The following is a 288,358-nucleotide window of genomic DNA, read 5'->3' as shown; positions in this document are numbered from 1 at the left end:
ACACAAAACTTACGTTATGTGTATAAAGAAACACGAAAATAGTCCTACTCAGAGTATATCCATGGAAATGCATTGGAAACCAGGCTGTGAGAACGGGTTTCAATGTAAATCAGTAGAGTGGCATGCATTTCTCTTAAAAAGGACTTTTTGTGATATGTTACCAAAAACGCTCAGACTCCTGCAATATATAGTAAAGACTCCTGTGGAACGTTTTATTGAAGGGTTTAACTAGAATTGGCAACAAAACACAAAACTTACGTTATGTATATAAAGAAACACGAAAATAGTCCTACTCAGAGTAGACCCATGGAAGCTCATTGGAAACCAGGCCTGGAGAACTTGTTTCAATGTATACGCGTATTGGCCTGTTTTGATGGGGATGGACAGATAATGCTTTTCTCTTAAAAGAGCTTTTTAATGAGATGTTACCAGTGACTTCAGAAACGCTCAATCTCCTGCAGTATAGTAGAGATTCCAATAGAGTGCCTTATTACAGAGTGTAAATAGAATTGGCAACAAAACACAAAACTTACGTTATGTGTATAAAGAAACAAGAAAATAGTCCTACTCAGAGTAGATCCATGGAAATGCATTGGAAACCAGGCTGTGAGAACGGGTTTCTATGTAAATCAGTAAAGTGGCATGCATTTCTCTTAAAAAGGACTTTTTGTGATATGTTACCAAAAACGCTCTGGCTACTGTAATATAAAGTAAAGACTCCTGTGGAACGTTTTATTGAAGGGTTTAACTAGAATTGGCAACAAAACACAAAACTTACGTTATGTATGTAAAGAAACACGAAAATAGTCCTACTCAGAGTAGACCCATGGAAGCGCATTGGAAACCATGCCTGGACAACAGGATTCAATGTGTACGCGTATTGGCCTGTTTTGATGGGGATGGACAGATAATGCTTTTCTCTTAAAAAGGGCTTATTAATGAGATGTTACCAGTGACTTCAGAAACGCTCAATCTCCTGCAGTATAGTAGAGATTCCAATAGAGTGCCTTATTACAGAGTGTAAATAGAATTGGCAACAAAACACAAAACTTACGTTATGTGTATAAAGAAACACGAAAATAGTCCTACTCAGAGTAGACCCATGGAAATGCATTGGAAACCAGGCTGTGAGAACGGGTTTCAATGTAAATCAGTAGATTGGCATGCGTTTCTCTTAAAAAGGACTTTTTGTGATATGTTACCAAAAACGCGTCCTACTCAGAGTAGACCCATGGAAGCGCATTGGAAACCAGGCCTGGAGAACATGTTTCAATGTATACGCGTATTGGCCTGTTTTGATGGGGATGGACAGATAATGCTTTTCTCTTAAAAAGGGCTTATTAATGAGATGTTACCAGTGACTTCAGAAACGCTCAATCTCCTGCAGTATAGTAGAGATTCCAATAGAGTGCCTTATTACAGAGTGTAAATAGAATTGGCAACAAAACACAAAACTTACGTTATGTATATAAAGAAACACGAAAATAGTCCTACTCAGAGTAGACCCATGGAAATGCATTGGAAACCAGGCCGTGAGAACGGGTTTCAATGTAAATCAGTAGAGTGGCATGCATTTCTCTTAAAAAGGACTTTTTGTGATATGTTACCAAAAACGCTCAGACTCCTGCAACATATAGTAAAGACTCCTGTGGAACGTTTTATTGAAGGGTTTAACTAGAATTGGCAACAAAACACAAACCTTACGTTATGTATATAAAGAAACACGAAAATAGTCCTACTCAGAGTAGACCCATGGAAGCGCATTGGAAACCAGGCCTAAAGAACATGTTTCAATGTATATGCGTATTGGACTTTTTTGATGGGGATGCACAGATAGTGCTTTTCTCTTAAAAAGGGCTTATTAATGAGATGTTACCAGTGACTTCAGAAACGCTCAATCTCCTGCAGTATAGTGGAGATTCCAATAGAGTTCCTTATTACAGAGTGTAAATAGAATTGGCAACAAAACACAAAACTTACGTTACGTGTATAAAGAAACACGAAAATAGTCCTACTCAGAGTAGACCCATGGAAATGCATTGGAAACCAGGCCGTGAGAACGGGTTTCAATGTAAATCAGTAGATTGGCATGCGTTTCTCTTAAAAAGGACTTTTTGTGATATGTTACCAAAAACGCTCAGACTCCTGCAAGATATAGTAAAGACTCCTGTGGAACGTTTTATTGAAGGGTTTAACTAGAATTGGCAACAAAACACAAAACTTACGTTATGTATATAAAGAAACACGAAAATAGTCCTACTCAGAGTAGACCCATGGAAGCGCATTGGAAACCAGGCCTGGAGAACTTTTTTCAATGTATACGCGTTTTGGCCTTTTTTGATGGGGATGGACAGATAATGCTTTTCTCTTAAAACGGGCTTATTAATGCGATGTTACCAGTGACTTCAGAAACGCTCAATCTCCTGCAGTATAGTAGAGATTCCAATAGAGTGCCTTATTACAGAGTGTAAATAGAATTGGCAACAAAACACAAAACTTACGTTATGTGTATAAAGAAACACGAAAATAGTCCTACTCAGAGTATATCCATGGAAATGCATTGGAAACCAGGCTGTGAGAACGGGTTTCAATGTAAATCAGTAGAGTGGCATGCATTTCTCTTAAAAAGGACTTTTTGTGATATGTTACCAAAAACGCTCAGACTCCTGCAATATATAGTAAAGACTCCTGTGGAACGTTTTATTGAAGGGTTTAACTAGAATTGGCAACAAAACACAAAACTTACGTTATGTATATAAAGAAACACGAAAATAGTCCTACTCAGAGTAGACCCATGGAAGCTCATTGGAAACCAGGCCTGGAGAACTTGTTTCAATGTATACGCGTATTGGCCTGTTTTGATGGGGATGGACAGATAATGCTTTTCTCTTAAAAGACCTTTTTAATGAGATGTTACCAGTGACTTCAGAAACGCTCAATCTCCTGCAGTATAGTAGAGATTCCAATAGAGTGCCTTATTACAGAGTGTAAATAGAATTGGCAACAAAACACAAAACTTACGTTATGTGTATAAAGAAACAAGAAAATAGTCCTACTCAGAGTAGATCCATGGAAATGCATTGGAAACCAGGCTGTGAGAACGGGTTTCTATGTAAATCAGTAAAGTGGCATGCATTTCTCTTAAAAAGGACTTTTTGTGATATGTTACCAAAAACGCTCTGGCTACTGTAATATAAAGTAAAGACTCCTGTGGAACGTTTTATTGAAGGGTTTAACTAGAATTGGCAACAAAACACAAAACTTACGTTATGTATGTAAAGAAACACGAAAATAGTCCTACTCAGAGTAGACCCATGGAAGCGCATTGGAAACCATGCCTGGACAACAGGATTCAATGTGTACGCGTATTGGCCTGTTTTGATGGGGATGGACAGATAATGCTTTTCTCTTAAAAAGGGCTTATTAATGAGATGTTACCAGTGACTTCAGAAACGCTCAATCTCCTGCAGTATAGTAGAGATTCCAATAGAGTGCCTTATTACAGAGTGTAAATAGAATTGGCAACAAAACACAAAACTTACGTTATGTGTATAAAGAAACACGAAAATAGTCCTACTCAGAGTAGACCCATGGAAATGCATTGGAAACCAGGCTGTGAGAACGGGTTTCAATGTAAATCAGTAGAGTGGCATGCATTTCTCTTAAAAATGACTTTTTGTGATATGTTACCAAAAACGCGTCCTACTCAGAGTAGACCCATGGAAGCGCATTGGAAACCAGGCCTGGAGAACATGTTTCAATGTATACGCGTATTGGCCTGTTTTGATGGGGATGGACAGATAATGCTTTTCTCTTAAAAAGAGCTTATTAATGAGATGTTACCAGTGACTTCAGAAACGCTCAATCTCCTGCAGTATAGTAGAGATTCCAATAGAGTGCCTTATTACAGAGTGTAAATAGAATTGGCAACAAAACACAAAACTTACGTTATGTGTATAAAGAAACACGAAAATAGTCCTACTCAGAGTAGACCCATGGAAATGCATTGGAAACCAGGCTGTGAGAACGGGTTTCAATGTAAATCAGTAGAATGGCATGCATTTCTCTTAAAAAGGACTTTTTGTGATATGTTACCAAAAACGCTCAGACTCCTGCAAGATATAGTAAAGACTCCTGTGGAACGTTTTATTGAAGGGTTTAACTAGAATTGGCAACAAAACACAAAACTTACGTTATGTATATAAAGAAACACGAAAATAGTCCTACTCAGAGTAGACCCATGGAAGCGCATTGGAAACCAGGCCTGGAGAACTTTTTTCAATGTATACGCGTTTTGGCCTTTTTTGATGGGGATGGACAGATAATGCTTTTCTCTTAAAACGGGCTTATTAATGCGATGTTACCAGTGACTTCAGAAACGCTCAATCTCCTGCAGTATAGTAGAGATTCCAATAGAGTGCCTTATTACAGAGTGTAAATAGAATTGGCAACAAAACACAAAACTTACGTTATGTGTATAAAGAAACACGAAAATAGTCCTACTCAGAGTATATCCATGGAAATGCATTGGAAACCAGGCTGTGAGAACGGGTTTCAATGTAAATCAGTAGAGTGGCATGCATTTCTCTTAAAAAGGACTTTTTGTGATATGTTACCAAAAACGCTCAGACTCCTGCAATATATAGTAAAGACTCCTGTGGAACGTTTTATTGAAGGGTTTAACTAGAATTGGCAACAAAACACAAAACTTACGTTATGTATATAAAGAAACACGAAAATAGTCCTACTCAGAGTAGACCCATGGAAGCTCATTGGAAACCAGGCCTGGAGAACTTGTTTCAATGTATACGCGTATTGGCCTGTTTTGATGGGGATGGACAGATAATGCTTTTCTCTTAAAAGACCTTTTTAATGAGATGTTACCAGTGACTTCAGAAACGCTCAATCTCCTGCAGTATAGTAGAGATTCCAATAGAGTGCCTTATTACAGAGTGTAAATAGAATTGGCAACAAAACACAAAACTTACGTTATGTGTATAAAGAAACAAGAAAATAGTCCTACTCAGAGTAGATCCATGGAAATGCATTGGAAACCAGGCTGTGAGAACGGGTTTCTATGTAAATCAGTAAAGTGGCATGCATTTCTCTTAAAAAGGACTTTTTGTGATATGTTACCAAAAACGCTCTGGCTACTGTAATATAAAGTAAAGACTCCTGTGGAACGTTTTATTGAAGGGTTTAACTAGAATTGGCAACAAAACACAAAACTTACGTTATGTATGTAAAGAAACACGAAAATAGTCCTACTCAGAGTAGACCCATGGAAGCGCATTGGAAACCATGCCTGGACAACAGGATTCAATGTGTACGCGTATTGGCCTGTTTTGATGGGGATGGACAGATAATGCTTTTCTCTTAAAAAGGGCTTATTAATGAGATGTTACCAGTGACTTCAGAAACGCTCAATCTCCTGCAGTATAGTAGAGATTCCAATAGAGTGCCTTATTACAGAGTGTAAATAGAATTGGCAACAAAACACAAAACTTACGTTATGTGTATAAAGAAACACGAAAATAGTCCTACTCAGAGTAGACCCATGGAAATGCATTGGAAACCAGGCTGTGAGAACGGGTTTCAATGTAAATCAGTAGAGTGGCATGCATTTCTCTTAAAAATGACTTTTTGTGATATGTTACCAAAAACGCGTCCTACTCAGAGTAGACCCATGGAAGCGCATTGGAAACCAGGCCTGGAGAACATGTTTCAATGTATACGCGTATTGGCCTGTTTTGATGGGGATGGACAGATAATGCTTTTCTCTTAAAAAGAGCTTATTAATGAGATGTTACCAGTGACTTCAGAAACGCTCAATCTCCTGCAGTATAGTAGAGATTCCAATAGAGTGCCTTATTACAGAGTGTAAATAGAATTGGCAACAAAACACAAAACTTACGTTATGTGTATAAAGAAACACGAAAATAGTCCTACTCAGAGTAGACCCATGGAAATGCATTGGAAACCAGGCTGTGAGAACGGGTTTCAATGTAAATCAGTAGAATGGCATGCATTTCTCTTAAAAAGGACTTTTTGTGATATGTTACCAAAAACGTGTCCTTCTCAGAGTAGACCCATGGAAGCGCATTGGAAACCAGGCCTGGAGAACATGTTTCAATGTATACGCGTATTGGCCTGTTTTGTTGGGGATGGACAGATAATGCTTTTCTCTTAAAAAGGGCTTATTAATGAGATGTTACCAGTGACTTCAGAAAGGCTCAATCTCCTGCAGTATAGTAGAGATTCCAATAGAGTGCCTTATTACAGAGTGTAAATAGAATTGGCAACAAAACACAAAACTTACTTTATGTATATAAAGAAACACGAAAATAGTCCTACTCAGAGTAGACCCATGGAAATGCATTGGAAACCAGGCCGTGAGAACGGGTTTCAATGTAAATCAGTAGATTGGCATGCGTTTCTCTTAAAAAGGACTTTTTGTGATATGTTACCAAAAACGCTCAGACTCCTGCAATATATAGTAAAGACTCCTGTGGAACGTTTTATTGAAGGGTTTAACTAGAATCGGCAACAAAACACAAAAGTTACGTTATGTATATAAAGAAACACGAAAATAGTCCTACTCAGAGTAGACCCATGGAAGCGCATTGGAAACCAGGCCTGGAGAACATGTTTCAATGTATACGCGTATTGGCCTGTTTTGATGGGGATGGACAGATAATGCTTTTCTCTTGAAAAGGGCTTATTAATGAGATGTTACCAGTGACTTCAGAAACGCTCAATCTCCTGCAGTATAGTAGAGATTCCAATAGAGTGCCTTATTACAGAGTGTAAATAGAATTGGCAACAAAACACAAAACTTACGTTATGTATATAAAGAAACACAAAAATAGTCCTACTCAGAGTAGACCCATGGAAATGCATTGGAAACCAGGCCGTGAGAACGGGTTTCAATGTAAATCAGTAGATTGGCATGCGTTTCTCTTAAAAAGGCCTTTTTGTGATATGTTACCAAAAACGCGTCCTACTCAGAGTAGACCCATGGAAGCGCATTGGAAACCAGGCCTGGAGAACATGTTTCAATGTATACGCGTATTGGCCTGTTTTGATGGGGATGGACAGATAATGCTTTTCTCTTAAAAAGGGCTTATTAATGAGATGTTACCAGTGACTTCAGAAACGCTCAATCTCCTGCAGTATAGTAGAGATTCCAATAGAGTGCCTTATTACAGAGTGTAAATAGAATTGGCAACAAAACACAAAACTTACGTTATGTATATAAAGAAACACGAAAATAGTCCTACTCAGAGTAGACCCATGGAAATGCATTGGAAACCAGGCCGTGAGAACGGGTTTCAATGTAAATCAGTAGATTGGCATGCGTTTCTCTTAAAAAGGACTTTTTGTGATATGTTACCAAAAACGCTCAGACTCCTGCAATATATAGTAAAGACTCCTGTGGAACGTTTTATTGAAGGGTTTAACTAGAATTGGCAACAAAACACAAAAGTTACGTTATGTATATAAAGAAACACGAAAATAGTCCTACTCAGAGTAGACCCATGGAAGCGCATTGGAAACCAGGCCTGGAGAACATGTTTCAATGTATACGCGTTTTGGCCTTTTTTGATGGGGATGGACAGAGAATGCTTTTCTCTTAAAATGGGCTTATTAAGGAGATGTTACCAGTGACTTCAGAAACGCTCAATCTCCTGCAGTATAGTAGAGATTCCAATAGAGTGCCTTATTACAGAGTGTAAATAGAATTGGCAACAAAACACAAAACATACGTGATGTGTATAAAGAAACAAGAAAATAGTCCTACTCAGAGTAGATCCATGGAAATGCATTGGAAACCAGGCTGTGAGAACGTGTTTCAATGTAAATCAGTAGAGTGGCATGCATTTCTCTTAAAAAGGACTTTTTGTGATATGTTACCAAAAACGCTCAGACTCCTGCAATATATAGTAAAGACTCCTGTGGAACGTTTTATTGAAGGGTTTAACTAGAATTGGCAACAAAACACAAACCTTACGTTATGTATATAAAGAAACACGAAAATAGTCCTACTCAGAGTAGACCCATGGAAGCGCATTGGAAACCAGGCCTAAAGAACATGTTTCAATGTATACGCGTATTGGACTTTTTTGATGGGGATGCACAGATAGTGCTTTTCTCTTAAAAAGGGCTTATTAATGAGATGTTACCAGTGACTTCAGAAACGCTCAATCTCCTGCAGTATAGTGGAGATTCCAATAGAGTTCCTTATTACAGAGTGTAAATAGAATTGGCAACAAAACACAAAACTTACGTTACGTGTATAAAGAAACACGAAAATAGTCCTACTCAGAGTAGACCCATGGAAATGCATTGGAAACCAGGCCGTGAGAACGGGTTTCAATGTAAATCAGTAGATTGGCATGCGTTTCTCTTAAAAAGGACTTTTTGTGATATGTTACCAAAAACGCTCAGACTCCTGCAAGATATAGTAAAGACTCCTGTGGAACGTTTTATTGAAGGGTTTAACTAGAATTGGCAACAAAACACAAAACTTACGTTATGTATATAAAGAAACACGAAAATAGTCCTACTCAGAGTAGACCCATGGAAGCGCATTGGAAACCAGGCCTGGAGACCTTTTTTCAATGTATACGCGTTTTGGCCTTTTTTGATGGGGATGGACAGATAATGCTTTTCTCTTAAAACGGGCTTATTAATGCGATGTTACCAGTGACTTCAGAAACGCTCAATCTCCTGCAGTATAGTAGAGATTCCAATAGAGTGCCTTATTACAGAGTGTAAATAGAATTGGCAACAAAACACAAAACTTACGTTATGTGTATAAAGAAACACGAAAATAGTCCTACTCAGAGTATATCCATGGAAATGCATTGGAAACCAGGCTGTGAGAACGGGTTTCAATGTAAATCAGTAGAGTGGCATGCATTTCTCTTAAAAAGGACTTTTTGTGATATGTTACCAAAAACGCTCAGACTCCTGCAATATATAGTAAAGACTCCTGTGGAACGTTTTATTAAAGGGTTTAACTAGAATTGGCAACAAAACACAAAACTTACGTTATGTATATAAAGAAACACGAAAATAGTCCTACTCAGAGTAGACCCATGGAAGCTCATTGGAAACCAGGCCTGGAGAACTTGATTCAATGTATACGCGTATTGGCCTGTTTTGATGGGGATGGACAGATAATGCTTTTCTCTTAAAAGAGCTTTTTAATGAGATGTTACCAGTGACTTCAGAAACGCTCAATCTCCTGCAGTATAGTAGAGATTCCAATAGAGTGCCTTATTACAGAGTGTAAATAGAATTGGCAACAAAACACAAAACTTACGTTATGTGTATAAAGAAACAAGAAAATAGTCCTACTCAGAGTAGATCCATGGAAATGCATTGGAAACCAGGCTGTGAGAACGGGTTTCTATGTAAATCAGTAGAGTGGCATGCATTTCTCTTAAAAAGGACTTTTTGTGATATGTTACCAAAAACGCTCTGGCTACTGTAATATAAAGTAAAGACTCCTGTGGAACGTTTTATTGAAGGGTTTAACTAGAATTGGCAACAAAACACAAAACTTACGTTATGTATGTAAAGAAACACGAAAATAGTCCTACTCAGAGTAGACCCATGGAAGCGCATTGGAAACCATGCCTGGACAACAGGATTCAATGTGTACGCGTATTGGCCTGTTTTGATGGGGATGGACAGATAATGCTTTTCTCTTAAAAAGGGCTTATTAATGAGATGTTACCAGTGACTTCAGAAACGCTCAATCTCCTGCAGTATAGTAGAGATTCCAATAGAGTGTCTTATTACAGAGTGTAAATAGAATTGGCAACAAAACACAAAACTTACGTTATGTGTATAAAGAAACACGAAAATAGTCCTACTCAGAGTAGACCCATGGAAATGCATTGGAAACCAGGCTGTGAGAACGGGTTTCAATGTAAATCAGTAGAGTGGCATGCATTTCTCTTAAAAATGACTTTTTGTGATATGTTACCAAAAACACGTCCTACTCAGAGTAGACCCATGGAAGCGCATTGGAAACCAGGCCTGGAGAACATGTTTCAATGTATACGCGTATTGGCCTGTTTTGATGGGGATGGACAGATAATGCTTTTCTCTTAAAAAGGGCTTATTAATGAGATGTTACCAGTGTCTTCAGAAACGCTCAATCTCCTGCAGTTTAGTAGAGATTCCAATAGAGTGCCTTATTACAGAGTGTAAATAGAATTGGCAACAAAACACAAAACTTACGTTATGTATATAAAGAAACACGAAAATAGTCCTACTCAGAGTAGACCCATGGAAATGCATTGGAAACCAGGCCGTGAGAACGGGTTTCAATGTAAAACAGTAGATTGGCATGCGTTTCTCTTAAAAATAACTTTTTGTGGTATGTTACCAAAAACGCTCAGACTCCTGCAATATATAGTAAAGACTCCTGTGGAACGTTTTATTGAAGGGTTTAACTAGAATTGGCAACAAAACACAAAACTTACGTTATGTATATAAAGAAACACGAAAATAGTCCTACTCAGAGTAGACCCATGGAAGCGCATTGGAAACCAGGCCTGGAGAACATGTTTCAATGTATACGCGTATTGGCCTGTTTTGATGGGGATGGACAGATAATGCTTTTCTCTTAAAAAGAGCTTATTAATGAGATGTTACCAGTGACTTCAGAAACGCTCAATCTCCTGCAGTATAGTAGAGATTCCAATAGAGTGCCTTATTACAGAGTGTAAATAGAATTGGCAACAAAACACAAAACTTACGTGATGTGTATAAAGAAACACGAAAATAGTCCTACTCAGAGTAGACCCATGGAAATGCATTGGAAACCAGGCTGTGAGAACGGGTTTCAATGTAAATCAGTAGAGTGGCATGCATTTCTCTTAAAAAGGACTTTTTGTGATATGTTACCAAAAACGCGTCCTACTCAGAGTAGACCCATGGAAATGCATTGGAAACCAGGCCGTGAGAACAGGTTTCAATGTAAATCAGTAGATTGGCATTCGTTTCTCTTAAAAAGGACTTTTTGTGATATGTTACCAAAAACGCGTCCTACTCAGAGTAGACCCATGGAAGCGCATTGGAAACCAGGCCTGGAGAACATGTTTCAATGTATACGCGTATTGGCCTGTTTTGATGGGGACGGACAGATAATGCTTTTCTCTTAAAAAGAGCTTATTAATGAGATGTTACCAGTGACTTCAGAAACGCTCAATCTCCTGCAGTATAGTAGAGATTCCAATAGAATGCCTTATTACAGAGTGTAAATAGAATTGGCAACAAAACACAAAACTTACGTTATGTATATAAAGAAACACGAAAATAGTCCTACTCAGAGTAGACCCATGGAAATGCATTGGAAACCAGGCCGTGAGAATGGGTTTCAATGTAAATCAGTAGATTGGCATGCGTTTCTCTTAAAAAGGACTTTTTGTGATATGTTACCAAAAACGCTCAGACTCCTGCAATATATAGTAAAGACTCCTGTGGAACGTTTTATTGAAGGGTTTAACTAGAATTGGCAACAAAACACAAACCTTACGTTATGTATATAAAGAAACACGAAAATAGTCCTACTCAGAGTAGACCCATGGAAGCGCATTGGAAACCAGGCCTGGAGAACATGTTTCAATGTATACGCGTATTGGACTTTTTTGATGGGGATGCACAGATAGTGCTTTTCTCTTAAAAAGGGCTTATTAATGAGATGTTACCAGTGACTTCAGAAACGCTCAATCTCCTGCAGTATAGTAGAGATTCCAATAGAGTGCCTTATTACAGAGTGTAAATAGAATTGGCAACAAAACACAAAACTTACGTTATGTTTATAAAGAAACACGAAAATTGTCCTACTCAGAGTAGACCCATGGAAATGCATTGGAAACCAGGCCGTGAGAACGGGTTTCAATGTAAATCAGTAGATTGGCATGCGTTTCTCTTAAAAAGGACTTTTTTTTATTTGTTACCAAAAACGCTCAGACTCCTGCAATATATAGTAAAGACTCCTGTGGAACGTTTTATTGAAGGGTTTAACTAGAATTGGCAACAAAACACAAAACTTACGTTATGTATATAAAGAAACACGAAAATAGTCCTACTCAGAGTAGACCCATGGAAGCTCATTGGAAACCACGCCTGGAGAACATGTTTCAATGTATACGCGTATTGGCCTGTTTTGATGGGAATGCACAGAAAGTGCTTTTCTCTTAAAAAGTGCTTATTAATGAGATGATACCAGTTACTTCATAAACGCTCAATCTCCTGCAGTATAGTAGAGATTCCAATAGAGTGCCTTATTACAGAGTGTAAATAGAATTGGCAACAAAACACAAAACTTACGTTATGTATATAAAGAAACACGAAAATAGTCCTACTCAGAGTAGACCCATGGAAATGCATTGGAAACCAGGCCGTGAGAACGGGTTTCAATGTAAATCAGTAGATTGGCATGCGTTTCTCTTAAAAATAACTTTTTGTGGTATGTTACCAAAAACGCTCAGACTCCTGCAATATATAGTAAAGACTCCTGTGGAACGTTTTATTGAAGGGTTTAACTAGAATTGGCAACAAAACACAAAACTTACGTTATGTATATAAAGAAACACGAAAATAGTCCTACTCAGAGTAGACCCATGAAAACGCATTGGAAACCAGGCCTGGAGAACATGTTTCAATGTATACGCGTATTGGCCTGTTTTGATGGGGATGGACAGATAATGCTTTTCTCTTAAAAAGAGCTTATTAATGAGATGTTACCAGTGACTTCAGAAACGCTCAATCTCCTGCAGTATAGTAGAAATTCCAATAGAGTGCCTTATTACAGAGTGTAAATAGAATTGGCAACAAAACACAAAACTTACGTTATGTGTATAAAGAAACACGAAAATAGTCCTACTCAGAGTAGACCCATGGAAATGCATTGGAAACCAGGCTGTGAGAACGGGTTTCAATGTAAATCAGTAGAGTGGCATGCATTTCTCTTAAAAAGGACTTTTTGTGATATGTTACCAAAAACGCGTCCTACTCAGAGTAGACCCATGGAAGCGCATTGGAAACCAGGCCTGGAGAACATGTTTCAATGTATACGCGTATTGGCCTGTTTTGATGGGGATGGACAGATAATGCTTTTCTCTTAAAAAGAGCTTATTAATGAGATGTTACCAGTGACTTCAGAAACGCTCAATCTCCTGCAGTATAGTAGAGATTCCAATAGAGTGCCTTATTACAGAGTGTAAATAGAATTGGCAACAAAACACAAAACTTACGTGATGTGTATAAAGAAACACGAAAATAGTCCTACTCAGAGTAGACCCATGGAAATGCATTGGAAACCAGGCTGTGAGAACGGGTTTCAATGTAAATCAGTAGAGTGGCATGCATTTCTCTTAAAAAGGACTTTTTGTGATATGTTACCAAAAACACGTCCTACTCAGAGTAGACCCATGGAAGCGCATTGGAAACCAGGCCTGGAGAACATGTTTCAATGTATACGCGTATTGGCCTGTTTTGATGGGGATGGACTGATAATGCTTTTCTCTTAAAAAGGGCTTATTAATGAGATGTTACCAGTGACTTCAGAAACGCTCAATCTCCTGCAGTATAGTAGAGATTCCAATAGAGTGCCTTATTACAGAGTGTAAATAGAATTGGCAACAAAACACAAAACTTACGTTATGTATATAAAGAAACACGAAAATAGTCCTACTCAGAGTAGACCCATGGAAATGCATTGGAAACCAGGCCGTGAGAACGGGTTTCAATGTAAATCAGTAGATTGGCATGCGTTTCTCTTAAAAAGGACTTTTTGTGATATGTTACCAAAAACGCTCAGACTCCTGCAATATATAGTAAAGACTCCTGTGGAACGTTTTATTGAAGGGTTTAACTAGAATTGGCAACAAAACACAAACCTTACGTTATGTATATAAAGAAACACGAAAATAGTCCTACTCAGAGTAGACCCATGGAAGCGCATTGGAAACCAGGCCTGGAGAACATGTTTCAATGTATACGCGTATTGGACTTTTTTGATGGGGATGCACAGATAGTGCTTTTCTCTTAAAAAGGGCTTATTAATGAGATGTTACCAGTGACTTCAGAAACGCTCAATCTCCTGCAGTATAGTAGAGATTCCAATAGAGTGCCTTATTACAGAGTGTAAATAGAATTGGCAACAAAACACAAAACTTACGTGATGTGTATAAAGAAACACGAAAATAGTCCTACTCAGAGTAGACCCATGGAAATGCATTGGAAACCAGGCTGTGAGAACGGGTTTCAATGTAAATCAGTAAAGTGGCATGCATTTCTCTTAAAAAGGACTTTTTGTGATATGTTACCAAAAATGCTCTGGCTACTGTAATATAAAGTAAAGACTCCTGTGGAACGTTTTATTGAAGGGTTTAACTAGAATTGGCAACAAAACACAAAACTTACGTTATGTATATAAAGAAACACGAAAATAGTCCTACTCAGAGTAGACCCATGGAAGCTCATTGGAAACCAGGCCTGGAGAACATGTTTCAATGTATACGCGTATTGGCCTGTTTTGATGGGAATTCACAGAAAGTGCTTTTCTCTTAAAAAGGGCTTATTAATGAGATGATACCAGTGACTTCATAAACGCTCAATCTCCTGCAGTATAGTAGGGATTCGAATAGAGTGCCTTATTACAGAGTGTAAATAGAATTGGCAACAAAACACAAAACTTACGTTATGTGTATAAAGAAACAAGAAAATAGTCCTACTCAGAGTAGACCCATGGAAATGCATTGGAAACCAGGCCGTGAGAACGTGTTTCAATGTAAATCAGTAGATTGGCATGCGTTTCTCTTAAAAAGGACTTTTTGTGATTTGTTACCAAAAACGCTCAGACTCCTGCAATATATAGCAAAGACTCCTGTGGAACGTTTTATTGAAGGGTTTAACTAGAATTGGCAACAAAACAGAAAACTTACGTTATGTATATAAAGAAACACGAAAATAGTCCCTACTCAGAGTAGACCCATGGAAGCGCATTGGAAACCAGGCCTGGAGAACATGTTTCAATGTATACGCGTATTGGCCTGTTTTGATGGGGATGGACAGATAATGCTTTTCTCTTAAAAAGAGCTTATTAATGAGATGTTACCAGTGACTTCAGAAACGCTCAATCTCCTGCAGTATAGTAGAGATTCCAATAGAGTGCCTTATTACAGAGTGTAAATAGAATTGGCAACAAAACACAAAACTTACGTTATGTGTATAAAGAAACACGAAAATAGTCGTACTCAGAGTAGACCCATGGAAATGCATTGGAAACCAGGCTGTGAGAACGGGTTTCAATGTAAATCAGTAGAGTGGCATGCATTTCTATTAAAAAGGACTTTTTGTGATATGTTACCAAAAACGCGTCCTACTCAGAGTAGACCCATGGAAGCGCATTGGAAACCAGGCCTGGAGAACATGTTTCAATGTATACGCGTATTGGCCTGTTTTGATGGGGATGGACAGATAATGCTTTTCTCTTAAAAAGAGCTTATTAATGAGATGTTACCAGTGACTTCAGAAACGCTCAATCTCCTGCAGTATAGTAGAGATTCCAATAGAGTGCCTTATTACAGAGTGTAAATAGAATTGGCAACAAAACACAAAACTTACGTTATGTGTATAAAGAAACACGAAAATAGTCCTACTCAGAGTAGACCCATGGAAATGCATTTGAAACCAGGCTGTGAGTAAGGGTTTCAATGAAAATCAGTAGAGTGGTATGCATTTCTCTTAAAAAGGACTTTTTGTGATATGTTACCAAAAACGCGTCCTACTCAGAGTAGACCCATGGAAGCGCATTGGAAACCAGGCCGTGAGAACATGTTTCAATGTATACGCGTATTGGCCTGTTTTGATGGGGATGGACAGATAATGCTTTTCTCTTAAAAAGGGCTTATTAATGAGATGTTACCAGTGACTTCAGAAACGCTCAATCTCCTGCAGTATAGTAGAGATTCCAATAGAGTGCTTTATTACAGAGTGTAAATAGAATTGGCAACAAAACACAAAACTTACGTTATGTATATAAAGAAACACGAAAATAGTCCGTCTCAGAGTTGACCCATGGAAATGCATTGGAAACCAGGCCGTGAGAACGGGTTTCAATGTAAATCAGTAGATTGGTATGCGTTTCTCTTAAAAAGGACTTTTTGTGATATGTTACCAAAACCACTCAGACTCCTGCAATATATAGTAAAGACTCCTTTGGAACGTTTTATTGAAGGGTTTAAATAGAATTGGCAACAAAACACAAAATTTACGTTATGTATATAAAGAAACACGAAAATAGTCCTACTCAGAGTAGACCCATGGAAGCGCATTGGAAACCAGGCCTGGAGAACATGTTTCAATGTATACGTGTATTGGACTTTTTTGATGGGGATGGACTGATAATGCTTTTCTCTTAAAAAGGGCTTATTAATGAGATGTTACCAGTGACTTCAGAAACGCTCAATCTCCTGCAGTATAGTAGAGATTCCAATAGAGTGCCTTATTACAGAGTGTAAATAGAATTGGCAACAAAACACAAAACTTACGTTATGTATATAAAGAAACACGAAAATAGTCGTACTCAGAGTAGACCCATGGAAATGCATTGGAAACCAGGCCGTGAGAACGGGTTTCAATGTAAATCAGTAGATTGGCATGCGTTTCTCTGAAAAAGGACTTTTTGTGATATGTTACCAAAAACGCTCAGACTCCTGCAATATATAGTAAAGACTCCTGTGCAACGTTTTATTGAAGGGTTTAACTAGAATTGGCAACAAAACACAAAACGGACGTTATGTATATAAAGAAACACGAAAATAGTCCTACTCAGAGTAGACCCATGGAAACGCATTGGAAACCAGGCCTGGAGAACATGTTTCAATGTATACCCGTATTGGCCTGTATTGATGGGGATGTACAGATTATGCTTTTTTCTTAAAAAGGGCTTATTAATGAGATGTTACCAGTGACTTCAGAAACGCTCAATCTCCTGCAGTATAGCAGTTTCTCTTAAAAAGGACTTTTTGTGATATGTTACCTAAAACGCTCAGACTCCTGCAATATATAGTAAAGACTCCTGTGGAACGTTTTATTGAAGGGTTTAAGTAGAATTGGCAACAAAACACAAAACTTACGTTATGTATATAAAGAAACACGAAAATAGTAATACTCAGAGTAGACCCATGGAAGCGCATTGGAAACCAGGCCTGGAGAACATGTTTCAATGTATACGCGTATTGGCCTGTTTTGATGGGGATGGACAGATAATGCTTTTCTCTTAAAAAGAGCTTATTAATGAGATGTTACCAGTGACTTCAGAAACGCTCAATCTCCTGCAGTATAGTAGAGATTCCAATAGAGTGCCTTATTACAGAATGTAAATAGAATTGGCAACAAAACACAAAACTTACGTGATGTGTATAAAGAAACACGAAAATAGTCCTACTCAGAGTAGACCCATGGAAATGCATTGGAAACCAGGCTGTGAGAACGGGTTTCAATGTAAATCAGTAGAGTGGCATGCATTTCTCTTAAAAAGGACTTTTTGTGATATGTTACCAAAAACACGTCCTACTCAGAGTAGACCCATGGAAGCGCATTGGAAACCAGGCCTGGAGAACATGTTTCAATGTATACGCGTATTGGCCTGTTTTGATGGGGATGGACAGATAATGCTTTTCTCTTAAAAAGGGCTTATTAATGAGATGTTACCAGTGACTTCAGAAACGCTCAATCTCCTGCAGTATAGTAGAGATTCCAATAGAATGCCTTATTACAGAGTGTAAATAGAATTGGCAACAAAACACAAAACTTACGTTATGTATATAAAGAAACACGAAAATAGTCCTACTCAGAGTAGACCCATGGAAATGCATTGGAAACCAGGCCGTGAGAACGGGTTTCAATGTAAATCAGTAGATTGGCATGCGTTTCTCTTAAAAAGGACTTTTTGTGATATGTTACCAAAAACGCTCAGACTCCTGCAATATATAGTAAAGACTCCTGTGGAACGTTTTATTGAAGGGTTTAACTAGAATTGGCAACAAAACACAAAACTTACGTTATGTATATAAAGAAACACGAAAATAGTCCTACTCAGAGTAGACCCATGGAAGCGCATTGGAAACCAGGCCTGGAGAACATGTTTCAATGTATACGCGTATTGGCCTGTTTTGATGGGGATGGACAGATAATGCTTTTCTCTTAAAAAGAGCTTATTAATGAGATGTTACCAGTGACTTCAGAAACGCTCAATCTCCTGCAGTATAGTAGAGATTCCAATAGAGTGCTTTATTACAGAGTGTAAATAGAATTGGCAACAAAACACAAAACTTACGTTATGTATATAAAGAAACACGAAAATAGTCCGTCTCAGAGTTGACCCATGGAAATGCATTGGAAACCAGGCCGTGAGAACGGGTTTCAATGTAAATCAGTAGATTGGTATGCGTTTCTCTTAAAAAGGACTTTTTGTGATATGTTACCAAAACCACTCAGACTCCTGCAATATATAGTAAAGACTCCTTTGGAACGTTTTATTGAAGGGTTTAAATAGAATTGGCAACAAAACACAAAATTTACGTTATGTATATAAAGAAACACGAAAATAGTCCTACTCAGAGTAGACCCATGGAAGCGCATTGGAAACCAGGCCTGGAGAACATGTTTCAATGTATACGTGTATTGGACTTTTTTGATGGGGATGCACAGATAATGCTTTTCTCTTAAAAAGGGCTTATTAATGAGATGTTACCAGCGACTTCAGAAACGCTCAATCTCCTGCAGTATAGTAGAGATTCCAATAGAGTGCCTTATTACAGAGTGTAAATAGAATTGGCAACAAAACACAAAACTTACGTTATGTATATAAAGAAACACGAAAATAGTCCTACTCAGAGTAGACCCATGGAAATGCATTGGAAACCAGGCCGTGAGAACGGGTTTCAATGTAAATCAGTAGATTGGCATGCGTTTCTCTTAAAAAGGACTTTTTGTGATATGTTACCAAAAACGCTCAGACTCCTGCAATGTATAGTAAAGACTCCTGTGCAACGTTTTATTGAAGGGTTTAACTAGAATTGGCAACAAAACACAAAACGGACGTTATGTATATAAAGAAACACGAAAATAGTCCTACTCAGAGTAGACCCATGGAAACGCATTGGAAACCAGGCCTGGAGAACATGTTTCAATGTATACCCGTATTGGCCTGTATTGATGGGGATGTACAGATTATGCTTTTTTCTTAAAAAGGGCTTATTAATGAGATGTTACCAGTGACTTCAGAAACGCTCCATCTCCTGCAGTATAGTAGAGATTCCAATAGAGTGCCTTATTACAGAGTGTAAAATAGAATTGGCAACAAAACACAAAACTTATGTTATGTTTATAAAGAAACACGAAAATAGTCCTACTCAGAGTAGACCCATGGAAATGCATTGGAAACCAGGCTGTGAGAACGGGTTTCAATGTAAATCAGTAGAGTGGCATGCATTTCTCTTAAAAAGGACTTTTTGTGATATGTTACCAAAAACGCGTCCTACTCAGAGTAGACCCATGGAAGCGCATTGGAAACCAGGCCTGGAGAACATGTTTCAATGTATACGCGTATTGGCCTGTTTTGATGGGGATGGACAGATAATGCTTTTCTCTTAAAAAGGGCTTATTAATGAGATGTTACCAGTGACTTCAGAAACGCTCAATCTCCTGCAGTATAGTAGAGATTCCAATAGAGTGCCTTATTACAGAGTGTAAATAGAATTGGCAACAAAACACAAAACTTACGTTATGTATATAAAGAAACACGAAAATAGTCCGTCTCAGAGTAGACCCATGGAAATGCATTGGAAACCAGGCCGTGAGAACGGGTTTCAATGTAAATCAGTAGATTGGCATGCGTTTCTCTTAAAAGGACTTTTTGTGATATGTTACCAAAAACGCTCAGACTCCTGCAATATATAGTAAAGAATCCTTTGGAACGTTTTATTGAAGGGTTTAACTAGAATTGGCAACAAAACACAAAATTTACGTTATGTATATAAAGAAACACGAAAATAGTCCTACTCAGAGTAGACCCATGGAAGCGCATTGGAAACCAGGCCTGGAGAACATGTTTCAATGTATACGTGTATTGGACTTTTTTGATGGGGATGGACTGATAATGCTTTTCTCTTAAAAAGGGCTTATTAATGAGATGTTACCAGTGACTTCAGAAACGCTCAATCTCCTGCAGTATAGTAGAGATTCCAATAGAGTGCCTTATTACAGAGTGTAAATAGAATTGGCAACAAAACACAAAACTTACGTTATGTATATAAAGAAACACGAAAATAGTCGTACTCAGAGTAGACCCATGGAAATGCATTGGAAACCAGGCCCTGAGAACGGGTTTCAATGTAAATCAGTAGATTGGCATGCGTTTCTCTGAAAAAGGACTTTTTGTGATATGTTACCAAAAACGCTCAGACTCCTGCAATATATAGTAAAGACTCCTGTGCAACGTTTTATTGAAGGGTTTAACTAGAATTGGCAACAAAACACAAAACGGACGTTATGTATATAAAGAAACACGAAAATAGTCCTACTCAGAGTAGACCCATGGAAACGCATTGGAAACCAGGCCTGGAGAACATGTTTCAATGTATACCCGTATTGGCCTGTATTGATGGGGATGTACAGATTATGCTTTTTTCTTAAAAAGGGCTTATTAATGAGATGTTACCAGTGACTTCAGAAACGCTCAATCTCCTGCAGTATAGCAGTTTCTCTTAAAAAGGACTTTTTGTGATATGTTACCTAAAACGCTCAGACTCCTGCAATATATAGTAAAGACTCCTGTGGAACGTTTTATTGAAGGGTTTAAGTAGAATTGGCAACAAAACACAAAACTTACGTTATGTATATAAAGAAACACGAAAATAGTAATACTCAGAGTAGACCCATGGAAGCGCATTGGAAACCAGGCCTGGAGAACATGTTTCAATGTATACGCGTATTGGCCTGTTTTGATGGGGATGGACAGATAATGCTTTTCTCTTAAAAAGAGCTTATTAATGAGATGTTACCAGTGACTTCAGAAACGCTCAATCTCCTGCAGTATAGTAGAGATTCCAATAGAGTGCCTTATTACAGAGTGTAAATAGAATTGGCAACAAAACACAAAACTTACGTGATGTGTATAAAGAAACACGAAAATAGTCCTACTCAGAGTAGACCCATGGAAATGCATTGGAAACCAGGCTGTGAGAACGGGTTTCAATGTAAATCAGTAGAGTGGCATGCATTTCTCTTAAAAAGGACTTTTTGTGATATGTTACCAAAAACACGTCCTACTCAGAGTAGACCCATGGAAGCGCATTGGAAACCAGGCCTGGAGAACATGTTTCAATGTATACGCGTATTGGCCTGTTTTGATGGGGATGGACAGATAATGCTTTTCTCTTAAAAAGGGCTTATTAATGAGATGTTACCAGTGACTTCAGAAACGCTCAATCTCCTGCAGTATAGTAGAGATTCCAATAGAATGCCTTATTACAGAGTGTAAATAGAATTGGCAACAAAACACAAAACTTACGTTATGTATATAAAGAAACACGAAAATAGTCCTACTCAGAGTAGACCCATGGAAATGCATTGGAAACCAGGCCGTGAGAACGGGTTTCAATGTAAATCAGTAGATAGGCATGCGTTTCTCTTAAAAAGGACTTTTTGTGATATGTTACCAAAAACGCTCAGACTCCTGCAATATATAGTAAAGACTCCTGTGGAACGTTTTATTGAAGGGTTTAACTAGAATTGGCAACAAAACACAAAACTTACGTTATGTATATAAAGAAACACGAAAATAGTCCTACTCAGAGTAGACCCATGGAAGCGCATTGGAAACCAGGCCTGGAGAACATGTTTCAATGTATACGCGTATTGGCCTGTTTTGATGGGGATGGACAGATAATGCTTTTCTCTTAAAAAGAGCTTATTAATGAGATGTTACCAGTGACTTCAGAAACGCTCAATCTCCTGCAGTATAGTAGAGATTCCAATAGAGTGCCTTATTACAGAGTGTAAATAGAATTGGCAACAAAACACAAAACTTACGTGATGTGTATAAAGAAACACGAAAATAGTCCTACTCAGAGTAGACCCATGGAAATGCATTGGAAACCAGGCTGTGAGAACGGGTTTCAATGTAAATCAGTAGAGTGGCATGCATTTCTCTTAAAAAGGACTTTTTGTGATATGTTACCAAAAACACGTCCTACTCAGAGTAGACCCATGGAAGCGCATTGGAAACCAGGCCTGGAGAACATGTTTCAATGTATACGCGTATTGGCCTGTTTTGATGGGGATGGACAGATAATGCTTTTCTCTTAAAAAGGGCTTATTAATGAGATGTTACCAGTGACTTCAGAAACGCTCAATCTCCTGCAGTATAGTAGAGATTCCAATAGAATGCCTTATTACAGAGTGTAAATAGAATTGGCAACAAAACACAAAACTTACGTTATGTATATAAAGAAACACGAAAATAGTCCTACTCAGAGTAGACCCATGGAAATGCATTGGAAACCAGGCCGTGAGAACGGGTTTCAATGTAAATCAGTAGATTGGCATGCGTTTCTCTTAAAAAGGACTTTTTGTGATATGTTACCAAAAACGCTCAGACTCCTGCAATATATAGTAAAGACTCCTGTGGAACGTTTTATTGAAGGGTTTAACTAGAATTGGCAACAAAACACAAAACTTACGTTATGTATATAAAGAAACACGAAAATAGTCCTACTCAGAGTAGACCCATGGAAGCGCATTGGAAACCAGGCCTGGAGAACATGTTTCAATGTATACGCGTATTGGCCTGTTTTGATGGGGATGGACAGATAATGCTTTTCTCTTAAAAAGAGCTTATTAATGAGATGTTACCAGTGACTTCAGAAACGCTCAATCTCCTGCAGTATAGTAGAGATTCCAATAGAGTGCCTTATTACAGTGTGTAAATAGAATTGGCAACAAAACACAAAACTTACGTTATGTGTATAAAGAAACACGAAAATAGTCCTACTCAGAGTAGACCCATGGAAATGCATTGGAAACCAGGCTGTGAGAACGGGTTTCAATGTAAATCAGTAGAGTGGCATGCATTTCTCTTAAAAAGGACTTTTTGTGATATGTTACCAAAAACGCGTCCTACTCAGAGTAGACCCATGGAAGCGCATTGGAAACCAGGCCTGGAGAACATGTTTCAATGTATACGCGTATTGGCCTGTTTTGATGGGGATGGACAGATAATGCTTTTCTCTTAAAAAGAGCTTATTAATGAGATGTTACCAGTGACTTCAGAAACGCTCAATCTCCTGCAGTATAGTAGAGATTCCAATAGAGTGCCTTATTACAGAGTGTAAATAGAATTGGCAACAAAACACAAAACTTACGTTATGTATATAAAGAAACACGAAAATAGTCCTACTCAGAGTAGACCCATGGAAATGCATTGGAAACCAGGCCGTGAGAACGGGTTTCAATGTAAATCAGTAGATTGGCATGCGTTTCTCTTAAAAAGGACTTTTTGTGATATGTTACCAAAAACGCTCAGACTCCTGCAATATATAGTAAAGACTCCTGTGGAACGTTTTATTGAAGGGTTTAACTAGAATTGGCAACAAAACACAAACCTTACGTTATATATATAAAGAAACACGAAAATAGTCCTACTCAGAGTAGACCCATGGAAGCGCATTGGAAACCAGGCCTGGAGAACATGGTTCAATGTATACGCGTATTGGACTTTTTTGATGGGGATGCACAGATAGTGCTTTTCTCTTAAAAAGGGCTTATTAATGAGATGTTACCAGTGACTTCAGAAACGCTCAATCTCCTGCAGTATAGTAGAGATTCCAATAGAGTGCCTTATTACAGAGTGTAAATAGAATTGGCAACAAAACACAAAACTTACGTTATGTATATAAAGAAACACGAAAATAGTCCTACTCAGAGTAGACCCATGGAAATGCATTGGAAACCAGGCCGTGAGAACGGGTTTCAATGTAAATCAGTAGATTGGCATGCGTTTCTCTTAAAAAGGACTTTTTTTGATTTGTTACCAAAAACGCTCAGACTCCTGCAATATATAGTAAAGACTCCTGTGCAACGTTTTATTGAAGGGTTTAACTAGAATTGGCAACAAAACACAAAACGGACGTTATGTATATAAAGAAACACGAAAATAGTCCTACTCAGAGTAGACCCATGGAAACGCATTGGAAACCAGGCCTGGAGAACATGTTTCAATGTATACCCGTATTGGCCTGTATTGATGGGGATGTACAGATTATGCTTTTTTCTTAAAAAGGGCTTATTAATGAGATGTTACCAGTGACTTCAGAAACGCTCAATCTCCTGCAGTATAGCAGTTTCTCTTAAAAAGGACTTTTTGTGATATGTTACCTAAAACGCTCAGACTCCTGCAATATATAGTAAAGACTCCTGTGGAACGTTTTATTGAAGGGTTTAAGTAGAATTGGCAACAAAACACAAAACTTACGTTATGTATATAAAGAAACACGAAAATAGTAATACTCAGAGTAGACCCATGGAAGCGCATTGGAAACCAGGCCTGGAGAACATGTTTCAATGTATACGCGTATTGGCCTTTTTTGATGGAGAAGGACAGAGAATGCTTTTCTCTTAAAAAGGGCTTATTAATGAGATGATACCAGTGACTTCATAAACGCTCAATCTCCTGCAGTATAGTAGAGATTCGAATAGAGTGCCTTATTACAGAGTGTAAATAGAATTGGCAACAAAACACAAAACTTACGTTATGTGTATAAAGAAACAAGAAAATAGTCCTACTCAGAGTAGACCCATGGAAATGCATTGGAAACCAGGCCGTGAGAACGGGTTTCAATGTAAATCAGTAGATTGGCATGCGTTTCTCTTAAAAAGGACTTTTTGTGATATGTTACCAAAAACGCTCAGACTCCTGCAATATATAGTAAAGACTCCTGTGGAACGTTTTATTGAAGGGTTTAACTAGAATTGGCAACAAAACACAAAACTTACGTTATGTATATAAAGAAACACGAAAAAAGTCCTACTCAGAGTAGACCCATGGAAGCGCAATGGAAACCAGGCCTGGAGAACATGTTTCAATGTATACGCGTATTGGACTTTTTTGATGGGGATGGACTGATAATGCTTTTCTCTTAAAAAGGGCTTATTAATGAGATGTTACCAGTGACTTCAGAAACGCTCAATCTCCTGCAGTATAGTAGAGATTCCAATAGAGTGCCTTATTACAGAGTGTAAATAGAATTGGCAACAAAACACAAAACTTACGTTATGTATATAAAGAAACACGAAAATAGTCGTACTCAGAGTAGACCCATGGAAATGCATTGGAAACCAGGCCGTGAGAACGGGTTTCAATGTAAATCAGTAGATTGGCATGCGTTTCTCTGAAAAAGGACTTTTTGTGATATGTTACCAAAAACGCTCAGACTCCTGCAATATATAGTAAAGACTCCTGTGCAACGTTTTATTGAAGGGTTTAACTAGAATTGGCAACAAAACACAAAACGGACGTTATGTATATAAAGAAACACGAAAATAGTCCTACTCAGAGTAGACCCATGGAAACGCATTGGAAACCAGGCCTGGAGAACATGTTTCAATGTATACCCGTATTGGCCTGTATTGATGGGGATGTACAGATTATGCTTTTTTCTTAAAAAGGGCTTATTAATGAGATGTTACCAGTGACTTCAGAAACGCTCAATCTCCTGCAGTATAGCAGTTTCTCTTAAAAAGGACTTTTTGTGATATGTTACCTAAAACGCTCAGACTCCTGCAATATATAGTAAAGACTCCTGTGGAACGTTTTATTGAAGGGTTTAAGTAGAATTGGCAACAAAACACAAAACTTACGTTATGTATATAAAGAAACACGAAAATAGTAATACTCAGAGTAGACCCATGGAAGCGCATTGGAAACCAGGCCTGGAGAACATGTTTCAATGTATACGCGTATTGGCCTGTTTTGATGGGGATGGACAGATAATGCTTTTCTCTTAAAAAGAGCTTATTAATGAGATGTTACCAGTGACTTCAGAAACGCTCAATCTCCTGCAGTATAGTAGAGATTCCAATAGAGTGCCTTATTACAGAATGTAAATAGAATTGGCAACAAAACACAAAACTTACGTGATGTGTATAAAGAAACACGAAAATAGTCCTACTCAGAGTAGACCCATGGAAATGCATTGGAAACCAGGCTGTGAGAACGGGTTTCAATGTAAATCAGTAGAGTGGCATGCATTTCTCTTAAAAAGGACTTTTTGTGATATGTTACCAAAAACACGTCCTACTCAGAGTAGACCCATGGAAGCGCATTGGAAACCAGGCCTGGAGAACATGTTTCAATGTATACGCGTATTGGCCTGTTTTGATGGGGATGGACAGATAATGCTTTTCTCTTAAAAAGGGCTTATTAATGAGATGTTACCAGTGACTTCAGAAACGCTCAATCTCCTGCAGTATAGTAGAGATTCCAATAGAATGCCTTATTACAGAGTGTAAATAGAATTGGCAACAAAACACAAAACTTACGTTATGTATATAAAGAAACACGAAAATAGTCCTACTCAGAGTAGACCCATGGAAATGCATTGGAAACCAGGCCGTGAGAACGGGTTTCAATGTAAATCAGTAGATTGGCATGCGTTTCTCTTAAAAAGGACTTTTTGTGATATGTTACCAAAAACGCTCAGACTCCTGCAATATATAGTAAAGACTCCTGTGGAACGTTTTATTGAAGGGTTTAACTAGAATTGGCAACAAAACACAAAACTTACGTTATGTATATAAAGAAACACGAAAATAGTCCTACTCAGAGTAGACCCATGGAAGCGCATTGGAAACCAGGCCTGGAGAACATGTTTCAATGTATACGCGTATTGGCCTGTTTTGATGGGGATGGACAGATAATGCTTTTCTCTTAAAAAGAGCTTATTAATGAGATGTTACCAGTGACTTCAGAAACGCTCAATCTCCTGCAGTATAGTAGAGATTCCAATAGAGTGCTTTATTACAGAGTGTAAATAGAATTGGCAACAAAACACAAAACTTACGTTATGTATATAAAGAAACACGAAAATAGTCCGTCTCAGAGTTGACCCATGGAAATGCATTGGAAACCAGGCCGTGAGAACGGGTTTCAATGTAAATCAGTAGATTGGTATGCGTTTCTCTTAAAAAGGACTTTTTGTGATATGTTACCAAAACCACTCAGACTCCTGCAATATATAGTAAAGACTCCTTTGGAACGTTTTATTGAAGGGTTTAAATAGAATTGGCAACAAAACACAAAATTTACGTTATGTATATAAAGAAACACGAAAATAGTCCTACTCAGAGTAGACCCATGGAAGCGCATTGGAAACCAGGCCTGGAGAACATGTTTCAATGTATACGTGTATTGGACTTTTTTGATGGGGATGCACAGATAATGCTTTTCTCTTAAAAAGGGCTTATTAATGAGATGTTACCAGCGACTTCAGAAACGCTCAATCTCCTGCAGTATAGTAGAGATTCCAATAGAGTGCCTTATTACAGAGTGTAAATAGAATTGGCAACAAAACACAAAACTTACGTTATGTATATAAAGAAACACGAAAATAGTCCTACTCAGAGTAGACCCATGGAAATGCATTGGAAACCAGGCCGTGAGAACGGGTTTCAATGTAAATCAGTAGATTGGCATGCGTTTCTCTTAAAAAGGACTTTTTGTGATATGTTACCAAAAACGCTCAGACTCCTGCAATGTATAGTAAAGACTCCTGTGCAACGTTTTATTGAAGGGTTTAACTAGAATTGGCAACAAAACACAAAACGGACGTTATGTATATAAAGAAACACGAAAATAGTCCTACTCAGAGTAGACCCATGGAAACGCATTGGAAACCAGGCCTGGAGAACATGTTTCAATGTATACCCGTATTGGCCTGTATTGATGGGGATGTACAGATTATGCTTTTTTCTTAAAAAGGGCTTATTAATGAGATGTTACCAGTGACTTCAGAAACGCTCCATCTCCTGCAGTATAGTAGAGATTCCAATAGAGTGCCTTATTACAGAGTGTAAATAGAATTGGCAACAAAACACAAAACTTATGTTATGTTTATAAAGAAACACGAAAATAGTCCTACTCAGAGTAGACCCATGGAAATGCATTGGAAACCAGGCTGTGAGAACGGGTTTCAATGTAAATCAGTAGAGTGGCATGCATTTCTCTTAAAAAGGACTTTTTGTGATATGTTACCAAAAACGCGTCCTACTCAGAGTAGACCCATGGAAGCGCATTGGAAACCAGGCCTGGAGAACATGTTTCAATGTATACGCGTATTGGCCTGTTTTGATGGGGATGGACAGATAATGCTTTTCTCTTAAAAAGGGCTTATTAATGAGATGTTACCAGTGACTTCAGAAACGCTCAATCTCCTGCAGTATAGTAGAGATTCCAATAGAGTGCCTTATTACAGAGTGTAAATAGAATTGGCAACAAAACACAAAACTTACGTTATGTATATAAAGAAACACGAAAATAGTCCGTCTCAGAGTAGACCCATGGAAATGCATTGGAAACCAGGCCGTGAGAACGGGTTTCAATGTAAATCAGTAGATTGGCATGCGTTTCTCTTAAAAAGGACTTTTTGTGATATGTTACCAAAAACGCTCAGACTCCTGCAATATATAGTAAAGAATCCTTTGGAACGTTTTATTGAAGGGTTTAACTAGAATTGGCAACAAAACACAAAATTTACGTTATGTATATAAAGAAACACGAAAATAGTCCTACTCAGAGTAGACCCATGGAAGCGCATTGGAAACCAGGCCTGGAGAACATGTTTCAATGTATACGTGTATTGGACTTTTTTGATGGGGATGGACTGATAATGCTTTTCTCTTAAAAAGGGCTTATTAATGAGATGTTACCAGTGACTTCAGAAACGCTCAATCTCCTGCAGTATAGTAGAGATTCCAATAGAGTGCCTTATTACAGAGTGTAAATAGAATTGGCAACAAAACACAAAACTTACGTTATGTATATAAAGAAACACGAAAATAGTCGTACTCAGAGTAGACCCATGGAAATGCATTGGAAACCAGGCCCTGAGAACGGGTTTCAATGTAAATCAGTAGATTGGCATGCGTTTCTCTGAAAAAGGACTTTTTGTGATATGTTACCAAAAACGCTCAGACTCCTGCAATATATAGTAAAGACTCCTGTGCAACGTTTTATTGAAGGGTTTAACTAGAATTGGCAACAAAACACAAAACGGACGTTATGTATATAAAGAAACACGAAAATAGTCCTACTCAGAGTAGACCCATGGAAACGCATTGGAAACCAGGCCTGGAGAACATGTTTCAATGTATACCCGTATTGGCCTGTATTGATGGGGATGTACAGATTATGCTTTTTTCTTAAAAAGGGCTTATTAATGAGATGTTACCAGTGACTTCAGAAACGCTCAATCTCCTGCAGTATAGCAGTTTCTCTTAAAAAGGACTTTTTGTGATATGTTACCTAAAACGCTCAGACTCCTGCAATATATAGTAAAGACTCCTGTGGAACGTTTTATTGAAGGGTTTAAGTAGAATTGGCAACAAAACACAAAACTTACGTTATGTATATAAAGAAACACGAAAATAGTAATACTCAGAGTAGACCCATGGAAGCGCATTGGAAACCAGGCCTGGAGAACATGTTTCAATGTATACGCGTATTGGCCTGTTTTGATGGGGATGGACAGATAATGCTTTTCTCTTAAAAAGAGCTTATTAATGAGATGTTACCAGTGACTTCAGAAACGCTCAATCTCCTGCAGTATAGTAGAGATTCCAATAGAGTGCCTTATTACAGAGTGTAAATAGAATTGGCAACAAAACACAAAACTTACGTGATGTGTATAAAGAAACACGAAAATAGTCCTACTCAGAGTAGACCCATGGAAATGCATTGGAAACCAGGCTGTGAGAACGGGTTTCAATGTAAATCAGTAGAGTGGCATGCATTTCTCTTAAAAAGGACTTTTTGTGATATGTTACCAAAAACACGTCCTACTCAGAGTAGACCCATGGAAGCGCATTGGAAACCAGGCCTGGAGAACATGTTTCAATGTATACGCGTATTGGCCTGTTTTGATGGGGATGGACAGATAATGCTTTTCTCTTAAAAAGGGCTTATTAATGAGATGTTACCAGTGACTTCAGAAACGCTCAATCTCCTGCAGTATAGTAGAGATTCCAATAGAATGCCTTATTACAGAGTGTAAATAGAATTGGCAACAAAACACAAAACTTACGTTATGTATATAAAGAAACACGAAAATAGTCCTACTCAGAGTAGACCCATGGAAATGCATTGGAAACCAGGCCGTGAGAACGGGTTTCAATGTAAATCAGTAGATAGGCATGCGTTTCTCTTAAAAAGGACTTTTTGTGATATGTTACCAAAAACGCTCAGACTCCTGCAATATATAGTAAAGACTCCTGTGGAACGTTTTATTGAAGGGTTTAACTAGAATTGGCAACAAAACACAAAACTTACGTTATGTATATAAAGAAACACGAAAATAGTCCTACTCAGAGTAGACCCATGGAAGCGCATTGGAAACCAGGCCTGGAGAACATGTTTCAATGTATACGCGTATTGGCCTGTTTTGATGGGGATGGACAGATAATGCTTTTCTCTTAAAAAGAGCTTATTAATGAGATGTTACCAGTGACTTCAGAAACGCTCAATCTCCTGCAGTATAGTAGAGATTCCAATAGAGTGCCTTATTACAGAGTGTAAATAGAATTGGCAACAAAACACAAAACTTACGTGATGTGTATAAAGAAACACGAAAATAGTCCTACTCAGAGTAGACCCATGGAAATGCATTGGAAACCAGGCTGTGAGAACGGGTTTCAATGTAAATCAGTAGAGTGGCATGCATTTCTCTTAAAAAGGACTTTTTGTGATATGTTACCAAAAACACGTCCTACTCAGAGTAGACCCATGGAAGCGCATTGGAAACCAGGCCTGGAGAACATGTTTCAATGTATACGCGTATTGGCCTGTTTTGATGGGGATGGACAGATAATGCTTTTCTCTTAAAAAGGGCTTATTAATGAGATGTTACCAGTGACTTCAGAAACGCTCAATCTCCTGCAGTATAGTAGAGATTCCAATAGAATGCCTTATTACAGAGTGTAAATAGAATTGGCAACAAAACACAAAACTTACGTTATGTATATAAAGAAACACGAAAATAGTCCTACTCAGAGTAGACCCATGGAAATGCATTGGAAACCAGGCCGTGAGAACGGGTTTCAATGTAAATCAGTAGATTGGCATGCGTTTCTCTTAAAAAGGACTTTTTGTGATATGTTACCAAAAACGCTCAGACTCCTGCAATATATAGTAAAGACTCCTGTGGAACGTTTTATTGAAGGGTTTAACTAGAATTGGCAACAAAACACAAAACTTACGTTATGTATATAAAGAAACACGAAAATAGTCCTACTCAGAGTAGACCCATGGAAGCGCATTGGAAACCAGGCCTGGAGAACATGTTTCAATGTATACGCGTATTGGCCTGTTTTGATGGGGATGGACAGATAATGCTTTTCTCTTAAAAAGAGCTTATTAATGAGATGTTACCAGTGACTTCAGAAACGCTCAATCTCCTGCAGTATAGTAGAGATTCCAATAGAGTGCCTTATTACAGTGTGTAAATAGAATTGGCAACAAAACACAAAACTTACGTTATGTGTATAAAGAAACACGAAAATAGTCCTACTCAGAGTAGACCCATGGAAATGCATTGGAAACCAGGCTGTGAGAACGGGTTTCAATGTAAATCAGTAGAGTGGCATGCATTTCTCTTAAAAAGGACTTTTTGTGATATGTTACCAAAAACGCGTCCTACTCAGAGTAGACCCATGGAAGCGCATTGGAAACCAGGCCTGGAGAACATGTTTCAATGTATACGCGTATTGGCCTGTTTTGATGGGGATGGACAGATAATGCTTTTCTCTTAAAAAGAGCTTATTAATGAGATGTTACCAGTGACTTCAGAAACGCTCAATCTCCTGCAGTATAGTAGAGATTCCAATAGAGTGCCTTATTACAGAGTGTAAATAGAATTGGCAACAAAACACAAAACTTACGTTATGTATATAAAGAAACACGAAAATAGTCCTACTCAGAGTAGACCCATGGAAATGCATTGGAAACCAGGCCGTGAGAACGGGTTTCAATGTAAATCAGTAGATTGGCATGCGTTTCTCTTAAAAAGGACTTTTTGTGATATGTTACCAAAAACGCTCAGACTCCTGCAATATATAGTAAAGACTCCTGTGGAACGTTTTATTGAAGGGTTTAACTAGAATTGGCAACAAAACACAAACCTTACGTTATATATATAAAGAAACACGAAAATAGTCCTACTCAGAGTAGACCCATGGAAGCGCATTGGAAACCAGGCCTGGAGAACATGGTTCAATGTATACGCGTATTGGACTTTTTTGATGGGGATGCACAGATAGTGCTTTTCTCTTAAAAAGGGCTTATTAATGAGATGTTACCAGTGACTTCAGAAACGCTCAATCTCCTGCAGTATAGTAGAGATTCCAATAGAGTGCCTTATTACAGAGTGTAAATAGAATTGGCAACAAAACACAAAACTTACGTTATGTATATAAAGAAACACGAAAATAGTCCTACTCAGAGTAGACCCATGGAAATGCATTGGAAACCAGGCCGTGAGAACGGGTTTCAATGTAAATCAGTAGATTGGCATGCGTTTCTCTTAAAAAGGACTTTTTTTGATTTGTTACCAAAAACGCTCAGACTCCTGCAATATATAGTAAAGACTCCTGTGCAACGTTTTATTGAAGGGTTTAACTAGAATTGGCAACAAAACACAAAACGGACGTTATGTATATAAAGAAACACGAAAATAGTCCTACTCAGAGTAGACCCATGGAAACGCATTGGAAACCAGGCCTGGAGAACATGTTTCAATGTATACCCGTATTGGCCTGTATTGATGGGGATGTACAGATTATGCTTTTTTCTTAAAAAGGGCTTATTAATGAGATGTTACCAGTGACTTCAGAAACGCTCAATCTCCTGCAGTATAGCAGTTTCTCTTAAAAAGGACTTTTTGTGATATGTTACCTAAAACGCTCAGACTCCTGCAATATATAGTAAAGACTCCTGTGGAACGTTTTATTGAAGGGTTTAAGTAGAATTGGCAACAAAACACAAAACTTACGTTATGTATATAAAGAAACACGAAAATAGTAATACTCAGAGTAGACCCATGGAAGCGCATTGGAAACCAGGCCTGGAGAACATGTTTCAATGTATACGCGTATTGGCCTTTTTTGATGGAGAAGGACAGAGAATGCTTTTCTCTTAAAAAGGGCTTATTAATGAGATGATACCAGTGACTTCATAAACGCTCAATCTCCTGCAGTATAGTAGAGATTCGAATAGAGTGCCTTATTACAGAGTGTAAATAGAATTGGCAACAAAACACAAAACTTACGTTATGTGTATAAAGAAACAAGAAAATAGTCCTACTCAGAGTAGACCCATGGAAATGCATTGGAAACCAGGCCGTGAGAACGGGTTTCAATGTAAATCAGTAGATTGGCATGCGTTTCTCTTAAAAAGGACTTTTTGTGATATGTTACCAAAAACGCTCAGACTCCTGCAATATATAGTAAAGACTCCTGTGGAACGTTTTATTGAAGGGTTTAACTAGAATTGGCAACAAAACACAAAACTTACGTTATGTATATAAAGAAACACGAAAAAAGTCCTACTCAGAGTAGACCCATGGAAGCGCAATGGAAACCAGGCCTGGAGAACATGTTTCAATGTATACGCGTATTGGCCTGTTTTGATGGGGATGGACAGATAATGCTTTTCTCTTAAAAAGGGCTTATTAATGAGATGTTACCAGTGACTTCAGAAACGCTCAATCTCCTGCAGTATAGTAGAGATTCCAATAGAGTGCCTTATTACAGAGTGTAAATAGAATTGGCAACAAAACAGAAAACTTACGTTATGTATATAAAGAAACACGAAAATAGTCCTACTCAGAGTAGACCCATGGAAATGCATTGGAAACCAGGCCGTAAGAACGGGTTTCAATGTAAATCAGTAGATTGGCATGCGTTTCTCTTAAAAAGGACTTTTTGTGATATGTTACCAAAAACGCTCAGACTCCTGCAATATATAGTAAAGACTCCTGCGGAACGTTTTATTGAAGGGTTTAACTAGAATTGGCAACAAAACACAAACCTTACGTTATGTATATAAAGAAACACGAAAATAGTCCTACTCAGAGTAGACCCATGGAAGCGCATTGGAAACCAGGCCTGGAGAACATGTTTCAATGTATACGCGTATTGGCCTGTTTTGATGGGATAATGCTTTTCTCTTAAAAAGGGCTTATTAATGAGATGTTACCAGTGACTTCAGAAACGCTCAATCTCCTGCAGTATAGTAGAGATTCCAATAGAGTGCCTTATTACAGAGTGTAAATAGAATTGGCAACAAAACAAAAACTTTCCTCATGTTTATAAAGAAACACGAAAATAGTCCTACTCTGAGTAGACCCATGGAAATGCATTGGAAACCAGGCCGTGAGAATGGGTTTCAATGTAAATCAGTAGATTGGCATGCGTTTCTCTTAAAAAGGACTTTTTGTGATATGTTACCAAAAACGCTCAGTCTACTGCAATATATAGTAAAGACTCCTGTGGAACGTTTTATTGAAGGGCTTAACTAGAATTGGCAACAAAACACAAAACTTACGTTACGTATATAAAGAAACACGAAAATAGTCCTACTCAGAGTAGACCCATGGAAACGCATTGGAAAGCAGGCCTGGAGAACATGTTTCAATGTATACACGTATTGGCCTGTTTTGATGGGGATGGACAGATAATGCTTTTCTCATAAAAAGGGCTTATTAATGAGATGTTACCAGTGACTTCAGAAACGCTCAATCTCCTGCAGTATAGTAGAGATTCCAATAGAGTGCCTTATTACAGAGTAGGGGTGTGCACCGACCTCCCGCTCCGCTTCACTTGCATATCCGCCATTTTCCGGATCGGGCTGCTCCGCCCCGCCCCCGCTCCGCCCACTTCCGCTCCGCTCCGCTTGGAGCTCCGGATCCGGATCCGGAGCTCCGTTTCACCCCCCCCATAGGCTTGCATTGAAAGCTAAAAAATTATACAATTTTTTTTTCTGTTCAAGTTAGAAACCTCATGTTTGGCACCATGACACCTCATGGGGATATACACACGCACGCCAAGTTTCAAAGCAATCCCATCATCCCCTGATTTTTGGTGAATTTTTGAAAATCGGGCACCCCACACACAACATCCCTGCAAGGTGGGCAGGGGAGGAGGGAGGGAAGGCAGGCAGGCATGCAGCTGGCATTTCTGGGGGCATAAGGAAGTGAGCCAAGGATAAGCCAGTAATGCATATAAAATGGAATAAATCAATAAATAAACAAAGGAGGGGTGGAATTAAAAGCAGCAGTGTTGCTCAATAAACAGCAAGAAGAATTTTTTTAAAAAGGCTATATCTGTCTTTTACCAGCAATAGGGGGACGTGCCCGGGGGAGGGGGAAGTAGCTGCCAGTTCAAGACAGCCACCAACAGCTCTGAGAAGAAGTAAAACGCTCACTTCAACTCATAACAGGCATTGCTCTACCACTGAAAAGTGACCATTCACTTCAACTCATGATAGGCATTGCTCCACCGTTTTACTCTCTTTGGAAGGCTCTAATGGCCTTCCAGTGCAGGAGAGAGTGGGGGCACGTCCACGATGAGATGCCCTAGGGGAGCTCATCCCCTTGCACCACATCGATTCAGTTGTTCACCAAGGTTAGGGTGGGGAGCAGTGCTGTGTTTCTATCTCTTATTCTTGGCTTAGTATATGATTTCAGGTTGTGTTTGTGCATTTGGTGGGGCTACTGTGTTAAAAAACACGGGGAAAAGCCCGTTCAGATGAAGAAAGAGAAGTTTCCCAGAATCCCAAGTTACCTGTTTTGCCTATGCCCTCCTCCAACTTTGGGATCATCATGACCGGGAGCTGACTCTGCCCCTCAACCCTTTGAAAAAGGTATTTTCCCCGCCGATTTTTTAAAAACTTCTAGCGCGCGACCCGTACGACGCAGAAAGTTGAGAGTAGTCTCAAAATGACCCCCATCCACGACTCTCTGTGCACAAGAATTTTCAGAACGATAGCTTAAACACCCCCCAGTTATCCCCGATTCTTTCCCTCAATGCAATCCTATGGGCGAAAAGCCGAAAACGCCGTTTGAGCCGCGCGGTTGACCCGATTTTCACAAAAATATAGCACGCGACCCAGACAATGCAGAGAGGTGAGAGTGGTCTCAAAATGACCCCCATCCATGACTCTCTGTGCACAAGAATTTTCAGAATGATAGCTTAAACCCCCCCCAGTTATCCCCGATTCTTTCCCTCAATGCAATCCTATGGGCAAAAAGCCGAAAACGCCGTTTGAGCGCCCCGGTTGACCCGATTTTCACAAAAATATAGCACGCGACCCAGACAACGCAGAGAGTTGAGAGTGGTCTCAAAATGACCCCCATCCACGACTCTCTGAGCACAAGAATTTCTAGAAGGATAGCTTCAAAAACAACCTAGTTATGCGCGATTATTTGCCGCAATGCAATCCTATGGCGAAATGTTTTCAAGATGGCGACCGGAGCGCTCTGCCTGAACTAGGAGCTCCGAAAAATGGGCGCGTCTCTTCGCCTTGCTTCTAGGGGGTCCGCGGTCCGCTCCTACTCCGCCTCTGGGTAAGGCGGAGCAGGCCAATCCACTACTGCTTCTACGCTCCTAATCGGAGCGCATCACACCCCTATTACAGAGTGTAAATAGAATTGGCAACAAAACAAAAACTTTCCTCATGTTTATAAAGAAACACGAAAATAATCCTACTCTGAGTAGACCCATGGAAATGCATTGGAAACCAGGCCGTGAGAATGGGTTTCAATGTAAATCAGTAGATTGGCATGCGTTTCTCTTAAAAAGGACTTTTTGTGATATGTTACCAAAAATGCTCAGGCTACTGCAATATATAGTAAAGACTCCTGTGGAACGTTTTATTGAAGGGTTTAACTAGAATTGGCAACAAAACACAAAACTTACGTTACGTATATAAAGAAACACAAAAATAATCCTACTCAGAGTAGACCCATGGAAACGCATTGGAAACCAGGCCTGGAGAACATGTTTCAATGTATACGCGTATTGGCCTGTTTTGATGGGGATGGACAGATAATGCTTTTCTCTTAAAAAGGGCTTATTAATGAGATGTTACCACTGACTTCAGAAACACTCAATCTCCTGCAGTATAGTAGAGATTCCAATAGAGTGCCTTATTACAGAGTGTAAATAGAATTGGCAACAAAACACAAAACTTATGTTATGTATATAAAGAAACACGAAAATAGTCCTACTCAGAGTAGACCCATGGAAATGCATTGGAAACCAGGCCCTGAGAACGGGTTTCAATGTAAATCAGTAGATTGGCATGCGTTTCTCTTAAAAAGGACTTTTTGTGATATGTTACCAAAAACGCTCAGACTACTGCAATATATAGTAAAGACTCCTGTGGAACGTTTTATTGACGGGTTTAACTAGAATTGGCAACAAAACACAAAACTTACGTTATGTATATAAATAAACACGAAAATAGTCCTACTCAGAGTAGACCCATGGAAACGCATTGGAAACCAGGCCTGGAGAACATGTTTCAATGTATACGCGTATTGGCCTGTTTTGATGGGGATGGACAGATAATGCTTTTCTCTTAAAAAGGGCTTATTAATGAGATGTTACCAGTGACTTCAGAAACGCTCAATCTCCTGCAGTATAGCAGAGATTCCAATAGAGTGCCTTATTACAGAGTGTAAATAGAATTGGCAACAAAACAAAAACTTTCCTCATGTTTATAAAGAAACACGAAAATAGTCCTACTCAGAGTAGACCCATGGAAATGCATTGGAAACCAGGCCGTGAGAACAGGTTTCAATGTAAATCAGTAGATTGGCATGCGTTTCTTTTAAAAAGGACTTTTTGTGATATGTTACCAAAAACGCTCAGACTACTGCAATATATAGTAAAGACTCCTGTGGAACGTTTTATTGAAGGGTTTAACTAGAATTGGCAACAAAACACAAAACTTACGTTATGTATATAAAGAAACAAGAAAATAGTCCTACTCAGAGTAGACCCATGGAAGCGCATTTGAAACCAGGCCTGGAGAATATGTTTCAATGTATACGCGTATTGGCCTGTTTTGATGGGGATGGACAGATAATGCTTTTCTCTTAAAAAGGGCTTATTAATGAGATGTTACCAGTGACTTCAGAAACGCTCAATCTCCTGCAGTATAGTAGAGATTACAATAGAGTGCCTTATTACAGAGTGTAAATAGAATTGGCAACAAAACAAAAACTTTCCTCATGTTTATAAAGAAACACAAAAATAGTCCTACCCAGAGTAGACCCATGGAAATGCATTGGAAACCAGGCCGTGAGAACGGGTTTCAATGTAAATCAGTAGATTGGCATGTGTTTCTCTTAAAAAGGACTTTTTGTGATATGTTACCAAAAACGCTCAGACTACTGCAATATGTAGTAAAGACTCCTGTGGAACGTTTTATTGAAGGGTTTAACTAGAATTGGCAACAAAACACAAAACTTACGTTATGTATATAAAGAAACACGAAAATAGTCCTACTCAGAGTAGACCCATGGAAACGCATTGGAAACCAGGCCTGGAGAACATGTTTCAATGTATACGCGTATTGGCCTGTTTTGATGGGGATGGACAGATAATGCTTTTCTCTTAAAAAGAGCTTATTAATGAGATGTTACCAGTGACTTCAGAAACGCTCAATCTCCTGCAGTATAGTAGAGATTCCAATAGAGTGCCTTATTACAGAGTGTAAATAGAATTGGCAACAAAATACAAAACTTACGTTATGTATATAAAGAAACAAGAAAGTAGTCCTACTCAGAGTAGACCCATGGAAATTCATTTGAAACCAGGCCGTGAGAATGGGTTTCAATGTAAATCAGTAGATTGGCATGCGTTTCTCTTAAAAAGACTTTTTGTTATATGTTACCAAAAATGCGTCCTACTCAGAGTAGACCCATGGAAGCGCATTGGAAACCAGGCCTGGAGAACATGTTTCAATGTATACGCGTATTGGCCTGTTTTGATGGGGATGGACAGATAATGCTTTTCTCTTAAAAAGGGCTTATTAATGAGATGTTACCAGTGACTTCAGAAACGCTCAATCTCCTGCAGTATAGTAGAGATTCCAATAGAGTGCCTTATTACAGAGTGTAAATAGAATTGGCAACAAAACAAAAACTTTCCTCATGTTTATAAAGAAACACAAAAATAGTCCTACTCAGAGTAGACCCATGGAAATGCATTGGAAACCAGGCCGTGAGAACAGGTTTCAATGTAAATCAGTAGATTGGCATGCGTTTCTCTTAAAAAGGACTTTTTGTGATATATTACCAAAAACGCTCAGACTACTGCAATATATAGTAAAGACTCCTGTGGAATGTTTTATTGAAGGGTTTAACTAGAATTGGCAACAAAACACAAAACTTACGTTATGTATATAAAGAAACACGAAAATAGTTCTACTCAGAGTAGACCCATGGAAACGCATTGGAAACCAGGCCTGGAGAACATGTTTCAATGTATACGCGTATTGGCCTGTTTTGATGGGGATGGACAGATAATGCTTTTCTCTTAGAAAGGGCTTATTAATGAGATGTTACCAGTGACTTCAGAAACGCTCAATCTCCTGCAGTATAGTAGAGATTCCAATAGAGTGCCTTATTACAGAGTGTAAATAGAATTGGCAACAAAACAAAAACTTGCCTCATGTTTATAAAGAAACACAAAAATAGTCCTACCCAGAGTAGACCCATGGAAATGCATTGGAAACCAGGCCGTGAGAACGGGTTTCAATGTAAATCAGTAGATTGGCATGCGTTTCTCTTAAAAAGGACTTTTTGTGATATGTTACCAAAAACGCTCAGTCTACTGCAATATATAGTAAAGACTCCTGTGGAACGTTTTATTGAAGGGCTTAACTAGAATTGGCAACAAAACACAAAACTTACGTTACGTATATAAAGAAACACGAAAATAGTCCTACTCAGAGTAGACCCATGGAAACGCATTGGAAAGCAGGCCTGGAGAACATGTTTCAATGTATACACGTATTGGCCTGTTTTGATGGGGATGGACAGATAATGCTTTTCTCATAAAAAGGGCTTATTAATGAGATGTTACCAGTGACTTCAGAAACGCTCAATCTCCTGCAGTATAGTAGAGATTCCAATAGAGTGCCTTATTACAGAGTAGGGGTGTGCACCGACCTCCCGCTCCGCTTCACTTGCATATCCGCCATTTTCCGGATCGGGCTGCTCCGCCCCGCCCCCGCTCCGCCCACTTCCGCTCCGCTCCGCTTGGAGCTCCGGATCCGGATCCGGAGCTCCGTTTCACCCCCCCATAGGCTTGCATTGAAAGCTAAAAAATTATACAATTTTTTTTCTGTTCAAGTTAGAAACCTCATGTTTGGCACCATGACACCTCATGGGGATATACACACGCACGCCAAGTTTCAAAGCAATCCCATCATCCCCTGATTTTTGGTGAATTTTTGAAAATCGGGCACCCCACACACAACATCCCTGCAAGGTGGGCAGGGGAGGAGGGAGGGAAGGCAGGCAGGCATGCAGCTGGCATTTCTGGGGGCATAAGGAAGTGAGCCAAGGATAAGCCAGTAATGCATATAAAATGGAATAAATCAATAAATAAACAAAGGAGGGGTGGAATTAAAAGCAGCAGTGTTGCTCAATAAACAGCAAGAAGAATTTTTTTAAAAAGGCTATATCTGTCTTTTACCAGCAATAGGGGGACGTGCCCGGGGGAGGGGGAAGTAGCTGCCAGTTCAAGACAGCCACCAACAGCTCTGAGAAGAAGTAAAACGCTCACTTCAACTCATAACAGGCATTGCTCTACCACTGAAAAGTGACCATTCACTTCAACTCATGATAGGCATTGCTCCACCGTTTTACTCTCTTTGGAAGGCTCTAATGGCCTTCCAGTGCAGGAGAGAGTGGGGGCACGTCCACGATGAGATGCCCTAGGGGAGCTCATCCCCTTGCACCACATCGATTCAGTTGTTCACCAAGGTTAGGGTGGGGAGCAGTGCTGTGTTTCTATCTCTTATTCTTGGCTTAGTATATGATTTCAGGTTGTGTTTGTGCATTTGGTGGGGCTACTGTGTTAAAAAACACGGGGAAAAGCCCGTTCAGATGAAGAAAGAGAAGTTTCCCAGAATCCCAAGTTACCTGTTTTGCCTATGCCCTCCTCCAACTTTGGGATCATCATGACCGGGAGCTGACTCTGCCCCTCAGCCCTTTGAAAAAGGTATTTTCCCCGCCGATTTTTTAAAAACTTCTAGCGCGCGACCCGTACGACGCAGAAAGTTGAGAGTAGTCTCAAAATGACCCCCATCCACGACTCTCTGTGCACAAGAATTTTCAGAACGATAGCTTAAACACCCCCCAGTTATCCCCGATTCTTTCCCTCAATGCAATCCTATGGGCGAAAAGCCGAAAACGCCGTTTGAGCCGCGCGGTTGACCCGATTTTCACAAAAATATAGCACGCGACCCAGACAATGCAGAGAGGTGAGAGTGGTCTCAAAATGACCCCCATCCATGACTCTCTGTGCACAAGAATTTTCAGAATGATAGCTTAAACCCCCCCCAGTTATCCCCGATTCTTTCCCTCAATGCAATCCTATGGGCAAAAAGCCGAAAACGCCGTTTGAGCGCCCCGGTTGACCCGATTTTCACAAAAATATAGCACGCGACCCAGACAACGCAGAGAGTTGAGAGTGGTCTCAAAATGACCCCCATCCACGACTCTCTGAGCACAAGAATTTCTAGAAGGATAGCTTCAAAAACAACCTAGTTATGCGCGATTATTTGCCGCAATGCAATCCTATGGCGAAATGTTTTCAAGATGGCGACCGGAGCGCTCTGCCTGAACTAGGAGCTCCGAAAAATGGGCGCGTCTCTTCGCCTTGCTTCTAGGGGGTCCGCGGTCCGCTCCTACTCCGCCTCTGGGTAAGGCGGAGCAGGCCAATCCACTACTGCTTCTACGCTCCTAATCGGAGCGCATCACACCCCTATTACAGAGTGTAAATAGAATTGGCAACAAAACAAAAACTTTCCTCATGTTTATAAAGAAACACGAAAATAATCCTACTCTGAGTAGACCCATGGAAATGCATTGGAAACCAGGCCGTGAGAATGGGTTTCAATGTAAATCAGTAGATTGGCATGCGTTTCTCTTAAAAAGGACTTTTTGTGATATGTTACCAAAAATGCTCAGGCTACTGCAATATATAGTAAAGACTCCTGTGGAACGTTTTATTGAAGGGTTTAACTAGAATTGGCAACAAAACACAAAACTTACGTTACGTATATAAAGAAACACAAAAATAATCCTACTCAGAGTAGACCCATGGAAACGCATTGGAAACCAGGCCTGGAGAACATGTTTCAATGTATACGCGTATTGGCCTGTTTTGATGGGGATGGACAGATAATGCTTTTCTCTTAAAAAGGGCTTATTAATGAGATGTTACCACTGACTTCAGAAACGCTCAATCTCCTGCAGTATAGTAGAGATTCCAATAGAGTGCCTTATTACAGAGTGTAAATAGAATTGGCAACAAAACACAAAACTTATGTTATGTATATAAAGAAACACGAAAATAGTCCTACTCAGAGTAGACCCATGGAAATGCATTGGAAACCAGGCCCTGAGAACGGGTTTCAATGTAAATCAGTAGATTGGCATGCGTTTCTCTTAAAAAGGACTTTTTGTGATATGTTACCAAAAACGCTCAGACTACTGCAATATATAGTAAAGACTCCTGTGGAACGTTTTATTGACGGGTTTAACTAGAATTGGCAACAAAACACAAAACTTACGTTATGTATATAAATAAACACGAAAATAGTCCTACTCAGAGTAGACCCATGGAAACGCATTGGAAACCAGGCCTGGAGAACATGTTTCAATGTATACGCGTATTGGCCTGTTTTGATGGGGATGGACAGATAATGCTTTTCTCTTAAAAAGGGCTTATTAATGAGATGTTACCAGTGACTTCAGAAACGCTCAATCTCCTGCAGTATAGCAGAGATTCCAATAGAGTGCCTTATTACAGAGTGTAAATAGAATTGGCAACAAAACAAAAACTTTCCTCATGTTTATAAAGAAACACGAAAATAGTCCTACTCAGAGTAGACCCATGGAAATGCATTGGAAACCAGGCCGTGAGAACAGGTTTCAATGTAAATCAGTAGATTGGCATGCGTTTCTTTTAAAAAGGACTTTTTGTGATATGTTACCAAAAACGCTCAGACTACTGCAATATATAGTAAAGACTCCTGTGGAACGTTTTATTGAAGGGTTTAACTAGAATTGGCAACAAAACACAAAACTTACGTTATGTATATAAAGAAACAAGAAAATAGTCCTACTCAGAGTAGACCCATGGAAGCGCATTTGAAACCAGGCCTGGAGAATATGTTTCAATGTATACGCGTATTGGCCTGTTTTGATGGGGATGGACAGATAATGCTTTTCTCTTAAAAAGGGCTTATTAATGAGATGTTACCAGTGACTTCAGAAACGCTCAATCTCCTGCAGTATAGTAGAGATTACAATAGAGTGCCTTATTACAGAGTGTAAATAGAATTGGCAACAAAACAAAAACTTTCCTCATGTTTATAAAGAAACACAAAAATAGTCCTACCCAGAGTAGACCCATGGAAATGCATTGGAAACCAGGCCGTGAGAACGGGTTTCAATGTAAATCAGTAGATTGGCATGTGTTTCTCTTAAAAAGGACTTTTTGTGATATGTTACCAAAAACGCTCAGACTACTGCAATATGTAGTAAAGACTCCTGTGGAACGTTTTATTGACGGGTTTAACTAGAATTGGCAACAAAACACAAAACTTACGTTATGTATATAAATAAACACGAAAATAGTCCTACTCAGAGTAGACCCATGGAAACGCATTGGAAACCAGGCCTGGAGAACATGTTTCAATGTATACGCGTATTGGCCTGTTTTGATGGGGATGGACAGATAATGCTTTTCTCTTAAAAAGGGCTTATTAATGAGATGTTACCAGTGACTTCAGAAACGCTCAATCTCCTGCAGTATAGCAGAGATTCCAATAGAGTGCCTTATTACAGAGTGTAAATAGAATTGGCAACAAAACAAAAACTTTCCTCATGTTTATAAAGAAACACGAAAATAGTCCTACTCAGAGTAGACCCATGGAAATGCATTGGAAACCAGGCCGTGAGAACAGGTTTCAATGTAAATCAGTAGATTGGCATGCGTTTCTTTTAAAAAGGACTTTTTGTGATATGTTACCAAAAACGCTCAGACTACTGCAATATATAGTAAAGACTCCTGTGGAACGTTTTATTGAAGGGTTTAACTAGAATTGGCAACAAAACACAAAACTTACGTTATGTATATAAAGAAACAAGAAAATAGTCCTACTCAGAGTAGACCCATGGAAGCGCATTTGAAACCAGGCCTGGAGAATATGTTTCAATGTATACGCGTATTGGCCTGTTTTGATGGGGATGGACAGATAATGCTTTTCTCTTAAAAAGGGCTTATTAATGAGATGTTACCAGTGACTTCAGAAACGCTCAATCTCCTGCAGTATAGTAGAGATTACAATAGAGTGCCTTATTACAGAGTGTAAATAGAATTGGCAACAAAACAAAAACTTTCCTCATGTTTATAAAGAAACACAAAAATAGTCCTACCCAGAGTAGACCCATGGAAATGCATTGGAAACCAGGCCGTGAGAACGGGTTTCAATGTAAATCAGTAGATTGGCATGTGTTTCTCTTAAAAAGGACTTTTTGTGATATGTTACCAAAAACGCTCAGACTACTGCAATATGTAGTAAAGACTCCTGTGGAACGTTTTATTGAAGGGTTTAACTAGAATTGGCAACAAAACACAAAACTTATGTTATGTATATAAAGAAACACGAAAATAGTCCTACTCAGAGTAGACCCATGGAAGCGCATTGGAAACCAGGCCTGGAGAACATGTTTCAATGTATATGCGTATTGGCCTGTTTTGATGGGGATGGACAGATAATGCTTTTCTCTTAAAAAGGGCTTATTAATGAGATGTTACCAGTGACTTCAGAAACGCTCAATCTCCTGCAGTATAGTAGAGATTCCAATAGAGTGCCTTATTACAGAGTGTAAATAGAATTGGCAACAAAACACAAAACTTACGTTATGTATATAAAGAAACAAGAAAGTAGTCCTACTCAGAGTAGACCCATGGAAATTCATTTGAAACCAGGCCGTGAGAATGGGTTTCAATGTAAATCAGTAGATTGGCATGCGTTTCTCTTAAAAAGACTTTTTGTTATATGTTACCAAAAACGCGTCCTACTCAGAGTAGACCCATGGAAGCGCATTGGAAACCAGGCCTGGAGAACATGTTTCAATGTATACGCGTATTGGCCTGTTTTGATGGGGATGGACAGATAATGCTTTTCTCTTAAAAAGGGCTTATTAATGAGATGTTACCAGTGACTTCAGAAACGCTCAATCTCCTGCAGTATAGTAGAGATTCCAATAGAGTGCCTTATTACAGAGTGTAAATAGAATTGGCAACAAAACAAAAACTTTCCTCATGTTTATAAAGAAACAAGAAAGTAGTCCTACTCAGAGTAGACCCATGGAAATTCATTTGAAACCAGGCCGTGAGAATGGGTTTCAATGTAAATCAGTAGATTGGCATGCGTTTTTCTTAAAAAGAACTTTTTGTGATATGTTACCAAAAACGCTCAGACTACTGCAATATATAGTAAAGATTCCTGTGGAACGTTTTATTGAAGGGTTTAACTAGAATTGGCAACAAAACAAAAAACTTACGTTATGTATATAAAGAAACACGAAAATAGTTCTACTCAGAGTAGACCCATGGAAACGCATTGGAAACCAGGCCTGGAGAACATGTTTCAATGTATACGCGTATTGGCCTGTTTTGATGGGGATGGACAGATTATGCTTTTCTCTTAAAAAGGGCTTATTAATGAGATGTTACCAGTGACTTCAGAAACGCTCAATCTCCTGCAGTATAGTAGAGATTCCAATAGAGTGCCTTATTACAGAGTGTAAATAGAATTGGCAACAAAACACAAAACTTACGTTATGTATATAAAGAAACAAGATAATAGTGCTACTCAGAGTAGACTCATGGAAATGCATTGGAAACCAGGCCGTGAGAACGGGTTTCAATGTAAATCAGTAGATTGGCATGCGTTTCTCTTAAAAAGGACTTTTTGTGATATGTTACCAAAAACGCTCAGACTCCTGCAATATATAGTAAAGACTCCTGTGGAACATTTTATTGAAGGCTTTAACTAGAATTGGCAACAAAACACAAAACTTACGTTATGTATATAAAGAAACACGAAAATAGTCCTACTCAGTCCTACCCATGGACGCGCATTGGAAACCAGGCCTGGAGAACATGTTTCAAAGTATATGCGTATTGGCCTGTTTTGATGGGGATGGACAGATAATGCTTTTCTCTTAAAAAGGGCTTATTAATGAGATGTTACCAGTGACTTCAGAAACGCTCAATCTCCTGCAGTATAGTAGAGATTCCAATAGAGTGCCTTATTACAGAGTGTAAATAGAATTGGCAACAAAACAAAAACTTTCCTCATGTTTATAAAGAAACACAAAAATAGTCCTACTCAGAGTAGACCCATGGAAATGCATTGGAAACCAGGCCGTGAGAACAGGTTTCAATGTAAATCAGTAGATTGGCATGCGTTTCTCTTAAAAAGGACTTTTTGTGAAATATTACCAAAAACGCTCAGACTACTGCAATATATAGTAAAGACTCCTGTGGAATGTTTTATTGAAGGGTTTAACTAGAATTGGCAACAAAACACAAAACTTACGTTATGTATATAAAGAAACACGAAAATAGTTCTACTCAGAGTAGACCCATGGAAACGCATTGGAAACCAGGCCTGGAGAACATGTTTCAATGTATACGCGTATTGGCCTGTTTTGATGGGGATGGACAGATAATGCTTTTCTCTTAGAAAGGGCTTATTAATGAGATGTTACCAGTGACTTCAGAAACGCTCAATCTCCTGCAGTATAGTAGAGATTCCAATAGAGTGCCTTATTACAGAGTGTAAATAGAATTGGCAACAAAACAAAAACTTGCCTCATGTTTATAAAGAAACACAAAAATAGTCCTACCCAGAGTAGACCCATGGAAATGCATTGGAAACCAGGCCGTGAGAACGGGTTTCAATGTAAATCAGTAGATTGGCATGTGTTTCTCTTAAAAAGGACTTTTTGTGATATGTTACCAAAAACGCTCAGACTACTGCAATATGTAGTAAAGACTCCTGTGGAACGTTTTATTGAAGGGTTTAACTAGAATTGGCAACAAAACACAAAACTTACGTTATGTATATAAAGAAACACGAAAATAGTCCTACTCAGAGTAGACCCATGGAAGCGCATTGGAAACCAGGCCTGGAGAACATGTTTCAATGTATACGCATATTGGCCTGTTTTGATGGGGATGGACAGATAATGCTTTTCTCTTAAAAAGGGCTTATTAATGAGATGTTACCAGTGACTTCAGAAACGCTCAATCTCCTGCAGTATAGTAGAGATTCCAATAGAGTGCCTTATTACAGAGTGTAAATAGAATTGGCAACAAAACAAAAACTTTCCTCATGTTTATAAAGAAACACGAAAATAGTCCTACTCAGAGTAGACCCATGGAAATACATTGGAAACCAGGCCGTGAGAACGAGTTTCAATGTAAATCAGTAGATTGGCATGCGTTTCTCTTAAAAAGGACTTTTTGTGATATGTTACCAAAAACGCTCAGACTACTGCAATATATAGTAAAGACTCCTGTGGAACGTTTTATTGAAGGGTTTAACTAGAATTGGCAACAAAACACAAAACTTACGTTACGTATATAAAGAAACACGAAAATAGAGTAGACCCATGGAAGCGCATTGGAAACCAGGCCTGGAAAACATGTTTCAATGTATACGCGTATTGGCCTGTTTTGATGGGGATGGACAGATAATGCTTTTCTCTTAAAAAGGGCTTATTAATGAGATGTTACCAGTGACTTCAGAAACGCTCAATCTCCTGCAGTATAGTAGAGATTCCAATAGAATGCCTTATTACAGAGTGTAAATAGAATTGGCAACAAAACACAAAACTTACGTTATGTATATAAAGAAACACGAAAATAGTCCTACTCAGAGTAGACCCATGGAAATGCATTGGAAACCAGGCCGTGAGAACGGGTTTCAATGTAAATCAGTAGATTGGCATGCGTTTCTCTTAAAAAGGACTTTTTGTGATATGTTACCAAAAACGCTCAGACTCCTGCAATATATAGTAAAGACTCCTGCGGAACGTTTTATTGAATGGTTTAACTAGAATTGGCAACAAAACACAAACCTTACGTTATGTATATAAAGAAACACGAAAATAGTCCTACTCAGAGTAGACCCATGGAAGCGCATTGGAAACCAGGCCTGGAGAACATGTTTCAATGTATACGCGTATTGGCCTGTTTTGATGGGGATGGACAGATAATGCTTTTCTCTTAAAAAGGGCTTATTAATGAGATGTTACCAGTGACTTCAGAAACGCTCAATCTCCTGCAGTATAGTAGAGATTCCAATAGAGTGCCTTATTACAGAGTGTAAATAGAATTGGCAACAAAACAAAAACTTTCCTCATGTTTATAAAGAAACACGAAAATAGTCCTACTCTGAGTAGACCCATGGAAATGCATTGGAAACCAGGCCGTGAGAATGGGTTTCAATGTAAATCAGTAGATTGGCATGCGTTTCTCTTAAAAAGGACTTTTTGTGATATGTTACCAAAAACGCTCAGTCTACTGCAATATATAGTAAAGACTCCTGTGGAACGTTTTATTGAAGGGCTTAACTAGAATTGGCAACAAAACACAAAACTTACGTTACGTATATAAAGAAACACGAAAATAGTCCTACTCAGAGTAGACCCATGGAAACGCATTGGAAAGCAGGCCTGGAGAACATGTTTCAATGTATACACCTATTGGCCTGTTTTGATGGGGATGGACAGATAATGCTTTTCTCATAAAAAGGGCTTATTAATGAGATGTTACCAGTGACTTCAGAAACGCTCAATCTCCTGCAGTATAGTAGAGATTCCAATAGAGTGCCTTATTACAGAGTAGGGGTGTGCACCGACCTCCCGCTCCGCTTCACTTGCATATCCGCCATTTTCCGGATCGGGCTTCTCCGCCCCGCCCCCGCTCCGCCCACTTCCGCTCCGCTCCGCTTGGAGCTCCGGATCCGGATCCGGAGCTCCGTTTCACCCCCCCCATAGGCTTGCATTGAAAGCTAAAAAATTATACAATTTTTTTTCTGTTCAAGTTAGAAACCTCATGTTTGGCACCATGACACCTCATGGGGATATACACACGCACGCCAAGTTTCAAAGCAATCCCATCATCCCCTGATTTTTGGTGAATTTTTGAAAATCGGGCACCCCACACACAACATCCCTGCAAGGTGGGCAGGGGAGGAGGGAGGGAAGGCAGGCAGGCATGCAGCTGGCATTTCTGGGGGCATAAGGAAGTGAGCCAAGGATAAGCCAGTAATGCATATAAAATGGAATAAATCAATAAATAAACAAAGGAGGGGTGGAATTAAAAGCAGCAGTGTTGCTCAATAAACAGCAAGAAGAATTTTTTTAAAAAGGCTATATCTGTCTTTTACCAGCAATAGGGGGACGTGCCCGGGGGAGGGGGAAGTAGCTGCCAGTTCAAGACAGCCACCAACAGCTCTGAGAAGAAGTAAAACGCTCACTTCAACTCATAACAGGCATTGCTCTACCACTGAAAAGTGACCATTCACTTCAACTCATGATAGGCATTGCTCCACCGTTTTACTCTCTTTGGAAGGCTCTAATGGCCTTCCAGTGCAGGAGAGAGTGGGGGCACGTCCACGATGAGATGCCCTAGGGGAGCTCATCCCCTTGCACCACATCGATTCAGTTGTTCACCAAGGTTAGGGTGGGGAGCAGTGCTGTGTTTCTATCTCTTATTCTTGGCTTAGTATATGATTTCAGGTTGTGTTTGTGCATTTGGTGGGGCTACTGTGTTAAAAAACACGGGGAAAAGCCCGTTCAGATGAAGAAAGAGAAGTTTCCCAGAATCCCAAGTTACCTGTTTTGCCTATGCCCTCCTCCAACTTTGGGATCATCATGACCGGGAGCTGACTCTGCCCCTCAGCCCTTTGAAAAAGGTATTTTCCCCGCCGATTTTTTAAAAACTTCTAGCGCGCGACCCGTACGACGCAGAAAGTTGAGAGTAGTCTCAAAATGACCCCCATCCACGACTCTCTGTGCACAAGAATTTTCAGAACGATAGCTTAAACACCCCCCAGTTATCCCCGATTCTTTCCCTCAATGCAATCCTATGGGCGAAAAGCCGAAAACGCCGTTTGAGCCGCGCGGTTGACCCGATTTTCACAAAAATATAGCACGCGACCCAGACAATGCAGAGAGGTGAGAGTGGTCTCAAAATGACCCCCATCCATGACTCTCTGTGCACAAGAATTTTCAGAATGATAGCTTAACCCCCCCCAGTTATCCCCGATTCTTTCCCTCAATGCAATCCTATGGGCAAAAAGCCGAAAACGCCGTTTGAGCGCCCCGGTTGACCCGATTTTCACAAAAATATAGCACGCGACCCAGACAACGCAGAGAGTTGAGAGTGGTCTCAAAATGACCCCCATCCACGACTCTCTGAGCACAAGAATTTCTAGAAGGATAGCTTCAAAAACAACCTAGTTATGTGCGATTATTTGCCGCAATGCAATCCTATGGCGAAATGTTTTCAAGATGGCGACCGGAGCGCTCTGCCTGAACTAGGAGCTCCGAAAAATGGGCGCGTCTCTTCGCCTTGCTTCTAGGGGGTCCGCGGTCCGCTCCTACTCCGCCTCTGGGTAAGGCGGAGCAGGCCAATCCACTACTGCTTCTACGCTCCTAATCGGAGCGCATCACACCCCTATTACAGAGTGTAAATAGAATTGGCAACAAAACAAAAACTTTCCTCATGTTTATAAAGAAACACGAAAATAATCCTACTCTGAGTAGACCCATGGAAATGCATTGGAAACCAGGCCGTGAGAATGGGTTTCAATGTAAATCAGTAGATTGGCATGCGTTTCTCTTAAAAAGGACTTTTTGTGATATGTTACCAAAAATGCTAAGGCTACTGCAATATATAGTAAAGACTCCTGTGGAACGTTTTATTGAAGGGTTTAACTAGAATTGGCAACAAAACACAAAACTTACGTTACGTATATAAAGAAACACGAAAATAGTCCTACTCAGAGTAGACCCATGGAAACGCATTGGAAACCAGGCCTGGAGAACATGTTTCAATGTATACGCGTATTGGTCTGTTTTGATGGGGATGGACAGATAATGCTTTTCTCTTAAAAAGGGCTTATTAATGAGATGTTACCACTGACTTCAGAAACGCTCAATCTCCTGCAGTATAGTAGAGATTCCAATAGAGTGCCTTATTACAGAGTGTAAATAGAATTGGCAACAAAACACAAAACTTATGTTATGTATATAAAGAAACACGAAAATAGTCCTACTCAGAGTAGACCCATGGAAATGCATTGGAAACCAGGCCCTGAGAACGGGTTTCAATGTAAATCAGTAGATTGGCATGCGTTTCTCTTAAAAAGGACTTTTTGTGATATGTTACCAAAAACGCTCAGACTACTGCAATATATAGTAAAGACTCCTGTGGAACGTTTTATTGACGGGTTTAACTAGAATTGGCAACAAAACACAAAACTTACGTTATGTATATAAATAAACACGAAAATAGTCCTACTCAGAGTAGACCCATGGAAACGCATTGGAAACCAGGCCTGGAGAACATGTTTCAATGTATACGCGTATTGGCCTGTTTTGATGGGGATGGACAGATAATGCTTTTCTCTTAAAAAGAGCTTATTAATGAGATGTTACCAGTGACTACAGAAACGCTCAATCTCCTGCAGTATAGTAGAGATTCCAATAGAGTGCCTTATTACAGAGTGTAAATAGAATTGGCAACAAAACAAAAACTTTCCTCATGTTTATAAAGAAACACGAAAATAGTCCTACTCAGAGTAGACCCATGGAAATGCATTGGAAACCAGGCCGTGAGAACAGGTTTCAATGTAAATCAGTAGATTGGCATGCGTTTCTTTTAAAAAGGACTTTTTGTGATATGTTACCAAAAACGCTCAGACTACTGCAATATATAGTAAAGACTCCTGTGGAACGTTTTATTGAAGGGTTTAACTAGAATTGGCAACAAAACACAAAACTTACGTTATGTATATAAAGAAACAAGAAAATAGTCCTACTCAGAGTAGACCCATGGAAGCGCATTTGAAACCAGGCCTGGAGAATATGTTTCAATGTATACGCGTATTGGCCTGTTTTGATGGGGATGGACAGATAATGCTTTTCTCTTAAAAAGGGCTTATTAATGAGATGTTACCAGTGACTTCAGAAACGCTCAATCTCCTGCAGTATAGTAGAGATTACAATAGAGTGCCTTATTACAGAGTGTAAATAGAATTGGCAACAAAACAAAAACTTTCCTCATGTTTATAAAGAAACACAAAAATAGTCCTACCCAGAGTAGACCCATGGAAATGCATTGGAAACCAGGCCGTGAGAACGGGTTTCAATGTAAATCAGTAGATTGGCATGTGTTTCTCTTAAAAAGGACTTTTTGTGATATGTTACCAAAAACGCACAGACTAATGCAATATGTAGTAAAGACTCCTGTGGAACGTTTTATTGAAGGGTTTAACTAGAATTGGCAACAAAACACAAAACTTATGTTATGTATATAAAGAAACACGAAAATAGTCCTACTCAGAGTAGACCCATGGAAGCGCATTGGAAACCAGGCCTGGAGAACATGTTTCAATGTATACGCGTATTGGCCTGTTTTGATGGGGATGGACAGATAATGCTTTTCTCTTAAAAAGGGCTTATTAATGAGATGTTACCAGTGACTTCAGAAACGCTCAATCTCCTGCAGTATAGTAGAGATTCCAATAGAGTGCCTTATTACAGAGTGTAAATAGAATTGGCAACAAAACACAAAACTTACGTTATGTATATAAAGAAACACGAAAATAGTCCTACTCAGTCCTACCCATGGACGCGCATTGGAAACCAGGCCTGGAGAACATGTTTCAAAGTATATGCGTATTGGCCTGTTTTGATGGGGATGGACAGATAATGCTTTTCTCTTAAAAAGGGCTTATTAATGAGATGTTACCAGTGACTTCAGAAACGCTCAATCTCCTGCAGTATAGTAGAGATTCCAATAGAGTGCCTTATTACAGAGTGTAAATAGAATTGGCAACAAAACAAAAACTTTCCTCATGTTTATAAAGAAACACAAAAATAGTCCTACTCAGAGTAGACCCATGGAAATGCATTGGAAACCAGGCCGTGAGAACAGGTTTCAATGTAAATCAGTAGATTGGCATGCGTTTCTCTTAAAAAGGACTTTTTGTGATATATTACCAAAAACGCTCAGACTACTGCAATATATAGTAAAGACTCCTGTGGAATGTTTTATTGAAGGGTTTAACTAGAATTGGCAACAAAACACAAAACTTACGTTATGTATATAAAGAAACACGAAAATAGTCCTACTCAGAGTAGACCCATGGAAACGCATTGGAAACCAGGACTGGAGAACATGTTTCAATGTATACGCGTATTGGCCTGTTTTGATGGGGATGGACAGATAATGCTTTTCTCTTAGAAAGGGCTTATTAATGAGATGTTACCAGTGACTTCAGAAACGCTCAATCTCCTGCAGTATAGTAGAGATTCCAATAGAGTGCCTTATTACAGATTGTAAATAGAATTGGCAACAAAACAAAAACTTTCCTCATGTTTATAAAGAAACACGAAAATAGTCCTACTCAGAGTAGACTCATGGAAATGCATTGGAAACCAGGCCGTGAGAACGGGTTTCACTGTAAATCAGTAGATTGGCATGCGTTTCTCTTAAAAAGGACTTTTTGTGATATGTTACCAAAAACGCTCAGACTCCTGCAATATATAGTAAAGACTCCTGTTGAACGTTTTATTGAAGGGTTTAACTAGAATTGGCAACAAAACACAAAACTTACGTTATGTATATAAAGAAACACGAAAATAGTCCTACTCAGAGTAGACCCATGGAAGCGTATTGGAAACCAGGCCTGGAGAACATGTTTCAATGTTCATGACATACAGGGCATCCCTGGAGCAGGGAGAGATGATCCCTCCCTTGGCCCGGGATTTCGCCCTACCCTTTTTTACTGCTTTTTCCGTGATCTCATAGAGTGCGTGGGCTGGTGTCGCAGGTTATCCTGGCTCCTCATGAGTAACCGCAAGGGCTCTGTGCCCATCAGGCGTGGGGTGGGGGAGCGGGGATTTTTTAAAATAAAAAACCCTAACCTTTTCTGAACAAGCGCTCGTGCGCTCTTCTCCGATTGAAAACAATAAAATGGCGGTCACGGCGTTCTTCTCCTCCTGGGACGTCGCACTCTGCATGTAGATGAGGGCGACGATCTTGCAGTCAGAAAATCGCGAGATAGTCGCTCTCATACCCCCTCGTCTAGCCATGGCCAATGTGTGTATATGGAGCATCTCAGGTGGCTTCTCCTTTGCACAGGATATGTGCATATGAGTTAAAGTGGAGATATCCAGGCATTCTAAAATAGGGTGGAAACGACTTGAACGCATGTGTTGTATTCTGAGGTATTTGTTTTTAAGGCAGAAAATATATGTTTCAAGCCATTTCTGCCATACTTTAGAATGGGTCTGTCTACATTGTGCCATATGCTCCTGGATGTTGGAATTTTAACTAGTATTTCTTGTATTGACTCCATACATGAACATACGAAGCTGCCTTCTAAAGACTCAGACCATTGGTCCATCTAATGCTGATATTCTGCTTAAATGGAAGAAGCTCTCCTAGATCTGAGGCCGTACTGGAAGTACTGGAGTTTAAAATAGATACGCAACGCATAGGAACGACCGATCATTAGGCAGAGTGAGACAACCAGCCTTCCAGCCAAGGAGAAGGAGGATGCTTATGGGATTTGCTGCCTCAGTTGTCCAAATAACTTGGCTAGCCTTGGATACAATGCACCTTGACTTAGGGATGGGGAACATGATTTATTGCTCGGCCTCTGGCCGCAAAATGTCTTGGGCCAGCCCAGCCAATCATGTACTATTACTTAGTATGCCCCTAGAATCATAGAACAGTAGAGTTGGAAGGGGCCTATAAGGGCATCGAGTCCAACCCCCTGCTCAGTGCAGGAATCCACCCTAAAGCATACCTCACAGATGGTTGTCCTGTGTGCCTCTAGTGTGGGAGAGCCCACAACCTCCGTAGGTAACTGGTTCCATTGTCGTACTGCTCTAAGTCAGGAGGTTTTTCCTGATGTCCAGCTGGAATCTGGCTTCCTGTAACTTGAGCTCATTATTCTGTATCCTGCACTCTGGGAGGATCGAGAAGAGATCCTGGCCCTCTTCTGTGTGACAACCCTTTAAGTATTTGAAGAGTGCTATCATATCTCCCCTCAATCTTCTCGTCTCCAAGCTAAACATGCCCAGTTCTTTCAGTCTCTCTTCATAGGGCTTTGTTTCCAGACCCCTGATCATCCTGGTTGCCCTCTGAACACGCTCCAGCTTGTCTGCGTCCCCTCCCACTTCAGGTTTCTCTAATGTTTAGTCATGTTTAATTAGGGGCCCTCCATAAAGTATGTCACACATCAAGGTGTGGGAGTTGTTACAAGGTAGCTTCTGTGAGCAGTACTGACTCCATTTTGAAGCGACCCAAAACCCCACCTACAGACAGAGCATTCACAGAAGGCCTAGGTCGAGTAACCATTTCCTGATAGACTTCTTCAAATGCATTCCCAGAGACAAAAGTAGGGGTAAAACTAAGCAGAATATGAATGCTGGATGGCAAGAGTTTTACCTGGTCATACACATGCTAATATAGCCCTGTTGCTTAACTTCAGGCTGCATCAAGTACAGTCATCATCCCAAATCACCCTCTTTTGTTCCCATAGCAAGTAGATCTTTAGATAAGATCATATAAAAACCTCAAGTTTGAGAGAAGAAGGAGGCTAGCTCTCTCTCTCTCTTTAGAACCAGAAACACAGAGCATACTACACTTTCCAGCTTGCGAGAGCAAGCTGCCATGGGTGAGTGCTTTGCCTTGCTGTATTCTTTTCCTCTTCACCTAAGACCAAGAGTTGCAACGCTCCCCAGTTCTGGTCTACAGGAAAGGGCTGCAGCCCAAGGAAAGGTATACTGCCTTTAAAGATTCCCTCTACTCTTTCCCCTGCTGTCTCTGTGTGTATGCTCTTAAGTCTCAAAAAGTCTTATTTTTCAGTCTTGAAACTACTTCTAAGCTTCTACTTGCTCAGCTAATTTCCCCAAAACTAGCTTGTGCCTTTGTACTTGTTGCAACCTCAGTAAATGTGCCATTGTGGCGTTATCCCCTTCAGTGCTGTAAGTTTCTTGAGTAAGAATCGCCTTACTTAGCTACAGAGGCCCTATTGCCAATGTCAAAAGATTCCTTATAAGCGGGTGTAAGTCTTATTAGAACGTGTGCAAGTTGTACACGGGTCTAATGAGAGCACATCACGTAACAGGAGGGGATAGCAAAGTTGTGACAAAGGACACATTAGATACTGATTTTAAAAAAAGGGCCAAATGGAATTTCGGTAAAAGGTGTTTAAAGGCTTTTAAAGTGTGACATACTTTATATATGATCTGTTATTTACCCCAAACCTTTATTATTGAGTGGGCTACAATAAAGAATTTAAAGCTGCTTCCAGTAGTATTGATTAATGATAGATGGACAAATCCTTACTTTTGATATAGATCCACAGTGGCCCTGGGAACATCTGGTCAGTTAGCACTCTCCTGAGCCACCTGGATAGTTTTATCTAGCCTTATCTCACTTCTTTGTCCCTCAAAATGTGAACAAAATCTTTTCTTGAACAGGCTGGCTGTTCTAAGTTATAGTGATAAATAAGGTGGGTCCTGCCAGCAGGTAATTTTCTGATTTGCTGGCTAGACAACTGACATCACAAATGGAGGCTATTACTTTATTGGACAGACCAACCATCAGTCTCTGCAAAGGGTTTGTCTTTTACTGAGTGGAGATCCTTCCATAGTTTCCTATATTCCATCTAAATGAGAGCCAGGTTTGTTCTCTCTCTCTCTCTCTCTCTCTCTCTCTCTCTCTCTCTCTCTCTCTCTCTCTGTGACCATCCTCTCTGCAATAAATTCAGCATATGCTCTGGAGCCCAAAACTCTACTCAAGTAGGTAATGTGACTAGATAAGTCAGACTAACTTATTTTATTTGAATTCTGTGGATGTGTGTGATTGTGGCCTTGCCTGTCCATCATTCTCCCCTCCAACTAATCTCTGTTTTCCATTTGGCCATTTTGCTGTGTTGTTTTGAAAGGGATTCATCACTGAACTCTTCTCTATGTGACAGATCACATAGTTAAAAAGCCACCAGTTGTGTTTTAATATTTTAAAGGGTTTGGGGAAGCTCTCTTTCTGGGCTTTGGGAAGGAAAGTCCAAAGTACCTTTCATTTTTTCATTTTCCCTAGAGATGAGCTGAAGGGAGGGGGGCCTTGGCAATAGGGCTCAGAACTCTCCAAGCAGCTGGGCAGGCTAAGGTGTGTCATGAGGTTCATCTTGACTAGTGGGAGCCTATCAGAAATACTTTTCCTCGGGAACCCTTCTAAAGAAAGGTTGACCAGTCTGCCTGCCTGCACAGTCTGATCAACTTCAAGGCCTCTGCTCTCTCATCAACTTATAGTTCTTTATGTTTACACCAGACTTGGACCGGACAGAAAAACTCCCTGTTAGAGCAGTACAGCAATGGAACCAATTGCCTAGGGAGGTTGTGGGCTCTGCCACACTAGAGGCATTCAAGAGGCAGCTGGACAACCATCTATCAGGGATGCTTTAAGGTAGATTCATGCAATAAGCAGAGGTTTGTACTCAATGGCCTTATAGGCCCCTTCCAACTAACTCTCTCTCTCTCTCTGTATATATATATGAATGCTTCAAATAGAGGGTTCAAGTAGAGAACCATCATCCATAAAGGAAGTCATCTAGCCTCCCTACTTTTAATCAAACCAGGGCCGTAGCTAGACCTAAGGTTTATCCCTGGATCATCCAGGGGTCAAACCTGTTCATCTAGGTGACACACAGGAGATCCAGAGCTCAGGCAGGGGCGAACCCTGGATGATCCCAGGATAAACCTTAGGTCTAGCTGTGGCCTATGTCTTGGGGTGATTTTGAGCATCATCAGATGGGGGAGGTTGCAGTTCCCTACCGTCGCTCTTGTCCCACAATAGGAATGAACAGTTTCCTCTTTCAATGACCACAGGGCCCATTCAGTGGCCATTTTTATTGTGCTGCTTCTCCTCCACGCAGCAGGAAATGGTGGCAAGTTTTGACACAGCCAAAAGAATAAGATTTTCCAGGTCTTTTTTGTGATGGAAAAATGAGCAAAAGGACCAGGAGGGACGTGGGAGGCAGATGGTGTCATGAAAAGGACCCGCAAAAATCAGTGAGTGGCCCATAACAAGTGTGCGATAAAATGCTTGTCTGATAACATTCTGAGAGAAATATATAGTACAAGCTCAACCAATGAACTCAAAGATGCTTTAGAGTTAGGATATTCCATCTTGGGGCAGGGGCTGGGCTTGATGATCAATATTAGCCATCTTCAGCCCTTTAAGACTGGTAGTATGTAGTTTTAATTTAATATGGTCTTTGACATCTACCCGTATCTGAAAAAATAATGGTTTTAGTGGAGTAGCAAGTAGGTACACGGCAAATGCAATTTCATAACATTTGTTTTTAGTATAAATTCTGTATTGACTAGGTTCAATTGCATGCAGTAAAATCCTTTGAATAATTAAACAAAGTTGAGAATATTCTGTTTTATTGCAAGGGTATCGATGGTAGCTGGGAAAGGGTCTATTTGTGAATTATTTGGAAGTATGATGAGGTTTCCAGCAGAGGGCAACAGCAGATCAGTTTTCTTTGAGACTTCTGACGGATTATCTGTTCTGCATAGATCCTCTATTCCATATTCTGTGATTTGAGCACCACTTAAAGACACTTTCCCATCCATTATCAGGTGAATGCCTTCTGGAAAAAATGTAAAGATGAAAGAAGCAACCGCTTTAGATAAGAAGCAGAATGAGTGCCACAATTCTTAATTTCTGATCTGGTTACAATTTGAAAGCTCTTAACGATTGATTCCAAGCTGTTTTAACAGAAGATCAAAATAGCATTCCTCCAGTCACATACTTCAAGACAGTAGCAGCAACATTTTTGTCATCATCTTAAATAAGAATGCTCATCAATAGAACTGCATTTTGGAAAAAATATTTATTGGTCCCACCACTCAACATCTGCTACAAGCATGTCAGAAAGCCTCCTTATTGATCATAGCTGAAACTTGAAATTAGGAAACTTGTCGCCCATGGTGATGCTAGTAATAACCAGATATCACATAGCAACTGTTCATTGCTCTCCTACCCAACCTGAAACATGGAGCAGTATTCTAACAGGCCTGTGCACCAGCACAATGGGGAGTTAGCAATTCTTAAAACGAAAGGAAACCAAAGGAAACACTTGTTTCCAGAATGGGGCAGGCCAGTGTGGCTCACACAAGGATGCTGGCCTGTCCCAAACTGACTTGTTCCAATCTGAAATGAGCATTTCCACTCATTTCCGGGCTTGCTGTAGGAAGCACTCACTGTGGACTAGTTGTCAGTCCTACTGCCACAATGTAATGAGCAGGAATACAGCAGCAGTATTGAATGCTGCCCATTGTTTGTGCAGCACTTTTAGGAGATGGACTTTCCATAACCGTAGTGTTGACAAACCTAATTTAAACATTACTACTACTAGAATCATAGAATCATAGAATAGCAGAGTTGGAAGGGGCCTACAAGGCCATCGAGTCCAACCCCCCCTGCTCAATGCAGGAATCCACCCTAAAGCATCCCTGACAGATAGTAGTAGATACTACTACTATCTGTAGTAGTACTAGATACTAGATAGTAGTACTAGATATTACTACTACATACATACACAGGTTGCAGAAAACACATCAGGTATCTTTGCAGCAAGGAGGGGCACCCAATTTTCACCAAGGCACCTTACCCACTGTAGCTGTCCATGCTCCCCCAAAAGGAAGCTCCTGAAAGTTGGGGATCCTCTGGAATAGTGTAGGATATGGGATGGAGAACTACAGTAGGCAGTGGAGATCTGTGAAAATTGGGTGTGTTGCTTTTCACGAGCAGAAATACTTTTCTCTCATGAGAAGCCACCTTGCATACAACCTAATACACCGATGCTACACAAGTAGAGAGCAATGTTTATAAGTTCTATATTTAGGGTTGTTGTTGTTGTTGTTGTCTTTAATTTGCATCCTGGCTTTTTTCCAATACTGGGACTCGAGGTGGTTTTACAAAATGTAAACATGTACAGTTAAAGCATATAAATAGAAATATACAAAAGTTAAAAATATAATTAAACCAACTGTAATATTAAAACATTAAAAAAAAAGACAAATGACAATTTAAAAAATCCAGCGCGTTAACAGAGGTCTAGAGTAGACTATTCCCAAAGGCCTGCTGGCATAAGTAAAAGACTGCGCAGAGGATACGTTTTTTGTGAACCGCCCAGAGAGCTTCGGCTATTGGGCGGTATAAAAATGTAATAAATAAATAAATAAATAAATACGTCATTAGTGCTTGATGGTATTTTTACTTGAAGTTGAGAGCAGAGTAAAATCAAATCCTCAGGGTTTTTTGAGTTTTTAAGAGAGAAGTTGTATTTTATGGCAGTGACTGAACACCAACAAAAGGTTGCAATTATATACTAAGCCTTACTTCAAGGTTGGTGTTGAATGTGCACTCCCCACCCCACCCATGGGTTCAGTGCTGAGAAAGCAGTCTAAAAAATGGAACACCTTAAATATGTCCATTTATTTAAAATGAATGGTGGCTAGGTCATGTCCAGCCCTGACTTGCCCCTACACATTAGCAAGACCTGAATCTTTACTCTATATAAAATGTGAAGTTAGTAGTTAAAAAATGAACCTGTAACTATTTGATTTATTTATTTATTTACAACATTTATATACCACTCTACATATAGACAGATTTGGGAGCATAGGTGTGCGCAGCACATTTCATTGGGGTTATTATTATTTTTTAAATAGGTGAACATTTATTGATTACTCAATCACAAAAGACATGTGTCTGGATCCCTACTCAAAGGCCCTCTCAAATCAATACTTATCGCTTGAGACACTAAGGTATGCCTGGTGTCATGCCCTGCATGGAGATGGAGTCGGGAGATGAGGGGGAATTGGCAGAGGCTGGACCTAGTGCCGAGAGGCCCGGCTCAGGTGATAAGGAGACTGAAATGGCAGAGACTGTGGCAGAGCCTCCGGGAGAGGAGCCAAGGCCAGCTGGGACCTTGCCTGATGCCAGCAAAAACTACGGAGGAGCCGCAGGAGTCTGAGGAAGAGGCGGAGAAGCCTGGTTTCAGCCAGTTGCGGGCGGAGAAGGCAACCAGACGCTGGTCTCGCCGCCTCCACCAGAAACGCCAGGCAATTAGAGATCAGCTGAGAGACCATGACTCAGCACTCTGACTGAGCATAAAAGCGCAGCCGTGAACCATGCCAAATTGTCAGAGATTATCTGAGCTTTCTGGCGGAAGCTTTGGCTCTCAGATCTCGTGACCCCGTGCCTTGCTCCAGATACCTAGTTCCTGAATCCAGCCTTGACTCCCGGACCCCGTGACCACGTCTGCCTACTCTGGAATCCTGTTTCAACCTTGGACTGCTTTATGACTACGTTTTGCCTGTGATTGCTCCCGTGACTTCTGGACTGTGTATTTGGACCTTGCTGGCCATCGGCTGTGTTTGACCTTGGACTGAACCATCGTTCCTCCTTGTTGCCACGTCCTTTAGACCCGGACCGAACCTGGACTTCTCTGTAAGACTGAATCTTGCTCTATCACGTCCTTTTGCCTTGACTTTCCAAGCTCCATTTACCCTGCCTGCTCTGCACTGTTTGTAAACTGCAATAAACTCATCTGTTGCTTAGTTACCAGCTGGTCTAATCTGTCTTTGTCAAGCCATTTGGCGGCTTTCCCGGACACCTGGGCACACCCGGCACAGCTCTTGCACACCCTTATGTTTGGGAGGACTGAACAATAAAAGGTACAAGATAAGATAAAAGAGTAAAATTCCTTGTTAAAAAACTAAAAAGGGGGAACATTCCCCCCCCCGAATTCTGATAAAAACCATGGCTGGTCAGTCAAGGAAGACTTACTGAAATAAAGATATTTTCAGGAGGTGCAGGAAATAGCACAATGTTTGCACCTGCCTGACCTCAAGAAGCAGGGAGTTCCACAGAGAAGGGGCCACCACTCTGAAGGCTCTTCTTTGGGTGGGCTCCATTGGGAGCAGGCCTTCTGATAACAGTGCACTCAAGCAGGTTGATAAGGGAGAAACCACTTTTTCAGGCATCTCGATCCCAGATCTTGCTTACTGCTGCTGCGCTCCTGATCATTCCATTGCGCCAAAAGGACCCACCACTACTGCAATGGGGAGTTGTCACTTCCTAAAATAAACCCAGAAATAAGCAGAGGTGCTCATTTCCAGACCAGAAGAGGGAAACGGAGAGCATGCTCCTGCTGTTGTGCATGGACCTATGACTGATTGGAGCCCACGCAGAGAAGAGGCTGGCCTGCCTCATTCCAGAAACAAGTGTTCCTTCCTTGTTTACAGTTGCGTTAAGAACGGCTAACTTCCCATTGCACTACCAGTGCATCCTGCTGATATGCAGGCAGCGTAGGATACTGCCTGATGTTGGGAGGCTTGTTGACACCTTAAAATGGACATAGGATGTATCCAGATGGATGGCTTCTACTGCTACCAATCAAAGCAGCTATTATGCCCCCCACCCCACCCCCAAGGGATTTTCTGTTATAAGAAAAAAGGATGGAAGAACTTTGGAAAATGCAGTAGGGTTCCTAATGGAACATAAGGTATTTCTACTTGAGACTTTTATCCTATACCTTTACCAAAACTTCTGCTTCCAGGTTCTTTGTGGGATCAGGGTTAGCTCCTTCACATGTGCTTTTTCCCTAGGAGTATTCTTTCTCTGCCTTTCCATATGTTTCATTATTCAACCACTAGATGGTGCTGTGGCATAGTGGAATTGCGCAATTACATGAGACTCTCATCCCTCCATTTCTAAACAATACCAGACATTCCACGTTAGGAACCCCTCCCCAAAAACCTTGATAATAGTTGCAAAGCACAGGAGAGGCCCTGCAGGATGATGCCATCATGTAAATTACCCACAAACTATGGGTCCTTCGGCCCTGGTTAGGCCTTATCTAGAGTATTGCGTCCAATTCTGGGCTCCACAATTCAAGAAGTCAAAGTCAAAGTTTGTTTATTTCGGTCATAGACCAGCACAACAGAAAACATCATCACAATAATATTAAAAACCCCAATATACAATAAAATACGTACATAAAATCCATAAAACGCGGCAGTCTCAGCCTAAGAAATTGTATCACACAATCAGAGGCTGCAATTGATGGTTAAAAGATTACGGCAAGTTATAGCAATTGCACGGAATTTGGCCACTTTATTCATAATATGTGGTATCTTATCGGAGAGAAGCAAAGAAATATAAAAACTGTCAGTCCTATCATGATAATTATATAAAATGGGAAAAATAAGATCCCTGCATAAATCCTGATAGAAAGAGCAATGTTGAAGTACATGGCCCACTGTTTCTACTTCCCCATTATTGCAGGGACAAAGTCAATCTTGGACTGGAATTCCCTGGAATCTTCCATCCAAGAGCTTAGAGGGCAAATCATCAAATCTCGCTAATGTAAAGGCTCTTCTATATTTAGGCAGGGTCATACTATAGTCATAGTTTGTTTATTTCGGTCATAGACCAGCACAACAGAAAACATCATCACAATAATATTAAAAACCCCAATATACAATAAAATACATACATAAAATCCATAAAACGCGGCAGTCTCAGCCTAAGTCTAAGGTGCAATAAAATTCTTCAACATTAATTTCTGTCGGCTTATGGCAGCCGCACAAAAACTGGCCACTTTTAGAGTAACCTGAGGATTCTGATCCGATAGAAGATGTTTTATGTAATATTCATCTGATCTACCGGGAGTTCGCTGCAAGATAGAGGTTATAAATGTTTGGCGTAAATCTTGATAAAAGGAACAATACAGCAGAATATGGCCTACTGTTTCCACTTTACCCATCTCACAGGGACATACCCGTCACAATTCAAGAAGGATGCAGACAAGCTCAGAGGAGGGCAACCAGGATGATCAGGGGTCTGGAAACAAAGCCCTATGAAGAGAGACTGAAAGAACTGGGCATGTTTAGCCTGGAGAAGAGAAGATTGAGGGGAGAGATGATAGCACTCTTCAATACTTAAAAGGTTGTCACACAAAGGAGGGCCAGGATCTCTTCTCGATCCTCCCAGAGTGCAGGACACGGAATAACGGGCTCAAGTTAAAGGAAACTAGATTCCAGCTAGACATCAGGAAAAACTGCCTCACTGTTAGAGCAGTGCGACAATGGAATCAGTTACCTAGGGAGGTTGTGGGCTCTCCCACACTAGAGGCCTTCAAGAGGCAGCTGGACAACCATCTGTCAGGGATGCTTTAGGGTGGATTCCTGCATTGAGCAGGGGGTTGGACTCGATGGCCTTGTAGGCCCCTTCCAACTCCGCTATTCTATGATTCTATGAGTGCACAATCAAAGCCTCATGTAGAAAGGGTCACAATTCTGCCTCTTGCCCATGTATCTTTGTGAATGAAGCAGAGCGATTGCACAATAAAAGCCCCCCCCGTGTGTGTGTATTATCACATATCTTAACATTAGAAGAAACTGTATAACTTGAATAATTCTATTTTGCTAAAAAAAAAAACCACCACTCAGTTTATTAGTTACATATGTGATGAAAATCCCGTTACTATGTGAAGTCAGACTATTTACTGTTCATTAAAAAAAATGAACCATCTCAGCAACTGCCACATCAAAAATGTGTTTTCTACTTTTGAATACTTTGCAAGGTGTTACATTCTGCTAAGCCACAACATTAACTAGCTATCTTTTTAATTAACTAGTTTGGGCTGTGTGTTTTAGCCCATCTAATTACGCATTTTGTCTTTGAACTACTTAAAAAGATTTCAGTATGCAAGAATTCTTTGTACCGCTTCTGCTGGGAGCTTGTCTTGACATATGCCTACTTCCTCTTTGGCTTAAACCATGGTTTGATCTTTCTTTTTCTCTCTGAAGCACATGAACATAATACAATGGGCAAGTAACCAGGAGTAATTAGATTAAATTAGGCATGAGATGCTTCAGTAGAAATAATAGTCTTCAAGGCTTTTACAGTTCCCAAGACAGAGCTCCTTTTTATTATTTTAAAGGGGGGACCCTATGAAAGTAGATATTGAATTGTCCTAAATAGTCCCAATATGATCACATATTCTGATTTTTGAAAGTCATTTTCCAATGGATGGAAACAGAGAAGCAGCAGCCAGGCATTTAATGTCATTTAGTGGTATAAGATGGGGCATTTATGTCAGTCATCTAAATAGGTCTAAATTCTTTTAAATTTTGTATATGTAATTTTTTTATACTGTATTTTATTAGTTGATGAAAGATTGTAAACTGCCCAGGGAGCTTCAGTTATTGGGCAGTATAGAAATGAAATAAATAAATGTGCATCACAGAAGAGGCATTTTCATTAGTTCCCCTTTCAGCCGCCATGGCTCGGAGTGCCTTTTACCATCTTCGGTTGGTTCACCAACTATGGCCTCTCCTGGACAGGGATAGCTTGACCACGGTGGTACAGGCATTGGTAACCTCAAGATTGGATTACTGCAACGCGCTCTATGTGGGGCTGCCCTTGAAGCTGCTCCGGAAGCTGGAGCTAGTGCAGAATGCTGCAGCTCGGCTGTTGTCTGGAGCTGCCCCTTTCCAGCATGTAACTCCTCTGCTGAGGGAACTGCACTGGCTGCCTATTCGCTACCGGGCCAGGTTTAAGGTTCTTGTACTTGTGTACAAAGCCCTAAACAACTTGGGACCAGGATACCTGAGAGAGCGCCTTCTCCCTTACCAACCTGCCCGGTCACTGAGGTCATCCGAGGGCCTGCTCCTAGTGGTTCCACATAGATCCATCCTCCGATTGGAATCCACCAGGGGAAGAGCCTTCAGCATGGTGGCGCCCCTCCTGTGGAATTCCCTGCCTCTGGAGGTCAGGCAGGCTCCGACCTTGTACTCCTTTCGGTGCCTCCTGAAAACATCTTTATTCCAAGAAGCCTTTCCTTAATATGCAGCCTTGAATCTCTGTTTTTGCTTCTTTAAAATTTTGTTTTAACTGTTTTATTCTGTTTTATTTTCATTTTATCTTGTACACCGCTCTGAAATTTTTCAATGGGGAGCGGTATATAAATATTCTAAATATTCCAAATAAATAAATAAATGAATAAATAAAAATTGCCTTGGTATTTATAAGGAATGTTATAAACCAATTGCAGCAACCTTACATGATAATCCTCCTTGTTATGTCAACATTGACTGTAGGGAATAAATTTAGACAGTTCTTAAGTCCTGCAATTCCATTTGATAAGTATTCAAAATTTTGTCCCCCTTTTGTTGTTTATTCGTTCAGTCGCTTCTGACTCTTCATGACTGCATGGACCAGCCCACACCAGAGCTTTCTGTTGGCTGTCGCCACCCCTAGCTCCCCCAAGGTCAAGTCTGTCACCTCCAGAATATCATCCATCCATCTTGCCCTTGGTCGGCCCCTCTTCCTTTTGCCTTCCACTTTCCCTAGCATCAGCCTCTTCTCCAGAGTATCCTGTCTTCTCATTATGTGACCAAAGTACTTCAGTTTTGCCTTTAATACCATTCCCTCAAGTGAGCAGTCTGGCTTTATTTCCTGGAGTATGGACTGGTTGGATCTTCTTGCAGTCCAAGGCACTCTCAGAATTTTCCTCCAACACTACAGTTCAAAAGCATTTATCTTCCTTTGCTCAGCTTTCCTTATGGTCCAGCTCTCGCAGCCATAGGTTACTACGGGGAATACCATTGCTTTAACTATGCGGACCTTTGTTGTCAGTGTGGTGTCTCTGCTCTTAACTATTTTATCAAGATTTGTCATTGCTCTCCTCCCAAGAAGTAAACGTCTTCTGATTTCCTGGCTGCAGTCAGCGTCTGCAGTAATCTTTGTGCCCAGAAATACAAAGTCTGTCACAGCCTCCACGTTTTCTCCCTCTATTTACTAGGGGTGTGCACGGACCCCCCGCTCCGCTTCACTTGCAGATCCGCCATTTTCCGGATTGGGCCGCTCCACCCCGCCCCCGCTCCGCCCACTTCCGCTCCGCTCCACCCGGAGCTCCGGATCCGGATCCGGAGCTCCGTTTCCCCCCCCCATAGGCTTGCATTGAAAGCTAAAAAATTATACAACTTTTTTTCTGTTCAAGTTAGAAACCTCATGTTTGGCACCATGACACCTCATGGGGATATACACACGCACGCCAAGTTTCAAAGCAATCCCATCATCCCCTGATTTTTGGCGAATTTTTGAAAATCGGGCACCCCACACACAACATCCCTGTGAGGTGGGCAGGGGAGGAGGGAGGGAAGGCAGGCAGGCATGCAGCTGGCATTTCTGGGGGCATAAGGAAGTGAGCCAAGGATAAGCCAGTAATGCATATAAAATGGAATAAATCAATAAATAAACAAAGGAGGGGTGGAATTAAAAGCAGCAGTGTTGCTCAATAAACAGCAAGAAGAATTTTTTTAAAAAGGCTATATCTGTCTTTTACCAGCAATAGGGGGACGTGCCCGGGGGAGGGGGAAGTAGCTGCCAGTTCAAGACAGCCACCAACAGCTCTGAGAAGAAGTAAAACGCTCACTTCAACTCATAACAGGCATTGCTCCACCACTGAAAAGTGAGCATTCACTTCAACTCATGATAGGCATTGCTCCACCGTTTTACTCTCTTTGGAAGGCTCTAATGGCCTTCCAGTGCAGGAGAGAGTGGGGGCACGTCCACGATGAGATGCCCTAGGGGAGCTCATCCCCTTGCACCACATCTATTCAGTTGTTCACCAAGGTTAGGGTGGGGAGCAGTGCTGTGTTTCTATCTCTTATTCTTGGCTTAGTATATGATTTCAGGTTGTGTTTGTGCATTTGGTGGGGCTACTGTGTTAAAAAACACGGGGAAAAGCCCGTTCAGATGAAGAAAGAGAAGTTTCCCAGAATCCCAAGTTACCTGTTTTGCCTATGCCCTCCTCCAACTTTGGGATCATCATGACCGGGAGCTGACTCTGCCCCTCAGCCCTTTGAAAAAGGTATTTTTCCTGCCGATTTTTAAAAAACTTCTAGCGCGCGACCCGTACGATGCAGAAAGTTGAGAGTAGTCTCAAAATGACCCCCATCCACGACTCTCTGTGCACAAGAATTTTCAGAATGATAGCTTAACCCCCCCCCCCAGTTATCCCCGATTCTTTCCCTCAATGCAATCCTATGGGCGAAAAGCCGAAAACGCCGTTTGAGCCACGCGGTTGACCCGATTTTCACAAAAATATAGCACGTGACCCAGACAACGCAGAGAGGTGAGAGTGGTCTCAAAATGACCCCCATCCATGACTCTCTGAGCACAAGAATTTCTAGAACGATAGCTTCAAAAACAACCTAGTTATGCGCGATTATTTGCCGCAATGCAATCCTATGGCGAAATGTTTTCAAGATGGCGACCGGAGCGCTCCGCCTGAACTCGGAGCTCCGAAAAATGGCTGCTTCTCTTCGCCTTGCTTCTAGGGGGTCCGCGGTCCGCTCCTACTCCGCCTCTGGGTAAGCGGAGCAGGCCAATCCGCTACTGCTTCTACGCTCCTAATCGGAGCGGATCACACCCCTACTATTTACCAGTTATCAATCAAGCTGGTTGCCATAATCTTGTTTTTTTTTTTGAGGTTTAACTGCAACCCAGCTTTTGCACTTTTTTCTTTCACCTTCATCATAAGGCTCCTCAGCTCCACCTTGCTTTCAGCCATCAAAGTAGTGTCATCTGCATATCTGAGATTGTTAATGTTTCTTCCTGCGATTTTAACTCCAGCCTTGGATTCGTCAAGCCCAGCACGTCGCATGATGTGTTCTGCATACAAGTTGAATAGGTAAGGTGAGAGTATACAACCCTGCCGTACTCCTTTCCCAATCTTAAACCAGTCCATTGTTCCGTGGTCTGTTCTTACCGTTGCTACTTGTTCGTTATACAGATTCCTCAGGAGGCAGACAAGATGACTTGGTATCCCCATACCACCAAGAACTTGCCACAGTTTGTTATGATCCACACAGTCAAAGGCTTTAGAATAGTCAATAAAACAGAAATAGGTGTTTTTCTGGAACTCCCTGGCTTTCTCCATTATCCAGCAGATATTGGCAATTTGGTCTCTAGTTCCTCTGCCTTTTCTAAACCCAGCTTGTACATCTGGCAATTCTCGCTCCATGAATTGCTGGAGTCTACCTTGCAGGATCTTGAGCATTACCTTGCTGGCATGTGAAATAAGTGCCACTGTCCGATAGTTGGAACATTCTTTAGTGTTTCCCTTTTTTGGTATGGGGATATAAGTTGATTTTTTCCAGTCTGATGGCCATTCTTGTGTTTTCCAAATTTGCTGGCATATGGCATGCATCACCTTGACAGCATCATCTTGCAATATTTTAAACAGTTCAGCTGGGATACCGTCATCTGCTGCCTTGTTATCTCAAGCATTCGAAATAACATACTCATCAGATTATCTTCCATGGTAAACAATGCACCATCAAATCCAGTTGTTATCCACTAAAGATAAACTTAGGCCATAGTACAATGTACATTGATGGTGCTATATAAATAAATAATAATAATAATAATAATAATAATAATAATAGCTAAACCTAAGGTTTATCCCTGGATTGTCCAGGGGTCAAACCTTTTCATCTAGGAGACACACAGGGGATCCAGTGCTCAGGCAGGGGCGAACCCTGAATGATCCCGGGATAAACCTTAGGTCTAGCTGTGGCCTAACTGAAACTCATTATTCCAAAATATAAGAAAAGGAGACTATCTTAATGAAAGGCCAGAATGATTAATTTCATCCTTTTCTTCTAGATACCAACTCATCAATCTGTTTGTGCATAACAACAACTGATGGATTGTTTTTCATGAGAGGGGATCACACAGTCCACAATGTGCTCCTTCATAGGTTGTGAGGTGGGATGTGCAAACCTGGACAACTGAACAACCACTGGGATTGTTTAGGGGCTAAACCAGTGGTTAGCCCATGGTTTGCCCCTAAACAACCCGGCGATCCAGCTTGCACATTATGTTCTACAACTTACGAAGAAACCGATCAAGGGTTGTGGAGGAAAATGGGAAGAGACGGGTGTGCTGCAGGCAGCATGCCTGCTCTTGCATGACAACCCATCCATTTTTAAATGGATGGGCCACCATTATGTGCAAATATGGTTGGTTAGTTTATCCACAGGGGCTCTCCTCTACTTGGAATTATGACTATTACTGTATTTCTTCGATTGTAAGATGCACACTAATTTCAGTACCACAACAGAAATAAAAACCCTAAGACACACCCGCGATTCTAAGACGCACCCCATTTTTAGAGATGTTTATATGGGGAAAAAAGTGTGTCTTAGAATCAAAGAAATAGGGTACCTTGCCAAAATAATCTTAGCAGCAATTACTACATTAACAATGAGAAGAACCAATGATTTATCTTAGAAATATACATTGTATAACTAGTTTCAGTCACTGGCCCATCCTTAATCTCACCCCTGTTATTTGCTTGATATTTTAAAAAAGGATCCAATATTTTAAAAAAGGATCCAATACATTTGTACTTTAGGGCAAATCCATAAAATGTGAGCCAAACCTACATCTAATTCCCCACATTTCCAGCAACCAAAATTATTAATCCAAAAAAATCTGTTCTGTCTGTTTGTGGTCATCTGTCACTGAAAAACTATTTTTCATTAAATTTAATCGAAATGGAAAATTGTTTGTTCATCACAAATGATTCCTCCCCAACCAAACTCTTTCTTCGATCACAGTGCCTAAAGGGGACAATGGGCATATAAACAAAGGGAATTTGTAAATTCAGAGGTCACAAATATCAGGAGATATTTCTGAAGTTAAACTAGGCTACGACTTGACTTCAAAATAGGATAAATTTAAACTATATGTGCAGCTCCATACTCAATTGCCCGTCCCCCACAGCATGTTTCTTCCTTGCATCTCTTCTTCTTCTTCTTCTTCTTCTTCTTCTTCTTCTTCTTCTTCTTCTTCTTCTTCTTCTTCTTCTTCTTCTTCTTCTTGTCATCGTCATCATGGTCATCATCACTGCGCAACAATTTTGCTTCCTCCGCAATGCCCTTATTCCAGGGCACTGTGTAAGGGGGAGTGGTGGCCTCCACACACACCAAGGTGGAGAATATTCAGAGGAATTGCTGTGAAGTGGCCTTCTTTTTAGGGTAAGACCTGTAGTGTAGTGGAGGCAGGACTCACAGGGAGGGGTGCTGACCCCTGTTCATCAACCAGCCCACTCAGAATTCTCTGCTCCCTCTGTGCTTAGCTGAAACCCTCACAAAAGCTGAGGTGTGTGCGATGAATTTCCCCAACAACAATATATTGGGTAGTATCTAATCGGACTAGCAGTTACTTAAAGTAGTCGTAGGTCACAGCTAGACCGAAGGTTTATCCTGGAATCATCCAGGGTTCGCCCCTGCCTGAGAACTGGATCCCCTGTGTGTCACCTAGATGAACAGGTTTGACCCCTGGACGATCCAGGGGTAAATCTTAGGTCTAGCTATGGCCTTAGTCAATGCCAATAGCATTTCCAGGTAATCCCATTGTGCCGGTGATCACTACTGACGTTGCGCAAGAGAACCCTTATGGCAGCTCAACATTATTTACATTTGCACTAGTGTCTGATTGGACACTGCCCATTGTTCTGATAGGACACTGGAAAGTATTTTGGGATGGCTTTAACCTGAGTGAGCATTACAAAAGATGCTGCTGGTAGAAATGAAAACTGTTAGAAATGTTGATATGGATCAATGGAGCTGCCTGAGCTTTGGGACTCTCCTTGAGGGCCTGGCTATGAGGACTATTATGGTGAGCAGCTGCACTTCTCACCACTGAGTGAGAAAAAGAGAAATCTTTGATTCCCCTCCAACCCCCCCAAAAATCCTCTTTGGAAATTTCAGTTCAGCTTTGCGCCCACTATGTCTACTACTACTTTTTTTATTGCGATCCATAGATCCATAAAAAGAAAAGAAAGAAACAAACAAACACAAGAATCAGACATGAGATCATACAGTTAGAGCTATTGTCAGCTTTAATCTAATACACAAAGAGCTTTGTAGCTCTTCGATGTGCTGCCTCCTTCCTTGAACTGCAAACTGCTGGGTGTTTTCTATCAAGAATTTAATTAACACCCGGCAGCTCTCGAGTATTAGTCACCACTCCCTGAAAGGGGTTTTAAACTTTTTAGTAGTGTGGACTTTTTTAGTTTGCTTACCTCTAGGTCATTTGGTTGACTATGAGAAGGAAAAGAGTTTTATCGCCTCCACAAAATGCAAGTAATGCACCCTGCACCAAACAGTGCAGGCTCGACAGTTTTATTGTTCGGCAGCCTCCTCATGCTGTCTCTGCTGCTTTTCCGACAGATGAAATCATTTTGTCTAACAGGTATGCTCCTCTGGCTTAGGAAGGCGAAGTTACTGGTGAGTCTATCTTAGAAGATGCTGGCGTTTCTCAAACAAACCGTCCAACTGGCAAATCCATGGAAAACTCCCAAAGTGAAGCTATTTCCCTTGAATTACTGGCTGAGCAATGTTTCCTAACAGCAAGGACACTCCAGTTGATTAGTTCTAACTTAGAAACTGTGTTTAGCTCTTTAAATAAACGGTTGACATGGCTCCCAGAAAAACTTCTCAGCCAAAGCATCCAGGCTCAACCTCCACCACGCCCTCCCCATTCAGACCCAGTAATCGAACCTCACTGCAATAATGGAGGCCGTTTATCTACAGCCCCCAATAGTGGTCCACATACTGGAATAATAAAGCGAAATAATCGTGGTCTGGTTCTTCAGCCTTGCTCGATGGTTATTGATGTACATCCCCATGGAGGCCAACACCCATTCTGGGGATCGGTTCAAAGTGCTAACTATGTCAATGTCATTGGAGTAAATGATAACTTTGCTAGATGAAATATGTGACATGGTGTGGTAGGCAATCAATGAAGAACTTGCCTCTTCCTGAGTATATGGGGGGAGGAGCCAGCGTGCCAATGGAGCAATAAGGAAAAAAAAGAACTGCCGATTGACCGGTAGGTTTTTAAGCCTTATCATCTAATTATTAGCTGGATATAGTGAAGAACGGTGAAGATTGAATGGGAAACTTTGAGCTACAGAATGGGATTTAAAAGATTAAAGTATTTTGCTGCTTAACGAGTGTATTTAAAGTGGAAGGAAGGTGGCTAGTGGAGAAGTAGCCCCTCCTTGAACTGTTAAGAGCGGCTGCATAAGAAATCTCCCAGACGGAGAGCTTATCTTGAAAGGAATTTTAATTGCAGAGCCATCGTCAGGAGTGATTGATTGATAGCCACCTTTTCAGTAGCAAGTAATAAATCTCATTAAGCACGGCAGTAAAACCCTTCTGAGCTCGCTGTCTGTTGGACTTAAAAGCGAAACTAACTAACACCAGCAGTATTTCCAAGCCTATGCCACCCAAAAAAACTGCCCCGGTGGTGAAGCCACGCTGGGTTCAACACGCGTCCAACAATACCATTAAAAGACTTCAAAGAGTTGTTGATCCAGAGCCGGAGACGGAAGAAAAACAAGAAGAATCTACAATATCAACAAAGGAGTTGAAGATGGCTGCCGGAGCTGGCGCAGAGCCAGCAGGGCAAGAGGAAATGGTGGATCAAATTTCAGCTATGTTGAAAAGTCTTAAAGCTGAGCTTTTTATGAAAATTGAAACGGAAATTGACAAAAATAATAAGAGGGTGGATAAGCTGGCTGCAGAAATGGCTATAAGAGATAATCAATTAGGCTTTTTGAAGACAGAGGTTGATCAAGTGAAAAATCAAGTTAAAGAAATTAAGAAGACTCAAAATGATCAAGAGGTGAAATTTAAAGATCAAGATAAGAGACTGATTGCTATAGAAGATAACGCATGAAGAGTAAACCTGCGCGTTCGTAATATGGTGGAGAAGAAAGGGGAGGACCTCAGGAAGAATATTTTAAGCTGGTTCAAAGAACTAGTCCCAACCCTGCAATTAGTTGAAGAAGATGTGTAGCGTGCTCACAGGGTAGGGGTTTTCAGAAGTGGTGCACCCCCCAGAGATGTTTTGGTGAAATTTTTAAGCTATTACAAGAAAGAGCAATTGATGAAGGAATTAAGAGCATTGGGTGAGCTGAAGTTCCAAGGAGCAACAGTGCAGGTCTTTAATGATCTGTGCCAACAGACTTTGGAATGGAGACGCAGTGTGAAGGTCATAATGGAGGAATTGAAAAAGAAGAGAATTCTTTATGCATGGGGATATCCGATTTTTCTGCGTTTCTCATACAACGGGGAAAATCACAGGGTTTTCTCTGCCCAGCAAGGCATGGAGCTTCTTGAGAGCTTAGGTTTGGGTCCTCAAAGAGATGCTGGTGGCGGTGCAAAAAGCGATGATGAAGAAGAAAGAGGAGCAGTTGGGGTGGTGGTGTAGATGGTTAATATAGCGATGATAAGAAATATATTAATTAGTTCCTGCTGGCTCTGGGTTCCTGGCTTCTTTCCCCCCCCAAAGGGTAAAAAAAAATGGCGGAAGTATTAGACTTCCGGGTATATATTGGGGGGAAAAGTGATGGGAGGGAAGGGGGAAGTGGGGTGGGAGGGAAGGGTATGTTTGAGGTGTTGTATGTATATGTGTGTATGTTATGTTTTCAACACGATCGGGATCGAATAGAAGATCAGAGAGCTGAATATGGATAAGAAGTTAAGAATCTCAACGCTCAATGTCAAAGGTCTGGGGGCAGTCGTAAAAAGGAGATGGATTGAACAATTGTTAAATAAGGATGGTTCTGACATGACATTTCTGCAAGAGACTCATCAAATTAATGAGAAAAAGAATGTTATTCGATTGAGATGGCCAGTCTATTATGAAGTATCGCTGGGGACGTCAAAAAAAAAGGGAGTGGCCATTTTGATTTCAAAAAGAACTGGGTTTATGATGGAGGATATTAAAAAAGATGAGAATGGGAGATATCTCATGATTAAAGGTAAACTGGAGGGGGAAAAATATACTTTGATTAATATGTATGCACCAAACAATAAACAAAAAGAATTTTATGAGGAGGTATTAAGAGAGATGGAAGAATTCAAGGAGGGGTATGTAATTATGGCGGGAGACTTTAACATGGTTATGGACAATAGAGTAGATAGGTCAAATCCCTCTGAGGTAGAAAAGAGAAACAATGTTACTATTTTAAGCAAATTAATTAAAGAGAAGGATTTTGTTGATTCTTGGAGAGTTCTCAGAGGGGCGGACCCAGGATTCACGTTTTATTCTTCAGTCCATCATTCATACTCCAGAATTGATCATATTTTTGTATCTAGAGATTTTGTAACCAAGACATGTAGAATGGAATTAGGGACAATCAAGGTATCGGATCATGCACTGGTAAGCTTAGTTTTTGCAGTTAGTAAGGAATATAAAGAAGCATTAAGGTGGAGATTGAATACTAAGATATTTAAGAATGACAAAGTAATTGAGAAAATGCAGAAGGAATTGTCAGAAACATGGGAAATAAATGAGAAGGGGGGAACAAGAACTGCAGTGGTTTGGGATACCATGAAGGCTGTGTTTAGGGGGAACTGTATTAGGGAAATGTGTAAATTAAAAAGACAACAAGAGGCAAGGCAGGCTACTCTAGAAAAAGAGATAATAAAGCTGGAAAAAGAATATTGGCAAACTAAGAATAAACATAAATTAATGGAATTAATGGCACAAAAAAAGGAATTAGAAAATATTAACTTAGAAGAGGTTCAGAGGAATTTAATTTATATGAAAAGGGAATATTTTCAAAATAGTAACAGGAATTCGAAGATGCTTGCCAAACTCACACAGAAAGAAAAAGCCAAAAATGGGATAGGGTTAGTAAAAAATAAGCAGGGTAATGATTGTCATTTGATGAAGGATAAAATAAAAAATTTTCAGGATTTTTTTGAAGAGTTATACAAGAAAAGAGATACCCAAAAGAAGAGGATGGAGGAATATGTGGATAAATTTTTGAAGAAAGGATTAGAAAAAGAACATAAGGAAATAATGGATAATAAAATATCGCAAAGTGAAATAGAGGTTATAGACCAGCTTAAAGCAGGGAAATCACCAGGGGCAGATGGTTTAGGACCAGAGTTTTACAAAAAATTTAAAACCTTAATAGTGCCAAAGTTGCTGAAATTATATAATGCAATAATGGAGGGGGAGAGGATCCCAGAGTCATGGGAGCATTCTATAATAATTTTAATTCTGAAACCAGATAAGGATCTGACTCTCCCCGATTCATATAGACCAATTTCACTAATAAACCAAGATGCAAAAATTTTGGCTAAAAGGTTAAATAAATGTATAGCTAAATATGTAGGGGAAGACCAATGTGGTTTTATAGCAGGTAGACAAATGCACACATTAATAGGTAGAGTTTTGAGTGTAATACAGGGGATAAAAAAATCAAGGATTAAGGCGGGTATTTTAGCGTTAGATATTTTTAAGGCTTTTGATTGTCTGAGCTGGCAAACTTTAAAGTTGGTTATAAATAAAATGGGATTTGGTACTAAATTTAGAACAATAATAGAACAGATACTCTAAAAGCACAGCCGTAGTGGTAGTAAATGATGGAATAACGGACAAGATACGACTAGCCAGAGGGACAAGACAAGGATGCCCACTCTCGCCAGTCCTGTTTGTATTGGTGATGGAATTGTTGGCATATACAATAAGAGAGGATGGAGAGACAGAGGGGATAGGCAGTAGTAATAAAATAAAACTGAACATGTTTGCAGATGATACATTGATGACTATTAGAGATCCTTTAGGTAAAATGGAAAGAATTAAACAGCAGTTGAATGATTTTGAGGAAGTTACGGGGTTAAGGATAAACTGGGCAAAATCGGATTTGATGTTATTCAACTATACTAAAAAGGAAGAAAGGGAGTGGGAAGGGAAGGCTTCAGTTTTGAAAAGCAAAGAAAAAATTAAATATTTGGGTGTTAAGATTACAAAAAATTTAGAAGATTTGGGAAATGAGAATTTAAATGGATTGAAAAAAGAAATAGAGGAAGAGTTAAAGAAGTATAAGAAACTGAATCTTTCCTGGTTTGGAAGAATAGCTTTAATAAAGATGAAAATTTTACCTAAGATTAATTTTTTCTTTAGAATGTTACCAATAAGAATTTCAGAGATAGAATTAAAAAGATGGCAGAATCTTATAAATAATTACTGCAATGAAGGGAAGAGATCAAGGATTAATAAAAGTAAATGGTATTTAAGCCAAAAGAGAGGCGGATTGGGTCTCCCAAATCTTTACTACTATCTAGCTAATAGGTTAAGACATGTTGTTGAAGCAATTATAGGGGTAGGGGATTTGAAATGGATGGAGGAATTTGAGTTGAAATTGCAAAATGTGTTTTTTAAGCAAAAAGGGAAGGGTAAATGGCTTAATGATTTAGATAACCAATTTCTGAAGTTCCATTGGGAACTTTGGAATAATTATAAAAAGGAATTGTTTTCAAGTAATTCCCCCTTAACACCGGTGATAATGTTAAAGAAATTTCCTGAAAATTTAAAGAAGAGGTTAAGCAAAGTTTTAAAATAAATAAATAAAATGAAATTAGGAGAGTGGTTAAGGGGGATGAATACAAGAGAGAGGTTGGAAGAAGTTTTGAGAGATTTGGAATTAACGTGGTTAAATTATTTTCAATTAGAACAATGGACTAAAAATTGGGTAAGAGAAAATGGAGAATGTAAAGAGAGGACGAAATTTGAGGAATTAATTGAACAAAAAGAAATAGATAAGGGACAAAATATAGGGATAAAGGGGTTAGTGAGTCAAATATATAATATATTAGTTGAGAAAGGAGGGCTGGATAGTGCTGGGAAAATGGTTTGGGAGACTGATTTGAAGATACAAATAGGACAACAGAGGTGGGATGGACTATGGAGACAGAGAGTGTTGAGAAATATGTCAGTAAGAATAAAGGAGAATTACTATAAACTTGTATGGAGGTGGTATTTAACTCCGGTTAGATTAAATAAGATTAATAAACAGCTTTCAGCAGATTGTTGGAGGGGTTGTGGAGAAAAGGGAACGTATTTACATATGTGGTGGGATTGTATACATGTGCAAAAGTTATGGAAGATGGTGTTTTATGAGATTGAACAGATTGTGGGATTTAAAGTAGAAGTTACACCAAGGATTGCATTACTCTCACTGCATGATGATCTTAAATGTAATAAAGAAATGAAAGAATTGATAACGAACCTGCTGACAGCTGCGAGGTTGATAGTAACTAGGAATTGGAAAATTACAGGAGATTATTGTATTGAAGAATGGTATAAAGAAGTGTGGGACATTGCTATAAACGATAAATTGACATGTAATATAAAAATGAAAAGAGGCATAGTAAAAAGGAATGATTTTGAGAGTATATGGAAAAAGTTCCTGGAGTTTGTATTTTCTAAAGGAAGGGGGGATCCACCAACAGATGAAACTATGAGTTTTTGGAAACAAGAATGAGATCCCGAGGTGGGGGGAGCACTGTTATGTTTATTATATTATGTTCAATAGGTTAACATTGAATATATGATAGTAAGGTATTATAATATCTTGTATTAAGTGATTTTGATTTGTGTTTGTTGTTTCAATAATAATAATAATAATAATAATAAAAAGAGCTATTGTCAGCTTTAGTCTAATACACAAAGAGCTTTGTAGCTCTTCGATGTGCTGCCTCCTTCCTTGAACTGCAAACTGCTGGGTGCTTTCTATCAAGAATTTAATTAACACCCGGCAGCTCTCGAGTATTAGTCGCCACTCCCTGAAAGGGGTTTTAAACTTTTTAGTAGTGTGGACTTTTTTAGTTTGCTTACCTCTAGGTCATTTGGTTGACTATGAGAAGGAAAAGAGTTTTATCGCCTCCACAAAATGCGAGTAATGCACCCTGCGCCAAACAGTGCAGGCTCGACAGTTTTATTGTTCGGCAGCCTCCTCATGCCGTCTCTGCTGCTTTTCCGACAGATGAAATCATTTTGTCTAACAGGTATGCTCCTCTGGCTTAGGGAGGCGAAGTTACTGGTGAGTCTATCTTAGAAGATGCTGGCGTTTCTCAAACAAACCGTCCAACTGGCAAATCCACGGAAAACTCCCAAAGTGAAGCTATTTCCCTTGAATTACTGGCTGAGCAATGTTTCCTAACAGCGAGGACACTCCAGTTGATTACTTCTAACTTAGAAACTGTGCTTAGCTCTTTAAATAAACGGTTGACATGGCTCCCAGAAAAACTTCTCAGCCAAAGCATCCAGGCTCAACCTCCACCACGCCCTCCCCATTCAGACCCAGTAATCGAACCTCACTGCAATAATGGAGGCCGTTTATCTACAGTCTACATACTGGAATAATAAAGCGAAATAATCGTGGTCTGGTTCTTCAGCCTTGCTCGATGGTTATTGATGTACATCCCCATGGAGGCCAACACCCATTCTGGGGATCGGTTCAAAGTGCTAACTATGTCAATGTCATTGGAGTAAATGATAACTTTGCTAGATGAAATATGTGACATGGTGTGGTAGGCAATCAATGAAGAACTTGCCTCTTCCTGAGTATATTTCAAGAAGCTATCATCACTGCACCCTACTCTCTGCAGTGTGGCACTCACCTCCTCAGGAACAAGAATGTGAAAATGTTCATCAGCCTTCTGTACTATCCTTAGGGATTGTACACAAGCTCCCTTGAAGAGATCGTTCCTCAGTGCTGCAATGAAATTGGAAGCCATCTTACTCCTGTTCCTGAAATTGCAAGTACACCTGGCTTGTCTGTCTCATTCAGGATCTTTTATTGCTGTAGGAATGGTGCTGTTGAAAACAAAGTGCTAAGTTTGACAAGAATATGCCTTCAGAGGTTGGTGGAGGCTCAGGATTGCAGCGGGGGAGGAAAAGGTTATACTTCATGCCTTCTGTAATCCCAATAATTATTCACACACACACAAACAACAACAACAACTTGCATGTTAAGTGCAAATGCATATTTCATGTTATGTTCAGTTTGGCCCTTAGTCAAATCACAAAACTCAAGATTCTTAGGTTGCAAGGCTTGGGCATTCCCTTTTAACCTAGGATAAAGGGGCTCATCTGCACCAAACAGGATATTCCACTATGAAAATGGTATGAAAGCGGTATATAAAAGGCAGGAGCCACACTACTGCTTTATAGTGGTATTGAAGTGCACTGCAGGATCTACACTACTGCTTTATAGTGGTAATGAAGTGCACTGACAACTGTTGGAGCCCATAACACACCTACACCAATCAGGATATAGAGGTATGAAAGCGGTATATGGTATGTGTCAATGGGCCCCAACAGTTGTCAGTCCACTTCAATACCGCTATAAAGCAGTAGCGTGGCTCTTGCTTTTTATATACCGCTTTCATACCACTTTCATAGTGGAATATTTGCTTGGTCTTGATGAGCCCTTGATCTCTATTAAGAAATACAAGATCCTTCCCATGTTTAATAGATTCTAGAGTAACAATGGTCAACTTGTGGCCCTCCAGATGTTGTTGGACTGCAACTCCTAGAATCCTTCACTAGAGCTGGTGGGAATTGTTGGCCAAAATTGGGGGGGAGCACAATTTGCCCAACCCCTAGTCTAGAGTGAAATACACTTGGCTAGGCCTTGTAAATGGCTAAAGCTGCAGCCAACTTGGCTGTCTCATGTATTTGACCAAAAAGCCCTGAGTCTTTGGCCTGTTATGAAAAGAGCTGTGTGAGAGAAGTAGGAAGCTTGGTTTACATGTGGTCTCAATCTGTGTGTGTGTGTGTGTGTAACTCCTACATGACCCTTTTCAAAAAGGTCATCAGATAAACACCAGCACTGGGCTTTTCTCACAAACCCAACACCAACACTTGCCTTAGGGTACTATATTAGAGTATGGGAAGTTAAATTAGAAGCATATATTTGGTAATAGCACCTTGAAGTGGGACGCTTCAAAAGGGCTATGCCCTTGTCAAGGGATTAGGGGGCTAACTTATAGATAAACAGAACCTCCATGGAAGACTGAGACTAAAATCAGTATTTTATCTCACAAAGTGAAACAAATTTGCTCCCCACTCATAAATAAATAAATAAATAAATTTTAAAAATTCCCCTCAACGATCTCGTTTTTGAGTGTCTTGGAAAATGTTATTTGAATATGTGACTATTCAATGAAAAACAGCTTCCTTGTGTTATGGAGAACTTTTTTGTTCTACAAGTAATGGTGCAATACTATACATGTTTAGACAGAAAAAACCTCTTGTAAATCCTGCTGGCTGGGAAATGCTGGGAACTCTAGGACATTTTCCCCCGTCTAAATATGCATAGGATTGCAGCCTAAGACTTACTGTTCCTATGCTGGCTCTTGGATACTGTTTTAATAATGTTTCTGTTGATATATGACCCAGGGTGCTTTTAATTATTCTTTACTATTTTTAAAAAAAATACCTTTTACTCCAATTGTAAGCTGCTTGGGAAATATGTAGAAGCAGTGATAAAAATTGTGTTCTTTTTTGGCTCCCCGGGGGATGTTGGCGGTGAATTTGGGGTGGTGGTGGAAGTGGCTGGGTAGGAAGGTTTAAGCCTCCCCCACCCATGCATGGTGAATTTACCCTAAGGAAAACAAAATGGTGAGGATCAGCTGCATGCTATGTATTTAACACAGAGTATTGTTCATCTCCTACTTGCTAACTGTTGTGGGCAAGGCCCCGGCTCACGCTCCCTTCCTATGGTTCTTTGTCTTTAAACCAGACTTGGAGTGGGCATCTCTTCAAAGAGGACTGGTGTCTATAAAGTAGGACAGAGGGCACCCCTAGTCACCTGATTATGCGCTGCGCTAATAGGGCTTGAAATGCTCCTTAGGTGGATCTTCTGGGTTGTGATTCCTTCAGGAGACAGGCTGGCTGTATTTATTTATTTTGCCGCCACTATTACATAATCAATCTGCCACCCAGCGGAACTTTTCAGGGTTGTTCGGGGGCTATTAGATGCTGGTCCCAAGGACATTGTAGAACTCTCTGAGGACCGCTGTAATGAATTTGCCAGGCACTTCCAGGACAAAATCTTTGACATCTGCCAGGACTTAGACTCCAGTGTTATAGCAGTTGAATCTAGTGAGGTATCCAGAGTGCAGGCTTGTCCTGTTCTCTTGGATGAGTTTCAGTTGGTACAGCTCGAGGACGTGGATGAGGTGCTTGGACAGGTTCGCGCGACCACCTCTGTACTGGATCCTTGCCCCTCTTGGTTAATAAAAGCTAGTAGGATTGAACAGCTGGCTGGGTCAGAGAAGTGATTAATGCCTCTTTACGAGAGTGAGTGGTCCCAGGCTGCCTGAAAGAGGCGGTGGTGAGACCACTCCTAAAGAAACCTTCCCTGGACCCAGAAAATCTTAATAATTATAGGCCAGTGGCAAATGTTCCATTCCTGGGAAAGGTCCTTGAGCGGGTGGTTGCGGGCCAGCTCCAGACACTCTTGGATGAGACTGATTATCTGGATCCATTTCAGTCGGGCTTCAGGCCTGGTTTTGGCACGGAAACAGCCTTGGTCACCCTGTATGATGACCTACTGTATGTCGTGAGAAAGACAGGAGAGGGAGTGTGACTCTGTTGATTCTCCTCGACCTCTCAGCAGCTTTCGATACCATTGACCATGGCATCCTTCTGGGACGACTCGCTGAGCTGGGAGTGGGAGGTACTGCTTTGCAGTAGTTCCGCTCCTATTTGGCGGGTCGGATACAGAAGGTGGTGCCTGGGGAACATTACTTGGCCCCGTGGACTCTCAAGTATGGGGTCCCACAGGGGTCGGTTTTGTCCCCCATGTTGTTTAACATTTACATGAAGCCGCTGGGTGCGGTCATCCGGAGCTTTGGAGTGTGCTGTCATCAGTATGCTGACGACACGCAGCTCTATTTCTCCTTTTCATTTTCAGCAGGAGAGGCTGTGGATGTGTTGAACCGGTGCCTGGCTGCGACAATGGACTGGATGAGGGCTAATAAACTGAAACAATCCAGACAAGACTGAGATGCTGTTAGTAGGTGATTCTGCTGACAGGTTGGGGGGATGTTCTACCGGTTCTGGATGGGATTACAGTCACCCTGAAGGAGCAGGTTCATAGCTTGGGGGTTCTTTTAGATCCATCATTGTCACTTGAGGCTCAGGTGACCTCAGTGGCACGGAGTGCCTTTTACAAACACCGGTTGGTGGCCCAGCTATGCCCCCTATCTGGACAGGGATAACTTGGCTTCAGTTGTCCATGGTCTGGTAACCTCCAAGTTAGATTACTGCAATGCACTCTACATAGGGCTGTCTTTGAAGATGGTTTGGAAGCTGCAGCTCGTGCAAAATGCAGCGGCCAGATTGATTTCGAGAACCAGAAGGTTTGACCATATAACACCTGCTCTGGTCCGCTTGCACTGGCTGCCTGTATGTTTCTGAGCCCAATTCAAGGTGCTGGTTTTGACTTATAAAGCCTTACATGGCTTGGGACCACAATACCTGATGGAGCGCCTCTCCTGACGTGAATATACCCGGTCACTACGTTCAACATCTAAGGTCCTCCTCCAGGTGCCTACTCCGAGAGAGGCTCGGAGTGTGGCAATGAGGGATAAGGCCTTTTCGGTGGAGGCCCCCAGAATATGGAACGATCTCCCTGACGAGGCTCGCCTGGCACCAACGCTGCTATCTTTTCGGCGCCAGGTTAAGACTTTCCTCTTTGCCCAGGCATATGGCGGCACATCTTAATCATTCACATGTTTATTTTTAACGGTTTTAATGCTGTATGTATGTATGTTCTGCGTTTTAGAATTTTAAATTTTGAATACTAGTTTTTATCTTAATTTTAAAATTTCTGTAAACCACCCAGAGAGCTCTTGTTATGGGGGTGGTATATAAATGTAATAAATAAATAAATAAATTTCTATTTTAAACTGGCCACCAGACGAAGCTCCCTAAGTAGTGCACAATTAAAAACCATAAAACAAGTACAGATAAAATTAAAAATATTAAAAGTTAAAAAACAACAACAACAATGTAAAAACCAGTTAAGTTAAAAACCAGGGAAAGCCTATATAAAAAGGTATGTTTGGGGGAGGTGTTTAAAGGATGTTAAGTTTTCCGCCTCCGAAACCGCACGAGGGAGGGTTTTCCAGAGGGTGGGTGCTGCCCCAGCGAAGGCCTGCCAAGGTTCTTCATGGCGGCATTCCGTTCAGTTTGGAATGGCCAGTAGGACCTCCTCTGAAGATTGTAGTTGTTGTCTGGGAGTATATAAGAAGAGGTGGTCTTGCTAGGTATGCTGGTCCCAAGCTGTTTAGGGCTTTGTAGGATAAAAAATGGCACAGGGGGTAAGACACTATGGCGTGGCCATCAGAATTCCCAGTATGGGACCCCTAATGCCATGTCTAGCCTCCTCTCTTCCTTCTGTCTTTACAGCCATCTCCTTGGACTCAGCCGTCTCCTCCTTTAACTCCTCATTGTCTTCAACTCTTGATAATCTTGCTCCATCTACAACTCGGATAGTTCGCCCCTCTTAACCCCAATCGTGGCTCACCTCTTTCCTCCGCTACCTTCGCTCTTGTTCCCGGGCAGCCGAACGCCTATGGCGTAAGACCAAGGACTTGGCGGACTTTGTCCATTACAAATTTGTTCTCTCCTCTTTCTCTTCTGCCATTTCACTGGCCAAACAGCAGCACTACTCAACGTTGATCCAGTCAAATGCTAGACACCCTCAGCGGCTCTTCAAGTCCTTCAATTCTCTCCTGAAACCTAATCCACCATCTCTCCCCGCCTCTCTGTCTGCCAATGACTTTGCCTCTTTCTTCAATGCTAAAATCCAAACTATTCGCTCCGATCTGGCCAGCTCTGCTCCGCTTCCAGCTCCTGTTCCTCACCTGTCAGTTCCTCCTACAACTCTCTCGGCGTTCCCTTCAGTCTCAGCTAATGAACTGTCTAAAATACTGCGCTCGTCGAAGCCTTCCACTTGTTCCCGTGATCCGATTCCCTCTCGCGTCTTTATTAATCTTATCCCCGCTATCCTCCCATCCTTGCTTCACATCATTAATTCTTCTCTGTCCTCTGGCTCATTTCCCTCTGCTTTTAAACATGCTACAGTCTCTCCCATTCTCAAAAAACCCACTCTTGATCGACTTTCTCTGTCTAACTACCGACCTGTCTCTCTGTTGCCCCTTGTCTCAAAGATTCTGGAACGTGTGGTCTACTCTCGTTGTCTTGACTTCCTCTCTAGTAACTCTGCTCTGGATCCCTTTCAATCTGGATTCCGTCCTTTGCATTCCACTGAAACAGCCCTTACCAAGATCACCAATGATCTTCTCACTGCCAAGTCTAAGGGCCATTATTCCGTCCTTATTCTCCTTGATCTAATTGCAGCCTTTGACACGGTTGATCACGATCTTCTCTTAGATTCCCTCCATGACCTTGGACTCTGTGGCTCTGTCTATAACTGGTTCGCCTCCTATCTAGAGGGTCGCTCTTTCAGTGTGTCGGCTAACGGCAGCTCGTCCTCCTCCTTTCCCCTTTCAGTAGGGGTTCTGCAAGGCTCGGTGCTTGGCCCGTTGCTGTTTTCCCTATACATGCTGCCCTTGGGTAAACTTATTCAATCTCATGGCCTCCAATATCACCTGTATGCCGATGACACACAACTATATCTCTCATCTCTGGAACTTTCTCCTGATGTTCACGATCGTATCTCGGCATGTCTTTCAGATATCTCAGCCTGGCTGCTTCATCGCCGTTTGAAACTTAATATGGCAAAAATTGAACTGCTTGTTTTTCCTCCTAAACCTTCTCCTCACCTCTCATTCTCTCTTACTGTCAACAATGTCACGCTTACTCCGGTCAAGGAAGCTCGTAGTCTTGGCTTTATATTTGATTCCTCGCTCTCCTTTATTCCTCATATCGAGGCAGTAGCTAAATCTTGTCATTTCTTCCTGTATAATATTGCCAGGATTCGACCATTTTTGTCTGTCTCTTCTGCCAAGACTCTTGTTCACGCACTGGTTATCTCTCGGTTGGACTACTGCAACCTCCTTCTCTCTGGCCTCCCCTCGTCTCACATCAGTCCGCTGGTCTCTGTCCACCACTCTGCCGCTAAGATCATCTTCCTGGCCCGCCGCTCTGACCATGTTACTCCGCTTCTGAAATCTCTTCATTGGCTTCCAATTCACTCCAGAATCCAATATAAACTTCTCCTGTTGACCTTCAAAGCTTTTCACAGTCTAGCTCCTGCCTATCTCTCCTCTCTCATCTCACACTATTGCCCCGCTTGTGCTCTTCGCTCCTCTGATGCCATGCTTCTCGCCTGCCCAAGGACCTCCACTTCCCTTACTCGGCTTCGTCCTTTTTCTTCTGCTGCCCCTCATGCCTGGAACACTCTTCCAGAACACTTGAGAACTACCAACTCAATCACAGCTTTTAAAACTCAGCTAAAAACTTTTCTTTTCCCTATTGCTTTTAAACATTGAGTTTGTTCTGACTCTATACTGTTAGCTTCACCCTACCCGGTGCCTGTTTACACTTCCCTGTGCCTGTTTGCATTCTCTTTCCCTCCTTATTGTTTACTACAACTTTATTAGATTGTAAGCCTATGCGGCAGGGTCTTGCTATTTACTGTGTGGTCTGTGCAGCACCATGTACATCGATGGTGCTATATAAATAAATAATAATAATAATAATAATAATAATAATAATGTCTGCGGCTCATATTTTATCCAGCTCATATGAATGGACTGCCCATTCTGAACACTTTAACAAATTGTTACAAAGAAACAACATACTGGTACTCTAATTTTGATAGCTTTTGGAATACCATTCCCAGGCCCAAGTGTGAAAACTCTGTTCCATAAAAGCAAATGCCCAATGTCATGATCATACAAGGCTGCCCTTGAAGACGTCTCAGAAGTTGCAGCTAGTGCAAAATGCAGCTAGTGCAAAATGCAGCAGCTAGACTGCTGGTAGGTACATCTTAGAGACCACATAAGACTGGCCTTAAAGGAGCTGCACTGGCTGCCTATATGCTTCCGGTCGGAATTCAAGGTGTTGGTAATGACGTTTAAAGCCCTAAACGGCTTGGGATCTTGATACTTGAGGGAACGCCCCTCCTTATATATGCCTGGCCGAGACTTGAGATCTGTTGGAGGAATCCTTCTCCGCATCCCACCAATGCAACATATACGCTATGTTGGGACAAGGGAGAGGGCTTTCTCTGTTGTGGCACCTCCACTGTGGAATGCCCTCCCCTTGGAGGCCCGACTGGCGCCAACGTTTATTTTATTCCGGCGCCAAGTGAAAACATGGCTTTTTAACAAAGCTTTTAATGGTTGAATTCACTAGGCACACTGTTTTAACTGTTTTAATAGTTTTGCTGCTTTTAAATTATATATTGTTTTAACTTGGTTTATGGTTTAATTTGTTTTTAACTGTGCATATTTATTGTTTTATACTGTATGTTTTTTATCTGTACGCCGCTCTGAGATCGTAATGATATTGGCTGGGATATAAATGTTTTAAATAAATAAATAAATAAATAAATAAATATAATGATTGGTCGAAGTGTCTGATGTTGGGTAGCCATGAGCGGCAGTACGCAGTATAGTAAATAAATGCTGCTACTCAATATTTCCCAGAATTTCTCCTTTCTCTTGTGTTTAGACAGTCATGTTGTCCATCTGAGATCATTTGAATTAAGAACAGGATGGCTTATTTCAGCAATAAAGATGAAGGTAAAGGGCATTTCCTAAGAATTAATGACTAGCATGGGAACCTTGACGGCTCAAGATAAAAAGAGCCATCATTACATCAAGGTCTTTGTTGTGAACGTTTCATTTGGGGTTAGAATAGATGCACACTTCCCATGGCCTTCCAGGGGCATCTTTCACTTATGGTTTATTAGGAAAACATTCACCAATTTGATTCACACACAATATTTTTCTTGTTATAAAGCTTGCGGGACAAACGTTCGTCCATGATTCAGATGCATGTTGAATCCCCCCCTCTTCTATATGAGCCTCCTTACAAGGTTATTGGGGATAAAAGTAAAGAAACACTGTCCAGTAAATTCAGGCATTTATACACAAACACACATCCAAGAATGGGATTGCTATATGGTGAATAAGGGAAGCCCGAGTGTTTATGCTGCTAAGGCAGGAGAATTCCCCCAGGGGATCAGTGTGTTCTATCTCAGACACTGCTGTTGATAAGTAGATGTGCCTGTGATTGGCACTTCGGCCATGATGTCCAAAAGAGAACCTGCACAGGGAGATGCATGGGCTCAAGGACATCCAGCATCTGTTACTTGCTACAAATTCACTGACAATATTTCCCCCTTGAATTCTGCAGGCTGGAATTGGCTAAAAAGCAGCAATGGTAATTTCCCACAATGCCACGTTAGGAGCCAGTCATTTGTGGCTAGGGTGGCCATGTGTCCTACTTTACAGAGGACAGTCCGAGACCTTAGATCTGTTGGAGGAGCCCTTCTCCGCATCCCACCAATTCAACATATACGTTATGATGGTACAGGGGAGAGGGCTTTCTCTGTGGTGGCACCCTGACTGTGGAATGCCCTCCCCTTGGAGGCCCGACTGGCGCCAACATTGATTGCATTTCGACGCCAAGTAAAAACATGGCTTTTGAACAAAGCCTTTGATGGTTAAACTAACTGGCACACTGTTTTAACTGCTTTTATTGCTTTTAAATTATATATTGTTTTAACTTGGATTATGGTTTAATTTGTTTTTAACTGTGTATATTTATTGTTTTATACTGTATGTTTTTATCTGTACGCCACCCTGAGATCTTAGTGATATGGGGGGGATATAAATATTTTAAATAAAATAAGTAAAATAAATATTTGAAGGGCTGTCCAGTCCAAGTGTTCTACCGAGATAAAGAAGCACAAGAAGCCGAGAAAGCAGAGGCCTTGATGTTGGCCATCAATAGTTAGCACCTGAACAACAGACTGAGCAGGCCAGCACACTTTGAGATCCAGCCTACTGCTATTTCTCTCAGCAGAGTGCCTGGAAGACTTCCCCGCCACCCCCATCCAGTATTTTTGCTTCTCAAATCGCATCCCTATTCTAAACCCATGTCTTTTTATCTTTTGATATTTATTTATTTATTAATTTAATTTAATTTAATTTAATTTAATTTATATCCCATTTTTCTCCCAAAGTATGGCACTCAAGATGGCAAACAATCAAACACAAATTAAAACAAACTCTTAATTAAAACACAGCATAAAAACAAATCCAATTAAAACATAATTAAAAAGTCAAAGAAAAAAAGCAGCACCAGCCAATTAAACCACTCTTCAGTAGGGGACCAGCTGACATGCGAAAGACCTGACTGAATTAAATTAGTCTTTTGGTATACTGAGCCTAATTTGAAAACCAGCAAACCCATAGTACACCTTTGAGCTGGTCTGAACTTGTAGACAATTTGACTTCACCGCCTAGGGCTTCTTCACACATGTGAAATAAGGCACACTTGTGACTGGGTACTCACAGAAATTCATGGATCGTTTTGATGACTTGGGCATCCTCCTGCAGGTCTCCTGTGCCTTCTCCTGATAATTCTGTTTTAAATTCTACCCCCCACCCCACCCCGTGGTATCCCGATTATGCTAAAATATCTCAGGATTTACTACAAAGTACCTATTAGAGGGTGCTGTCTCATTCAGTGCTATGAGAAGCGAGAGGAGAGGCAGTTTTCCATTATAGAAAACAATTTAGAATATTTAACCATACTGAAAACCAAAGGTCTGTATTGCTTTCTAAAGCAGTTAACTGAATCATGATGGCTCAGACCACATGGTCGCCCTCTCTGGCTGTGTAATGCAGTCTCATTACAATTGCGCAAGAGAAGCAGGAAGCAAAGCCCCTGTAAGGATATGTGATTTCTCCATAATCTAAAGAAGCCCCTGGTCACTTTTTTCTCCAATGCCCCCCTCCCCGGGCTTTTTATAACATCTTGTCTAATGAAGCAATCTGAGGTTCTCAAAAACATGCATACCTTTCGGGGGCGATCTTTTGGTTGGCCTAAAACTGACTGTAGATGTTGTAACTGTTGCCACTTTCCATTTCAATGTTGTTGTTTTGTTTTTGTTTTGCTTTCCCCTGAAACATCCAAATGGCGAAACATTAAAATCCCATACGTTGATTTCATTTATTGATACTTTTGCTCACCCATTCTTTGTACAATTATACCTTTATTAATATCAGGCCTTTCTTGGAATTGATAACATTTGACTATATCAGCATTTCCCCCCATTAAGCAGATGTCAACTGGAACAGAGAAGACTGGTTAGTGTTCCCTTATTCTCTTAGTTCCCTAAATGGAATGCAGCGAATTGGCTGCGCATGTTTTAGGGGTTTTACAGGGGGTTATCCACCTCATTTTGTCAATATCAGTGGGGGCGGAGTGGAAAGTGCCATAAATGTACATTTGTTTCCAAGAATCCAGGTAAAGAGAGAGCAATCAATTCCAGATGCCCTCATGAGACATACTAGCTTAACAATGCTTTAGGTGTCACTTAGAAGTTTTAAATCACTTGCCAGAGGTTATGCTGCAGAATTCCTAAAAGACTATTATAGCAATAAGATATATCATAAATGTCCCTTGGGTGTATAAAACTATGTAACAAGCATCCAGCAAATCAAAGGAAAGAGAGATGTAAAACAAAACCTTCCACTTTGACCTGCATCCCCTCCACCACATTTCAGGAACACGCACTTGAGTAAGTCCTTTTGAGAAACCACCAGAAGAGATAAGGAAATATTATAGCCACTAATGCTATGAACCAAGCGAGACTTTTTGAACTGCTACTTTAAATCCTTCTCTTCGACGTCCTCATTTAAATGCCTGTACTTCAAGAGCTGTCCATCTCTCTATTTAGCATTTTACTGGTATGGAGTTCTTATCTTCCATCGAGGGATGAGCAAACCTGCCTGCTTCACTTTCTGTAAGATTCACATTGTTTGTCCTGCTCCATTTCTGCATTGGTTTGCAGGGTTTTTATAAAAGGAAGCATGACAATTTCTACGCATTTTGCACACACTTTTCCCTAATAGATGCATCTTTTGCAAGCACTTTCTCCAAATATATGCCTGGGGGTGGTGAAAAAACCTTCTTATTGACATTCTCCAAGTATCCAGTTGAGGGGGGCATTGGGAGCACTTGGAGGAGGTGCACCATAGATGTCAGGGTACAAGGAGGAGGAAAGAGAGGAGCTTTTTATGCCAAAACCAGCACTTTGAATTGGCCCAGGACATAAATGTCAAGTAAAAAAAATTACAGGCATAACATGTTCATGAGGCCTGCTGTACATATCCTTACTGTGTAAAGTTGTCTGGATGAATCTCCCACCTGTGTAACTTCCTTGTGGGAAGGAGGGGGTGCTCAATTAGAATTATAGATGTGGCATCTGGGTAATGTGGGTTAACCCTCCCCCCCCTGTGTTACAGTGCAAATCAACCCCCCCCCCCAAAGCTGCTGCTAGCCGCAGGTGAAAATCTGTGATCAGATATAATTTGACCTGAGTGCAACATGGTGAGGAAATTAGGATTCAAGGGAATAAACGTTTTGGGATCAGGTGTGATAATGTGCACAGTAACCTGAAGGAAAAGATGCTAAAGGCATGCAAAATGAGGCTGAAATGCATTTAGAATTACTTTACCATCTACCCCCGCGTTCTTTCCTTTCTTGCAACCCTCACCCTTTTAAGCAAAAGCAAGAAGCGGGGGGGGGGGGGAAATGTACCCTTATCTTCAGAGTCTGAAAGGAGATTATGCAAGTTCATTTATCAGCTCTGTTTGCTCTGTTTTATAGGTAGGTATGATGAATGCTGAGTGTTTGTAAGAGCTGTTTACGGAGTGATCAGAACGATAAATGGGTTGATGGGAAAGCTCTTAAATTCCTGGATCCATCATTACACTACATAAAGCATGAATTCTATTACATGAAAAAAGAGGAACAGAGCAAAGGTCTTAAGATGTTTCCCTCCTAGAAAGGAGCTATAATGATAATGGACATATGTTCCATTACGAGTTTAGAATATTTAACCATTGCTGAAAACCAAAGGTCTGTATTGCTCTCTAAAGCAGTTAACTGAATCAAGATGGCTCAGTTTTAATAACTAAAATATTGCAACTCACTTCCCAAAGTAATCCCAGCCCGTGGGAGAGACCAGAGTGTAATTTTCACCCACTGGGCAAACTTATGAATAAACAGATCAGCCTCACGAACTCATAATAAATAAGTGCTCCTTTCTATATAATTTATAGCCTTAAAATAATAAAAAAAGTCAGAATGATTTGGGACTTGGGGGTGAAGCAGGTTCTATAGTTATCTCCAAAAGCAGTACCCCTTTAAATCAAGGAGTCTCCATTCAGAATGCCTTTGTTTATCACAGTTATTGCAAAGTGTGCGAGTAGAACTGATACCTACTGAAGTAATGAATATCTTCCTTGCACCAGTTAAAATATATATGATTTACCAGGCTGGATCAACTATGTGCCCATTTCATCCCACCCACCTCAGTGTAGAAGTAGTCTTTTAGTGGGAGATGTGGAATATTTCCCTCTAAACCTTACAAATCAGCTAAAAACTTTTCTTTTTTCTAAAGCATTTAGAACTTGATTTTGATCTGACTTTTATACTGTTAGTTTTACTCTGCCCTGTGCCTGTTTGGTGCATTCTCTTCCCCTTCTTATTGTTTTATTATGATTCTATTAGAATGTAAGCCTATGCGGCAGGGTTTTGCTATTTTATTGTTTTACTCTGTACAGCACCATATACACTGATGGTGCTATATAAATAGTAAATAAATAAATAAATAAATAAATAAATAAATAAATATGTAAAGATTCACCTTGTTTGCTGCACTGGAGGAACATTCAGTAATATGAGTCTGAAGTAGTCCAGCTTACACACAGGTTAACCACCTCAGTTTGAACTAGGCCTAGGCTGCTGCTGCTGAAATGAGTCTCCCAACAAATAATATGGTCAGAGAGGATTAATCCGTTGAGGCTGGTGGCTTCGATTTTCATGGGGATGTGAATCTATTCCGGTTTTCAGTCAGAAGCAGCCAGAACACTAAAGGAGTTTTTTATTTTATTTTATTTATCATATTTATATCCCTCTCCTCAGCCAAAAAAAAGGCTCTTGGAGCGGCTTACAATCAGTTAGCAAAAAAGACAGTCCCTGCCCTCAGGCTTACAGTCTAATAAAGACACACAAGGAAAAGGAGTTAAGGAGGGAAGAGGGAAAAGAGAGAGAGAGAGAAATTAAGTAGACCGGCAACAGGGCTGATGGGATTGTCCTGGTCCCAGAGCAGGCCCCGATGTTTCCTCGGCCTGCTCCTTGTCCCCTTATTATTATTATTATTATTATTATTATTATTATTATTATTATTATTTATTTATATAGCACCATTAATGTACATGGTGCTGTACAGAGTAAACATGGTGCTGTACAGAGTAAGCTCTTTCTTCTTCCCCACAGGGCCAAGATGACAGTTAGCCCTGTGGGGGCGGTGGGGAGAGAGTCCAACTGGGTGCTGAACTTAATCCCCCAAGGTGCTTTGTTCAGCACCTTGGATAGATCCTTTAGAGTTCTGATTTAAACCTGGCATGGATTTACAACTCCACCAAAATTGGAGCCAACAGCCTCCACTGGGATTAATAAATGTTCCTCGTAGGTGTAGGAGACCACAGTAGATTATTCTGAAGCTGATGATGCAGTATAATTGACAGTGCTTTGTGTATTGGCAGCAATGCATCTGAAATTGTTATCCTAGACACTGCTGGCATGAACTTAAGTTGGTGCACTCTTCCTGGAGGTCTTCATGTAGGGGCTGGTCAGCATCCCTTGCAGGTGTTCTGACTCTGGGTTTCCTGCATCAAGTAGGGGTTTGCACCCACTGCCCTACAAGTCCCTCTCCGTGATTCTAACCATGGTTCATTTACAGAGGAGAAAACCTCATCTGCTTTAGAGCAGTGTCTTTACAGGGGTGGCTGTATGGCTGTGGAGGTATCTTTAAGGTTGAAGCTTTCTTCTCTGCTTTAAGAAGTTTCAAGATGTTTCTCCTTTAGCTGAGCTGGATGAGTTAGCGGTGGATGCTGCTGTCTGTTCTCATTTCATGTAGGTTTTCTGGTTTGCTTTAAGGGGGTTTCAGGTTTTACTTTGCTAGTTGTATTTCATCCATCCTATGCTGCCTTGAGCTTGTGAGAAAATGCCCTATAGATGTGTTAAATGCAGAAGACAGGACTGGGGAGCATGTGTTGTAGCCACGCATGCAGACGAATGAAATGGCATTTGGATTCGCCCAACTCACATGGCCATGGTTTGTGTTTAAGGACATTATTGGAGCTTTTCTGATGAGGATGGATATTATGCCCATCATTGCAATAAATATATGGCATCTGGGATCAAACTGCTGCTTGTGGGAAGTCCTCAGGGATGGAGGTTTCTGCTCTTAAGAGGTACAGCTGTATTGGCGAGGACAGAGGAAATGCTTCTGAAAGCCTTGGGGCATGTTTGGCAGAGACTCATTCCTTGCTTGCACACTTGGTGGAGCCTTTGGCTTCAAGCAGGCCTGTTAATTTTGTAATAGGGCTTAACGTATGCATGGTTAAACAATAGACATCAGATTTTTCTTGCTCTCTCTCTCTCTCTCTCTCTCTCCCCCTCTCTCTCTCACACACACACACACACAAACAGCTTCTTTGATAATTTACAGATGAAAAATTAAAAGGGTGCAAATTATTGGTTGATCAACTAAAGCCATCTCTTGCTGCTGCTTATTATTATTATTATTATTGTTGTTGTTGTTGTTGTTGTTTATTGCATTTTTATACCACCCAACAGCCGAAGCTCCCTGGGCGGTTCAAAAAACTAAAACCATTCAAAGTATAAAACAAACAGTATAAAAACATGATATATTATTTGTTTCGTAGGGCCCGTTCAGAAGACGCCTTAAACCATAGCTTTAACCATAGCGGTTAAGCCAGAAAGCCAGGCCATGTTCAGAAGACACCTTAAACCATGCCTTTAACCATGGTGAATTAAGCTTTTTGCTTTATTCCCCATGGTTAAAGCCATGGTTTAAGGTGTCTTCTGAACATAGCCTAGCTTTCAGGCTTAACCACCATGGTTAAAACCATGGTTTAAGGTGTCTTCTGAACAGGGCCATAATCATTTGTCGGAAATGTAAAAAGCATAATTTGTCTCTGGGAGAGCTGGCTCCAGGTTTTTGTAGACCTTTGGGCAAGATACCTTCCACAGACCGCCCCCTTCCCACAGTGAAACAATCATCTTAACAGTTCCTATTACTCCTTATCCTCCTTCCCATCCTTGCTACTGTTTGCTTCTTTGACAGGCAGAGAGCCAGTGAACAAGGAAGTAGCGGCATCTACTGCTACTCCTTCTCACCACCACCACATTGTCTAGGTTTCAGTAAGGGGTTGCAATGGTGCAAAGGAGGAGCCACTCCATAGGGCTCTTGCTTCTGGAACCCTCTTGAGGTGTGGGCCCTCAGCACATGCCCGTCCATGCCTACTCTTGCCATTGCTTCTGGAGATGAGCTCCTTTGAAAGAGTAGCCTACGAGAGTTTATCCTGCACACTCTTTCGCAGGGGTGGGCTGCTCTTGGGAAGCATTTTCTTTGCACCACTTCATCGTAACAGCAGGGTTTCTTGCACTGGCCTTTTAATGCTTCCTAGTTCCTAACTCTTGTAAAAAACAAGATGTCCTTCTCTGAACAATTATAAGTGTGTTTTGAAATGGGAGCGGAGTGGTAAAGTGAAGTTCTTGTTCAACATCTTGTGCTGGGCTTTTTTTTAAAAAAAATAAAAATAAAGCTTGGAATGACTTACCAACAATTGACAAGCAAACTTTAAAAGCAGTGGCATGGAAAAGCTTTTAAAGATCATTAGTAATTCAGGATGGTAATTTACTTTATATTAGCAAGGCAGAGTAAGTTGGAAAAATGCTTCTAGTCACTCAGAGATATTTTTAAATACCTCCATGTTAACTGGGAAAGCCACTGTCTGCCATATTCATGTTTGACGGTCTTTGTTTTCAACTCAGGCTCTTGCCAGCCAATCTGCAGAAGGATGTCACTTGGGGCTCATCTACACCAAGCAGAATATTGCACTATGAAAGCGGTATGAAAGTGGTGTATAAAAGGCAGGAGCCACACCAAGCAGGATATAGCGGTATGAAAGTGGTATGTGGTATGTGTCAATAGGCCCCAACTGTTGTCAGTGCAGCCCAATACCGCAATAAAGCAGTCATGTGGCTCCTGCCTTTTATATACTACTTTCATACTGCTTTCATAGTGCAATATCCTGCTTGGTGTAGATTAGGCCTAAGGGTGGCAAATTCTTTAAACATCACAGGAGGTGGAATAGCGTTAGTATATAGTAGGTTCTTATTCTGTGCATCTAGAGATTAATTTAAAGAATATCAACTTTTCACAGGAATACTGAGACTCAATAGGTTATGTAGAGTTCTGTCATTCTTTGACATTTTTTTAAAACAAACAAACAAACCCTGCAACTTTGACTCACTATAAATTGGAGTGAAGGTAGGACTTGGGAAAGAGGCTCTTTAACTCTTTCTCCCCTGATGCTTTTAAATGTTCACTATAATGCCCATCCCCAAGTCACTTTGCCATGGGGGATACAAAGTTTTCCTTGCAGTTTCTCCATATTTTTCTTCCTACAAAGATTGGCTGGGGCATGTTTGAGATGAGCAAAGGGGGAGATTAAGCAGGCTCTCCTGCCCACCTTTTCTCTGCTTGGACATAGCCTGCCAAGAGATGGTTTGGGTTAAAAATGAACCCATAGAAGAAAGAAGCATGGAACTCTTCATATAATGTTTGTTCAAAAGTCAACAAATGGAAGAAAGGAGAGATATGCAAATGAATGCTAGAAATTCTATTGGGGATAGTCAGGGTAAGACGTAGCTCACCAGTGAATACATTTACTGTCTAATTTTCCACAGCTTCTGGGTGGGGGAAACTATGAACAAGAAACTGCTTGTGGTTTGTTTCATCATGTGAGTCAGAAGGAATTGTAGATAATTGGAGCTTTTTTTAACTGTCCTGGGAATATGTTGGAAGGGTGATATAAAATTCCTATGATAAAAAAAACCCAAAAAAGTAGGGCATGTGTGTGTCTAGAGTGGAGTTGTGTGTGTGTGATGCAGGGTTGGGGGTCCTCAGCCTCAATCTGGCCCTCCTGGGGGTCCCAACCCTGCAGGATTCCCCAGATGGCTCCACCCCTTCTAAAGGCTCCACCCCATTTTCCCCATCACTGATTGGTAGTTTTCTAGGTTTTGTGCCTTTCCCCCCTTTCTACATGTTTGAAATGCCTCTTGTATAGGGTGACCAAACATCCGGATTGGCCCGGACATGACCGGAAATCCCGCCCCCAAGCGGGATCTGGGGGGAGATTTCAAAATCCCTCCAAATGTCCAGCAAAATCGGGGCAGGCCTGCGTCCCCCAGGGACGCTCTCCCCTTCTCCTCTATGGTGGCGCAAGCGAGCCAGCACAGAGGAGAAGGGCGTCGTCGCTGGGGGGAAGGAGCTGAGAAGCCCGTTCTCCAAGAACAGGCTTCCCAGCCCCTGCCCCCCAGGGACGGTCTCCCTTTCTCCTCTATGGTGGCGCAAGCACGCAAGCGCAGAAGAGAAGGGTGGCGGCGCTGGGAAGCCCAGTGTTCTCGGAGAATGGGCCTCACAGCTCCCTCCCCCAGCGATGCTGGGCCGGCGCCACCTCTCCCACCCATCCCCCACGATCCCCGATTGTGCCAGGGATGGTAGGGCGGGAGCTGATGCCGCCGCTCCGAAAAAGAAGCTGCTTTTTTGCTCCTTAGCTTAGCCCCACGGAGATGCTGCAGAAAAGCGTCCTCCTGCCCCGCATCCCAGCACCCGCCATGCGCGGGGCTCGCCTCGGCTGGGCCCGGGCTTCCTCCCAGCACCCGGGCCTGCAGCCACACCAGTGTCGAGTGGGGACTATGAAGGGTAGATTATGTAAAATATTAAAAGAGAAAAGTAAAATGAAATTAAAGGATTGGTTAAGAGATATAAAAATAAGAGAAGATATGGAAAAATTGTTAAAGGAGAAAAAATTATCTTGGTTAGAATATGGGCAATTAGAACAATGGAATAAAAAGTGGATTAAAGATAATAGAGTTTGCAGAAAGATGACGAAGTTTGAAGAGTTAATAGCAAATAAGGAAAAAGGTAAAGGAGGTAGTATAGTTTTAAAAGGGTTAATGAGTGAAATATATAAAATATTGTTAGAAAAGGAGTTTAGAGAGAACTCAGAGAAAATGGTATGGGAGTCAGATTTGAAGGTACAAATAGGGCGACAGAGATGGGAGGGACTATGGAAACAAAGAGTGTTGAGAAGTTTGTCAGTGAGAATAAAGGAGAACTATTTTAAAATTTTGTGGAGGTGGTACCTAACCCCGATTAGATTGAATAAGATAAATGATCAGCATTCAGCAAATTGTTGGAGAGGTTGTGGGGAAAAAGGAACGTATTTACATATGTGGTGGCAATGCAAATATGTACAAAGATTATGGAAGATGGTGTTTTCAGAAATTGAAGAAATAGTGGGAATGAAAATAGAACAAACACCAAAGATTGCATTGCTGTCACTATTTGAAGATATAAATGTGGAAAAGAAACTATAGAGCTGATATCGAGTTTGCTGGTTGCAGCACGATTGATGGTAGCCAGGAACTGGAAGATTCAAGGGGAATATTCTATTGAAGAATGGTATAAAGAAGTATGGGATATAGCCATTAATGATAAACTGACATGTAATATTAAGTGGAGAAAAGGCGTAACTAAAATAAATGAGTTTGAAGGAATCTGGAAACTGTTCCTAATATTCGTGTTTACTAAGGGAAGTGGGAAACCGCCAGCGGAAGAAACGATAAGATTTTGGATTCAGGAATAGATCCCGAGGTGGGGGGTGCACTTGTATGTTAAGAATGATTATGTTGTAGTATGATAATGTATAGGTAATACTTATTCAACATATAAGTACTCAACATTTATTCAATATGTATGTAGCAGTTGTTTGATGTTTCTTTTTTATTATTATTACTATTGTAATGTTGTATGTTTATATAGTGTAGAAAACAAATAAAAATTATTAAAAAAAAAAAGTGTCGAGTGGGGACTAGAACCTGAATCTCCCAGCCGCCAGTCCTTTGGTGAGTGTGGGATGGTGAGTGTGGGATGGATTTATTTGCCTTTGGTGAGTGTGGGATGGATTTACCCCACCTTCCAGTTAAGTATGTATGGAGTTTTGGTTTTTTCAGATGATGATTCTTTTTTCTGTCCTTTTGTATTCAATATTTGATTGTGGATTAAACCATATAGGTTTGCCTTGCCTTTGAGAAGCTGATCTTCAAACACTCTATCTCACTGGGAAGCCTAACACAATAATTATCATGCTTAAAATGCCTGTCATTATCCACTGCCCTTTTAAAACTAATTATAATTACACATCACTGCCGTTCAGTATCCTTAAAAAAGAGTTGTTAATCCCCCAGATGTACATAGGTTAGGTACTCCAGCATGCACGTTCACTCCTGCTTTCACTCTCACCTGCCAACTTTTTATTTATTTATTTAGTAATGCATACCTTTTCCTAATTCTGGAGGATTATCCAGATATTAGAGAGCAGTTTTCTGTAAATAAATAAATGCTTTCACCTCATGGAATTTCAGGCTTGGATATTTTCTCTGCCCCTTAAAATACTGTTGAATTCAAACGATTGGATCTGTGTCTCAAATACACACCAGATTAGATCAGATACATCCAAAGCTGCAGAGAGGATGATCCCTGAGAGAGAGCAATGAAAAAGCCCAATTCTGGGATTGTATAAAGGAGCCAGCTGTAGGTTTTGCTAGAAGTAAGTAGCAAAAGAAATCAGAAAAGTAATTAGGAGTCTAGCTGCATTGTGAAAATTAATCTCAAACTTGTATTTGTTCCTTCATCCCAGCAGTACACAAGGCAGGCTCAGGTGCAATCTGAACACATAATGTGACCAGGTAAAACATAAATTGAATATCTGAAACCTTCTCCATATTTCATCTTAAGACTCTGACAATGACATGGCTTCAACATCAAGTCAGACGTTTTAGTTTTCTCTCTCTCTCTCTCTCTCTCTCTCTCTCTCTCTCTCTCCAACCCCACCTGCTTTTAGTTACATCTTACATGAACATTTTTGTGAACTTTCTACTGCTGGCCTAATAAAGGTATTGCCCTACAACAGAACTTAATAAAACACACATTTTTAAAGTTTCAGTAAATAAGGCAATCATGAGGAGCACAGGCAATTGCTTGTACAAAAACACAGATCACTCACAGGGTTTTCCTGGTAGTGGTCCTAGTTTTTGGAACACTTTGCCCACGCGGGGCAGCCTGAGCTCAAGTCTGAGGAATTTCTGTGTCAAATTAGATGTGAAGTTACACCAGTGTGTACAATGAAGAGATTCCCTCCCCCAAACAACAACAACAACAACAAATATTAGCTTCAGAAGAGGGATTTTCTTTAGGCCCACATAAGGGAGGAACGGGCTAAATAACCCCACCACACCAGCTCTGATACTGATAATTACCAGTCTCCTCCCTCCATCTAGTGTTATTTCCATTTTAAAAAAATTCCACTTTAAATGCAAAGCCACATTTAGTCACGTCTGGTTTGGCTCATAAAAGAAAATGCAAGGTGAGATTGTTTCTGGAAGCACTTAGGGCTCTTTTGTTCTGTTTGATTTCTATATAGCTCCTTCAATACAAAGATTACCAGGGTGTTTACAGTAAAACATACATTATATTAATAATATTGATATTATTATTACTAATATTATTATTGGCCATCTTTCAGGGCAGAAGCCCAATTAAAACAACAACATAAAACAACAAATTAGTCAGCTGAGTTAAAGCAGTAATAAAACTAGATAATAAAACACCTCAGACAGTAAAAGCTCAGAAAAATAAGATCTTTACCTGGTGCTGAAAAGATATTAATGTAGGTGTCAGGCAATTGTCTTGGGGAGGGTGTGGATTTTTTTCCATGCTGGGTGAGTGTGTATGGATGTGTGGATTTTAATTTTTATTACCTTTGATGAGCATATGTGAGCTGTGTATTGCTGTTGTTATTTTACCTTGAGTGTGCGTGTGAATGAATTTTTATTTTTGACTTAAGGCTCATCTACACCAAGCAGGATATTCCACTATGAAAGCGGTATATAACATGCAGGATGTACACTACTGCTTTATAGTGGTATTGAAGTGCACTGACAACTGTTGGGGCCCATTGACATGTACCATATACTGCTTTCATAACCGCTTTTATAATGTAATATCCTGCTTGGTGTAGATGTGTCACGGGCCCCAACAGTTGTCAGTGCACTTCAGTACCACTATAAAGCAGTAGTGTGGCTCTTGCCTTTTATACACCACTTCCATACCACTTTCATAGTGTTATATCCTGCTTGGTGTAGATGAGCCCTATGTCTTTGAGATTACGGTTATTTTACAGTATGGCTTTCTTTTTATTGTACTAGATTTTTCTGCTTCATTTGTTAATATGAATTTTCTGCTTCATTTGTTAATAATGCTCCTTCTCTTGCTGGTGATGGTGATAATGGATACTGATTCTAATATTAATAATGCTCCTTCTCTTGCTGGTGATGATTGCTGGTTGTGGTTGTTTATTATGTTATAAAAATAAAGAAATGGTTTTATATAAGTGTTAATTCATTTTTTAGTATTTAGTATATTATTATAGTAGTTGTGTGCCTTTGGCACTCATTGGTTGCTATCATTTACTTTTTGTGAACCACGCAGAGAGCTTCGCCTATTGGGCAGTATAAAATGTAATAAATAAATAAACGTGACCGAGGCCACGCCCCCTTGGGGGCCGGACATGTTGAGTTGGCTCCGCCTTGGGGTGGGCATGTTGGGGTGGCCACGCCTCCTGAGGGCGGCCATTTTGTCCTCCTTTTTGGTTTCCAAAATATGGTCACCCTACTCTTGTAAGGCTTCGATACTGGCAATAAGAACTTCAACCTGCATTATTCTAGTATTTTTGGTACTTTTGCACCACCTCTTTTTGCCTTCCGCCCTGCCCACCGCTGGAGTGTAGCCATTGTGGGTGTCTACGAAATGGAATCTTGTCCTGAGGCGGAAAGAGGTTCCCCAGCCTTGGTGCAATGGAACTGAGGTGTGTAGACCACAGTGCGCCTGCCACGTAACAAATTTGAGGCGAAATGCTACAATGGTTTTTCAGTGGTTGATTTATTTTGAGAGCCCACACAGCCACTGACTCTGCATCATGGCAGGCACATTCCGTGAAGTTTTAAAAGTCCTTGCAAATTAAAAATTGCTATATGGATCATCAAAATGGTCTGGCTGCAGTGCAGGTCAGTGTAGCACAGTCTGTGCCTTATTTGGGAATGAATCTCTTAGAACTGTAAACCACCCAGAGAGCTTCAGCTGTGGGGCGGTATATAAATGTAATAAATAAATAAATAAATAAACTCTTTGGGACTTGCTTCAGAGTAAAGCTGAATTGGACTTTAAGCCTTAGAAGGTGCAGATCATATGATATTGGGAGGGAGCCATTAATCCATGGCTTGCTCCCTCCTAATTTACTTCTTCTTTTCTTTTTACCTGTGTGTATCTTTCTATCTTTAAAAAATCGTCTTACCTGTATGTTCCAATCATAGTTTTTAACTGTATACATTGACAGGCGCAACAATATGAATGTAAAATGACTGTCATGGCTATGGGTTCCTCTGTTCTTAGCAAATGAATAAACAACCAGAGGTGGCTGGTTTAAAGGTGCACGGGTGTGTGTCTGCACGATATAACAAATTGCACGATATGTGCGTGTTCTTTTAGTGCACCATAGCTGTGCACTCCATTGCACCAGTGGCTACTACAAACAGCAGGCTGGAATCGCACAGGTGTGCCAATCGCACAAGTGTAGATCTATTCTGGAGTCTCAACCCTTCCTTCCATGAAAAAGCTTTTAAAAAACAAGGAAACAACGTAGGAGTTTGGGGGAGCTGGCAGGAGAAATGATCCTCTGAAATCAATGGGCATGATACCATCATCCTAAAACCTGATTGACCCAGCATCAGCAGCAACACAATGGCTAATTATCCAGTCCTGGGTGTGTTGTTACTCTATGGCTCAGCTGCAGAGTTTGGTCTCTCTGTGTGTGTGTTTTCCCCTGCTTTGTTGTGTCTGGTCTTGCAGAAACAAAAGGATGCTCTGTTTAAATTTTTAAAAGAAAGTGGTGTGTGCTTCTGGCAGGCTGTCTGTAACAAGCACTTTTTTCCAAGTCACAGAGGGGCGGTGTCTTTTGATTTGAATGAAGGATAAGATTTCTCTTGATGAGTGAAGAGCTAGCTAGCTCTGCAGCTGTTCCAAGGGCCAAAGAAATGTTCTCTTCACACAGAGGACATGTCTACACCATACAAGGAGGGAGTGGGGAGGATCTCACGATATGATGATCGCGCGATCTCCCCCTCTGTCTACATGCGGTGTGTGATGTCCCGGGAAGAAGAGGACATCGCAGCCACCATTTTTGGTGTTTTTTTTTAATCAGAGAAGAGCGCAGGAGTGCTCTTGCGCAAATTGAAGGTGTGGTTTTTTTTAAAAAAAATCCCTCCCACCCCCGATGGGCACAGAGTTCCTGAGGAGCTCTGTGCCCGGCACCTCGGGGTTACTCGCAATGAACCGGGATGAAAATGTGACACCTGGCCAGATGTCCCGCGGTCTTGGGATCAGCCCGGGACCGCGGGAAAAACTGGAATTAAAGGGTAGGGCAATATCCCTGCCTCCGGGATCCTCTGTGTGTCATGTGGGCACACAGGGAGGATCCCAGGATGATCCCCGGGATATTGCCCCATCTAGCCATGGCCGGAGAGCATCATCAGATGAGAGTTTTATCACACACTCATTGCTGCCCACTCAGTTTTTGGGGCATCCTTTAGACGATGGCATCCGCCTCCTGCACGTCTCCTGCTCCTTCTGGCCTTCGTTCCGTCACAAAACAGACCCCACTAAATCTGGAGTCTTTTTTTGATAACGCAATGTTCTGCCATTTCCTGCTGTGTGCAGGAAAAGCCGTGTGATAAAAATGCCCACTGAATGGGCCACTTGGTCATTGTTTACTTCCTCGTTCTTCCCCTGTGTGAAGAAAGAGGAAGTATCATGGGACTGAAGAGGAGAGGAAAGTGACGGTAAGGAAATGTGATTTTCCCCATCTGATAATGTGCATAGTGGAGCACTGTGTGATAGATTTATTTACTTGAATTTGATTGGGACCATCATGCTCCAGGAGGGATGATGGATTTACAATAATTTTGAAGTGATTTTTTTTGTGGGGGGGGATATTATTTTTATTTATTTATTTATTTGAAATATTTTTATGCTGCCACTCCTCAGCCAAAAAGACTCACCCAAATTAATTCTGTACAAACAAGAGGTCCTTTGGCTCCTGAGCCCTCTCAGATTCAGTGGGCACCAGATGCCAATGTGGTGCCCATTGTTTTGTGAACAATGTATAATAAATCTTAGTATCAAACCATCCTGCAATTTAGGGATGGGCAAACATGCCGGCTTTGAGCTTGTAGTGTGGTCCTTCAAATTCTTCTTTGGAGCTCATTTTGCGGCCTTCCCGAACGCAAGTATTTTATTTTATTTTCTGGATCGTGGAAAAATGCACATTTTTTAAAAGTACACCCTTTTGGATGTGAACACACATTTGGGAAATGTGGAAAGCTCCCTATGAATTGGGTTCCTGCTTGTGTTCGCTTTCGGGGTTGGAAACAAAACAAGTTCAGATGATTTGCAAACAGGAACAGAATTCCCATACAACCCTATTCTGTACACCTGTGGGCAGGGCCGGCACTTCCATAAAGGCCAGTTAGGCAGCCGCCTAGAGTGCCAGGCGCCTAGAGTGACTTCGGCACCCCCAGAAGTCACCCTCCCACTCCCAGAGCCGCTCTGGCTGAGTGAGGGCAGCTTCCTGGTGCGCCGTTCGCCCTGCTCCCCAGCATCCCTGGCATGGCTTCAGCTGGGCGCCCGCCCAGCAGCTGAAGCCAACCTGGGACACTGGGGGGCGGGGGCGGGCGGCTCCATGTTCTGACATCCGGCGTGCGCCAGACGTCAGAACATGGAGCTGTCTGACCGCCCTCCCCCAGCTTCCCGGCTTGGCTTTGGCTGGGGGCTCCCAGCCAAACCCAAGCCGGGACGCTGGGGGGGGGAAGGAATGGCTCTACGTTCTGACTTCTGGCGTGCGCCGGACATCAGAATGTGGAGCTGCCTGGCGGAGAGGGGTGACAGCCCGCAGCATGCCGCTTACCTGCTCGGCGCCAGCGGCTCCTTAGCCCGGCGTGATTGCTGCCTCCTCCTCCTCCCCCTCCTTCCCCCTGCCACCCGCCCTTCCCTCCCTTCTCTCCGCCCGGCCATGTGACCAGCCTCCTGCTTGCCGCTCCAACCCGGAGGACGGAGGTGAAGGGCAGCAGCCCGCCTCGACGCCCCTCAATGAAACTCCACCGCCACCGCGTCCGGATGGCCAGAGGAGTTGGGCACCGCGCGTAGCGCTCCTGCTGCCCAGCTCGCTCGCCTCGGGGTGAGTGGGCCACGTGGAGCGTGTGTGTATGTGTGTGTGTGGGGATACGGTGTGTGTGTGTGGGTGAAAGCAGCTCACCTTGCCTAGGGCGCAAAAAAGCCTGGCACCGGCCCTGCCTGTGGGGCATTACATGAATCAATCTATTTATTCTGGGTGCAGTCTGGGTGAAGGTAAATAGTAGGGTGACCATATGAAAAGGAGGACAGGGCTCCTGTATCTTCAACAGTTGTATTGAAAAGGGAATTTCTTCAGGTGTCATTTCCTCTTCATCACAACAGGTAAAGCTGCAGGTGCCCTGCTCTCTTTTAAAGCTGGTCACAGTATAGCTGCAGTATAGCTCCTGCAGCTTTAACCATTGTGATGAAAAGGAAATTTCACTAGGTGCTGCATGCATACAAATGACACCTGCTGAAATTCCCTTTTCTATGCAACTGTTAAAGATACAGGAGCCTGGTCCTCCTTTTCATATGGTCACCCTATAAATAGTACTTGTAAGTGCGTAAAACATGTGCTTACCTTTGGCTGAATGCACTTCATATTTACTAAAGAATACACCAGCCTGTATGCTTATGGGAGCCAGGCATTTGGATCACATTACTCTTATTCTGTATCATTTACTTTGGCTTCCTGCTAATTTCTAGGCTGAATTCGAGCTGCTGTCTTTGGCCTTTAAAGCTCTAAATGTTTTGGGACCACATTATCTTAAGGACCACCTACATCTGTATGAACCTCCCCAAATATTAAAATCAGCATCAGAAGCTCTACTCTCTGGCACACCAGCAAGAGCCCTTAGGCTGGAAGATATTAGCAACAGGGCATTTTCAGTGGTGACCCCATACCATTGGAATTTGCCCCCAGGGATGGGGATATATGGCCTCATCTCTGCTGGCTTTAAAAACAACAACAACCCTGAAAACATATTTAATCCAGTCTGCTTTGCCGCTTAAATATAAGATAGCCTTCAAGAATTGCTCAGCATGGGCTATGACAATGAAAATGATGTGCTTATTTATATTTAACACTATTGAATCCCTCCGGGTAATTATTTATTTTTGAAAACAAAACAAATGACCATTGGTAGAACATCCAATTTATACAATTATATACTGGGTTTTTAGTGTCTACGTTCTGTGTCTATCATTTTAAGTGTCTATGTTCTGAACGAGTGGCCTGACCCTGAATGTGAAGGTGTGGCATCATATAAAATAGTTCTTTTTCATAAAACACAGACCTGTACAATTGCTAACTGTTCCTTTAATGGTACTGGAAACAAACAGGTGACCTGTTGACCTACAAGTGGAAAGACTATCTATAAATTTGCCTAGGAACGGGCGTCCATTTGGCTTAGCGGTAGAAACTTCCCACGGAAAATTAAAACAGCCAAAGCAAGGGAAGGTCAGCGTTGTTTAAGTGCCACCGCTTTCATTTTCTGTTTCAAACCTTGTTAATTTTGCTCAACTGAAAAACTGAAGCTATAAAAACAGGAATGCCATTGCTAACAACCCCCCCTCCCCAAAGTAGTATGAGCCAAGGGTTTCTCTCCATGTCCGGAAGGATGTAGAGGGATTATATGAATCTTGAAGCAATTAGTTAAATTGTCTCCCTTCTGGTAAATTCTAAAAGACATTATTAATTGAACTCCTGGTCCCTATTAGAGAGGCTAGCTATTCAAGAGCCCCCAAAGACATTCCTGAAACATATCTTCAGCTTTATGAAACACTGTGTAGTTAAAATGTATGCCAAGATTGCCAAAGGTAGCTCAGTGCAAAGACAATTCTGACTTTATGTGCTTGGCAAATAGCTCTCACTATTGATGATTCCTGGCCAAAACAGAAGAATCGAATGACTGAGGAAGCTAATCTATTCATTCAGAAAAAAACAAACACATGGTACAGCCCTCCTGGGACTGTACTACTTTGGAATATAGGTGGTGGGATCATATGATCGAAAGCTCTCCCAAATACGATAAAATAAGCCCTCTCTGCCTGTGGAAAGCTAGCATGCCTGGGAGAAGGGTTCAAATCTAGCCTTCCCCCTGCCATTTTAAATTTCTATATGCAGGTATATCCTGTCATCCCTAACCCAATGCAAAACGTATCTGAGGATGAGGAAAGTAGCCTCCCTGACCCTTGGGAATGTCAACAGGTGAAAACTTTTTGGTCAAGGGTTTCCCAAACCATTACAAACATTATTCATGTTGAAGTAGAAACTGATCCAGCACTGGCTCTACTTTCTATTTTTAGGAATGCCAATAGAAACATTATTCCCAAAGCCTTGGTCACCCACTTGCTGGTTGCAGCCAGGTGGGAAATTGCCCACTTCTGGAGAAGCGACAGACCTTTTGACCATCAATGCTGGTTTGATAAGATTTGGAAACTAGCTTTAAATGATAAGTTGACTCAACATAGCAGGTTAACAAGAGAGGAAATAAACATGAGACGCATTTTTGGAAAACCGGTTGGACTTTTTCTCATTTATTAATATGAATCTTGGCGAACCTAGACCTCCAATGACTCAGGAATCCTTTTGGTCAGAGGTTCTAACTTAACCTGCATCTTTTTCTGTACCAGAATAAATAGATTTGTTTAAGATTTCTATATTTACTAAGTGCTTATTGGAGGTATGAACACCCATGCTTTTTTATAGTGGTGCTGTGGGAACATTTGTATTGTTGTTGAGTGTTTTCTTTTACTCTCTGTGTTTATTGTATTTGTCCTTACTTGAAAATCAATAAAGATAGTGTTAAAAAAAATTAGATTTTCCCATACACTCTTATCTAGACACCTCAGTTGTCCCTCTCTTTCCCATAAACTCCTGGGCAGCTGTCCAGACTATTTTATGTGTGTGATTGTATGAAGCCCTGCTGCAGAATCAGCACTTTGCCCTTTGGCAATCCCAATAAATCCCCTCCCAGGTGCATAAGCAAAACCTGTGGAGGCTGACTCTGACATTCTTGAAGAGAGTTGGGAACCGGTGTCTCCACTACATGCCACACCAGCCTAGCCATCGGAGATGGGCAATAATAAGTCCATCCCATCAGCCAGGGGATTGTTTGAATCCATCTTGAATTAAAGCAACATCTAAGGTCCCCCTCCGGGTGCCTACTCTGAGGGAAGCTTGGAGGACGGCAACAAGGGAGAGGGCCTTTTCGGTGGTGGCTCCCCAATTATGGAATGATCTCCCCGATGAGGCCCGCCTGGTGCCAACATTGTTATCTTTTCAGCGCCAGGTCAAGACTTTTCTTTTCTCCCAGGCATTTAACAGCATATGTTGAGTTTTAACTGACTGCAGAACTAGCTTTGGCCTGGCTGAGTGTTTAAAAATTGTTTTAAATGTTAGCTGTTTTTATGTTTTTAATTTTTGTATATTGATTTTTAATGTTCAGTCTTTTAAACTTTGTAAATCTCCCAGAGAGCTTCGGCTGTGGGGCTGTATAGAAATAGAAATAATAATAATAATAATAATAATAATAATAATAATAATAATAATGGCAAGAAAATAGACAGATGGGCTAAAATATTAAGCCAGGGATGTCTTAATACTACACAGTTACTGTCCTCTGAAACAGCAGTATCTGTGTTCACCTAATTGGTCAGAGATACAAATTTTGCAGTGTTTGTTATGCGACAAACAAGCATATCTTTTTCTTTAACACATATTCAGGTTTATCAGGAAAATAACTGACATGTCAGGACATCTTACTATGAAAACGATTGTTTGTGCCTTTATATTAATTTATTTACTCATGATTGATGTCTTTGCCTGGCTTGGTTAGAGAACACGGGAGGATACTGTAATTTCTTCCGGAATGCTGGCAGGAAGCATTCATGGCAACAAGTTTTTAATTTAGTATTTCATTCTTTGTAGAATCGCTGAAGCCAGCTTGCCAAGAGAATTGGCTTTTGCATTCTGCACAGACAAGGAGAGCAATTACCTTTGCATGCACCCAGTGGGGCTTTTGAGATGCTGTTCCATGAACGCCAATCTCAGCTTTGCAAGTATCCTTCCTTGTGAAATGCTGTGAACGTAGGCAATGGATGCAATAGAGAGTCCTGGCCAATGCAAAGCTTATTTTGCTCAGCGCTGTCTCCCTCCTGAAGAACAGCCATGTTTGCGCAACAAGAATCTGTTGCCGGGGCAGGAAAGGAAACCCCTGTGCACATCTGCTCAGGTTTGGAATCATTGCTGTTCCAGATGTGCAGAACAAATACTATAGAAGCCAATTTTTATTCCCAAAGGCACAGTAGCAGGTCCTGTGAATGCTTACTTGGCTGGCCACTTCAGCATGTTAAACCAAGAGCTTGTTTTATAATGATTAATGAATAATTTTAACCTATATCACGCCTCTTGGAGTTTTCAAAGCATTTCACATAAGATTTACTGACAAGATTAATCCATTAAAATCCTTTTGATTATCTAAAAACTTCCCAGGATTGTTCATAAACCCTATAAAGTTTATGGTAAGTATTTATGTAATGCTGGTTTCTAGAGCAAAGGGGGAGGGGCATGGAATGGAGTAAGGAGAGAGCAAAACGTCCGTTGAAGAGAGGAGTTAAGGAGAAAGGGGGGGGGGGAAGGAAAGGAACCTCTCGTGCAAGCACTTGAGTCATTGCTGACTCCTAGAGGGATGCCTGCTTTCGCTGATGTTTTCTTGGCAGACTTTTTTGTAGTGGGGTGGTTTGCCATTGCCTTCCCCAGTCGCAGTTACCTTTCCTCCAGCTAGCTGGGTACTCATTTTACCGACCTCAGAAGGATGGAAGGCTGAGTCGACCTGAGCCGGCTGCCTGAGAACCAGCTTCCGCTGGGATCGAACTCAGGCCGTGGGAGAATTTTGGCTGCAGTAACTGCTGCTTACCACTCTGCGCCACACGAGGCGCAGAGTGTGCGGAGACTCTGTGGCACAGAGACACGAGGCGCCACACTCTGCACCACACGAGAAGAAAGAGGGAGCTGCAAAGAGAGGAGCAGAAGGAGTTAGTTGAAGGAGAAAAGGAAGAAAGGAAAGAAATTGGCAACATCGTGAGGAAGAGAAGGAGACAGTCTGCAGTTTAGTGAAGAGTGCAGCTCCACACAGATGGCATGTCTAGACGAGATGATATCCTAGGGATCATCCCAGGATCGTCACTGTGCATCCTGATAATCCCTCCCTTTCCCAGGGATATGGCCCTACACTTTAATCCTGGTTCTTCCTATGGCCCTGGGATGATCCCGAGACCACAGGAGGTGTGGCTGGGCATCCTGTTTTTGTCCCAGCTCCTCGCGAGTAACCGCGAGGAGTCAGGACTCGGGCATGGAGCTCTTCAGGAGCTCTGTGCCCATCAGGGATGCGGTGGGGGGAGCGGGAGTAATTTATTTTTTTTTAAAAAAACTTACTTTTTCGAAGGAGTGCTTGAGCACTCATCTTGAGTAAAAAAAAAAAAATCCAAAATGGTGGCTGCGATGTCCTCCGTCCTCCCAGGATGTTGCGTGCCATGTGTAGACTGAGGGGGAGGATCTCGCGATCACCATATCGCCAGAACCTCCTCCTCCACCACCCTGGTGTAGACATGCCCAGAGAGACAAGCAACCAGGGAACTAAAGAAATGGACTAAACAACAGTTGTTGGACCAGTAAACCCAACACTGTGCTTCACAGAGAACTGTGGGTTAAAAAGAGTTCTCTCATAGCTGTATTCATTGTTTTCTTCAAGTTATTATTTTCTAAAACTTCTTAAGCCAAGTAAATTCTGTTAAATATTTATTTGGTTTGGTCTCTGGAGTGATTGCAATCTGCCCCTCCTCATCCTAGTCGTAGAAACCCGAACCGTTACACTGACAAAAACTAGGGCTGTGCACCGTTTTGGATCCGAACCCCGAATCCGAAATGAATATGGGTGTTTCGGACCATTCCAAAACGGATCCGAAACGGTTCTGCTGAGGTCCGAAAGTTTGAGGTTTTAAAATTATTTTTAAAAAATATGCTGTCATATTTCACAATACACACCTGCAACTTTGCAACATGATCGAACCTACATAGGGCTTGATACATGGCAATTTTGAAGCACATTGGTCCATCCACTGATTTTTAGTGATTTTAAAGGTTTTTAGGCAAGTTCAGAAAGCTCCGTGTGTATTGGCAGCTGTGATTGACAAGTTCTTACCTAAATTGGCAGGAGGAAGTACAGGGTCTCCTTAGTATTGCCTGTGTTCCTTTGATCTTCAAATTTCATTAAAAATAAAAAAGTTATAGGTGATTTTTCAGACAATGCATGTCAATGGAAAAAAATGGCGTCCAAATAGCGTTTCGGAGGTCCGAATTTTCCTTTGGATTTGAATCCGAGACGAAAAGGGGTCCCCCAAAACAACCCGAAATGAAACGGGCCTGTTTTGGAAGGTCCGAAATGGGCTCTGAAACGAAACGGGGGTCCGTGCACAGCCCTAACAAAAACTGCAAATGTCAGACTCCCTCTAAGAAGAGATGTTCCTTCCTATATGTGAGAGGAGGGAGAATTCCTCTAAGAAGTTTGTCCACATCACAGCAGGCAACCTTATCGCTCCCCGCCACCCAAACATGCTGTTTCCCCTTCAAAAATGTTGATTTATACACATGTATGCAGATTTTATTGACCAATTAAAACCGTATTCTGCGATTTTATGGTTCTGGAGAGGCCATGTCAGTAGCCAGAGGATATATTGGACATCACTTTCTGAAAGTAGAGAGAGAGGTCCTTCCTTGGCAGGGGAAATTCAACCTTGGAATGCACACCCTCTCCCAGCCACTCCAGAAAATTCCAATATCAGAAATGGAAGAAAGGAGGAATGATGGGAGAAAATGTGAATCCACAGTCCCCCTGGTCACCTGATGTGCCCTCAAACTTGTGGCAGCTCTACACTGGTTAGATGACGCAGCTGCAGATTCAAAGCCACCCTGGGGCAAAGAGGTGAAGATGTGCGTCTGAAAAGTTGAGGACTTATCCTGACTTTACCAGCCAGAGCGAGGGCAACCCAGCTCTTCTGCCATTCTGCCCTCGCTTGAAGACACTCTCGGGGGGTCTTACCGGGCAGAAGGCAACCTCCTATTGGTCATCAGAAGCTGCGGGAGGGGCCAGGGGTGGGGGTTCAAGCCTAACGGCCACCGGAAACCCTGTGCTGCCTCCCCTCTTTAGGAGAAATTGCCACCGACATGCACCAGCAAGAGCCGGTTTGACAGCAGAGCAGCACCAACCCGGTGCCATGAAGACAGACCCATGGATCTGGCATAGATTAGTTACCTCCATGTGAAACCAATGTGAGGGAATTTGGCCTCCTTCACTTCTGTCCTGCCAGCAGAACCCCACAGGGCTGTGGTGTGGCAGTTTGTCTTCCTCCTGATCTCTCCAGTGTGGGAGATGGGATTGCTGTCTTAGATTTCTTTGATCTACTAGTTAGCTAACATCATCTCAGAAACCTTACTACAACCCTGTAAAGGTAGGTCAGTATGATCATTCCCATATTGCAGATGTAAGACTGATGGTTGAAGATCTTCTACTGAATGGCAGGATTTTCTGGAAATGGCAAGGAACGGTAGTGATTTCCTAGTTTCTTATCATGAGGCATTCAGATTTTATGGTTTGAAGCCAATGGCCGTTACAACCTAAGTTTGTACTCATGCACATGTATATGTATAAATAGACAGATGCCCACACAGACCAATAAATCCCAAAGGAAGTAAACATCTATAAAATCATTAACTTGGATCATGGTTTAATTTGTTTTTAACTGTGCATATTTATTGTTTTATACTGTATGTTTTTATCTGTACGCTGCTCTGAGATCCTAAAGATATAGGGCGGGATATAAATGTTTTAAATAAATAAATAAATAATAAATAAATAAAAGCTAAAATGGTAACATTCCCTATATCATTTAATCCTCTCTCATCTCACACTATTGCCCCGCTCGTGCTCTTCGCTCCTCTGATGCCATGTTTCTCGCCTGCCCAAGGGTCTCTACTTCCCTTGCTCGGCTTCGTCCATTTTCTTCTGCTGCCCCTTATGCCTGGAACGCTCTTCCAGAACATTTGAGAACTACAAGTTCAACCGCAGCTTTTAAAGCTCAGCTAAAAACTTTTCTTTTTCCTAAAGCTTTTAAAACTTGATTTTGTTCTGACTTTATACTGTTAGTTTTACCCTACCCAGTGCCTGTTTACCCTACCCTGTGCCTGTTTGCATTCTCTTCCCCTCCTTATTGTTTTATTATGATTTTATTAGAATGTAAGCCTATGCGGCAGGGTCTTGCTATTTACTGTTTTACTCTGTACAGCACCATGTACATTGATGGTGCTATATAAATAAATAATAATAATAATAATAATAATAATAATAATAATAATAAAATAATTTAATTAATTAAAATTAATTAACCATTTAATTAAAAATATTTTGGTTTGGAAAAATAGCTGTAACTTCCTTATTGCTAATGCATACAAAGCAGGAGGTGACAAACCTATTTCCATTGGCGAACAACCATCTAATTTTAAAATCAACTGACCTTCTAGAAAATATGGAATAAATGAATGAAACCTATCTGTAGAGAAGTTATATAAACAGCAGTACAGACTATAATATACACTCTGGCTGATCCACATAAACAGTCATTTATTGGCCTGTTATAGAATTTGCTTATCAGATAGTCTGTGGGCATAGTTTTGGAATCTGCTCACACCCTTAGTGCCTGGCTAATAAGGTAATATGCCCTTGTTTGCTGTTTAGAATAATGGAAATGAAATATTGGCTAAATCAGCACTCTAAATCAGATACGAAGCATCCTTTTGATCCCAGTGCCAGAGAGCACTGCTGTTTCAAAAACTGCTGTTTCAAAAAGAAAAGAAAAAAGAATCAATCACCTTCTATGCAGAGCGCCACAGGCACTTGGATGGTGAATCCCTTTGTACGGAAAAGGCTCTGCCAGCAGTGTCAATCAAGCTGAGCACAAAAATGCAAACCGGTACCTAATTATTATTATTATTTTAAGATGACTTGTCAAACTACAAATGGGAAACTACTGCAAGCAACAGATCTGATGGTTTGCATGATAAAACCCTTTCTGATTTAAATGAATGTTGCTGAGAGGAAAGGCTGGGTCCAAAGTACTCCATCACACCTACAACACCTTGCTATGACTTCTTCACAAAATGAACTGTGCTTTGCCTGTTTACTCAGAAGTCCCGCTGTTTTCAGTGAGGCTAATTCCCTGGTAAGTGGGTATAGGATTGTCTGAGGCTCTCTATTGACCCCTGAAGATTTAAAATCTCTCTCTCTCTCTCTCTCTCTCTCTCTCTCTCTGAGACCAATAGAAATATAGCAACTTCTGTACATTGACCAACAAACAGAACTTTCAGATCAAAAAGCAGAAGGGTGAATGAAACTGAGAACAAAATAAAATATTAATTGTGATAAAGAAATGTAGGATAGACAAGTGAATATGGATAAGAAAATCGAAAAGCAAAAACTGGTTATTAACAGGATTAGAAAGAGTGGAGGAGCTACACGAGAAAGGCAAGAAGAACCATCTTGAATTTTGGGGAAGTACCCAAAGGTGAACTGTTCTCTTTTATAGAAATATTTTATTTATTTATTTTGTTAATTTAATTACAGGGAACACAGTAGTGTTCCCTATGTTATAGACGTTCAGTAGATATAGATACTGTACTATTGTTATCAATTTTTCTTTATTTTGCATAGAAATGGTACAATAAAACATAAAAAATTACATATTCCTGAAATGCATTCTGTTCACCCCAGTGATAACTGGCCTCCCATTGTGATAGTAGTCTGCACTATGAGAAAGAGGGGAAGCAAGCAAACCAACTAACTGTGGCCAGATCTACACCAAGCAGGATATGACACTTTGAAAAGGGGTTGAAAGCTGTCTATGCAGTGGCGTAGCATGGGTTGCCGGCACCTGGGGCAAGGCAAGTATTGCGCCCCTAATCCGTGGACCTTTAGCACTCCCTGAGTCCCTTCCACCAGTCCAGTATTGAACCCCTTACCACCACCCAAGCACATGTATTATATTTTAAGAGAATACTGATCTATTTAAAGTAAAATTAATTTAATACTAGTATACCGGTAGTTACATTTATTTAAAATCGCCTGGTTTTAATATGTGCAAATTTTTCAATAACAGTATTGAAATCTACATTGAAATCTCTCTCAACTGACAATATTGCTAGGTTACTCAGTCTTTCTTGGGTCATTGTAGATCTCTGATACGTTTTGATTAATTTAAGTTTTGATTAACTTCTTTCACAACTGGCAGTTGAAACAGTGATAGTTAGAAAGATTCTTAATGTCACAACAAAGTTTGTCAAACTCTCTTGCATAGGGTGACCATATTTTGGAAACCAAAAAGGAGGACAAAATGGCCGCCCTCAGGAGGCGTGGCCACCCCAACATGCCCACCCCAAGGCGGAGCCAACTCAACATGTCCAGCCCCCAAGGGGGCATGGCCTCGGTCACGTTTATTTATTTATTACATTTTTATACTGCCCAAAACCGAAGCTCTCTGCGTGGTTCACAAAAAGTAAATGATAGCAACCAATGAGTGCCAAAGGCACACAACTACTATAATAATATGCTAAACACTAAAAAAAGAATTAACACTTATATAAAACCATTTCTTTATTTTTATAACATAATAAACAACTACAACCAGTAATCATCACCAGCAAGAGAAGGAGCATTATTAACAAATGAAGCAGAAAATTCATATTAACAAATGAAGCAGAAAAATCTAGTACAATAAAACTGGGCTGAAAACAACAGAATGAAATTTAATAGGGATAAATGCCAAGTTCTACATTTAGGGAATAGAAACCAAATGCACAGTTACAAGATGGGGGACACTTGGCTCAGCAATACTACAAACGAGAAAGATCTTGGAATTGTTGTAGATCACAAGCTGAATATGAGCCAACAGTGCGATATGGCTGCAAGAAAGGCCAATGCTATTTTGGGCTGCATTAATAGAAGTATAGCTTCCAAATCACGTGAGGTACTGGTTCCTCTCTATACGGCCCTGGTTAGGCCTCATCTAGAGTATTGCGTCCAGTTCTGGGCTCCACAATTCAAGAAGGATGCAGACAAGCTGGAGCGTGTTCAGAAGAGGGCAACCAGGATGATCAGAGGTCTAGAAACAAAGCCCTATGAAGAAAGACTGAAAGAACTGGGCATGTTTAGCCTGGAGAAGAGAAGATTGAGGGGAGACATGATAGCACTCTTCAAATACTTAAAAGGTTGTCACAAAGAGGAGGGCCAGGATCTCTTCTCGATCCTCCCACAGTGCAGGACACGGAATAACGGGCTCAAGTTAAAGGAAGCCAGATTCCAGCTGGGCATCAGGAAAAACTTCCTGACTGTTAGAGCAGTACGACAATGGAATCAGCTACCTGGGGAGGTTGTGGGCTCTCCCACACTCGAGGCCTTCAAGAGGCAGCTGGACAACCATCTGTCAGGGATGCTTTAGGGTGGATTCCTGCATTGAGCAGGGGGTTGGACTCGGTGGCCTTGTAGGTCCCTTCCAACTCTGCTATTCTATGATTCTATGATTCTATGAAAAGAAAGCCATACTGTAAAATAACCATAATCTCAAAGACATAGGGCTCATCTACACCAAGCAGGATATAACACTATGAAAGTGGTATGGAAGTGGTGTATAAAAGGCAGGAGCCACACTACTGCTTTATAGTGGTACTGAAGTGCACTGACAATTGTTGGGGCCCATGACACATCTACACCAAGCAGGATATTACATTATAAAAGCGGTTATGAAAGCAGTATATGGTACATGTCAATGGGCCCCAACAGTTGTCCGTGCACTTCAATACCACTATAAAGCAGTAGTGTACATCCTGCATGTTATATACCGCTTTCATAGTGGAATATCCTGCTTGGTGTAGATGAGCCTTAAGTCAAAAATAAAAATTCATTCGCACACACACTCAAGGTAAAATAACAACAGCAATACACAGCTCACATATGCTTATCAAAGGTAATAAAAATTAAAATCCACACATCCCTACACACTCACCCAGCATGGGAAAAAATCCACACCCTCCCCAAAACAATTGCCTGACACCTACATTAATATTTTTCCAGCACCAGGTAAAGATCTTATTTTTCTGAGATTTTACTCTCTGAGGTGTTTTATTATCTAGTTTTATTACTGCTTTTACTCAGCCGACTAATTTGTTGTTTTATGTTGTTGTTTTAATTGGGCTTCTGCCCTGAAAGATGGTCAATATCTTTGTACGTTATCTGTACAGCACCATGTACATTGATGGTGCTATATAAATAAATAAATAAATAAATAAATAATAATAATAATAATAATAATAACAATAATAATATTAGTAATAATAACTAATATAATGTACGTTTTACTGTAAACACCCTGGTAATCTTTGTATTGAAGGAGCTATATAGAAATCAAACAGAACAAAAGAGCCCTAAGTGCTTCCAGAAACAATCTCACCTTGCATTTTTTTTAGGAGCCAAACCAGAGGTGACTAAATGTGGCTTTGCATTTAAAGTGGAATTTTTTAAAATGGAAATAACACCAGATGGAGGGAGGAGACTGGTAATTATCAGTATCAGAGCTGGTGTGGTGGGGTTATTTAGCCCGTTCCTCCCTTATGTGGTCCTGAAGAAAATACCTCTTCTGAAGCTAATATTTGTTTTTTGGGGGTGGGGGGTGGGAATCTCTTCACCATGGAGCAGAAAGGGAGAGCGTCCCTGGGCAGCGGGGCTGGAGGAAAGGAGCTGGAAATTCACCCTTTCCAAGATTTCAAACAGGTGGACGATATAGCGCGGGGGGGGGGGCGAGCCTAGGACACAGGCAGGCGAGCTGCGGGGCGGGGAGCGCTTATTGTTTGTTTACCTCCTCGCGTCCAGCCCCTGACCGGCCTTTTCTCCCAGGAGTGCGTGCGCGCGCGCCTCCCGCTTTCACACAAACACACATACACGCAGAGGCCAGCTATAGTGGAGCATGGCTGTTGGCTGCACACCCCCAACGTATGGTGAATGTGTGTGTGTGTGTGTGAGAGAGAGAGAGAGAGCCTGTGTGTGTGCACGCACGTTACTCTCCTGCAGGATGCCTTTAACCCTTCAGGCGCTCTGAACGTCCCTGCTGCACCTCGTTGAAAGAGAGCGAGGGAGAGAGAGAGAGCCTGTGTGTGTGCACGCGCGTTACTCTCCTGCAGGATGCCTTAACCCTTCGGGCGCTCTGAACGTCCCTGCTGCACCTCGTTGAAAGAGAGCGAGGGAGAGAGAGAGAGCCTGTGTGTGTGCGCGCGCGTTACTCTCCTGCAGGATGCCTTTAACCCTTCGGGCGCTCTGAACGTCCCTGCTGCACCTCGTTGAAAGAGAGCGAGGGAGAGAGAGAGAGCCTGTGTGTGTGTGTGTGTGCGCGAGCGCGTGTGAGAGAGAGAGTGTGAGAGCCCCACTCCTTGGAATCCACTACCAACACGTCCTCTTTAACCTGGAAGCCCTTGCTGCCTTAATCTCAGATGGGGTTTGAAGGAGAACAAAGGGTTACCGGGTGTAGAGGGAAGGGACGGGCTTCCCAGCTCCTTTCCTCCAGCGCCGCAGCCCTTCTGCTCTGTGCAGGCGCGCTTGCGCCACCATAGAGCAGAAGGGGAGAGCGTCCCTGGGGGCGGGGGCGGGGACTGGGAACCCCATTCTCGGCAAACGGGCTTTCCAGCTCCTTCCCCCAAGCGCCGCCGCCCTTCTGCTCTGTGCAGGCGCGCTTGCGCCACCATAGAGCAGAAGGGGAGAGCGTCCCTGGGGGACGCAGGGCTGGGCCAGGGCCCCGATTTTCCCGGGCATTTGGGGGGATTTTGAAATCTCCCGCCGGACCCCATTTGGGGGCGGGATTTCCTGTCTTGTCCGGCCGAAACCGGACGTTTGGTCACCCTGCTCTTGCAGCTTCTTCTCGTACACCCGCCGAAGCAAATCTAAAGCTGTCCAGTTAGCAATCTGCAAAGCTGTCTCTGCTTCTAAAGCAACAACAGCAGTGTTCACAAGAAACCTGTCAAGGCTTCCAGTTGGCTTAGCTTGTTGCTCCTGCTCTATCTTCCTCCTCTTCCTGTATTGTGCACCTGATTCTTTTTTATTTAGCATCATGGCTGATATGATGCCCTTGATATGATAACCAATCACCTTGCAGGCTGCATTTCCTCCCAAACGGGCCTCTCTAGCACACGCGTCGCTGCTCTGTCCTCCTTCTGGATGACTTAGAAGGTCTCCAGAGCAGCAGCGTGTGTGCTAGAGAGGCCCGTTTGGGAGGAAATGCAGCCTGCAAGGCCTTCCTGACCTGTGCACAACAAGAAAAATGCTGTAAAATGTTATGTGGCAACATTTATTTGCCCCGTCTACACAGTTGGATCTACACAGATTTTAATTTTTTTAATTTATTATTACTACATTCTTTCTTTTTTAATTTTTTTTTGCACCCCTAAGAATTTTGCACCCAGGGCAACCACCCCTGAGGGCCCCCCACGCTATGCCACTGTGTCTATGGAGTGTGTCCTGGACCCCAATGGTTGCCGCTATTGTTACAATCTGTTTTAAAGCAGTCGTGCAGATTCTGCCTAAATCACACTATTTGCTCTTCCCTTTTTATGGTCCTCACTACTGCCACCAAGTGGACATTGTGTTTTTCCTAGCTGCCTCCTCTAAAACAGCCCCCCCCATTTTAATCAGCCAATTCTCTCTACTGGGGAGAGTGGGAAGGCCATTAAGTATGGGGTGAACATAAAGGCATCAGACCAAGGTGAAATAACCATCAAATTACATTTTACTTAAACGTTTTCAAAAGCAGCAATTAAACAGCCAATTTCTGGGGGAGAAGCACATTTTGTTGTGCTTTTGTGTTTTTAGATAGACTTTGGACATAGCTAGACGTAACTTTTATCCCTGGATCATCCAGGGGTCAAACCTGTTCATCTAGGTGACACATAGGGGATCCCATGCTCAGGCAGGGGCGAACCCTGGATGATCCCAGGATAAACCTTAGGTCTAGCTGTGGCCTGTATTCAGGAAGTTTCCTTTGGAATTACAATTCTGAACCACTTTTAGAGTATCTTAAAGCTGCCAGATGTCAAACATAACAAGAGATTTCTTCCTAAGTTACACATCGTTTGAGTGTCAGGTTCCAGTCCCTACTGGAAGCTACTCGATGACCTTGGGTCATTCATTCATTCATTCTTTATTGTTTGTAGCCAATGGCCATCACAACATCATAAAACATTAAAACATTTAAACATTAAACATTAAAGCATTAAAACATTAAAATATTAAAACATTAAAACATTAATCTGATTAAAACTGTTGAAACGGTAGGACAAGTTAACACATTAAGCAAAATAGAGCAGCAATAAAACACGTTATCTTAAATCAATGCCATACTCTTTGTTTTATTGTCTACCTTACCCAAGGTCAGAATCCAGACCTGCCACAAAAGCTCTCCTTAACTTTAATGCTGCTAGGGCAAATAGGGCCACCCTGTAGCTTACAAAGTTGTCTGTGTCTGCCAGCAACCACCTAATTTTGAACTCTTCCATGTGGCCTTCAAGGAAGTTTAGAAAGGGGAGGATGAATTTGGTCAGCGGTGATTTATAAAGGCGGCAGTGAAGAACATAATGAGCCAAGTCCTCAACTTGGCCTGCTCCACATATGCATAAACGCTCACTTACGGGACAGTCACTATATCTCCCCTTCAGGAGTTCCGTAGGCATCTGTTGAAATCTTAATTGTGTAAACGCTTGCCTGACAGGGAAAAAGGTTAATTCCTTGAGATATGAAGCCATTTTGTGGTCCTGCTTGAACTTAGGATACCAGATGGCCAACTTACATTTCCTAACCTGTTCAAGGTCGATCCCAATATCATTACTGAATATTATATCACGGATTGGGCGAACAGGTAGGGCATGTAAGGTTGTGACTGAGAGAGGTGAATAGGATGACATCAGACTTCTACCAGTACGCACCCATCCCTCCCTGTCCTGTAGGTCCAAAAAGCACATTTTTGCCAGGTGTTGCTCAGGCATCAGGCAGAGCTTTTTCATATAAAGAATGACAGATTTATGTACACGAGCTCTCAGGGAGGGGATGCCTATTTCTGTTCTTAATAGTGCTCCAGGCATATTATGTGCCACTGCCAAGAGAGTGCGTAGAAAGTTGTTCTGTATAGGTTCTAATTCATTTTTGTAGTAGGCACCCCATATGGGTGCACCGTACAAAAGATGTGCTATTATTTTGGCAACATAGACCTTTACCTTGGGTTCGACTAAGTGGTGTCCCTTTGTATAATACCGCTTTTTAATAGGGCCCAAGAGGCGACTGCTAGAGGTTGAGATTGCTTTAATGTGGGCATGCCACAGGGTGTTCTCCAAGAAGTGAAGACCCAGGTATTTGAAAGAGCGTGTCTGCTCGATAACTTGTCCATCTAAGATCCATCTATGATGAACGTGTCTCTTAGCAAATACCACAACCTTGGTCTTGTAATTGACAGTTAGGCCTTCCTGTTTGCAATACCCTCCAAGCTGTGTAAGTAATCTCCTCATACCCACTTGAGTTAGTGAAATGAGGGCCATGTCATCGGCATAAAGCAAGGCTGGAACCTTCATCTTTCCAATTGTGGGAGGGAAAAAAGTAGGGGCATAGAGTTTTTGAGTTATATCATTAATATAAAGATTAAATAATAGCGGGGCCAGAATACAGCCTTGCTTGACTCCTTTTGATGTCAAGATGGGATCAGATGACCTTGGGCCAGTCTTTAACCTTTTTTCACAGAGTTGCTGCAAGGATTAAATGATGTGGGAGAACCATGTGTGTTGCCTTGAGCTCCTTGGAGGAGAAGTGGGGTAGAAATATAATGAAATATAACGGTTTTTAATGCTTTATGTGTGTAAGTTTTGTGTTTTAAAATTTTAAATTTTGTATACTTGTTTTTATCTCAATTTTAAAATTTCTGTAAACCGCCCAGAGAGCTCTGGCTATGGGGGCAGTATATAAGTGAAATAAATAAATAAATAAATAAATAAATAAATAAAAAACACGTTGTTGGATCCAACACTCGGTGTCCGCCATTGGATTGGTAGCTACGGGTCAAACCAGGGCCAGCCAAGACATTTTGCTGCTTGAGGTGAAGGACAAGATGGCACTCCCCTCCCTTTCCATGTACAAAAACTGACTGGATTGGCAGATGAAGCTGTCTTCAACACTAATGATGGGACAATGTTCTCCACTGAACTTGAAGGCAGCAGCCTAACTTAGGGGGTGCAGAGTAGGCTGCAAGGCATGTAATTCTCTCCTAGAATACTTTGCTACTGCCTCCCAGCATCTGCTGCCTGAGGCCACTGCCTCATCCTGCCTAATGGTAGGGCCAGCCCTGGGTGGAACTGATTTCCCCTCCCACCTGCAAATCTGTTCCAGAGTGTTGGGGGACCCTCTACAGCAGGCTTGGGGTCTGCATGGGGGTGGGGAGGAGAGCAAAGGGAAGTCCCAATGTGTGAGTGAACGTTTGTTCACACTATCTTGGACTTAACCTACTATGGGCGGTATCCCATACTACCACTGCACTCCCACTGATTGTACTGCACCAGTGGCATCACCACCAGCACAACAGGAAGCTATCAGATCCTTAAGTGACCTCAGCAGTGGGTGACTGGGACAGATGATGAGAGCTCAGCTGATCTGCCCTGTTCAGGAAATGAACTTTTTTTGCTAATTTCTCTTTGCTTCCTGTTGCGCTAATGGTGACGCTAATGCAGAGGCAACATAGAATACTGCCCTATATCTACAAGTTCCATCCAAGCCTATATTGGGCCTGTTCAGATGACACACTAAGCTATGGTTAGGCCGCTAACCCTTTTGTAGAAAATGGTTAGTGAGCGTGTTTAAACCATGGTTACGTAGCCACCATGGTTAGGGATGGTTCACACGACACACTAAGCTATAATGTTTAGTTCAAAATGCTTAACCACCGTGGCTTAGTGTGTCATCTGAACAGGGTCATTGTCACCTTCAGCTCCTCCTCAGAATATTTCCACACCTAAAAATGTGTGGATGCCTGGAGCATAGAATGGAATAGGTGCTGACAGTAAGGTTTTTTCTTTTCGTTCTGTTGCTGACAGCTATGGGTGATTCAGTGTGTTGAGGTCAGTAGCAGCTGACATCCCAGCAAATTGGTTTCTGTAATGAAATCAGTTCCAAAGCCCATCTTAGAAGCGTTTTGTCGGTTCAGTTACAGAACCTGCAGAACAACTTCCCTGATATATTATTTCTCTAACAGTACCAGAGCAAGTAGAATCCTGTGCATTTAAGGAAATGTTGAACACCTCCCTCCCACCCTGTTTTAAAATAGAACCAAATGACTGAACAACTACTGCTTCAACAATATGTGTTTGTTCAACAGGAACCTTAAAGAGGATTCTAGAAAGGAGAAAAGTGCAGCACTTACAACTGCCGTGGTATTCTGAATAATGGGAAGGGTTGCCTTCTTTGACATATATGGCATAGGGGTGTTATTGTGGTGGCTGGTGGCTCCAATGTCAGCGGGGTGGCAAAACCGTTCTGGGTTTTAGTCAGAAACAATCAGAGCTCTAAAGGAGCTATCTAAGATACAGAAACACAGTGGACAGCTCCTTTAGAATTCTGGCTGGTTCTGACTGAAACCTGGGGTAGATTCACTGCCCCACTGACATCAGAGCTACCAGCATCCACTGGGCAGTTATATCTCTAAGAATTGCATTAAACAGTCTCCTTCTCCTTCTCCTTCTCTTTCTCCTTCTTCTTCCTCCTTCTCCTTCTCCTCTTCTTCTTCTGTTTGAGCAGACCTAAATTTCTCTATGCACTTTCCCCAAGTACTTTCCATTGCTGTATTGCCATTTTGTGTGTACATTTCTCAAATAGATGCAGTTTGTGAACACTTTCCCCTAGTGTGTACATTAGGGCAAACTGCACTGCCAAGTTTTTTAAAAATGCAGATTTTGGAACGCAGTTCTCTCTCAGCTCACTCATAGTCCCAAGCAGTGCAAATTGGGTAAATCCATTAAAAAGAAAAGAAAAGAAAACTTTGATGGAACTAATTCTCATTCAACCTTAAGCTGACAGTTTATCTCCATCCTCTTCAATGTGGTGGATCAAAAAAAAAAAAAAAAAAAAAACAGTGCATGGCAACGCCTTGTTCCCTTTCTCCAGCCAAATCACCATCTTCTACATCTCCCTGCATCCCATCCTTCTGTTCCTTAGTGACTTCTCTTGACTCAAGACCAACCCACACACCCTCGCTCATATTGGGCAAATTCCAAGATGTCCATTGCATAGCATTCTCCCACCAGTTCCCAGGCACGGATTTGCTCTTTGCAGTATCCCCGAAGTTACTCACAGGATCTTTTGTTTTGCCTACAGTGACTCTGGGGGGGGGGGGGGGCGGGGAAAGGCAAGGCAAGGCAAGGACGTGGCTGGCCCCTTGAGGAAACCTGAATTCTAGTGGGGAAAATCCCCACACCTTTATTGGGAGACAAACACCTTGTGCATGTGGATAGACTTCGGTTACTCGTCATGGAAACACCAACTCTTGCACCTATACACATGCATTGAAGTCAGGGCTAGCCTAAGACATGGCAGCTCAAGGCAAAGGACAAGATTCCAGCAGGAAATAAGAGGCGAAGCTGGACCATTTCAGCAGTCTTGCTGAAAGACTACTTGATTTTATATATTCTGTTTTATCATGTTGCATTTGACCATGATGTCTTTGATTTTGGTGAACTGCCCAGAGAACTTTGGTTCTTAGTTGAAAAAGAAATGTAAACAAATACATAAGAAATATGTTCCTCCTCTTCCCTCCCCACTGCCTTTTCCTTGTGTGTCATGTCATTTTAGGTTGTAAACCTGTGGGCATGCTGCCTTGTTTTACTGATGGCATGTCAGCTGCTCTGAGAGCCTTTTTAGCTGAGGTGGAGGAGGAAAATAATTTCTATGGATAAATACATAAGACGCCGCTCCTTCAAATCCATCTCCAGAAGCTGCCAGTTGAATCTTACTCAATACTTGCTATGGGGCAGGGTCCCCCTCTACAGCTAACAACATCTGTCTACAATACTGCGCTCTTCGAAGCCTTCCACTTGTTCTCGTGATCCGATTCCTTCTCGCGTCTTTATTAATCTTATTCCTGCTATCCTCCCTTCCTTGCTACATATTATTAATCTTTCTCTGTCCTCTGGTTCATTTCCTTCTGCTTTTAAACATGCTACAGTCTCTCCCATCCTCAAGAAACCTACTCTTGATAGGCTATCTCTGTCTAACTACTGACCTGTCTCTTTGTTGCCGTTTGTTTCAAAGATCCTGGAGCGTGCGGTCTACTCTCGCTGTCTTGACTTTCTTTCTAGTAAATCTGCTTTGGATCCATTTCAATATGGATTCCATCCTCTGCATTCCACCGAAACAGCCCTTACTAAGATCACCAATGATCTCCTTACTGCCAAGTCTAAAGGCCATTATTCCGTTCTTATTCTCCTTGATCTAACTGCAGCCTTTGACACGGTTGATCATGATCTTCTCTTAGATTCCCTTCATGACCTTGGATTTTGTGGCTCTGTCTATAACTGGTTTGCCTCCTATCTAGCGGGTCGCTCTTTCAGCGTGTTGACTAATGGCAGCTCGTCTTCCTCCTTTCCCCTTTCAGTAGGGGTTCCGCAAGGCTCAGTGCTTGGCCCGTTATTGTTTTCCTTATACATGTTGCCCTTGGGCAAGCTTATTCAATCTCATGGCCTCCAATATCATCTGTACGCCGATGATACACAACTATATCTGTCATCTCCGGAACTTTCTCCTGATGTTCACGATCGTATCTCGGCATGTCTTTCAGATATCTCAGCTTGGCTGCTTCATCGTCGCTTGAAACTTAACATGGCAAAGACTGAATTGCTTGTTTTTCCTCCTAAACCTTCTCCTCATCTCTCATTCTCTCTTACTGTCAATGATGTTACGCTTACTCCGGTCAAGGAAGCTCGTAGCCTTGGCTTTATATTCGACTCCTCGCTCTCCTTTATTCCTCATATTGAGGCAGTAGCTAAATCTTGTCGATTTTTCCTGTATAATATTGCCAGGATTCGATCATTTTTGTCTGTCTCTTCTGCCAAAACGCTTGTTCATGCACTGGTTATTTCACGGTTGGACTACTGCAACCTTCTTCTCTCTGGCCTTCCTTCTTCTCACATCAGTCTGTTGGTTTCTGTTCACCACTCTGCCGCAAAGATCATCTTCTTGGCTCGCCGCTCCGACCATGTTACTCCGCTTCTGAAATCTCTTCATTGGCTTCCAATTCACTTCAGAATCCAATATAAACTTCTCCTGTTAACCTTCAAAGCTTTTCACGGTCTAGCTCCTTCCTATCTCTCCTCTCTCATCTCACACTATTGCCCCGCTTGTGCTCTTCGCTCCTCTGATGCCATGTTTCTCGCCTGCCCAAGGGCCTCTACTTCCCATGCTCGGCTTCGTCCATTCTCTTCTGCTGCCCCTTACGCCTGGAACGCTCTTCCAGAACATTTGAGAACTACAAGTTCAACCGCAGCTTTTAAAGCTCAACTAAAAACTTTTCTTTTTCCTAAAGCTTTTAAAACTTGATGTTGTGCAGACTTCTACTGTTACTTTCTACTGTTAGTTTTACCCTACCCTGTGCCTGCTTACCCTACCCTGTACCTGTTTGCATTCTCTTCCCCTCCTTATTGTTTTACTATGATTTTATTAGATTGTAAGCCTATGCGGCAGGGTCTTGCTATTTACTGTTTTACTCTGTACAGCACCATGTACACTGATGGTGCTATATAAATAAATAAATAATAATCATCATCATCATCATCATCATCATCATCATCATCATCATCAGGGTAGCTTAGGCCAGCTGAGTGCCATGCACAGCTACGTTCTCCAAAGGAAGGGGATGGCTCAGCTTTTCCCTAAACACCTCTGTGTCATTCTGCCTAATGACATGGCCTGCCATGGGTATGCTTGGAGGCGGAGATGGGAGAATCTAGTGACCACCTCTGTAATTTTTGCTGGTATATGACTTTGTCTTACTTGCCATTCAGGCAATGGATTTCTCAGCTGTGGAGATTATTTTAGCAGCAGACATCCACACGTTCGTCCCCCATCTCCCCGTCCCTATAGTTCAGCATTTCTCCAAAGCAGCAAGTAAACTTGCCCACAGGTATTTGCACTGGAATTTAGGCAGTTTATTGGCAAACGGCTTTGAACCAAGAGAAATGAAATTCAGAGTCAGTCGTCCTTCGAAATACTAAAACAAATGCTCCAACTTTATGGTTTTTTAGAGGTGTGTTCACCTCTTAGCAGGTACAATTGATAAAAAATCTGATATTATTCATGGCGTTAGCACTTAGCAGTGACATTTTAAAACATCTGCAGTCTACAGATGTGCAGGAGGTAACTTTTTATTTTCATTTTTATTTTCATTTCATTTTTAATTTAGTTTTTGTTTTAAATTGTTCTCTGGCCATGGCTAGACCAGGCCTATATCCTGGGATTGTCCCGGGATCATCCCTGTGCATCCAAATGACACACAAGGGATCCCGGGAGCAGGCAGGGATGACCCCTCCATTTGGCTGGGATAATCCTTAGGTCTAGCTAAGGCCTGAAAGGAAAGGAACCTCTCGTGCAAGCACTGAGTCATTACTGACTCTTGGAGGGACGCCACCTTTCGCTGACGTTTTCTTGGCAGGCCTTATAGCGGGGTGGTTTGCCGTTGCCTTCCCCGGCCGTTATTACCTTTCCCCCAGCTAACTGGGTACTCATTTTACAGACCTCGGGAGGATGGAAGGCTGAGTCGACCCAAGCCGGCTGCCTGAAACCAGCTTCCGCTGGGATCGAACTCAGGTCGTGGGGAGAGTTTCAGCTGCAGAAACTGCTGCTTTACCACTCTGCGCCACACGAGGCTCTAGCTAAGGCCTAAGTATGGGGAAAACTCACACATTTTCTAGTTAGCTCTCTGATGCTTTCTCATCCCCAAGCAGTGATGGCTTTTTCAGTGGCTTCCACTCATTAGATAAATGACTTCCAAGTAGACATAATAGAGAGAGAGAGACTCCCTTTGGCAAAACAGGCAGGAGTTAGAAGGCAGTCATCACATTTTCGAAAAGGACCTGGTGGACTGTGGGTCCTGCTGGCTGGCCTGTGTTGCCATGGAGCCTGCATTGACAGGATAGGATAAGAAAGTGAAGAAAAGTCTACCTGGTCTGGGAAGCAAAGGGGACCTTTCTGATGAAAGTGATTGTCAATGTGTGGGCAGAGGAGTCCATCTCCTTCAGGCAAGCAGCATCAGCATGAGAGCGAGAGAGAGAGTGACAGAGAGAGCGAGAGAGCGCACATGATGCTGTTTCCTTTAGATGGCAGCATTGGGTCACAATGGCTAGCCTCTCCTATACAATTACTTCACTCAGGCAGCATCAGCATGAGGTCACAATGGCCAGTATCTCTCCTTCAGGTGGGAAACATCAGCATTTGGTCACAATGGCCATTTTCTCCCCATCAGGCAGACAGTGTCACCATGGAGTCACAATGGCCACCATGGACAGACTCTTTTTCTCAGTGAAGCAGGTAGCAGCATCAATACATATGGGCATATGGGCCTCTTTCTCAATAAGGTGGGCAGCAGGGTGTGGGCAGAGAAGCAGCAGGCAAAGAGAGGAGAGTTGGCAGACAGTCACTCCAGCCATTAAGGGGTTTCAATTTGCAGTGAGTATCCCAGGGTAGCCTGGCACCAAAAGAGTCAGAAGTAATGGAGGTGGGAAAAGGCAGGTAGGGCTGTGATGGAAGGCCGCCTACCCCAAATTCTTTCTCCACAAATGGCAAAAACGCAGGGCCCATGTTTTGTTTTGTTTTGTTTTCAAGAGCGTCCAAGGTCTCCTACTTTTGGCAAAGGGGAAGAGGGAGCAATTCCTCTATTTTCTTTAAATTCTGTTGTTGACTATAATTGTGTTGTTGGAGATGGTGGCTGTGGTGACAGACGATCTCCTTTCAGCTGGAGACTACCCATTTCCCCTCACAAAAATGTCCCTGGTATGATGCTGTATCATGTTATAGTATCAGTCAAAGGGCATTCTCAGGAAGGAGTGACTGGTAGCTACCAGCAGTTGAGAGGAGTTCCATTGCTGCCACGGGTAGTGACAGAAAGTTAAAACAGACAGAAAGTGGGGATGCCACTTTAAGCATGTGCCCTAGATGGGGTGTGTGTGGAAGAGATTGGGAGAGAGAAAGAGAGTGAATGAGTTAGAGCAGATAGCAACAGGCCATAGATGGAACATCAGAAGTGGGCATGGGCAAATATTGATTCTTTTCATATTGGGATTTCTAGGGTATGCTGTGGGAGACATTCCAATCACTGACAATGTCATGTAATGGATGTGAAAACCTCTGTGAGTGACTAATCACGAGCGTGCAATAAATCGCTGATTTAGAGGAGCCCATTGATTGTGTCATGGAAGAGTTAGAGGACACACCAGTCAGGAAGCTAGTCAAGAACTTTGTCTCTCTCAAACAAAAGCAGAACAGATACAGGGAACTCTTGATTCCCCCCCGCATACAACTCAATCCAGTGACTAAACTGTAAAATGACAAAATTGACTACCTACACACAGCAGGGCATTAGCTTTTAAGTATGTGCCCTGTAAGGTCAGAAGACTATGGGAGAGAGATTAAATAGTGGCTGTTGAGTAACAGAATATGAGAGAAGAAGGGGGGGCATGCTGCATTTGGGCAGTTGGGAAGGGACAGAGGGGGTGGGTGGGCAGACACAGAAATGATAACTTTGAACTTGACAGTACAGTACACCACCACCCACCACACTTTGAACGTTGTGGACATGGCATTCACCTAGATTGCAATAGAGAAGATACCCGTGTGTCATCAGCTCCTTGCTCCGGTGCTAATTATAACAACACTCCGTTGTCTTCCTTTGTGTTTCTGCTAATTAAAATGCCGCAGGTAGGGAGAAAGGGACTTCCAGGACCATTAGGCAGGGGGGCGGAAATCACGGTGTATTGTCTATAGAGACAACGCTTTTACTGAGCTATGATGTAGCCCAGAATCGGAGTGGAAATTCTTCCTGGCACTGAGGTTTCTTCAGACTGAGGCTTGATACTAGAGCATGAAAACAATACCTACAAACTACATCTGAATTCCCATTGGATAGCTCTGATTTAGAGCGGCGTGAGATTCTTGGTGTGATTTCAGTACAGTCCATGTAGATCAGTCTCTACAAAGGTTTTAAAGATTTTTGCAGAAATCTGCATTACCCAAACAGCAGCAGCCAAATGAAGTGCAAAGTGCAAATGTCTAAATCACAAGAGAAACAGATCATTATCCTCTGTGTGTGTGTGTGTTTTCTTCTCACCAGCCAAGAGGTTAGTTCTTCAAACCTCTTCCTTTTGCCTAAAGTGCTTTCTGGCCATGGGTTCCTTTCAAATATGGATGTCTTGGCTTGGTTATGTTGGCTCTTTTCCATCCAATTCTGTTTTGTACGAGCTTCATCACACCAGCGTTATACTGTGCAATCACTGCGAATTGTGTGCAGAGGACTTCGAAGTTTTCCAGCTTATAATCTGCTTTGACTGTGAAGCACTCCCAGGCATCCTGCTTTAATTGTGCTTCTTAGCCAAAAGAAGCGTCGTATTTTAGTACCCCTTTAAGAGCGAATCTTTTGTTGTTCTCCGAGCAGCCACTGGGGGCGCAGGAGGATGACAAGAGCAGAATCGCTCAGCCGCCTCCCTCTGCAGCTCCGAAGCGAGTGCTGCGCAGAGCCCTCCATACTGAAAAGTAAGTGTTCTGGCACTCAGGAAGGTGCTTACTTTCGAGTAAAGATGCTAACAGCTCGATCCTATCTCTTGCCAGTCACAGAAATAGTAAGGTCTTTTCAAGTTGTGTTAGCTAGTGTGTGTGTGTGTGTGTGTATGTGTGTGTGCTTACTCTCGAGTAAAAATGCACACAGAAAAAGCAGAGGGGCCCTGAGGGATCATCTCTCCCTTGTCAACCCCACCCTCCCGTAAAAAGATCGTCTAGCTGGTGCAAAGTTTCCTTCCTCTCCCTCCCCCTCTCTCTCCACAGGTAGTATGAACAACAATAACAACTACAGCTTTCATGCGCTATGGGATAATTCAAGGCAAATGGGTAGGTGTGATGAAGGCCTACATGTTGCAGCTCAAGAATTGCTGAAACAGATGCTGTGGGGTGACCACCTTCATTCTGGGGTCATTGACCTGCCTGCCCACAGCGGCAGCCTCTGGTCTTCTTCCTTTTCCTCTCGTGGCAAAGAAGCAACAAGGTTGTGAGGCCCTGGCAAGGGAAGAGGAGGTGTCTGGCAACCAAAGAAGAGAGCAGGAGTGAACCAATGGTCAGAGAAAGTGGGGATGGGATGTATTGCCCATCTTTTGTTCTCTTGAGAAATAAGAGCTTCATCCCACGTACCTGTTTCCCTCGAATTATACCCTATAGTGCTAAGCTGGCGTTGTTGTTGTTGTTAAATCACACCCCCGGCGGCAGCGCTCCTAAGAACCTTTGCAAAGGGGTTAAGGGGCGAAATGTAAAAAAACCCATTAAAAATCAACGGATGACCCAATCCAATTCAAATTTGGTATGCTTAAACCTCTCCTTAATATCTATTTCTGTGCCAATTCTGATGTCTCTATCTTTAAAGCTGACGCAGATGTAAGCATTTGTTTAATTTTTCTTTAAACATATCAAATCCTGCTCCTGCAGGTTTTTTTTCCGAGTGGCCGCTCGGAAAACAACAAATGTTTTGCTCGAAAACTACTAGCAAAATACCTCGATTCTTTCCCCTTTATAGCACAATTAAAGCAAGATGCATGGGAGTACTTCACAGTCAAAGCAGATTATAAACTGGAAAACTTCAGAGTACTTCACAATAAAAGGAGATCATAAGCTGGAAAACTTTGCACGCAATTCGCAGTGATTGCACAGTATAACGCTGGTGTGATAAAGCTCTGAGAGGGGGTTAATGAAAAGCATAAATAAAGCTGTCCCTAATCTCCCCTAGGAGAGCCTGGTCTTGCTCTTAAAAGGTCCAAAGCAGCAAGAGAAGGGGCTGTTCGAAGGCCTTCCCACATAAACATCTTCTACATCACAAAGCAATTGTGCTGTGAGCAACAACAAACAACAACAACAACAAACAACAACACACTATATATATATGAGCTGTGCACAAGTGGCCTCTCAAAATTCTCTACCCTGTTTGTGGGTAGAGAAATTGGAGGGACAAATTCACCGAATTTCTCCAAGGGGAGGAGAAATTCTCCAGCAATTTCTCACAGGTAGGCATCACCATTGGCAAAGGCTGTAGAACAGCTTCTTCTTTTTTCCTCCTACGGTTTCTTTTTTTCTTTTTGCGCTGCCACTGCAAGCGGCAACAGCATCAACTGTGATGGCAGCCTGGCCCCCATTTTGCATCCACCACAATGCCCCATAGCATCACTCCAAGGCATTGAGGAGAAGGAATGCAGCCACCACAAAAAATAATGGTGAAGAAAATGTGATGAAAATTCTGAAAAGGGTCCTTTAATTTCTAGGAGGTAAGAAAAGAAAACTTCCAGGAATTTCCGGAAAGTTTTCTTTCCCCCGTGATAGGGGCTTCCATTTTTCTGCCTCATTCGCTGGGCATTTTATAATTTATTTTGAATGTGTGTGTGGGTTTTTTGTGTGGGTTTTTTTACTTTACCTAATCACTGCAAGGTGGCTGAGGGTACTGTCTATATATATTTTTTCTATTATACATTGCACCATTGCTCTGCAGTCTCCCAGGCTGCCTCTACTTCCTGATCTGAAAAGCCCCTAGGGGAGGAATAAATTCAAGATGTCTTCCCCTGAGCGGGAAGTGTGGGAAGCCAAGGAGACCACAGGCTGTCAGAGAGGTGATTGTACAATGAAAGACAGGATGCTCACACACACTCCTCAGCCATCTCATAAGCAAGGTAAGCTGAAGAACACTAAACCAAACTCATGGGAATTTCTCCAAAATTTCTTCTCCCTTGAGTTTCTTTTCTGTCCAAATTGTACCAATAATTACAGGAATTAAATACCATCTTGACATCATTTTAAAGCAGTTTCCCCTTATATTTACATTTAAAGAAAATTTATGGTCTTTTCTCTATAGTTTCTCTCATACCTCCGTAAATATATTACTTCCAATATCTTATGCCCACTTTATCACGTATTCCTTCACCTGTTCTTGTTCACAGTCATATTTTAACAAAAGACTGTATAGTTAGATAGTTGACGTTACCTTTGTTATTATAGTTTCAAATTCTGATAACTCCTAGTGTTTCATTCTCCCCTAAAAAAAATCGTGAACCGCCCAGGGAGCTTTGGTTATTGGGCGGTATAAAAATGCAATAAATAAACAAATAATTTTTTCACAATTATCACAAAATTTTCACAATTTTCACACAGAGGAGGGCCAGGGTCTCTTCTTGATCATCCCAGAGTGCAGGACACGGAATAACGGGCTCAAGTTACAGGAAGCCAAATTCCGGCGGGACATCAGGAAAAACTTCCTGACTGTTAGAGCAGTATGACAATGGAACCAGTTACCTAGGGAGGTTGTGGGCTCTCCCACACTAGAAGCCTTCAAGAGGCAGCTGGAGAACCATCTGTCAGTTATGCTTTAGGGTGAATTCCTGCATTGAGCAGGGGGTTGGACTCGATGGCCTTATAGGCCCCTTCCAACTCTACTATTCTATGATTCTATGTTTCTAACTTGCAAATATTCATAACGTTGCAGTCTACCAGAGCTTAATTGATTTATAACAGCCAAAAACTAAATCATGCTTCTGAGCTGGATTTCATCTAATATTGTTTGGAGGGGAGATAGCTGGAGTTACCATACGGTTGTACTGGTCCCATATCTTTTACTACTTGGATACTAGTTGTTTTTGTTTTTTGTTTTTTTACTTCTGTTATGTGATTGTCTTTCTCTCCACAACCAAAATTTTATGAACTTGTTTGTTCAGCATTTTTTTTCATATTGTTTCCCCCCCCCTCAGAATACAGTTCTAATATCCAGTCAGTCAAAGAAGTAATGCAAATAGCTATATAGTACAATTTTACATTTGGTACTGACAAACCTCCATTGCTTTTCTCATCTCCTTGCACCTTAATTTTGATTCTTGATTTTTTAAATTATCCCTCTTCTTCCTGCCCTGCATTTTTTGCTATATGAGCTTTTTTGCCCATCTAGAGATAGTAGAGCCTGACTTCTCCAGTCTCCCCCCGCAAAAAATGCTCCCTTTCTCCCCCTCTCTGAGGTTGTTTTTCTGACCTCAAAAAGCAGCTGGCAGGGTTCTTTCCATACCAGCTGAGAGGATGGAGAGGAGGGTCAGATCACCAACTCCCCCTTCCAAGGTTGGAGCACTGTCTTTGAACTTGGAGACCAAGGTATCCTATGGTCTCTCAGACAGTGTCTAGGGAGCCATAGGATTGCTCCCTCTAGCATTTCAAAAAGATAATTCCATTCAAGATTATCAAACACCTTTTCACCATCAAGAAAAAGGGTAAGCGGCAGTTACTGCAGACGAAACTCTCCCCATGGCCTGAGTTCGATCCCAGCGGCTGGTTCTCAGGCAGCCGGCTCGGGTTGACTCAGCCTTCCATCCTTCCGAGGTCGGTAAAATGAGTACCCAGCTAGCTGGGGGAAAGGTAACCGCAACTGGGGAAGGCAATGGCAAACCATCCCGCTACAAAGTCTGCCAAGAAAAAGTCAGCGAAAGCAGGCGCCCTCTAGGAGTCAGCAATGACTCAAGTGCTTGCATGAGAGGTTTCTTTCCTTTCCTTTCTTAATATTTACAGTCAATTAAATTTATTAACTTTTGTTTTTAAAAAATTCCAATTTGATCCAAGCATATGTATTGATATATAATATATTATTTAAAAGCTCTGGTGGAATGCTAGTGAAGCTCTTATAATCAATATTTAATAATGATATAGGCCCATAAGAAGTTACTTATGCTGATTCTTCTCTTCTTTGAGGATTACAATATTTGCTTCTTTCCATGATTTTGGCATTTTGTTAATAACCAGTATATTATTCAATGAACAAAAAAACTACGGTTTATAGAACAACGTTAAGGACGTACACTTTTCCACCAAGCACCAAAAAGCGGGGAAATTGGGAGTTAAGGCTCACGAGCCTTAACGCCACATCCTCCCTAAGAAGGCAGAAAGTACCAGTGGAATTCTCATTCTGCCAAAGCAGATAAACCATGAGGACAGGATGGAGAATAGGATATGCAGAGGTGACTGTGGGGTTGTGGAAAACTGATGACGAACAACTTAGAGCCATCTACTACTTTTTTTGTTTAGAGCAGCCCTTCCCCAACCTGGTGCCCTCCAAAGGTGTTGGACTGCGACGATCCATCATTGCAAGTCAGTATGTCCCATGGTCAGGAATGCTGGGACAGCAGGATGGGGAATGTAGGGCGGTGCCTCCAGGCAAGACCTCCCTATCCCACCCCACTTACCTGCTCTGTTGTCGCTGGGCCCGGGCTTGAACTGAGCGCCCTGGTGCACCTGGAAGCAAGGCCACAGTTGCAGCCTTGCTTCTGGTTGGATCCAGGGGCTCAATTCAAGCATGGGCCAGGCGATGACGGAGCAGGTAAGAACCCCCCACACACCTGGCCCCTTACCTGGACCTTCTGCCACCGCTGCACAAAGTGCGGCAGCTCCAGGCAACCCCCCTCCTGCCTGGCCCCTTACCTGGAGCCACCACTGCACAAACTGTTGCGGTGGCAGCTCTAGGCAAGCCCCCCCGCACCCCACCACTTGCCTTCTCCGTCATGGCCTGACCCGTGCTTGAATCGAGCCCCCGAGTCCACCCAGAAGCAAGGCTGCAAGTGCGGACTTGCTTCCGGGTGGACCAGGGCACTCGATTCAAGCCGGGGCCCAGCGACAACGGAGCAGGTAAGTGGGGTGGGCTGGGCTGGGGGCTTGCCTGGAGCCGGTGCCGCAGTTTGCACAGCAGCGGCAGCAGGTCCAGGTAAGGGCCCAGGCAGGAGGGGGGGTTTCTTACTTGCTCCATCGTCCCCAGGCCCAGGCTTGAATTGAGCTTCCAGACGGACCAGGGTGCTCAGTTCAAGCCTGGGCCCAGTGACGATGGAACACGTAAATGGGTTGGGGCTTACCTGGCAGCAGGGCCAGGCAGGGGTGGGTGGGGTTTCTTACCTGCTCTGTTGTCGCAGTCCAACACCTTCGGAGGGCACCAGGTTGGGGAAGGGCTGCTCTAAACAAAAAAAAGAAGTAGGTGGCTCTAAGTTGTTCGTCATCAGTTTTCCACAACCCCACAGTCACCTCTGCATATCCTATTCTCCATCCTGTCCTCATGGTTTATCTGCTTTGGCAGAATGAGAATTTCACTGGTACGTTCTGCCTCCTTAGGGAGGATACGGCGTTAAGGCTAGTGAGCCTTAACTCCCAATTTCCCCGCTTTTTGGTGCTTGGTGGAAAAGTGTATGGCCTTAACGTTGTTTTATAAACCGTAGGTTTTTTGTTCATTGAATTTCATGGCTTTTTGTAAAGGATAACGAAAGCCCTGCCCTCTTTTTAATGCGGTCACTGTACTATAGCTCCTGCAGCTTTCACTGTTGTGATGAAGAGGGAACTTCACCAGCTTCTCCATATATACAAATGACATCTGCTGAAATTCCCTTTTCTATGCAACTGTTAAAGATAGAGGAGCGCTGTCCTCCTTTCCATATGGCTAGGGTGACCATTTAAAAGGAGGACAGGGCTCCTGTATCTTTAACAGTTGCATAGAAAAGGGAATTTCAGCAGATGTCATTTGTATGCATGCAGAACCTGTTAAAATTCCATCTTCATCCCAACAGTGAAAGGTGCAAAAACTACACTAGAGTGACCACATTTTAAAGAGGGCAGCGCTCCTGCAGCTTTCACTGTTGTGATGAAGAGGGAATTTCACCAGGTGCTGCATGCGTACAAATGACACTTGCTGAAATTCCCTTTTCTCTGCAACTGTTAAAGATACAGGAGCCCTGTACTCCTTTGCATATGGTCACAGGGGTGGGGGTGCTGGTGACTCCGATGTCAGTGGGGCTACGAATCCGTGGGTATATGAATCCTACAATCCTATGCAAGATTAGACATAAAATCCTATAATCCTATGCATATACCCACGGATTCATAGACCCACTGACATCGGAGTCACCAGCCCCCCCTTGTGACCATATGCAAAGGAGTACAGGGCTCCTGTATCTTTAATAGTTGTATAGAAAAGTACATTTCAGCAGGAGTCATCTGTATGCATGCACCACCTGGTGAAATTCTCTCTTCATCACAACATTTAAAGCTGTAGGAGCCCTGCCCTCTTTACCAGATACAAAAGAGGCAAGGCTCCTGTGACTTTAAATGTTGTGATGAATCCCAGGTGGATTCCTGCATTAAGAAGGGGGTTGGACTAGATGGCCTCTCAGGGTCCCTTTCCAACCCTGCTATTCTAGGATTCTCTGAACATGGGCAGAGTGCATTGCCTCTGGCTGATGTGAGTCAAACAAGCAATGATATCTGGAGGGAGGAAGTTTTCCCAAACTGCCAGCTGAATTCCTGCATTAAGAAGGGGGATGGACTAGATGCCCTCTTAGGACCCCTTTCCAACTCTGCTATTCTAGGATTCTCTGAACATGGGCAGAGTGCATTGCCTCTGGCTGATGTGAGTCAAACAAGCAACGATATCTGGAGGGCGGAAGATTTCCCAACCCTGCCAGCTCGATTCCTGCATTAAGAAGGGGGTTTGACTAGATGGCCTCTCAAAACCCCTTTCCAACTCTTCTATTCTAGGATTCTCTGAACATGGGCAGAGTGCATTGTCAAACAAGCAACGATATCTGGAGGGAGGAAGTTTTCCCAACCTGCCAGCTGAATTCCTGCATTCAGAAGGGGGTTAGACTAGATGGCCTCTCAGGACCCTTTCCAACTCTGCTATTCTAGGATTCTAGGATTGGGGTAGGTTTTGCTCTCTCTCTCTCTCTCACTCACTCACTCACACACACACACACACACACACACACACACAGAGACACTCAAACCCAAATATGTGCCAGTGTAGTGCAATGGTTAGAGTATCAGGCAGGTTCTTGTCCCCACTTGATCATGAAGCTCACTGGGTAACTTTGGGCCAATCACTGACTCTCATCCCCCCACCCCCCGCCGCGCGGTCACTTACCTTCCTCCATTCACCTCCCAGTCCAGGAAGCCTGGTGCAGCGCTCTAAAGAGTCCGCCTCCAACCCCAGCATCCTGCTTTCGAAGCCTGGAGCGGGAGGTGAACGGAGGAAGGTAAGTGACCGCACGGATGCCCTCCAAGCCCCCCCTTCGCCCCGCCCAAGTCGATGGGAGGCCCGGGTTTCAACTGAGCGCCTGCCTTGCTTTCGGGTGGAGCCGGGCGCTCAAATGAAACCCGGGCCTGCAGCCGACGGACAAGGTGAAACCGGCGGGGTGTGTGTGACTTCCCCCCCGGTTTCCCCCGCCGCTACGCCTGGGTCTGCCGCTGCAAAGGCGGCAGCTCCAGGCAAGCCCCCTCACCCTACTTACCTGACCCATCGGGGATGAGCGCCGGCCGCGCTCCCCTTGCTTCTCCCCCCTCCCTCTGGGGATTCTGATGCTCATTCGCATGCATGAGCTCATCAGATTCCCCATAGGGAAACATGGCGTTTTTACAAAATTAATTAAAAATTGATGGAACGGTCTTTCAAAAAAAGAAAGGCCATTCCATCAATATGGAGAATAGGGCAATGCAATCCAACTAATGGATTGTTTGGGGAGGCTTCCTCTTTTGTGCTATAAGTGCGCAAAAAAACCATCGCCAACCTGGAAGTAAAAAAAATCAAATTGTGACAGACATACTTCCCCCCCCCCTTTTTCAGCTTTAACCTCCCACCCAGCCCTCAATATTCCAGCAATCTCCCTGAAACGCGCAGGGAATGTAAAGCCAGCATTTCTTTCTGGCAGTACTGCGTTTCAGAAAGATTGCTGGAATATTTTTCATTTTAGGGTGCTAGGTTGACCCTCCCCCCAGTAACTTCATTTAACATGGCGGAATGTTCGTTTTACTGACGGTCCTTATCTACTGGAAACACAACTGTGTTTCCTGTAATTAATTATTTCATTTAATGGCTTCATCAAAATATCAGAAAATATCTTATAATAATTTACTGTTAAACTAACTGGACCTGAAGCTTTATTTTCTTGTAGTTTATTAATAGCTTCTGCAACATCACTTTCAGTAACCTCTGCTTCCAAAACTTGATTTGCATCACTTAATTATAGTATTTTGATTTTTTACAAGAACCCTTTGATCTTTTTGATTTTTTAAAAAATCTGATGATTTGTTTTGCATAGCTGCATATGATATTTCAAGGATTCTTCTGCTATCTCCTCTGCAGTTATTGCTAATCTGTCTGTTATTTTAATAAGAGAAATATAATTATTTCGTTTCTCCTTCAATAAATGTGCTAATAACCTTCCTGATATATTACTGCATTAAAAAAAAGTTTACTGAAGTTTATAGACTGATGTACATTTTTTTTACTCTCAATTTACTCCAATTCTTTTTAAAAATGTATTTAATATGTTACATATTTCTTTTGTTGGAGAAACTTTGTCCGCTTTCTAAATCACTAATTTCTGATAATTGGTTTGTTGTTTTCTTATTACCTTAAAACAAGAAGCAAAAGATATCAAATAGCCTCTTATTAAGGCTTTACTAGTATCCCATATTGTCCTAGCTGCCATGTTGGGAATATAATTTGTATAGAAAAAAAAAATCCTTTTTTGATCCAAAATGCTTAAGGAATTTTATCTTCCTTAATACCCTACAAACTGGCTGGATTGGCACCTTCCGGAAAAAACATGTGTACTTGAATTTCATTTCCCACTGGCTTTTGTACTTCCCAAGTGTTCTGATACATGTTTTCATATTAAAATCATATTAAAATCATATTAATGATTTAAAAAAAAATTAAAAAATATTTAGAAAGGCATATTTTGAGCATAAATCCATGTAGAAAATATACATATTTTGAAAGAAAATATGTTTTAAAATGTATATTTTGAGAGAAAATGTATTTAAAATATGTTTTTAAATAATATTTACTGCAAATCTGGGGGCATTTTTTTTCCTTAAAAAAATTGCAGTTGTAATGGTAGAGAAAAGATTTATGGGTGAACACATGCAAAACCTGCATGGACTGCAAATAGAATTGTTATTTGCCCATCTCTAATCCTTTAAATTTAAACTAGAGGAATTTAGAGGTGCTGGAGGTAAGTCTGGGAAGCTAACATATGAAAAAATGTGTACAGCACATATGCAATGATTTTTTTAAATTACATTGTCATTTTTAATGTTGACATCAAAATATATTCTGCCAATGTAACATTTGTGTTTCTGAAGTGATAGATAATATGTTCTATCTGCTTTCAAAGCCCCACGATAGCGCTGTGTCATTTATATGATGTAGCAGCCATCTTGCAGCCACTGCGAAATTTTCCCACAAAGCTGCAAATAAAAAACGTTGGGAACTTACTCCAATTTGGGGGGGCTGGAGTGAGACGAATACACTCCTTCTGCTGTCTAACCTGACTCCAGAGGCATTCTCTGGCTGAAGTCAACCTCTGCTTGGTCACCGGAAGCCAGGATGAGGGTGGTGGGTGGTGGTGGTGGCTCTAGAACCCAGAAATTCCATGCTCCCCCTTGGCATGGGGATTACCCAGTGCCACCCCACAGGAGTGAAACCATGGGGTTTAGGGGGAACACAGCGCCAACATGGCACTTTCAAGGCAGCCCCCTATTTAAGGTTAAGTAAATGAGCTAAACTAGAATTTACTAAATACTATTGCAATTCAAGTGTAAAATGCTATCACTGCAAAAATGTCAAATGCTCATAGTGATAGGGCTACATCATGAAGATCTTGGAGTGGGTGGGGTGAGGGGTCATTGCAAATGGGTTGCAAAATTGGTTGTTTTATGATTTCATATCATTTGAGGCCCATGATTTGCCTAGCATCATCCATATAACCCATGCAGTAGAACTGCTGTTATTCTAAATGGATTTTAATATTTGCCAAGATTAATCAATCATTCATCATTAATTCACAATAGGGTGACCATATTTTGGAAAACAAAAAGGAGGACAACATGGTCGCCCCCAAGGGGGCGTGTCCAGCACCAAGGGGGCGTGCCCACCCGAACATAGTCTGATTTTACATGTCTGATTTTACAGCACACATTTAAGACAAATCTCTTCTTCATAACATCTTAATGTTAAAATCACTGAAATAAAGAACAAGTGAGAGATTCAATGTATCTGAAATTAACTTCACTCACTCCTACTTTTGTAGGTTTTGCTGTACTTTGAAGCTTTTGATATTCTCTTTGTGTTATTTTATTTATTTATTTATTTATTTATTTATTTATTTATTTATTTATTTATTTTATTACATTTATATACCGCCCCACAGCCGAAGCTCTCTGGGCGGTTTACAACAATTAAAAATAGTAAACATTAAAAGTATACAAAAATTTAAAAAACATAAAAACAGTATAAAAACAACAGTATAAAAAGTGTTACATTCTCCCCTTCCCTCAAATATTTTTTCTGACTGTATCTTCACTCATTGCAAGCTGCTGTTGTTGTTAACAGGGTTTGCTACTGGCCCCAGATCTGTTTCAAATTTGGTATGGCTAAAGCTCTACCTAAAAGCTATCATGGTGCCAACTTTCAGCTCTTTATCTTTAAAAACGACAGTTTAAAAAATAATAATTTTAAAACCTCATTTAAAAAAAATCCTAAAAAATCAATGGATGAACGGATCTCTTTCAAATTTGGTGTGGCTAAAGCTCTACCTAAATCCTATCATGGTACAAAGTTTCATTGCTTTATCTTTAAAAATGACGATTTTAAAAATAATAATTTTAAAATCTCAATTTTTAAAAAATTCCTAAAAAATCAATGGATGAACGGATCTGTTTCAAATTTGGTGTGGCTAAAGCTCTACCTAAGTCCTTTCATGGTGCAAAGTTTCATCTCTTTATCTTTAAAAATGACGATTTAAAAAATAATAATTTTAAAACCTTAATTTTTAAAAAATTCCTAAAAAATCAATGGATGAACGGATCTCTTTCAAATTTGGTGTGGCTAAAGCTCTACCTAAATCCTATCATGGTACAAAGTTTCATTGCTTTATCTTTAAAAATGATGATTTTAAAAATAATAATTTTAAAATCTCAATTTTTAAAAAATTCCTAAAAAATCAATGGATGAACGGATCTGTTTCAAATTTGGTGTGGCTAAAGCTCTACCTAAGTCCTTTCATGGTGCAAAGTTTCATCTCTTTATCTTTAAAAATGACGATTTAAAAAATAATAATTTTAAAACCTCAATTTTTAAAAAAATCCTAAAAAAATCAATGGATGAACGGATCTGTTTCAAATTTGGTGTGGCTAAAGCTCTACCTAAGTCCTTTCATGGTGCAAAGTTTCATCTCTTTATCTTTAAAAATGACGATTTAAAAAATAATAATTTTAAAACCTTAATTTTTAAAAAATTCCTAAAAAATCAGTGGATGAACAGATCTGTTTCAAATTTGGTGTGGCTAAAGCTCTACCTAAGTCCTTTCATGGTGCAAAGTTTCATCTCTTTATCTTTAAAAATGACGATTTAAAAAATAATAATTTTAAAACCTTAATTTTTAAAAAATTCCTAAAAAATCAGTGGATGAACAGATCTGTTTCAAATTTGGTATGACTAAAGCCCTTCCTAAGAGCTACCATTGTGCCAAGTTTCATGTCTTTATCTTAAAAAATGACGGAGTTATAAGCATTTTTGTTAATTCCCATTAGAGCTGCTCTTTGTAAAAAATCCTGATTTCCCCTCCCCCTCCCGGATCTGCCGTTTTGCAGCAAAAATCCGGCCATATCCGGACAAATCCGGGTCATATGGTCACCCTAACTGGGAATTGTGGAAATTCCCCCCCCCCATATGTTCTACTCTTCATGTATGCCCCTTTGGATTCTGGTCATTAGCAGTGGTAAACGTCCTTTGTATAGTAGACCTAATTTCCTACTGATATTTTGGAGCGAAAGGAGGAAGACTCAGTAGTCTAACTTTTAAAGGAGAGCGATTAGAATGTCTACATGCAATAAACCATTGAGAGTGTTTGAACAATCACAGACAAGATAGTTAGAAGGTGAAGGGTACAGAGCTGACCCAGAAGAATGAATTGTGAGCAGTGCACTGTTCAAGACAGACATACGATAGTCTTGTTGACTCTTAAGCTGGAGACGGGCAAGGCAAGCAAAGGCTTTTGATGTGCTGGAAAGAGCAGCAGTCTCTCTTCTGGGAAAATGTGCAAAGGGGCATCATTCTACACTTTGTGAGAACAAAACACAGATGAAGTTTAAAGGTCATGGCCCTTGTCTTTGTTATGCAAAATATCCCACTGCTCAGGATATTGCCATATTTTTCCCCTTAATATGTTGGTTTTCCAGGAAGAACTCTGCTATGCTGGAGCTGAAATTATTTGTTCCTGCCAGAATTTCATAAGAAAGAGTTCTAAAACGTGGAGGGATCCTGTAACATACTGATGTTTAGGAGAGATCTGAGTGGCATTTTTTTTTTAACCATTTTCTCACAAAGGTTCCTTCTAGTGAGTCAGTGCATTGGTTCATCTAGCCTAATTCTGGCCCTGTTCAGAAGACACCTTAAATCAGAGCTTTCCAAACTGTGTGTCGTGACAACGTTAGTGTGTCAGCTGCAGTGTGTAGGTGTGTCACGCGAACGTTACGGGAAACCTCTGAGTCTATGTGAAATAAGCAATACCAACTTGCATGCATTTTTACTCAGCAAAGGTGCCGATTAGTGTGGTGCACTAGTATATTCCCCTTTCGTCGTATCCGTGTATGCACGCCACGGTCAAGGGATCATACAGGTACTGCGCATGTGCAGTATGCATAATCGGGTTGAAACAGCTGATTCTGCGTCACTTCCGGTGACGTGGCTGCACCTGAAGTGACGCATTCGAGAAATTCCATGGGTCCAGTTTTTTGATAGAACACCGTCTCAACCGCGGCTCGATCGCAGCTCGACAAAATTGGTTCAATGTGAAAAATCTTGGAAATGTATGTTATTATCTTGCAAATCATATATTTTTAAAAATATAAATGAAAGGTTTTCATGAGATATGTTGTGTCCCCATATATTTTGTTATTACAATTTATGTATGTGCCCGTATCTCTTATAAGGGGTTAGTTTAACCTCCGGGTTGCTAGTAACACTGAATTACTGTGTTGCGAAATGATGCATGTCTAAAAAGTGTGTCACCAACATGAAAAGTTTGGAAAGCTCTGCCTTAAATCATGGCTTTAACTATGGTGGTTAAAGTCATGGTTTAAGGTGTCTTCTGAACGGGCCCATTGTCTTACTCTGGCTGGGATTGGTGTTTCAGGATGTGGTGGTGTTAGGGCTGTGCTCCCAGCTGTGTAGACAGTATCACTATATGCTTTAGTCTTTCAATGGCACTGGACTGAGTTGAATAAATAAATGGTTTTTTATGGTCACAGATGAATACAAAATCATCCCGAAACCGCAGAAAAAGCAGGCCTAACGTGTAGGATGAGATCCCGGGGCAAGGGAGGGATCATCCCTCCCTGATCCCGGGACCCCCTATGCGTCATGTGGATGCACAGGGACGATCCCAGGGATCGCCCCGGGATTTCGCACCTTGTAGCTAAGGCTAAGAAATCTTTACAGATTTCTTAGCATTTCTTTACATTTGTTCAAAGTGGGGTCAACTAACAGCTTTCTAATGTTCCACTTTCAAAGGAAATTACAAGTATTTTTCAAATTGATGTTTTACACCTAGTAACCATGAATGCCCACTACTTGTAGAGAAAAGGGCAGCTCTATCACATTTGTACTCCTACATCTGATACGCTTTGTTTGAAGACAATTCTAGCTGCAGTTTCAAATGAGTTCAATGTCTGCACAGAGAAACCATGACATAATGCAACATATCTCTTTTCTAACCTTTCCCACCCCCCAAAAAATCCCCAACAACAACTAGCTCCATTTGTTTCTCAAGGCAGGTCTTTTAAAAACCTGTCTTCACTGATCAGAATCAGGCTATCCCAATAATTAAACATCCTGGCATGTATTTCACTGAAATAGCGTCAACACTTCACTCTGCTCTTATTAAAGAAGCATGAGTAAATTTTGATATCCTTAAAATCATATGCCAAAAATGGCTTTGGACTCTTCAATTAAAATAGAATTTGCAAATCCCCAAATTTCAGTATTAAAAATCAATATTGGTACAACCTTTGCTCTGATTTTTTTTTAAATTGGATGTATTCATCTTGGGTACCTAAAATTCAGGAGACTATTTGATATTTGTATAAAGACAACTGATTTTAACTCATTTTCCCCCCTTAACTGTTAGCCCCAAATCCTGAAGCAAAAAACACAAAACTAAACCCTACACCAAATAACAGTTTTACCTGCTGTATTTATTTGGGGTCTATATACTGGATTGGGCAACCTGTGGTTCTTGAGATGTTTTGCCTACAACTCCCATCAGCCCTACCCATCATAGCCAGTGGTGAGGGATAATGGGAGTTGTAGGCCAAAAAAATTCTGGAGGGGCATAAGTTGCCCATTCCTGCTATATACCATTTATGCAATTCTCTTCTCCTACCAAAGACCACTACTTTAGATTTAATGTTAATAACCAACTCACGTTCTTTAGAAAAACGCACACAAAATGTTCACAGCTATCTTCTCATACCAATTGAGTGATTGAAAGCAAACAATATCATTGGCGTAAAGAAGTATATTTATCAACCTATCCAGAATCTTGGACATATGAAATTTTGATTGAACAGAGCTGAAACTATATTATTAATATGAAAAATGAAAAAGTGATTGGGCTAAAATGCAACATTGTCAGACTGTGTAGGGATCTCATTGGTTAAACTCACATTTCTGCCTGTCTGGTCCCACAGACAAGTTGCTGAATAGTTTTTTCTCATTATAAAGTTCCAGATTCTATAAAAATAACCACTGATCTAATCACAATGTAAATCCTAAATCAGACTCCAATATTAAATTTACCATTAGGGATTGATGGCCATGTCTGAAAATGAATGGACTTTCCCTCTAGGTGCACACACATAATCAAGAACACAGCCTGAATGCGTTGAAAAATAGTTAACATGATAGAGAAAAATGGGTTATTCCTACCTTAAATATGCAGTTCAAACATACATGTTAATCAGAAAAAATTTAAACCTGTGTTACTTAACTGTTCATCTCTTGACTACCAATGATTTTGCATGTAAGAAAAGAAAATCTCAGCTGTTTTTAAAACCATAGAGCCTAATAATCTAGCACTAAAATTACCCAAAAATACAATTAAGGCATTAGGGAACTTTGCAACCAATTCCTCCAGTAATTGTTCCATATGTCAGTAGGGCCTTTGCTAGACCTAAGGTTTATCCTGGGATCGTCCCGGGGTCATCCCTGTTCATGTAAATGACACACAGGATATCCTGGGAGCAGGCAGGGACGATCCCGGGATAAACCTTACGTCTAGCTAAGGCCTATGTCTACACATGCATGGGACTGAGAACTACCAAACACTATATATTTGATCAACACTCATCCTCACCCCCCTCCCCATCCCAACTCAGCATTGGCCAGGATAGCTCGCCAATGCTACCTCTTTCCTTTAATCTCTGAAGTGGCATTACCCATACTTTAGGGGATATCATTGGTTAAACCCAAATTTCTGCCTGTCTGAACTCAGCTTCATGTACATTAAGCTACCTTCCTTGAAGTGATATCACTACACAAGTAGATATTTAATAAAATAAACTTTGTAAGCTCTTGCCTTCCAGCCAGCTTTATTCCCTGAGAGGTATAGTAGCATGATATTTTTGGTCTCAAACAAGCTCTATTTATAGAACCCTCTGAAAATGCAGCTAAAAGGAGCTTCACTAGATATGAATCTGGAGACATGTAATACAATTTGAACAGTTCAATTCTTCTTCACATTCCTTCTCCAGACACAAGATTTCATCATTGAGGAGGCTCAACTGACATTTGTACCTTCTGGATTGAACACATCAGTTTGATATTGTGGTTCTAAATTAACTTATATTTTAGAGGTTCCCAATTCCTCTACTTCCAAATATCTCATAGCAAGCCAAGTTGAGGAGGCTAAAAACCACAGTTTTTGAAGATCTTGCTGGAAAAGCCGATTCCCTAGAAGTATTACTCTGTTCTATCTCCTTTATTAATGGATTGATCTCAGCTATAACAACACAAGCCTTGCCCTCCTTTACAATTGACCAAAGCATCCCAAGAATCAATTTCCTTTCACTCAAATATTTATTTATTTATTTATTGCACTTATATACCGCTCCCTTAGCCAGGGCTCTCTGGGCGGTTTACAGAAATTCTAAAATTAAGATAAAAACGAGTATACAAAATTTAAAATTCTAAAACACAGAACATACACACATAAAGCATTAAAAACTGTTAAAAAAACCACAACCTAAACATGTGGGTGATTAAGATGTGCCGCCATATGCCTGGGCAAAGAGGAAAGTCTTAACCTGTCAAGAAATTCTTTTGTAAGCCGCCGTGAGAGCGGCTTACAAAAGAATTTTTGGCTGAATGGCAGGATAAAAATGCTTAAATAAATAAATAAAATAAATAAACCTGGTGCTGGAAAGATAGCAGCGTTGGTGCCAGGCGAGCCTTGTCAGGGAGATCATTCCATAGTCTGGGGGCCACCACCGAAAAGGCCCTGTCCCTCATTGCCGCACTCCGAGCCTTTCTCGGAGTAGGCACCCGGAGGAGGACCTTAGATGTTAATATTAACATCTGCAATATTAATCTCTTGCAATATTAATCTCTTTTCACATATAGTCCAAGGAACTACTCATAAATTGTAGATAATTTTTGGGCACGATCCAATAAAATGTAAGCACGTTCATTTTCCATTGATTTCCACTGAAACCTAGGCACAGGCTTAAATCTCTCCAATTCACATTTTGCATTATGATTTTTTTATTGTTTCATAAACATACATGACTTAAAAGCATTACATAATGACATTACGTCCAAGAAAAAGGGAAAAAAAGGAAAAAGTTGAATTTTCGGCTCTCTATATATCACAAATGTGAATTATATTCTCTCCTTGTTTGATACATTTAGCACAATAATCAATTTTTTTCCTTTCTTCTAAATTAACTATGGCCTTAGCTAGACCTAAGGTTTATCCCGGGATCTTCCTGGGGTCGTCCCTGCCTGCTCCCGGGATATCCTGTATGTCATTTACATGAACAGGGATGACCCCGGGACGATCCTGGGATAAACCTTAGGTCTAGCTATGGCCTGAATCTCATACACTGAATCCACAGACAAATACATCATTTTTCTCTGTTTCTTGCAAAAATTCTATCAGAGGTTTCCATTCAGATATGAACGTGGCTGTTGATTTATCTCTCATTATCGCTGTAAGTTTTGCCATCTCTGCCAACTCCAATACCTTCAATAGGCAAAAGCTCTCCAATTCACATTAATTGGATTTGAAATTGTTTAAATTTGGCAGGATAGTACCCTAAGTTTTAATCTCTGCACAGCAGCGGAAGACACAAATTATTTAAGCGATCTACTAACAAGAATCAATTTATTCAGTTTCTACCCACAGCGATAACTCTCCCACTAGGGACGGTTAATGAAATCCCCTACTGAACAGAATGATGTCATAAGTGCAGCTTGCAAATTTGCTCAGTGCAAAGAATTGGAAAATATTGTACTCTCTGTACAGTGGTAGTCTCTATGATTTGAGTTAATGAGTCTCCACTGCCTGGCTTGGGCTAGGTTCTGTAGCATAATTGGCAAAATTTAAACAGACAAGGGTAAGGATCAAATGCCCAAGAGTCTCTGGCCATAACTAGACATAAGGTTTATCCCAGGATCATCCTGGGTTCGTCCCTGCCTGAGCGCTGGATGCCCTGTGTGGCACTTAGATGAACAGGTTTGACCCCAGGACAATCATGGGATAAACCTTAGGTCTAGCTATGGCCTCTGTGAGTACGATCTGCTGATAGTAAGGGCTGCTTCAAAAGTCACACGATCCCCCGTTGCATTCATTCCAAAGGTTCTTCTAACATGGCATCCCAGCATGCCGTAAAAGTAACTTTACAAGCCAGGCTCTTCTACTCTGCTTTGCTTTCCAGCTTTTACTCATAAGCAGGACAGATGCGTTCAGGACGTTCAAGCAACACCACATTGGATATCTGCATTCATTTGACATGTTTTGAAAGTATTTTAAAGAAGTTTTTGCGATGGGGGAGCGAACTGGTGGGAAGGAGAAAGAGGGAAAAGAAGGGTCAGCTTGCTTCAAAAGGAAAGTGAATTATTCGGCAATCTCCAAATTACCATTATTCTCTCCACCGAGGAAATCAATTAATTTGTTACCCAATGGCTTGTTTATGTAACCCTTTAATTATAGCACAGACCTATCACTGCTGCAATGCCGTGGGAAAATGTAAAGCTATTAAGCAACTTTAATACCACTCCGCCCTGCGCAGACAGACGGCATCTACAGTAAGCAATGGAATGCATGTCAAGACATTTCCACAGGTTTTTTCCCCTCTCACTTTCAAATCGTGGAACTTTGAGTTTAATATGAAGAGTACAGGAACTTCCCTATATGCCTTTGTTGCTTGGGTTTAGAGGCATTTCTACTAGGGTGGAGCAGATGTTCCCCATTTCATTTTGTTATTGTTCCGTGGGGTTGGCTCTGCCTTCTGATTTAATTCAGAGATGTTAATGTTTGTGAACCACCCAGAGAGCTTCCGCTATTGGGTGCTACAGAAATGAAATAAACAAACATTAATTTCAGAATCAGCACACTTGTGATGACTGCACACATGTGCGTTCTTCCATGTGTACACACTGGTGCTCTGTTTTTGACTCATGATCGCAGTGTAAACGAGCAGCCACATTGATGTGTGTGATGGTCATACCTAGATTCTTAGCTCTTGTTGGTCTTCTAGTCCAACTACCTGCCTGGTGCAGGAAATCCAGGTGGTTGTTGTGTTCTATAACCAAGGCCCAGTATGTAGAACAGCTTCCCTAACCTGGTGCCTTCTAGATGTGTTGGATTACAACTCCCATCACCCAGCTAACACAACTTTTGGCCATGCTAGCTGGGGGGTGATGGGAGTTGTAGTCTGACACATTGGGAGGAAGCCATGTTGGGAAAGATTTCCATAGAGAAGTATGTTTTGCCCTAGGAAACCCAAATTCATGTCAGCAGCACATAGTCCTTTGTATCTCATGTCTGATGCAACTTCTTAAATAATGGCTTTGCAATATAACAGGATAGACTTGTCCCTTCTCTCTCTCTCTCTCTCTCTCTCTCTCTCTCTCTCTCTCTCTCTCTCTCTCTCTCTCTCACACACACACACACACACACACACACACACACACACACGGTTCACTGCCATCGGTTTGGGGTGCAAGCCACTCTGCATTCTCTCACAACAACTGTATTTATTTATGATTTATTTACTTAAAGCAACCCTCCTACCCTGCTCTTCAGTTGAAAAGGCTCCCGGAGTGCTTTACGGATTAATGAAAACAAGAGAGGCCCTGTTTGCACTGGCTTACAGTGCAAACAGGATCAAGGATCTAAATAGACACAGCACAGAAGGAAACAGGGAGGAAGAAGGAAAAGGAAAACAAGGAAACAGGCTCCCGGGGTGCTTTACAGATTCTTATCTATCAGGGTGGCTTGTGAGTGAAACACAGAGTAAGGCTGTTCAAAATGATGTTTATTCTAGCTTAAGGGCTTTTGCCTATAACCTATTGTGAACACTTAATTGCCCGGCTATTGGGAAATATGTATTATTCTGTTACATATGACAGTGCCATGTAACAGATAAAGATCTCAATTTAGAGAAGTAGCATGGATCTTGCTCTACAAGGACCAAAGCAGATGTGAGTGATGTTGCAGATCTGTAAACAGGATCGCCCATGGAGTTGCGTTTCCTTTTCCTTTTCCACTGCCAACAGTAGTTGCAAAAGGGCGCAATTTGGCTGTGGCATAGCAGAACTAGTGTCTGTACTTAATCTGGGTCGAACCTGTTAAGGAACTGGCTTATTGTTGAATCACATACAGCTTTATGTGGAGGGTTGCAACAAGGGTGAGGATCTTCTCTGTAGTGGCTCCCCCATTTATGGAATGAGCTCTCTGACGAGGCCCACCTGGCTCCATTGCCACCTTTTTGGTGCCAGGTTAAAACTGCCCTCTTCTCTCAGGCATTTAGCAGCATATAGAGTCTTTTTGATCAGGTCCCAGATTGCCCCCGGCTGACTGTTTTAAATTGTATTAGATATGTGTTGTTATTGTCTGTGCTATCTGTTTTATGTCCTTACATGCCTGGTTTTATACTTAACATGTTGTTTTTTAAAAAATTGTGAACTGCCTGGAGAGCTTCAGCTATGGGGTGGTATTGAAACATAATAAATGAAATGAAATATGGTTCAGGAAATGGGTGTAGCCTTACTTCATCCCTGGAAACAGCAGCTGGAGAAGGCGAGGAGCCTAAGTCTTTACGTAGCCCAGGGGTGTTGAACTTCTTTTAACCTAAGGCTGAATTCCATCATGCCAGTGTGGCGTAGTGGCTAAAGTGTTGGACTGGGAGTCGGGAGATCCAGGTTCTAGTCCCCACTCGGCCATGGAAACCCACTGGGTGACTTTGGGCTAGTCACAGACTCTCTCAGCCCAGCCTACCTCACAGGGTTGTTGTTGTGAGGATCAAATGGAGAGGAGGAGGATTATGTACACTGCCTTGGGATCCTTGGAGGAAAAAAAGGCAGGATATAAATGCAATAATAAAATAAATAAAATAAATTTCAGAGAAGCCCTCTGGGTCCACGTTCCAGTAGTGGGTGGAGCTAATGTCAAAAGGCATGGGGCCAAAACGCCCACATATTTTAGATTAAAGTTTACTGCCAATATAACTAAGCCTTAGGAGAAACATTCCAACCTTTAGGAATGGTGGGAAAACTGCAAAAAAAAAAAAAAAAAGCTGGAAAGCCACCAAATGTTTGGGTAGCCAGGGAAAGCGGGTGGGGAAGCCGGCATGGCCACGTGGAGAAACCTGGAACGTCATATTTGGCCCTTGGGGTTGAGCTTTTGCACTCCTCATTGAGAAAACAAGGCCAGAAGCCTTGATATACCAGCTTTGTATGTAGGCCCCTGTATGTAGCTTGGTTCTTGCAAGTGAACTGCATGATGGGATTGGAATAATGTATGTGCCTGAATGTGCTGCAATCCTAAAACTGTTATATCAGCAAGTAAATGCTTAATTGGAATTTCTAATGGCCAAGACCTCTTGATATAGTAGAATAATAATAATAATAATAATAATAATAATAATAATAATAATAATTTCTTACCGCCTCTCCCCCTGGATTGAGGCTGGGTACAACACAAAAACAAAACACCATAAAATACATACAATTGAGTACAAACATATAAAACTAATATGTTATTAAAAGGCATCTTAAAATTCAACTGGGTAGGCCTGCAGGAAGAAATCAGTTTTTATGGCTTTCTTAAATTCCGGAAGACAAATAAGCTAGGTTGATAAGGAGGACTGACCATCCAGGTCAATCTGACATTGCCAGAAGAGTTATGGGCCATCTGTTGATAAAAATATATTGAAGAAGTTTTCTTTGATCTTTCTTTGTTTTGCTTTTGAAATTTGCCAACTGCTAGTTGGTTAAAATGCTACTGTGTATAAAAATACCTGCTTCTCACACTGCCAGGGAAGAAGTTCTTTGTCTGTAGGACTTTCTCCATACAGCTGTAAAACAGAGTTGCCTTCCAACCAAAGTGGGTTTTTATCTTTGGCATCATGTACGAGGAGAGAGTCAGACAGAAAATTAGGGGATGAATAGAGGCAAGTAGATGATCTCTCCCACGCAACTTTTGTTTTTGGCTAGTTGATTATTCCTTTGTAAATAAAATACCCCTATCCTTTCAATTGAGGAAGCACAATTAGCCAAATTTCTGCCCTTTTCATTTCTGGCAGATTTTTGACTCCAGAATAAGTTCAGGTCATTGACGACAATGAAGAATAAGGAAACTCGAATAAATTCAGGCCATCTGCCCATAGGGGAAATAACAGATTGAAATGAACGGGCAGGGAAAATTCAAGGGGGGAAAACATGGGGAGAAAAATTCATCCTCCCAGCACCGAAATCCAAATCCCTACTCTACTCAGGGCCAGCTCTAGGTTTGTGGCCCTTAGGAAATACATCCTCAATAAGAATCATGGAATCATAGAATAGTAGAGTTGGAAGGGGCCTACAAGGCCATCGAGTCCAAACTCCTGCTCAATGCAGAAATCCACCCTAAAGCATCCCTGACAGATGGTCGTCCAGCTGCCTCTTGAATGCCTCTAGTGTGGGAGAGCCCACAACCTCCCTAGGTAACTGATTCCACCATCGCACTGCTCTAACAGTCAGGAAGTTTTTTCTGATGCCCAGCCGGAATCTGGACATCAGAATCCTCTTTCTCATCATTGCTTTGCTTGGTGAGCTGAGAGCCAGTGAGCAACTCGGCAGTGGCATCTGCTGCTCGCCCTTTTCACCACTGCTGTTGTCTGGGCCAGAGTGAGAGGCAGGCAAACAAGCAATTTTCAGTGATGAAGAGAAGGAGAAACTCCAGGGAGTTCTTGTCAGTGAGCCAGTTGGGGTATGGGCTGTCAGCAGGTGCCCAACCATGCCTACCTCTGACGCCCGCCATAACCCTACCTCACAGCTGCTATTAACATTTTAAAAACAAAAATGCAGAAGATCCAGTTCACAGATCTCTAAGTCATGTAGGAGATCCTGGCCCTAAAGCAGCCTTTCCCAACTTGGTGTCCTAACTAGGCTTACCATATTTTGGAAACCAAAAAGGAGGACAACAAAGGTGGCGTGCCTACCAACATGTCCAGCCCCCAAGGGGATGTGCCCACCAACATGCCCAGCCCCCAAGGGGCATGACCACCCAAACATGGCCTTGGTCACATGTCTGATTTCACAGCACACAATTAAGACAAACCTGTTCTACATAACATCTTAATGTTAAAACCACTGGAATAAAGAACAAGTGAGATATTCAATGTATCTGAAATTTACTTCACTCATTCCTACTTTTGTAGCTTTTGCTGTACTTTTATACTGTTAGTTTTACTCTACCCTGTGCCTGTTTGGTGCATTCTCTTCCCCTTCCTATTGTTTTATTATGATTTTATTAGAATGTAAGCCTATGCGGCAGGGTTTTGCTATTTTATTGTTTTACTCTGTACAGCACCATGTACATTGATGGTGCTATATAAATAATAATAATAATAATAATAATAATAATAATAATAATAATAATAATAATACTTTGAAGCTTTTGCTATACTCTGTGTGATACAGTCTCCCCTTCCCTCAAAAATCTTTTCTGACTGCAAATCCTTCACTGGATGACCATAGTCTAACCTTTCCTAACATTTAACACTCTTTCCCCATCACCTTTCTCATATCCATACTCACAGATTCATCATACTGCTGCCACTGAACAAATGAAGCTGTTGACAAGTACAGAAAAATCTAGTACAACAAACAAGCAAACAAGCATTCAGAAAGAGTACTATTCAGCAAGAGTACTATTACCCTGCAAACATTAGTCATGGAAAAAAATGGACTAAAGGCTAGAACTTCTTAGCTTGTTTCGACTTCAACCAGACATAGTCAAAAACAACAAAGAAAAACACACCTACCTCATTGACATAGCAATACCTAATGACAAAAATGTTGCAGAAAATGAAGAGGACAAGAGAGAAAAATATACACCACTGGCTATGGAAGTTAAAGAACTATGGCAACAGAAAAAAGTTACAATTATTCCATTAGTCACATCTGTCACAAGCATCACATCATTATTATTTTTACAGGAAACCTTCAGAAATTAGGCCTACCAAAATACATGCATGCCAACATCCAGAATGCAGTCATACTTAAAACATGTTCAATAGTCAAGAAATTTCTGAATCAGTAAAAGACAGCATGACTTTGCAAAGCCCATCACGTTCATCTAGAAAAACCACCATGAGCAAGAAAAGAGAGAAATTAACCCTGTTAATTTTAAAAAAGATTTTAAAGAAGAATGAACAATTATCAGCAATTTTTACAAAATATACATCATACCAATTTTATCAAACAAATTGGAGAGGAAGGTCTATGGGTCAAAATGCATTATTTAATAGGAATATCACCTCCAAATCATCCCTCCCAACTCACACACAGAAAACTACAGCCCTCCCCCCCACACACATACTGCAAACATGCACATGCATCCATTCATAGTCAAACGACCAGGCATCCCATTCAGACATCATCACATCAATACATGCACACACTGCCAGCACGTGCACACACTCAGGATCACCCACTCCAAAACACACACGCACACACATCCATTCACTCAAACAACCAGGCCCCCCATGCACCCCATCCATCCATACACACACTCTCTCTCACACACACACCTCAGTCTTACCTCCTACTTGCTTGTTCTCTTGCTTCTTCTTCTCCTACTTGTTTCTGCCTCTTGCTTCTTCCTTTGTCCTCCAGTTCCTCCCAGGCCAATCCCGGCCTTATTCTTGGCCAGCCAAGGAGATGGCCAGATTTGTGCTGGGCGGCGGGTAAACACATTCCTGGAAGTCCAGGAACGCATCCTTCTAGGTCCTCCCAGCACAGATCTAGACCTTCGCTTTCCCGTTAAATTGGGGGGCAGTCCTGATTGCCCCGGAGAGCCTCATTTTTCTGGAGGTCTCCAGGGTTTTCCAGGTCATCTGGTCACCCTGGTCCTAGCTGAAGCAGAGAGAGTGACCATTATGACCTCATGCTGATGCTGCCTAACTGAAGCAGAGAGATAGGCCATTGTGACCTCATGCTGATGCTGCCTAACTGAAGCAGAGAGATAGGCCATTGTGACCTCATGCTGATGCTGCCTAACTGAAGCAGAGAGATAAGCCATTGTGACCTCATGCTGATGCTGCCTAACTGAAGCAGAAAGAGGCTGTCCATGATGAGCAGAAAGCTTATTGCTTCTTTTTTTTTAATGTCATGTAATTAGCTCCAGAGAAATTTGTGTTCAAGGGATCCAGGGATAGTTTCATTGCATGTGTTTGTAAGTAGGTAAGAGTAGTACAACCAACAAAACCATCTAAAACAGCTTTTCTCAACCTGTTGCGCCCTGCCCCCCCAATGTTTTAGACTAGAGCTCCCAGCGTTCCTGAATATTGGGCATGCTGGCAGGAGCTGCTGGGAGTTGAAGTCCCAAACTTCTAGAGGGCATCAGGTTGGGGAAGGCTGTCCTAAGGGTTTGTATTTGGGGGATAATGGCAAGTATAGAGGTTAACCAATTTCCAGCGTTGGCCATTTTGTGGCTGACTAACCACCATCAGAGACAACAGAAAAGTATTGTGGTCACACACATCCTTCCCTTTGGTCTTTTCCAACTCATTAACCTCCCAGTGGAGTCTGCACTTGAACTTTTTCTTTTCTTTTTCTATTCCGAAAATGCGATGGAGATTATTGCCATGAATAGTAACACTAGAGGAGGTGCTATCTCCCCTTTAAAGAAGCCATTCAATTTGTCATGAATGGCCGAGTGTGGGTCTTTTTTTGTTTGCAGTTGGGACTTAAGTTTCAGAGCTCAATGGAATGAATAGCGGCAATGATGAAGCCCAGGCAGGAGAAGAAAGGGGGATTGGGAAAAGAGAATAAAAGCCAACATAGACAAGCAATTACAAGGTGTATTACGTACACTGGGCTGGCCTACAAAGAGGGAAGAAGTAATTGTCTCTCTGTGCCTAACTCCCTCCTTCCCCCCTCCCCAATTAAAGGTAAAAGTGGGGCGGGGGAATTAATATTTGCCCTTCATGGAACTGCAAAGCTGATGCTGAGAAGAATAAAAGCAGCTTTTAGAAGATGGCAGCTGCTGTAGCCCCCACCCCCCACCCCAAGCCATGGTACTTGATCCTACAATCTCGCCTCTTAGTGGCTTCTGGGGCATCTTTTGAGAACCACAGGAAAGGTATTCAAGGTGAAGACAATAGCAAATGTCAAAGAGAGAGGAAATTTGGAGTTTAAAAGACTGCTGAGTGACATGTGAGCCAGATCAAAGGGAGAAATTTACCAGGTATTTATAATTACAATGCTAATAGGGATTAATAATAGAAGCCCAAACCTGGAGGGGTGATGCCTCTGAATCATTTTTTTTAATGGCATGCAAAAAGCCAGCCATTCATTCAGTTAATGATCCATTCACGTTTTCCTCTCTGCATTCATCAATGAAAGGGAAGTTTCTTTGTAGATTGTACTGTGAATTCCTTTGCTATCAAAGCATAGTTGGTGGGTAGTTTGGAAGGAAAACACAAGATGGGGCTCAAGTGCAGTCATTTGAGATTTGGGTGGTGATTTTTCTTAATCAGTTCTTGAGCTGTCTCTTTCCCCCACCCCGAGAAACACAATTATTTTTAACCCGGTAATTGCCACAGCACTGTAGCTCTTGCCATAAGTTTTAACTCTAGCTGCATGTGCAGGTTTTCCCTTTATGCTTATGAGCTGTTAGGCTGAGGGATGTACGAATCAACCGAACTCAGGCTCATTGAGGTTCTCCAAATTCCATTTCGAATCTCATCCTGATTTGTGTCTGTATCACATTACGAGGTTTGCTTTTTTGACAGCACAAAAAAGGATGCATAATCGGGTGTACCTTTTCCCAAATGTACACATCCATTGTGCACATTTTTTAAAAGGGTGCATCGTTCTCCCCTAGATTCATGCAGGCTTGTGCACGTTTTTCTGAAGTATGCACTTTTTCATGTGTTCTTTTCAAATGGACACGTTTTTGAATGTGTTTTCCTTTGTTCTGCAAATCACATCTCAAGCTTGGTGACATACAGACTTTGAGCACGGATGGCATTCGAAGCCATTTTTTTATTGTTGTTAAAGGGGACGGAGGGCACGAGCGCTCGTGCACAGAAGGTTAGTGGGGTGTTGCTGGTTTTTTTTAAAAAAATAGTTTCCCCACTCCCCCCACCCCACCTCCAATGGCATGCATTGCAAGGAGCTGGGACAAACCACGACAGCAGGCCACAGTTTCCACAAGTCTCGAAATAATCCCGAGACCGTGGAAAAAACGAGAAAAAAAGGGTAGGGTGCTATCCCGCAAAAAAGGGAGGGATCATCCCTCCCTGCTCCCGGGATCCCCTGTGCATCATGTGGATGCACAGGGACAATCCCGGGATGATCCCAGGGATATCGCCCCATCTAGCTATGGCCTAGGTTGTGTCTTTTCTGCAGCACATGAAACATTCAAGAATGCAACGACTGCAGACATGGTTGAATTATGATGCAGGGCTTGCATTGTCTGGATGATGCCCCATTAGTCAGGGATTAAAGGCCATTCCCCTAATTTTCTACGTGGTGACTTCTGATTAAGACGGCTGCATACTTAGGTTCATAAAAGCATCGTCAAAAGAGTCGGAAATGAATCCACATACTTGTTTTGCCACTTGCATCATTATGTTGCATGGGGCCCAAAAGATGACACTAAAAACTTGATTCACGCTATTTTGAGATCTTCTTTCCTCCCACCCACTTTCCCAAATATTTCCTTTCTTTCGAAGGTTGGACTTTTTATGTTGGGTCCGGCACCCAGAGATCTATTTCTCTCCAAACAGATCCATCTACAACAAAGATTGGTGATTTGTGGCCCTCTGGCTGTTTTGGCCTATAATTCCCATGATCCCTTGCTAGGGCTGATGGGCATTGTAGTCCAAAACAATCATGGGGGGGGGTCACAGGTTACCTTCCCCTGATCTACAGGAGTGTTGATACCTTTAAATTGGCTTCTTGAGAAAAATGGTATATGTGTGTGTGTGGTTGGTACACATTGCTTATTTTTGTCAGCTGATGTTGGAGACCAAACCTTGCCTTCCCCAGAGGCCAGTAAACTAAGCAAACTTGATTCTCAGAACCACCTGCTCCAGAAATGGGTGGTTCCTTTACAATTACCTTGGCACAAAGGTGGTAGTTCCTTGACTCTCCCAGGCTGTTCTCAGCATGCGCCATGCAAAATAAAGTAGCCCAAGACAGAATTCACTCAAACTTTCCCAGCTCCTTAGGCATCCTTTTATTTCCTTTGTCTCACTGGTGGTCATGTATACATAATGCCAGAGCTGGCATCAAAGGTAGGCATGATGCCCAGGGCCCTCACCCCAACAGGGACCCATTGACAAGCACCCCCGAGACTTGCGCCTTCTCATCACCGCTGCTTGTTCACCTGCCTCTTGCTCTGGCCCAGGCAGTTGTGGTGGTGAGAAGGGGAGCAGTAGATGCTGCCTAATGGCTCACTGGGTTTTTTGCCTTTCAAGGAAGCAAACAGTAGCCATGACAAGGAAGAGGAGCCATAGTGGCTGGTGACAACGGAGGTGGGAAGGTAGAGTCACTGAGAGGGTCACCCATTAAGAATGTCTTGCCCAAAGCCCCCCCCCCCCCCCAAACCCTGGAGCCAGCATTGCATAATGCAAGTTTCATTTGCCACCCTCAAATGGGCAACTCCTTTTTCTCCATGCCATGTTCGATACTCCAACAGTCAGTGCCCTGAAGGTTATAACCGAGTAAAGCAATAATTACATGACAACAGTCAAACAGTGTGGGCATAACTCACATGCATTTGTATTTGTTCTCCTGGATGAGGATGTGGCAGTTGTATGCTAACTTTCCTGGTGTCCATATGGCAGGCACCATAAACTCATCCTCTTGGACTTGTATGCAACTGTCTGTTATAACAAAGGGAACAGGGCTATTTGGTAACTCAGCTCGCTACTGGAATGTTGAATTTCCTAGCTGCTGTAAACCATGGGCCACAGCTCCTTCTTTAAAAAGAACTTACCAAAATCTACAAATTTCTTTATATTTGGGATGGAAAGAACTTGAAATTTTAAAAATTCAGATGTGAGAGAGATCAAAACTGTCCAGACAGGCTCTGGGTTTGAATCCCTGTGTATTCGACCATGTTAGTGCTGAAATAGGGTGCTCACCTCTTTTTCTTTCTAACAGGCTCTTCATCTTTAACAGCTACATGGCAAGCAGGTGCAACATAGAATCATAGAATAGCAGAATTGGAAGGGGCCTACAAGGCCATCGAGTCCAACCCCCTGCTCAATGCATGAATCCACCCTAAAGCATCCCTGACAGATGGTTGTCCAGCTGCCTCTTGAAGGCCTCTAGTGTGGGAGAGCCCAGAACCTCCCTAGCTAACTGATTTCGTTGTCATACTGCTCTAACAGTCAGGAAGTTTTTCCTGACGTCCAGCTGCAATCTGGCTTCCTTTAACTTGAGCCCGTTATTCCGACTCCTGCACTCTGGGAGGATCGAGAAGAGATCCTGGCCTTCCTCTGTGTGACAACCTGGTCCTCTTCATGCTGGGAATAGTCAGATGTATTGAATTTGGCTGGTACAGATGAGAATTTCATTTCAGTTCGTTTTTTAGAAGTATTTTCAAAAATTAGAAAATTTCTTCATATTCGGTTTGGGAAGAACTTGAGATTGAAACAATTCAAATGCATCATTCATTCATTTTAGTTGCATCCCACCTTCCTACCAAAAAAATGGCACTCAAGGTGACTAACAGAAACAATTAAAATTGATTAAAGCAATAAAACAATGCATTAACATGCTATAAAACATAACAAAGATTTTTAAAAATCAAAAAGAGCACCCAACCCTTCTTTATTTAAGAAGGCTAAAAGGCCTTCATAAATAAAGTGTTCTGCCATTGGAAGAACAGCAGAGAGGGAGCAAACCTATGGCAGGGAGTTCCATAGCCTGGGAGCAACCACCAAAAAGGCTCTCTCTAGGGTAGGGATGTCAGAGGTATCTGGTTGGGGTGGTGGTGGAGCTCAATGAAATTTCACTGTCCTGGGCCCCTGGACTTTGGTTTGTCTTCCACTAGCTGGCCCAGCTCAGCCTGCAGCAAGCTGGGCCAGCTAGTGGATTTCCCGTGTTTTTTAATTTGTGCGAAGTGTGCAAGATATGGCACACACACACACACACACACACACACACACACACACACACACACACATATGCAAAAAGTCCCCAGAGATTGCGAAAATGCAAGCTGAGTCGGGTATGCCGCTGAACTCTGGGAAGCTCAAAATGAGGTGGATTTCCTGGCGACAGACATCCCTACTCTAAGGTCACCTCCAAACACAGCTCTGAAGGCAGTAGTCTCAAAAGACGGGCTTCTCCAGAAGATCTTAAGAGTAGGACAGGCTTGTATTTGAAAGACAAACCCATGTTGGGAAGGACAATCCTTCATGGTCCTACCCAACCTGGTGCCTTTCAGATGTTTTGAACTTCAGGGCCTATCAGCCTGAGCCAGCATGGCCGATAATCAAGAATTTTCGAAACCTGTGAGGTAGGTTTGGCTGAGATACAGTGCCTGGCTTTTGTAGTGTCACCCTCTAAGCCCATGGCTCAGGTGAGGCTTGAATCAGCAATTTCACAACTCCTTCTTGTAGCTGCTAGTTTTTGCCCAGCTGGAAGTGGAAGAACAGGCATATACTTGTTTACACTGGAACTGATCCTGCCTATTTACCCAATAGAGGAAGAGTTCAGCAGGAAGAGCATCAAATGCAGTAGGGCTTGATTCCTACTCTCATTTTCAGAGGCTCCTTCACACCACCTGATGATTTTAAGCAGTGGGGAGGCAACCAGGTATCCTCCAGATGTTTTGCAGCACAACTCCCATAAGACCCAGCTGGTATGAGCAATGGTCAGGGCTTACGGGAGTTGCAGTCCAAAACATCTGGAATGCACCAGGTTGCCCACCCTTGGGCCAGATCTACACCAAGCAGGACATAACACTTTGAAAGTGGTTTGAAAACAGTATACAGAGTGTGTCCTGGGCCCCAACAGTTGTCAATACCATTAGAAACCATTATAAAGCAGTAGTGCAGAAACTGCCGTAGTTAAAAAACAACAGAAAGTGAATGAAAACCTGGTGTAAAACTATATATATGGCACATCTATCTTTCTGCATCAGTAACAAAGAACTTGATTTCACTTTGACTTCAGTGGGATCCATCTACATGCATAGCAGATTGAATCTGCCTGGCTAGAAAGCCCTGAGATAACAAAATACAGAACCTTTTCACCAAGGGGAGACAACCTTTTGGGCCTCATGGGCACATTTGGCAAGCTGAGGTGGGGGCAGGGAGAAGGGCTTGCTTGCAGGCATTTGAGAAGCCTGTGTTCGAGTCAAAAGCTGGCCTAAACAGCAGTGGAGGCTGTCAACTCCAATGCCAGTGGGCCCATGAATCCGCTTGGAGTTTCAGTGCGAAGCAATGCAATCCTTAAAGATGTAACCTCCCAGTGGAGGCTGGTGGCTCTGATGGCAGCGAATCCACTCCGGGTTTCAGACACAACCCTAATGGAGCTTTCTAAGGTGCTTCTGTACCTTAGATAGCTCCTGTAGCGCTCTGACTGGTTCTGATTGAGAGCTTTATCACACCAGCGTTATACTGTGCAATCACTGCAAATTGCATGCAAAGGACTCCGAAGTTTTCCACCTTATAATCTGCTTTGATTGTGAAGTACTCCCAGGCATCCTGCCTTAATTGTGCTATAAAGCCAAAAGATTCGCCGTATTTAGCCCTGACTTTTTGAGCGTATCTTCCGAGCCACCGCTGGGGCTCAGGAGCAGGATTTTAAAGAAATGCTTACATCTGCATAAACTTTAAAGATGAAGACACCGAAACTGGCACAGTAATAGATATTAGGGAGAGCTTTAAGCATACCAAATTTGAATCAGATTGGGTCATCCATTGATTTTGTTATGATTTTTTACACACACACACCCTTAAACTCACTTCCTGGTATGCAAAGGATCGCTGTCGCCTGGTAGCAAAAACAGCAACAACTGCGAAAGCTTAGCACTACGGAGATAATCTGAGGAAAGCAGGTAGGTGGGATGAAGCTCTGAATCTCGGAGTGGGTTCATGGCCCTACTGCCATTGGGGCCACCAGCCACTGCTAAATCGAGTACGTGTAATTAATAAAAAGGCCCACTGAGTAGTAACCTGCCACTACGTCACTCTTAGATGTTTAAAATGTGATGTATCAAGTCTGACAAGGCGTGTCACAGGCCATCCCTACACCTGCCTTTTTTCCAGGGATTGTCCCAGGATCATCCCTGTGCATACAAATCACACACAGGGGATCCCAGGAGCAGGCAGGGACGATCCCTCAGTTTTCCTGGGATAATCCTTAGGTATAGAAAGGGCCACAGCCTCTTCTTGATAGGCTCTGCAATCAGGACAAAGAGAGAGCAAAGTTTCCCTTGCAGACGGGGTTGGAAAAAGAGAAAGGGTGTCGCTTTTGTGAATGAAGTAATCACTGGAATAAGTGCAAATGAAACCAGCAGCCAATCTTACGTTGTAGTTGAGCTGTTATTCCAGTAGACCAGTTTCATGTTTTGAGCCTTCCGAGACAGATGGGTGCAGTTCAGAGCAGAGAGCCGTAGAAGGTATCAATGTCTTTCTCCATTCTCTCTCCACCCCTTGCATATGCGAATTTGTTAAGGGTGTTTATGAGCATCTGGCCTGTACGAGGGGATGGCTGCACTGGGTGCGGCATCCTCTCAGAGCTCGGCTTGGCACAGGACAAAGTCAGCATTACGGATCAAATTGGCACAGCTAGGGGCAAATAGTGGACTTCACAAAATGTGAGTGGGTCACACTCCCAGCATTAAAATTTAGGGAGTTGAAGGGAGCCAGGTTTATTTGGCTAGAGGGAAGCTTAGGTGGGGCTTGTGGTCTTAACTGCATGGCTGAGAGAGATTGTTCTGGTGCAGAGAGAATCGGAAAGTTTTCTTCCCCTTCAACCCTCCCATTGGCTGCCCGTCATTGGTAATTTTATTTAAAGCACTTTTTATTCAGCCGAAAGGACTGCTGGAGTAGCTTATATGAGATCAATAAAAACCTAGATAGCCCCTGTCTGCATACAAAGTCAAAGACAAAAGGAAAAAAGGAGGTGTAGGGGGAAGAGGTAAACAACCAAACTCAGGCACTAAATATTTAAGTTCTATAATGGTTCTGGTTCTGGCCACCTGGAATGGGAACAGATCAAGGAGAGGAGCCAAAAGTTGCTAGTCTCTCAGGTCAGCTAATCGGAGGGGACCTCCTCTGCATCTCTCCCTCTGCTTCAGCCAGGTCAAATGGCTGCAGCTAGTGAAAAGAAGAGCCAAACTGAGGTGGTGTCTCAGCAGTGGTGATGGAGTGGCCCTGCTTCCCACCTCTTTCCTGCTGACAAGACATCGTGTATTGCAATTTTCTCCCAATCAAACCATTAAAGCATAACTTAAACACAAGAAATTAGCTTCTTTAACATGTAACAAAGATTTTAAGCCTCCTTCAGTTTTGAGGAAGTGACAGTCAAACTACATATAGCTTAAAAATCTGAATTGGTGTGTATGTGTGTGTGTGTATGAATGAATTAATGATAATTATAGGGGTTGTAGCAGGTGTGGAAACACTTAACACATAATCAAAAAAAAAAAAAAAGAGCACAAAACAGGGTAAGGATTTGCATATGCTAATTAATATTTCATTTTATTTATTACATTTCTATACTGCCCAATAGCCAAAGCTCTCTGGGCAGTTTACAGAGATTAAAATCTTAAAAATACATTAGAAAAAAAACATTTACATACAAACATATAAACAGACAGCAGCACAGAGACATATATCTAAAACAATTTTAAACAACAATTAGAAAATCTAGGATCTGATTTAAACCTCATCATAGAATCATAGAATCATAGAATAGCAGAGTTGGAAGGGGCCTACAAGGCCATCGAGTCCAACCCCCTGCTCAATGCAGGAATCCACCCTAAAGCATCCCTGACAGATGGTTGTCCAGCTGCCTCTTGAATGCCTCTAGTGTGGGAGAGCCCACAACCTCCCTAGGTAGCTGATTCCATTGTCGCACTGCTCTAACAGTCAGGAAGTTTTTCCTGATGTCCAGCCGGAATCTGGCTTCCTTTAACTTGAGCCCGTTATTCCGTGTCCTGCACTCTGGGAGGATCAAGAAGAGATCCTGGCCCTCCTCTGTGTGACAACCTTTTAAGTATTTGAAGAGTGCTATCATGTCTCCCCTCAATCTTCTCTTCTCCAGGCTAAACATGCCCAGTTCTTTCAGTCTCTCTTCATAGGGCTTTGTTTCTAGACCTCTGATCATCCTGATCATATCCTGACAAATGCCTGAGAGAAGAGGAAGGTCAATGTTGGCTCCAGGCAGGGAGCCACCACTGAAAAGGCCCTCTCCCTTGTTGCAGAGAGGAGGCATGTGGAGGAGGGCTTTAGATGATGAATGTGGTGTGTGGGTAGGTTATGTAGAGCAGTGGTTCCCAAAGTGGGTGGTGCCGCCCCCTTGGGGGGAGGTGGGATTGCATGGGGGGTGTTAAGAGCTCTCCGGGCTTCTTATGGCTCTTTAGCTTTAAAGTGGGCGTGGGCCAGAAAGCCCTTCAAACAGAGGACCGTTCTCTGTAGATAAGGACATCAGGCCACCTTAGGTGGAAGGGGAATTTAAACAGGGCTGAGCAATATCCTCGCACCGTCACCAGACATTCGTCCCCCTGCAGATGGAGAGGGGATATCGCAGACATTGGGGGGCACTTGCAGTTAGGGTGGTTTTTCTTTTTTGTTGTTGAAGCAGTAAAGAAGCGAAGACATTGCTCCAAGTGGAAGCTTGGCTGTGCTCGGCAGCCCGGGTGCTGAGCACTTCACAAAGCTGGCTCAAATGCTCCTGGAAACAAGACTACCTCATGACGTAGTGTCGTCCCCAGTGGCATTCTGGGGGCGGGGGAAGATGCAACTAAAACGTCATAGACTGCAGCATGGCTCTCAGAGGCACCCAGCTGGATTTGCAAAGCGCTCAGCAACTGGGCTGCTAACCACAGCCAAGCCGCTGCTTGGTGTGGTGGCTTAACTTGACTGTTTAAGGAAAAAGAAAAACCACCCTCGCCACCTGGTGTAGTAGTAAGTACCTCTAGCCGAATGTTTGCCACCCACTCCCTGACCTTCTGAAGGGCGTTCCCCCCTCTCAACCCATTAATGCGATTAAAAAAGAAGTTCCCTAAATTTAAGCCCTTCCACTTCTGCTTACTTTTTGATATTTAATATTTGATCATAAAGATTTCTTTATTTATCTGCAATATTTTTAGCCTATGGGAGGTCATGGCCTCTCTCCCACTAGAGGCTTTCAAGAGGCAGCTGGACAACCCTCTGTCAGGGATGCTTTAGGGTGGATTTCTGCATTGAGCAGGGGGTTGGACTCGATGGCCTTGTAGGCACCTTCCAACTCTACTATTCTATGATTCAGTTTGCAAATTAGTTTCCAAAGTGGAAACAGACAAATAAAATCCCCACCAAAACACGCGCGCACACACACACACATCAGTTTCACAACAAAGAAGGCCAAGGAAATCATAACAACAACGAATTCAGATTAATGAACGGGCAGTGCAATGCTATACATGTCTACTCAGAGGCAGAAGTAAGTCCCATTGAGTGGAGCTCCATCCCAAGTAAGTGGGTAGCCACGCTGCCTGAAGAAAACTGCATACAATCTAAATATAGAAATCAGAAATAAACCTTGTTGACCTCAGTAGGACTTAGGGCTCATCTACACCATGCAGGATATTCCACTATGAAAGTGGAATACAAAAGGCAGGAGCCACACCAAGCAGGATATAGTGGTATGAAAGTAGCATATGGTATGGGTCAATGAGCCTTAACAGTTGTCAGTGCACTTCAGTATCACTATAAAGCAGTAGTGTGGCTCCTGCCTTTTATATACCACTTTCATAGTGTAATATCCTGCTTGGTGTAGATGAGCCCTTACTCCCCTAGTACAGGGGTGGGGGGCCTCATTCAGGCTGGGGCCCAAATTCCATTTTGGAAAAGTTATCGAGGGGCACATTGCAGTAGTGGGCAGAGGGTGGGGCCAAAAGCAAAAGGGGTGGAGCCAAAAATACAAGACCATTTACCAGTCCATTTTAGCTTAAAACTCTTACTGCCAGTCACTCTGCTTCAGGGGAGGCATTTCAATGTTTTGGGATGGGGGCTAAATGCACAAAAGCTGGTAAGTCACCACTTTGTGCTTGGGGGGAAGGGGGCGTGGCCATTGGGGGCACTCCGGAGGCTGGATTGGGCTCCAGGGTCAGAGGTGCCCCACCCATGCCCCAGTAGCTGTGTGTAGAATTGCAGCCAATGGGAGAAAATGGCTCGGTTTGCAAACTTTCTGGCAACTGCCATAAAATCAACTATACTGGCTGGGCAAATAAAAAGGGCTTGACCTGGAATCTGAAATGGAAGAGTGAAGGTGCTGGTTGAAACTCTGCGAAGCAGGCATCCCGTAAGGAAGGGGCACCAGCCCACATGCTGCTGTCCCTAGATTTGGAGAGGGGGATGATGTGCTGGGTACACAAAACTTGCTTACTCCATTCAAGCCTTCCCAGGGGGTCCATCACATCTACTTCCCCCCCAGGTGTGATCTGCATTTTCCACCTCCATTTCATTAGCGCGTCAAGTGCTGGTCCCTTCCACATGCCTTCCTGGTATCGCCATTGCATCGGTGAAACCTCTTTTCACTTGTTCGCTCTTCCGCTGTTGTGCCCACCCCCCACTTTGTCCCCTTCTCCTTCCCCCTCCAGTTCATTGGTTCTTGTGGGTGATGGACATTGTGATGCCTTCCCCCTCTTGTTTTGTTGTCTAGCATTTTAGCGATTTAGCGTTTTGGTGGCTGGGTGCCATTTCAGCCTTTAGAGGTGAGTTCATTCTCCGTTCTGCATGGGGTTTTCACGTGCCCTCTCTCCCTCCCCCTTCCCAGTTGAGCAGTTCTACAGACTGGAGGAGAACTATTCTTGCCCTCCTCTTTCAGCAGCAAGACCGCCCTTCAATGCATGCATGCACGCACACACACACACACACACACACACCCCCCGGTGAAGAACGGACTTCTGCAACATTAGCGAGGATGGCAATAGACAGGGATGGAAGGGTGGTTTTATCCCACGTTGAGAAAAAAGTACAGCACTTTCCCCGCCCCAGAAAAATATGGGAAATGGAGGGGAAGAGGCGAGATGACTATAGGACAGGGATGATATCATGTAATTATCGTGGGGCAAAACAGTAAACAAGGCAGGATAAAAGTGCTATAAAATGCTGGTGCGATGGAGCTCCAGGTGATGTTTGCAGCTAAACTCAAATATTCCTGTTCTGTCTGTTCAGGTGTTCCTTTTTCTTCACCATCTCTCATCTTCTCACCAGTGGCCTTTTCCTACCACCGCTGCTCCACTCCTATTTTCTATCCCCAAACTCCTTTTTAAATGTGACCTAGGCCATAGCTAGACCTAAGGTTCATCCCTGGATCATCCAGGGGTCAAACCTGTTCATCTAGGTGACACACAGGGGATCCAGTGCTCCGGCAGGGGTGAACCCTGGATGATCCCAGGATAAACCTTAGGTCTAGCTGTGGCCTTAGATTGGAGATCTCTAACTGCCCCTATCCATCCTCATGACCTGCTCACGTTGGCCATCTTCACACACCTTCCCTAATCCAAACATACTGGCTTCTTCACAATGCATGGAATGAGGGGTAAATCAAATCTGACACAAGCGGATGTCCACTCCCGCAATGGCAATTTCCTTTCTTCTCTTCTCCCCTGCAGCTCCCTGCACACACACACCCCATCTTCTATTGAGGTCTCCAAACCTCTGGAGACCTCTTTTGGATGGGGAGACATTCAGGAGGAAATACACTCTGTCAGGAAATATGCTTCTGCTGGCGGAAGGTCGGCATTGGATACAACTCTATGTGACCTTAAAGGAGAACCTGCTTTGAAAGAGGAAGAGTATAGTTCAAACAATATTTTAATCTTCACATTTTTGCTGTAAGGAACTCTTAAAACGGGCCATCAGGTTTCCGGCTTTCAACCGCATACAGCAGAGATGGGTGAATGCACTGTGGACTTCCAGATGTTGTTGGAGTGCCATTCCTATCATCCCTCACCGTTGGCAATGCTGGCTAGGGCACATGGTCCAGCAACATCCGGAGGGTCACACGTCTTCCACGCCTGGTCTACAGCTTGCTCTATAGTTGTTGACACAATATTCTGTGACTAGCACAGAATATTCAGAAGACCCAATGCCCTCTTCTATCCTTACGATTTGAGGAAGCACAGAAGGCACAGAAGTATATAATTTCATGTTAGAACAAGCCACGTTTGGAGCAGTGGAGCTGGAGTTTGGCTTTTTTTAAAAAATTTTTTTTAAAAAAGATGCTGCTTACTATGAGCGTTGAAATGACAATTCCACAAGAAAGTTGCGCCAGTCAGTTATTTGATGTGGTTTGGCTGTGGGGGTTGTCCGCTACTCTGGCCCCGTGAGTTGCAATGTGCTCTTGTATAGTATGCACATACTGGGAGAACAGACAAACGATGAGACACACCCCTCTCTTGCTTACATAAAGGATGTGCGGTCCCTTTTTTTATTTGTATTTTTGGAAGTTGGCCGGAGTCCTTCAATTTGACATAATAGTCGCGCAATCAACAGACAAAACACGGGCCGCCTTTCAAACAGGCAGGTATGTTTTGGCGAGGGCTGTGACATCGGTGCTTGCAACTTCTGCCAGCTGGCCCCGGTTGTGAAGCAATGTTGGAGCAGTAGGACTGCTTCCTCAGCCTCACAACGCTTGGCGCCACAGCCCTTGGCTGACTGATGAATGAACAAGGGCTTTGGGGAGGGTGAGCCTTCAGTTTCACGCTGCTCTGCCAGTGGCTGGATACAATGAAGACACAGAGAAGTGCACTTGGTCGCATTCAGCTTTTTACCAGGCCCCCATGGGCAGCCCCCTGCATGCATGCGCACATCCGTGCCTGTGCGCTCTTCCTTTCGGACAAATCATACTTTTGTGTAGCTTTTTGGCCTTCTCCAGCAGCTGAGCCAGGCAGGTTACTTTTCAGAGAGGTCAGTAATCCTTTTCAGGAACACAACAGATTCTTTATTTGGATTCTTCTTCTTTTTTTGGAACACAAGCTAGGGCCAGATTGACCGTACATCTTGAGTCAAATCATTACGATCCCATCATTGTAACTCTATATGCCCTCTTGTGCATTTATACCTCGTAGGACACACGGTTGCATTTGTTGAGCTATTTGGCATAATGTGGAGTAAAAAGTAGGAAATAACACTATTAAAGTTGTATATGGAATGTGTCCTGTGCCCCAACAGTTATGGGTGCACTTCAACACCCCTATAAAGCAGTAGCGTAGGTCTAGCCCTGGCCTTGAAACACCACTCCATGCACACACTGGTCTTCTGTCTCCCAGAAGCCTCTCGCACTTTCAGTCCCCGCCTCTCCACAGACAGCTCTCCTTCTAGGGGATTGCTCTTAAACGTAGATGAAGCATAAACTGACTTTGGAGTAGCTGGTCTCACTCAGTGAGTTCAGCTCCGTTGCACTCACACAAGCTCAGAAGACCTGGGGATCAGTGGTGCGATGGTAAGTTTTGACATGCAGCACTCATCATGACAGTCCTCATAGCCACACCCCTGATGGAGAGTCCAAAAATGCAGGGAGCCATGTTGATCCATCTCTAGACATGTGCCGGTGTGTATTATATATGGGAGCACGGGATATGCCTGCCCAAGACTTGAGATCTGTTGGAGGAGCCCTCTTCCGCATCCCACCAACGCAAGGCATATGCTATGGTGGGACATGGGAGAGGGCTTTTTTCTGTTGTGGCACCTCAGCTGCAGAATGCCCTCCCTTTGGAGGACTGACTGGCGCCAACACTGACTTTATTCCAGCGCCAAGTAAAAATATGGCTTTTTAACAAACGCTTAATAGTTAAATTCACGAAGCTTGCACATTGTTTTAACCATTTCAATTGGTTTTACTGCTTTTAAATTCTATACTGGTTTTAGCTTGATTCATGGGTTAATTTGTTTTTAGCTGTGTATATTTATTGTTTTATATTGTATCATTTTATCTGTACACTCCCCTGAGATCCTAGTGATATAGGGTGAGAAACAAATGTTTTAATAAATAAACTAAATAAATAACTCACAACACTAATTTCTGGGAAATCACATTCCAGCGGCAAAGCTCAGAGGAAATAGGGAAGTCTGAGGGAAGAGGCAGATGATTTCCATCACACCTACTTTTTTTTAATCCAGTTTTCATCCGCGATTTCCCCCTCCATTTCCTTAGCGAGTCAAGCACTGGGCACTTTCACATCTGTTCAGCTCATGTATCTTTTCGCCTGGAGTGCTACTATGCTGGTGAAATCTCCTGTCCTGCCCTTTGGGAAAGGTTTACAGGGGAGGAGAAGGAAAGGTTTGTTTTGCTCTTTTCAAAGGGTAGGCAGATGAACAATTTTAGCTGTTTTATTTTCTAAAGGTGGTCAGGTCCCCTCCTTTTCTCCAAGGTAACCAATATGCTTATTTCTACGTAAGTTTTAAAGATAAAGAGATCAAACGGCATAGTGATAGCCCTTAAGGAGGCATACGTCATGCCAATTATAGCAAACAAATTGGAGAGGAAGGTCTATGGGTCTAAATGCATTATTTAATAGGAATATAACCTCCAAATCATCCCCCTAACTCACAAACAGAAAACTACAAGCCCCCCCCACTGCAACCCATTCAGACATCAATACTCTCACACACTGCCAGCACATGTGCGCGCACACAAACACACACACACACTCAAGATCACTCACTCCAAAACATACGCATGCGCACATGCATTCACTCAACCACCCCATGCACCCCATTCACCCATACACTCACTCTCTCGCACACCCTCAGTCTTACCTCCTACTTGCTTCTTCTTTTCCTCCTCCTCCTCCTACTGCTTGCTTCTTCTTCTTCTTGTTTCTTGCTGCTTCTTCTTGCTGCTTCTGCTTCTTCTTCTCCTCCTCCTGGTCTAGATCGGCGCTGGTGGGGGGAACTGGAACATATCCTCTAGCCCCCCCCCCAAAGCTGATGCAGGCCTTTTCCTGGGCTGGCATGATCGCTCCAGCGCAGGAAAAGGGCAGCTAGATCAGCACCGGGGGCGGGGGCTGGTGCACGCATCTCTGGGTGGGCTGCTTCACGTGTTCCCGGAAGTGTGGGAACGTGAGCATCAGCCCCCACCCCCGGCCACGCTCTGGCCTTCAGCTTGGCTGCCACAATCGCCAGAGCGTCTCTGGGAGGGCTGCTGCATGTGTTTACAATATTAAAATACAATATTAAAAAACCATCATTAAAACACAGTGGTAAGATGCAATATTAAAAGAGTTCCAATTCCAAAACAAAACAAAACAAGAAAGAGCAGTAAAATGGAACGGCATAATTAATTTACTTATAGTCCAGGGAAAGTTTGGGTGAACAAGTGTATTTTCAGGAGGTGTTTAAAAGATATCATAAGAACATAAGAAGAGCCATGCTGGATCAGACCAAGGGTCCCTCTAGTCCAGCACTCTGTTCACACAGTAGCCAAACAGCCATTGGCCAGGGACCAAAAAGCAGGACATAGTGCAACAGCACCCTCCCTCCCATGTTCCCCAGCATCTGGTGCACACAGGCTTACTGCCTCAAATACTGGAGATAGCACACAACCATCAGGGCTAGGAGCCATGGATAGCCTTCGCCTCCAGGAATTTATCCATCCCCCTTTTAAAGCTATCCAAATGGGTGGCCATCACTACATCTTGTGTTAAGGAGTTCCATAATCTAAGTATGTGCTGTGTGAAGAAGTCCTTCCTTTTATTTGTCCTGGATCTCCCAGCAATCAGCTTCATGGGATGACCCTGGGTTCAAGAATAGTGAGAGAGGGAGAAAAATGTCTCCCTGCCCACATTCTCCACACCATGCATCATTTTGTACAACTCTATCATGTCTCCCCTTAGCCTCCTTTTTCCAAGCTAAACAATCCCAGCTGATGTAACCTTCCCTATGTCACATTTTCTGCTTCCCAAACTGCATGAGGGTGGGTTTCCAGGGGGTGGGTGCTGCCATTATGGTACATGGGTGTTTAAGCCACTTTCCAGCTTGAGAAACCACACTTCCATCAGCTGCTTAAATCAACGTGGGAGTTATCACCTCACTTTGCAGCAGCAAGTTATGTCATCTGGTAAGTAAGCAAAGTTAGCTATTACATTAAAGGGATTGGGTTTCTAGAGCAATGTGACAAAACCACTAATATACCTTCCTTCAGGACTTTTGTGTAAACGGAGAGGAATGAGGATATGGAACAACAATGATGATGGGATTGTTCTTGTCTAGCCAGGATGGAGGAGAAAATGTGCAAATGTACTTAGCTATTTCTGTTTCCAAATGAAAGTTATGTGGTTCTTGTACACTTTGCATTGCAATGCTAACTTATCTAATTTGTACTCTCTGAACCAGTACATGAACCAAAGTGGACTTATATTTTGATATTCACCCGTTTCTGATTTGATAGTCAAATTCTTCCAAATATTGCAATTCAGTTCTCGAGTTTAAAATTGCATACAAAAAAATGCATATCACAAGTGTACATTCGTGAAAATAAAGGACAAAATGCATTATTTATTTATTGTATTTATTCAGTGATAAATATGAATCACTTACAGTAAAAGAAATTTCTAAGTGATGTACAAAAATACAGCATGAGATTATTATATATTATTGCACATTTGTATATTTAATTGTATATTACTGTATACAGATGATGATGATGATGATGATGATTTATATGTATATACTGCCTAATAGCCAAAGCTCTCTGGATGGTTTACAAAAGAATAAAAATACAATGTAAAACATAATATAAAAACCATTTAGAAGAAGATAATATTATCTTTCTAGGAACGCTTGTTGGAAAAAGTATGATTTCAGTAGGTACTAAAAGCCCAGAAGGGTTGGTGCATTTCTAATTTGTAGTGGTTGGGAGTTCCATATTAGGGGAAATGGCATGCTAAAATGTGTATATCAGGAGAAATGCACACAAAATATGTACAAATTTTCATCCAGACTTTTTTAAAAAACAAATTGCAAACTAATGTGGAAACCAGACGAAATGGACAGTATCTAATAGTGCCGTTCTGCAAACTCAAGCAGTGCTAGCAGAGCTCTGCAGAATCTTTCTGTTGTGTAAATGCTTGTGCATTATATTGTGCAACCAGCTATGTAACTGGTTGCACAACAGGTTGCACAAAGGGTAATGCAAGCATATTGCATAACTGCTTGTTCAAATGTAACTTTAGTTGGATTCTCTTCTTGAACATAGTTTGGAACCTAGTTTCCTCTAGCTCAACATCACTGCGCTAATGGGATGGCACACATGGATACTGCCCAATGAACTTGCTTGAAAAAATGAGAAACTGAGCAAAACCAAAATTGACTGATTCATCCATCCTTAGTTATTGCTGATAAACATATGAACCTGCCTTATACTGAGTCAGAAGACTGGTCCAACTTGCTGTATATTGACTGGCAGCAGGTGTCCACAGTGGCAGGCAGAGGTTCCATTCACACCTCAGCTACCAAATTGTTTTTAACAGGCAAGGATCAAACGGAGTCCTGCATGCAAAACATGGGCTCTCCCAATGAGCTATGGCTCCTCCTACAAAAGGAACAGGAAATATCACTCCTTGGCTTTGTGTCATTGATATGCTGGACAGATCTTTAAATATAATGTAACTTCTCAATAAGTTGGACAAATGGAGCCAAGCTTTGCACATTCCCAAATCCTTCTGTAATGTAAACTTTGTAAACTACGTATTTGTTCCAAGGCTTAATGCAGTGTTATGGGCATCAGCAGGGTGAACCCTACTGATGATTCAAATGAAAACTGGGAAAATGAAAAATGTCTTTCCCATGGGAAATAATCAAAAAATGACATGCCTTTCTTATAGCACTGCCTAATGACATCAAATAGCATTGTGGCATGTGAATTATTCAGAAGAGGAAAGCTGGATTTTCCTGTGAAATCACATTTTCCAGTTTGGCACAGCGGCTCATTAAATGTAAGATTCAAAGAAGAATGAAAGCAAAAGTCTGCATCCTTTCAAATATATATATATATATATATATATATATATGGTAAAGCTTCCTCCTCACCTTTTTGTTAATTAATTTGGGCTAAGCACCAATAAACCAACTATTTCACACGTTAGACAAACAGAGCTCTGGTCATCAGCAAAGTTGACTGGTTATTTAATTTCTTTTGTTTTATTTAGGCAGTCATCCACAGCTTTTCAGAACAAAAAGTCTTCCCAAAACAACTTACATGATTAAACTGGGATGGATACAATTTAACACTATGAAAATTAAATATAATAAATATTCCAATAAAAACAGTAGCCACTTAAATTCGAAGTCCAATAAAACAAGGTTAGAGCCTAAGACCTGGACCCAGCACATTGCTAAAAAAACCCAAGACAGCTAAAGTAATAATGGATTTACAGTGAAGTTTTCATAATAAAGTAATATATATAGATAACTCACAATGTGCAATATACAAGAGGTTAAAATACAATATAAAAGTGCTCCGTAAAGTTGGAAGGTCTTGGCCAGATGTGTTTCGACTGGAAGGCTTCTTCAATGGCCTATTACTACACAATCACCGCTATTCCACATTCCAGGAACTAGCTTCAAAAATAGGGGCTGACTAGGGAATTCTTAAAGATAAAGGATTAAATGTGTCACTCCCCTGTAGTAGTAAGTCAAGGATAACAGTGTTACCATAAGCAACAAACTATCATCGAACTATAACCCAGCACATTGCCCCAAGAACGTGACTAAATATCATAATACATCAGCAGGGGCAGTAAACCAGGAGATGTACATTGATCTTCCTCTGGATGATATGGCATATTGGTGCCACGTTAATGTCTAGATCCAAGTTACGGGCCTTGAACACTTGACTATGGGCCTTGCTAGACCATGCCGGATAAGCCGGCATGAAGGCGGGGCGACGGTGTGCTAACTTTAGCACGCCCTGCCCCGCCTCCTAGACGGCCGACGCGCAGGGACTACGGAAGCCCTGCAGCGTCTGCCATTTTTTGTTGTTGTTAAAGGGGCCACGTGTGGCCCGAAGACTCTGGAGAAGGTAAGGATTTTTTTTACTTAAGCCCCCCACCCTTTTTTTAATTAAGCCCCCTGCCCCCTGCCAACTCTTTCCCCGCCCTCCCTCCCCATCCCCGTCTCCTGTGTCGCCCTCCACCATTCTTCCCCCTGTCCCATGTCGCCCTCCGCCATCCCCCTCCGTCTCCCATGTCACCCTCCTCCATCCCCCTGCGTCTCCTGTGTCGCCCTCCGCCATCCCCCTCCGTCTCCCGTGTCGCCCTCTGCCATTCTTCCCCCTCTCCCATGTCGCCCTCCGCCATCCCTCTCCATCTCCCGTGTCGCCCTCCGCCATCCCCCTCCGTCTCCTGTGTCGCCCTCCGCCATCCCCCTCCGTCTCCCGTGTCGCCCTCCGCCTTCCCCCCCATGCCCCCCCCGGATCCCCCCCCTGGCCCGATGGGCACAGTGCTCGTATGAGCGCTGTGCCCAGTCCGTGGCTTTTCCTGGCTACTCGCGTGTAGCCGCAAAAAGCCACGGACCTTGCTAGACGTTCCACAGCCCCGGCCTCAGGCCAGGGCCGCGGAAAAGGCATGCCACAAGCGACTTCGCTTATGGCGCGCTAAGGGAGGCTTCAGTGCGCCTTGACCCCAGATTCCCCTGTGTGTCATCTGGACGCACAGCAGGGAAACCGGGCCTCAAAGCGCACTAAGGCCTCGTCTAGCAAGGCCCTATGTAGATACATATACATCTGTAGCTGAGAAACATGAGGATGAATATATCCTTCAGTACTGGTGTGGAGAATATGGATAGGGAGACATTTTTCTCCCTTTCTCAAAATGCTAGAATCCAGGGTCATCCCATGAAGCTGATTGGTGGGAGGTTCCAGAGAGATAAAAGGAAAGACTTCTTCACGCATCACATGATGTTCCCTTTGGCTGCTCCTGTCTCCCTTGTTTCTTCCCATAGGGCAGTTGATTTTAGCAGCTGCGTTCTTCCTCAGGGCTGTTATAGCATTCGTTAAGTTGTCTACAGAAAGCTGCTATAACAGCCCTGAGGAAGAACGCAGCTGCGTTCGAAACGCGTAGGCACCTTGGCACTTTAATAAAACTTTTGCAAATATTTATTTTTGAAGATTACTGGGTTCCACCCTTGCCTTTGGCTATTTTTTACTACCCCAGACACAGGCACATCCCTAGGACTGTTACGTGAAAGGAAATATATTAACCAGCCTCATCAGAAAGGAGTAAAATCAGATTTTGTGGTCACTGAATAACATATTTAATAACCAAGCAGCATATAATTGGAATGTATAGAATTTGACAGCTAAAAGACACCATGGTCTGATTCGGTAGGGCAGGAAAACGGAAATAGTATTTTACTCTAAGTTACATCTGAGGTCATTTCAGAGGTCAAACTGAAAATTCTTGCATTTCTAGTGAGACTGCTATTAATATTCCTGGTGTTTATTCCATTACAGTCCTGACCATTCTATTATGTATGCTGTAAAGGTTGGTGTCCTATACTTCCTTTGACTTTGGTACAATTTTGCCTGGAAATTAAGCCAAGGGGGAGGATCCAATGGTGTACTACCACTAGTGCTATTCATGTTGTACTAGTGGAAAATGAACACCTGTGCAATACTAATAGTGTTTCCTAGCGTGAGGTTTCTCAGTAAATTCGTTGCATTATCAACACTGATCAAGTGTTGATTCCTTCCAATGCAGCGTCAGTAGCAGTAGCAGTAGTGGAAGTATACCATTGGATCCTTCCCAATAGATTTTACCTATAAAACATGGAGATCTCCAAAGTCATGATGCAACATTTCTTGAAAATGTAACAAATAGCCCAAATCTGAAACAACACAGTCCAGAAATTCATTGACAAGAGATTTGGGGGAGGGGGGTCCTAGATCACTGATATTGAGGACAAATTGAACTTTCTAAATGAAATCTGTGTAGTGATTGAAACTGCTAGTTCAAAAACAAAACATCTTTCTGAACACAAACGGCCAGCATTCATAACACCAAAATGTAGAGACCAAAACTTTGGCCTGCTTTCAGGATCCTTGAATTTACGCATGGTTTTTGAATGCTTAAAATCTATTGCAGCTGGAATTTAATGTTGCTTTGCTGTGCATTACGCCATCAAGGGCATATTCTGTGCTAATCTTGGGGAAATTATTATGGAATAAATTACAGAAGCCAATTGCATTTGGACTTTCAAAACAACACTAACTGTGACTGCTGTTCAAGGCTGAAGCTCATAAAATGTTCTCACATATGCAGGGTGGGGGATGAGGAGGAACGTTTGTGTCTTTATAACAACAAAAAGGCATTTGTCTGAGCCAATAGGGCTGTGAAATGTAAAGGTTTTTTTCTCATTAATAAGGAAATCCCCTTTAAGTGATTCATACCACTCATGCCAATGAGAATGAGGTCAACATATTACCCCCAAGGAATCCATGGCCTTTATTTTATTGCTCACAACTTCCTTCTTACACCACCTAGAACAGAGGTATTGAACCTCTTTCAAACCGAGGTTCGAATTCATAAGAATATAAGAAGAGCCCTGCTGGACCATACCAAGGATTCATTTAGTCCAGTATTGTATTCACAAAGTGGCCAAACAGCTGCCCACGGGAAACCCACAAACAGGACAGGAATGCAACAGCATCCTTTCACTCATGTTCCCCAGCAACTGGTGTATATAGGCATTCTGCTCTGATACTGGAGGTAGCAGATCACCACCAGAACTAGGAGCCATTGATAGCCTTCACCAGGAATTGATCTAATCCCCTTTTAAAGCCATCCAAATTGGTGGCCATCGCTACATCTTGCGGTAGTGAATTCCATAGCTTAACTATGTGCTGTGTGAAGAATTCCTTCCTTTTATCTGTCTGGGATCTCCCACCAATCAGCTTCATGGGATGACCCCATTGGGTTCTAGAATTATGGGAGAGGGAGTAAAATGTCTTCGTATTTTGGAGATGCTTGAGGCTGAGTTCTAGTTGTGGGTGGGGATGAAGGCAAAATTTTAGATTAAAGATTGTACTACCAAGAAATAATCCATAGGTGAGGCGTTTCAACATAAATAATCCATAGGCATTTCACGGTTTTACAATGGAAAAACCACGCAAAACTCCAAACCACCAAATGATTGGTGGTCAGGGGTAAGGGATGAGGCCAGGGGAACAGGACATGACCATCTGTGAAATTCTGGAGTGCTGGATTAGGAGCCCAGATAGTCCAGATTTGGCCCACGGGCCTGAGATTCAACACTGCTATCCAATGGCATGTCTACACCAGCCATTAAATCCATTCTGGTCTCGTGTGGGACATGGCAGCCGTGATATCCCTCTTCCCTCCCGGGACATTGCACTGCTGTTTGGATGCTGGGGGAGGATCGTGGAAGCAGGTAAGTCCACGTTCCTCCCCCTTCCCTCTACAACCTTAGGTACAGACATGCCCTTGGACACTAACATTTCTTGGGGTGAAATCCAACAATGCCTGTTTGTCTACCAAGGGAACAGACGCTGTTAACAGAACTACTTCCATCTCTGTCCCTGCAGTCTTCACTCACTTCCAAAATTGGCTCTGGAGGGTAGGGGGACTCTGTGGTGGTGGGGCACAGGGGAAAGAGAGGAAGGGGGAGTTCTATTGTTCGAACAGAAGTCCTCCTCCTCCCTCCCAATCCCCTTTCCTTTTGTGTCATGTCTTTTAGATTGTAAGCCTGTGGGCAGGGACTGTCAAGAAATATTTTTGTAAGCCGCCGTGAGAGCCTTTTTTGGCTGAACGGTGGGATAAAAATGCTTAAATAAATAAATAAATAAATAGAATAAGAACCCTTTGTCACTTGTTCTGGACAATTGAAAACACAACTTCAGCTTAAAACACAGTTGACATAAATCACTTGCTCCCACCAAACACACACACACACACAGGCCCTTTTGTGGAATACATACATTTTAGAAAACATTTTTTTTAAAGAATGGTCAATGGCAATATTGTTGAGAGGAGGGCCTTCTCTGCAGTGCCCGCGAACCTCTGGAACAAACTTCCACTGGAAATCCACCATGCCCAATCCCTGCAGGTCTTTTAAGAAAGCCTTAAAACATTTTAATTTACCATGGCATTCCCATGTTGAGTACTGCTATTGCTGCTATTGTTGTTTTTGCTGGTTTTGTTGTTAGTATTGTTTTAAATTGCTATTTTATTGTGATTATGTCTTTATTGCTTTTAATATTGTAACTGTTTTTGTGTATTTTATTGTTGTAAGCTGCCTTGTGAGGGCTTCTGCCCTGAAAGGTGTCCAAAAATGTTTTAAATAAATAAATTAGGGTGACCATAAAGGAGGACAGGGCTCCTGTATCTTTAACAGTTGCATTGAAAAGGGAATTTCAGCAGGTGTCATTTGTATATATGGAGAACCTGATGAAATTTCCTCTCCACCACAACAGTTAAAACTGCAGGAGCTATACTAGAGTGACCAGATTTAAAAGAGAGCAGGGCTCCTGCAGCTTTAACTGTTGTGATGAAGAGGAAATTTCACCAGGTTCTCCATATATACAAATGACACCCGCTGAAATTTCCTTTTCAATACAACTGTTAAAGATACAGGAGCCTTGTCCTCCTTTTCATATGGTCACCCTAAATAAATAAATTCTGGGTAAACCTTTGTCTGGGGTGGCTTCTGCATCTCTTCCTTCAGCCAATTCCACATTTTTTAAAACCTAATTTATTACCCATTCTTGAACACAAAAATCAGGATTCATGTATCTGCTAGTGAGAAGTGGTTTGCAAATACAACCTGAGCCTTCAGAGAAAGGGCACCAAAGAGTTAAATAATGAACCTTCAAGCTAATGGACAGACTTTGCCAGGATTAAAATGAAGGAGCCACATATTCATTCTTTTCCTTGCAGATGAAACAATAAATCATAATATTGCTACAGGGATGGCAGAGTTGGAAATAGCTAGCTTTGCAGGTCCCAATCTGCCTTCTTAGGTTTGTGGGAACCGAATGTTGCTTTATGGCAAATTGTGAAAAAATCTCAGTACAATGTGATTTTTGTGGTTTCAAGAAAGAACAAGTGAATGAACAAAGCTGATCTTCCTCATTTTCATTTGCTCCAAAAACACATCCAAGATGACTACATGCTAACCTACAAATGATAGCAAGGTGAGACACCACCTATTGAATGAAGCTACCTACAGAAGAGTGGTCCAATATCACAAGAACACAGGAAGATACCTTAGACTGAGGCCATAGCTAGACTACCCCAGGATTGTCCTGGGGTCAAACCTGTTCACCTAAGTCTTTAGGGTGACCAGGGCTCCTGTATCTTTAACAGTTTAACAGTTAAAGTCTTGCTTTAACAGTCTTGCTATTTACTGTTTTACTCTGTACAGCACCATGTACATTGATGGTGCTATATAAATAAATAAATAATAATAATAATAATAATAATAATAATAATAATAATAATAATAGTTGTATAGAAAAGGGAATTTCAGCAGGTATCATTTGTGTATATGGAAAACCTGGTGAAATTTCCTCTTCATCACAGCAGTTAAAGGTGCAGGAGCTATACTAGAGTGACCAGATTTAAAAGTGAGCAGAGCACCTGCAACTTTAACTGTTGTGATGAAGAGGAAATTTCACCAGGTTCCCCATATATACAAACGACCTCTGCTGAAATTCCCTTTTCAATGCAACTGTTAAAGACACAGGAGCCCTGTCCTCCTTTTCATATGGTCACCCTACCTAAGTGCCACACAGGGCATTCAGTGCTCAGGCAGGGACGAACCCAGGATGATCCTGGAATAAACCTCAGGTCTAGCTATGGCCTGAGTCAGACCCTTGGTCCATCAGCCCAGCATTGTCAACACTGACTGGCCGCACTAGTTCTCCAGGGTTTCAGGCAGGTGTTTTTCCAGCTCTACCTGGAGATGCCAGGGATCAAACCTGAGACCTCCAGTTAAGGAAAGTGGCTGCCAATCAGTACTGCCAACCAGTGTAGACAGATGGACAAATGGTCAGGGTGATTTGGTATGTCAACTTCTGATGTTTTCCATAATGGGTCGTTTTGGGCTCAAGTTGATCAATAGAGCTGTTTCATAATTTCCTTACCATCTAATGGTGCACTCAAATAGGGCAGCTAGGTGACCTACTTTACAGAGAACAGTCCTCTAATTGAAGGCATCCTCTATTTGAAGGGATGCCCAAGTCTGGTTTAGAGGATGGGGCAACCATAAGAAGGAAGAGCAAGCAGGAGCCTTGAAGTTGCCCATCAAGAGTTTGAACCTGGACAATAGACTGAGCAGCAGGCACACAGATGGATCACCTGGTCACACTTCCCCACTACAGTAAGATGTATTGCATTTCTATTTACACGACTGTAATTATTTCCATATTTGTAGCTATACATCTATAGCTACATATTTTATGCAAATCCATGTCCTATTTTCTGGCAATGCATAAGGGGCCACCCTACCTTCCAGATGTTAAGGGGGAAAAGATATGGAATCTCTGATTCTTTTCCCCTTGCAAAGAAAAATGGCTTGGTGGAATGACTTTGAATTAAAAATAAAACAGCAAAAAGAGAAAAGGTTAAGCAGTTCTGCCTTACAAACAGTTCTCTGCTCAGTCTGAAACCCTTTAAGTGATTTGTCTCACTCATGCCAGTGAGAATGAGGTCAACATATTACCCCCAAGGAATCCATGGCCTTTATTTTATTGTCACAACTTTCTTCTTACACCACCTAGATCAGAGGTATTGAACCTCTTTCAAACCGAGGTTTGAATTCATAATAACATAAGAAGAGCCCTGCTGGACCATACCAAGGGTCCATCTAGTCCAGCATTCTGTTCACAAAGTGGCCAAACAGCTGCCCACAGGAAACCCACAAACAGGACAGGAATGCAACAGCATCCTTTCACCCATGTTCCTGGTGAATATAGGCATATTGCCTCTGATACTGGAGGTATCAGATAGCCACCAGAACTAGTAGCCATTGATAGCCTTCTCCATCAGGAATGTATCTAACCCCCTTTTAAAGCCATCCAAATTGGTGGCCATCACTACATCTTGTGGTAGTGAATTCCATAGTTTAACTATGTACTGTGTGAAGAAGTCCTTCCTTTTATCTGTCTGGAATCTCCCACCAATCAGCTTCATGGAATAACTCCATTGGGTTCTAGTATTATGAAACCACCTATCATTCCGTTCCTTGAATATATATATATATATATATATATATATATATATATATATCACAAGAAAAATGGAATTACACATAAGAGACAAAGATGGTAATGTATAAATCATCCCACAAAAGTTCTTCATTGATTGTGCCCCACACCTTTAAGATTAAACCATGGTGTTTCCACATATTTTAGATGGACACAAAGAAAAATACAAATGTGTTGGGATTTGCCACGTGCCACGGTTTTTAAAATGAGTCCTTTTAATAGAGGTCTTTTGTGACCCCAGTGTTTCCATTGGTATAATTATTCTGAACTCTGTCTTGATAGACTGCAAGTAAATATATAAAATAACTAAAAAGAAAAGCTTCTTTTCAAGTTTAGCCTGATGGGAATGCAATCTCTTCTAGACTCACCTAATCTCCTAAATAATTAAGAAACAATTTTATTAAGTGATCCTATTATTGTAGTTAATAATAATAATAATAAAAAGCATTTATGTGAAGCCAAGAATTTAGGCGGCACTCATACTACATCCACAGAGGAAGGCACTTCCCACTTCGGTTATGCCTTAAGGGAGGAATGTTTAATAAAAAATGTGCACAGTGAACTTGAAAACTCACATGAGTCTATGCTTTTTTTTTAAAGTGACCAAGTAGGCAAAAACACACTAAGCAATGCAATGTCTAATAGGTGATAAAAGCATCCTCATTTTCTTGCTCTGCATAGTATTGCTGTATGTGTTGTGTAGTAGTTAGTTTATTGTTCTAACCACAGGTCATAATACAGTAAATCAAACATATACATACAAATAATAAAAACATAAATGCCATGTATAAAAACAGCAGCAGTTAACTGCTAAAATACAAATAAATATCCTAAATATCTAACTGTGGTTTTGGCTATAATAAAGGCAGTCCTCGTACTAAAACTAATCCTTGGCCGTAGCTAGACCTAAGGATTTATTTATTTATTTATTTATTACGTTTCTATACTGCCCAATAGCCGGAGCTCTCTGGGCGGTTCATCCCAGGATTGTGCTGGGGTCAAACCTGTTAATCTAAGTGCCACACAGGGCATCCAGCGCTCAGGCAGGGATGAACCTGGGATGATCCTGGGATAAACCTTAGGTCTAGCTACGACCCTAGACTACAATTTATCAAGATGTCTAACACGATTTGTAGATACAGTTCTCTTTCTACTTTTAAGAGTTAACAGGGTAAAGATGGCCACTTGGTAGCTGACATAGGGAAGTGCATTTGCCTGAAGATAATAATTCCTGTGAATTTAGCAACAATTTTACTTCTAACTGCTTCCTAAAGCAGGCAATGTAGGGCATAACGTTTTATGTTCTCCACTTGTCCCTGGCTACAGGGGCAGAGACACTGTTCCATGGGAACTTTGTGAAATCTGCCCTCGAGATATGCCAAGGGCATAGATTGAAAGCACAGGCTTGTAAAAGCCTTCCTTAGTGGTGCATCTTAAGATTACATAGATACTGAGAGGTAAATTTATTTTTCTTAAAATGGGGTACCACAGGGAAAACTTTGAGTGCTGTATCAAACCAGCATCTCAGCTGGCATCCTGCTCAAGGAGCGAGTCACGTTTTTTGTGTCCCAGGACTCAATGTCCTCTAACAAGGGCAGGGAGTACATTTGTAGAACATCGTAGTATCAGGCAGGTAGTCAAAAACAGAAGGTTTATCAAGTCACGTGTTGTCTGCCATGCATTAGTCTTGATGGATCACTAGTTGTATACAGCCCTACAATGTAATCTGACTTCTTCCAGGTGGTCTGTTCAGTTTATCTTGTATAGGGTGACTGTGGCGATATCCACCTTTCTGTCCCCTAGGTATGTCTGGGGTTTGTATGTCTAGTGAGTGCGGAATGTTTGACTAAGTGGGTGTGGCTGGTGATGCGGTGAGAGAGGGGGAGGGAGGAGTATAAATAGGTTGGCTGAGTGGATTGTGAGTTTTAGTTTGGGGTTTAGTTTGAGGTTTGGTTTTAGTCTGGCTTGTGCTTCATGAGAGTGTCTGGTGTGCGAGGAGTGAGAAGAGATAGGATTTTAAGAGACTTGGGATTGTTGTTATAAATATAAAAATTAGCAGATTTGGTCTAAATTGAAATACCAAAGATTTGTTAAATTTCAATAAATTTTACTTTGTGTTCTGTTACCACAAACCACGTGTCAGCTCCGATTTATTACCTGCTATATTACACAGTGTAAAAGCATCTAACAATACCTCAACAATAGGTTCAGTACCTCAACAATAGAACCTATTTATCAAAACTAGGGATGTGCTCCGCTCCAATTAGAAGCGTAGAAGCAGAAGCGAATTGGCCTGCTCCGCCTTGCCCAGAGGCAGAGTAGAAGCGGGCCGGGGACCCCTAGAAGCAAGGCGAAGAGAAGCGCCCATTTTCGGAGCGCTTCTCTTTCTGCGGACCTATCCGATCGCCATTTTGAAACATTTCGCCCATAGGATTGCATTGCGGAAAAGAAAAGGGGATAACTGTGTTGTTTTTGAAGCTATCTTTCTGAAACTTCTTGTGCTTAGAGAGTCATGGCTGGGGGTCATTTTGAGCCTACTCTCAGCTTGCTGCATGGTGCGGTTCGCTTGCTAGAATTTTTTAAAAAGTAGGGTAAAGGCGGGAAAAAGATTACCTTTTGGATTGCTGAGGGGCAGAGTCAACTCCTGGTCATGATCACATGATCCCAAAGTTGGAGGAGGGGATAGGCAAAACGGGTAACTTGGGATTCTGGGAACTTCTCTTTCTTAGTCTGAACGGAGTTTTCCCAGTGTTTTCTTAAAACAGTAGCCCCACCAAATGCACAAACACAACCTGAAATCATATACTAAGCCAATAATAAGAGATAGAAACACAGCACTGCTACCCACCCTAACTTTGGGGAACAACTGAAAAGATGTGGTGCAAGGGGATGAGCTCCCCTAGGGCATGTGGACGTGCCCTCACTCTCTCCTGTACTTGGAGGGCCATCAGAGCCCTCCAAAGAGAGTAACCCAGTGGAGCAACGCCTATCATGAGTTGAAGTGAGAGCTTTGCTTCTTAAAAGACTGGTTCCTAGACAGGACCAGTTAAATTGGCCGATGATTCCCCATCTGGGCACGTCCACCCTCCCCCCCTTATTACTGGTAAAAGACAGATATAGCCTTTTTAAAAAAATTCTTCTTGTTGTTTATTCAGCAACACTGCTGCTTTTAATTCCACCCCTCCTTTGTTTATTTATTTATTTATTTGTACCATTTTATATGCATTACTGGCTTATCCTTGGCTCACTTCCTTATGCTCCCAGAAATGTCTGCTGCCTGCCTGCCTTCCCTCCCTCCTCCCCTGCCCGCCTCGCAAGGATGTTGTGTGTGTCTGGCTTTGACTCAGGGGAGAAGTCCTTCCTGCGCTCAGTTAGACTTTTGGAAGTTCCAAATCCATTTTTCAAGTGTGGAAGAAGATTCATAGGTTTATCTTTACTCCCCAATATATGGCATGTTGGGATTTCCTTTGAAATGGCCCCATTGAGCTGTCTGCAGGTTTAAGCCCCGCCAAAAATCAAGGGATGATGGGATTGCCTTGTACCTTGGCATGATTGTGGGTCTAGATGGCATCTGTGAGTGTGCCCACTTCCCTTTTTTTATCTGTCCAAATGTCAGAGAACAGTCCACGTCTGCAAATGGGGTGCCCGATTTCATAAATTCTCCAAAAATCAGGGGATGATGGGACTGCCTTGAGTCTGGGCGTGCATGTGTATCCCTGGATAAGCTGTCATGGTGGTGAGTTTGAGGTGTCTAACATGCAAATTGACAGAGCTATCGAAAGGGGTGTGAATGGGGTGCCTGATTTTCATAAATTCCCCAAAAATCAGGGGATGATGGGACTGCCTTGAGTCTTGGCGTGCATGTATATCCCTGGATAAGCTGTCATGGTGGTGAGTTTGAGGTTTCTAACGTGCAAATTGACAGAGCTATTGAAAGGGGTGTGAATAGGGTGCCCAATTTTCATAAATTCCCCAAAAATCAGGGGATGATGCGACTGCCTTGAGTCTTGGCGTGCGTGTGTATCCCTGGATAAGCTGTCATGGTGGTGAGTTTGAGGTTTCTAACATGCAAATTGACGGAGCTATCAAAAGGGGTGTGAATGGGGTGCCTGATTTTCATAAATTCCCCAAAAATCAGGGGATGATGGGACTGCCTTGAGTCTTAGTGTGCATGTATATCCCTGGATAAGCTGTCATGATGGTGAGTTTGAGGTTTCTAACGTGCAAATTGACGGAGCTATCGAAAGGGGTGTGAATGGGGTGCCCGCTTTTCATAAATTCCCCCAAAATCAGGGGATGATGGGATTGCCTTGAGTCTTGGCGTGCGTATGTATACCTCCATGAGGTGTCATGGTGCCAAACTTGAGGTTTCTAACTTTAACAGAAAAAAAGTTGTATACTTTTTTATCTTAATGCAAGCCTATGGGGGGAAAAACGGAGCTCCGATCCAGATCCGGAGCTCCGCAGCGGAGCGGAGCGGACATAGGCGGAGCGGGGGCGGAGCGAAGTGGCCCAATCTGCAAATCACGGATCTGGAAGAGAAGCGGAGCGGGGGGTCCGTGCACACCCCTAATCAAAACCCTTTACCTTGTTCCCTCATATATAGGGGAAAGGCTGTTGTTTTTACCCTTTCCTCAGGCTTTTCAAGAGGTGGCGCTTGACTTGAGAAGGGTGTGCTAGGCAAGGCCTTCTGTGTGAGGTCGGTGCCATCGCAGTGACCACATGAAAAGGTGGACAGGGCTCCTGTGTCTTTAACAGTTGCATAGAAAAAGGAATTTCTGCAGGTGTCATTTGTATATATGGGAAACCTGGTGAAATTCCCTCTTCATCACCACAGTTAAAGCTGCAGGTGCCCTGCCCTCTTTTAAATCTGGTCACTCTAGTATAGCTCCTGCAGCTTTAATTGTGGTGATGAAGAGGGAATTTCACCAGGTTTCCCATATATACAAATGACACCTGCTGAAATTCCCTTTTCTATGCAACTGTTGAAGATACAGGAGCCCTGTCCTCCTTTTCATATGGTCACCCTAATCTTGTATTCACCTCATTTCTTCTTAAGCACTGGCAACCTGATACAAGCATCCTATAACAACATAGGTATAGCAGCAAAGAAAGAAGCTATAGGTGGGGAGAGGAGCATTAAATCAACCAGTATAGAATGCATCTCTGCCAGTTCTCTCCAATTTCCTATATCTATTTATTGTTACAGACAATTCTTTGATGCCCAACAAACCATCATTAGAGAGGTGCAAGGTAACATCCCATTTTGTTAATGCCTACAATGCTGCACCTAACATTTGATCATGTATCCCCACTGATAACAAAACTCAGTTCAATTTATTGCCCCATGATAAAAGTGGAGAAAAAAGGATTGAATAGCAGCAACAAAAGAAAACAGATTTAATATAGATAGGGACTTTGCCGATAATGGTAGTGATAGAGGACATATGATTTTTAAAAGTATTGTTTAAGGCTAGACAAAAAATGTGTTCTGGTTTTCCAGGCATGAAAACCACTGGAAATATCAGTTTGTTTGTTTTAATAAACGCTGGTTACTGTAATAACAGCAAAGACACTGCCCCCAAACTGTTGTGAGAATCTAGGGGGAAAAGCTCATCAAAAAGAGGCAATATTATTATGCTGCCAAATCAGAAATAGTCAGAATATTGAATTTGCACCCAAGCAAATTTCCCTTTGTTTATTTTAACTAAAGTCATTTTCATGAAGCTTAAATTGGTTTGTCCTCAGATTGGTCTACAATGACAATGTCAAACCCACCATTGGCTAGAATGGACAGTTAAATTCTCTTCTGCCCCAATGATGCTATTTATATATGGCACAAATAGTGCAACAAGAGTAGGCCAGTGATTTGTACTAGTCTCCTGTGTGAAAACCTTCTTCTCTAGTTGTGTTTATGCCTGTCATTACTATAACTACAACAGATTGTATTAATCTAGCTTTGTTTCTGTTGACACATACCTTTTCTTTGCAGTACAACTGTATGTATGGATATTCAGAAAACTGATTGAGTTCATCTTAAAAACTTCTCTTCCTCTGCCATAACCCCCCCCCCCAACATTTAAAAAGAAAGAGGGAGGAAATTAAATAGGTCCCTGCTGTTGCCAGCCTGCTTTGTAAGCTTGAGAGAAGACTGCAGTCCAACCTGTGGGGTGGGGTGGAGAGGTCTGGGAGAACATAAGAAGAGCCCTGCTGAATTAGACCAAAGGTCCCTCTAGTCCAGCACTCTGTTCACAAAGTGGCCAACCAGCCATTGGACAGGGACCAACAAGCAGGACATGGTGCAACAGCACCCTCCCACCCATGTTCCCCAGCAACTAGTGCACACAGGCTTACTGCCTCGGATACTGGAGGTAGCACATAGCCATCGGAACTAGTAGCCGTTGATAGCCTTCTCCTCTAGGAATTTGTCCAGCCCCTTTTAAAGCCATCCAAATTGGTGGCCATCTTGTAGTAGTGAATTCCATGGTTCAGCTGTGCACTGTGTGAAGAAGTACTTCCTTTTATCTGTCCTGACTCTCTCAGCAATCAGCTTTGTGGGATGACCACATTGGGTTCTACTAGTATGGGAGAAAAATGTCTCCCTATCCACATTCTCCGTGTTGGTGGGGAGAGCTGCAAGGCAACCCAGGGTGAGTTGCAGAGGGCTGAAGGGTGACCCAGCAGGCTAAGGAGGGCACTGGGGCTGGTTTGGAGGGGTAGAAGAAACAAATAGGCATGTGTTTGTGTGATGGATGAATGCAGTGCATGATTGCATATCTGCGAATGGACTGTGCATGTATATAAATGAAAACCCCTGATGCAGGCATTCACCTGCTCACATGTAGGGTTAAAATGTGTAGGGGGAAGTGGGTGCACGCTTAAGCCCTGCCCCCAGCATCCCTGTCCCCCTGGAACTCAAACCTTCACACATTGCACATGAGGCATGAAGAGGCCCCACAATCATGAACTGTGCCTTACCACAGCTCTTGCACTGCCAGGTTTGTCTTTGTCTTCTTGTTGCTGTTATTATTTTACAGACAGTTGCTACCAACAAAACACTGATAAGCCAAATCGTGCTTTGCCTTTGAGGGGGCAAATGCTGTCTCAGTTCCAGAGAATCCACCCAAGATAGAAGAATGGGAAGAGCCCTAGAGGAGTTTTATCATGACCCCGAATCTTTGCAGTGTCAGCAACCCAAGAGACACCGCAACTCTCATGAAACTTGTTGATCACCTCAGATCACCGCCCGGCATGTGGAAGGGTAAAGAGAATATCATATTTCATTCAAAGAAAAAGCCAACATTACTAGCTCCCTTAATCACCCCCAAAGATTGTGGATTGTGTCAATGTGGTCCCCTGGACTTGATGAGTTTGAAGGTCAAATGCCTCCTCAACCACAAAAATCACAGGGCAAAATCTTTGGCAAATGGCACTTTTTTGGCCTCCATTTCTCCTTTATGAAATGAAGATGATACAAGGTTGAATGATTACAAAGAACCTTTTATTCAAAAAGGGCTCTATTGCTAAGCAGGCCTTGAAAATACAAACGCAGCATGACTACATTCAGGTGATTTTCTTTTTTCATTTGCTTTTTAAGGAACACATCCTCCTCCTCCTCCTCCAGTCTCATGATTGATGGGTCAGGGAGAAGGTGTACTTAGAATTTTGGAACATCTGAACATTAGTTTATTAAAAATACAAGTCCTAATGCATCACAGAAATTTCCCTGAGCCCCATTTGCGTTCTTTGTCACTAGATGTCACTGCATACACAAGCGTGCAGCTGAAGCTATGATGAGGAAGAGCAAGAAGTGCACCAAAAAAAAAAAAAGGCTCAAAAATTGTTTGATAGTATTTCAGGGTGGTTGCTGTATTAGTCCGCTGCAGAAAAAATGGCACCTTAAAGATGAACACTTTTAAAGAAGTGCTAGTCACAGTGTGTGTGTGCAAGTGTGCACACATACACACATGCATGCAGAAATGTGCGTGCACACACACACAAACATATGAACTTCTTTTAAAAATTTTTTTTGGGGGGTTGAAGGTCACATTCCCTTAGGGGTTATACTGTATGTTGAGGGCTATATGACACTGATGGGTTTGAAGCCAGATTTGGGCAGAGCCATTGCCCAAAGTGGGTGGCATCACCCTCTCTCTCTTTTTGCCACCCTGTTTCTCTCTCTCTTTCTGCCACCCCCTTCTCTCTCTCTCTCTCTCTCTTTCTGTCACCCCTTTTCTCTCTCTTTTGTCTCATCCAGTGCACTACCTGGGGTGTTACAAATCGCTTTTTCGAGAGAGCTGGACTGATAGTTTGTGCAGGGCTTTTGAAATTAGACTGAGGAGTGTATGAAATTAGGGTGAGGGCCACAAGTTGCCCACCCATGTAATTACAGGAATCACAGTCGTGATTCCTGTAGTTAAGGGCCGTCAGTAAAACGAGCATTCCGCCATGTTAAATGGAATTGCTGGGGGGTGGGTCAACCTAGCAGCCTAAAATAAAAAATATTTCAGGAATCTTTCTGAAACACGGTACTGCCAGAAAGAAATGCTGGCTTACATTCCCTGCGCGTTTCAGGGAGATTCCTGCAATATTGAGGGCTGGGTGGGAGTTTAAAGCAGAAAAGGGGGGGGCAGTATGTCTGTCCAGACCTGCTTTGTTTTACTTCCTGGTTGGCAACCTTTTTTTGCTCACTTATAGCGCCAAATTGGGACCCTTACCTTCCAATCCATTGATGGGATTGTGTTCCCCTGTCCTCCTCATTGATGGAATGGCCTTTCTTTTTAAAATATCTGCTTCCGTTGATTTTTTATTAATTTATTTGCGTCCAGTGTTAGCCTATGGGACTCTGATAAGCTCACGCATGCGCCTCAGGTTCCAAGGAGGGAGGGGGGAGAAGGGAGTGAGTGGGAGAGAGTCTGGGAGCAAGCAAGGCCATCCTCTGGGGGGGCAGGGCCTCCTTCTAGCACTTGGGCCTGCAGCCGCGCAAGGAGTTCACCTCAGCTGGGCCCAGGCTTCCTCCCAGCGTCTCCGCCCCCTCCCTGCCTCGATGGGGCCTTGTACTTTGCCTGCAAGATCATGCAGAGCAAGTACAAGGCCCCATTGACGCTGAGGGAGGGGGCTGTGGGACGCATTCTGGGACTTCCTCCCAGCGTCTCCGCCCCCTCCCTGCCTCAATGAGGCCTTGTACTTTGCCTGCAAATCGTGCAGAGCAAGTACAAGGCCCCATCGACGCTGAGGGAGGGGGCTGTGGGATGCATTCTGGGACTTCCTGGAAGTGTCCCCCCCACTCCCTGCCTAGGCCGAGGGGAAGAAGAAGAAGAAGAAGAAGAAAGCTGCAAGCAAGCAGGAGAAGAAGCAATTAGAAGGTAGGACTGAGGGGGGTCGGTGGGGGGGATGGTGGCTAGGTGAATGTAGGGGGCTGGCTGCTTAAGGGCTTTATTGCACCAGCACTATACCTTGCAATCACTGCAAATTGCATGCAAAGGACTCAGAAGTTTTCCACCTTAAAATCAGCTTTTATTGTGAAGTACTCTCATGCATCCTGCTTTAATTGTGCTTAATTTGCAAAAAAAATTGCAATTTCCCCCTTAAACTCACATGGTGGTTTGCAAAGGATTGCTGCAAAACAACAATGTCTAAAGCTGGTAGCTCTGTGCTGCAGCAGCAGTAGCAAGACAACTGCAAAAGCAGGTACATGGGTGCTGGTGTGAACTGTATTTAGCTTGCACGCTTGAAAATTGTACAGATTCCAGCCTTTGCAGTGTTAATCTCAAAGTCTTACTGGGGGAGTTTGGGTGTGTGTATGGATAAAACTCTGTAAAAAAAAATTCTCTTAAGACATTGTCAGGGATGTCTGTCAGGGATGCTTTAGGGTGGATTCCTGCATTGAGCGGGGTGGGTGGGGGTGGACTCAATGGCCTTGTAGGCCCCTTCCAACTCTGCTATTCTATGGTTCTGTGTGTCTAGATATTAATTTTAAACAGTTTTACGCTATTTGCAGGTCCATCCTTTTCTATTATAAGTAAAATGATTCAGACTTTCTTTTTAAAACAAACAAAAGCAGGCATTAGTTTGCAGCAGAAATGTCAGTATTTAGAATCATAGAATAGCAGAGTTGGAAGGGGCCTACAAGGCCATCGAGTCCAACCCCCTGCTCAATGCAGGAATATAGTGGCAGTTTCTTTCTTTTCCACTGGAAATTGTATTAGAACCTCATCTTTGCTTAGGTGAAGGAAAAGCAATTAAGTTAAAATAATTTATTTATTTATTTATTTATTTAAGAACTTCAATTTTAACTGTGGCAATATTCTTCCTTCAGGAAACATTACTTCATAGACCACCGTGATCCTTCTAGACTCCCTTTGCAGCCTTTTTTATTTTAAAGATTTTTAAAAAAGGCTGTTTCTCTAAGGTTTGAGAAGGCTTTCTTTAAAATACAGTCTTTCTTTAAAAATAGGACACTTTAGACATGTTTGAGCTCTATAGAGGAACCATACTTGTCCATAGGAATCCATGGCAAAGCGCTCTTTGTGATCTGAGGAACTGAGTAAGGGAACCCTGGAGACAATTTAGACTGACCAAAACCCTATTCCCCCTTCTGAAGAGGTCTGGATTAACACTATTCCCCCTTCTCAAGAGGTCTGGATCACATCTCTAGAAGCTGGCTTATCCGCTTCCTAGAATTTGGGATTGTAAAGATTACCCCCTGATTAATTTATTTGTTTATTTATTGTATTTACATACTGCCCCATGGCCAAAGCTCTCTGGGCAGTTTACAAAAGTTAATGAGCTCTTCATTCTGAAACATGTTGGGCATAATAATAATTAAAATAATACATTGAAAATATTTTCTCTTTTTGCATCCTGTTTACTGGAAGCATCACTGGGGTAGATGAAGAAATACTCTTTTAAGTCCATAAGGGTGTAATCTTATGCATGTTGAGAGGGGGTGAGGCCTACAACTGCCAGCATGCCCCAACCCGCAAGACTGGCTGAGGAATGCTGGGAGTTGTAGGATTTTTACTTTTCTGTCTAAAAATGCATAGGATTGCACCATTGGGCCAGGTTCAGATATTATTTAAACCTTATATTCAAGTAATGAGGTAAATGTATTGTAAACCACCCAGAGAGCTTTCTCTATGGGGAGGTATATAAATGTAATAATAAATAATGATTTATTGCTAGTTTTGCAAAAAATATTTCATGCCAATTTTTTATCATGGGATGTCTGGATCACATTGTCAATGGAATAAGTTTCTAGGTGTTCAGCTATACATTGGAGCACTGAATAGCTGCTGAGAATAAGTTTGATACAATTCTGAAAGTTACTGTACCGTTTCCACCCTTATAAATAAACGAACAAAACTGTCATAGCCCCCTGAATCACAGCAATTCATTTTTAATCATAGAATAGTAGAGTTGGAAGGGGCCTATAAGGCCATCGAGTCCAACCCCTGCTCAATGCAGGAATCCACCCTAAAGCATACGTTACAGATGGTTCTCCAGCTGTCTGTTGAAGGCCTCTAGTGTGGGAGAGGCCACAACCTCCCTAAGTAACTGGTTCCATCAATCTTCTCTTCTCCAGGCTAAACATGCCCAGTTGTTTCAGTCTCTTCATGGAGTTTCGTTTCCAAACCCCTGATCATCCTGGGTGCCCTCCTCTGAACCTCTCCAGCTTGTCTCCATCATTCTTACTATATCAGCTATATTGGAACATGGAGAGGAAATGGCTGCCTCCTCTAGCAAATATTGTCAGTGTCTTTTCACGGGTGGGTTACTCTAAAGCCTCCGCCTCCAACCCCAGCATCCTGGCTTCGAAGCCTGGAGCGGGCGGTGAGTGAAGGGAGGTAAGTGAGCGCGTGGCGGGCGAGGGAGTGCAAGCTGCAGAAGCCCTGACCTCTTTTGTATCTGATTACTCTAGTATAGCTCCTGCAGCTTGCACTGTTGTGATGAAAAGGGAATTTCACCAGGTGTCATTTGTATATATGGAGAACCTGGTGAAATCTCCTCTTCATCACAACAGTGAAAGCTGCAGAAGCCCTGACCTCTTTTGTATCTGATTACTCTAGTATAGCTCTTGCAGCTTGCACTGTTGTGATGAAAAGGGAATTTCACCAGGTGTCATTTGTATATATGGAGAACCTGGTGAAATCTCCTCTTCATCACAACAGTGAAAGCTGCAGGAGCCATACTACAGTGACCGCATTTAAAAGAGGGCAGGGCTTTCGTCATCCTTTACAAAAAGCCATGAAATTCAATGAACGAAAAACCTACGGTTTATAAAACAACGTTAAGGCCGTACACTTTTCCACCAAGCACCAAAAAGCGGGGAAATTGGGAGTTAAGGCTCGCCAGCCTTAACGCCACATCCTCCCTAAGGAGGCAGAAAGTACCAGTGAAATTCTCATTCTGCCAAAGCAGATAAACCATGAGGACAGGATGGAGAATAGGATATGCAGAGGTGACTGTGGGGTTGTGGAAAACTGATGACGAACAACTTAGAGCCACCTACTTCTTTTTTTGTTTAGAGCAGCCCTTCCCCAACCTGGTGCCCTCCAAAGGTGTTGGACTGCGACGACGGAGCAGGTAAGAAACCCCACCCCCTCCTGCCTGGCCCTGCTGCCAGGTAAGCCCCAACCCACTTACGTGTTCCATCGTCACTGGGCCCGGGCTTGAACTGAGCACCCTGGTCCATCCGGAAGCTCAATTCAAGCCTGGGCCCGGGGACGACGGAGCAGGTAAGCAACCCCCTCCTGCCTGGGCCCTTACCTAGACCCACTGCCACTGCTGTGCAAACTGCAGCAACGGCTCCAGGCAAGCCCCCACCCCAGCCCACCCCACTTACCTGCTCCGTCGTCGCTGGGCCCCGGCTTGAATCGAGTGCCCTGGTCCACCCGGAAGCAAGTCCGCACCTGCTTGAATCAGGGGCTCGATTCAAGCACGGGTCAGGCCATGATGGAGAAGGTAAGTGGTGGGGTGCGGGGGGGGGGGCTTGCCTGGAGCTGCCACCGCAACAGTTTGTGCAGTGGCGGCTCCAGGTAAGGGGCCAGGCAGGAGGGGGGTTGGCTGGAGTTGCCGCACTTTGTGCAGTGGTGGCAGCAGGGCCAGGTAAGGGGCCAGGTGTGTGTGTGGGGGTGTTCTTACCTGCTATGTTGTCGCCTGGCCCAGGCTTGAATTGAGCCCCTGGGTCCACCCAGAAGCAAGGCTGCAGGTGTGGCCTTGCTTCCAGGTGCACCAGGGCGCTCAGTTCAAGCCCGGGCCCAACGACGACAGAGCAGGTAAGTGGGGTGGGGTAGGGGGGGTGCTTGCCTGGAGGCGCCCCCTACGTTCCCCATCCTGCTGTCCCAGCATTCCTGACCATGGGACATACTGACTTGCAATGATGGATCGTCGCAGTCCAACACCTTTGGAGGGCACCAGGTTGGGGAAGGGCTGCTCTAAAGAAAAAAAGAAGTAGGTGGCTCTAAGTTGTTCGTCATCAGTTTTCCACAACCCCACAGTCACCTCTGCATATCCTATTCTCCATCCTGTCTTCATGGTTTATCTGCTTTGGCAGAATGAGAATTTCACTGGTACTTTCTGCCTCCTTAGGGAGGATGTGGCGTTAAGGCTGGCGAGCCTTAACTCCCAATTTCCCCGCTTTTTGGTGCTTGGTGGAAAAGTGTACGGCCTTAACGTTGTTTTATAAACCGTAGGTTTTTTGTTCATTGAATAGTGGTTTGTTTGGGGGATATTTTGTCATTCCTTAAAGTCCCCCCCCCATCTGAAATGTTTGTGGGCAAAAATTCAGTGTAGCCAAACTGAGCAAATCATGGTTTCTCATTTCACCAGAGTCTTTGTGTTTAGTTTCAAAGTAACCCTGTCTCATTATCACTTTTGTGGCAGCATACTAGTAATCTCAACAGTGCAGAGGTGACATCTGTGTGCCAGAATTCTCACTCAAACCAGCTATCAAAAATGGCATTTGCTCGGTGGTATCCCAACTCCCATTTTAACCCTTTGGCAAGATCTGAGCCCCACACCATCTCTCTTAAGATGTTCACATTTCAGTAAGTTATTGCTCTAGCACTATATCTGGATTTGGAACACCAGGTAAAGGTTTTTTTAACGAAACATATGTGGAAGGGACTGTGTTTGCTCCTTAAAGTTTTATGGAGAAGCAGCCTTTTAAAGTAAAGGTTGTAGGCTCAATGGGTTGGTGGAATGAACACCCACAAATGTGAGAGCCAGTCTGATAAGGGGGTTAGAGAGTTGCCCTGGGACTCAAGAGAACTGGGTTCTAGACCCCACTTGGCCATGAAGCTCACCAGGTGACTTTGGGCCAAACACTGATATCCAGCCTAGCCTACCTCACAGGGTTGTTGTGAGGATAGATGAGAATCATGTACACTGCTTTGGGCTCCAGGAATATAATGAATAGAACAAACAAACAACACCAATATGTAAAAGCTAGCGATCTAAAAGTTAGTGATCAGCTCAAATTTGGAAATATGCATTTGCAGTGAGCATTTGAAAAGAAGCTCACATATTTCTGAGAGTTCTCTGTAAGCTTATAACATTGGTGCCCTTGGAATTGTAGTTGCGGAAGTGAAGGGTGAGAAATAATGAGACGAGACACAGGAATGGGATTAAATATGGGCCACATTTATTAAAAGATCTGCAAAAGGCGGGAACACCAGATGCTCGCTCCTATCTGCCTACCCAACAAATGTGACCAAATTGAGAACCAAATCAACCTAATTATACACCCTGCCTGTCTTACAGTGTGAAGTAGGTGAAAAAACTCATAACCAAGTTAGTTTATGAGCAAAAGATTCCTACTTGGCCTCCTAAAAGTCGACCAGCAAACCCACACTGTCTACAGGGAAGGGAGGGAGGGAGCCGTGCAGCAAAAGAGGCAGCTGGGAGGGGTAAGTCTGCTTTTATACTTGATAAATCCCCTCCCAGTGCGAGTGGTGCCAAAAACGGAGGCAGCCAATGGCTGGTCACCATGTCTCGTCATGCCACCCTCACCCGCAATTAGCCTTCCCATGCTCAAGCTTTGCTGGGCGTGGGTGTAAGGCATTTCCCAACATGAACCATGGTGGAGAGCTAGTTGGAAATTCAACTCCTCTAGATATTCCAAAAGAAAAGTACTTAGGAATAGGAGAGGATTTTAGATCTGGATGGGGACAGCAAGCACCTAAAATATTGTAGAAGCCATTCATTGAATTAGCCAAATGGGAGAGAAGATGCTTATGAAACTAAAAGTCTTTCGATTGGAAGGTGTGACCATGTCATGTACAGCCATCAATGAAAGTTTCATCCAGAGTAAGAGGCTGCCATTTAAAAGTTATTTGTCTATGCACCTACAAAGCATCCTGGTCAGCCTGAATTGTGCATGTATAGGATCTCTTTTTACATTCTGAGGTGGGGAAGGATCTCTGATGGAAATGGCATGTTCTTCACACTGCATACAAGCATTTTGAGTTGGACAAGCCCATGCTCTGAAAAAGGTAATTATGAACTTCAGCAACATCTCTAGTAAAAACATAGGACATGTAGTAATTCCAAGGGAAAATGCCATTTTTACATAGAAACTGATGGCACAGCAAGGTTCCCCTGGGTGCCATCACTATCCAATCATATCTCCCTGGAAAATTTGTCTCGGGATGTATGAGAATTAGCTTTTCGCTTGTTTTTGACTCAAATTTGGCCCATTTTTACCTTCAAACACAAACACAAATATGAGCACATTTTTAGGAATGGGAAGCTCACGTTTTCCCAAACTTGTGTTCACAATTGAGAAATACACATTTTTGAAAATGTGTATTTTCAAGGTTTTGGGGGATGGGGGAGTGCATATTTGGGTGTGTCCTTCCAAAGAATGTTTACCAAAATGCACACTTTTCCAAGAAAAACAGATCACAATTGAAAATAGATCTGAGTTCGGAAAATCTCAGTGATCTCAAACATTGCTGATTATCCCATCCCTATGACATGTCCCATTTCCGTCACCATGCCAAGTACATGGAATTTCCTGTCATACCATCAAGGCCAAAGACCTGCCCAGTAGATTAAGGAGCAGATCTGTGACAAGCTTGCTGAAACAGCAGTAGAGTTTTCCAGCCAAGGAGCCATAAAAAAAAACAAGGAGCTGAGCAAAATGAAGGGTTGCACCAGCCAAAGCTAGGCACCAACTGAGCAGTTGCATAGCTGGCCCTGAGACTCTGCTTGAGGTCACCACCGCCAAGTTGGCCCTTTCTCCAGTAGCCATCCACTGCAGTTTAGATGGTGAAAATACCTGAAGAAGACCCTCCATTGAAAATTGTAGAGTATAATCAGGCACATGTGGTGGCATGCTGTCCTTAAGATGCTCAGGTCCAAAGCCATGAAAGGCCTTAAAGATAAAGAATCCACACTTTGTAGGATGACCATATTTGGAAAATCAAAGAAAAGGACACCCAGGGCATGTCTACACCTAAGGGTGCAGAGGGAGGGAGGGGGGAGGATCACGGACTTACCTGTTTCCGTGATCCTCCCCCAGTGTCTCAATGGCTGTGCGACATCCCAGAATGGAAGAGGGACATTGTGGCCGCCATTTGTTTTAATGGAGAGCTAGTCACACAATTGCGCTCCAGCACCTGTAAGTTAAACCCCCCACCTTTGAACTGTTCACCCACCCACCCCTGATGAGCACAGACTGCCCCCCCCAGCTCTGTGCCTGTTTTAAGAGCCCCACTACTTGTAGGGAGGAAGGGAGAAGCCAGAAGCGGGTGCTACACCATCCTCGGTCCTCAGTATGTCATGAATCTGACCATTTGGCTTTCCCCCACATTTGAATTTTTAAAATCTCACATTCTTTCCATCCCATTAATTAAAAAAAGGTGTACATTTTGGTAAATTCTTATCAGAGGAATCAAATGAAATTATGAGCAGTCTGCAACAGATAAGTTCAACTGGTACTATTCCTAGCATGGAGAGGGTTGTACCTGCTTACCATAGAGCTGTTAAAAATGAGGGGCCTGTCAGGAAAAAAGAGGTAGTGACCCTAATTCAATGTTACAAACATGGTTGAATAAACAGAGACTCAATCCCAGACTTTTAAAAGCTAAGCACCCAAAGCCCAATTGCCTGGATCTGTTAGTTTCACTATCACCAACATTGTATTTTTTAAAAATCTCAAGTTCTTGCTGTCCCATTTATGAAAAGAAAAATGGCAGATATTTTAAATTCTGATGAAGACAATGAACCACATGAAATTCTCAACATCTCTAGTATCCCCTCCTCATTTGAAATTGGCTTTGGCAATTTTTTCAGCCACACAATCCACCTCCTGTTAGTATATTAAACATAATTTCACTTGTAGTTTATTGATTCCACATTATCTGTATAAAGTCTTTGAATAGTTCCCCTTTTAGTCATATGCAAACTGTAGAATGCCAGCCCTTAGGAAAAGAATAAATATTTATCTGTCGATCCAGAATGAACTGTGAGATGAACCTTCAAAGAACTATTGAAGCAGGTGACAGCATCAACAGAGGCCACTTATACTGTGAGGGAAGTTAACCTACAAATATCTTTCTCAATGTGAGCAATAACAGAGCAATCCTATGTTGGTCCCCCCAGAAGCACATCTCACTGAATTCAATGGCGCATACTGCCAGATATGTGTGCATAGAATTGCAATCTAAGGCTGCAATCCTATAAAGATATTTGTGGAACTAAGCTCCCTTTGGCTCGATGGGGCTTAATTTTGAGTAGACATGAAAAGGACTGCACTGTAAGGTTCTCAATTCAAGAACTTTTTAGATTCAGTATGAAATAGATGGATATATGTTTATACGTCTGGAATTCTGAAAGGGGATTTCCTGATGAAGTCATTTCTCTGTCACAGCAGCATAAATTCTTGTGCAACAGAGGTACAAACATGTTGACTTTAACACACACACACACACACACCTATTTTCAGAGCTTTGGTATAACTCATTTTTCCCAACTGGATGAAGTGCACAGAGATTGCTCAGGCTGGAAGTGGCATGACTTCATGCAAGTGGAACAAAAATACTTTGTTTTCCCATACATCGCCTCAATTTAAACTTATTTTGATGAGAGAATATTCTCCATCACTCCTGCTTTGCTCTTCTAGCTGATAATGCATAGGCATCCTCTGATAGCCCTATTCTTTGAGCTCAAGAAATGGATGAAATGCCTCTCTGATCTGATAATACTGTAGATATTTGGTAAACACATCACCAGATTCTTTGGGGCAAACCTATATGCCTGACATATGATAGAGGCAGGATGGAACTGTCCCACATGCTTCACACATGATGCCACTGTAGCTAAACTGATGCAAGCAATCTGGCATGCCAGCACAACACATCTTCTGTAGATCTCTGACCAAAAAAAGAAGCCACATGGAATAGACACAAGGAACTTTAGAACTTAACTTTGACCCCATTCTCTATACATTTCTAACCCCATCCTGGTTCTTGTTGTGTATATCTGTGCACAGCAATTCAATGACTACCTTTCAGCAAAGGCCTGAAATAAAAGCCCTAATTCTGAAGGCCTCTTATGGTTGTAGCAAGTCTGTGGCTTTTTTATTAATTTGTATGGGGGAAACTGGTGAAATAGCACAACAGAGGAGTCATGTTAAAGATCACAAGGGCTCTGTCTTAAATCAGGTTTTGAAAACTCACAGCTCTGTGAATGCTATGGCACCTACTGTCTCATTCATGAAGGTATATAGGGGAGCTCTCTTTCTGTACTGAGAGCAGCTTTATCCATTCTTGAAGCATTTCCAGGCAAATGCAGTCATTTCTAGTGCCAGTGACACTTATAACTTTCAAAGGGAAGCTTGAACATCTTCCTCTGAGGCCAGGTGCACAGTCTGTCTCTGAAGCAGGAGATTGTGCAGCTGACTTCCAAAGAAGATCCACAAGTTCCATTTGGAACTTATTACAAAAAGCACCAAATATATGCCCCAACCACAGATGCTGAAGAAGCAGAAGTAGATCAGTTCTATGAGGATCTGCAGCACCTACTGGATAATACACCAAAAAGAGATGTTATTTTCGTTACAGGAGACTGTCAAATGACATCTGGAATTACAGGTAAGCATGGTCTAGAAGAACAAAATGAAGCGGGACATAGGCTGATAGAATTCTGCCAGGACAACTCACTGTGCATAACAAACACTCTCTTCCAACAACCGAAAAGACGGCTTTATACATGGACTTCACCAGATGGCCGACACCGAAATCAGATTGACTACATCCTTTGCAGCCAAAGGTGGCGGACATCTATACAGACAGTAAAAACAAGACCTGGAGCTGACTGTAGTTCAGATCACGAACTTCTTATTGCAGAATTTAGAACCAAACTAAAGAGAAAAGGGAAGACCCACAGATCAGTTAGATATGAGCTCACTAATATTCCTAATGAATATGCAGTGGAAGTGAATAATAGATTTAAGGGACTAGATTTAGTAGATAGGGTCCCGGAAGAACTATGGACAGAAGTTCGCAACATTGTCCAAGAGGTGGCAACAAAAAACGTCCCAAAGAAAAAGAAAACCAAGAAGGCAAGATGGCTGGAAGTAGCCCAAGAAAGAAGGAAAGCAAAAGGCAACAGTGATAGGGGGAGATATGCCCAATTAAATGCAAAATTCCAGAGGTTAGCAGAAGAGATAAGGAATTATTTTTAAACAAGCAATGTGCGGAAGTGGAAGAAGACAATAGAATAGGAAGGACAAGAGACCTCTTCCAGAAAATTAGAAACATCGGAGGTAAATTCCAGGCAAAAATGGGTATGATCAAAAACAAAGATGGCAAGGACCTAACAGAAACAGAAGAGATCAAGAAAAGGTGGCAAGAATATACGGAAGATCTGTATAGGAAGGATAATAATATTGGGGATAGCTCAGACGGTGTGGTCAGTGAGTTAGAGCCAGACATCCTGAAGAGTGAGGTTGAATGGGCCTTAAGAAGCATTGCTAATAACAAGGCAGCAGGAGACGACGGTATCCCAGCTGAACTGTTTAAAATATTGCAAGATGATGCTGTCAAGGTGATGCATGCCATATGCCAGCAAATTTGGAAAACACAAGAATGGCCATCAGACTGGAATAAATCAACTTATATCCCCATACCAAAAAAGGGAAACACTAAAGAATGTTCAAACTATCGGACAGTGGCACTTATTTCATATGCCAGCAAGGTAATGCTCAAGATCCTGCAAGGTAGACTCCAGCAATTCATGGAGTGAGAATTGCCAGATGTACAAGCTGGGTTTAGAAAAGGCAAAGGAACTAGAGACCAAATTGCCAATATCCGTTGGATAATGGAGAAAGCCAGGAAGTTTCAGAAAAACTTCTATTTCTGTTTTATTGACTATTCTAAAGCCTTTGACTGTGTGGATCATAACAAACTGTGGCAAGTTCTTGGTGGTATGGGGATACCAAGTCATCTTGTCTGCCTCCTGAGGAATCTGTGTAACGAACAAGTAGCAACGGTAAGAACAGACCACGGAACAACGGACTGGTTTAAGATTGGGAAAGGAGTACGGCAGGGTTGTATACTCTCACCTTACCTATTCAACTTGTATGCAGAACACATCATGCGACGTGCTGGGCTTGACGAATCCAAGGCTGGAGTTAAAATCGCAGGAAGAAACATTAACAATCTCAGATATGCAGATGACACCACTTTGATGGCTGAAAGCAAGGAGGAGCTGAGGAGCCTTATGACAAAGGTGAAAGAAGAAAGTGCAAAAGCTGGGTTGCAGTTAAACCTCAAAAAAACCAAGATTATGGCAACCAGCTTGATTGATAACTGGCAAATAGAGGGAGAAAACGTGGAGGCAGTGACAGACTTTGTATTTCTGGGTGCAAAGATTACTGCAGACGCTGACTGCAGCCAGGAAATCAGAAGACGTTTACTTCTTGGGAGGAGAGCAATGACAAATCTTGATAAAATAGTTAAGAGCAGAGACACCACACTGACAACAAAGGTCTGCATAGTTAAAGCAATGGTATTCCCCGTAGTAACCTATGGCTGCGAGAGCTGGACCAGAAGGAAATCTGAGCGAAGGAAGATAGATGCTTTTGAACTGTGGTGTTGGAGGAAAATTCTGAGAGTGCCTTGGACTGCAAGAAGATCAAAGCAGTCCATACTCCAGGAACTAAAGCCAGACTGCTCACTTGAGGGAATGGTATTAAAGGCAAAACTGAAGTACTTTGGCCACATAATGAGAAGACAGGATACTCTGGAGAAGAGGCTGAAAGTGGAAGGCAAAAGGAAGAGGGGCCGACCAAGGGCAAGATGGATGGATGATATTCTGGAGGTGACAGACTTGACCTTGGGGAAGCTAGGGGGAGCGACAGCCAACAGAAAGCTCTGGCGTGGGCTGGTCCATGAAGTCACGAAGAGTTGGAAATGACTGAACGAATAAACAACAAACCAACATTGTATGTGAAAGTTCAGCCCGTATTGGCATTTATTATGCCATGACTAACCCACATTGGGTCTGTTCAGAAGACGCCTTAAACCATGGCTTTAACCATGGTGGTTAAGCCAGAAAGCCAGGCCATGTTCAGAAGACACTTTAAACCATGGCTTTAACCACCGTGGTTAAAGCCATGGTTTAAGGTGTTTTCTGAGCACCCTGGCTTTCTGGCTTAACCATAATGGTTAAAGCCATGGTTTAAGGTGTCTTCTGAATGGGGCCAGTGTAATGTCTCACCATGGCCTGTCATGGCTGCGGGTCAGCAGGGTCTAACTAAAAACAACACTTGCCATCAACTAGATTGGTTGTGTGATCATGTCCATTGGGGATTCTAGGAATAAAAACTGTGAAATATTGTAGCCACCAAAATGTTTGCATCTCGAAAAGAGATTTTCATTCCAAGTTCCTATGGGTACAACCAAAGACTCAAAGAAGACTCCTGCTGGATCAGATCAAAGGTCCATCTAGACCAGCATTCTGTTCACACAGTGGCCAGCCAGACATGAGTGCAACAGCACCCCCTCACTCATGTTCCCCATCAACTGGAGGGAATCCACACACAGTCTTCGGGGCGCCTGGAGTGCGGCTGCAGTGCGCCCCGAAATCGATGCTGTAGACAGTACCTTAACCATTCCAAGAAGAGGCGGAGGAGGAGGAGGAGGAGGAGGAGGCCCCGCATTGCCCCTCGTGGGGACGGGTTGAAGAGTTGCTGGGCCCGGTGGCTTCGCCGGGGAATCGGCTGCGTCCTTGGCGCCGCCCACCTGCCTGCCGGCCTCCTGTTGCCAGCGAAAGAGCCACCCGGGCCCACCCGTGTCGGAGAGCTCAGCGGAAGAAGCCACCGGCAGCTTCTTCCGCCAAGCTCTGTGACCCGGGTGGCTCTTTTGCCGGCAACAGGCGGCCGGCAGGCAGGTGGGCGGCGCCAAGGACGCAGCCGATTACCCAGCGAAGCCACCGGGCCCGGCAACTCTTCACCCCGTCCCTGCAAGAGGCGATGTGGGGCCTCCTCCTCCACCTCTTCTTGAAACGGTTAAGGTACTGTCTACAGCATCGATTTCGGGGCGCACTGCAGCCACACTCCAGGCGCCCCGAAGACTGTGTGTGGATTTGCCCCTGGTGTATGTAGGCATACTGGCTCTGATACTGGAGGTAGCACATCACCATCACGACTATTAGCCATTGGTAGCCTGATCCTCCATGAATTTGTCTGCCTTTGAAAACCGTTCAAGTTGGTGGCCATCACTACCTTTTGTGGTAGTGAACCACACAATTAATGTGCTATGTGAAGAAGTACTTTGTTTTGTCTGTCCTGAATTTCCCACCACTTAGCTTCATTGGATGACCTCAGCTTCTACTATTATGAGAGAGGGAGAAACATTTCCCTCATTATCCACTTCTTCTACAACATGCAGACTTTTATACACCTCTGTCATTGCCCTCCACCATTTTTCCTTAGTCAAATAGCCCAAACACAGTAACATTTCCTCACAAGGGAGTTGCTCCAATCCCTTGAAAATTTTGGTTGCCCTTTTCAGCACCTTTCCAGCTCTACAATATCATTTTTTGGTTCAGTGCTCCTCAAACCTCCCAGAGGCATATCCTTAGTGCAAAAGGATGTCTGCTCATCCTCCAAGGAATAAATCACTCCCAAGGAATCATTTCCCTCTTCCTCAGAGTGATGCCTTCCATCCCCAAGCCTCTGGTTGTTTTGACACCTTCCTCCCCCCCCCCCCGGATCATCCCTGTGCATCCAAATGACACACAGGGATCCCGGGAGCAGGCAGGGATGATCCCTCCATTTTCCTGGGATAATCCTTAGGTGTAGAAAGGGCCTCTGTGTGAGAGCAGAGGAATTGTCACCCTTCAAAATGGGATGCCACTATCACATCCTTGAAGGTCTCATCTACCAACTCTCCATCTCTCTTAGCTTCCCTAGATTAGCTATCTTGGGGCCTTGCTAGACCTACCTTAGAATCCGTGTGGGAGGAGTAGCGCGCCATGTAGGCCCTGTCCACACGTGAGACGTGACGGGGCCGAGGGAAGCCCCGTCGCTTCCACCATTTTTGTTCCAGTTAAAGTGGCCGCGAGCACAGGAGCGCACCAACGGCCAAGGTAAGGTTTGTTAGTTTTTCTTTTTTAAAAAATAGGGACCCCTGCCCCCGATTCCCCCATGACTTCCCCTGCTCTCCGATCCCCCCCCGTCCCCACCTGCTGTGTCCTGCTGCCGCCAATGTTCCCAGCCGCCCTGTCCTGCTACCGCCGCTGCCGCCACTGTCCCCAGCCGGCTTTTCCTGTTGTCGCCATGTCCGGCCTGGACATGGCAACATGGTGACAACAGGAAAAGCCGGCTGGGGACAGTGGCGGCAGCGGGACAGGGCGGCTGGGGACAGCGGCGGCGGCAGAGGACACAGCAGATGGGGACAAGGGGGGGTGGCGAGACATGCATGTGGGGACAGGGAGGGATCGGAGGCCAGGGGAGGTTGTGTGTGGGGGAATTGGGGGAAGGGGGTGGGAGTGCTGCAGCCCGTCCGCCGCTTTTCCCGGCTACTCACGCGTAAGTGCAGTAGCCGGAAAAAGCAGCGGAACGGTCCACATGACCGCAGTCCTGGCCTCAGCCCGACCTGAGGCCAGGACCGCGGGAAGAACCATGCTACAAGCGGTTCCAGTTAATGCGGTGCCAGGGCGGCTCAAGCCCTGGCTGAGGTCGGGATCCCCTGTATGTCATTTGGACGCACAGAGACAAGCACGGGCCTCGCACCGCGCTAACTCCTGGTCTAGCAAGGCCCTTGGTTTTAAGGGAACAAACCAGTTTCCTGAAAGCCAGGAGCTCATTGCACTGAGCACACACCCATGACTTCATTGCAACAAGCAGATTGTACTCTGTGCAATACACCAGGTACCCCACCACCCTCCTGCAGACAGTCTACTTTCATATTTAATGTTCTTTAGTGGACTTGTTTACTTGGAAAACTAAGTTATTTACTGTGAGAGTGGGAGAAGAGTCTACTGCTCTTGCTTGGTTGAATTATAGCTAAACTCACACAGGTGCTTAACTTGCCTGCCTGCTTAACTTTTTATTAATTTGACACTTTGGGCAGTATCCAGTGATATCATTCTGCTAATGTGACTGGCATTGCACTAGTGTATGGACAAACAGCACAATGTCAGTAGCATTCGCTTGTGCAATGGGTTTTCCCGTGCTGCGTTCGAGGTCCCTTATGCTAGCGCAATGTAGTTTGCCCTTTGTCACTGGGGATGAGGTGCTTGCAAGGCACATGGCGACTGTGTCAGGCTATGCTAATTTTCTTCATAAACACTGAGCAGATGCAGGTCACTAGGGCTGTTCATGGGCAGCAGAGCACATCAGCTAGACAAGTCCTGTGATCATTTCCATCGGCTCATTCTGTGCAGTAGAATAGTGGACAGTGTGCAAAAAGCCACACCACACATTCTGTTCCTTATTGTGTTCTCCACATTAGATTGGGGCTAAAGCACCAAATAGGAAGCAGAAGGGGCAGTCTTGCATGTACATCCCATCAAGACGCCGTGCCTTTCCCCCAGGAACTGTTCCTGCTGACTGTGTTTTAGTCCACAACCGCTGAAGCTCCACTGATACAACTGGACCTTACGAGAAGGGGAGAGAAACTGAGTGAAAAGGATATATATAAACACCTGCAGCCTAATCTTCCTGTTCAAATTCTCTTGGTGTAAACCAGTAACTCTACGGCAGATAGTGGAGTTATGTAAGTGGAAAAAAACACTGATGCTGAGAAAAGTTCCTAGGCCTTTAAAGGCACTGAAGAGCCCCGTTGGAACCTTCACACAATAGGCCATAAGGACTTCAAAGGCCTGCGCGTATTCTTTCCTGGGAACAATCAGCGCACAAAGCAACCTTGTTTATCCAAAGGGCTCAGGTAACACCCCAAAACCTTCTGATAAATAGAGGCTGGGATGAAGGAGCAAACTGGCCACCTGGCTTTGAAAAGGCTGCCCTCTGAGGATTGCTAAGCCTTTTCACTTGTTGAAATCCCAAAGGACATCACTTTTAAAGCCCTGTTGCCAGCTGTCTCTCTCTCTCTTCTGAATGGATGCATTCTGGGCCCCTTCTGTGCTTGAAGGAATGTACCATTACAATTTTCAGGGCTGGTGGTGTGCTTGAGCCAATGCGACAAGCTGCAGCCTGTTCTTGGGGATGTTTCTTCAAGCTAAACAAATCACATGGAATGGATTTCCCCCCTCCAATTGTCATACTGTACAAGAGTTAAATGATGGGGTAGGACAATCAGCAGTGCAGCAGGCAGCAGTGTTGTTGTTGTTGTTCTTCTTCTCTTCTTCTTCTTGTTATATTTTACTGTTCACAATATTCCATTTCTGTAATTGTTTGTGGTTGGCAAAACGAAGTCTGCAAACCTTAACAATGAAGCAGCGTCTCTAGTTCAAGTTTCACGACATTGTAGGGTGTGTGGTACCCTCAACAGCAAGAACCTGCAGGAAAGAAAATGATCTCATCTTTGATTGCATGCCCTCGCATCTACTCAGCAAATCATGGCAGAAAAATGAGCATTTATCCAACAGTTTCCGAGTGCATCCTTCCTAACGTATACCCTGTGGCACCAATGCAAAGAACTAACAAGGCAAGCGTTCTAGCAATCTGCACATTGGTGACCTTGTAATCTATAGAGCGTGTACTGGACTACAAGGCCAGATTAGTGCAGAGGGAGGAAGGGGTGAGGATCTCATGATATTCTGATCATGAGATCCTTCCCTTAGTCCACATGTGGGCGTGACGTCTTGGGAGAAAAAAGGAGCTGAGCGCATGTACACTCCAATGAAACCTGAGGGTTTTGTGTTTTTTAAAAAAGTCCCAACCCCCTCCCCCCCCCCAATTCCTCCCAGCCCGGTTCCTTCTCTCTACTGCTCCTCGCTACTCGTGGGGAGGAGGGAAGAAGCCAGGATGGGCGGCCACACCTCCTGCGGTCTCAGGACGATCTCGAGACTGTGGGATAGAATCAGATTTTCCCAGGCAGTACTTATCCCTGGGAAAACCCATTCTTGTCCCTCCTTCCTCCCAGGAGTACCTGTGTGTCATTTGGATGCACAGGGACTCAGCTGTGACCAGCCAGCATTTTGGGGCTGGTGTAGAAATGGCCTAGGCGGCATCACAATTCTGTGCATCTAAAGATAAGGAAGGAGAGCTGCCTATCTTATACCTGCCTATCTTATACCTACTGGAGCTTCAGTGAAGGATTGTGCCCTTTATCCACCAGATATTTGGGACATGTGGGCGAATGTGCCAAACCCAAAAGGCCCCAAAATGTGTGTGTCTGAGAGAGAGAGGAGAAGGAAAAGGAGGAGGAGAAGGAGCAGGAGGAGGAGGAGGGGATTCAAGCACAAGCAACAAGAACAACAGAAACAATCTTTACCTGTATTTTATGCTCTTCTTTCTGTATTTCACCCTTTATTTTCAGTCTTCAGTTCAAAATCCTTGCATTTACAGTGCCGAAATGGCAAAAGAAGAAATTATCAGGGGGGGGGGGGATTAGTTTGGTTTTCATTTTAACATGAATTGACCTAATTTTGAACCTACAGATGAACAAGAATACAACTGTCCTTTGGTTTTTGCACTTCTCTAAAGTTTGCATGGTGCTCTCAGTGCGTCTTACACAAGTTCTCTGCTTGAAAAATGTGTACCAGAGGGGAAATTGCATAAAAGAATACATGTAGACTTTTTATTATTATTATTTTAAACCATTTGCAAACTGATGTGGAAAGAGGAGAGAATGAACTTGTGCTTGGGGAAAAAGTAAATGTTATAGAAAGTGTAACAGGTTCATCCATCCCAGTGGTACCAGCAGACTCAAGCAAAGGGGTTGCAGAAATATATACATATGGGTGAGGTATTAGAATCTGAACAGAGTACAACTGATCCCAGGACATGACTCCAGGAAAATTACATCATTCAACATTTTAGTTAGATTTGACTGAAAGGTACTTAGAATAAAGCTAATCATCCCATTTTTTTTTAAAAAAAACATACTATATCTCTATTTTTATCTGGACTATGGGGATCTCCTAATACAGAGTGATATCAGAGTTTACATAAAAAACACAGGAAAGGCAAAACCCAGGAAGCAGAGAGAATTCCACTCTTAACTCTGGATATTGCTCCTGTGGTTTCGCGTCAGACCCTTAGTGTTAATGTAACCTATTTTTTGTGGTTTAATAAATCACATACTTCAGCTTATGTAATGACTCAGAGTGAGTGATTGTGTTCTCTTTTGGCCCAGAGGTGGTGTGATCACATCCCAATGCTGCACAGCAATGGAAAGCCATGGTTGCAGCTGGAACCCGGTCAGGCAGGCCGGGGCGTGTGGAGGTGGCAAGGGCCTGGTTTGGCTTGGAAAAATTTAGTAGTTCCAGATGGATTTGTTTACAAAATATAAAACTTTTTTTTCTTTTTCTTTTTTCAAATCAGCTTATGGCAACATTTCCCTTCTTCCCCCACCCACCCCATCCCCACAAGAGAGGTACTAGGACCCATCTGTAGATTTCTTATGACTGAACCCGAGTAATAAAGCCATGTTTTCCCTCTTCTTAATAAAGTTTTCCAAGGACAATTACCTGCCAGAATTCTAATATCCTTTAAAACTCAGTGCTGGATTGTGAAGTCACTCGCTGCACACTGCCAAAGTTTACTCTCCTATACATCGAGTAGTGAAATCTGAAGCTGTTCTCTACAGCACACACACCCTTTCATTAAGCAGCTTACCCATTGCAGTAAAAGTCCATCTAGTATGGTCCTATTGGCACACAGCTTAAAAGAATGATTTCGAAATTAGTTTTGTTGGAAACGGCATTATTATCCACATTATGACCTCTTTTGCCATATCCTTGTGGTCCTCTTCCATTCTGCTCTAAGATGCAAAAGCTGAGGGGAGCCTACATTCCCATTACTAGGAACAAGAAGAAATCTGGAGACAGGCTGGGATTACCTCAACTTGTAATGTGTAGAAGGCCTATGAGATTCAGATGTGGGCCAGAATACAAGAAATATATTATGGGATAGCTTCCAGAAGGTGAACTATAGGGAACAAGAGATGTCTTAATAGCTGGACACATGCTGCATATTCTTCCATGCCATCTAGCAGTACTTTGTCCTAACTCCTAACATATGTGCAGAGACTGATGGGCTCCTCATACGAAAAGGCACACTTAGGCAGCCTGTACTAGTATTTCCATTCTGAAGTTCTGCAGTCAACAAATTAATGAATTAACTTCCCCCTCAAATTTGCAGTTCAAAGAGCACATATTTAAATCACTAGGGCCTGAAATGATTGTAACTCAACAAGCACCTTTTTCTTCTGCAAACTTCTAGAGTTTGTTGAGTGCTCATAAGCCTGATTAATGGAAAGAAAAACAACAACCAACCAGTTACTGCATCGGAGGGACAATAAAACAGCCTATGGTGACAATGGAGATTTGACCCATTTACACAAACAGTAAAGGAAATGGAGAAAGCCTATACATGATGTGTCTGGACATTCTGTTTATGTTTTGTGGGCATTTTTACAAGCAAGAGGCAAAAGAGAGAGAGAGAGGTTTGTTTTTCGTACAGTCTTCCTACTAAGACCCACAAAGAGAAAATTGCACGCTGGAGGGACGAAACCCATCTGATATAGAACAGAATGTAACTCAGTCAAATTATCTTCCATCCAGAATCACTTTAATGGTAATAGCATTCAGAATGTTTACCAAGCATTTTTAAAAGAGCCCCCGAGGTGTTACAAATTATAGGGAAGTTGGTTTATTACCTTTACATATGACAGACAGATACTGTGAAGGTGTCATGCAGCACAGCAACAAAAAGCCTTCTCTCTCTCTCTCTCTCTGGCCCTTTCTACACCTAAGGGTTCTCCCAGGAAAATGGAGGGATCATCCCTGCCTGCTCCCGGGATCCCCTGTGTAGTATTTTGATGCACAGGGACGATCCTGGTATGATCCTGGGATATAGGACTGTGTAGACATCCCCCCTCTCCCCTCCCTCTTGTAAATAAGAAGGGCTGTTCTTAGTAATGGTTGTGTGGGTCAACCACATACTGTTTGTTTATTATTCAATGTAACAGCCACCTCCTAGGTGGGGTACAGAGTTTAGATGGGATTGGAGGCTGTCCTCTCACTATGTGATTCCCACAACTGGTCCCTTTGGCCCAACATGTGGTTTGCAAGAACCCCTTTTTCCTTTGCTTCCACCATGACTCTCTTTATTTCCGGACAGAGCTCTAGAGCAGTGGTCTTCAACTAGTAGGTTGCGACCCAAAAGTAGGTCGCAAGATCAGTCCAGATGGGTTGCAGCAAAGCTGTTGCCACCATGTTGGGCATGGAGAAAATTGTGAAAGCGGGTCCCATGTTGGAGGTTGGGAGTCTGAGGTGGGTCTTGAGTCTGGATCAGTTGAAGACCACTTCTCTAGAGGTTCCTGTTCGACTTCTCTCTTCGTCTGCCCTTTCTATCAGCAACTCCCAAGCAATACTCACTTCATGTCTCCTTTTCCTTGCTCACAAGTAGCCATAGCTTCTCAAGTAACTGTCCAGGTGCCTCTGTCATCCTTGAAACAACAACACCTTCTGCCATCTCCTCGTGTGTGTGCAGCACAGACACCTGCCTCGCCCGAGCTTATCAGTTCCCATGCCTCTCCCAGCCTGCTTGCGTATTTATTGATTAATAACTAAATCATGGTTATTGAATGGATGAATGGATGTGGGTGAGGAAGGATAGGCCTCTCTGTGAGAGAGAATGACGTGGTGATGATCACTTTCACTCTCAAGATTCTTAAGAGAAAGCGCGCAAGCAGCCCCAGCGTAAGATCTCTGTCTCGCCACTTGAGATGGGAGAGAACATGCACTGCCATGGCATCGCGTCCACTTCTTTCTGATGCATTGTGCATGCACGCTTCTCCTTCCTCTGTCGCACGCCTGCCTTACCCTTACCTTTAATGCTTCTACATTGGCAGTATGGAGCCAATGCAGCATCTGCAAAAGTAAGGGCAGGAGGAGCATACGATGAGGGAAACAGAGGGCGGGTGGCTGCTCCAGAGAGCTGCGCCAGCAAGTCTCTCACTGCAGCAAATGCCATAGCAAGAGAGTGCTGGTGGGTGGGTGTTTGTGTGTCTTGGAAGCAGCAAGGCAGTGGCAGTGGGCCCTCCTGGAGGGGGCAGAGGGGGATGTGATGTTCTACTACATAAGGCTACATTGTTAAGTGTAATATAAAAGTTTATTAAGGTTTGCAGGGTTTAAAGAAGGTACTCACTGTGTGTTTGTAGCAGAATGGTAAGTATGAAGCCATAGAGGGGGGAGTGAGTGCTGGATGGAAGGAGAGTGCTGATTGGATGTTTGAGTGGAGCATTTGGATTGGGCTGTGATGGGAGGAGTTGGAGGACTGTGATATATATATATATATATATATATATATATATATATATATATATATATTTCTGCTGTCAGGTATGTAGGGAGAGTATAAGAGTTGTTGAGAGAGAGATGTGGGATAGAGATAGGAAGGGTCTGTGTGTTTTGTTGTTTTGGTGGATTAGAGTGTGGGAATGAGAATAGGGTAGTTTAGAAGGGGTAGAGTAGGTAGGAGAACCTTAAGTTATATTGTGAAACATTGAAGTGAAATTACCATCTGAAACCGTTACGCATTGTACTTTGAAACCATACGCTTGTGAACTGAGAGAAACCATTAAGCTTTTGAACCTGCATTAACGTCTTGTTAATAAATTACATTCATTTACACCTGGTGTGATCATTGGAATACCTGGGGAAGGGTACAGGTTGATCTATGGTGGCAGTGGAAGGGAGAAGTTTGGGGCAAGGGTGCAGATCTGTATATCTGTGGGGCCTAAGTAGAAGTAGGCATGTGTGCCACAGGGATGGCTTTAGCATCCCAAACCCCTGACGAAGGCACCTGAGCTGTGTCCTTTGGGTTCCAGAAAGAATAAGAGTGATCCAAAGTAAACCCAGTGAAGGGTGGGCGTCACAGGAAACAACACAATTTGCCACTTCCCCCATTCTGCCGCTAATGATGGTGCCTCACCTTGCTTCATGGGAGTGCTGGAATGTGGTCCTCAGTGGGGAAAAAAGATTCCGTCCCTCTGACTGAAAGGTTTTTATTCTGCAGGTCATAAAATTTCATAGCAGCACTCAAGAAAAACCAGATATATGTGGTAAACAAATAAAACAGGTACAAATTAACTACAATGATCATACAAATATGGGTTGCACAAACGCAGGGATGTGTCATGAAAAATTAGAGATGCTTTATCAGGTTTCACAATTATCAGGTTTCACAAGTAAAAGCAAATATGAGTAAAAGCCCCCTTCAGACCTCCCCACCCAACACGGGGAGGCCATGGACTTAGAGCACAGTTGTTGAACTTCAATTTGGGAGAAGCTCTTGGGTTGCATTGAAGTAGTGGCAAAGGCAAAGAAGTCAGGGCTGAAACACCAAAAAAGTACCAGCATTTTAATTTAATGTACTTACTGCCCATAACTAAGCTTAAGGAGAAGCATATAAAATCTTTTAGAATGGGGAAACCGCACACAAAAGCTGAGAAAACACCAAACTGTTGGAAGAGAGATGGTGGGGCTAGTGAAAGAAGAGGTGGCCATCTAAGGAACCTGGAGGGCTGTATTGGGACCCCAGGAGGTCCAGATTTGGCCTGCATCCTTGAGGTTCTGCCTGCCTGCAACAGGCCTCATCTACACCAAGCAGGATATTGCACTATGAAAGCAGCATATATAAAAGGCAGGAACCACACTACTGCTTTATAGCAATATTGAAGTGCACTGACAACTGTTGGGGCCCATTGACACATACCATAAACCACTTTCATAGTGCTATATCCTGCTTGGTGTGGCTCCTGCCTTTTATATACTGCTTTCACACTGCTTTTATAATGCAGTATCCTGTGGGGATGAAGACATTTGGGGCAGGGCTAGCATGCATAGCCCCACCCCTCTTACATACATTTATGAACCCTAATCAGGCATAATGAAACCTGAATAGGGGTCTAGTCAGTGAAGTAATCTCACCAGAAACCATTCTGTTCCACATACCAAATGATAAGACTGATAGGTGAGGTGGGCCTCAAGATGGTGCTAGAAAGCATTAATTCATTATTTTATGAAGAATGCCCCAATGTGTTTCAACCCTGAGACTTCCTCAGGGGCAAAACTCATCCATGTGTTTTCTTCTGGACCATTCCATGATACACTTTCAAGGGATTTCAGAGGCCTTAGCTAAACCTAGCGGGATGGAGAGCTGAAGATCTCCCCCTCAATTCACACGTGGCGCGCAACGACCTCAGATGGTGTCGCACCCTCCATTATTTTTGTTTTCTTAAAGAGGCAAGTGTTTGTTTTTTTTAAAAAATATTTTCCCCGCTTGGCCCGAGACCGTGGAAAAACCATGCCTAAAGGGGAGGGTGAGATCCCAGGGCAAGGGAGGGATCATTCCTCCCTGATCCCGGGATCCCCTGTGCATCAAGTGGATGCACAGAGACGATCTCGGGGATTGCCCCGGGATAAAGGCCCATCTAGCTATGGCCAGAGATGCAAAAAAATTCATGCGTTGTGAACCTCACATAACAGGAAAGTCTTAATCAATAAATTAAGATTTTGAAACAAATGTTTTGGAGTGAACACTATACTCTTTTCCCCCTTATTTGAAAAACAAGATGCAAAATTTAATTGAAACATTCCACTAAAAATTCAACCAACAGTTTAATTTTAATTAGGTCAGAGATGTGGGTGTGCGCATGCATGAAAGAGAGAGAACTGGAGAACATTTCTAAATTGCCACTTCTCCTATGTCCTTATACTACCTTATTAGTCCTTTATTGCTTTGATTGCCGTAAGGAGATGATTCAACACCCACAGTAATGAAATGTAGAGCAATTACAAATGATGGGAAGCCTATCTAAAAGGCAATAATAATTGTATCGAGAATCAAAAATATTTTCACATGTTAACACAGCTGTGAGAATTGTTTGCAGTGAAACCTCTGGTTTCAGGTTTCATTTTGAACTTGAACCAACCTCCCCCCTCCCTTCATCTTGAGAGCAGGGGTTCCAGGATCTTGGCTCCAAGAGTAGATTGGTACATGCAAAATCAGATTTATTTCTTCTGACATGGTATTCATCACCTCAGTGGGTTTTAAATACACTGGTTCCCATTAACAACACACTTTTCACAGCCTTGATTATCTTTAAGCATGTTATCAGACATAGGCACATTTCATTCCTTCAGCTTGCATGGTAGATTTACAAATCCTGCCTTGTAACATTACATTTAGTTCTTAGCAATGCTGTTTTAGCTACATCCCAATACTACTGGGACACACACACACACACACACAGAGAGAGAGAGAGAGAGAGAGAGAGAGAGAGAGAGAGCTCAATACAGTTCTCATGCCTAAAGAAATTTGGGCATAGTAGGCATTATAACAGTTTCATAAATACAACATGATGCCCCAGTACTTCAAGACTAATGTCATTCTAAGCTGTATTAAAGTTGGGGCAAAATGACCGCTCACATTTTGGAGTCCTTTTTGCAGGCAATGAAATGGAAAGGGGAAATTCAGTGGTGGAGGAAAGCTCACAAGTGCCCCTCTCAGCGGGTGGCTACCATTTCCCTTCCTCTCGGATACAGGCCTTAGCTAGACCTACCTGTTATTCCACGATGGAGGGGTGACGATCTTGCAATGTTTTTTTTTTTTTTTTTGAATATTTTTATTATTGAAACAACAAACACAAATCAAAATCACTTAATACAAGATATTATCATACCTTACTATCATATATTCAATATTAACCTATTAAACATAATATAATAAACATAACAGTGCTCCCCCCACCTCGGGATCTCATTCTTGTTTCCAAAAACTCATAGTTTCATCTGTTGGTGGAACCCCCCTTCCTTTAGAAAATACAAACTCCAGGAACTTTTTCCATATACTCTCAAAATCATTCGTTTTTACTATGCCTCTTTGCATTTTTATATTACATGTCAATTTATCGTTTATAGCAATGTCCCACACTTCTTTATACCATTCTTCAATACAATAATCTCCTGTAATTTTCCAATTCCTAGTTACTATCAACCGCGCAGCTGTCAGTAGGTTCGTTATCAATTCTTTCATTTCTTTATTACATTTAGGATCATCATGCAGTGAGAGTAATGCAATCCTTGGTGTAACTTCTACTTTAAATCCCACAATCTGTTCAATCTCATAAAACACCATCTTCCATAACTTTTGCACATGTATACAATCCCACCACATATGTAAATACGTTCCCTTTTCTCCACAACCCCTCCAACAATCTGCTGAAAGCTGATTATTAATCTTATTTAATCTAACCGGAGTTAAGTACCACCTCCATACAAGTTTATAGTAATTCTCCTTTATTCTTACTGACATATTTCTCAACACTCTCTGTCTCCATAGTCCATCCCACCTCTGTTGTCCTATTTGTATCTTCAAATCAGTCTCCCAAACCATTTTCCCAGCACTATCCAGCCCTCCTTTCTCAACTAATATATTATATATTTGACTCACTAACCCCTTTATCCCTATGTTTTGTCCCTTATCTATTTCTTTTTGTTCAATTAATTCCTCAAATTTCGTCCTCTCTTTACATTCTCCATTTTCTCTTACCCAATTTTTAGTCCATTGTTCTAATTGAAAATAATTTAACCACGTTAATTCCAAATCTCTCAAAACTTCTTCCAACCTCTCTCTTGTATTCATCCCCCTTAACCACTCTCCTAATTTCATTTTATTTCTTTCTTTTAAAACTTTGCTTAACCTCATCTTTAAATTTTCAGGAAATTTCTTTAACATTATCACCGGTGTTAAGGGGGAATTACTTGAAAACAATTCCTTTTTATAATTATCCCAAAGTTCCCAATGGAACTTCAGAAATTGGTTATCTAAATCATTAAGCCATTTACCCTTCCCTTTTTGCTTAAAAAACACATTTTGCAATTTCAACTCAATATTCCCTAGCGTATTTTCCTCCATCCATTTCAAATCCCCTACCCCTATAATTGCTTCAACAACATGTCTTAACCTATTAGCTAGATAGTAGTACTCAAGGTTTGGGAGACCCAGTCCGCCTCTCTTTTGGCTTAAATACCATTTACTTTTATTAATCCTTGATCTCTTCCCTTCATTGCAGTAATTATTTATAAGATTCTGCCATCTTTTTAATTCTATCACTGAAATTCTTATCGGTAACATTCTAAAGAAAAAATTAATCTTAGGTAAAATTTTCATCTTTATTAAAGCTATTCTTCCAAACCAGGAAAGATTCAGTTTCTTATACCTCTTTAACTCTTCCTCCAATTCTTTTTTCAATCCATTTAAATTCTCACTTCCCAAATCTTCTAAATTTTTTGTAATCTTAACACCCAAATATTTAATTTTCTCTTTGCTTTTCAAAACTGAAGCCTTCCCTTCCCACTCCCTTTCTTCCTTTTTAGTATAGTTGAATAACATCAAATCCGATTTTGCCCAGTTTATCCTTAACCCCGTAACTTCCTCAAAATCATTCAACTGCTGTTTAATTCTTTCCATTTTACCTAAAGGATCTCTGATAGTCATCAATGTATCATCTGCAAACATGTTCAGTTTAATTTTATTACTACTACCTATCCCCTCTATCTTTTCATCCTCTCTTATTGCATTTGCCAACAATTCCATCACCAATACAAACAGGACTGGCGAGAGTGGGCATCCTTGTCTTGTCCCTCTAGCTAGTCGTATCTTGTCCGTTATTCCATCATTTACTACCACTACAGCTGTGCTTTTAGAGTATAACTGTTCTATTATTGTTCTAAATTTAGTACCAAATCCCATTTTATTTATAACCAACTTTAAAGTTTGCCAGCTCACACAATCAAAAGCCTTAAATATATCTAACGCTAAAATACCCGCCTTAATCCTTGATTTTTTTATCCCCTGTATTACACTCAAAACTCTACCTATTAATGTGTGCATCTGTCTACCTGCTATAAAACCACATTGATCTTCCCCTACATATTTAGCTATACATTTATTTAACCTTTTAGCCAAAATGCCTGAAAAAATTTTTGCATCTTGGTTTATTAGTGAAATTGGTCTATATGAATCGGGGAGAGTTAGATCCTTATCTGGTTTCGGAATTAAAATTATTATAGAATGCTCCCATGACTCTGGGATCCTCTCCCCCTCCATTATTGCATTATATAATTTCAGCAACTTTGGCACTATTAAGGTTTTAAATTTTTTGTAAAACTCTGGTCCTAAACCATCTGCCCCTGGTGATTTCCCTGCTTTAAGCTGGTCTATAACCTCCTCTATTTCACTTTGCGATATTTTATTATCCATTATTTCCTTATGTTCTTTTTCTAATCCTTTCTTCAAAAATTTATCCACATATTCCTCCGTCCTCTTCATTTGGATATCTCTTTTCTTGTATAACTCTTCAAAAAAATCCTGAAAATTTTTTATTTTATCCTTCATCAAATGACAATCATTACCCTGCTTATTTTTTACTAACCCTATCCCATTTTTGGCTTTTTCTTTCTGTGTGAGTTTGGCAAGCATCTTAGAGTTCCTGTTACTATTTTGAAAATATTCCCTTTTCATATAAATTAAATTCCTCTGTACCTCTTCTAAATTAATATTTTCTAATTCCTTTTTTTGTGCCATTAATTCTATTAATTTATGTTTGTTCTTAGTTTGCCAATATTCTTTTTCCAGCTTTATTATCTCTTTTTCTAGAGTAGCCTGCCTTGCCTCTTGTTGTCTTTTTAATTTACACGTTTCCCTAATACAGTTCCCCCTAAACACAGCCTTCATGGTATCCCAAACCACTGCTATTCTTGTTCCCCCTTTCTCATTTATTTCCCATGTTTCTGACAATTCCTTCTGCATTTTCTCAATTACTTTATCATTCTTAAATATCTTAGTATTCAATCTCCACCTTAATGCTTCTTTATATTCCTTACTAACTGCAAAAACTAAGCTTACCAGTGCATGATCCGATACCTTGATTGTCCCTAATTCCATTCTACATGTCTTGGTTACAAAATCTCTAGATACAAAAATATGATCAATTCTGGAGTATGAATGATGGACTGAAGAATAAAACGTGAATCCTGGGTCTGCCCCTCTGAGAACTCTCCAAGAATCAACAAAATCCTTCTCTTTAATTAATTTGCTTAAAATAGTAACATTGTTTCTCTTTTCTGCTTCAGAGGGATTTGACCTATCTACTCTATTGTCCATAACCATGTTAAAGTCTCCCGCCATAATTACATACCCCTCCTTGAATTCTTCCATCTCTCTTAATACCTCCTCATAAAATTCTTTTTGTTTATTGTTTGGTGCATACATGTTAATCAAAGTATATTTTTCCCCCTCCAGTTTACCTTTAATCATGAGATATCTCCCATTCTCATCTTTTTTAATATTCTCCATCATAAACCCAGTTCTTTTTGAAATCAAAATGGCCACTCCTTTTTTTTTTGATGTCCCCAACGATACTTCATAATAGACTGGCCATCTCAATCGAATAACGTTCTTTTTCTCCTTAATTTGATGAGTCTCTTGCAGAAATATCATATCAGAACCATCCTTGTTTAACAATTGTTCAATCCTTCTCCTTTTTACGACTGCCCCCAGACCTTTGACATTGAGCGTTGAGATTCTTAACTTCTTATCCATATTCAGCTCTCTGATCTTCTATTCGATCCCGATCGTGTTGAAAACATAACATACACACATATACATACAACACCTCTAACATACCCTTCCCTCCCACCCCACTTCCCCCTTCCCTCCCATCACTTTTCCCCCCAATATATACCCGGAAGTCTAATACTTCCGCCATTTTTTTTTACCCTTTGGGGGGGGGGGAAAGAAGCCAGGAACCCAGAGCCAGCAGGAACTAATTAATATATTTCTTATCATCGCTATATTAACCATCTACACCCCCCCCAACTGCTCCTCTTTCTTCTTCATCATCGCTTTTTGCACCGCCACCAGCATCTCTTTGAGGACCCAAACCTAAGCTCTCAAGAAGCTCCATGCCTTGCTGGGCGGAGAAAACCCTATGATTTTCCCCGTTGTATGAGAAACGCAGAAAAATCGGATATCCCCATGCATAAAGAATTTTCTTCTTTTTCAATTCCTCCGTTATGACCTTGACACTGCGTCTCCATTCCAAAGTCTGTTGGCACAGATCATTAAAGACCTGCACTGATGCTCCTTGGAACTTCAGCTCACCCAATGCTCTTAATTCTTTCATCAATTGCTCTTTCTTGTAATAGCTTAAAAATTTCACCAAAACATCTCTGGGGGGTGCACCACTTCTGAAACCCCCTACCCTGTGAGCACGCTCCACATCTTCTTCAGCTAATTGCAGGGTTGGGACTAGTTCTTTAAACCAGCTTAGAATATTCTTCCTGAGGTCCTCCCCTTTCTTCTCCACCATATAACGAACGCGCATGTTTACTCTTTGTGCGTTATCTTCCATAACAATCAGTCTCTTATCTAGATCTTTAAATTTCACCTCTTGATCATTTTGAGTCTTCTTAATTTCTTTAACTTGATTTTTCACTTGATCAACCTCTGTCTTCAAAAAGCCTAATTGATTGTCTCTTATAGCCATTTCTGCAGCCAGCTTATCCACCCTCTTATTATTTTTATCAATTTCCGTTTCAATTTTCATAAATAGTTCAGCTTTAAGACTTCTCAACATAGCTGAAATTTGATCCACCATTTCCTCTTGCCCTGCTGGCTCTGCGCCAGCTCCGGCAGCCATCTTCAACTCCTTTGTCGTTATTACAGATTCTTCTTGTTTTTCTTCCGTCTCCGGCTTTGGATCAACAACTCTTTGAAGTCTTTTAATGGTATTGTTGGACGCGTATTGAACCCAGCGTGGCTTCACCACCGGGGCAGTTTTTTTGGGTGGCATAGGCTTGTAAATACTGCTGCTGCTAATTAGTTTCGCTTTCAAATCCAACAAACAGCGAGCTCAGAAGGGTTTTACTGCCGTGCTTAACGAGATTTATTACTTGCTACTAAAGAGGTGGCTATCAATCAATCTCTCCTGACGATGGCTCTGCAATTAAAATTCCTTTCAAGATAAGCTCTCCGTCTGGGAGATTCCTTATACAGCCGCTCTTAACAGTTCAAGGAGGGGCTACTTCTCCACTAGCCACCTTCCTTCCACTTCAAATACACTCGTTAAGCAGCAAAATACTTTAATCTTTTAAATCCCATTCTGTAGCTCAAAGTTTCCCATTCAATCTTCACCGTTCTTCACTATTTCCAGCCCAGATAATTAGATGATAAGGCTTAAAAACCTACCGGTCCATCGGCAGTTCTTTTTTTTCCTTATTGCTCCATTGGCACGCTGGCTCCTCCCCCCTCTTGCAATGTTTTTATCATGAGATCCCCCCTCTGTTCACAAGCGGCGCACAACGACCTCAGAGGGAGAGGCGTCACGCCCGCCATTTTTATTTTTAAAGAGGCAGCAGCACATGAGTGCTTGTGCGCAAAAGGTAGGTGTTTCTTTTTAAAAAAACATTTCCTTGCTCCCCCCTCACCCCACCTGAGGAGTTCTGCGCCCCGTGTGTGGGTCCCGGGTCCTTGCGAGGAACTGCAAGGAACCTGGACAAACCGTGATGCCTGCACACATGTTCCATGGCCTTGGGCTCAGCCTGAGACCTAAAACTGGACCTAAAGTGTAGGGCGAGATCCCAGGGCAAGGAAGAGATCATCCCTCCCTGATCCTGGGATCCCCTGTGTATCATGTGGACACACAGGGATGATCCTGGGGATTGCCCCGGGATTTTGCCCTGTCTAGCTATGGCCATAGAGTCATTCTGAGGAGAAATGGTGGCCATTACTGCTGGCTACTATTTTTTTTCCCCTGGTGGCCACCATTTTCCTTTCAGAATGCCCTGGGACAATGCTAAGCCTGGGGACTTCTGGGAGGGTGGTTAGAATGACCGATGGGAGCAGCTGACATTATTAAAGACAGTCCCACCAAACATTTCACCACCACTGAAACACACTTGGTTTCCTCGCCCCCTCCTGCTTTTCACCATTGCCCCCTGTACTTTGAGTGGAAAGTTCAAAACTTCAAACATTCGCCTTGGCCTCAGTTGGTAAAGACTGCAGGTGTGTGTGTGTGTGTGGGGGGGGGGCTCACATGATGGACTGCTTCTCCAGATCGAATATTTATTTATTTATTTATTTATTACATTTCTATACCGCTTAATAGCCGGAGCTCTCTGGGCGGTTCACAATAATTCTCTCCTCGTGAAAAACTGGCTTGTCAGGGGGGAAGCCAGACAAGAATGCTTCTCCCTGATATGTAATTTCTAGAGGTGTGCTCCGCTCCGATTAGAATCGGAGAATCAGAAGTGAATTGGCCTGCTCTGCCTTGCCTAGAGGTGGAGTAGAAGCGGACCGCGGACCCTTAGAAGCAAGGCGAAGAGAAGCGCCCATAGTAGAAGCACTTCTATTTTCGCAGAGCGCTCCAATCGCCATTTTGAAATATTTTGCCCATAGGATTGCATTGCGGAAAAGAAAAGGGGATAACTGTGTTTTTTTTAAGCTATCTTTCTGAAACTTCTTGTGCTTAGAGAGTCGTGGATGGGGGTCATTTTGAGCCTACCCTCAGCTCTCTGCATGGTGCGGTTCGCTTGCTATAATTTTTGGAAAAATCAGCTAAAAAAACCGGGAGATTTACCTTTTTGAAGTGCTGAGGGGCAGAGTCAACTCCCGGTCATGATCACATGATCCCAAAGTTGGAGGAGGGGATAGGCAAAATGGGATACTTGGGATACTGTAAACTTCTCTTTCTTAGTCTGAACGGACTTTTCCCAGTGTTTTTTAAAACAGTAGCCCCACCAAATGCACAAACACAACCTGAAATCATATACTAAGCAAATAAATAACAGATAGGAAACACAGCACTGCTACCCACCCTAACCTTGGTGAACAACTGAATAGATGTGGTGCAAGGGGATGAGCTCCCCTAGGGCATGTGGACATGCCCAGTGCACTCCTTGGAGGGTCATCAGAGCCCTCCAAAGGTAAACCAGTGGAGAAGCAATGCCTATCATGAGTTGAAGTGTAAGTTTGCTTCTGAAAGAGTGGTCCCTAGACAGGGACAGTCAAATTGGCATAATTCCCCCTCCCCATGGGCACATCCACTTCCCTCTTACTGGTAAAAGACAGATATAGCCTTTTTTAAAAAATTCTTCCTGTTGTTTATTCAGCAACACTGCTGCTTTTAATTCTACCCCTCCTTTGTTTATTTATATTTATTTATTCCATTTTATATTTACACCCCATAGCCCAAGCTCTCCTGGCTTTTCCTCTTCAGTGAAGTCCAGCAGGCTTTCATTGTGGTTCAACTCCTTATTGTTGTTGTTGTTGTTATTATTATTGCTATTAATATTAATTAGTACTGCTATTATTAACGTTACTATTGTTGTTGTTGTTGTTGTTGTTGTTTAATAATGGCTGTGATCACAGTGCAGTCAATCAACTCTGAAGCAAGGATCACAAAGCTTTACTCTTATCCTCCTAGCCTCCTAAGTTATGGGATGCAAAAGAAAAGGCATCTCTCTGTGCTGCTCCCACCTCACAGGGATGGTTTGCATTACTGGCTTTGAAACTATCCTTAGCTCACTTCCTTGTGCTTCCAGAAATGTCTGCTGCCTGCCTGCCTTCCCTCCCTCCTCCCCTGCCCACCTCACAGGGATGTTTTTTGTATGTCTTGCTTTGACTCAGGGGATAAGTCCTTCCTGCGCTCACTTGGGGCCTTGCTTGACCATGCTGGATAAGCCGGCATGGAGGCGGGGCGAAGGCGCACTAACTTTAGTGCATGCCGCCCCGTCTCCTAGACGGCCGACGTGCAGGGACTATGGAAGCCCTGCAGCATCAGACATTTTTGTTGTTGTTAAAGGGGCCACGTGAGGCCCGAAGACTTCAGACAAGGCAAGGTTTTTTTTTTACTTAAGCCCCCCACCCTTTTTTTAAGTAAGCCCCCTGCCCCCTGCCCACTCTTTCCCCGCCCTCCCTCCACCATCGCCCTCCATCTCCCGTGTCGCCCTCCGGCATTCCCCCTCCGTCTCCCGTGTCGCCCTCCGCCATCCCCCTCCATCTCCCATGTCGCCCTCCGCCATCCCCCTCTTCTGCTGGTCTGGCCTTCCCCCCTATGTCCCCCCCGGGATCCACCCCCTGGCCCAATGGGCACAGCGCTCCTATGAGTGCTGTGCCCAGTCCGTGGCTTTTCCCGGCTACTCGCGAGTAAGCGAGTAGCTGCAAAAAGCCATGGACCTTGCTAGACGTTCCGCAGCCCCGGCCTCAGGCCAGGGCTGTGGAAAAGGCGCGCCATAAGCGACTTCGCTTATGGCGCGCTAAGGGAGGCTTCAGTGCGCCTTGACTCCGGATCCCCCTGTGCGTCATCTGGACGCACAGCAGGGAAACCGGGACTCAAAGCGCGCTAAGGCCTAGTCTAGCAAGGCCCTTAGACTTTTGGAAGTTCCAAATCAATTTTTCAAGTGTGGAAGAAGATTCATATAGGTTTATCTCTACTCCCCAATTCATGGCATGTTGGAATTTCCTTTGAAATAGCCCCTGTCTGCAGCTTTAAAATCCCTGAGATACTGGGGTGTCCGATTTTCAAAAATTCCCCAAAAATCAGGGGATGATGGGATTTGCTTGAAACTTGGCATCCATGTGGACACATGGATAAGCTGTCATGGGACTGAATGTGAGGTTTCTGACATACAAATTGACGTAGTTGTAGCATGGGACTTGATTTGGGGAGAGTTAAAAGTTTTAAGCCCCGCCAAAAATCAGGGGATGATGGGAATTGCTTGAAACTTGGCATGAATGTGGATCTAGATGGCATCTGTGAGGATGCCCACTTCCAATTTTGTTATCTGTCAAAATGTCGGAGAACAGTCCATGTCTGAAAATGGGGTGTCCGATTTTCATAAATTCCCCCAAAATTAGGAGATGATGGGATTTGCTTGAAACTTGGCATGAATGTGGATCTAGATGGCATCTGTGAGAGTGCCCACTTCCAATTTTTTTATCTGTCAAAATGTCGGACAACAGTCCATGTCTGAAAATGGGGTGTCCGATTTTCATAAATTCCCCAAAAATCAGGGGATGATGGGACTGCCTTGAGTCTTGGCATGCATGTGTATCCATGGATAAGCTATCATGGTGCCAAGTTTGAGGTTTCTAACGTGAAAATTTACGGAGATATCGAAAGGGGTGTGAATTGGGGTTATGGGTGGTGCGTTAGAGGTTAAAGCACCGCCCCAAATCAAAGGATGATGGGATTTGCTTGAAACTTGGCATGAATGTGGATCTAGATGGCATCTGTGAGGGTGCCCACTTCCAATTTTTTTATCTGTCAAAATGTCGGAGAACAGTCCATGTCTGAAAATGGGGTGACCGATTTTCAAAAATTCCCCAAAAATCAGGGAAGGCTTGGATTGGCTTGAGTCTTGGCATGTGTATCATGGTGCCAAACTTGAGGTTTCTAACTTTAACAGAAAAAAAGTTGTATACTTTTTTGGATTTCAATGCAAGCCTATGGGGGGGGGGAAAGCGGAGCTCCGATCCGGATCCGGAGCTCCGCAGCGGAGCGGAGCGGACTATAGGCAGAGCGGGGCGGAGCGAAGTGGCCCGATCTGCAAATTGCGGATCTGGAAGAGAAGCAGATTGGGGGGTCCGTGCACACCCCTAGTAATTTCGTGTGAAAAAAGAATTTTGCATATAAAGGAGCATTTAGTCTTGCAATCTCCTAGCTATTTTTTGAAGTGGTACATTCCAGACACAGGTTGGCCATTTCCATGAGAACTAGGTTGAAGATCAGGTTTCTTCTTATATTTAAAGTTCAGTTAGTGATAATATGAAAGATTATCTGTTTTAGCACACTTCTGGTCCAGTTTACATTCATAGGGGCAGCTGGTGCTTCATGGCAAAATCATAGCAGTCTGATATGGTTAGTCTTATCCTCCCCACCGCCACCACCAGCCTAAGACAATCTATTCAAGTGCCCTGATATTTGGCAGCTTCTGTGATTTCTTTTACCCTTTTAGTACATATGCTTGAGGAATTCTATCTTTGCAAATCCCGTTATAAAGTAGGGATGGATTGATCTATCAATTTCGTCTCAGATTTGAGAATTTTTCCAGTCTTGGTTCACCTTGAACTTTGAGATTTGATTTTTTAAAATTTTATTTTTACAGTTTGAATGAAAATCCATAAGCATTTTTGTGCCCATTTCTTATAATATGTGCACCGTTTATCCATTTTTGCCTAATAAACACATTTTTGCAAACAATTTCCCTGATATAATGCATTTATTGTCCCCAAATGTACAGATTTTTGTATGCGTTTTGTTGTAATTAGAGAACTCCATTATAAAATCCAAAGGAGTGCAAATTTTGAAGGATCACTGTGTTCACATAGTGGTTCAAAAGTGTGAAATTGAATGAATTTCTCCCTTATCTTTAGTAAGATGTGACCTGATCTGCATCTCCCAGACGAATGTGTGGATCAGAAGGTCTTTATCTGCCGGCGTGCACACTTACTGAATGTGCTGACACAGTTCTTGGCTTTAAAATGTGTCAAAATATATTTTAAAATGCTTATTAGTTTGTTTGTTTGTTTGTTTGTTTAATATTTTTTGGCACTTTTCAAAACTGCAGTCTTCCCAAAGCAGCTTTTACAGTATTTTGAGAGAATATATGTTTAGAAATACATAAATATGTATTTAAATGTGAATTTTCATGCAGATTTAAACAACAACAGCACACGTGTAGAAACTGCATAGAACAGACTTACAGCTGAACACATGCAAAAGTGACGCAGATCAAAAATAGATCGATTCACCCATTCCTACTTAGAAGGATTTGGCAACTGGTACACATTAAAATTAGACAAGTACAAAGCTGCTTAGAGGAGTGCAAGTTGATATCAAGATCCTTCTGTACATGTTAATGAAAAAGACTCCTCTCCATTGCCCTAACAATATTATGCAATGGGTAGATGTCAGTGCCACAGAAGCCTGTGGAAGTGACATTCCAATTTTCTCCTAAAAATGCATTCCAGACTCCGGAAAGCTTTTAGAGCCATGTACTAACTTCAGATGATCTATGAGGGATGTGTGAGAAATTCTTCATGTCCTGATTCCTCACCAGAATTTTGGATTCCAGATTAGGCAATCTTCTTTCCAGTACAGCATCTCTGCAGTGACTTGTCATTCTTTCATTTTAATCCAGAGGCTATGTTCAGACTATTGTGCATGTCCAGGGTGCAACAATACAACCTCCTCCTCCTCCTCCTCCTCCTCCTCCTCCTCCTCCTCCTCCTCCTCCTCCTCCTTCTTCTTCTTCTTCTTCCAGGCTACCAATGTGCCCCCGGGGTGGGGGTGGGGGAGGAATCATGATGTGACTGCATGATCACATGAAGATTCCACTTGCACTTATGTATTTATTTATTAAAACATTTGTATCCCACCCTATATCACAAGGATCTCAGGGTGGTGTACAGGTAAAAACAATATAAAATGATAAATATACACAGCTAAAAACAAATTAAACAATTAATAAGTTAAAACCAGTATAGAATTCAAAAACAGTAAAACAATTTAAACAATTAAAACTATATACAGGCTTGGTGAATTTAGCCATCAAAGGCTTTGTTAAAAACTTGGCACCAAAATGAAGGCAGTGCTGGCACCAGTCAGGCCTCCAAGGGGAGGGCATTCCACAGATGGGGTGCCACAACAGAGAAAGAACTCTCCCATTTCCCACTATAGTGTATGTCTTGCGTTTGTGGGATGCGAACGAGGGCTTCTCCAACAGACCTCAAGCCTCTGGCAGGCATACATAGGGAGAGGTGCTCTCCCTCAAGAGTCGAAGTCCCAAGCAGTTTAAGGCTTAAAACATTACCAACACCTTGAGTTCTGACTGGAAGTGTATAGGCAGCCAGTGCAATTCCTTTTAGACCTGTGTTATGTGGTCTCTGTAAGATGTACCTGTCAGCAGTACAGCTACTGCATTTTGCACTAGCTGCATCTTCCGAGTCATCTTCAAGGGAAGCCCCACATAGAGTGCATTGCAGTAGTCTAATTGGGAAGTTATGAGTCCATGTACTACTATGGCTAGGTTATACCTTGTCCAGGAAAGGCCGTAGCTGGTGGATCAGCAGAAGCTGACCCCAAGTAAATCCACGGAATCCACCTGGGCCTCCAGTGACAAGAATGGATCTAGGAGTACTCCCAAGCTACGCACCTACTCCTTCAGAGGGAGTGCAACCCTATCCAGAACAGGTTGCTTACCCAATTCTCAGACTCAAGAACCATCAATCCACAGAGCTTTCATCTTATCAGGATTCAGCTTCAGTTTATTAGCCTTCATCCATCCCATTACAGCCTCCAGTCACTGGTCCAGCACCTTCACCGCCCCAGCTGACTCCAATGACAAGGAGATGTAGAGCTAAGTATCATCAGCATACTGATGACACCCAACCCCAAAACCTCTAATGACCTGCCCCAACGGCTTCATATAGATATTGAACAGTCTGTCTCTTCTGCCAAGACTCTTGTTCATGCATTGGTTATTTCTCGGTTGGACTACTGCAACCTTCTTCTCACTGGCCTTCCTTCTTCTCACATCAGTCCTTTGGTTTCTGTTCACCACTCTGCTGCTAAGATCATCTTCTTGGCTCGCCGCTCTGACCATGTTACTCCACTGCTGAAATCTCTTCATTGGCTTCCAATTCACTTCAGAATCCAATATAAACTTCTCCTGTTGACCTACAAAGCTTTTCACTGTCTAGCTCCTTCCTATCTCTCCTCTCTCATCTCACACTATTGCCCCGCTCGTGCTCTTCGCTCCTCTAATGCCATGTCTCTCACCTGCCCAAGGGTCTCTACTTCCCTTGCTCGGCTTCGTCCATTTTCTTCTGCTGCCCCTTACGCCTGGAACGCTCTTCCAGAACATTTGAGAACTACAAGTTCAATCGCAGCTTTTAAAGCTCAGCTGAAAATGTTTCTTTTTCCTAAAGCTTTTAAAACTTGATTTTGTTCTGACTTTTATACTGCCTGTTTGGTGCATTCTCTTCCCCTCCTTATTGTTTTATTGTGATTTTATTAGAATGTAAGCCTATGCGGCAGGGTCTTGCTATTTATTGTTTTACTCTGTACAGCACCATGGACATTAATGGTGCTATATAAATAAATAAATAAATAATAATAATATGGTGGAAAAATAGTACCCTGTGGCACCCCAAAGCTTAATAGCCATGGGGTGAAACAGGAATCCCCCAATGCCATTCTCTGGAATCGGCCCTGCAAGTAGGAGTGGAACCCCTGTAACACAGTGCCTCCTACTCCCACCTCACAGAGCCGATCCAGTAAGATACCATTATCAATGGTATCAAAAGCCATTGAGAGATCCAGGAAGATCAACAGGGTAGCACTCTCCCTGTCTTTCACCTAGAATAAGTGAAGAGCAGCCAAGGCCGTTTCAGTGACGTGCCCTGAAAGCAATGTGTGTAGGTGTTGGTGTGTATTGGTGGTAGTCTGCATGAAAATCCAGATGTGGACTGACAAGTGTGGCACACTGCATATGTTCTAATTCCAAAGTGAAAGAATATAGGGCAAAGTAATCCATAGAACAAAAATGGAATGGAATGGGGTAAACTCTTCATCCCTATGTCACATCAGGATTCCCATTCCGCAGACTGCTTCCAGTCATTGTTTCAGGCTACAGAAGCATAAATGAAGTGTTAATTTGATCCCTCATAGTAAGCAGCCCTAGAAATGCACCTTTTCCTGAAAGTCATGCTAATCTAGAAAGAACATTAGGTGCTTTTGTTACAGTCCAGAGCTGAGAGAGGCCCTTTCTTTCTTTCTTTCTTTCTTTCTTTCTTTCTTTCTTTCTTTCTTTCTTTCTTTCTTTCTTTCAAAGAGCTCCCAGTGATAGTAGATTCCTGTGTCCAGCAATGCGCAAGAGAATAGATATGAATTACTAGCAATATAAGAATGCAACTTCTTATACACTGTGATTCCCTACCTCCTTTGCTGTTAGGTGGTTTTTCATCAGTTCACAAAACTAAACGATATCCCTAGCATTTCAGAGCCCAGTGGAAACAATAGCTGCCATAAAAAATAATAATAAAAGCTTTGATGACTTATACTCACTCTCTCAACTCGTACTTTGGAAGAATCTGTCCCCCACTCTCAAAAAGAAGGAAGAAAAGGGAAATTCACAAGAGAAAGTGGCAGCAACAGCTTTTGTGAATGGACTGAAAATGAGCAGAAGGGGAGATAAACAGGACATGGAGAGAATGGGATTGCACAATGACATTTTCTCCGATGAAAACACCTAATTCTCCTGTTTGGTATTCATCACCATAAGACGCCTTTGTGGCATTGAATGAAGCCTTTCTGTTTAGGCTCATTATCAGCTCAATGATAGAGGGCAGACCATGCAAATGAAGTTCAGGACCAAAGATATGTTGTTAAAAATGCTGCAATTTGTCAGCATTTAGACAAACAAATGAGGGGCAGGCTGTGGCTGTGAAGTGACCCTTGGAGCACTTTTGGAATATTTTCTTTCTACTTGTTCACCAAAGTATCTTGGAGGGCACTGGGATTTTTTTCAAGAGCTGTGTTTGTCCAGACAAGAAAAACAAGGAAAACAAAAAACAAAAATTGCTAAAAAATAAACAAATCTTCCTGGGTAGGGTCCAAAGCACCACAGGCATGTATTGGTTGCACATACCAACAGTAGCCCCTCTGCAACTCCAAAAAGCTCACCCAAGACCAGGACTTTCTAGAACACCATCCTAGAAAAAGTGAGGACCAGCCACCAGAGAGAAAAAAATATGTTGCCCCTCCTGTTTATGGTTTCCTTTTGCACATTTAGGGGGTGAGGTTTGGATCCCAGGCCCTTTAAACAAGATGGCTGTAGCTTTATGTGTAGATAGCATAGATTCCCATTGCTCTTTGGAGTATTTCAAAATATACAAAACTCCACCACATTTGCAAAATTGCATTTCATCTGCTTACTGACGGAGCATTAAGTATAACACAGAACACAACCGAGGACATCCGTAGCACATTTCCCTTTGATGGCGACTCCTTTATTATAATATGTGGTCCTCAGCTGACTTCAATGTGGCCTGCAGGCCTCCCTCCTAACTGATACTCCCATCCCTAAGGCCCAGCTGATTAGCTCTGTGCTCTGGAAGGGGCTGAGGAGGGTGCCAAGTGGTGCATCTCAGTTGCTTTCAGTAATTCATGCTGTTCTCTGTACCCTGGTTGCTGTTAACTTTGTTTGAATTCTGCCCCAAAAACTTAAAAACCACACAATAAGGGGAATATATCCAGAATCATATCTTCATGCATGTAGGAATTTGATTGGTGGAATATCAGCTGTCTTGCTTTGGTACTAGACCTAAATATATGATATTTCAAAATTCTGGACAATGTAGCATTACAGAGCAAGATTTGGAAAATGTACACAAAGAAAAAGAAAAGTAATTTACCCTCTGGGTATTAGAGAAATAGCCATTATGATGTTATAGTTTCCAAAAAAAGTTTTCTTTGTAATGTGATGTGCTAGCCGCTGGACCTCCCAGAAGTGACAGGTTCACACTCTCTGTCTATCTTTCCATGTGGATCCATTGTTTTGTTACAAGCTGAAATAAATGTACCTATCTTTCTCTGGCAAATATTGGAGGGCCTGCTATTAAAATCTCCTCACATGCATCCGAAGCAACTGGAACATGCTTAAAAACAGGAACAAAGGCCATCAAGTCAATTCTCCAGTTTCTTAAAGGGCTTTTAATGATGCCTTGAAAACGGAGCAACTTAGAAATCTCACTGAATGAATTGTAACACTTTCTGAAAAGCCAGATTAGGCCACAATAGGGTCTCAGTCACCTCGAGGAGCAGGCCTGGCTGAAAGCAGGCCTTCCTAGGATTATAAACAGCTGTTTTGCTGCCTAATTCTTTCACAGTTTCCCTCGGCGTAGCAGGAAACTATGGTGGCATGGGCTGGCCATCCATCTCAATCATTTTGTACAAAGCCGAGTCACTAAAGTCTCATTTGCAAGCCCTTTCTCTTTCTTGGCTGGCACGCCATCTTTTTCTGCTCATTTGAGGAGAATTATGTGGGCTTAATTAAGTGTAGTAACTTATTGGTAGTGCAGCACCCGATCAAAGAAAGGTGCAGATGCGGTGTGAAATGATGGGGCAGCTCTGCTGTGAAGAATACAAACCAGGGTGAGAAAACTATTCTGTGTACCCAAACGGAGTTATTTGGAACTCAATTATTCCATTCATTGTAACTGCAGCGCACCAGATGGTTACAATGCAAAAGAGCTTTCCATGACCATAACATTATTCTGAACACCTTTTCTTCTTCTCCAATTCACCATATGACAATTAGTTTCTTGTTGGGTGCTTTGTTGAAATGAAGGCCAGGGGGGAGTGGGTGGGTTTCATGAACAGATTTAGTGCATCTAGCTACAAAAAGGAAGGCAGGGGAAGAATCAAAAGAAGAGATTGCAGCATGCCTCCGTTGTTTTGAAGAGGTCTTGAAATAAGTTGCCTTACAGCTTATCTGGAATCAGACCCCTCCTGGCCTCTTCCACAATGTCGGAGATGTAAAGTGTTTTGAATCTGACCGGCTGCTGTGCTGTCTGCCAAGATGTTTCCAGCTAACCGCACACGGCTTCTCCCCTCCCCATTTAATTCATTGAGTTGTCCTCAATAAAATTAATTCCTTCTCATCGGCAGCATTCAAGCACACAGTAGGAACAAAACCAAATGAGGTTGTGAATATAGTGCTGGTCATTAAGTGGAGGCACCCAACTCCATCATGTGTTCATTCTTTCCTCTCCCTGATGGCATGCGGAGACCTCCCTATCGAGTCAAAATGGAAAGTGCTCATTCAGATCAATAAGGAGTCGTTTAACAGCCAAGTTTCAACTGAGAGAAATAAGCATTGACTTTTGAAATATGAATGGTGAATAATCTTTTCCCCAATCTATAAAGATTCTGCCCATAAATTTATTGCCATATTTGCGACAAGTATCTGCCAGTTTATCCTGTTCTGCCCAAAGGGTTGTATCCAATGTTAGTTTATCTTAAATCTCATTCATTTCAGTGGGTCTACTCTACATAGGACTAACATTGGATACAATCAAAGTGTTTGGTGAAGCTTCATATCCTCATTAGATGAAAATCTCCCTATATATGATAAATTCTATAGGCTTTGTTATGTCAGACTTTGAGATATTCGAAAAGATGTTTTCACTTAAGCATTTGTTTGGAGGCCAGAAAAAATCTCTTCAAGGAGTGCCTCTTATACTACTGTGACCCTTTTACTTCTTTATTATCCTTTCTTCATTCCTTCTTTTTTAATCTCTCTCTCTCTCTCTCTCTGTTTGTGTGTGTGTGTGTGTGTGTATCTGGGCTGATGTGAAAGATCATTGGTATGGGATCCACGACAACTAACTTCAATTGTAGCCTGTATCAATCTGTCTTCTCATGTAAAGTTATCCCCACAAAGTGACCACTTCATACATGTTTAACTCTCATGTTCTCTCTCTCTCTCTCTCTCTCTCTCACACACACACACACACGCACACATAAACTTTTCCAATGTAATCTGCAGCTATAACTCTGAAATTAGAAAAGCAAGCATTTATGCTTTATGTATGGGTGGAATATTTGGCCTATCAAGATGTGTTTTTTTTAAATTATAAATTATATAGATTTTTTTAAACTGTAAGCTCATGAGGGAACAGGAGGCTTGACATTAAAAAAAACCCACCCTTTTCGAGACCAGTATTGATAAATCCATTCATCCTAATTGCTTCTGTTTCAAATTGTTGTCCTTTAACCAGGGATTTAAAGGCCCGCTTTCCCGGCATGTTAATAGCCAATCAAACACACGAGGCTGGAGAATACGTTTAATCCATTTACTTCCGATATTGCAGTATGGGGGTGCTCTCCGGTTCCATAAAATGGAGGCGCCCAGAACAAAGGAATCTCACAGTATATATAGGCCCTCTCTATTCTGCAGAATAAATGTTGTTTGACCCATACTTCATCTCCTCTCCTCCTTGTGTGCTGAATTGGACTTGGTAAACCAGGGAATGAGCTATTTTTGCAACAGTCTCACCTTTCCAAACATTTAACACTCTTTTCCCATCACCTTTCTCATATCCATACTCACACATTCAGCATACTGCTATCACTGAACAAATGAAGCAGTTGGCAAGTACAGAAAAATCTAGTACAACGAACAAGCAAACAAGCATTCAGAAAGAGTATATACTACTGTTACCCTGCAAACATTAGCCATGGAACAAAATGGACTAAAGGCTAGCACCTCTTAGCTTGTTTCAACTTCAACCAGACATAACAGTCAAAAACAACAAAGAAAATCACATCTACCTCATTGACATAGCAATACCTAATGACAAAAATGTTGCAGGAAAGGAAGAGGAAAAGAGAGAAAAATATACATCACTGGCTATAGAAGTTAAAGAACTATGGCAACAGGAAAAAGTTACAATTATTCCGTTAGTCACATCAGTAACCAGCATCACATCATTTCTTTTTTTCCTTATTTCTTTTTTCAGAAAACCTTCAGAAATTAGGCCTACCAAAATACATCCATGCCAACATCCAGAAAGCAGTCATACTTAAAACATGTTCAATACAATAGTCAGGAAATTTCTGAATCAGTAAAAAACAGCATGACTTGGCAAAGCCATCATGTTCATCTAGAAAAACCACCACAAGCAAGAAAAGAGAGCTTAATAATAATAATAATAATAATAATAATAATAATGGCAATTCTGTTGATTTTTTAAAAGATTTATTTTAAGAAGGATGAACAATTATCATTAGTTGTTACACAATAAATACATCATGCCAATTATATCAAACAAATTGGAGGGCAAGTCCCTCCCCCCACAAACACTGCCAACACACTGCCAACACATACACACATCCATTCAGACAAGCAACCAGACACCACATTCAGACATCATCACATCAATACACTCACCCACTGCCAACACACACACACACTCAGGATAACCCACTCCAAAACACACGCACACACATCCATTCAATCAAACAACTATGCACCCCATTCACTCATACACTTACACACACACACACCTCTTATCTTACCATACTTGCTTCTTCTCTTGGAGGCACTGGGAGGGGAGGCACAGGAAACATGTCCTTCTAGGCCCTCCCCGGCGAATGATCTGGGCCTTCTTCACTGGCACGATCAAGCTGGCCAAGGAGAAAGCCAGATCAATGCGGAGAGTGGCTGGGGATGCGTTCCCAGAAGTCTGGGAACACATCCTTCTAGGCCCTCCCAGCACCCATCCAGGCCTTCTTATTGGCTGGTGTGATCACGCCAGTGAAGGAGAAGGTTAGATTGGCACTGGGAGGGCTAGAGGACGTGTTCCCGGAAGTCCAGGAACACATTCTTCTATGCCTTCCCAGGGCCCATCAGGACCTTCTCCTTGCCCTGTGTGATCATGCCTTTCTGGGCCTTTCCCCAGTAAATTGGGCCCCTGCCCTGGTTGCCCCAGAGCAACATCATTTTTCCAGAGGTCTCCGGGGTTTTCCATGTCATCTGGTCACCCTAGATATCCATACATGGCTGGTGAAGATCAGGAGTAGACAGCAGGTGGGTGTGTTATGTCAGGAGTCAACACTAAGATCTTGCCAGAGAAAGGTTGTATAACGAGACATTGAAACCAAAATAAACAGTCCAAGCAGCCAGAAATACAACAGGAGGGGCGTTGAGAGTCAGAGGAAGACTGTACCCAAGAGCTGTGAGTTTATTTGGCTGGGGTGGAAGTTTTAGGAATTTGGCTTGAGGTAAAAGAAGTCATTAAGAGGCTTGTATTAGCAACAGTGTCTCTTGAGTCCTTAAGAAGTGTCAGCAACCCCAAAAGTAAATATTAGCATTTGCTTATGTGCAAAAACAATCCCTTTAATAAATTAACTTGTTTAATAGTTTGTCTTGTCTCTAGTGTTCATGCCCATCTCATGCCTAAGGCTCTTATACCAGGCTACTAGGAGATTTTAAAGTATTCACAAAGAATTGGTGGCAGCAGAAAAGGATCAGCTTGTGGAACTCTGAGATTGTGGCAGAGTATTTGCTAAAAATATAAAACCCCATAGGTGGGATTGCCCAGTGAAGGAGCAGTTTCCCCATAGGTGTTGTCAGTGCTAGGAGAGAAAATTCCCCATAGTTTCTGACATTTAACATATTTACAAAGGGAAGGATGAGAACCCTGTTCTTAGACATCTTCTAAGTTTGAATGCAACTAACAATTCATTGACATTAACTTTCAGGCAACAAGGTTATAAAAGCTTATGCTGGTTATCAAAAACTCAGTGAGTCTCCATTGCTTTATTTTTGAAGCTCCTGTAAATATAGCAACCCAACGTAGCAACAGAGGCTGGCTCTAACCTTGACTGTACCTGTTGTTATGGTGATAATTGGTGTGTGTTTTTTTAAAAAATGTATTTATGGTATTAAGAATAATGCACTCATGACATTCCAGTTTAAAACAACAACACTGCTCTGGTGGCATCTTCTTGAATCTTGATTATGTGGTTCCAGAGGCAGGCAACCACATCCTACATTGGGGTTAGCCAAATAAAACTGTATTTTGGTTTAAGTGCAACTAGCTTTGAGGAAATGATGGTCATGATATTTGGGGCAGAGTTCATGTTGACTTTAAAAGTGCAGCAGCCATGAGACAGCGCTCCCATTCCTCAGCTCGACAACAATGACCAAAAGCTTTTTCCCAGCACCAGCGGCAGTGCTGTTGTTTTAAAGAAGTTAAGAGGCACACAGCATAACGTTGGATGTGACACGACCACAACTGTTTGTGTCAGTTCTATATCCCCCTTCAAAATGTTCCTAGTAGTACTACTATTAATACTACTGCTCCTCCCTAACGTTGGGTTGGATCCAATGGCGTCATTCAGCTGATGGAACTGCTTCTATCAGCAGAACTGGGAGGAAGTCAGTTCCTCATCCTTCCACACCCACCCAAAATCTGCTCCAGAGCGCTGGGAAACCCTCCAGAGCTGTTTTTCAGTCTTGGAGAAAAGACGTATCCCATTTCTAGTAAGTAATGCTACTACTAACACTTTTTGCTAGCCACAACAAATGGAGCTGCCTAGTCATCAGTGAGATCATTGGCCCATCGATGCCATTGGTAGGGTGACCATATGACCCGGATTTGTCCGGATATGGCCGGATTTTTGCTGCAAACCGGCAGATCCGGGAGGGGGAGGGGAAATCAGGATTTTTTACAAAGAGCAGCTCTAATGGGAATTAACAAAAATGCTTATAACTCCGTCATTTTTTAAGATAAAGACATGAAACTTGGCACAATGGTAGCTCTTAGGAAGGGCTTTAGTCATACCAAATTTGAAACAGATCTGTTCATCCACTGATTTTTTAGGAATTTTTTAAAAATTAAGGTTTTAAAATTATTATTTTTTAAATCGTCATTTTTAAAGATAAAGAGATGAAACTTTGCACCATGAAAGGACTTAGGTAGAGCTTTAGCCACACCAAATTTGAAACAGATCTGTTCATCCACTGATTTTTTAGGAATTTTTTAAAAATTAAGGTTTTAAAATTATTATTTTTTAAATCGTCATTTTTAAAGATAAAGAGATGAAACTTTGCACCATGAAAGGACTTAGGTAGAGCTTTAGCCACACCAAATTTGAAACAGATCCGTTCATCCATTGATTTTTTAGGAATTTTTTAAAAATTGAGATTTTAAAATTATTATTTTTAAAATCGTCATTTTTAAAGATAAAGAGATGAAACTTTGCACCATGAAAGGACTTAGGTAGAGCTTTAGCCACACCAAATTTGAAACAGATCCGTTCATCCATTGATTTTTTAGGAATTTTTTAAAAATTGAGATTTTAAAATTATTATTTTTAAAATTGTCATTTTTAAAGATAAAGCAATGAAACTTTGTACCATGATAGGATTTAGGTAGAGCTTTAGCCACACCAAATTTGAAAGAGATCCGTTCATCCATTGATTTTTTAGGATTTTTTTTTAAATGAGGTTTTAAAATTATTATTTTTTAAACTGTCGTTTTTAAAGATAAAGAGCTGAAAGTTGGCACCATGATAGCTTTTAGGTAGAGCTTTAGCCATACCAAATTTGAAACAGATCTGGGGCCAGTAGCAAACCCTGTTAACAACAACAGCAGCTTGCAATGAGTGAAGATACAGTCAGAAAAAATATTTGAGGGAAGGGGAGAATGTAACACTTTTTATACTGTTGTTTTTATACTGTTTTTATGTTTTTTAAATTTTTGTATACTTTTAATGTTTACTATTTTTAATTGTTGTAAACCGCCCAGAGAGCTTCGGCTGTGGGGCGGTATATAAATGTAATAAAATAAATAAATAAATAAATAAATAAATAAATAAATAAATAAATAAAATAACACAAAGAGAATATCAAAAGCTTCAAAGTACAGCAAAACCTACAAAAGTAGGAGTGAGTGAAGTTAATTTCAGATACATTGAATCTCTCACTTGTTCTTTATTTCAGTGATTTTAACATTAAGATGTTATGAAGAAGAGATTTGTCTTAAATGTGTGCTGTAAAATCAGACATGTAAAATCAGACTATGTTCGGGTGGGCACGCCCCCTTGGTGCTGGACACGCCCCCTTGGGGGCGACCATGTTGTCCTCCTTTTTGTTTTCCAAAATATGGTCACCCTAGCCATTGGTTTATCTAGTGCTTTATCACTGAGCCACAGGCCCAGAGGGTGCTAGGCCCTGTACAGAGTGGATAAATAATAGAATCCCTTCCTAATAAACTCAACATCTGCATCTCGTAGTACTTGACTCCATTCCCCTCCACATAATAACTTTGGGCAGTGCCAGCTGCAGGTTTTGAAGATCCATGGACAAGACACATTCAGTGGTCTACCTTCTCACCACCGTTATCACCAGCTGTTGTTGCTCCTCCCCCATTTCTCCACCTTGCTACCAGTTACTTCCTTGACAGGCAGAGAGCTAGTGAGCAAGTAGGCAGGGGCATCTGTTGCTTGTCCTCATCACCACCACCATTGTCTGGTCAAGGTGAGAGGCAGGTGGGTTGCAATGGTGAAGAGGAGGAGCAAGTCCAGGGGGAGGCTCATGCCATAGAATCATAGAATAGTAAAGTTGGAAGGGGCCTATAAAGCCATCAAGTCCAACCCCCTGCTCAATGCAGGAAATCACTTTAAAGCATCCCTGACAGATGGTTGTCCAGCTGCTTCTTGAATGCCTCTAGTATGGGAGAGCCCAGAACCTCCCTAGGTAACTGATTCCATTGTCGTACTGCTCTAACAGTCAGGAAGTTTTTCTTGATGTCCAGCTGGAATCTGGCTTCCTGTAACTTGAGCCCGTTATTCCGTGTCCTGCACTCTGGGAGGATCGAGAAGAGATCCTGGCCCTCCTTTGTGTGACAACCTTTCAAGTACTTGAAGAGTGCTATCATGTCTCCCCTCAGTTTTCTCTTCTCAAGGCTAAACATGCCCAGTTCTTTCAATCTTTCTTCATAGGGCTTTGTTTCCAGACCCCTGATCATCCTAGTTGCCCTCCTTTGAACCCCCTCCAGCTTGTCCGCATCCTTCTTGAAGTGTGGAGCCCAGAACTGGACGCAAGACTCAAGATGAGGCCTAACCAGTGCCAAATAGAGGGGAACCAGTACCTCACATGATTTGGAAGCTATACTTCTATTAATGCATCCCAAAATAGCATTTGCTTTTTTTTGCAGCCACACCACACTGTTGGCTCATATTGAGCTTGTGATCTACAGCAATTCCAAGATCCTTCTCACTTGTAGCATTGCTAAGCCAAGTATCCCCCATCTTGTAACTGCATTTGGTTTCTTTTTCCTAGGTGTACAACTTGGCATTTATCCCTATTAAATTTCATGCTGTTGTTTTCAGTCCAGCGCTCCAGCCTGGAGTGGGCCCTGATCAGATGCCTGGCCATGCCTTCCCTTAACGCCAGCCTTGCCTTTGGGTGTAACAAGTCTTGACAGTGATACTCTATAACATAACAAGAAGAGGACAATTTAAAGCATGCCATATACGTGCAGAAAATATTAGGGCTGTGCTCCGCTTCTCTTCGGGTCAGAGAAGCAATAGTGAGGCGGCCTAATTCGCCTCTGGAAAAGGTGGAGAAGAAGCGAGTTGGGGGGCTGCAGATGGAGGCGAAGAGGATCGCTTCAATCCGGAGCTCTGGACGCAGGTAAGTGGGGGGGAGGGGGACTCATTTGGCGGCGCCGGTGCCGCAGTCCCTGCAGCGACGGCAATGGAGCCAGGTAAGGGGGCAGGGAGGAGGGAGGCTTACCTGGGTCCATCACAATCCATCATGGGCTTCAATTGAGGCCCCAGCTTCAAGCGGAAGAGGCTGCGGCCTTCTCTTCTGCTTGAAGCTGAGGCTTCAAATGAAGCCCGCGACAGACCGTGATGGATGCAGGTAAGGGGGCATGGGGTTGGCTTACCTGGCGCTGCCATCCATGTGGCAACGGTGGCGGCAGAGCCAGGTAAGGGGGCAGGGAGGAGGGAGGCTTACCTGCGTCTGTCACGGTCCGTCACGGGCTTCAATTGAGGCCCCAGTTGAATCTGGAAGTGAAGGCCGAGGCCCCTTCCGGCTTCAAGTTGGGGCCTCAAATGAAGCCTGTGATGGACCATGATGGACGCAGGTAAGGGGGCAGGAGGGTTGGCCTACCTGGTGCCGCTGATGCCACCATCCATGCGGTTATGGCAGTGGAGCCGGATCTCGCTCCGCAGAGCGGAGCAGGGGACAGGCGGATTGGCCCAAAGAGGATCCGGCCCGATCCAGAAGTTCTGGATCAGGCCACGAAGGGGATTGGGGTGTCCGTGCACAGCCGTAGAAAATATGCATGTTAAGGGAAAGTGTGCATAAAAATGTGTACATTGGGACTATATTCTCAGACAGCTCTGCACCTACACACACCTGCACTTAATCCAAGTCATCGTTGCCATTAACATAGTCCATCTCTGCTCCATGTCAAGTGTAAGGAGACAGGCTGGTAAAGAAGGGAACGTCCCATCTGGCTGCCCAGTGGCTTTAGAGGTTACGGCTCTCCTGCCTTGCACCCTCCCAACTTGAGTGGGAAGATCTCCAGGGATTGGCTTCCTAGGATTTTAGCAGCACTGACATCTACTGCACCTGCTCCTCACTACCACCACCTTTGTCAGGGTCAGGTCAGGAGTCAGGCAAACAAGCAGGCTTGAATGGTGGAGAGGAAGAGCAACTCCAAGAAGCTCTTGTCAGTGGGCCCTTGTCGGGGTGTGAGCCCTCAGTAAGGGCCCAACCATGCCTAACCTTGACACCAGCCCTGACAATAGTCTTTAACAATACTCTGTTTCCGCAGTGTGTGGAGATAGAACAATCTGTTCATACCTCCTAATAGTATCTTCAACAACAAAAGTTATTTTGTTGAGAGGCTCAGAGTGTGGCAACGAGGAATAGGGCCTTTTCGGTGGTGCCCCCAGACTATGGAATGATCTCCCTGACGAGGCTCGCCTGGCGCCAACGCTGCTATCTTCCCAGCGCCAGGTTAAGACTTTTCTCTTTGCCCAGGCATATGGCAGCACATCACCCACATGTTTAGTTTTTTTTAATGGTTTTTAATGCTTTATGTGTGTATGTTCTGTGTTTTAGAGTTTTACATTTTGTATACTTGTTTTTATCTCAATTTTAGAATTTCTGTAAACCGCCCAGAGAGCCCTGGCTATGGGAGCGGTATATAAGTGCAATAAATAAATAAGTAAATAAATTATAATAAAACCCACTTTTGGGTGTGTGTGTCAAATGTTTCCTCAGTGGAGGCTGGTGGCTCCTATTTCAGTGGGGATGTAAATCTGCTCTGGGTTGCAGTCAGAACCAGCCAGAACTCTAAGGAAGTTATCCAAGGTGCTAAACCCTATCCCCAAATCGGTCAGTGCCTTGGTCAGCACTTTTAGAGTTCTGACGGAAACCCAGAGTGGATTCACAGCCGCACAGAAATAAGAGCCACGAGTCTCCGCTGTGTTTCCTAAATGTATTTTTCATCAAATGTTGAATCAACTGTTGCATTAAAACAATATTTTAAAAGAAACAAACATAATAAATAAATAAATAAATGTTCATAAGATGCTATAGAAAGTAGAATAACTGGGCTGCAATCATTCCCAAGTTGCAGTTCAATGAATTCTTCTAATAAACTGAAGAATTTCAACTTAATCATCATCATCATCATCATCATCATCATCGTCATCTTTCTAAATCACACAGAGAACTCTGGCTATTGGGTGTTATAGAAATGTAATGAATGAATGAATAAATGAAAAAATAATAATGTTTCAACCACCACATGGTTGCAGACTGAGGCCGAGAGTGTTACAGAAATTTATATGTGCTCAGAAATCCATAGAAAAATTAAGATTCAAGATAAGGAAAGCATGTGATGTACAAAAAACCTGGATGTAAAGCAAGGAATCATGATCATATGATTTTTTATTTGATTCAACCTTGTTTATCTCCCTTTGGGTGGGGAGGGGGGTCAGCATTTTGGAATATTCAAGGGGGGAATGCAAAACGTCCCTTCTTAAATGACAGTCTGGCTACCTCCTTACTTGTATGTGTGTATGTATTATTTCTTACCCTGCTCTCCCTCTGGATCGAGGCAGGGAACAACACTGAATATAAAAATATAAAATACATAAAACTGATTAAAAAACATTAAACCAGTACATTATTTAAATCCTAAAATCTTTTAAGACAGAATGTTTGATACACTTTCCTCTGCTTTTGCTTCAGTAGCCACATTGGGCTACAAGAAAGTGGGTAGCAGAGGAAATCCTGAGGTTTGGGCTCCGGGTTTGTTCTATTTGTTGTAAAATAACTAGGGGTGTGCACGGACCCCCCGCTCCGCTTCACTTGCAGATCCGCCATTTTCCAGATCGGGCCGCTCCGCCCCGCCCCCGCTCCGCCCACTTCCGCTCCGCTCCGCTCGGAGCTCCAGATCCGGATCCGGAGCTCCATTTCCCCCCCCATAGGCTTGCATTGAAAGCTAAAAAATTATACAACTTTTTTTCTGTTCAAGTTAGAAACCTCATGTTTGGCACCATGACACCTCATGGGGATATACACACGCACGCCAAGTTTCAAAGCAATCCCATCATCCCCTGATTTTTGGCGAATTTTTGAAAATCGGGCACCCCACACACAACATCCCTGCGAGGTGGGCAGGGGAGGAGGGAGGGAAGGCAGGCAGGCATGCAGCTGGCATTTCTGGGGGCATAAGGAAGTGAGCCAAGGATAAGCCAGTAATGCATATAAAATGGAATAAATCAATAAATAAACAAAGGAGGGGTGGAATTAAAAGCAGCAGTGTTGCTCAATAAACAGCAAGAAGAATTTTTTAAAAAAGGCTATATCTGTCTTTTACCAGCAATAGGGGGACGTGCCCGGGGGAGGGGGAAGTAGCTGCCAGTTCAAGACAGCCACCAACAGCTCTGAGAAGAAGTAAAACGCTCACTTCAACTCATAACAGGCATTGCTCTACCACTGAAAAGTGACCATTCACTTCAACTCATGATAGGCATTGCTCCACCGTTTTACTCTCTTTGGAAGGCTCTAATGGCCTTCCAGTGCAGGAGAGAGTGGGGGCACGTCCACGATGAGATGCCCTAGGGGAGCTCATCCCCTTGCACCACATCTATTCAGTTGTTCACCAAGGTTAGGGTGGGGAGCAGTGCTGTGTTTCTATCTCTTATTCTTGGCTTAGTATATGATTTCAGGTTGTGTTTGTGCATTTGGTGGGGCTACTGTGTTAAAAAACACGGGGAAAAGCCCGTTCAGATGAAGAAAGAGAGGTTTCCCAGAATCCCAAGTTACCTGTTTTGCCTATGCCCTCCTCCAACTTTGGGATCATCATGACCGGGAGCTGACTCTGCCCCTCAGCCCTTTGAAAAAGGTATTTTTCCCGCCGATTTTTTAAAAACTTCTAGCGCGCGACCCGTACGACGCAGAAAGTTGAGAGTAGTCTCAAAATGACCCCCATCCACGACTCTCTGTGCACAAGAATTTTCAGAACGATAGCTTAACCCCCCCCAGTTATCCCCGATTCTTTCCCTCAATGCAATCCTATGGGCGAAAAGCCGAAAACGCTGTTTGAGCCGCGCGGTTGACCCAATTTCCACAAAAATATAGCACGCGACCCAGACAATGCAGAGAGGTGAGAGTGGTCTCAAAATGACCCCCATCCACGACTCTCTGTGCACAAGAATTTTCAGAATGATAGCTTAACCCCCCCCCCAGTTATCCCCGATTCTTTCCCTCAATGCAATCCTATGGGCGAAAAGCCGAAAACGCCGTTTGAGCCGCGCGGTTGACCCGATTTTCACAAAAATATAGCACGTGACCTAGACAACGCAGAGAGGTGAGAGTGGTCTCAAAATGACCCCCATCCACGACTCTCTGAGCACAAGAATTTCTAGAACAATAGCTTCAAAAACAACCTAGTTATGCGCGATTATTTGCCGCAATGCAATCCTATGGCGAAATGTTTTCAAGATGGCGACCGGAGCGCTCCGCCTGAACTAGGAGCTCCGAAAAATGGGCGCTTCTCTTCGCCTTGCTTCTAGGGGGTCCGCGGTCCGCTCCTACTCCGCCTCTGGGTAAGGCGGAGCAGGCCAATCCGCTACTGCTTCTACGCTCCTAATCGGAGCGGATCACACCCCTAAAAATAACCCCTCCCCAAAGCTGAAATCTGATTAATTTAAAATATTTTAGTTTCTCCCTAGGGACGTTATTTTGAAAATGCTATGCATATCTCTCAGCTGAAATCTACAGATGAATGTTTCATTGTTTGGTGAAATCGTTTCCTTTTCTAAAATTTCAATAGTTTTATTCTTTACTACAGAAAGTACAGCACATGGGGAAGAGGGGAAAAGGAACAATAATTTTATTTTTTTTACATAACATCACATACAATACATCTAATAAAAACACAAATACATAAGGCCGTAATCCATTTGCGGCAATCTTCATGTCAGACGTCAGCTATTACCCTTTAGCCAGCCCAGTTTTACATAAAAGACCACAGATTATATATAAAATCCACACACAAATAGATCATTTTTTGCGACTCTTCAATATAAAACTTATCAAAGGTTTCCAGTCCAGTGCAAATGAGGTTGTTGATTTTTCTCTTACTAACGCCGTACGTTTCGCCATCTCCGCCAATTCCAACACCTTGAGGAGCCATTCCTCCATTGATGGTACTTGGATCTTTTTCCAATATTGCGCATATAGTGATCTAGCTGCCGTTGTCATATACAAAAATAACAGTCCTTTTTCTTTGAGTTGGTCATCCATAACTCCCAGCAAAAATGCTTCTGGTTTCATTTTTTATATTTATCTTTTTTAAAAATTGCATTAATAAGTGAATTTTAGTCCAGAAAGATTTTGCTTTTTTACATGACCAGGTGAAATCATTTCCACTGCATTGCCTGAATTACGGGGCTTTGATTGGATGTTTATAACGGGGTCATTAGCACTTTCTAAGGCAGCACCACCACCAGCAATTAAACTTTGTTTACCATTTTGCATTTAGCATCTGCAATGAATACTTGAATTTGATGAATCCTACTAATTCATTTCCTCATTCTTTTGAGGGGGGGGGAGTGCTGCCTTATTATTTTTGAATCCTTCTCTATACCTCAATTTCCTGGAACACTGGGAAAATGAAAAATCAGAAACGAAGATGCAGTGTGTGTGTGTGTGTGTGCTGCTTGTAAAATTGGCTCTTGGAAGGGAAGGCCTTGTTATTCCATTTTTGCCCCTGAAGGCTCTTGCTCCCCTGGTCCCATTTGTGGAACTGTTTTTGCTCCCAATCACCATCTCTTGCTTCCCTTGTCCTTTTGACGACAACACTTGAATGTTTTTCAGCAAATGCATTTCCTGATATACTGCAGATGCTCAGCTATCCCCGTGCTTTCCCCGGGAATTCACACTGTTTAAATAGATTTAACCTTGTGCTGAATTTCTAGACCCACAAGGCTTGAGTCTCCCACCTAGACACCCCCCAAAAGCAAATTAATGAGAGAAAGGCCCTCCATAGCTGTTCACAGGGCACATGAAAAGAAACCTAACAACCCCCTTCCAGAGCACACCCATTCCAAATGCTAATTAAGGAATAACGATCAAGGCACCAAGTGTTTCCTGAGGATTAATAACTAACTGGGAGGAGATGATGACCCCCAGACTGTCATTAATCCCAGGAAAAGCCCTGTGTGAAGGTTGTTATTGCTAAGTAATCGCTTGTATGAGAGAAAAGCAGGCTAAACATTCAATTGGTTGCCTTTTGTTTTTAAATGAATCCTATGTAGAAGTGAGAAAAGCTGAACCCTGGGTGAGTCACACATCAGCTTCCCTGCCTGTGTTGTGTGAAGAGGGACTCAAACAGAGCTCACCCATGGCAGCCATAAGAGTCCCTAAGAATGTCTTGTGGAACCAAAGTAGAAATAGCATTGATAACATCTTGTCAGTGCTTGGGTTGTACGGATTTTGTAAAGTCCACTCTGTCTGCGTTTTGCAGATCGTCAGGTGCCTTTTGTTCCAATTTCCTGAATTTGCGCAAATTTGCACTTGCAAAAATGCACAAAACCTTCCAAAACCTTCCAAACCCCCACAAATGCAGAAATCCTCCCAATGCACATTTTTAAGCTTTAGCCAGTGGGGGGAAAGTGAATTTTCAGCCTTATTTTATTCTATGCTTTTTCCTACAACTAAATTTGCATAAAATTCTGAAAAGAAAAAGAAAAAAAATCCATGCAACTCAGGAAAAGCCAGTCTGCTGCAGAATCCACCGTTCAGATTCATAGAAATCTGAACTTATTTGATTCCATTGTGGGTTTCTCCAACATCGCTAGCCAGTGATACATTGGAACAGTTTAGGGTTAGGGAGCTCTTTGCCTCCTGCGAGAAAGTTCCCTCCACCCGATTTTTGGGGATCCCCCACCTCCCAGACACCATAGCTTCACTCCATTCATCATGGTCTTCTGATTCTCTTAACATCAGCAGTGGGGAAGTCCACTTCTGTCGGTGCAGTTGGTCCAGTTTAAATCTGGATCTAACCCAATCTAGATCTAACCCCAGTTGGTCTGGTTTAGATCTAGATCTAACCCAATCTAGATCTAACCCCAGTTGGTCCAGTTTAGATCTGGATCTAACCCAATATTTATTTTAAGAATTTTCAAATTTAAACTCATTGAAGTGGACTTTCTACAGATCTTCATGCTATAATAAACGTGTGAGTCTTTTAAGGTGCTACAAGACTCTTTGCCATATTTTTGGCTGTAGCAGGCTATCACAGCTACTCCTCTGGGAGTTTCAAACTTAAATCTGGATCCTAAACATCCTTCTATGTCCTCTCAATTTTAATGAAACTGATCTCCAAGTAATTATTTGGGATTTGGATCATATTGCCACCAATATTTTATTGCCACCAATATTTTAGTGAAAGCTAAATGTGTTTTGAAATGGGGAGGTTTCTATGAAGAGCTGCAATATCTGTAGAATTTTGAGGGAAGTTAAAACAATTGGAATAAATTGGGGGGCCCTGGAAATATAGGGTGATTTTGCAATGTTTCTCTAGCTCAAAGATGGTAGGTCAGAGTCCTAAATATTTTAAAGCCCTATTAAGTTGTTCTTCCCTCAAGGTAAGATGGTCACATTTCCTAACAGCTATTCCATCCACACATTGGAGGGGATGTTCTGAAACAGGTAACCTCTCTAGGCCTGTAGGCTTCTGAGGTAATTTAAAACCCTGAGATTACAAGATTATTAATGATTTACAGAGCCTACACACGTAAAGAAGGCTCCCCACTTCAGATCTTCCCCTCAGCTTGTGGATGACAGGGCCAAGGGCTGGCAGGAAATGTGACAGCAGGGCCAAAATGCACAGCTACTTCTTCCTCTGAGGAGAGACCAGCTGAATAGGGCTTGAAGGTAAGCTAACCCTCACACATAGTTTGTTTTTTACTGATACATTTCCTCAGTTGTAGCTATGTTAATGTCTAGTGTTAATAGGAAAAGAAAGGTTTTGGCAAAGTGTATTTTGGAAAACCACACTGAAAATAGTTCCTCCACTACACATTCCTTAAGAAATGTGTTATGCCTGCATGTATCTGGCTCACGTTTCGTTTCCAACTACCTTTTGGCGTTCATTAGTGGGTGCTGAGAATACGGCGCAACAGAAGAGAAAATCCCCACGCCTACACATCTGCTGACGTCATACTTTGATTATCGAACAGAATAAGCATTGCCTTCCTGTGGGGAAGAAAAGAGAGCGGGCCATTGGTTTAGCAAAAATTAATGATCCCTTGGAAGAAATCCACCCCACTCCATCCACAACTCTTACTATTCCCTTCCAGAACAGCAGTCCCTTGGTCTAAGGTTTCTTGTTGGCCTATTTCTTATTAGCCAGGCTAAGCTGGCATCAAGGGGCTATCGTCTGTCGAAACATCAGCAGGGGGAACAATTGACAAAGCAACCACTTGAGAATGTTGAGTAAACTGGGTAAACTGAAGTGAAAGAAGTTAATGTGCAACCTGGCACGCAGTGCCAAGCCCAAGCCGTGAGAACCACTTATGTGATAATTGGCCCCTCACAATATCTTCTGCTCTGTAAAACATTGTCTTGGGCTTGTCTTTCAGCACAGGAACTGATCCCTTTGAAACAGACTGAAATAAAAAACCCGCCACCCCCAAGCTCCCACCCTTCCCCAGGTAGGAATTCAGGTGGGAAAACCTCACCTTTTGAGCATCTGCAAGCTGTTCAGGTAATTCCAGGCTAGCATAGCAGTAATGGGGAAAGTGGGTTGTACCATGAGTAAAGAAATGTGTTCATGAATGAGAAATCATTTTGGATTTAGGTCAGACACAAACCTTGTGCTTTTGGTGCCTGACAGCCCTTCCCTCTCTCTCCTTCTCCCTCCCTCCCCCCACTCTCTCTGTATACCTGAGAGGTGCAATCCAACATTTTTTGAACAAAATATAGGGGGGATTCCAATATTGAAAAGCACACATGTACACACACACACACACACACACACACACACACACACACACACACACACACACGTAATAAATTTGCTTTCAGAAATTAATACAAATATTCTATTCTCCAAAAAACAAACAACCCCCCTACCAAATTTATGTTGTTTTCCATCCCATATCCATAACTTGGGCAATTGCCATAACCCACCAATCCATTGTTTACTTATACATAGTTTTAAATTTCTCCTCCTCTACTTCCTCCTTTTCTGTTATATGTATTGCAGCAGCTAGAAGATTTGAGATTAAGGGGGCCATATACCTTTGGAATACTTTAATGAAAACATGCAAGTAACATAACTTTGGAAACTAGTGGTATATGTTATTCCATAGATGTCCATCTTAAACTTGGTTCCAAATGTCTCCATGGTGGAACATGTCCACCATATATGTTTGTAATTTGCGCTAGGCAGACTACATGGCTAACAAGCATGTTTATTACTCATATAGATCTTGTTCATGCTGCTTGGATTGAGCAACTGAAAATATAAAACCTTGTAATAGTTTTCTTTTAAATTGCACCAAATATATTTCACTGCTTCACCTGAGAAGCATGCATCCCATTCTGGTTGTAGAATTATTGAACCTAGGATAACTTTCATCTCATTTGAACAACTAACTACACATTTTACACACATATTCACTCGTGTGTGTGATGTCAAATGTAGCAAGGTCCAAACAAAGCTTTAATTCCTGAGAGTTCTGCAGATGGGTGGAGCTAGCCACCATCAGAGTGGTGGCTGGGAACGAAGGGGGAGTAGAATGTTTCTCGAACTCGGATAAAAGTCTGAGCTAGAAAAGAATCTGTGGATCATAATGCCCACCTTGAATTTGAGGTGAGTATCGCAAGCCCCTGAGATTTGTATTTCCAAAGCCAGAACTACAAGTCCTGCTAACTACATTGTTCAAAATGCTTGTGCCTCAACCAGTCCTTGGGCAATATCCTATACTGTCACTGCACTCCTGCTCACTCTGTTGCATCAGCATTATCCACTGCTAGGGCAATGGGGTTAGCACTTCATAAAGGAAACCCAGAAATGAGCAGAAACTACTTTCTGGATGAAAACTCTGATCTGCTCCATCCCAGAATTAGTGTTTCCACACATTTCCAGTTTCTTTACATGCTTGCTCCCTGTTGTACTAGTAGTGAGTCCTGTTGACACTACCCCTTTTTTCCTATTGAAACTAACAGAATGTCTACACCAGGGAGGGGAGGATCTCACAATATGCTAATCACGAGATCCTCTCCCTCAGTCCACATGGGCCGCATGACATCCCAGGCATCGCACCCATCATGCTGGCCATTTTTTTTTTACAAACATAAAGAGCTGGAGCACACTCATGCTCCAGTGAACAGTAAAAGGTAAAAAAACCCCACCCAATCCTGTTCCCCCCACCCCACCCCTGATGGGCACGTAGTGCCTGAAGAGCTCCGTGCCCCATGCCCAGTTCCTGGCTCCTCGCATTTACTCACAAGGAGCCGGGATGAAACCAGGATGGCTTCCTGAGACCATGGGAAAATCCTGAGACCATGGGAAAAATCAGGCTAAAAGCCATCCCAGTTATTAGGGCTGTGCTCTGCTTCATTTTGGAGAAGCGATAGCGGAGCGGCCTGATTCGCTTCTGACAAAGGCAGAGACAGATCGGGTCGGGGGGGGGGCTGCGGATCAAGGTGAAGCGGTTTGCCTTGATCTGGAGCACCGGATGCAGGTAAGGGGGGGAGGGGGACTCACCTGGTGCCACCGCAACCACAGTCCATGCGGCGACGGCAATGGAGCCAGGTAAGGAGGCAGGGGGGAGGGGGGCTTAACTGAGTCTGTCACGGTCCATTGCAGGCTTCAATTGAGGCCCTGACTTCAAGCCAGGAGAGGCCACAGCCTCCTCTTCCAGCTTCAAGTTGGGGCCTCAATTGAAGACCGCGACAGACACAGGTAAGGAGGCAGGGTGTGAGTTGGGCTGATCAGATCCCATTTTGTCCCCCCTTCCCCACTTACCTGCCTCCGCCATCCACCACGGAGGCAAGTAAGTAGGGAAGGGGGGGAAATCCTGATCTGCCACTCCGGATCTCGCTCTGCAGAGCAGAGCGGGGGACAGGTGGATCTGCCCGAAGCAGTTCAGGCCCGATCCAGAAGTTCCAGATCGGGCCACGAAGAGGTTCGGTGTGTGTGTCTGTGCACAGCCCTACTGGTTATCCCGTGGAATCTTCCCTCCCTGCCCCTGGGATCCCCTGTGCATCATGTGGATGCACAGGAATGATCCTGGGGTGATCCCTGGGATATAGGCATGATGTAGACATGCCCTAAGTCTCATTTGTTTAACTGATCTGTGAATGCATCCACTTCCCCTGTTACCCTCACCTCCATCTTCCACCCCTCCATTTATTGCTTTCCTGTGTTGAATTTCAGATCATAAACTCATGGCAGGGGTCCGTCTTTATTTTTATCCTACGAACGATGGCACACTATCTATTCTTCAGATGTAAGTGCTTTATATGCTCTGCAACAGTCCTCTACTCTGGTTTTCATCTTAATTGGGAAATTAGTTTGCACTCCCTCGCTCCCTCAAAATTGAGATCAGTTGGAGTCTGGGAATTGACCTCAGATGCTGTTTGAATGGGGGATACTTTCTGCAGAGAGAGCCTCTGGTTTGTCGATACTGGAAAGTATGAAGAACATGTATGCTTTGGCACACCTGCAGACCCTCAAGAACCAAGCAACGGTCTTTAAAGCTATTTTTGATGATTCACATTGCTGCTGTTTGTCCTTAAAAGTGTGAGAACTAGCCATTACTCAAGCGAGTTCCATTTCCTTTGTGATTGGAAATTTCCTACTGTATATATCATTATATTTCTAAACGCCTCGTCCTGTGAGCTTGCTGCCAAAACTGTCAGGTTGCACAGTGGGACCTTGCTGTAGCTACAGCTAACGAGTACACCCGTTGACCCGTTGTATGTGGAACTTGATCTTGTCACATCAAATTTAGGAAAGTATCATAAATGAGTTGTGGCGGATTCTTCCTTGATTGTGGGAAGAGAAGAGAGGGTGGTTTCTGAACCAGGAAATGGTAGGAAGGGTTCTTAGCCAGGAAGAGCTTCGGTGAGGTTTCCCGAAGTCCGCCAAGAGCATTGAAAAAAGAAAGATATTATATACAAATGAAACTTTAGCCCTCTGCCTATTTTGTTCCCACTCAAAATGGCTGAGCTGGGGATTTCCAAAATGGCACCACTCCAGTTCGGTGTCTCTTAGGGAAAATAAAGACAGCCATAAGAACAGAGAGTAGACAGGGATAGTGGAGGAAGAAGGGCAATTCATTATATTACATGCCCCAGAAATGGTGGGGTTGGCACCAGTGCCTGTGGGAGATCAAGGCTGAAATCCTAGGCACACTTACCTGGGAGTATGCCTTAGTGAAAACAACGGGATATACTTCAAAGCAAACATGTAGAGGATTGAACTGTAAAGTAGGGTGACCATATGAAAAGGAGGGCAGGGCTCCTGTATCTTTAACAGTTGCATAGAAAAGGGAATTTCAGCAGGTGTCATTTGTATATATGGGGAACCTGGTGAAATTCCCTCTTCATTACAACAGTTAAAGCTGCAGGACCTATACTAGAATGACCAGATTTAAAAGAGAGCAGGGCACCTGCAGCTTTAACTGTGGTGATGAAGAGGAAATTTCACCAGGTTCTCTATATATACAAATGACACCTGCAGAAATTCCCTTTTCAATACAACTGTTAAAGAAACAGGAGCCCTGTCCTCTTTTTCATATGGTCACTCTACTGTAAAGCAGACTTAAGAGCGAGGCACTACTACTAATCTTTCAGTGATACACTGAAGGTTTCTGGGACAGGGAGCTGTATGGAGCAATGCCCAAGCTTAACTTATCTGGGACCAGTACAAACATGTAGCATGCAGGCCTCAAACCAGATCCCCAAATGAGATCCCTTTTCTGTTTTGAAAAATTGGAAGACTGATTGGTGTCCTTTGTTAGGAGGATCTTTTGGCTCTTTTTGTTTAAGCACCTCATATTTCTGGCTAACTTAGGGTGACCAAACGCCCGGATTTGCCCGGACATGTCAGGAAATCCCGCCCCCAAACGAGATCTGGGGGGAGATTTCAAAATCCCCCCAAATGCCCAGGAAAATCACGGTCCTGGGGCCTGCGTCGCTGAGGGGGGAGGAGCTGGGAGACCCGTTCTCCGAGAACGGGACTCGCAGCCCCAGCCCTCCAGCGACGCCCTCCCCTTCTCCTCTGTGCTGACGCACGCGCGCCAGCACAGAGGAGAAGGCCAGCATCGCTGGGTGAGAGAGCTGGGAGACCTGTTCTCCGAGAACGGGCCTTGCAGCCCCCACCCCCCAGCGATGCCCTGGAGTTGGAGCTGGGGTTGGAGCTGGAGCTGCCGGGCTGGGGCCAGGGTTGGGGCTGCAGCTGAAGTTGGAGCTGGAGCCGGGGCTGGAGCTGGAGCCGGGGCGGGGCTGGAGCTGGAGCTGCCCGGGCTGGGGCTGGGGTTGGAGCCGGGGCAGGGCTGGAGCTGGAGCTGGAGCTGCCGGGGCTGGGGCTGGAATGGAGAGCTGGAGCCAGGGCTGGAGTTGGAGCTAGAGCCAGGGCCAGGGCTGGGGCTGGAGCTGAAGTTGGAGCTGGAGCCGGGGCTGGAGCTGGAGCCGGGGTGGGGCTGGAGCTGGAGCCGGTGCGAGGCTGGAGCGATGTGTTTTGCTGGGCTGCTAGCCCATGCCGCTTGACTGCCCCTGTTCTCCTCTTTTCCCTGGAATTAGAAGCTGTGGAATATTGTTGTTGCATTGGTAGGATACGTTTAATTTTACCGTCTATTAAAAACAAAAACAATGTTCTTATAACTGACTGAGAGGGCAAAAAAGGGTAAATTTAAAAAAGGAAGACAGAAAATTGGTTGATTTTCGGGACATGCCCAGACTTGCTCTCTGTTCCAGCCAGCATTTCTTCAGCTGCCATAGGCACTCATGAGGCTTGAATTGGGGGGGGCATACCAGCTTGCTTGCTTGCTTGCTTGAGTCAGCGCAGCCCACCTTGTTGTCCAGCAACTCCCTCCCAGCAACAGCATGCCCAGGTCTCCAAAAAGAGGGCATCTCTTCAAGTAGTGGTTTTAAAAGTTGCTCAACTAGATATAGGGCTTTGCTAGACCTACCAGGTGTTCCGTCGTTGAGGAGCGGTGAAAGCGGATTTTCCCATTCAGCCGTGACGCCTCATGCTCCACACCTGCCTTCGATTTGTGGCGGAAGTTTGCGGCGGTTGTGCTTCTGCCACCGCGAGCACGGTTGCACAGCCACACCGGCCTGATTGCCGTGGCTTTTTTTTCGCTCGCTGCACGGTTTGCGCACGTCCGAAAGACCGCAAACTTGCGCAGCTGTCAGCGATGCCGCCGCCATTGGCGGCGGCAGTGGCAGTGCCAGCTGAAGTGCTGCTGGTGCTGTTGAGGGTCAACATTGATGCGGTCACTTCCTGACGGGGGTTGTGGTGGGTGGAATATGACCCGAGGTCAATCGTCTGCATGGGCACTCTGTGCCTACATCTCCCATCATGCCTTTGAGGTGTCAGCAGCGATGACCGCCGCTGTGCCCTCTGCCCCATCCCAAGGAGCCAACCCACATCTGGCGTAGCCATGGCAGCAGCCCACAAACAGCTCTGCCCTCTGCCAGCCTGGTACCCACACTAACAGGCAGCGTACAGCACCGGCATTATGCAGCCACGGTAGCTGCCCACCGCAAGGAGTCACCAGCCACTTTTCCATTCCTCCGTTCCTGCGCAAACTGTCACTGGGGGAATAATAAAAAAACCCCACTAGAACAGGCACACATCCCCCACCCATCCCCCACACACCCCAGCAGCACACTAGCCACTTTTCCGTTCCTGCGCAAACTGTCACTGGGGGAGTAAAAAAAAAAAGCCGCTCCGCAGCGCTGCCCCAGCTGGCGGACTGCGTGCAAATGGCGGAGGCGGCTTGACCGAAGCCGCTGACCACTCCCCCTTAGCACGCCTTTTCCTGCCCAGTGCGGACCGCAGTGACCTCACATCCTCCCACACGTACTCCGAATTACCGCGGGACGGCAGGAAAAGGCGCACTAGAACTCACTTTTTTAAAGTCGGGAGAAAGAGGCTTCACCGCAGGATAACGGTGGATCCTCGTGAACGTCATCTGGAAGCCTCGACGTGACTGCGGAAGGTAACGCGCGCTAGAGCCTCGTCTAGTAATGTCCATAGTGTGTGTGTGTGTGTGTGTGTGTGTGTATTTTGGTCAGGCATGTTTCCCTACACTTCTGGGAATTGCTGCTCTTGTATGTGGTGGTGGGGTGTTATTAAAGTAATTGAAGTCCAAATGAAATGCCTCTAGCTGCAACCTATAGTGGAGGGGGTAGATTGGATTTAATCTCTGGCTGCATTGATGAAATAAATTGTCACTGACTTTCTATACATTCTTTGGGTACTGGTTTTGATGAATTAATTGGGTGAGTGTGTGCTGGGAGTGGGCTTGCCTTGGGTGTATTTTAAAACAATTATTAGTGGGTGAGCATGTTGGTGTGTGTAGATTTGTATTTTACTTTTTAGCCCCGGTTGTGTATGTATGTTTCTCGTTTGTTTGGTTTTTGCCTTAGTCCATGTGTGGGATGATGATGCTCACAATGCTTTGGGAGAGTATATGGGTGTGTTGTATTTTTAATGGTGTTTTTTGTTTGTTTGTTTAGTTTGCCTTGGGTGTGTGTATGCCTGTGTGGATTTATTATGTTGATGAATGTTATTTTTCCTTGTGTGGGTTGCTGTGGTTTACTATTATTTTGCCTTTCATGAGTGTGCACTGGATTTTTATTGTGCTCCTCCTGACCCCCAGTTAAGTGTGTGTGTGTGTGTGTGTGTAGGTTTGTTTGTTTGTTTTTAATTGTCTTAGGGAGGGTGGGTTTGGAATTGCCATAAAATGATACCTCAGTAAAGTTTTCCATTGTATTTCGTTGTAACTGAATGGGAATATCTGAAAGTTGTTTTAAGAGCATCTGGAATGATGGGGCAGTTGCCTCAGTAAAATCAGTATAATATATTGGAGATATCTGGTTTTAGTAGTATTCATGTCAGCATACTAGTTGCTTTTAATCTGCAGCTGCCATACACATTTGTCTAACCAATATCAAGAAGATGAAGACAATGGTGTATGAAAAATCCCATGAAAAAGAACAATTGTTTGTATCCAATGTTAGTCTTAGACCCATTGAAATGAATGGAATTTAGAATCTGAATACAACCCATGGTTTTGAAAAGCAGCTTGTTTGTCTTTTGGCATGATTTGAAAGACAATTGCTCTACACTGCAAGCATGGGCTACTCGTTCAGCTATACTAAGTCTCCTCTCAGTAGCCATCTGTACTTATCTTGGCGTGTTCACTTTTTATTCTCAATTATCTGTGAACAAACTGTTGTTGTGGCATGGCAGCTAATGTCTCAAACGTTGTACCAGAATTGTTCTGTCCTAGTGAGATAATTATGTGAGTGCATAGCATGATTTGGCCTGACTTCCTTGAGTGTGTCTGGACCTCCTAGGCTCTGAAAGCATCTTTCTGGAGAGCACCTGTTGGTGGCATGAGCCACGAGGCCAGGTTCTGTGAGTGCATGATTGCCCTTGAGAGGAGGGGCTTGCACTTGCTACTGTAAGGTGAACAGACGCGAAGAGGCTGCAATCCTGTATTCATTTATCTGGAAGTAAGCTTTATTGAAATCAGTGGGACTTGTTTCTGGGTGGGCATGCCTGCTTAGGGGCTGTTCATGTTGTTGGGCACACCCCCTTGGGGGTTGGACAAGTTGGTGGACATGCCCCTTTGGGGTGGCCATGTTGTCCTCCTTTTTGGTTTCCAAAATATGGTCAGCCTAGGCTAACTAGTTTGTATTTTTAATGAGTAATAGCAGTATGGGGTGTATGTTTCTATACACACACACACTACAGGTGTTGGGATCTAGTGCCTATTTTCCATGCCATCTGGAGAGCAGAGGCTTAACTCATTTAGTCACATGTATTGTGGTGCCTGCAAAGCCTATTAGCTAGGGTGACCATATGAGAAGGAGGACAGGGCTCCTGTATCTTTAACAGTTGCATAGAAAAGGGAATTTCAGCAGGTGTCATTTGTATATATGGAGAACCTGGTGAAATTCCCTCTTCATCACAACAGTTAAAGCTGCAGGTGCCCTGCTCTCTTTTAAATCGGGTCACAGTATAGCTGCAGTATAGCTCCTGCAGCTTTAACGTCTGTGATGAAGATGAAATTTCACCAGGTGCGACATGCATACAAATGACACCTGCTGAAATTCCCTTTTCTATGCAACTGTTAAAGATACAGGAGCTCTGTCCTCCTTTTCATATGGTCATCCTATATTAGCAACAGTGATTCCTACTGGTGACCTTTGGATGTCAATGTCCCTTAGTTATTATTAGGGGTGTGCATGGACCCCCCGCTCCGCTTCACTTCCAGATCCGTGATTTTCGGATCGGGCCGCTTCGCTCCGCCCACGCTCCGCCCATTTCCGCTCCGCTCGGAGCTCCGGATCCGGATCGGAGCTCCGTTTCCCCCCCCCATAGGGTTGCATTGAAAGCTAAAAAAGTAAACAACTTTTTTTCTGTTCAAGTTAGAAACCTCACGTTTGGCACCATGACACCTCATAGACGTATACACACGCACGCCAAGTTTCAAGCCAATCCCACCCCTTTCGATAGCTCCATCAATTTGCGCGTTAGAAACCTCAAACTCGGCACCATGATAGCTTATCCACGTGTCCACATGGACACCAAGACTCAAGGCAGTCCCATCATCCCCTGCTTTTTGGGAAATTTATGAAAATCCAACACCCATTCACACCCCTTTCCAATAGCTCCGTCAATTTGCACGTTAAAAAAACACCTCAAACTCACCACCATGACAGCTTATCTAGGGATACATACGCCGCACGCTGAGACTCAAGGCAGTCCCATCATCCCCTGTTTTTTGGCGGGGCTTAAACCTGCAGACATCTCAGTGGGGCCATTTCAAAGGAAATCCCAACATGCCATGAATTGGGGAGTATGAATCTTCTTCCACACTTGAAAAATGGATTTGGAACTTCCAAAACTCCAAGTGAGCGCAGGAAGGACTTCTCCCCTAAGTCAAAGCCAGACATACACAACATCCCTGCAAGGCAGGCAGGGGAGGAGAGAGGGAAGGCAGGCAGGCAGACAGCAGACATTTCTGGGGGCATAAGGAAGTGAGCCAAGGATAAGCCAGTAATGCATATAAAATGGAATAAATAAATAAATAAATAAACAAAGGAGGGGTGGAATTAAAAGCAGCAGTGTTGCTGAATAAACAACAAGAAGAACTTTTAAAAAAAGGTTATATCTGTCTTTTACCAGTAATAGGGGGATGTGCCCAGGGGAGGGGGAAGCAGCTGCCAATTTGACTGGTCCTAGTAGTGACAAATCTTTTAAGAAGCAACGCTGTCAGTTCAACTCATGAAAGACATTGCTCCACCACTAAGAAGTAAAACGCTCACTTCAACTCATGATAGGCATCGCTCCACCACTAAGAGAAGTAGACCGCTCACTTCAACTCATGATAGGCATTGCTCCACCGGGTTACTCTCTTTGGAAGGCTCTGATGGCCTTCCAAGTACAGGAGAGAGTGGGGGCACGTCTACAATGAGATGCCCTAGGGAAGCTCATCCCCTTGCACCACATCTTTTCAGTTGTTTCCCAAAGTTAGGGTGGGTAGCAGTGCTCTCTTATTATTGGCTTAGTATATGATTTCAGGTTGTGTTTGTGTATTTGGTGGGGCTACTGTTTTAAAAAACACTGGGAAAAGTCCGTTCAGATTAAGAAAGAGAAGTTTCCCAGAATCCCAAGTTACCCGTTTTGCCTATCCCCTCCTCCAACTTTGGGATCATGTGATCATGACCGGGAGTTGACTCTGCCCCTCAGCAATCGAAAAGGTAATCTTTTTCCCACCTTTATCCTACTTTTTAAAAAATTCTAGAGTGCGACCCGCACCACACAGAGAGCTGAGAGTAGTCTCAAAATGACCCCCATCCACGACTCTCTGAGCACAAGAATTTTCAGAATGATAGCTTAAAAAACAACCCAGTTATCCCCAATTCTTTTCTGCAATGCAATCCTATGGGCGAAAACCGCTGTTTGACCCGCGCTCTCTCTGTTTGTAATGTTCATTTACCCGATTTTTAAAAAAATGTAGCACACGACCCGCACGACACAGAGAGGTGAGAGTAGTCTCAAAATGACCCCCATCCACGACAGTCTAAGCACAAGAATTTTCAGAACGATAGCTTCAAAAACAACCCAGTTATCTATGGGCGGAATGTTTTCAAGATGGCGATCGGAGCACTGCGCGAAAAGAGAAGCGCTCTGAAAATGGGCGCTTCTCTTCACCTTGCTTCTAGGGGTCCACGGTCCGCTTCTACTCCGCCTCTGGGCAAGGCGGAGCAGGCCAATTCGCTCCTGCTTCTGTGCTTCTAATCGGAGCGGAGCACATGCCTAGTTATTATGGTCCTTGTGCAATCTACTGCCACACCTTTTTGGTTCTTCTTACCAGTGCAAGTAAAAGCCAATAGCAACTAACCTCTTGGATTTGTTGTTCTTGTGAGAGTATGTCACATATGGAAGCATGCATCCAACTGACTTTGAGTTTCTCTCTCTCTCTCTCTCTCTCTCTCTCTCTGTGTGTGTGTGTGTGTGTGTGTGTTCTAGAGCTGGCCCTTGGCTGCAGCAGCTGACTGTTCAAAAATGTTCCATGTTGCGTTCTAACACTGGGCTCATCTACACCAAGCAGATATTCCACTATGAAAGTGGTATATAAAAGGCAGGAGCCACACTACTGCTTTATAGTGCTACTGAAGTGCACTGAAAATTGTTGGGACCCATGCCACATACCATATACTGCTTTCATTCCATTTTCATAGTATTATCTCCTGCTTGGTGTAGATGTGTCATAGGCCCCAACAGTTGTCAGCGCACTTCATTACCACTATATAAAGCGACAGTGTAGATCCTAATGTTGTTCCCCACCTCGATCCAAAGGGAGAGGCGGGTAAGAAATATTATTATTATTATTATTATTATTATTATTATTATTATTATTATTATTATTATCCTGGAGTTCACTTCAATACCACTCTAAAGCAGTAGTGTGGCTCCTGCCTTTTATATACCTCTTTCATACCGCTTTCATAGTGAAATATGCTGCTTGGTGTAGATGAGCCCATTGTTTCTGATCTCACAGCATGATGCTATGAAGTCTGGACACCCTCAAATAGTCACAAGGAAATAACTTTACATTAACACATGTCAAGTGTGATTTTATCAGTTGACCTGACTTCTTTCCTCATGGTAATAATGTGCTTATAGCCTGGGCTATGCATCATCCCCACAATCTCTTGTCTCCATTAGATTGTACCTTCCTCTGCCCCAATCCCTCATAAGCATTCAAAGGAAATGGTGGCATTTGGGGCCAAACCAGGTGGGTGATGGAGCAACCAGATGCATTCATGCATGTTTCTGTCCAGTGGTGTGGTGTGTGTGTTTTTTAAAAAATAATACCCCAAAAAGAGCCTGAGGGTGAGCTGAACACTTGTCTTCTCTACATTTCTTCACATGGGGTGTTTAACAGGCAGACAAACCACTGTTCTCAATTAGGAATGGCAGGAATTTGGAATTTTGACTTCTGGCCATAGAGAGCAGGTGATTGTTCACAAGAGTTCAGAGGAGGAACAGTTGACTGTATTATCCTGGTCCATCAAGTTTGGGCCGATAGATTTAAAGTGTGATTGAGAATACTGCCTTGTATTCCTTGAAAAAGGCCAGGCAGGATGCCTGTGGAAAACCATGAACTGACCTTGTAAACTGGCAATCCTAAAATCTGTCCCACAATGAGCACTTAATATCATTAAATATGAAAATGATCAAAACTTGAAATAGTTCCATTACAAATCAGTAACTGCAAAGGAACTATGACTGATGGGAATAAGATTAATTTTGCTCACATACCAATACTTTTTCTTCTTCTTTAGGATTTGAAGAGGCTGAGCTAATCTTTTATGAACTCTCCTTCCAAAAATACAGGACTAATTGTTTTAAATGATCTTTCTTCTAAGCATCATCTGGAAAAGATCTTGTGAATTTTGAACACATGCTGTAAGTGAACCTCAGATATATGTGTTTTGGCAGTTCCACAGAACTCCTCCACAGAAAACTCATTTGATTGTTTGCATATGGATGGTCTTCATCTGTACTTATAGTCTTCCACATGAATACTCCACTCCGTGCTATTACAGGGAGGTGGATTTATTGGACAATGGCTATATCTATTTGCTAAAGGTAGTAAGGCTGCATAGGGTACCTCTGCATGGTGATTAATTTAGCAATCAGCCACACCCCTGCAACATGTACAACTTACATAGGTCAGGGGATGTGAAAGAAATTCATTGCGTTTGTAACTTTATATGAGTTTACCCAATGGTTACTCCTAGAACCCAATTTGGACTGAAACACAATTTGTGAACAGAAATCTGCAAATGTACAAGCTTGAAATCTAGATTTTCAAATGAGTACATTTGAAAAACGTGCATGGAAAAATGTATACATTTGAAATATTTTTTATTATTTATTTATTTATTACACTTATATACCGCCCCCATAGCCAGGGCTGTCTGGACGGTTTACAGAAATTCTAAAATTAAGATAAAAATGAGAATACAAAATTTAAAATTCTAAAACACAGAACATACACACATAAAGTATTAAAAACCATTTAAAAACTAAACAGGTGGGTGATTAAGATGTGCCGCCATATGCTTGAGCAAAGAGGAAAGTCTTAACCTACTACTACTTTCTTTATTGCGATCCATAGATCCATAAAAAGAAAGAAACAAACAACAGACAAACAAACACAAGAATCAGACATGAAATCATACAGTTAGAGCTATTGTCAACTTTAGTCTAATACACAATGAGCTCTAATCTTAGCCGCCACTGTAAGAAATTTAGCAACAGCCAAAGTTACACTTGAGGACTTATCTTCCAACAGAAACTTAACATAAAATTTGCCTGTACTTCTGGACAGTTTGCTCAGCAATGGGGTGATCATAAGATGGCGGGCCTGATTATAAAAGTCTTAACCTGGCAACAGAAAGATAGCAGCATTGGCACCAGGCGAGCCTCGTCAGGGAGATCATTCCATAGTCTGCGGGCCACCTCCGAAAAGGCCCTGTCCCTCATTGCCACACTCCGAGCCTCTTTCGGAGTAGGCACCTGGAGGAGGACCTTAGATGTTGAATGTAGTGACCAAGTATATCCCCTCACACAAACGTGCTTTAGTTAATGGCAGAAAAACAAAAATGAACTCCAAACGTGATGTGCTTTTTTTTTTAGAAAATGTGCACAGAATACATACAAATTTCCATGTGAGGAGAAAAAAACAGCTCAAAGTCTGCTATGTATTTTTTATTTATTTATTTATTATTGCATTTATGTCCCACCATTTTTCCTACAAGGAACCCAAGGCAGCATACTAGAGGTGTGCTCCGCTCCGATTAGAATCGGAGAATCAGAAGCGAATTGGCCTGCTCCACCTTGCCCAGAGGCGGAGTAGAAGCGGACCGCGGACCCTTAGAAGCACGGTGAAGAGAAGCGGCCATAGGTGGAGCGCTTCTCTTTTCGCGGAGCGCTCTGATCGCCATTTTGGAAAATTTCGCCCATAGGATTGCATTGTGAAAAAGAATAGTGGATAACTGTGTTGGTTTTTAAGCTATCTTTCTGAAACTTCTTGTGCTTAGAGAGTCGTGGCTGGGGGTCATTTTGAGCCTATTCTCAGCTCTCTGTGTGGTGCGGTTCGCTTGCTATAATTTTTGGAAAAATCAGATAAAAAAGCAGGAGAGGTACCTTTTTGAAGTGCTGAGAGGTAGAGTCATGATCACATGATCCCAAAGTTGGAGGAGGGTTTAGGCAAAACGGGATACTAGTAACTTGGGATACTGGGAAACTTCTCTTTCTTAGTCTGAACAGACTTTTCCCAGTGTTTTTTAAAACAGTAGCCCCACCAAATGCACAAACACAACCTGAAATCGTATACTAAGCAAATAAATAACAGATAGGAAAAACAGCACTGCTACCCACCCTAACCTTGGTGAACAACTGAATAGATGTGGTGCAAGAGGATGAGGTCCCCTAGGGCATGTGGACGTGCCCAATGCACACATACACTGTGTCCTGCCCTGGAGGGTCATCAGAGTCCTCCAAAGGTTAACCAGTGGAGAGAGACTAATGCCTATCATGAGTTGAAGTGTAAGTTTGCTTCTTAAAGAGTGGTCCCTAGACAGGGACAGTCAAATTGGCATAATTCCCCCTCCCCCTGGGCACGTCCACTTCCCTCTTACTGGTAAAAGACAGATATAGCCTTTTTAAAAAAAATTCTTCCTGTTGTTTATTCAGCAACACTGCTGCTTTTAATTCTACTCCTCCTTTGTTTATTTATATTTATTTATTCCATTTTATATTTACACCCCATAGCCCAAGCTCTCCTGGCTTTTCCTATTCAGTGAAGTCAGGCAGGCTTTCATTGTGGTTCAAATCCTTGTTGTTGTTGTTGTTGTTGTTGTTATTGTTGCTATTAATATTAATTAGTACTGCTATTGACATTATTATTTTGTTGTTTAGTAATGGCTGTGATCACAGTCCAATTTTTTTATCTGTCAAAATGTCGGGGAACAGTCCATGTCTGAAAATGGGGTGTCCGATTTTCATAAATTCCCCAAAAATCAGGGGATGATGGGATTGGCTTGAGTCTTGGCTTGCATGTGTATCCATGGATAATCTATAATGATGCCAAGTTTGAGGTTTCTAACATGAAAATTGACAGAGATATCGAAAGGGGTGTGAATTGGGGTTATGGGTGGTTAAAGCCCTGCCAAAAATCAGGGGATGGTGGGATTGGCTTGAGGCTTGGCATGAATGTGTATATGTCCATGGGGTGTCATGCTGCTAAACTTGAGGTTTCTAACTTTAACAGAAAAAAAGTTGTAGACTTTTTTGGATCTCAATGCAAGCCTATGGGGGGGAAAGCGGAGCTCTGATCCAGATCCGGAGCTCTGCAGTGGAGCGGAGCGGACTATAGGTGGAGTGGGGTGGAGCGAAGCGGCCCGATCCACAAATTGCGGATCTGGAAGAAAAGCAGATCGGGGGGTCCGTGCACACCCCTACAGCATACATATTTGTCCTCTTCTCCATCTTATCCTCACAACAACCACCCTGTGACGTAGGTTGGGCTGAGAATCTGTGACTGGCCCATAGTCACCCAGTGGGTTTCCATGGTTGAGTGGGGACTAGAACTTGGAACTCCCAACTCCCAGTCCAACACTTTAGCCACTACACCACACTGTCTCCTAAATCGGAACCCATTTTGTGGCAGAAATCGGAGAGAAATTCAATGAGTCAAGTTTGCTGATTTGCACATCTCTACTGCTCATAAGCACGACTGAATGGAGCAATGGCTAATAGTTGTGATGGTTATATATTGCCTCCATTATCAAAGGCAGTTTCCCACCCCAATACCAGTTTCTGGGGAAACTGGGCAGGAGGGTGCTTTTGCCTTCATGCCCTGTTTGTGGGCTTCCCAAAGGCATCAGGCTGGTCACTATATAAACGCAACCCTGGGCTAGAGAGGCCTTTGGTATGATCCACCACAGTTCTTATGTATTTCTGTCCTTAACTACACAATTAGTGTGGTGTATGCAGTCTTCATCACAACTGTTCTAGAATTAATATGGGACATGCAGGGGAAAATGACGACGTGGTGATGACGTCCCCGATGGAAGCCTTGGGGGCCTTAAACCGCGCATTTCCGAAACGCGGAAGCGCCCGGCTTAAGCCACTCCCACCTCGTCCATCCGGGCCTCTACTATGACGTCGACTGGAAAGGCCCGGTTGGACAAGGTGGGCATGGCTTAAGCCACGCGTTTCGGAAACGCGCGGTTTAAGGCCCTCCAGGCTTCCATCGGGGCCTCTCCTTAGTCGCTGTAGTGATGACGACCTAGGAGAGGCCCTGATGGAAGCCTGGAGGGCCTTTTTGGCACATTTTTTCCCGGACAAAAGGGGTGAAATGGGCATTTCCGGCCGTACCCAGATTTGCCCCCCCTTTTCGGGCATGTCCGGGCAAATCTGGACGTATGGTCACCCTACTTTAAGGTTTGGATGAGTCCTCTTTCATTCTCTTTTTGTTCTGTGGGTTCATTTTGCACTGCATTTCCCTTCTCCTTCTCTTCCTGTTTAGCTAGGATAATTTCTACAATGAATTCCAAAATAAGAGCATGACAGTTTGGCGATCTTCTTAGGGCATAGGTAGATGGGGCGCTATCCTGGGGATTGCCCCAGGATCGTCCCTGTGCATTCACATGATGCACAGGGCATCCCAGGAGCAGGAAGGGATGATCTCTTCCTTGGCCTGGGATATTGCCCTACCCTTTCAGCCTGCTTTTTCCGTGGTCTCGGGATAATCCCAAGACCGTGGAACATGTGGCCAGGCATCGCGGGTTGTCCTGGCTCCTTGAGAGTAGCTCTGTGCCCACTGGGGTGGGGTGGGGTGAGCGGGGATTTTTTTTTTTAAAAAAAACAACCACTCACATTTGCCGTTTGAGCACTCGTGCACTCCTTTTTCTTTAAAAAGAAAAAACAAAATGGTGGACGTATGTCCTCTTCTTCCTAGGTGCCGCATGTAGATATAGGTGGAGATGGGGCGATATCCTGGGGATAGTCCCAGGATTATCCCTTGGCATCCACATGTTGTACAGGGGATCCTGGGAGCAGGGAGGAATGATCCCTCCCTTTCCCCAGGGTATGGCCTTACACTTGTATCCTGACTTTTCCCACTGTCTTGGGATGATCCCAAGACTGTGGGATGTGTGTGCGGCCATCCTGGTTTGTCCGGGATACAAGGAGCCAGGCGAGGAGCCAGGCATAGGGCACAGATCTCTTCAGGAGCTCCATGCCCATCGGGGGTGGGAGGGGGGAGTAGGATTCTTTTCTTTTTAAAAACACACACAACACCTCACTTTTCCACCACTGCCCCTCGCAGTCTCCTTGCAAGAGTTGAAAGCACAAGGGGTTGACAGGTGATGGGGATTCCTACCCTGGCCAACTGTCAAGCCCTTGCAATGAGAGCATGAGGTGTTGACAGATGGCAGGGGTGGGAGTCCCATGCCACTTGCTAACTGCTCATTCTGTCCTTGCAAGGAGAGAAGGAGGGATTGGCAGGTGGCAATGGGGACTCCTGTAAGCTGCCATTTTCCATAACAATTTTCTGGAAATCTAATGTAACATAATGTTGTCTGTAATGGGCCATTTATGCAACAGTGCAGGCATAAATGGTCTATTTATGCCTGTGATGCTGTGTAAGTGGACACTTTATGGATGCCATTAATGTAACATTACATTCCTAGAAAACATGAGTCGCCATGGATTCACAAAGTGGCAGCCATGCAGTGGTGGCAGCTCAGCAATTGCTTGGGGAAACCAGATGGAGGTGAGTCCATCCATCCCTACCAGAAACTAAAGCATCCCAACTAACCTTTAATCAGAAGACCAGCTTCAATCATCTTGTGTTTTCCCTGTGCCTGTCAGCAGAATTCTCTGATATGAAAGCACTGAGGGCCTTGTTTATTGCTTGTGACTGCCAGTTTCCAGTAGACATATATTTGGGAGTTTGGCAGCTAGTATCTTATTATCTGCTTTAAGCAGACTTATTGCCCAAGTCCCGGTCTGGACAGTGGTTTTGTACATCATCCAGAGAACAACTTTTATTTCCTTTTGGATTTGCAAGTTTAGCATTTGTAGAAGTTTGAATAACTTTTGTCCTTGTTCATCCGCCTCCTAGAATCTGTTTTGGGAAAACCATCCACTGACTACCTCGAATTGGTACTAAACGTAAGGATATTTTCATGTTTCTCTATTAAAACTTCAAGTTATGTCATGGTTGTATGCAGCATATTCCCATGCATGTTTAATTTCCACTAAATTCAATTTGACATGCTCCATATTAAGTAGATTTGGGATTGCATTAGATTCCTCTTAAGTCCTCCTTAATTTTTTTTTGTATGGCTTTTACTCCCCAGGGCATAGTGTGAAGGCAGATGATGCAGCAAACTTTGCTGAAGCTAAGCATGTCTAAGGCTTATCAGTGCTGTGATGGGAAACTCTGTACGCCAGGTGACCCAAAGTAGATCTCCAGATCTTTGGGACTTCAGCTCCCAGGAGCCCCTGGCAGCATAGCCAATGGTCCGGAATGCTGCGAGTTGCAGACCAAAACATTGAGAGACCTACTTTCTGTCTATCCCTACACAGCACCCTGCATTCCATGGAGGAAAGGTAGGACTTGAATGTAATAAATAAACACATTTCTTACCAAAAGTAAGCATGACGCTATGTGACCTGATTCCTTAATGATACCAACTAGCATTTTAAATTTTATTCTTATTCTTTTCTTTTCTTTTTTTCATTTCAGATGTACTCTGTTCTTGTGAATTATTCAGTCTACAGAAATGTTTGAAGGAGCAAATAAAACAACACATGCATTCAGAATTCTGCCAGTCATGTATATGCTCCCTTAGATTTGTCTGGCTGGTGGCCGCTATGGAAAACGTAGTTTAATTTAAACTCTGTTATTTGGATTGTGCGACCTTTAAAAAAACCCCAAAACAGACACACACACACACACACACACACACACACACAAAACAATCAGTATGCACCAGTTGTGTTATGAGGATATTCTACAAAAATGTTGCCTTTCATTTTGCATGTGTACTAAACTGATTAGGTTGCAGTCCTTTCCACTTGTAATAAAACTTAATGCAGCTGTTCCGGGGGCAGCTATATAAATGCAACTGAATTGCAAGGGAGACTATTTATTCATTAAAATATGGCTGGAGGGTGAAAGCAGGCTGAAGTTATTAAAGCAGAACTAAAAGTTAGTTCCCAATAAAATGCAGAGAAGTTAAAGATTAAGAGCAGATACCTTTGGAATATTAGTGGCATAAACCTCTAATATCAGCACACAACACAAACTAGGGATGTATGGATTTTGTAAACTCAATTCTGTCTGCATTTCATGGATTGCAAGGTGTCTTTTGTCCCAGGCCTTAGCTAGATCTACCTGACAGTCTGGGGGAGAGGAGGGGAGACCTCGTCTTGAAATTAACACAAGATCTCGCCCTTGTTTACACATAAGGTGCAACGACCTCAGGAAGAGAGGCCTTGTGCCCACCTTTTGTTTTAAAGGGGACGGAGCGCACGAACACTCGTGCACAAAGGTAAGTTTTTTTAAAAAAAATCTAAATTAATTTCTCCACTCCCCCCACCCTATCCCCAATGGGCACATTGCTCCTGAGGAGCACTGCACCCCGTGCGCAGCTCCTGGCTCTGCGCGAGTTAACCCGCGGAAACGGGCTATACACACTCCATGGTCTCGGGCTCAGCCTGAGACTGCGGAAAAAGTGGAGCCAAAGGGTAGGGCTGAATCCCGGGGCAAGGGAGGCATGATCCCTCCCTGATTCTGGGATCCACTGTGTGTCATCTGGATGCACAGGGATAATCCCGGAGTTCGCGCCAGGATATAGCCTGGTCTAGCCAAGGCCCCAGTCATTGATGGAATTGGATTTTTTCTCAATTTCCAGAATTTACGCAAATTCACTTTGAGGCAAATTTGCACTTGCAAAAATGCAAAAATCCCATGCAAATGTGCAAATCCCCCACCCCATGCTCAAATCTTCCTAATATGTGCCTTTTCATGCTTTAGCCTATGGGGCAGAATGCTCATTTTTGGCTGGTGTTTTTTAAAAATATTTTCTGTGACAAAATTTGTGTAAAACTATCAAAAGTAAAAAAAAAAAAAGAAGGAAAAAAAAGCAGTTTTCAAGTCTGTGGAATCCATGCGACTCAGGAAAAGCTGGTCTGCTGTGCGTTCCATGGGTCAGATTCAGAGAAATCCAAACTCATTTGTTTCCACCGCAGATCTCTTCAACATCCCTAGAATCGCCTCCCACTGAGTCACTCTCCTCTTTTTTTTGTATGGAAGAGGGAGGATTGCATTTACAAGTGTTAAGTAAAAATTCATTCAAAGTTGTCTCTGTGTGCACAGGACCTTGGTATTTCAAATTGCAAATGGTGTGCCTTCCAGTTTTAGAAGAAAGAAAGAAAGAAAGAAAGAAAGAAAGAAAGAAAGAAAGAAAGAAAGAAAGGTAAAATCCAGCAACCCTGGCTTAAAGGAAAGGAAATGTTTGATGTTTAAACTCTCACTCACTTCAAGGCAATTAGATTGCACTGCATTCTTTTACTGTGTGTGTGTGTGGTGGGGAACAGCAATGATAACCTTGCAAAAAGCTTCAACTGGCACCTTTTATCAACTCCTAGTCTTTCCACTAGAGGGATTATAGAATTATAGAACTCTTTAGAAAATGTATCAGGAGTTGGCCCAGGATAAACTTTTATCCGCGTTGGGCCATTGTGACTTGTACTGATGTAGCCTTCTGGTAGCAAGAGGTCACATTTCCATGAAGATAAATTCCTTATTAGACTTAACTGTGATCTGAGGTCATTGCATCTCTGTGCCAGGACAGACTTAAAAGTGATGGCGAATAGGAAGTTTTTGTGCTGCATTGTCCTGGTGTACTGAGTCTGGAGCCAGACAGCATTTGGACCAATATCAGCATCGACTAAAGCCGGCATATCTTTCTATTTGCTCATCACGCAACAATGAGTAAATAAACACTGTCCACCATTGCAGACTGAGCTGTCAGCCCAATTAGGCATGAGAGTGTCCCAATGCACCACATTTCCTATATCTTTACCTACTACTTCCACTGCTCATATGCCTGGGGGGTGGGGGTGATTTCAGACAGACACGGCTGCATTCAGGCACAGTTACATGGCTGGAAGGGGTCAGGTCTGCTGTGTCAACACTAATCCTTCCTGTCTATTATCAGCCAGTTTGACATTTGATTTGTGTGAAGTTTCTGTGTCCGCTGGAAGCCGAACATCACAGCACAAAGATAACTTTTTGCCCCGCTTTTCTCCAATCGCAGGACGGCTTTGTGTTTTCCTTGCTCAATTGCCTGATCCAGTAAACTGAGTTGGAGGTCAGCTTTTTGGTTTTATTTTTTTAAAAAAACAGATTCCATGGAATCATCCTGTGATTGTTGCTATTTCCCCCCCATGCAAATCTTGCAATGCCCAAAAGAGCTCTCTTTAACACCCCCACCTCATGCCTTCCAGATGTTTTGGATGTGAAGTCCCATCATGACTGGTAGCCATTGAAAGGCTTCTCCTCCATGAATTTGTCTAATTCACTTTAAAAACCATTTAAGTTGGTAGCCAGCACTACATCTTGAGACAGTGAATTCCATAGTTTAACTGCACTGTATGAAGTAGAGCTTCTTTTTATCTGTCCAGAAGCTGCCATCATACAGCTTCATGGGTTGACCCCAGGTTCTAGTATTATGGGAGATTATTATTATTATTATTATTATTATTATTATTATTATTATTACTATTATTTATTTATATAGCACCATCAATGTACATGGTGCTGTACAGAGTAAAACAGTAAATAGCAAGACCCTGCCGCATAGGCTTACATTCTAATAAAATCATAATAAAACAATAAGGAGGGGAAGAGAATGCAAACAGGAACAGGGTAGGGTAAACAGGCACTGGGTAGGGTAAAACTAACAGTATAAAGTCAGAACAAAATCAAGTTTTAAAAGCTTTAGGAAAAAGAAAAGTTTTTAGCTGAGCTTTAAAAGCTGCGATTGAACTTGTAGTTCTCAAATGTTCTGGAAGAGCGTTCCAGGCATAAGGGGCAGCAGAAGAAAATGGACGAAGCCGAGCAAGGGAAGTAGAGACCCTTGGACAGGCGAGAAACATGGCATCAGAGGAGCAAAGAGCACGAGCGGGGCAATAGTGTGAGATGAGAGAGGAGAGATAGGAAGGAGCTAGACAGTGAAAAGCTTTGTAGGTCAACAGGAGAAGTTTATATTGGATTCTGAAGTGAATTGGAAGCCAATGAAGAGATTTCAGCAGTGGAGTAACATGGTCAGAGCGGCGAGCCAAGAAGATGATCTTAGCAGCAGAGTGGTGAACAGAAACCAATGGACTGATGTGAGAAGAAGGAAGGCCAGTGAGAAGGAGGTTGCAGTAGTCCAACTGGAAAATAACCAATGCATGAACAAGAGTCTTGGCAGAAGAGACAGACAAAAATGATCGAATCCTGGCAATATTATACAGGAAAAAACGACAGGATTTAGCTACTGCCTCAATATGAGGAATAAAGGAGAGCGAGGAATCAAATATAAAGCCAAGACTACGAGCTTCCTTGACTGGAGTAAGTGTAACATCATTGACAGTAAGAGAGAATGAGAGATGAGGAGAAGGTTTAGGAGGAAAAACAAGCAATTCAGGGAGCAGAATGTCTCCCTGTTCACTTGCACCACACCATGCATAGTTTTGTACTCCTCAATCGTGTCTCCCCATACTGATGCTTTTTCTAAGCTAAACCGTCCTAGATGTTGTAACTTTTCATATTGGAGGAATTGCTCCAGCCCCTTGATCATTGTGGTTATTTTGTTTGACTTTGTGAATCACTTTAGGGGCAGTTGTCAGAGACAAAAAGCAGTATAACATGCTTTTATAAATAAATAAAATAAATATAACAAATTCTGCTAAAAACACAATAAAATTGCCTCTTTCCTACAGTATCATATGTCCATGTACAACTGCCCATAACTGTTATACTCAGTTTAAGGTTCCCCCACCTCTAGATGAAGGCAGAAACCAGCTTGTTGAATAATAGGTTTGGAGCAAAAAGTGTACATTGGAAAAAAAGATTTGGAAGAAGAAAACACCCACACTGGCATACCATTACTATGGCATGGGGTTATGGAGGAGGTAATATTTAAATTTTAGTTGAATTTTTGTTTTGATTTTGATTTCAGATTTTGATTTTCCCCCTGTTTTCTTTACAGCCATTCATAAATTCTCTCTCTGATGCTTTCTCAAACTCCAAAAGTGGCTGCTAAGTCTTTGATGGATCAAACAGAGAAATAACTAGCAGGCAAGCAGGTATACTGAGAGATCCTCTCATTACCAGTGAACTGAAGTTGGAGGGCAGACAGCAGGTATCCTAAAAATGATCAGTGGACCGTGGGGCCTGCCTGATTTGTCTGAGAAGTGAAGCTTGCATCTGAGAGTATGGGAGAGTCAGCAAGTATGATCTCTTATCTGGGCTAGATCTACACTACTGCTTTATAGCCATATTGAAGTGCCCTGATTGGGGCGCAATCCACATTCCATCTACCACTTTCATAGTGTTATGTCCTGCTTTTGATTCCACATTCGTAATGATTTGACACAAGATGTAGATCTGGCCTTGGTCATGGTGCAGAGGACACCTTTCTCGTGAAAGAAGGCAGCAATGCATGCCCACAGATTTTAGTGACTCTTTCTCCTACAAATGCAAGTAACATGGAAGGTCGCAATGGCCAGTCACTTTCCTTCAGGAAAGTCACATGACAGCAAGCAGTGGCTGTCATGTATAACCCCATTGCTCCTGTACTAGGGGCGTTACTAGACGAGGCTGTAGCGCGCGTTACCTTCCGCAGCCACGTCGAGGCTTCCAGATGACGTTCACGAGGATCCGCCGTTATCCCGCGGTGAAGCCTCTTTCTCCCGACTTTAAAAAAGTGAGTTGTAGTGCGCCTTTTCCTGCTGTCCCGCGGTAATTCGGAGTACGTGTGGGAGGATGTGAGGTCACTGCGGTCGGCACTGGTCAGGAAAAGGCGTGCTAAGGGGGAGTGGTCAGCGGCTTCGGTCAAGCCGCCTCCGCCATTTGCGCGCAGTCCGCCAGCTGGGGCAGCGCGGCGGAGCGGCTTTTTTTTTTTATTTCCCCAGTGACAGTTTGCGCAGGAACGGAGGACCGCAAAAGTGGCTGGTGACTCCTTGCGGTGGGCAGCTACCGTGGCCGCATAATGGCGGTGCTGTACGCTGCCTGTTAGTGTGGGTACCAGGCTGGCAGAGGGCAGAGCTGTTTGTGGGCTGCTGCCATGGCTACGGCCAGATGTGGGTTGGCTCCTTGGGATGGGGCACAGGGCACAGAGGCGGTCATCGCCGCCGACACCTCAGAGGCATGATGGGAGATGTAGGCACAGAGTGGCCATGCAGAGTGCCCATGCAGATGTAGGGTCAGGAAAAGGCGTGCTTAGGGGAGTGGCCAGCGGCTTCGGTCAAGCCGCCTCCACCATTTGCGCGCAGTCCGCCAGCTGGGGCAGCGCGGCGGAGCGGCTATTTTATTCCCATAACTACATTTCGCGCAGGACCGGAGGACCGGAAAAGTGGCTGGTGAGCTACTGTGGGTGTGGGTGGGCAGCCAGCTGGAGGGAACCGGCTGCCAGAGGGCAGCAAGCGAGGGTGGGCGGTCATCTTCCAGCGGCCACCCGGCAGCAGGTGAGGGAAGCCCCTTTAAAATGGTTCACTACACTCCCCTGCCCTTCCGATGCGGAAAGTAACGAGCCCCGTTCTCTCTGCTTAGCCCCTGAATAGGTATCAGGCATGGGGCCAAAAGGGCGGGGCGTGACATGGAGACACCAAGAGATCCTAGATGTGCTGGACATTTGGGGAGAAGAAAGGATTCAGCAGCAGCTGAGGGCTAGCCACCGCAACTTTAATGTGTTTGAAGAAGTGGCACGGGAGATGGCCAGGAGAGGCCATAACCGAACCGCCAAAGAGTGTCGCACTAAAACCAAGAGCTTGCGGTCAGAGTACCGGCGTGTAAGGAACCATAATGAGAGGTCAGGCAACAATGCCACCACGTGCCCCTACTATGAGAAATTACATTCCATTCTCCGTGGGGATACCACGACGCGCCCCAAACGCGTGGCAGGCAGTCTGACAATTACTCGGACACAGTCCACACGTGTAACTTCCCGAGCCACTCAGCCACCACCCTCTCTTCCTGTGGGCTCCCAGGACATGTGTGAGGACGCCAGCGAAACCACCTCACTCAGCAGGGATGTGGACGAAGACACATCAGCTGGTGAGTGTGCCCGTCTGCCTCCCCAAGCCCACCCCTACACCTCCCCACCAACTTCGGCAATGGGACTGCAGAGCCACCCCAAAGGCTTGCTGGTAGGGGGCGGGAGGTGGGGGCACCAGCACAGCATCCCATGCCAGTGGGAATCCTCTCTTCTCCACGCAAAATGCCTGGAGGAGGGGGGCCTGGAAGGGCTGCATTTGAGGCCCCTGCATCTCTGGGGAGGGGAAGCTGCCATTCCCCCTACCTCCAATGCTTTCTCCTACATGCCACCAGATGATGAAGAATCCGGTAATGTAGCTGCAGACTCTGACAGCGAAGCAGGTGAAGGCACCAGCAGGCAGACTGGACTGAACTGTGAGTATGTGCCCACCATACAGCATCCCCACAACCATGGGCATTGATCCTTGGTAGAGGGTGGACTGGCAAATGGTGAGGTATGAGTGTGACATAGGCCTGACTTTGCCTTGACAGGCCCCCCACAACCCACTGAAGGTGGCTCCAGGGACAGCCCAGATAGAGGACGTGCTCCTGGTGAGTACTCTGCACTCCTCAGGTGTGCATGTGTGCTCCTGCAACCACTCAGACATGCTGGGGACATGGCAGCACTAACACACAGGTGTGTGGCCAGATGTAGGTAGGCAAGGATCTACACGGCACCCTGGCAGGTGCCCTGTGCTGAATGCCCTGAATGGGGGAAGGTGCAGTTAGTGTGGTGGGTGGGTGTGATTGAACTGCCTTCAGTCCATCACACCAACAGGAGGGGAGCAGTGGGGGAAGATCTTGGGAAGGAGCCTGCAATTCCCCAGATGCACCAAGGTCGATGCTGTGGGAGTGGGAGTGGGAGTCAGCATTCCTCAGCCATGGGAACGGCTCTCACAGATAACAGAACAGCAGAAGTCTGGGGCTGGAATGCAATGTTGTGAGTTAGCCACCCACCAGCACCACTGCCAGCTGCTTAGTTGCTAAGGGCAGTTCTAGGCGCACAACCACACCCTTTCGCTGCCAGGCAGGAAGGGGCACTTCACCTGCTGTGCCCTCTTGTGCAATTGGGCGGCTAGATGTGCAGCAGTGTGCTTGCCCAAGGTGGTGGTGTATCTGTATGGCACTGCACACTCCACCTGATCCTCACCTCCCCTGTTCAGTGCTGCCGCATGTGTCTGAATAGCCAACCTTCTCCACACAGATCCAGGGGTGGCAAACCCCAGGGCCACCCTGTCACCTGCCTCTCGCCTTGCAGAGATTCGCAACCGTCGCTCCCAGAGGAGAGGAGGAGATGCTGCTCTGGAGATCATGCGCCAGGCAGCAGCAGACAACGCCCGCATCCTCCAAATCCTTGAGCGTGACTCTGACAACTTCAGCGAATATCTGGACATCGCAAGGCAGCAACTCCAAGTAGATGCTGAAAATGCGGCAGCAATGGTGCGCTGTGTGGATAGGGTAGCCACCTGTCTGGAGGAGCTGGTCGGTGGCATGCGTGGTCTGAGGACTGGCCCCCCTAGGCATAGGGATCGCCCTGTGAGGGCACTGCCTCTTACTGGCCCACAAACTGGTGGAGTGAGAGGCAGGGACCCAGCGGAACACTTACTCCCTGGCCCACTCTGGGAGGAGGCTCCCGAACCCCCACCCCAGAGGGAGGAGACCCCATCCCCACCCCAGAGAGAGGAGACCCCATCCCCACCCCAGAGAGAGGAGACCCCATCCCCACCCCAGAGGGAGGACACCCCATCCCCACCCCAGAGGGAGGACACCCCATCCCCACCCCAGAGGGAGGACACCCCATCCCCACCCCAGAGGGAGGACACCCCATCCCCACCCCAGGAGCAACCTCTTTGTGCCCCATCCCAGGGGGGGAAAGGCAGGGCAAAAGGCAAGGCAGCCCCACCGGCTGGGGGGCCTGAGACCAGGGCCAAGGCAGCCCCACCGGCTGGGGGGGCTCAGACCAGGGCCAAGGCAGCCCCACCGGCTGTGGGGCCTGAGACCAGGGCCAAGGCAGCCCCACCGGCTGGGGGGCCTCACGGCAAGGGTAAGGCAGCCCCACCAGCTGGGGGGCCTGAGACCAGGGCCAAGGCAGCCCCACCGGCTGGGGGGGCTCAGACCAGGGCCAAGGCAGCCCCACCGGCTGGGGGGGCTCAGACCAGGGCCAAGGCAGCCCCACCGGCTGTGGGGCCTGAGACCAGGGCCAAGGCAGCCCCACCGGCTGGGGGGACTCACGGCAAGGGTAAGGCAGCCCCACCGGCTGTGGGGCCTGAGACCAGGGCCAAGGCAGCCCCAGCAGCGGTGGGGGGGAATGGAAAGGCCAGGAGCAGGCACCTGGAGCCTGCAGCACCTCCCCCTGCAGTGCGTGGGGAACCACACAGCCCACCTGCCAAGCAGCAGCGCAGGGAGTGGCCGAAGCGTAATCCCAAGGAGCGCCAGCCCTACTCCCCATGAAGGGGGGAAGGTAGTATTGAGTGTGGGGTGGAGTGGGGTGGGGTGGGGTGGCTCACCATTCCTCCTACTCCTGCCAGGGACCCTGGCCAAGCACTGCATAGAAGCGCACACACACCTTTAAGCAAAATATATTAGATTTATTTTTTTTTATAAACATTAGAAAATTTGTACTATTTTATAACAACAACAAAGAAAAGCTTTATTTTTATGAAAACCATTACTTTCTAAAACAGTAATAAAAAAATAAAAACGCCACAGTCAGGGGCCTTGCTGGTCGTGAGCATCCTGCCTGCAGGATGTCTTTATGGCCCGGACGTCCCGCTCCAGGCGGGTGACCCTCCGTTCCAAGGAGCGCACTGCGAAAGGAAAGATGGTATTAGTGATGTATGCTGCAGCACCCCCCCATGAGCACACCAAACACTAGAGTCACTACTTACTTGTTCTGCGCACCGCCCCCTCTAAGCGGCTGAACGACCGCACGAGGTCTGGAGTCACAGCCACAGCAGCTCCATCACCTGTCACAGAAAAGAAGGGGTGTTGAGGAGGTGAGGGATGGGAGTGGGGAGTGCACAACCAGAACTGTAGTGAGGGAGTGGGTGGGCAGGTGGAATGGTGCACAACCTGGCAGGGAGGAGGCCACATACGTGTTCATTTGGATGCCACTAGACTGATGTGCACCACTCCCTCTCCAATGAATGCAGCCTCTTCCCCAAGCCCCCAAACAGAAGGTGCGTGGAACCAGCACCAACCCCTGCTTGTGGTAGGGCTGTGGACTTACCAGGTGGTGCGGTGGGTGGGCTGCAGGGAGGTTGCTCTGGGGGGGCCGCCTCAGGAGGGGGGCCTCCCTCCCCACTGCCCTCCTCTGCTGGGTGCTGCTCCTCCTCAGCTGCAACAGGCTCCTCCTGGCACACAGCCCGGAGGCGGGCACGTTGAAGCCCTGTGAAGGTAATAGGCAGGTATGCATCAGTTAGTGGGCCAGGACATTCATTGCGCAATGAGATGCCACATTGGAACCCACATTACATGGGCATGGTAAGCAGTTCTAGGGGCCACTGCCTACATGGAACCAGGATGGGGGATGGGCTTTGCACCTGGCTGCCAACATGCATTATACATGGGCTGGGATGGAGAAATGACAAGTTGGCCAAGGCACTGGCATGAGGCTGAGTGCAACCACCACACAGAGGGGCAGGCAATGATTATAGCAGGTGGTGCAGGGCAGCTTCAGCATGGCTGCAGTGTTGGGGGATGGGGCACAGTGATACAAAGGGTACTTACTTGTTGGCCGGCGCTCCTCCCACGAGGGTCGCCCAGCCCGATCCCACAACTCGTGCAGGAGGGTGTAGAAGGGGGGCTGGGCTCTCCTAGGAGGGCTACCCCGGTAGCACTCCAGAGCCTCAAAGAAGGCCGCCTTTAGGCCTTTAAACTTGCTCCTGCACTGCTCAGCAGTGCGGGAGTAGCCCGCGATGGAGAGGCTCCTTGCAGCCCTCCTGAAAATATCAATAGTCTGGAGGCTGGAGCTCCTCATGAGGCGCTCCGACCTTCCAGACTGCAGGAGGAGCTCAAGGAGCATCTCCATCTCGGGCTCCTGCCAGTAGGCGACCCTCCGAGGCTCCATCTTGACCGGGGTAGGCCTGACGTACGCGCCCCCTGTTGACGTTTTTCGGAACTGCGTACATGCGCAAAGAAGCGGCCGATGCCAATAAGCACGGTTTGCCCTTCGGAGACATACGCTCCCCCTGTTGACGTTTTCCGAGATTGCGGACGTCCGCAAATAAGCGGACGATGGTGATAAGCACGGTTTGCCCTTCGGGCTACATTTAGGATGATTTCACGTTGCGCAGTTTGACTGGAGTTTATTATTATTACTAATTTATATAGCACCATCACTGTAGATGGTGCTGTACAGAGTAAACAGTAAATAACATGCATGTGGGCGTACATAGCATATATATTATTGCATACATGTGGGCGTACATAGCATATATATTATTGCATACATGTGGGCGTACATAGCCTAGAGTTGATTGCACACAAGTGGGCATACGGCTGTTACTCTGGGGTAAAGGACTGGAAGGACTGCACAGGGGAAGAAGCACAGTCCAATTTTATGAGGCAGGCTGTCAGCGGCGGTTAGCCCACAGGAACTCTCTGACAGCATCCCGCACCTTGTGCCCTTCCCGGGTGTGGCGATTGGCCTCATTGACGTAGGGCTCGCCCAGAGTAGCCAGCTCAACAGAATTGTGCTCCGCCGCCTCCACGAGCATGGCGTGCCCCTTGGTTTCGCAGATGTTGTGCAGGATGACGCAAGCACTGATGACCGAAGGGATGTTTTCTTCGGCCAGCTCCAGGCGCACGCCTATGCTCCGCCACCTCCCCTTGAGGCGGCCGAACGCCTGCTCCACCACAAGGCGTGCTCGCCTAAGACAGCGGTTGAAGTGGGCTTGCTGTGGAGTGAGTGCCCCACCATAGGGTTTCATCAACCACTCACGCAAAGGGTACGCGCCATCCGCAATAATGAGGGGTGGAATCTGCTGGCCGTGCAATCTGATTGTTGGATGGGTAGGCACGAAGACACCTGCATCCATCGTCTCACAGAGGCCTGAGTTGGCAAAGACATAGGCATCATGGTTCTTGCCGCTCCATCCTATTTCCACATTGATGAACCGCCCCTTGTGGTCGCAGGTCCCCTGCAGAATCATGGAGTACTCATCCTTCCTGTTTATGTATTCTGAGGCTTGGTGTATCGGAGATTGGAGAGGAATATGGCTGCCATCCACCGCGCCCACACAATGAGGGAACCCCAGCTCCCCAAAACCATGCATGATCTGTGGGGCAGAAAACACAAAGGGCATATTAGTGACAGCGCCATTGTTCCGAAGTTGCGGACCTCCGCAAAAGTGAGTGCCTGTTCCCAGCGCATTCCCCCACCCCATCCCCCATCCCCCACTCACCTCTGCCACGTTCCCAATCTTGACTGTACGAGATAGGAGGGTCACTTCCATGGCAAAGCACACCTCCAGGACTATTTGTGCCGCCGTAGAGCAGCCTACCCCGAACTGCTCTGCTGTGGTCCTGTAGACGCAAGGGGTAGCCAGCCTCCATAGGGTGATGGCTAGGCGTTTCTCCACTGGGATAGGTCTACGCATGACAGTCAACCTCCTGTCCAGATGCGGCCGCAACTCCTCCACGATTTCAAAAAAGGTGCCCCTGCTCATGCGGAAATGGCTCAGCCATTGCTCATCGTCCCACTCCTTCAGGACAAAGTTCTCCCACCAGTCCTTGCTCCTCGGCCGGACCCAGAAGCGGCGGCGTGTCTCGCGGACGTAGTCGCCATACGCGGCCAGCATGGCTAGCCTCGTTCGGCAGAGGGCGGCCCGCAGCTTGCTGCGGCGGAGTAGCCACCTCCCCAGTTGTTCCCGCAACTGCCGCCGCCTGGCAGCCACCTGTGCACGGAGGCGCTGATACTCCGACAGAAGCAAGATCAGCATGGCTATGGCCGCGCAAAGATCGTCACGGTCCTCGTCAGGGAGCATAGTTGCCCTCTCTTGGCTATCGTTTCCCGCACAGACGCGCACACACAGCCACCTCTGCTGCCCTGATATGCTGCATCCGGACAATGCGCTTCCGCTGGCGCAGCTGTTTCTGCCAGATGTGGGTTGGCTCCTTGGGATGGGGCACAGGGCACAGAGGCGGTCATCGCCGCCGACACCTCAGAGGCATGATGGGAGATGTAGGCACAGAGTGGCCATGCAGACGATTGACCTCGGGTCATATGACACCCGCCACGACCCCCATCAGGAAGTGAGCGCATCAATGTTGACCCTCAACAGCACCAGCAGCACTTCAGCTGGCACTGGCACTGCCGCCGCTGCCGCCGCCAGGGCCGGCGGCGGCATCGCTGACGGCTGCGCAAGTTTGCGGTCTTTCGGACGTGCGCAAACCGTGCGCCGAGCGAAAAAAAAAGCCGCGGCAATCAGGCCGGTGTGGCTGCGCAACCGTGCTCGCGGCGGCAGCAGCACAACCGGCGCAAACTTCCGCCATAAATCGAAGGCAGGTGTGGATCATGAGGCGTCACGGCTGAACGGGAAAAGCCGCTTTCACCGCTCCTCAACGACGGAACACCCGGTACGTCTAGCAACGCCCTAGGAGTAGGTGAGGCAAGTGGTCAATCAGAAACAGATTCAGATTCAGAGGACGCCGAGCCAGACACCAGTTAGTTACTGCCAGTGGGGGAGAAGGTTCACATGGGAGACGCTCCAGCTGGGAATCTGCCTCCTCCTGAGTCTATCTCCTGAAGGCCAAATTCTATGCTTTCACGGGACAGGGAGTCAACTTCCGGGGGTGAACATTCAGAAACCTTACTTGATGCTAAGAATCTCCGGAAACTAAAATGTTCAGCGAGATTAGCGGCAAAGACACAGTCGGACAGATTGCATGAGAAATCGTCCATGCATCAACCACCTTGCAGCTATGAACATTTGAAAAGCCTTTTCTTTGAATGGACAATTGTCTTACTTAGTTTGCATAGTTTTTGCCTAAGGAAGAGTTTCACAGAGGGCGCCTAGTTTGCGTTACAGAAGTGTTTATTGCTTGCAATAAAGCTTTGTAAAATACCTAGCACTAACCTCGTTCATCTCCCAGAGAAAGCTGGTGCAGCTACAGTACATGACAGTGGCAACATGATGTCACGAGGGCCAATCTCTCCCCTTTGGGTAAGCAGCCTTACCATGAGGTCACAATAGCGGGTCTCTCAGCATCAGTATGAGATCAGAATCTCTCTCCTTCAAACAAGCAGCAGCAACAAGCAGCAACAATGGCTAGTCTCTGGCCTTAGCTAAACCTACTGTAGCCTGCAACAGAGGAGGGAAGATCCCGCGATGTGTTTATCACAAGATCTCTCCTCTGTTTACATGCGACGCACGATGACCTCAGAAGGAGAGGTGTTGTGCCCGCCATATTTTTAATTAAAGGGGCAGCAGCGCATGAACGCTTGTGTGCTAAAGGTAAGTGGTTTTTTTTAATTTTTAAAAGTACTTTCCCTGCTCCCCCCAACCTACCCCTGATGGGCGCAGTGCTCCTGAGGAGTGCTGTGCCCCATGCGCAGCTCCCGGCTCCTTGCAAGAAATCGTGCAGAGCCAGGTCAACCCGCGGCAACTAGCTACACGTTCCGTGGTCTCGGGCTCAGCCCGGGATCGTGGAAAAACCAGGGCCAGAGGGGAGGGCTATATCCCAGGGCAAGGGAAGTATCATCCCTCCCTGATCCCGGGATCCCCTGTGCATCATGTGGATGCACAGGGACGATCCCAGAGATCACCCTGGGATAAAACCCCATCAAGCTATGGCCTCTGTCTCTCAAAGCAGCAGGCAGTAGGTGGGCTCAATCTCTGCCTCTGCCTCCGCCTCTGCCTCTCTCTCTCTCTCTCTCTCTCTCTCTCTCTCTCTCTCTCTCTCTCTCTTGTAAACAGAACCAGGAGCATGTGAGCTCTAATGGAGAAACTCACTAAACATTTTCAGGTACAAAGAGGCCAAGCAGAAAATGACCCTTTTCATGGAACAAGGTATCCATTTCTTGAATTTGCTAATACTCAGAAGAATATAGGACAGTTTCTTAAGATTAATGCGACTCTATGGCATTATCTATTAGGATGATGAGGGATAACTTCATCAGATAATCTTGCTTGTATCAAATAGAGATCCTGAGTGATCAGAAGAAATGGCCTCACATTTGGATTTGTTACTGTTCGTTATTACTTGGGTGTGTGCGTCATTTTTTAAAATAATAATAATTAATTCTATTTGCATTTCTCCTTCCTCAGAGGCTAAAAAATGGCTGGCTCCTAGTTCCTTAGTCCTCTGGCACGTTGTCAACTCCAAACACTTGCCTTCACTTTTGCAGATGCAGTTCATTTGCTTCCTGTTCAGAACATCTTTGGAAGTCTTTCAGCTCTTGATTAGCAAGAGTCAAGAATCAATGATTGAGAAGGAAGACTCAAGTATCCTCAATGATCCATGTTTATTTACATTTGCTTTACTCTTCTGTTTGATGTGGAGTGGATTTTCAGCAAGTCCTTGGGAACAGAGGGGGGGGAAGTGAATGGCCTTGTAGGAAAAACTTCAGGAAAGGAGAATGTATTGCATGCTTCTTTTGCAATTGCTGATGACAGGGGGACAGGAGGAGTGAAACTGAAATCCCTGACAAAATAGTTTCCCCAGTCCATTTACTTGAGAGATTCAAGATCAAGGTGGCAAGAATTGTGCTTTGTTTTGTTTTTGAAATTGAAAAAAAATCTTAATAAACAGGCCTGAAAGAACTTGAGATTTCAAAAATTCAGATGAGGAAGAAATCAGAACTGACAGATTCAACCATCTAAGCAGAGGGTGTTGAGCACTTAGCTGGAGGGGTGAAGACCCCATAATATTTTTATCGTGAGATCTCCCCATCAGTACATACGTAGCGCATGATGACCTCAGAGGGAGAGGCATCGCGCCTGCCATTTTCTTTCTTTTTTCTTAAAGGGATAGCAGCGCATGAACGCTTGTGCACAAAAGGTAAGGGATTTTTTAAAAAAATAGTTACTTCCCCTGCTCCCCCCCACCCCACCCCCGATGGGTGCAGTGCTCCTGAGAAGTGCTGCACCCTGTGCGGGGGTCCCAGCTCCTCATTAGGAATCACGAGGAGCCGGGAAAAACCGCAGCTCCTGGCCACACATTCCACAGTCTCGGGCTCAGCCCGAGACCATGGAAAAACCAGGCCTAAAGGGAAGGGTGATATCCTGGGGCAAGGGAGGGATCATCCCTCCCTGATCCTGAGATCTGCTGTTCATCATGTGAATGCACAGGGACGATCCCGGGGATCTCCCCAGGATAAAGCCCCATCTAGCTGTGGCCTGGGTTTCAATCCCTGTGCATTCAGCTATGTTTGTGGTGAATTTGGGTTGCCACCACTTTTACCTTTTATGGCCTCCTCATTTCTAAGAACTCTGTGGTAGCAGGTACAACAACATAGTCCTTTCCATGCTGGAGATAACAGTAGCTATTAAATATGACCGCTGCAGGTGGGTGGATTTCATTCTGTCCATTGTTAGATAAGAACTTAACAGAATTCGCAAATTTCTTCATAAACACATCTGCAAGAACTTGAGATGTCAAATTATTGAATGTGAGAGAAAGCAAAACTGATAGATTCATCCATCCCTACTTCAGGAATGGTTTTCCATGACACCACATTGCCAACAGTGGGCTAAACCAGAAGCAACTTGGCTTGGATATACCTTATTCTCCTGTACTTCAGGATTTTGCAAATTGATGGCCTACAGCATACACTTTTCCACCTCTGTGCAACACACATAGGACTGATTTGCACAATCACTGCAGCCTACAATGGGTTATGGTGCATGCTGGCTGTCCTTTTGAATATTCAAGCATGGTGGGTGGTTGCTGTAGCTTATCGTGTCACATGAATCCAGTGAGGGTTAAACAACCCTTGCAAAATGCATGGATTGTTTTAGGGTTATGTGAGGGTTGTTTAACCTTCACATAAACATCCCTCCTTGAGTTCACATGACACAATGAGCCATGGTGACTGCCTGCTGTGGCTTGAATATTCAAATGGGTGGCTGGTATGTGTTACAACCCAAAAGCAAAAACGGGACATGTCACAACTAGGGCTGTGCTCCGCTCTGTTCCGGATCCCCGAATCCAGAGCGGATTGGGCTGATATGACCCCCTAAATTCAGATCCGAATTGGGTCAGGGGAGGTTCATATCAGTTCAAATTGGTTCGGGCTGATCCGGAGCTCCGGGTGCCATTTTGGGTCAAACCCCGTTTTTTCCATTGACTTCCA

General features: G+C 43.0%; 1 protein-coding gene and 1 long non-coding RNA gene across 2 annotated transcripts; one reads left to right on the top strand and one right to left on the bottom strand.

Moving 5' to 3' along the window:
- Positions 1 to 88,569: 88,569 nt before the first annotated feature.
- Positions 88,570 to 202,636, top strand: LOC134398535 (uncharacterized). The gene is made up of 3 exons (XR_010025418.1): positions 88,570 to 88,619; positions 91,169 to 91,196; positions 202,615 to 202,636. It is a non-coding gene; the product is annotated as an uncharacterized LOC134398535 (long non-coding RNA).
- A 78,367-nt stretch (positions 202,637 to 281,003) lies between these two features.
- On the bottom strand, positions 281,004 to 284,419 carry LOC134398243 (uncharacterized). The gene is made up of 4 exons (XM_063125494.1): positions 283,467 to 284,419; positions 282,681 to 283,340; positions 281,291 to 281,449; positions 281,004 to 281,027 (listed from the first exon to the last, which is right to left on the bottom strand). The coding sequence occupies exons 1-4, from the start codon at positions 284,046 to 284,048 to the stop codon at positions 281,004 to 281,006; spliced, it is 1,425 nt and encodes a 474-aa protein (XP_062981564.1). The 5' UTR covers positions 284,049 to 284,419.
- Positions 284,420 to 288,358: the final 3,939 nt, after the last annotated feature.

Source organism: Elgaria multicarinata, chromosome 4 (genome assembly GCF_023053635.1).
Source record: "Elgaria multicarinata webbii isolate HBS135686 ecotype San Diego chromosome 4, rElgMul1.1.pri, whole genome shotgun sequence".
NCBI classification, from domain to species: domain Eukaryota; kingdom Metazoa; phylum Chordata; class Lepidosauria; order Squamata; family Anguidae; genus Elgaria; species Elgaria multicarinata.
Note: the sequence above shows the minus strand (reverse complement) of the source record. Positions and strands in the feature narration are given on the sequence as shown.

Coding starts and splice junctions, on each gene's coding strand:
- LOC134398243 (XM_063125494.1), bottom strand. CDS start 284,048: ATGCTCCCTGACGAGGACCGTGACGATCTTTGCGCGGCCATAGCCATG. Junction 281,450..282,680: donor ACACCCGGGAAGGGCACAAG/GTGCGGGATGCT, acceptor TTACCTTCACAG/GGCTTCAACGTGCCCGCCTC. Junction 281,028..281,290: donor CCCACCCACCGCACCACCTG/GTAAGTCCACAG, acceptor TTTCTGTGACAG/GTGATGGAGCTGCTGTGGCT.